The sequence below is a fragment of the Vulpes vulpes genome, chromosome 5 (assembly GCF_048418805.1).
Source record: "Vulpes vulpes isolate BD-2025 chromosome 5, VulVul3, whole genome shotgun sequence".
Classification (NCBI taxonomy): domain Eukaryota; kingdom Metazoa; phylum Chordata; class Mammalia; order Carnivora; family Canidae; genus Vulpes; species Vulpes vulpes.
The window spans coordinates 59,531,307-59,814,960 of NC_132784.1; positions in this window are offsets into that span (position 1 = coordinate 59,531,307).

Here is a 283,654-nt window from a genome sequence, read left to right on the forward strand (position 1 = left end):
AGCTGCAGTGGAGTGGTATTCTGGGTAGCGCCTGGCTTAGAACACTGTTACGTTCTCAGTGCCCGAGGAACGCAGCGAGTTGAAAGCTGGCTTGTAGGCGTACTTCCTTGTGCGAGCTGAGTTCAGGGCAAGACCCTCCCGCATCCTGACTGCCCGTAGAGGTAGGTCCCAGCATCCTTATGTTAGTTGCCGGAAGCGGTTGTGTGAAGAGCATGTGGAAGTGACAGGATTCTCCTCAAGTGTATCTGATCTCAATACAGAGATTGCAAACGTCCTTGTTCACTGAGAGCGTAGCTCGGTGCTAGCTCCCATCAAAGTGTCTAGCAGACATGTGCCTGCAAACCATACACTCTTCCGAGAGTTGAGCTTATGGACTGTCCCTCCCACATCCTGCCTGCACGTACACCGCGCTCCTAACAGACCTAGCCCCGACGCGTGCCTGAAGTGTTGTGAGAGGTAAGTGGAAAGTCGCGGCCCACAAGACTAGTGCATCCAAGCTCAATCCAGCGATTTCCTAGTATTCCCTGTGTGAGCCAGGTGCTACATCCTACGTGCCATACGAGAGAAGCTAGCTGAACGCCTTGTCCAAAAGCAACTTACTTCGGAGAGTTGAGCTCACCCTCAGTCCCTCACAGTTGCACACTGCCTGCAGAAAGAGTTTCCAACATCTGAACCACAGCCGTTTGTCAGAGGCTTGTGAGACGCAAGTGGAATAAGCAGACCTGGAGGGTGTCTCCAGCTGCAGTGGAGTGGTATTCTGGGTAGCGCCTGGCTTAGAACACTGTTACGTTCTCAGTGCCCGAGGAACGCAGCTAGTTGAAAGCTGGCTTGTAGGCGTGCTTTCTTGTGCGAGCTGTGTTCAGGGCAGGACCCTCCCGCGTCCTGACTGCCCGTAGATGTAGGTCCCAGCATCCTTATGTTAGTTGCTGGAAGCGGTTGTGTGAAGAGCATGTGGAAGTGACAGGATTCTCCTCAAGTGTATCTGATCTCAATACAGACATTGCAAACGTCCTTGTTCACTGAGAGCGTAGCTCGGTCCTAGCTCCCATCAAAGTGTCTAGCAGACATCTGCCTGCAAAGCATACACACTTCCGAGAGTTGAGCTTATGGACTGTCCCTCCCACATCCTGCTTGCAGGTACACCGCGATCCTAACAGGCCTAGCCCCGATGCGTGCCTGAAGTGTTGTGAGAGGTAAGTGGAAAGTCGCGGCCCACAAGACTAGTGCATCCAAGCTCAATCCAGCGATTTCCTAGTATTCCCTGTGTGAGCCAGATGCTACATCCTAAGTGCCATACGAGAGAAGCTAGCTGAACGCCTTGTCCAAAGCAACTTACTTCGGAGAGTTGAGCTCACCCTCAGTCCGTCACAGTTGCACACTGCCTGCAGAAAGAGTTTCCAACATCTGAACCACAGCCGTTTGTCAGAGGATTGTGAGACTCAAGTGGAATAAGCAGACCTGGAGGGTGTCTCCAGCTGCAGTAGAGTGGTATTCTGGGTAGCGCCTGGCTTAGAACACTGTTACGTTCTCAGTGCCCGAGGAACGCAGCGAGTTGAAAGCTGGCTTGTAGGCCTGCTTCCTTTTGGGAGCTGAGCTCAGGGCAGCACCCTCCCGCATCCTGATTGTCCGTAGACGTAGGTCACAACATCCTTATGTTAGGCGCCAGAAGAGGTTGTGTGAAGAGCATGTGGAGGTGACAGGATTCTCCTCAAGTGTATCTGATCTCAATTCAGACATTGCAAACGTCCTTGTTCAATGAGAGTGTAGCTCGGTCCTAGCTCCCATCAAAGTGTCTAGCAGACATCTGCCTGCAAAGCATGCACACTTCCGAGAGTTGAGTTTATGGACTGTCCCTCCCACATCCTGCCTGCACGTACACCGCGCTCCTAACAGGCCTAGCCCCGACGCGTGCCTGAAGTGTTGTGAGAGGTAAGTGGAAAGTCGCGGCCCAGAAGACTAGTGCATCCAAGCTCAATCCAGCGATATTTCCTAGAATTCCCTGTGTGAGCCAGGTGCTACATCCTACGTGCCATACAAGAGAAGCTAGCTGAACGCCTTGTCCAAAAGCAACTTACTTCGGAGAGTTGAGCTCACACTCAGTCCCTCACAGTTGCACACTGCCTGCAGAAAGAGTTTCCAACATCTGAACCACAGCCGTTTGTCATTGGCTTGTGAGACGCAAGTGGAAAAAGGAGACCTGGAGGGTGTCTCCAGCTGCAGTGGAGTGGTATTCTGGGTAGAGCCTGGCTTAGAACACTGTTACGTTCTCAGTGCCCGAGGAACGCAGCTAGTTGAAAGCTGGCTTGTAGGCTTGCTTCCTTGTGAGAGCTGAGTTCAGGGCAGGACCCTCCCTCGTCCTGACTGCCCGTAGATGTAGGTCCCAGCATCCTTATGTTAGTTGCTGGAAGCGGTTGTGTGAAGAGCATGTGGAAGTGACAGGATTCTCCTCAAGTGTATCTGATCTCAATACAGACATTGCAAACGTCCTTGTTCACTGAGAGCGTAGCTCGGTCCTAGCTCCCATCAAAGTGTCTAGCAGACATCTGCCTGCAAAGCATACACACTTCCGAGAGTTGAGCTTATGGACTGTCCCTCCCACATCCTGCTTGCAGGTACACCGCGATCCTAACAGGCCTAGCCCCGATGCGTGCCTGAAGTGTTGTGAGAGGTAAGTGGAAAGTCGCGGCCCACAAGACTAGTGCATCCAAGCTCAATCCAGCCTTATTTCCAAGTATTCCCTGGTGAGCCAGGTGCTACATCGTATGGGCCATACAAGAGAAGCTAGCTGAACGCCTTGTCCAAAAGCAACTTACTTCGGAGAGTTCAGCTCACCCTCAGTCCCTCACAGTTGCACACTGCCTGCAGAAAGAGTTTCCAACATCTGAACCACAGCCGTTTGTCAGAGGTTGTGAGACGCAAGTGGAATAAGCAGACCTGGAGGGTGTCTCCAGCTGCAGTGGAGTGGTATTCTGGGTAGCGCCTGGCTTAGAACACTGTTACGTTCTCAGTGCCCGAGGAACGCAGCTAGTTGAAAGCTGGCTTGTAGGCTTGCTTCCTTGTGAGAGCTGAGTTCAGGGCAGGACCCTCCCGCTTTCTGACTCCCCATAGACGTAGGTCCCAACATCCTTATGTTAGGCGCCAGAAGAGGTTGTGTGAAGAGCATGTGGAAGTGACAGGATTCTCCTCAAGTGTATCTGATCTCAATACAGACATTGCAAACGTCCTTGTTCACTGAGAGCGTAGCTCGGTCCTAGCTCCAATCAAAGTGTCTAGCAGACATCTGCCTGCAAAGCATACACACTTCCGAGAGTTGAGCTTATGGACTGTCCCTCCCACATCCTGCTTGCACGTACACCGCGATCCTAACAGGCCTAACCCGATGCGTGCCTAAGTGTTGTGAGAGGAAAGTGGAAAGTCGCGGCCCACAAGACTAGTGCATCCAAGCTCAATCCAGCGATATTTCCTAGTATTCCCTGGTGAGTCAGGTGCTACATCGTATGTGCCATACAAGAGAAGCTAGCTGAACGCCTTGTCCAAAAGCAACTTACTGCGGAGAGTTCAGCTCACCCTCAGTCCCTCACAGTTGCACACTGCCTGCAAAAGAGTTTCCAACATCTGAACCACAGGCGTTTGTCAGAGGCTTGTGAGACGCAAGTGGAATAAGCAGACCTGGAGGGTGTCTCCAGCTGCAGTGGAGTGGTATTCTCGTTAGAGCCTGGCTTAGAACAGTTTTACGTTCTCAGTGCCCGAGGAACGCAGCTAGTTGAATGCTGGCTTGTAGGCTTGCTTCCTTGTGAGAGCTGAGTTCAGGGCAGGACCCTCCCGCTTTCTGACTCCCCATAGACGTAGGTCCCAAAATCCTTATGTTAGTTGCCGGAAGCTATTGTGTGAAGAGCATGTGGAAGTGACAGGATTCTCCTCAAGTGTATCTGATCTCAATACAGACATTGCAAACGTCCTTGTTCACTGAGAGCGTAGCTCGGTCCTAGCTCCAATCAAAGTGTCTAGCAGACATCTGCCTGCAAAGCATACACACTTCCGAGAGTTGAGCTTATGGACTGTCCCTCCCACATCCTGCTTGCACGTACACCGCGATCCTAACAGGCCTAACCCGATGCGTGCCTAAGTGTTGTGAGAGGTAAGTGGAAAGTCGCGGCCCACAAGACTAGTGCATCCAAGCTCAATCCAGCGATTTCCTAGTATTCCCTGTGTGAGCCAGGTGCTACATCCTACGTGCCATACGAGAGAAGCTAGCTGAACGCCTTGTCCAAAAGCAACTTACTTCGGAGAGTTGAGCTCACCCTCAGTCCCTCACAGTTGCACACTGCCTGCAGAAAGAGTTTCCAACATCTGAACCACAGCCGTTTGTCAGAGGCTTGTGAGACGCAAGTGGAATAAGCAGACCTGGAGGGTGTCTCCAGCTGCAGTGGAGTGGTATTCTGGGTAGCGCCTGGCTTAGAACACTGTTACGTTCTCAGTGCCCGAGGAACGCAGCTAGTGGAAATCTGGATTGTAGGCCTACTTCCTTGTGCGAGCTGAGTTCAGGGCAGGACCCTCCCGCATCCTGACTGCCCATAGACCTAGGTCCCAGCATCCTTATGTTAGGAGCCGGAAGCGGTTGTGTGAAGAGCATGCGGAAGTGACAGGATTCTCCTCAAGTGTATCTGATCTCAATACAGACATTGTAAACGTCCTTGTTCACTGAGAGCGTAGCTCGGTGCTAGCTCCCATCAAAGTGTCTAGCAGACATCTGCCTGCAAAGCATGCACACTTCCAAGAGTTGAGCTTATGGACTGTCCCTCCCACATCCTGCCTGCACGTACACCGCGCTCCTAACAGGCCTAGCCCCGATGCGTGCCTGAAGTGTTGTGAGAGGTAAGTGGAAAGTCGCGGCCCACAAGACTAGTGCATCCAAGCTCAATCCAGCGATTTCCTAGTATTACCTGTGTGAGCCAGGTGCTACATCCTAAGTGACCTACGAGAGAAGCTAGCTGAACGCCTTGTCCAAAAGCAACTTACTTCGGAGAGTTGAGCTCACCCTCAGTCCCTCACAGTTGCACACTGCCTGCAGAAAGAGTTTCCAACATCTGAACCACAGCCGTTTGTCAGAGGCTTGTGAGACGCAAGTCGATTAAGCAGACCTGGAGGGTGTCTCCAGCTGCAGTAGAGTGGTATTCTGGGTAGCTCCTGGATTAGAACACTGTTACGTTCTCAGTGCCCGAGGAACGCAGCGAGTTGAAAGCTGGCTTGTAGGCGTACTTCCTTGTGCGAGCTGAGTTCAGGGCAAGACCCTCCCGCATCCTGACTGCCCGTAGAGGTAGGTCCCAGCATCCTTATGTTAGTTGCCGGAAGCGGTTGTGTGAAGAGCATGTGGAAGTGACAGGATTCTCCTCAAGTGTATCTGATCTCAATACAGAGATTGCAAACGTCCTTGTTCACTGAGAGCGTAGCTCGGTCCTAGCTCCCATCAAAGTGTCTAGCAGACATGTGCCTGCAAACCATACACTCTTCCGAGAGTTGAGCTTATGGACTGTCCCTCCCACATCCTGCCTGCACGTACACCGCGCTCCTAACAGACCTAGCCCCGATGCGTGCCTGAAGTGTTGTGAGAGGTAAGTGGAAAGTCGCGGCCCACAAGACTAGTGCATCCAAGCTCAATCCAGCGATTTCCTAGTATTCCCTGTGTGAGCCAGGTGCTACATCCTACGTGCCATACGAGAGAAGCTAGCTGAACGCCTTGTCCAAAAGCAACTTACTTCGGAGAGTTGAGCTCACCCTCAGTCCGTCACAGTTGCACACTGCCTGCAGAAAGAGTTTCCAACATCTGAACCACAGCCGTTTGTCAGAGGTTGTGAGACGCAAGTGGAATAAGCAGACCTGGAGGGTGTCTCCAGCTGCAGTGGAGTGGTATTCTGGGTAGCGCCTGGCTTAGAACACTGTTACATTCTCAGTGCCCGAGGAACGCAGCGAGTTGAAAGCTGGCTTGTAGGGGTACTTCCTTGTGCGAGCTGAGTTCAGGGCAAGACCTCCCGCATCCTGACTGCCCGTAGAGGTAGGTCCCAGCATCCTTATGTAAGTTGCCGGAAGCGGTTGTGTGAAGAGCATGTGGAAGTGACAGGATTCTCCTCAAGTGTATCTGATCTGAATACAGAGATTGCAAACGTCCTTGTTCACTGAGAGCGTAGCTCGGTCCTAGCTCCCATCAAAGTGTCTAGCAGACATCTGCCTGCAAAGCATACACACTTCTGAGAGTTGAACTTATGGACTGTCCCTCCCACATCCTGCTTGCACGTACACCGCGATCCTAACAGGCCTACCCCGATGCGTGCCTAAGTGTTGTGAGAGGTAAGTGGAAAGTCGCGGCCGACAAGACTAGTGCATCCAAGCTCAATCCAGCGATTTCCTCGTATTCCCTGTGTGAGCCAGGTGCCACATCCTACGTGCCATACGAGAGAAGCTAGCTGAACGCGATGTCCAAAAGCAACTTACTTCGGAGAGTTGAGCTCACCCTCAGTCACTCACAGTTGCACACTGCCTGCAGAAAGAGTTTCCAACATCTGAACCACAGCCGTTTGTCAGAGGCTTATGAGACGCAAGTGGAATAAGCAGACCTGGAGGGTGTCTCCAGCTGCAGTAGAGTGGTATTCTGGGTAGCTCCTGGCTTAGAACACTGTTACGTTCTCAGTGCCCGAGGAACGCAGCTAGTTGAAAGGTGGCTTGTAGGCCTGCTTCCTTTTGAGAGCTGAGTTCAGGGCAGCACCCTCCCGCATCCTGATTGCCCGTAGACGTAGGTCACAGCATCCTTATGTTAGGCGCCAGAAGAGGTTGTGTGAAGAGCATGTGGAGGTGACAGGATTCTCCTCAAGTGTATCTGATCTCAATTCAGACATTGCAAACGTCCTTGTTCACTGAGAGCGTAGCTCGGTCCTAGCTCCCATCAAAGTGTCTAGCAGACATCTGCCTGCAAAGCATACACACTTCAGAGAGTTGAGCTCTTGGACTGTCCCTCCCACATCCTGCTTGCAGGTACACCGCGCTCCTAACAGGCCTAGCCCCGACGCGTGCCTGAAGTGTTGTGAGAGGTAAGTGGAAAGTCGCGGCCCAGAAGACTAGTGCATCCAAGCTCAATCCAGCGATATTTCCTAGAATTCCCTGTGTGAGCCAGGTGCTACATCCTACGTGCCATACAAGAGAAGCTAGCTGAACGCCTTGTCCAAAAGCAACTTACTTCGGAGAGTTGAGCTCACACTCAGTCCCTCACAGTTGCACACTGCCTGCAGAAAGAGTTTCCAACATCTGAACCACAGCCGTTTGTCATTGGCTTGTGAGACGCAAGTGGAATAAGGAGACCTGGAGGGTGTCTCCAGCTGCAGTGGAGTGGTATTCTGGGTAGAGCCTGGCTTAGAACACTGTTACGTTCTCAGTGCCCGAGGAACGCAGCTAGTTGAAAGCTGGCTTGTAGGCTTGCTTCCTTGTGAGAGCTGAGTTCAGGGCAGGACCCTCCCTCGTCCTGACTGCCCGTAGATGTAGGTCCCAGCATCCTTATGTTAGTTGCTGGAAGCGGTTGTGTGAAGAGCATGTGGAAGTGACAGGATTCTCCTCAAGTGTATCTGATCTCAATACAGACATTGCAAACGTCCTTGTTCACTGAGAGCGTAGCTCGGTCCTAGCTCCCATCAAAGTGTCTAGCAGACATCTGCCTGCAAAGCATACACACTTCCGAGAGTTGAGCTTATGGACTGTCCCTCCCACATCCTGCTTGCAGGTACACCGCGATCCTAACAGGCCTAGCCCCGATGCGTGCCTGAAGTGTTGTGAGAGGTAAGTGGAAAGTCGCGGCCCACAAGACTAGTGCATCCAAGCTCAATCCAGCCTTATTTCCAAGTATTCCCTGGTGAGCCAGGTGCTACATCGTATGGGCCATACAAGAGAAGCTAGCTGAACGCCTTGTCCAAAAGCAACTTACTTCGGAGAGTTCAGCTCACCCTCAGTCCCTCACAGTTGCACACTGCCTGCAGAAAGAGTTTCCAACATCTGAACCACAGCCGTTTGTCAGAGGTTGTGAGACGCAAGTGGAATAAGCAGACCTGGAGGGTGTCTCCAGCTGCAGTGGAGTGGTATTCTGGGTAGCGCCTGGCTTAGAACACTGTTACGTTCTCAGTGCCCGAGGAACGCAGCTAGTTGAAAGCTGGCTTGTAGGCTTGCTTCCTTGTGAGAGCTGAGTTCAGGGCAGGACCCTCCCGCTTTCTGACTCCCCATAGACGTAGGTCCCAACATCCTTATGTTAGGCGCCAGAAGAGGTTGTGTGAAGAGCATGTGGAAGTGACAGGATTCTCCTCAAGTGTATCTGATCTCAATACAGACATTGCAAACGTCCTTGTTCACTGAGAGCTTAGCTCGGTCCTAGCTCCAATCAAAGTGTCTAGCAGACATCTGTCTGCAAAGCATACACACTTCCGAGAGTTGAGCTTATGGACTGTCCCTCCCACATCCTGCTTGCACGTACACCGCGATCCTAACAGGCCTAACCCGATGCGTGCCTAAGTGTTGTGAGAGGAAAGTGGAAAGTCGCGGCCCACAAGACTAGTGCATCCAAGCTCAATCCAGCGATATTTCCTAGTATTCCCTGGTGAGCCAGGTGCTACATCGTATGTGCCATACAAGAGAAGCTAGCTGAACGCCTTGTCCAAAAGCAACTTACTGCGGAGAGTTCAGCTCACCCTCAGTCCCTCACAGTTGCACACTGCCTGCAAAAGAGTTTCCAACATCTGAACCACAGGCGTTTGTCAGAGGCTTGTGAGACGCAAGTGGAATAAGCAGACCTGGAGGGTGTCTCCAGCTGCAGTGGAGTGGTATTCTCGTTAGAGCCTGGCTTAGAACAGTTTTACGTTCTCAGTGCCCGAGGAACGCAGCTAGTTGAATGCTGGCTTGTAGGCTTGCTTCCTTGTGAGAGCTGAGTTCAGGGCAGGACCCTCCCGCTTTCTGACTCCCCATAGACGTAGGTCCCAAAATCCTTATGTTAGTTGCCGGAAGCTATTGTGTGAAGAGCATGTGGAAGTGACAGGATTCTCCTCAAGTGTATCTGATCTCAATACAGACATTGCAAACGTCCTTGTTCACTGAGAGCGTAGCTCGGTCCTAGCTCCAATCAAAGTGTCTAGCAGACATCTGCCTGCAAAGCATACACACTTCCGAGAGTTGAGCTTATGGACTGTCCCTCCCACATCCTGCTTGCACGTACACCGCGATCCTAACAGGCCTAACCCGATGCGTGCCTAAGTGTTGTGAGAGGTAAGTGGAAAGTCGCGGCCCACAAGACTAGTGCATCCAAGCTCAATCCAGCGATTTCCTAGTATTCCCTGTGTGAGCCAGGTGCTACATCCTACGTGCCATACGAGAGAAGCTAGCTGAACGCCTTGTCCAAAAGCAACTTACTTCGGAGAGTTGAGCTCACCCTCAGTCCCTCACAGTTGCACACTGCCTGCAGAAAGAGTTTCCAACATCTGAACCACAGCCGTTTGTCAGAGGCTTGTGAGACGCAAGTGGAATAAGCAGACCTGGAGGGTGTCTCCAGCTGCAGTGGAGTGGTATTCTGGGTAGCGCCTGGCTTAGAACACTGTTACGTTCTCAGTGCCCGAGGAACGCAGCTAGTGGAAATCTGGATTGTAGGCCTACTTCCTTGTGCGAGCTGAGTTCAGGGCAGGACCCTCCCGCATCCTGACTGCCCATAGACCTAGGTCCCAGCATCCTTATGTTAGGAGCCGGAAGCGGTTGTGTGAAGAGCATGCGGAAGTGACAGGATTCTCCTCAAGTGTATCTGATCTCAATACAGACATTGTAAACGTCCTTGTTCACTGAGAGCGTAGCTCGGTGCTAGCTCCCATCAAAGTGTCTAGCAGACATCTGCCTGCAAAGCATGCACACTTCCAAGAGTTGAGCTTATGGACTGTCCCTCCCACATCCTGCCTGCACGTACACCGCGCTCCTAACAGGCCTAGCCCCGATGCGTGCCTGAAGTGTTGTGAGAGGTAAGTGGAAAGTCGCGGCCCACAAGACTAGTGCATCCAAGCTCAATCCAGCGATTTCCTAGTATTACCTGTGTGAGCCAGGTGCTACATCCTAAGTGCCATACGAGAGAAGCTAGCTGAACGCCTTGTCCAAAAGCAACTTACTTCGGAGAGTTGAGCTCACCCTCAGTCCCTCACAGTTGCACACTGCCTGCAGAAAGAGTTTCCAACATCTGAACCACAGCCGTTTGTCAGAGGCTTGTGAGACGCAAGTCGATTAAGCAGACCTGGAGGGTGTCTCCAGCTGCAGTAGAGTGGTATTCTGGGTAGCTCCTGGATTAGAACACTGTTACGTTCTCAGTGCCCGAGGAACGCAGCGAGTTGAAAGCTGGCTTGTAGGCGTACTTCCTTGTGCGAGCTGAGTTCAGGGCAAGACCCTCCCGCATCCTGACTGCCCGTAGAGGTAGGTCCCAGCATCCTTATGTTAGTTGCCGGAAGCGGTTGTGTGAAGAGCATGTGGAAGTGACAGGATTCTCCTCAAGTGTATCTGATCTCAATACAGAGATTGCAAACGTCCTTGTTCACTGAGAGCGTAGCTCGGTCCTAGCTCCCATCAAAGTGTCTAGCAGACATGTGCCTGCAAACCATACACTCTTCCGAGAGTTGAGCTTATGGACTGTCCCTCCCACATCCTGCCTGCACGTACACCGCGCTCCTAACAGACCTAGCCCCGATGCGTGCCTGAAGTGTTGTGAGAGGTAAGTGGAAAGTCGCGGCCCACAAGACTAGTGCATCCAAGCTCAATCCAGCGATTTCCTAGTATTCCCTGTGTGAGCCAGGTGCTACATCCTACGTGCCATACGAGAGAAGCTAGCTGAACGCCTTGTCCAAAAGCAACTTACTTCGGAGAGTTGAGCTCACCCTCAGTCCGTCACAGTTGCACACTGCCTGCAGAAAGAGTTTCCAACATCTGAACCACAGCCGTTTGTCAGAGGTTGTGAGACGCAAGTGGAATAAGCAGACCTGGAGGGTGTCTCCAGCTGCAGTGGAGTGGTATTCTGGGTAGCGCCTGGCTTAGAACACTGTTACATTCTCAGTGCCCGAGGAACGCAGCGAGTTGAAAGCTGGCTTGTAGGGGTACTTCCTTGTGCGAGCTGAGTTCAGGGCAAGACCCTCCCGCATCCTGACTGCCCGTAGAGGTAGGTCCCAGCATCCTTATGTAAGTTGCCGGAAGCGGTTGTGTGAAGAGCATGTGGAAGTGACAGGATTCTCCTCAAGTGTATCTGATCTGAATACAGAGATTGCAAACGTCCTTGTTCACTGAGAGCGTAGCTCGGTCCTAGCTCCCATCAAAGTGTCTAGCAGACATCTGCCTGCAAAGCATACACACTTCTGAGAGTTGAACTTATGGACTGTCCCTCCCACATCCTGCTTGCACGTACACCGCGATCCTAACAGGCCTACCCCGATGCGTGCCTAAGTGTTGTGAGAGGTAAGTGGAAAGTCGCGGCCGACAAGACTAGTGCATCCAAGCTCAATCCAGCGATTTCCTCGTATTCCCTGTGTGAGCCAGGTGCCACATCCTACGTGCCATACGAGAGAAGCTAGCTGAACGCGATGTCCAAAAGCAACTTACTTCGGAGAGTTGAGCTCACCCTCAGTCACTCACAGTTGCACACTGCCTGCAGAAAGAGTTTCCAACATCTGAACCACAGCCGTTTGTCAGAGGCTTATGAGACGCAAGTGGAATAAGCAGACCTGGAGGGTGTCTCCAGCTGCAGTAGAGTGGTATTCTGGGTAGCTCCTGGCTTAGAACACTGTTACGTTCTCAGTGCCCGAGGAACGCAGCTAGTTGAAAGGTGGCTTGTAGGCCTGCTTCCTTTTGAGAGCTGAGTTCAGGGCAGCACCCTCCCGCATCCTGATTGCCCGTAGACGTAGGTCACAGCATCCTTATGTTAGGCGCCAGAAGAGGTTGTGTGAAGAGCATGTGGAGGTGACAGGATTCTCCTCAAGTGTATCTGATCTCAATTCAGACATTGCAAACGTCCTTGTTCACTGAGAGCGTAGCTCGGTCCTAGCTCCCATCAAAGTGTCTAGCAGACATCTGCCTGCAAAGCATACACACTTCCGAGAGTTGAGCTCTTGGACTGTCCCTCCCACATCCTGCTTGCAGGTACACCGCGATCCTAACAGGCCTAGCCCCGATGCGTGCCTGAAGTGTTGTGAGAGGTAAGTGGAAAGTCGCGGCCCACAAGACTAGTGCATCCAAGCTCAATCCAGCGATTTCCTAGTATTCCCTGTGTGAGCCAGGTGCTACATCCTACGTGCCATACAAGAGAAGCTAGCTGAACGCCTTGTCCAAAAGCAACTTACTTCGGAGAGTTGAGCTCACCCTCAGTCACTCACAGTTGCACACTGCCTGCAGAAAGAGTTTCCAACATCTGAACCACAGGCGTTTGTCAGAGGATTGTGAGACTCAAGTGGAATAAGCAGACCTGGAGGGTGTCTCCAGCTGCAGTGGAGTGGTATTCTCGTTAGAGCCTGGCTTAGAACAGTTTTACGTTCTCAGTGCCCGAGGAACGCAGCTAGTTGAATGCTGGCTTGTAGGCTTGCTTCCTTGTGAGAGCTGAGTTCAGGGCAGGACCCTCCCGCTTTCTGACTCCCCATAGACGTAGGTCCCAAAATCCTTATGTTAGTTGCCGGAAGCTATTGTGTGAAGAGCATGTGGAAGTGACAGGATTCTCCTCAAGTGTATCTGATCTCAATACAGACATTGCAAACGTCCTTGTTCACTGAGAGCGTAGCTCGGTCCTAGCTCCAATCAAAGTGTCTAGCAGACATCTGCCTGCAAAGCATACACACTTCCGAGAGTTGAGCTTATGGACTGTCCCTCCCACATCCTGCTTGCACGTACACCGCGATCCTAACAGGCCTAACCCGATGCGTGCCTAAGTGTTGTGAGAGGTAAGTGGAAAGTCGCGGCCCACAAGACTAGTGCATCCAAGCTCAATCCAGCGATTTCCTAGTATTCCCTGTGTGAGCCAGGTGCTACATCCTACGTGCCATACGAGAGAAGCTAGCTGAACGCCTTGTCCAAAAGCAACTTACTTCGGAGAGTTGAGCTCACCCTCAGTCCCTCACAGTTGCACACTGCCTGCAGAAAGAGTTTCCAACATCTGAACCACAGCCGTTTGTCAGAGGCTTGTGAGACGCAAGTGGAATAAGCAGACCTGGAGGGTGTCTCCAGCTGCAGTGGAGTGGTATTCTGGGTAGCGCCTGGCTTAGAACACTGTTACGTTCTCAGTGCCCGAGGAACGCAGCTAGTGGAAATCTGGATTGTAGGCCTACTTCCTTGTGCGAGCTGAGTTCAGGGCAGGACCCTCCCGCATCCTGACTGCCCATAGACCTAGGTCCCAGCATCCTTATGTTAGGAGCCGGAAGCGGTTGTGTGAAGAGCATGCGGAAGTGACAGGATTCTCCTCAAGTGTATCTGATCTCAATACAGACATTGTAAACGTCCTTGTTCACTGAGAGCGTAGCTCGGTGCTAGCTCCCATCAAAGTGTCTAGCAGACATCTGCCTGCAAAGCATGCACACTTCCAAGAGTTGAGCTTATGGACTGTCCCTCCCACATCCTGCCTGCACGTACACCGCGCTCCTAACAGGCCTAGCCCCGATGCGTGCCTGAAGTGTTGTGAGAGGTAAGTGGAAAGTCGCGGCCCACAAGACTAGTGCATCCAAGCTCAATCCAGCGATTTCCTAGTATTCCCTGTGTGAGCCAGGTGCTACATCCTAAGTGCCATACGAGAGAAGCTAGCTGAACGCCTTGTCCAAAAGCAACTTACTTCGGAGAGTTGAGCTCACCCTCAGTCCCTCACAGTTGCACACTGCCTGCAGAAAGAGTTTCCAACATCTGAACCACAGCCGTTTGTCAGAGGCTTGTGAGACGCAAGTCGATTAAGCAGACCTGGAGGGTGTCTCCAGCTGCAGTAGAGTGGTATTCTGGGTAGCTCCTGGATTAGAACACTGTTACGTTCTCAGTGCCCGAGGAACGCAGCGAGTTGAAAGCTGGCTTGTAGGCGTACTTCCTTGTGCGAGCTGAGTTCAGGGCAAGACCCTCCCGCATCCTGACTGCCCGTAGAGGTAGGTCCCAGCATCCTTATGTTAGTTGCCGGAAGCGGTTGTGTGAAGAGCATGTGGAAGTGACAGGATTCTCCTCAAGTGTATCTGATCTCAATACAGAGATTGAAAACGTCCTTGTTCACTGAGAGCGTAGCTCGGTCCTAGCTCCCATCAAAGTGTCTAGCAGACATCTGCCTGCAAACCATACACTCTTCCGAGAGTTGAGCTTATGGACTGTCCCTCCCACATCCTGCCTGCACGTACACCGCGCTCCTAACAGACCTAGCCCCGATGCGTGCCTGAAGTGTTGTGAGAGGTAAGTGGAAAGTCGCGGCCCACAAGACTAGTGCATCCAAGCTCAATCCAGCGATTTCCTAGTATTCCCTGTGTGAGCCAGGTGCTACATCCTACGTGCCATACGAGAGAAGCTAGCTGAACGCCTTGTCCAAAAGCAACTTACTTCGGAGAGTTGAGCTCACCCTCAGTCCGTCACAGTTGCACACTGCCTGCAGAAAGAGTTTCCAACATCTGAACCACAGCCGTTTGTCAGAGGTTGTGAGACGCAAGTGGAATAAGCAGACCTGGAGGGTGTCTCCAGCTGCAGTGGAGTGGTATTCTGGGTAGCGCCTGGCTTAGAACACTGTTACGTTCTCAGTGCCCGAGGAACGCAGCTAGTTGAAAGCTGGCTTGTAGGCGTGCTTTCTTGTGCGAGCTGTGTTCAGGGCAGGACCCTCCCGCGTCCTGACTGCCCGTAGATGTAGGTCCCAGCATCCTTATGTTAGTTGCTGGAAGCGGTTGTGTGAAGAGCATGTGGAAGTGACAGGATTCTCCTCAAGTGTATCTGATCTCAATACAGACATTGCAAACGTCCTTGTTCACTGAGAGCGTAGCTCGGTCCTAGCTCCCATCAAAGTGTCTAGCAGACATCTGCCTGCAAAGCATACACACTTCCGAGAGTTGAGCTTATGGACTGTCCCTCCCACATCCTGCTTGCAGGTACACCGCGATCCTAACAGGCCTAGCCCCGATGCGTGCCTGAAGTGTTGTGAGAGGTAAGTGGAAAGTCGCGGCCCACAAGACTAGTGCATCCAAGCTCAATCCAGCGATTTCCTAGTATTCCCTGTGTGAGCCAGATGCTACATCCTAAGTGCCATACGAGAGAAGCTAGCTGAACGCCTTGTCCAAAGCAACTTACTTCGGAGAGTTGAGCTCACCCTCAGTCCGTCACAGTTGCACACTGCCTGCAGAAAGAGTTTCCAACATCTGAACCACAGCCGTTTGTCAGAGGCTTGTGAGACGCAAGTGGAATAAGCAGACCTGGAGGGTGTCTCCAGCTGCAGTAGAGTGGTATTCTGGGTAGCTCCTGGCTTAGAACACTGTTACGTTCTCAGTGCCCGAGGAACGCAGCTAGTTGAAAGGTGGCTTGCAGGCGTGCTTCCTTTTGAGAGCTGAGTTCAGGGCAGGAACCTCCCGCATCCTGATTGCCCGTAGACGTAGGTCCCAGCATCCTTATGTTAGGCGCCAGAAGAGGTTGTGTGAAGAGCATGTGGAGGTGACAGGATTCTCCTCAAGTGTATCTGATCTCAATTCAGACATTGCAAACGTCCTTGTTCAATGAGAGCGTAGCTCGGTCCTAGCTCCCATCAAAGTGTCTAGCAGACATCTGCCTGCAAAGCATGCACACTTCCGAGAGTTGAGCTTATGGACTGTCCCTCCCACATCCTGCTTGCAGGTACACCGCGATCCTAACAGGCCTAGCCCCGATGCGTGCCTGAAGTGTTGTGAGAGGTAAGTGGAAAGTCGCGGCCCACAAGACTAGTGCATCCAAGCTCAATCCAGCCTTATTTCCAAGTATTCCCTGGTGAGCCAGGTGCTACATCGTATGGGCCATACAAGAGAAGCTAGCTGAACGCCTTGTCCAAAAGCAACTTACTTCGGAGAGTTGAGCTCACCCTCAGTCCCTCACAGTTGCACACTGCCTGCAGAAAGAGTTTCCAACATCTGAACCACAGCCGTTTGTCAGAGGTTGTGAGACGCAAGTGGAATAAGCAGACCTGGAGGGTGTCTCCAGCTGCAGTGGAGTGGTATTCTGGGTAGCGCCTGGCTTAGAACACTGTTACGTTCTCAGTGCCCGAGGAACGCAGCTAGCGGAAATCTGGATTGTAGGCCTACTTCCTTGTGCGAGCTGAGTTCAGGGCAGGACCCTCCCGCATCCTGACTGCCCGTAGACGTAGGTCCCAGCATCCTTATGTTAGGAGCCGGAAGCGGTTGTGTGAAGAGCATGCGGAAGTGACAGGATTCTTCTCAAGTGTATCTGATCTCAATACAGACATTGGAAACGTCCTTGTTCACTGAGAGCGTAGCTCGGTGCTAGCTCCCATCAAAGTGTCTAGCAGACATCTGCCGGCAAAGCATGCACACTTCCGAGAGTTGAGCTTATGGACTGTCCCTCCCACATCCTGCCTGCACGTACACCGCGCTCCTAACTGGCCTAGCCCCGACGCGTGCCTGAAGTGTTGTGAGAGGTAAGTGGAAAGTCGCGGCCCACAAGACTAGTGCATCCAAGCTCAATCCAGCGATTTCCTAGTATTCCCTGTGTGAGCCAGGTGCTACATCCTACGTGCCATACAAGAGAAGCTAGCTAAACGCCTTGTCCAAAAGCAACTTACTTCGGAGAGTTGAGCTCACCCTCAGTCCCTCACAGTTGCACACTGCCTGCAGAAAGAGTTTCCAACATCTGAACCACAGCCGTTTGTCAGAGGTTGTGAGACGCAAGTGGAATAAGCAGACCTGGAGGGTGTCTCCAGCTGCAGTGGAGTGGTATTCTGGGTAGCTCCTGGCTTAGAACACTGTTACGTTCTCAGTGCCCGAGGAACGCAGCTAGGGGAAATCTGGATTGTAGGCCTATTTCCTTGTGCGAGCTGAGTTCAGGGCAAGACCCTCGCGCATCCTGACTGCCTGTAGAGGTAGGTCTCAGCATCCTTATGTTAGTTGCCGGTAGCGGTTGTGTGAAGAGCATGTGGAAGTGACAGGATTCTCCTCAAGTGTATCTGATCTCAATACAGAGATTGCAAACGTCCTTGTTCACTGAGAGCGTAGCTCGGTCCTAGCTCCCATTAAACTGTCTAGCAGACATCTGCCTGCAAACCATACACACTTCCGAGAGTTGAGCTTATGGACTGTCCCTCCCACATCCTGCCTGCACGTACACCGCGCTCCTAACAGGCCTAGCCCCGACGCGTGCCTGAAGTGTTGTGAGAGGTAAGTGGAAAGTCGCGGCCCACAAGACTAGTGCATCCAAGCTCAATCCAGCCTTATTTCCAAGTATTCCCTGGTGAGCCAGGTGCTACATCGTATGGGCCATACAAGAGAAGCTAGCTGAACGCCTTGTCCAAAAGCAACTTACTTCGGAGAGTTCAGCTCACCCTCAGTCCCTCACAGTTGCACACTGCCTGCAGAAAGAGTTTCCAACATCTGAACCACAGCCGTTTGTCAGAGGTTGTGAGACGCAAGTGGAATAAGCAGACCTGGAGGGTGTCTCCAGCTGCAGTGGAGTGGTATTCTGGGTAGCTCCTGGCTTAGAACACTGTTACGTTCTCAGTGCCCGAGGAACGCAGCTAGGGGAAATCTGGATTGTAGGCCTATTTCCTTGTGCGAGCTGAGTTCAGGGCAAGACCCTCGCGCATCCTGACTGCCCGTAGAGGTAGGTCTCAGCATCCTTATGTTAGTTGCCGGTAGCGGTTGTGTGAAGAGCATGTGGAAGTGACAGGATTCTCCTCAAGTGTATCTGATCTCAATACAGAGATTGCAAACGTCCTTGTTCACTGAGAGCGTAGCTCGGTCCTAGCTCCCATTAAACTGTCTAGCAGACATCTGCCTGCAAAGCATACACACTTCCGAGAGTTGAGCTTATGGACTGTCCCTCCCACATCCTGCCTGCACGTACACCGCGCTCCTAACAGGCCTAGCCCCGACGCGTGCCTGAAGTGTTGTGAGAGGTAAGTGGAAAGTCGCGGCCCACAAGACTAGTGCATCCAAGCTCAATCCAGCGATTTCCTAGTATTCCCTGTGTGAGCCAGGTGCTACATCCTACGTGCCATACAAGAGAAGCTAGCTAAACGCCTTGTCCAAAAGCAACTTACTTCGGAGAGTTGAGCTCACCCTCAGTCCCTCACAGTTGCACACTGCCTGCAGAAAGAGTTTCCAACATCTGAACCACAGCCGTTTGTCAGAGGATTGTGAGACTCAAGTGGAATAAGCAGACCTGGAGGGTGTCTCCAGCTGCAGTAGAGTGGTATTCTGGGTAGCGCCTGGCTTAGAACACTGTTACGTTCTCAGTGCCCGAGGAACGCAGCGAGTTGAAAGCTGGCTTGTAGGCCTGCTTCCTTTTGGGAGCTGAGTTCAGGGCAGCACCCTCCCGCATCCTGATTGCCCGTAGACGTAGGTCACAACATCCTTATGTTAGGCGCCAGAAGAGGTTGTGTGAAGAGCATGTGGAGGTGACAGGATTCTCCTCAAGTGTATCTGATCTCAATTCAGACATTGCAAACGTCCTTGTTCAATGAGAGTGTAGCTCGGTCCTAGCTCCCATCAAAGTGTCTAGCAGACATCTGCCTGCAAAGCATGCACACTTCCGAGAGTTGAGTTTATGGACTGTCCCTCCCACATCCTGCCTGCACGTACACCGCGCTCCTAACAGGCCTAGCCCCGATGCGTGCCTGAAGTGTTGTGAGAGGTAAGTGGAAAGTCGCGGCCCACAAGACTAGTGCATCCAAGCTCAATCCAGCCTTATTTCCAAGTATTCCCTGGTGAGCCAGGTGCTACATCGTATGGGCCATACAAGAGAAGCTAGCTGAACGCCTTGTCCAAAAGCAACTTACTTCGGAGAGTTCAGCTCACCCTCAGTCCCTCACAGTTGCACACTGCCTGCAGAAAGAGTTTCCAACATCTGAACCACAGCCGTTTGTCAGAGGCTTGTGAGACGCAAGTGGAATAAGCAGACCTGGAGGGTGTCTCCAGCTGCAGTAGAGTGGTATTCTGGGTAGCGCCTGGCTTAGAACACTGTTACGTTCTCAGTGCCCGAGGAACGCAGCGAGTTGAAAGCTGGCTTGTAGGCCTGCTTCCTTTTGGGAGCTGAGTTCAGGGCAGCACCCTCCCGCATCCTGATTGCCCGTAGACGTAGGTCACAACATCCTTATGTTAGGCGCCAGAAGAGGTTGTGTGAAGAGCATGTGGAGGTGACAGGATTCTCCTCAAGTGTATCTGATCTCAATTCAGACATTGCAAACGTCCTTGTTCAATGAGAGTGTAGCTCGGTCCTAGCTCCCATCAAAGTGTCTAGCAGACATCTGCCTGCAAAGCATGCACACTTCCGAGAGTTGAGTTTATGGACTGTCCCTCCCACATCCTGCCTGCACGTACACCGCGCTCCTAACAGGCCTAGCCCCGATGCGTGCCTGAAGTGTTGTGAGAGGTAAGTGGAAAGTCGCGGCCCAGAAGACTAGTGCATCCAAGCTCAATCCAGCGATATTTCCTAGAATTCCCTGTGTGAGCCAGGTGCTACATCCTACGTGCCATACAAGAGAAGCTAGCTGAACGCCTTGTCCAAAAGCAACTTACTTCGGAGAGTTGCGCTCACACTCAGTCCCTCACAGTTGCACACTGCCTGCAGAAAGAGTTTCCAACATCTGAACCACAGCCGTTTGTCATTGGCTTGTGAGACGCAAGTGGAACAAGGAGACCTGGAGGGTGTCTCCAGCTGCAGTGGAGTGGTATTCTGGGTAGAGCCTGGCTTAGAACACTGTTACGTTCTCAGTGCCCGAGGAACGCAGCTAGTTGAAAGCTGGCTTGTAGGCTTGCTTCCTTGTGAGAGCTGAGTTCAGGGCAGGACCCTCCCTCGTCCTGACTGCCCGTAGATGTAGGTCCCAGCATCCTTATGTTAGTTGCTGGAAGCGTTTGTGTGAAGAGCATGTGGAAGTGACAGGATTCTCCTCAAGTGTATCTGATCTCAATACAGACATTGCAAACGTCCTTGTTCACTGAGAGCGTAGCTCGGTCCTAGCTCCCATCAAAGTGTCTAGCAGACATCTGCCTGCAAAGCATACACACTTCCGAGAGTTGAGCTTATGGACTGTCCCTCCCACATCCTGCTTGCAGGTACACCGCGATCCTAACAGGCCTAGCCCCGATGCGTGCCTGAAGTGTTGTGAGAGGTAAGTGGAAAGTCGCGGCCCACAAGACTAGTGCATCCAAGCTCAATCCAGCCTTATTTCCAAGTATTCCCTGGTGAGCCAGGTGCTATATCGTATGGGCCATACAAGAGAAGCTAGCTGAACGCCTTGTCCAAAAGCAACTTACTTCGGAGAGTTGAGCTCACCCTCAGTCCCTCACAGTTGCACACTGCCTGCAGAAAGAGTTTCCAACATCTGAACCACAGCCGTTTGTCAGAGGTTGTGAGACGCAAGTGGAATAAGCAGACCTGGAGGGTGTCTCCAGCTGCAGTGGAGTGGTATTCTGGGTAGCGCCTGGCTTAGAACACTGTTACGTTCTCAGTGCCCGAGGAACGCAGCTAGTTGAAAGCTGGCTTGTAGGCGTGCTTTCTTGTGCGAGCTGAGTTCAGGGCAGGACCCTCCCGCGTCCTGACTGCCCGTAGATGTAGGTCCCAGCATCCTTATGTTAGTTGCTGGAAGCGGTTGTGTGAAGAGCATGTGGAAGTGACAGGATTCTCCTCAAGTGTATCTGATCTCAATACAGACATTGCAAACGTCCTTGTTCAATGAGAGCGTAGCTCGGTCCTAGCTCCCATCAAAGTGTCTAGCAGACATCTGCCTGCAAAGCATACACACTTCCGAGAGTTGAGCTTATGGACTGTCCCTCCCACATCCTGCTTGCAGGTACACCGCGATCCTAACAGGATTAGCCCCGATGCGTGCCTGAAGTGTTGTGAGAGGTAAGTGGAAAGTCGCGGCCCACAAGACTAGTGCATCCAAGCTCAATCCAGCCTTATTTCCAAGTATTCCCTGGTGAGCCAGGTGCTACATCGTATGGGCCATACAAGAGAAGCTAGCTGAACGCCTTGTCCAAAAGCAACTTACTTCGGAGAGTTGAGCTCACCCTCAGTCCCTCACAGTTGCACACTGCCTGCAGAAAGATTTTCCAACATCTGAACCACAGCCGTTTGTCAGAGGTTGTGAGACGCAAGTGGAATAAGCAGACCTGGAGGGTGTCTCCAGCTGCAGTGGAGTGGTATTCTGGGTAGCTCCTGGCTTAGAACACTGTTACGTTCTCAGTGCCCGAGGAACGCAGCTAGGGGAAATCTGGATTGTAGGCCTATTTCCTTGTGCGAGCTGAGTTCAGGGCAAGACCCTCGCGCATCCTGACTGCCGTAGAGGTAGGTCTCAGCATCCTTATGTTAGTTGCCGGTAGCGGTTGTGTGAAGAGCATGTGGAAGTGACAGGATTCTCCTCAAGTGTATCTGATCTCAATACAGAGATTGCAAACGTCCTTGTTCACTGAGAGCGTAGCTCGGTCCTAGCTCCCATTAAACTGTCTAGCAGACATCTGCCTGCAAAGCATACACACTTCCGAGAGTTGAGCTTATGGACTGTCCCTCCCACATCCTCCCTGCAGGTACACCGCGCTCCTAACTGGCCTAGCCCCGACGCGTGCCTGAAGTGTTGTGAGAGGTAAGTGGAAAGTCGCGGCCCACAAGACTAGTGCATCCAAGCTCAATCCAGCGATATTTCCTAGAATTCCCTGTGTGACCCAGGTGCTACGTCCTACGTGCCATACAAGAGAAGCTAGCTGAACGCCTTGTCCAAAGCAACTTACTTCGGAGAGTTGAGCTCACCCTCAGTCCCTCACAGTTGCACACTGCCTGCAGAAAGAGTTTCCAACATCTAAACCACAGCCGTTTGTCAGAGGCTTGTGAGACGCAAGTGGAATAAGCAGACCTGGAGGGTGTCTCCAGCTGCAGTGGAGTGGTATTCTGGGTAGCTCCTGGCTTAGAACACTGTTACGTTCTCAGTGCCCGAGGAACGCAGCGAGTTGAAAGCTGGCTTGTAGGCCTGCTTCCTTTTGAGAGCTGAGTTCAGGGCAGCACCTTCCCGCATCCTGATTGCCCGTAGACGTAGGTAACAACATCCTTATGTTAGGCGCCAGAAGAGGTTGTGTGAAGAGCATGTGGAGGTGACAGGATTCTCCTCAAGTGTATCTGATCTCAATTCAGACATTGCAAACGTCCTTGTTCAATGAGAGTGTAGCTCGGTCCTAGCTCCCATCAAAGTGTCTAGCAGACATCTGCCTGCAAAGCATGCACACTTCCGAGAGTTGAGCTTATGGACTGTCCCTCCCACATCCTGCCTGCACGTACACCGCGCTAACAGGCCTAGCCCCGATGCGTGCCTGAAGTGTTGTGAGAGGTAAGTGGAAAGTCGCGGCCCACAAGACTAGTGCATCCAAGCTCAATCCAGCGATTTCCTAGTATTCCCTGTGTGAGCCAGATGCTACATCCTAAGTGCCATACGAGAGAAGCTAGCTGAACGCCTTGTCCAAAGCAACTTACTTCGGAGAGTTGAGCTCACCCTCAGTCCGTCACAGTTGCACACTGCCTGCAGAAAGAGTTTCCAACATCTGAACCACAGCCGTTTGTCAGAGGCTTGTGAGACGCAAGTGGAATAAGCAGACCTGGAGGGTGTCTCCAGCTGCAGTAGAGTGGTATTCTGGGTAGCTCCTGGCTTAGAACACTGTTACGTTCTCAGTGCCCGAGGAACGCAGCTAGTTGAAAGGTGGCTTGTAGGCCTGCTTCCTTTTGAGAGCTGAGTTCAGGGCAGCACCCTCCCGCATCCTGATTGCCCGTAGACGTAGGTCACAGCATCCTTATGTTAGGCGCCAGAAGAGGTTGTGTGAAGAGCATGTGGAGGTGACAGGATTCTCCTCAAGTGTATCTGATCTCAATTCAGACATTGCAAACGTCCTTGTTCAATGAGAGTGTAGCTCGGTCCTAGCTCCCATCAAAGTGTCTAGCAGACATCTGCCTGCAAAGCATGCACACTTCCGAGAGTTGAGCTTATGGACTGTCCCTCCCACATCCTGCTTGCACGTACACCGCGATCCTAACAGGCCTAACCCGATGCGTGCCTAAGTGTTGTGAGAGGTAAGTGGAAAGTCGCGGCCCACAAGACTAGTGCATCCAAGCTCAATCCAGCGATATTTCCTAGTATTCCCTGGTGAGCCAGGTGCTACATCGTATGTGCCATACAAGAGAAGCTAGCTGAACGCCTTGTCCAAAAGCAACTTACTGCGGAGAGTTCAGCTCACCCTCAGTCCCTCACAGTTGCACACTGCCTGCAAAAGAGTTTCCAACATCTGAACCACAGGCGTTTGTCAGAGGCTTGTGAGACGCAAGTGGAATAAGCAGACCTGGAGGGTGTCTCCAGCTGCAGTGGAGTGGTATTCTCGTTAGAGCCTGGCTTAGAACAGTTTTACGTTCTCAGTGCCCGAGGAACGCAGCTAGTTGAATGCTGGCTTGTAGGGGTACTTCCTTGTGCGAGCTGAGTTCAGGGCAAGACCCTCCCGCATCCTGACTGCCCGTAGAGGTAGGTCCCAGCATCCTTATGTAAGTTGCCGGAAGCGGTTGTGTGAAGAGCATGTGGAAGTGACAGGATTCTCCTCAAGTGTATCTGATCTGAATACAGAGATTGCAAACGTCCTTGTTCACTGAGAGCGTAGCTCGGTCCTAGCTCCCATCAAAGTGTCTAGCAGACATCTGCCTGCAAAGCATACACACTTCTGAGAGTTGAACTTATGGACTGTCCCTCCCACATCCTGCTTGCACGTACACCGCGATCCTAACAGGCCTACCCCGATGCGTGCCTAAGTGTTGTGAGAGGTAAGTGGAAAGTCGCGGCCGACAAGACTAGTGCATCCAAGCTCAATCCAGCGATTTCCTCGTATTCCCTGTGTGAGCCAGGTGCCACATCCTACGTGCCATACGAGAGAAGCTAGCTGAACGCGATGTCCAAAAGCAACTTACTTCGGAGAGTTGAGCTCACCCTCAGTCACTCACAGTTGCACACTGCCTGCAGAAAGAGTTTCCAACATCTGAACCACAGCCGTTTGTCAGAGGCTTATGAGACGCAAGTGGAATAAGCAGACCTGGAGGGTGTCTCCAGCTGCAGTAGAGTGGTATTCTGGGTAGCTCCTGGCTTAGAACACTGTTACGTTCTCAGTGCCCGAGGAACGCAGCTAGTTGAAAGGTGGCTTGTAGGCCTGCTTCCTTTTGAGAGCTGAGTTCAGGGCAGCACCCTCCCGCATCCTGATTGCCCGTAGACGTAGGTCACAGCATCCTTATGTTAGGCGCCAGAAGAGGTTGTGTGAAGAGCATGTGGAGGTGACAGGATTCTCCTCAAGTGTATCTGATCTCAATTCAGACATTGCAAACGTCCTTGTTCACTGAGAGCGTAGCTCGGTCCTAGCTCCCATCAAAGTGTCTAGCAGACATCTGCCTGCAAAGCATACACACTTCCGAGAGTTGAGCTCTTGGACTGTCCCTCCCACATCCTGCTTGCAGGTACACCGCGATCCTAACAGGCCTAGCCCCGATGCGTGCCTGAAGTGTTGTGAGAGGTAAGTGGAAAGTCGCGGCCCACAAGACTAGTGCATCCAAGCTCAATCCAGCGATTTCCTAGTATTCCCTGTGTGAGCCAGGTGCTACATCCTACGTGCCATACAAGAGAAGCTAGCTGAACGCCTTGTCCAAAAGCAACTTACTTAGGAGAGTTGAGCTCACCCTCAGTCACTCACAGTTGCACACTGCCTGCAGAAAGAGTTTCCAACATCTGAACCACAGGCGTTTGTCAGAGGATTGTGAGACTCAAGTGGAATAAGCAGACCTGGAGGGTGTCTCCAGCTGCAGTGGAGTGGTATTCTCGTTAGAGCCTGGCTTAGAACAGTTTTACGTTCTCAGTGCCCGAGGAACGCAGCTAGTTGAATGCTGGCTTGTAGGCTTGCTTCCTTGTGAGAGCTGAGTTCAGGGCAGGACCCTCCCGCTTTCTGACTCCCCATAGACGTAGGTCCCAAAATCCTTATGTTAGTTGCCGGAAGCTATTGTGTGAAGAGCATGTGGAAGTGACAGGATTCTCCTCAAGTGTATCTGATCTCAATACAGACATTGCAAACGTCCTTGTTCACTGAGAGCGTAGCTCGGTCCTAGCTCCAATCAAAGTGTCTAGCAGACATCTGCCTGCAAAGCATACACACTTCCGAGAGTTGAGCTTATGGACTGTCCCTCCCACATCCTGCTTGCACGTACACCGCGATCCTAACAGGCCTAACCCGATGCGTGCCTAAGTGTTGTGAGAGGTAAGTGGAAAGTCGCGGCCCACAAGACTAGTGCATCCAAGCTCAATCCAGCGATTTCCTAGTATTCCCTGTGTGAGCCAGGTGCTACATCCTACGTGCCATACGAGAGAAGCTAGCTGAACGCCTTGTCCAAAAGCAACTTACTTCGGAGAGTTGAGCTCACCCTCAGTCCCTCACAGTTGCACACTGCCTGCAGAAAGAGTTTCCAACATCTGAACCACAGCCGTTTGTCAGAGGCTTGTGAGACGCAAGTGGAATAAGCAGACCTGGAGGGTGTCTCCAGCTGCAGTGGAGTGGTATTCTGGGTAGCGCCTGGCTTAGAACACTGTTACGTTCTCAGTGCCCGAGGAACGCAGCTAGTGGAAATCTGGATTGTAGGCCTACTTCCTTGTGCGAGCTGAGTTCAGGGCAGGACCCTCCCGCATCCTGACTGCCCATAGACCTAGGTCCCAGCATCCTTATGTTAGGAGCCGGAAGCGGTTGTGTGAAGAGCATGCGGAAGTGACAGGATTCTCCTCAAGTGTATCTGATCTCAATACAGACATTGTAAACGTCCTTGTTCACTGAGAGCGTAGCTCGGTGCTAGCTCCCATCAAAGTGTCTAGCAGACATCTGCCTGCAAAGCATGCACACTTCCAAGAGTTGAGCTTATGGACTGTCCCTCCCACATCCTGCCTGCACGTACACCGCGCTCCTAACAGGCCTAGCCCCGATGCGTGCCTGAAGTGTTGTGAGAGGTAAGTGGAAAGTCGCGGCCCACAAGACTAGTGCATCCAAGCTCAATCCAGCGATTTCCTAGTATTCCCTGTGTGAGCCAGGTGCTACATCCTAAGTGCCATACGAGAGAAGCTAGCTGAACGCCTTGTCCAAAAGCAACTTACTTCGGAGAGTTGAGCTCACCCTCAGTCCCTCACAGTTGCACACTGCCTGCAGAAAGAGTTTCCAACATCTGAACCACAGCCGTTTGTCAGAGGCTTGTGAGACGCAAGTCGATTAAGCAGACCTGGAGGGTGTCTCCAGCTGCAGTAGAGTGGTATTCTGGGTAGCTCCTGGATTAGAACACTGTTACGTTCTCAGTGCCCGAGGAACGCAGCGAGTTGAAAGCTGGCTTGTAGGCGTACTTCCTTGTGCGAGCTGAGTTCAGGGCAAGACCCTCCCGCATCCTGACTGCCCGTAGAGGTAGGTCCCAGCATCCTTATGTTAGTTGCCGGAAGCGGTTGTGTGAAGAGCATGTGGAAGTGACAGGATTCTCCTCAAGTGTATCTGATCTCAATACAGAGATTGAAAACGTCCTTGTTCACTGAGAGCGTAGCTCGGTCCTAGCTCCCATCAAAGTGTCTAGCAGACATCTGCCTGCAAACCATACACTCTTCCGAGAGTTGAGCTTATGGACTGTCCCTCCCACATCCTGCCTGCACGTACACCGCGCTCCTAACAGACCTAGCCCCGATGCGTGCCTGAAGTGTTGTGAGAGGTAAGTGGAAAGTCGCGGCCCACAAGACTAGTGCATCCAAGCTCAATCCAGCGATTTCCTAGTATTCCCTGTGTGAGCCAGGTGCTACATCCTACGTGCCATACGAGAGAAGCTAGCTGAACGCCTTGTCCAAAAGCAACTTACTTCGGAGAGTTGAGCTCACCCTCAGTCCGTCACAGTTGCACACTGCCTGCAGAAAGAGTTTCCAACATCTGAACCACAGCCGTTTGTCAGAGGTTGTGAGACGCAAGTGGAATAAGCAGACCTGGAGGGTGTCTCCAGCTGCAGTGGAGTGGTATTCTGGGTAGCGCCTGGCTTAGAACACTGTTACGTTCTCAGTGCCCGAGGAACGCAGCTAGTTGAAAGCTGGCTTGTAGGCGTGCTTTCTTGTGCGAGCTGTGTTCAGGGCAGGACCCTCCCGCGTCCTGACTGCCCGTAGATGTAGGTCCCAGCATCCTTATGTTAGTTGCTGGAAGCGGTTGTGTGAAGAGCATGTGGAAGTGACAGGATTCTCCTCAAGTGTATCTGATCTCAATACAGACATTGCAAACGTCCTTGTTCACTGAGAGCGTAGCTCGGTCCTAGCTCCCATCAAAGTGTCTAGCAGACATCTGCCTGCAAAGCATACACACTTCCGAGAGTTGAGCTTATGGACTGTCCCTCCCACATCCTGCTTGCAGGTACACCGCGATCCTAACAGGCCTAGCCCCGATGCGTGCCTGAAGTGTTGTGAGAGGTAAGTGGAAAGTCGCGGCCCACAAGACTAGTGCATCCAAGCTCAATCCAGCGATTTCCTAGTATTCCCTGTGTGAGCCAGATGCTACATCCTAAGTGCCATACGAGAGAAGCTAGCTGAACGCCTTGTCCAAAGCAACTTACTTCGGAGAGTTGAGCTCACCCTCAGTCCGTCACAGTTGCACACTGCCTGCAGAAAGAGTTTCCAACATCTGAACCACAGCCGTTTGTCAGAGGCTTGTGAGACGCAAGTGGAATAAGCAGACCTGGAGGGTGTCTCCAGCTGCAGTAGAGTGGTATTCTGGGTAGCTCCTGGCTTAGAACACTGTTACGTTCTCAGTGCCCGAGGAACGCAGCTAGTTGAAAGGTGGCTTGCAGGCGTGCTTCCTTTTGAGAGCTGAGTTCAGGGCAGGAACCTCCCGCATCCTGATTGCCCGTAGACGTAGGTCCCAGCATCCTTATGTTAGGCGCCAGAAGAGGTTGTGTGAAGAGCATGTGGAGGTGACAGGATTCTCCTCAAGTGTATCTGATCTCAATTCAGACATTGCAAACGTCCTTGTTCAATGAGAGCGTAGCTCGGTCCTAGCTCCCATCAAAGTGTCTAGCAGACATCTGCCTGCAAAGCATGCACACTTCCGAGAGTTGAGCTTATGGACTGTCCCTCCCACATCCTGCTTGCAGGTACACCGCGATCCTAACAGGCCTAGCCCCGATGCGTGCCTGAAGTGTTGTGAGAGGTAAGTGGAAAGTCGCGGCCCACAAGACTAGTGCATCCAAGCTCAATCCAGCCTTATTTCCAAGTATTCCCTGGTGAGCCAGGTGCTACATCGTATGGGCCATACAAGAGAAGCTAGCTGAACGCCTTGTCCAAAAGCAACTTACTTCGGAGAGTTGAGCTCACCCTCAGTCCCTCACAGTTGCACACTGCCTGCAGAAAGAGTTTCCAACATCTGAACCACAGCCGTTTGTCAGAGGTTGTGAGACGCAAGTGGAATAAGCAGACCTGGAGGGTGTCTCCAGCTGCAGTGGAGTGGTATTCTGGGTAGCGCCTGGCTTAGAACACTGTTACGTTCTCAGTGCCCGAGGAACGCAGCTAGCGGAAATCTGGATTGTAGGCCTACTTCCTTGTGCGAGCTGAGTTCAGGGCAGGACCCTCCCGCATCCTGACTGCCCGTAGACGTAGGTCCCAGCATCCTTATGTTAGGAGCCGGAAGCGGTTGTGTGAAGAGCATGCGGAAGTGACAGGATTCTTCTCAAGTGTATCTGATCTCAATACAGACATTGGAAACGTCCTTGTTCACTGAGAGCGTAGCTCGGTGCTAGCTCCCATCAAAGTGTCTAGCAGACATCTGCCGGCAAAGCATGCACACTTCCGAGAGTTGAGCTTATGGACTGTCCCTCCCACATCCTGCCTGCACGTACACCGCGCTCCTAACTGGCCTAGCCCCGACGCGTGCCTGAAGTGTTGTGAGAGGTAAGTGGAAAGTCGCGGCCCACAAGACTAGTGCATCCAAGCTCAATCCAGCGATTTCCTAGTATTCCCTGTGTGAGCCAGGTGCTACATCCTACGTGCCATACAAGAGAAGCTAGCTAAACGCCTTGTCCAAAAGCAACTTACTTCGGAGAGTTGAGCTCACCCTCAGTCCCTCACAGTTGCACACTGCCTGCAGAAAGAGTTTCCAACATCTGAACCACAGCCGTTTGTCAGAGGTTGTGAGACGCAAGTGGAATAAGCAGACCTGGAGGGTGTCTCCAGCTGCAGTGGAGTGGTATTCTGGGTAGCTCCTGGCTTAGAACACTGTTACGTTCTCAGTGCCCGAGGAACGCAGCTAGGGGAAATCTGGATTGTAGGCCTATTTCCTTGTGCGAGCTGAGTTCAGGGCAAGACCCTCGCGCATCCTGACTGCCCGTAGAGGTAGGTCTCAGCATCCTTATGTTAGTTGCCGGTAGCGGTTGTGTGAAGAGCATGTGGAAGTGACAGGATTCTCCTCAAGTGTATCTGATCTCAATACAGAGATTGCAAACGTCCTTGTTCACTGAGAGCGTAGCTCGGTCCTAGCTCCCATTAAACTGTCTAGCAGACATCTGCCTGCAAACCATACACACTTCCGAGAGTTGAGCTTATGGACTGTCCCTCCCACATCCTGCCTGCACGTACACCGCGCTCCTAACAGGCCTAGCCCCGACGCGTGCCTGAAGTGTTGTGAGAGGTAAGTGGAAAGTCGCGGCCCACAAGACTAGTGCATCCAAGCTCAATCCAGCCTTATTTCCAAGTATTCCCTGGTGAGCCAGGTGCTACATCGTATGGGCCATACAAGAGAAGCTAGCTGAACGCCTTGTCCAAAAGCAACTTACTTCGGAGAGTTCAGCTCACCCTCAGTCCCTCACAGTTGCACACTGCCTGCAGAAAGAGTTTCCAACATCTGAACCACAGCCGTTTGTCAGAGGTTGTGAGACGCAAGTGGAATAAGCAGACCTGGAGGGTGTCTCCAGCTGCAGTGGAGTGGTATTCTGGGTAGCTCCTGGCTTAGAACACTGTTACGTTCTCAGTGCCCGAGGAACGCAGCTAGGGGAAATCTGGATTGTAGGCCTATTTCCTTGTGCGAGCTGAGTTCAGGGCAAGACCCTCGCGCATCCTGACTGCCCGTAGAGGTAGGTCTCAGCATCCTTATGTTAGTTGCCGGTAGCGGTTGTGTGAAGAGCATGTGGAAGTGACAGGATTCTCCTCAAGTGTATCTGATCTCAATACAGAGATTGCAAACGTCCTTGTTCACTGAGAGCGTAGCTCGGTCCTAGCTCCCATTAAACTGTCTAGCAGACATCTGCCTGCAAAGCATACACACTTCCGAGAGTTGAGCTTATGGACTGTCCCTCCCACATCCTGCCTGCACGTACACCGCGCTCCTAACAGGCCTAGCCCCGACGCGTGCCTGAAGTGTTGTGAGAGGTAAGTGGAAAGTCGCGGCCCACAAGACTAGTGCATCCAAGCTCAATCCAGCGATTTCCTAGTATTCCCTGTGTGAGCCAGGTGCTACATCCTACGTGCCATACAAGAGAAGCTAGCTAAACGCCTTGTCCAAAAGCAACTTACTTCGGAGAGTTGAGCTCACCCTCAGTCCCTCACAGTTGCACACTGCCTGCAGAAAGAGTTTCCAACATCTGAACCACAGCCGTTTGTCAGAGGATTGTGAGACTCAAGTGGAATAAGCAGACCTGGAGGGTGTCTCCAGCTGCAGTAGAGTGGTATTCTGGGTAGCGCCTGGCTTAGAACACTGTTACGTTCTCAGTGCCCGAGGAACGCAGCGAGTTGAAAGCTGGCTTGTAGGCCTGCTTCCTTTTGGGAGCTGAGTTCAGGGCAGCACCCTCCCGCATCCTGATTGCCCGTAGACGTAGGTCACAACATCCTTATGTTAGGCGCCAGAAGAGGTTGTGTGAAGAGCATGTGGAGGTGACAGGATTCTCCTCAAGTGTATCTGATCTCAATTCAGACATTGCAAACGTCCTTGTTCAATGAGAGTGTAGCTCGGTCCTAGCTCCCATCAAAGTGTCTAGCAGACATCTGCCTGCAAAGCATGCACACTTCCGAGAGTTGAGTTTATGGACTGTCCCTCCCACATCCTGCCTGCACGTACACCGCGCTCCTAACAGGCCTAGCCCCGATGCGTGCCTGAAGTGTTGTGAGAGGTAAGTGGAAAGTCGCGGCCCACAAGACTAGTGCATCCAAGCTCAATCCAGCCTTATTTCCAAGTATTCCCTGGTGAGCCAGGTGCTACATCGTATGGGCCATACAAGAGAAGCTAGCTGAACGCCTTGTCCAAAAGCAACTTACTTCGGAGAGTTCAGCTCACCCTCAGTCCCTCACAGTTGCACACTGCCTGCAGAAAGAGTTTCCAACATCTGAACCACAGCCGTTTGTCAGAGGCTTGTGAGACGCAAGTGGAATAAGCAGACCTGGAGGGTGTCTCCAGCTGCAGTAGAGTGGTATTCTGGGTAGCGCCTGGCTTAGAACACTGTTACGTTCTCAGTGCCCGAGGAACGCAGCGAGTTGAAAGCTGGCTTGTAGGCCTGCTTCCTTTTGGGAGCTGAGTTCAGGGCAGCACCCTCCCGCATCCTGATTGCCCGTAGACGTAGGTCACAACATCCTTATGTTAGGCGCCAGAAGAGGTTGTGTGAAGAGCATGTGGAGGTGACAGGATTCTCCTCAAGTGTATCTGATCTCAATTCAGACATTGCAAACGTCCTTGTTCAATGAGAGTGTAGCTCGGTCCTAGCTCCCATCAAAGTGTCTAGCAGACATCTGCCTGCAAAGCATGCACACTTCCGAGAGTTGAGTTTATGGACTGTCCCTCCCACATCCTGCCTGCACGTACACCGCGCTCCTAACAGGCCTAGCCCCGATGCGTGCCTGAAGTGTTGTGAGAGGTAAGTGGAAAGTCGCGGCCCAGAAGACTAGTGCATCCAAGCTCAATCCAGCGATATTTCCTAGAATTCCCTGTGTGAGCCAGGTGCTACATCCTACGTGCCATACAAGAGAAGCTAGCTGAACGCCTTGTCCAAAAGCAACTTACTTCGGAGAGTTGCGCTCACACTCAGTCCCTCACAGTTGCACACTGCCTGCAGAAAGAGTTTCCAACATCTGAACCACAGCCGTTTGTCATTGGCTTGTGAGACGCAAGTGGAATAAGGAGACCTGGAGGGTGTCTCCAGCTGCAGTGGAGTGGTATTCTGGGTAGAGCCTGGCTTAGAACACTGTTACGTTCTCAGTGCCCGAGGAACGCAGCTAGTTGAAAGCTGGCTTGTAGGCTTGCTTCCTTGTGAGAGCTGAGTTCAGGGCAGGACCCTCCCTCGTCCTGACTGCCCGTAGATGTAGGTCCCAGCATCCTTATGTTAGTTGCTGGAAGCGGTTGTGTGAAGAGCATGTGGAAGTGACAGGATTCTCCTCAAGTGTATCTGATCTCAATACAGACATTGCAAACGTCCTTGTTCACTGAGAGCGTAGCTCGGTCCTAGCTCCCATCAAAGTGTCTAGCAGACATCTGCCTGCAAAGCATACACACTTCCGAGAGTTGAGCTTATGGACTGTCCCTCCCACATCCTGCTTGCAGGTACACCGCGATCCTAACAGGCCTAGCCCCGATGCGTGCCTGAAGTGTTGTGAGAGGTAAGTGGAAAGTCGCGGCCCACAAGACTAGTGCATCCAAGCTCAATCCAGCCTTATTTCCAAGTATTCCCTGGTGAGCCAGGTGCTATATCGTATGGGCCATACAAGAGAAGCTAGCTGAACGCCTTGTCCAAAAGCAACTTACTTCGGAGAGTTGAGCTCACCCTCAGTCCCTCACAGTTGCACACTGCCTGCAGAAAGAGTTTCCAACATCTGAACCACAGCCGTTTGTCAGAGGTTGTGAGACGCAAGTGGAATAAGCAGACCTGGAGGGTGTCTCCAGCTGCAGTGGAGTGGTATTCTGGGTAGCGCCTGGCTTAGAACACTGTTACGTTCTCAGTGCCCGAGGAACGCAGCTAGTTGAAAGCTGGCTTGTAGGCGTGCTTTCTTGTGCGAGCTGAGTTCAGGGCAGGACCCTCCCGCGTCCTGACTGCCCGTAGATGTAGGTCCCAGCATCCTTATGTTAGTTGCTGGAAGCGGTTGTGTGAAGAGCATGTGGAAGTGACAGGATTCTCCTCAAGTGTATCTGATCTCAATACAGACATTGCAAACGTCCTTGTTCAATGAGAGCGTAGCTCGGTCCTAGCTCCCATCAAAGTGTCTAGCAGACATCTGCCTGCAAAGCATACACACTTCCGAGAGTTGAGCTTATGGACTGTCCCTCCCACATCCTGCTTGCAGGTACACCGCGATCCTAACAGGATTAGCCCCGATGCGTGCCTGAAGTGTTGTGAGAGGTAAGTGGAAAGTCGCGGCCCACAAGACTAGTGCATCCAAGCTCAATCCAGCCTTATTTCCAAGTATTCCCTGGTGAGCCAGGTGCTACATCGTATGGGCCATACAAGAGAAGCTAGCTGAACGCCTTGTCCAAAAGCAACTTACTTCGGAGAGTTGAGCTCACCCTCAGTCCCTCACAGTTGCACACTGCCTGCAGAAAGATTTTCCAACATCTGAACCACAGCCGTTTGTCAGAGGTTGTGAGACGCAAGTGGAATAAGCAGACCTGGAGGGTGTCTCCAGCTGCAGTGGAGTGGTATTCTGGGTAGCTCCTGGCTTAGAACACTGTTACGTTCTCAGTGCCCGAGGAACGCAGCTAGGGGAAATCTGGATTGTAGGCCTATTTCCTTGTGCGAGCTGAGTTCAGGGCAAGACCCTCGCGCATCCTGACTGCCGTAGAGGTAGGTCTCAGCATCCTTATGTTAGTTGCCGGTAGCGGTTGTGTGAAGAGCATGTGGAAGTGACAGGATTCTCCTCAAGTGTATCTGATCTCAATACAGAGATTGCAAACGTCCTTGTTCACTGAGAGCGTAGCTCGGTCCTAGCTCCTATTAAACTGTCTAGCAGACATCTGCCTGCAAAGCATACACACTTCCGAGAGTTGAGCTTATGGACTGTCCCTCCCACATCCTCCCTGCAGGTACACCGCGCTCCTAACTGGCCTAGCCCCGACGCGTGCCTGAAGTGTTGTGAGAGGTAAGTGGAAAGTCGCGGCCCACAAGACTAGTGCATCCAAGCTCAATCCAGCGATATTTCCTAGAATTCCCTGTGTGACCCAGGTGCTACGTCCTACGTGCCATACAAGAGAAGCTAGCTGAACGCCTTGTCCAAAGCAACTTACTTCGGAGAGTTGAGCTCACCCTCAGTCCCTCACAGTTGCACACTGCCTGCAGAAAGAGTTTCCAACATCTAAACCACAGCCGTTTGTCAGAGGCTTGTGAGACGCAAGTGGAATAAGCAGACCTGGAGGGTGTCTCCAGCTGCAGTGGAGTGGTATTCTGGGTAGCTCCTGGCTTAGAACACTGTTACGTTCTCAGTGCCCGAGGAACGCAGCGAGTTGAAAGCTGGCTTGTAGGCCTGCTTCCTTTTGAGAGCTGAGTTCAGGGCAGCACCTTCCCGCATCCTGATTGCCCGTAGACGTAGGTAACAACATCCTTATGTTAGGCGCCAGAAGAGGTTGTGTGAAGAGCATGTGGAGGTGACAGGATTCTCCTCAAGTGTATCTGATCTCAATTCAGACATTGCAAACGTCCTTGTTCAATGAGAGTGTAGCTCGGTCCTAGCTCCCATCAAAGTGTCTAGCAGACATCTGCCTGCAAAGCATGCACACTTCCGAGAGTTGAGCTTATGGACTGTCCCTCCCACATCCTGCCTGCACGTACACCGCGCTAACAGGCCTAGCCCCGATGCGTGCCTGAAGTGTTGTGAGAGGTAAGTGGAAAGTCGCGGCCCACAAGACTAGTGCATCCAAGCTCAATCCAGCGATTTCCTAGTATTCCCTGTGTGAGCCAGATGCTACATCCTAAGTGCCATACGAGAGAAGCTAGCTGAACGCCTTGTCCAAAGCAACTTACTTCGGAGAGTTGAGCTCACCCTCAGTCCGTCACAGTTGCACACTGCCTGCAGAAAGAGTTTCCAACATCTGAACCACAGCCGTTTGTCAGAGGCTTGTGAGACGCAAGTGGAATAAGCAGACCTGGAGGGTGTCTCCAGCTGCAGTAGAGTGGTATTCTGGGTAGCTCCTGGCTTAGAACACTGTTACGTTCTCAGTGCCCGAGGAACGCAGCTAGTTGAAAGGTGGCTTGTAGGCCTGCTTCCTTTTGAGAGCTGAGTTCAGGGCAGCACCCTCCCGCATCCTGATTGCCCGTAGACGTAGGTCACAGCATCCTTATGTTAGGCGCCAGAAGAGGTTGTGTGAAGAGCATGTGGAGGTGACAGGATTCTCCTCAAGTGTATCTGATCTCAATTCAGACATTGCAAACGTCCTTGTTCAATGAGAGTGTAGCTCGGTCCTAGCTCCCATCAAAGTGTCTAGCAGACATCTGCCTGCAAAGCATGCACACTTCCGAGAGTTGAGCTTATGGACTGTCCCTCCCACATCCTGCTTGCACGTACACCGCGATCCTAACAGGCCTAACCCGATGCGTGCCTAAGTGTTGTGAGAGGTAAGTGGAAAGTCGCGGCCCACAAGACTAGTGCATCCAAGCTCAATCCAGCGATATTTCCTAGTATTCCCTGGTGAGCCAGGTGCTACATCGTATGTGCCATACAAGAGAAGCTAGCTGAACGCCTTGTCCAAAAGCAACTTACTGCGGAGAGTTCAGCTCACCCTCAGTCCCTCACAGTTGCACACTGCATGCAAAAGAGTTTCCAACATCTGAACCACAGGCGTTTGTCAGAGGCTTGTGAGACGCAAGTGGAATAAGCAGACCTGGAGGTTGTCTCCAGCTGCAGTGGAGTGGTATTCTGGGTAGCTCCTGGCTTAGAACACTGTTACGTTCTCAGTGCCCGAGGAACGCAGCTAGTTGAAAGCTGGCTTGTAGGCTTGCTTCCTTGTGAGAGCTGAGTTCAGGGCAGGACCCTCCCGCATCCTGACTGCCCGTAGATGTAGGTCCCAGCATCCTTATGTTAGTTGCTGGAAGCGGTTGTGTGAAGAGCATGTGGAAGTGACAGGATTCTCCTCAAGTGTATCTGATCTCAATACAGACATTGCAAACGTCCTTGTTCAATGAGAGCGTAGCCCGGTCCTAGCTCCCATGAAAGTGTCTAGCAGACATCTGCCTGCAAAGCATACACACTTCGAGAGTTGAGCTTATGGACTGTCCTCTCACATCCTGCTTGCAGGTACACCGCGATCCTAACAGGCCTAGCCCCGATGCGTGCCTGAAGTGTTGTGAGAGGTAAGTGGAAAGTCGCGGCCCACAAGACTAGTGCATCCAAGCTCAATCCAGCCTTATTTCCAAGTATTCCCTGGTGAGCCAGGTGCTACATCGTATGGGCCATACAAGAGAAGCTAGCTGAACGCCTTGTCCAAAAGCAACTTACTTCGGAGAGTTCAGCTCACCCTCAGTCCCTCACAGTTGCACACTGCCTGCAGAAAGAGTTTCCAACATCTGAACCACAGCCGTTTGTCAGAGGTTGTGAGACGCAAGTGGAATAAGCAGACCTGGAGGGTGTCTCCAGCTGCAGTGGAGTGGTATTCTGGGTAGCTCCTGGCTTAGAACACTGTTACGTTCTCAGTGCCCGAGGAACGCAGCTAGGGGAAATCTGGATTGTAGGCCTATTTCCTTGTGCGAGCTGAGTTCAGGGCAAGACCCTCGCGCATCCTGACTGCCCGTAGAGGTAGGTCTCAGCATCCTTATGTTAGTTGCCGGTAGCGGTTGTGTGAAGAGCATGTGGAAGTGACAGGATTCTCCTCAAGTGTATCTGATCTCAATACAGAGATTGCAAACGTCCTTGTTCACTGAGAGCGTAGCTCGGTCCTAGCTCCCATTAAACTGTTTAGCAGACATCTGCCTGCAAAGCATACACACTTCCGAGAGTTGAGCTTATGGACTGTCCCTCCCACATCCTGCCTGCACGTACACCGCGCTCCTAACAGGCATAGCCCCGACGCGTGCCTGAAGTGTTGTGAGAGGTAAGTGGAAAGTCGCGGCCCACAAGACTAGTGCATCCAAGCTCAATCCAGCGATTTCCTAGTATTCCCTGTGTGAGCCAGGTGCTACATCCTACGTGCCATACAAGAGAAGCTAGCTAAACGCCTTGTCCAAAAGCAACTTACTTCGGAGAGTTGAGCTCACCCTCCGTCCCTCACAGTTGCACACTGCCTGCAGAATGAGTTTCCAACATCTGAACCACAGCCGTTTGTCAGAGGATTGTGAGACTCAAGTGGAATAAGCAGACCTGGAGGGTGTCTCCAGCTGCAGTAGAGTGGTATTCTGGGTAGCGCCTGGCTTAGAACACTGTTACGTTCTCAGTGCCCGAGGAACGCAGCGAGTTGAAAGCTGGCTTGTAGGCCTGCTTCCTTTTGGGAGCTGAGTTCAGGGCAGCACCCTCCCGCATCCTGATTGCCCGTAGACGTAGGTCACAACATCCTTATGTTAGGCGCCAGAAGAGGTTGTGTGAAGAGCATGTGGAGGTGACAGGATTCTCCTCAAGTGTATCTGATCTCAATTCAGACATTGCAAACGTCCTTGTTCAATGAGAGTGTAGCTCGGTCCTAGCTCCCATCAAAGTGTCTAGCAGACATCTGCCTGCAAAGCATGCACACTTCCGAGAGTTGAGTTTATGGACTGTCCCTCCCACATCCTGCCTGCACGTACACCGCGCTCCTAACAGGCCTAGCCCCGACGCGTGCCTGAAGTGTTGTGAGAGGTAAGTGGAAAGTCGCGGCCCAGAAGACTAGTGCATCCAAGCTCAATCCAGCGATATTTCCTAGAATTCCCTGTGTGAGCCAGGTGCTACATCCTACGTGCCATACAAGAGAAGCTAGCTGAACGCCTTGTCCAAAAGCAACTTACTTCGGAGAGTTGAGCTCACACTCAGTCCCTCACAGTTGCACACTGCCTGCAGAAAGAGTTTCCAACATCTGAACCACAGGCGTTTGTCATTGGCTTGTGAGACGCAAGTGGAATAAGGAGACCTGGAGGGTGTCTCCAGCTGCAGTGGAGTGGTATTCTGGGTAGAGCCTGGCTTAGAACACTGTTACGTTCTCAGTGCCCGAGGAACGCAGCTAGTTGAAAGCTGGCTTGTAGGCTTGCTTCCTTGTGAGAGCTGAGTTCAGGGCAGGACCCTCCCTCGTCCTGACTGCCCGTAGATGTAGGTCCCAGCATCCTTATGTTAGTTGCTGGAAGCGGTTGTGTGAAGAGCATGTGGAAGTGACAGGATTCTCCTCAAGTGTATCTGATCTCAATACAGACATTGCAAACGTCCTTGTTCACTGAGAGCGTAGCTCGGTCCTAGCTCCCATCAAAGTGTCTAGCAGACATCTGCCTGCAAAGCATACACACTTCCGAGAGTTGAGCTTATGGACTGTCCCTCCCACATCCTGCTTGCAGGTACACCGCGATCCTAACAGGCCTAGCCCCGATGCGTGCCTGAAGTGTTGTGAGAGGTAAGTGGAAAGTCGCGGCCCACAAGACTAGTGCATCCAAGCTCAATCCAGCCTTATTTCCAAGTATTCCCTGGTGAGCCAGGTGCTACATCGTATGGGCCATACAAGAGAAGCTAGCTGAACGCCTTGTCCAAAAGCAACTTACTTCGGAGAGTTGAGCTCACCCTCAGTCCCTCACAGTTGCACACTGCCTGCAGAAAGAGTTTCCAACATCTGAACCACAGCCGTTTGTCAGAGGTTGTGAGACGCAAGTGGAATAAGCAGACCTGGAGGGTGTCTCCAGCTGCAGTGGAGTGGTATTCTGGGTAGCTCCTGGCTTAGAACACTGTTACGTTCTCAGTGCCCGAGGAACGCAGCTAGTTGAAAGCTGGCTTGTAGGCCTGCTTCCTTTTGAGAGCTGAGTTCAGGGCCGGACCCTCCCGCATCCTGATTGCCCGTAGACGTAGGTCACAGCATCCTTATGTTAGGCGCCAGAAGAGGTTGTGTGAAGAGCATGTGGAGGTGACAGGATTCTCCTCAAGTGTATCTGATCTCAATTCAGACATTGCAAACGTCCTTGTTCAATGAGAGTGTAGCTCGGTCCTAGCTCCCATCAAAGTGTCTAGCAGACATCTGCCTGCAAAGCATGCACACTTCCGAGAGTTGAGCTTATGGACTGTCCCTCCCACATCCTGCCTGCACGTACACCGCGCTAACAGGCCTAGCCCCGATGCGTGCCTGAAGTGTTGTGAGAGGTAAGTGGAAAGTCGCGGCCCACAAGACTAGTGCATCCAAGCTCAATCCAGCGATTTCCTAGTATTCCCTGTGTGAGCCAGATGCTACATCCTAAGTGCCATACGAGAGAAGCTAGCTGAACGCCTTGTCCAAAGCAACTTACTTCGGAGAGTTGAGCTCACCCTCAGTCCGTCACAGTTGCACACTGCCTGCAGAAAGAGTTTCCAACATCTGAACCACAGCCGTTTGTCAGAGGCTTGTGAGACGCAAGTGGAATAAGCAGACCTGGAGGGTGTCTCCAGCTGCAGTGGAGTGGTATTCTGGGTAGCGCCTGGCTTAGAACACTGTTACGTTCTCAGTGCCCGAGGAACGCAGCTAGTTGAAAGCTGGCTTGTAGGCGTGCTTCCTTGTGCGAGCTGAGTTCAGGGCAGGACCCTCCCGCGTCCTGACTGCCCGTAGATGTAGGTCCCAGCATCCTTATGTTAGTTGCTGGAAGCGGTTGTGTGAAGAGCATGTGGAAGTGACAGGATTCTCCTCAAGTGTATCTGATCTCAATACAGACATTGCAAACGTCCTTGTTCACTGAGAGCGTAGCTCGGTCCTAGCTCCAATCAAAGTGTCTAGCAGACATCTGCCTGCAAAGCATACACACTTCCGAGAGTTGAGCTTATGGACTGTCCCTCCCACATCCTGCTTGCAGGTACACCGCGATCCTAACAGGCCTAGCCCCGATGCGTGCCTGAAGTGTTGTGAGAGGTAAGTGGAAAGTCGCGGCCCACAAGACTAGTGCATCCAAGCTCAATCCAGCGATTTCCTAGTATTCCCTGTGTGAGCCAGGTGCTACATCCTACGTGCCATACAAGAGAAGCTAGCTAAACGCCTTGTCCAAAAGCAACTTACTTCGGAGAGTTGAGCTCACCCTCAGTCCCTCACAGTTGCACACTGCCTGCAGAAAGAGTTTCCAACATCTGAACCACAGCCGTTTGTCAGAGGATTGTGAGACTCAAGTGGAATAAGCAGACCTGGAGGGTGTCTCCAGCTGCAGTAGAGTGGTATTCTGGGTAGCGCCTGGCTTAGAACACTGTTACGTTCTCAGTGCCCGAGGAACGCAGCGAGTTGAAAGCTGGCTTGTAGGCCTGCTTCCTTTTGGGAGCTGAGTTCAGGGCAGCACCCTCCCGCATCCTGATTGCCCGTAGACGTAGGTCACAACATCCTTATGTTAGGCGCCAGAAGAGGTTGTGTGAAGAGCATGTGGAGGTGACAGGATTCTCCTCAAGTGTATCTGATCTCAATTCAGACATTGCAAACGTCCTTGTTCAATGAGAGTGTAGCTCGGTCCTAGCTCCCATCAAAGTGTCTAGCAGACATCTGCCTGCAAAGCATGCACACTTCCGAGAGTTGAGTTTATGGACTGTCCCTCCCACATCCTGCCTGCACGTACACCGCGCTCCTAACAGGCCTAGCCCCGATGCGTGCCTGAAGTGTTGTGAGAGGTAAGTGGAAAGTCGCGGCCCACAAGACTAGTGCATCCAAGCTCAATCCAGCCTTATTTCCAAGTATTCCCTGGTGAGCCAGGTGCTACATCGTATGGACCATACAAGAAAAGCTAGCTGAACGCCTTGTCCAAAAGCAACTTACTTCGGAGAGTTCAGCTCACCCTCAGTCCCTCACAGTTGCACACTGCCTGCAGAAAGAGTTTCCAACATCTGAACCACAGCCGTTTGTCAGAGGATTGTGAGACTCAAGTGGAATAAGCAGACCTGGAGGGTGTCTCCAGCTGCAGTAGAGTGGTATTCTGGGTAGCGCCTGGCTTAGAACACTGTTACGTTCTCAGTGCCCGAGGAACGCAGCGAGTTGAAAGCTGGCTTGTAGGCCTGCTTCCTTTTGGGAGCTGAGTTCAGGGCAGCACCCTCCCGCATCCTGATTGCCCGTAGACGTAGGTCACAACATCCTTATGTTAGGCGCCAGAAGAGGTTGTGTGAAGAGCATGTGGAGGTGACAGGATTCTCCTCAAGTGTATCTGATCTCAATTCAGACATTGCAAACGTCCTTGTTCAATGAGAGTGTAGCTCGGTCCTAGCTCCCATCAAAGTGTCTAGCAGACATCTGCCTGCAAAGCATGCACACTTCCGAGAGTTGAGTTTATGGACTGTCCCTCCCACATCCTGCCTGCACGTACACCGCGCTCCTAACAGGCCTAGCCCCGACGCGTGCCTGAAGTGTTGTGAGAGGTAAGTGGAAAGTCGCGGCCCAGAAGACTAGTGCATCCAAGCTCAATCCAGCGATATTTCCTAGAATTCCCTGTGTGAGCCAGGTGCTACATCCTACGTGCCATACAAGAGAAGCTAGCTGAACGCCTTGTCCAAAAGCAACTTACTTCGGAGAGTTGAGCTCACACTCAGTCCCTCACAGTTGCACACTGCCTGCAGAAAGAGTTTCCAACATCTGAACCACAGCCGTTTGTCATTGGCTTGTGAGACGCAAGTGGAATAAGGAGACCTGGAGGGTGTCTCCAGCTGCAGTGGAGTGGTATTCTGGGTAGAGCCTGGCTTAGAACACTGTTACGTTCTCAGTGCCCGAGGAACGCAGCTAGTTGAAAGCTGGCTTGTAGGCTTGCTTCCTTGTGAGAGCTGAGTTCAGGGCAGGACCCTCCCTCGTCCTGACTGCCCGTAGATGTAGGTCCCAGCATCCTTATGTTAGTTGCTGGAAGCGGTTGTGTGAAGAGCATGTGGAAGTGACAGGATTCTCCTCAAGTGTATCTGATCTCAATACAGACATTGCAAACGTCCTTGTTCAATGAGAGTGTAGCTCGGTCCTAGCTCCCATCAAAGTGTCTAGCAGACATCTGCCTGCAAAGCATGCACACTTCCGAGAGTTGAGCTTATGGACTGTCCCTCCCACATCCTGCCTGCACGTACACCGCGCTAACAGGCCTAGCCCCGATGCGTGCCTGAAGTGTTGTGAGAGGTAAGTGGAAAGTCGCGGCCCACAAGACTAGTGCATCCAAGCTCAATCCAGCGATTTCCTAGTATTCCCTGTGTGAGCCAGATGCTACATCCTAAGTGCCATACGAGAGAAGCTAGCTGAACGCCTTGTCCAAAGCAACTTACTTCGGAGAGTTTAGCTCACCCTCAGTCCGTCACAGTTGCACACTGCCTGCAGAAAGAGTTTCCAACATCTGAACCACAGCCGTTTGTCAGAGGCTTGTGAGACGCAAGTGGAATAAGCAGACCTGGAGGGTGTCTCCAGCTGCAGTAGAGTGGTATTCTGGGTAGCTCCTGGCTTAGAACACTGTTACGTTCTCAGTGCCCGAGGAACGCAGCTAGTTGAAAGGTGGCTTGTAGGCCTGCTTCCTTTTGAGAGCTGAGTTCAGGGCAGCACCCACCCGCATCCTGATTGCCCGTAGACGTAGGTCACAGCATCCTTATGTTAGGCGCCAGAAGAGGTTGTGTGAAGAGCATGTCGAGGTGACAGGATTCTCCTCAAGTGTATCTGATCTCAATTCAGACATTGCAAACGTCCTTGTTCAATGAGAGTGTAGCTCGGTCCTAGCTCCCATCAAAGTGTCTAGCAGACATCTGCCTGCAAAGCATGCACACTTCCGAGAGTTGAGCTTATGGACTGTCCCTCCCACATCCTGCCTGCACGTACACCGCGCTAACAGGCCTAGCCCCGATGCGTGCCTGAAGTGTTGTGAGAGGTAAGTGGAAAGTCGCGGCCCACAAGACTAGTGCATCCAAGCTCAATCCAGCGATTTCCTAGTATTCCCTGTGTGAGCCAGATGCTACATCCTAAGTGCCATACGAGAGAAGCTAGCTGAACGCCTTGTCCAAAGCAACTTACTTCGGAGAGTTGAGCTCACCCTCAGTCCGTCACAGTTGCACACTGCCTGCAGAAAGAGTTTCCAACATCTGAACCACAGCCGTTTGTCAGAGGCTTGTGAGACGCAAGTGGAATAAGCAGACCTGGAGGGTGTCTCCAGCTGCAGTGGAGTGGTATTCTGGGTAGCGCCTGGCTTAGAACACTGTTACGTTCTCAGTGCCCGAGGAACGCAGCTAGTTGAAAGCTGGCTTGTAGGCGTGCTTCCTTGTGCGAGCTGAGTTCAGGGCAGGACCCTCCCGCGTCCTGACTGCCCGTAGATGTAGGTCCCAGCATCCTTATGTTAGTTGCTGGAAGCGGTTGTGTGAAGAGCATGTGGAAGTGACAGGATTCTCCTCAAGTGTATCTGATCTCAATACAGACATTGCAAACGTCCTTGTTCACTGAGAGCGTAGCTCGGTCCTAGCTCCAATCAAAGTGTCTAGCAGACATCTGCCTGCAAAGCATACACACTTCCGAGAGTTGAGCTTATGGACTGTCCCTCCCACATCCTGCTTGCAGGTACACCGCGATCCTAACAGGCCTAGCCCCGATGCGTGCCTGAAGTGTTGTGAGAGGTAAGTGGAAAGTCGCGGCCCACAAGACTAGTGCATCCAAGCTCAATCCAGCCTTATTTCCAAGTATTCCCTGGTGAGCCAGGTGCTACATCGTATGGGCCATACAAGAGAAGCTAGCTGAACGCCTTGTCCAAAAGCAACTTACTTCGGAGAGTTGAGCTCACCCTCAGTCCCTCACAGTTGCACACTGCCTGCAGAAAGAGTTTCCATCATCTGAACCACAGCCGTTTGTCAGAGGTTGTGAGACGCAAGTGGAATAAGCAGACCTGGAGGGTGTCTCCAGCTGCAGTGGAGTGGTATTCTGGGTAGCGCCTGGCTTAGAACACTGTTACGTTCTCAGTGCCCGAGGAACGCAGCTAGTTGAAAGCTGGCTTGTAGGCGTGCTTTCTTGTGCGAGCTGAGTTCAGGGCAGGACCCTCCCGCGTCCTGACTGCCCGTAGATGTAAGTCCCAGCATCCTTATGTTAGTTGCTGGAAGCGGTTGTGTGAAGAGCATGTGGAAGTGACAGGATTCTCCTCAAGTGTATCTGATCTCAATACAGACATTGCAAACGTCCTTGTTCACTGAGAGCGTAGCTCGGTCCTAGCTCCCATCAAAGTGTCTAGCAGACATCTGCCTGCAAAGCATACACACTTCCGAGAGTTGAGCTTATGGACTGTCCCTCCCACATCCTGCTTGCAGGTACACCGCGATCCTAACAGGCCTAGCCCCGATGCGTGCCTGAAGTGTTGTGAGAGGTAAGTGGAAAGTCGCGGCCCACAAGACTAGTGCATCCAAGCTCAATCCAGCGATATTTCCTAGAATTCCCTGTGTGACCCAGGTGCTACGTCCTACGTGCCATACAAGAGAAGCTAGCTGAACGCCTTGTCCAAAGCAACTTACTTCGGAGAGTTGAGCTCACCCTCAGTCCCTCACAGTTGCACACTGCCTGCAGAAAGAGTTTCCAACATCTAAACCACAGCCGTTTGTCAGAGGCTTGTGAGACGCAAGTGGAATAAGCAGACCTGGAGGGTGTCTCCAGCTGCAGTGGAGTGGTATTCTGGGTAGCTCCTGGCTTAGAACACTGTTACGTTCTCAGTGCCCGAGGAACGCAGCTAGTTGAAAGCTGGCTTGTAGGCTTGCTTCCTTCTGAGAGCTGAGTTCAGGGCAGGACCCTCCCGCATCCTGACTGCCCGTAGACGTAGGTCCCAGCATCCTTATGTTAGGCGCCAGAAGAGGTTGTGTGAAGAGCATGTGGAGGTGACAGGATTCTCCTCAAGTGTATCTGATCTCAATTCAGACATTGCAAACGTCCTTGTTCAATGAGAGTGTAGCTCGGTCCTAGCTCCCATCAAAGTGTCTAGCAGACATCTGCCTGCAAAGCATGCACACTTCCGAGAGTTGAGCTTATGGACTGTCCCTCCCACATCCTGCCTGCACGTACACCGCGCTCCTAACAGGCCTAGCCCCGATGCGTGCCTGAAGTGTTGTGCGAGGTAAGTGGAAAGTCGCGGCCCACAAGACTAGTGCATCCAAGCTCAATCCAGCGATTTCCTAGTATTCCCTGTGTGAGCCAGATGCTACATCCTAAGTGCCATACGAGAGAAGCTAGCTGAACGCCTTGTCCAAAGCAACTTACTTCGGAGAGTTGAGCTCACCCTCAGTCCGTCACAGTTTCACACTGCCTGCAGAAAGAGTTTCCAACATCTGAACCACAGCCGTTTGTCAGAGGCTTGTGAGACGCAAGTGGAATAAGCAGACCTGGAGGGTGTCTCCAGCTGCAGTAGAGTGGTATTCTGGGTAGCTCCTGGCTTAGAACACTGTTACGTTCTCAGTGCCCGAGGAACGCAGCTAGTTGAAAGGTGGCTTGTAGGCCTGCTTCCTTTTGAGAGCTGAGTTCAGGGCAGCACCCTCCCGCATCCTGATTGCCCGTAGACGTAGGTCACAGCATCCTTATGTTAGGCGCCAGAAGAGGTTGTGTGAAGAGCATGTGGAGGTGACAGGATTCTCCTCAAGTGTATCTGATCTCAATTCAGACATTGCAAACGTCCTTGTTCAATGAGAGTGTAGCTCAGTCCTAGCTCCCATCAAAGTGTCTAGCAGACATCTGCCTGCAAAGCATGCACACTTCCGAGAGTTGAGCTCATGGACTGTCCCTCCCACATCCTGCCTGCACGTACACCGCGCTCCTAACAGGCCTAGCACCGATGCGTGCCTGAAGTGTTGTGAGAGGTAAGTGGAAAGTCGCGGCCCACAAGACTAGTGCATCCAAGCTCAATCCAGCGATTTCCTAGTATTCCCTGTGTGAGCCAGATGCTACATCCTAAGTGCCATACGAGAGAAGCTAGCTGAACGCCTTGTCCAAAGCAACTTACTTCGGAGAGTTGAGCTCACCCTCAGTCCGTCACAGTTGCACACTGCCTCCAGAAAGAGTTTCCAACATCTGAACCACAGCCGTTTGTCAGAGGCTTGTGAGACGCAAGTGGAATAAGCAGACCTGGAGGGTGTCTCCAGCTGCAGTGGAGTGGTATTCTGGGTAGCGCCTGGCTTAGAACACTGTTACGTTCTCAGTGCCCGAGGAACGCAGCTAGTTGAAAGCTGGCTTGTAGGCGTGCTTTCTTGTGCGAGCTGAGTTCAGGGCAGGACCCTCCCGCGTCCTGACTGCCCGTAGATGTAGGTCCCAGCATCCTTATGTTAGTTGCTGGAAGCGGTTGTGTGAAGAGCATGTGGAAGTGACAGGATTCTCCTCAAGTGTATCTGATCTCAATACAGACATTGCAAACGTCCTTGTTCACTGAGAGCGTAGCTCGGTGCTAGCTCCCATCAAAGTGTCTAGCAGACATCTGCCTGCAAAGCATGCACACTTCTGAGAGTTGAGCTTATGGACTGTCCCTCCCACATCCTGCCTGCACGTACACCGCGCTCCTAACAGGCCTAGCCCCGATGCGTGCCTGAAGTGTTGTGAGAGGTAAGTGGAAAGTCGCGGCCCACAAGACTAGTGCATCCAAGCTCAATCCAGCGATATTTCCTAGAATTCCCTGTGTGACCCAGGTGCTACGTCCTACGTGCCATACAAGAGAAGCTAGCTGAACGCCTTGTCCAAAGCAACTTACTTCGGAGAGTTGAGCTCACCCTCAGTCCCTCACAGTTGCACACTGCCTGCAGAAAGAGTTTCCAACATCTAAACCACAGCCGTTTTTCAGAGGCTTGTGAGACGCAAGTGGAATAAGCAGACCTGGAGGGTGTCTCCAGCTGCAGTGGAGTGGTATTCTGGGTAGCTCCTGGCTTAGAACACTGTTACGTTCTCAGTGCCCGAGGAACGCAGCTAGTTGAAAGCTGGCTTGTAGGCTTGCTTCCTTCTGAGAGCTGAGTTCAGGGCAGGACCCTCCCGCATCCTGACTGCCCATAGACGTAGGTCCCAGCATCCTTATGTTAGGCGCCAGAAGAGGTTGTGTGAAGAGCATGTGGAGGTGACAGGATTCTCCTCAAGTGTATCTGATCTCAATTCAGACATTGCAAACGTCCTTGTTCAATGAGAGTGTAGCTCGGTCCTAGCTCCCATCAAAGAGTCTAGCAGACATCTGCCTGCAAAGCATGCACACTTCCGAGAGTTGAGCTTATGGACTGTCCCTCCCACATCCTTCCTGCACGTACACCGCGCTCCTAACAGGCCTAGCCCCGATGCGTGCCTGAAGTGTTGTGAGAGGTAAGTGGAAAGTCGCGGCCCACAAGACTAGTGCATCCAAGCTCAATCCAGCGATTTCCTAGTATTCCCTGTGTGAGCCAGATGCTACATCCTAAGTGCCATACGAGAGAAGCTAGCTGAACGCCTTGTCCAAAGCAACTTACTTCGGAGAGTTGAGCTCACCCTCAGTCCGTCACAGTTGCACACTGCCTGCAGAAAGATTTTCCAACATCTGAACCACAGGCGTTTGTCAGAGGCTTGTGAGACGCAAGTGGAATAAGCAGACCTGGAGGGTGTCTCCAGCTGCAGTAGAGTGGTATTCTGGGTAGCTCCTGGCTTAGAACACTGTTACGTTCTCAGTGCCCGAGGAACGCAGCTAGTTGAAAGGTGGCTTGTAGGCGTGCTTCCTTTTGAGAGCTGAGTTCAGGGCAGGACCCTCCCGCATCCTGATTGCCCGTAGACGTAGGTCCCAGCATCCTTATGTTAGGCGCCAGAAGAGGTTGTGTGAAGAGCATGTGGAGGTGACAGGATTCTCCTCAAGTGTATCTGATCTCAATTCAGACATTGCAAACGTCCTTGTTCAATGAGAGTGTAGCTCGGTCCTAGCTCCCATCAAAGTGTCTAGCAGACATCTGCCTGCAAAGCATACACACTTCGAGAGTTGAGCTTATGGACTGTTCCTCCCACACCCTGCCTGCACGTACACCGCGATCCTAACAGGCCTAACCCGATGCGTGCCTAAGTGTTGTGAGAGGTAAGTGGAAAGTCGCGGCCCACAAGACTAGTGCATCCAAGCTCAATCCAGCGATTTCCTAGTATTCCCTGTGTGAGCCAGGTGCTACATCCTACGTGCCATACGAGAGAAGCTAGCTGAACGCCTTGTCCAAAAGCAACTTACTTCGGAGAGTTGAGCTCACCCTCAGTCCCTCACAGTTGCACACTGCCTGCAGAAAGAGTTTCCAACATCTGAACCACAGCCGTTTGTCAGAGGCTTGTGAGACGCAAGTGGAATAAGCAGACCTGGAGGGTGTCTCCAGCTGCAGTGGAGTGGTATTCTGGGTAGCGCCTGGCTTAGAACACTGTTACGTTCTCAGTGCCCGAGGAACGCAGCTAGTGGAAATCTGGATTGTAGGCCTACTTCCTTGTGCGAGCTGAGTTCAGGGCAAGACCCTCCCGCATCCTGACTGCCCATAGACCTAGGTCCCAGCATCCTTATGTTAGGAGCCGGAAGCGGTTGTGTGAAGGGCATGCGGAAGTGACAGGATTCTCCTCAAGTGTATCTGATCTCAATACAGACATTGCAAACGTCCTTGTTCACTGAGAGCGTAGCTCGGTGCTAGCTCCCATCAAAGTGTCTAGCAGACATCTGCCTGCAAAGCATACACACTTCCGAGAGTTGAGCTTATGGACTGTCCCTCCCACATCCTGCTTGCACGTACACCGCGATCCTAACAGGCCTAGCCCCGATGCGTGCCTGAAGTGTTGTGAGAGGTAAGTGGAAAGTCGCGGCCCACAAGACTAGTGCATCCAAGCTCAATCCAGCGATATTTCCTAGTATTCCCTGGTGAGCCAGGTGCTACATCGTATGTGCCATACAAGAGAAGCTAGCTGAACGCCTTGTCCAAAAGCAACTTACTGCGGAGAGTTCAGCTCACCCTCAGTCCCTCACAGTTGCACACTGCCTGCAAAAGAGTTTCCAACATCTGAACCACAGGCGTTTGTCAGAGGCTTGTGAGACGCAAGTGGAATAAGCAGACCTGGAGGGTGTCTCCAGCTGCAGTGGAGTGGTATTCTGGGTAGCTCCTGGCTTAGAACACTGTTACGTTCTCAGTGCCCGAGGAACGCAGCTAGCTGAAAGCTGGCTTGTAGGCTTGCTTCCTTGTGAGAGCTGAATTCAGGGCAGGACCCTCCCGCATCCTGACTGCCCGTAGATGTAGGTCCCAGCATCCTTATGTTAGTTGCTGGAAGCGGTTGTGTGAAGAGCATGTGGAAGTGACAGGATTCTCCTCAAGTGTATCTGATCTCAATACAGACATTGCAAACGTCCTTGTTCAATGAGAGCGTAGCCCGGTCCTAGCTCCCATCAAAGTGTCTAGCAGACATCTGCCTACAAAGCATACACACTTCGAGAGTTGAGCTTATGGACTGTTCCTCCCACACCCTGCCTGCACGTACACCGCGATCCTAACAGGCCTAACCCGATGCGTGCCTAAGTGTTGTGAGAGGTAAGTGGAAAGTCGCGGCCCACAAGACTAGTGCATCCAAGCTCAATCCAGCGATTTCCTAGTATTCCCTGTGTGAGCCAGGTGCTACATCCTACGTGCCATACGAGAGAAGCTAGCTGAACGCCTTGTCCAAAAGCAACTTACTTCGGAGAGTTGAGCTCACCCTCAGTCCCTCACAGTTGCACACTGCCTGCAGAAAGAGTTTCCAACATCTGAACCACAGCCGTTTGTCAGAGGCTTGTGAGACGCAAGTGGAATAAGCAGACCTGGAGGGTGTCTCCAGCTGCAGTGGAGTGGTATTCTGGGTAGCGCCTGGCTTAGAACACTGTTACGTTCTCAGTGCCCGAGGAACGCAGCTAGTGGAAATCTGGATTGTAGGCCTACTTCCTTGTGCGAGCTGAGTTCAGGGCAAGACCCTCCCGCATCCTGACTGCCCATAGACCTAGGTCCCAGCATCCTTATGTTAGGAGCCGGAAGCGGTTGTGTGAAGAGCATGCGGAAGTGACAGGATTCTCCTCAAGTGTATCTGATCTCAATACAGACATTGCAAACGTCCTTGTTCACTGAGAGCGTAGCTCGGTGCTAGCTCCCATCAAAGTGTCTAGCAGACATCTGCCTGCAAAGCATACAAACTTCCGAGAGTTGAGCTTATGGACTGTCCCTCCCACATCCTGCTTGCACGTACACCACGATCCTAACAGGCCTAGCCCCGATGCGTGCCTGAAGTGTTGTGAGAGGTAAGTGGAAAGTCGCGGCCCACAAGACTAGTGCATCCAAGCTCAATCCAGCGATATTTCCTAGTATTCCCTGGTGAGCCAGGTGCTACATCGTATGTGCCATACAAGAGAAGCTAGCTGAACGCCTTGTCCAAAAGCAACTTACTGCGGAGAGTTCAGCTCACCCTCAGTCCCTCACAGTTGCACACTGCCTGCAAAAGAGTTTCCAACATCTGAACCACAGGCGTTTGTCAGAGGCTTGTGAGATGCAAGTGGAATAAGCAGACCTGGAGGGTGTCTCCAGCTGCAGTGGAGTGGTATTCTGGGTAGCTCCTGGCTTAGAACACTGTTACGTTCTCAGTGCCCGAGGAACGCAGCTAGCTGAAAGCTGGCTTGTAGGCTTGCTTCCTTGTGAGAGCTGAGTTCAGGGCAGGACCCTCCCGCATCCTGACTGCCCGTAGATGTAGGTCCCAGCATCCTTATGTTAGTTGCTGGAAGCGGTTGTGTGAAGAGCATGTGGAAGTGACAGGATTCTCCTCAAGTGTATCTGATCTCAATACAGACATTGCAAACGTCCTTGTTCAATGAGAGCGTAGCCCGGTCCTAGCTCCCATCAAAGTGTCTAGCAGACATCTGCCTACAAAGCATACACACTTCGAGAGTTGAGCTTATGGACTGTTCCTCCCACACCCTGCCTGCACGTACACCGCGATCCTAACAGGCCTAACCCGATGCGTGCCTAAGTGTTGTGAGAGGTATGCGGAAAGTCGCGGCCCACAAGACTAGTGCATCCAAGCTCAATCCAGCGATTTCCTAGTATTCCCTGTGTGAGCCAGGTGCTACATCCTACGTGCCATACGAGAGAAGCTAGCTGAACGCCTTGTCCAAAAGCAACTTACTTCGGAGAGTTGAGCTCACCCTCAGTCCCTCACAGTTGCACACTGCCTGCAGAAAGAGTTTCCAACATCTGAACCACAGCCGTTTGTCAGAGGCTTGTGAGACGCACGTGGAATAAGCAGACCTGGAGGGTGTCTCCAGCTGCAGTGGAGTGGTATTCTGGGTAGCGCCTGGCTTAGAACACTGTTACGTTCTCAGTGCCCGAGGAACGCAGCTAGTGGAAATCTGGATTGTAGGCCTACTTCCTTGTGCGAGCTGAGTTCAGGGCAAGACCCTCCCGCATCCTGACTGCCCGTAGAGGTAGGTCCCAGCATCCTTATGTTAGTTGCCGGAAGCGGTTGTGTGAAGAGCATGCGGAAGTGACAGGATTCTCCTCAAGTGTATCTGATCTCAATACAGAGATTGCAAACGTCCTTGTTCACTGAGAGCGTAGCTCGGTGCTAGCTCCCATCAAAGTGTCTAGCAGACATGTGCCTGCAAAGCATACACTCTTCCGAGAGTTGAGCTTATGGACTGTCCCTCCCACATCCTGCCTGCACGTACACCGCGCTCCTAACAGGCCTAGCCCCGACGCGTGCCTGAAGTGTTGTGAGAGGTAAGTGGAAAGTCGCGGCCCACAAGACTAGTGCATCCAAGCTCAATCCAGCGATTTCCTAGTATTCCCTGTGTGAGCCAGGTGCCACATCCTACGTGCCATACGAGAGAAGCTAGCTGAACGCCTTGTCCAAAAGCAACTTACTTCGGAGAGTTGAGCTCACCCTCAGTCCGTCACAGTTGCACACTGCCTGCAGAAAGAGTTTCCAACATCTGAACCACAGCCGTTTGTCAGAGGCTTGTGAGACGCAAGTGGAATAAGCAGACCTGGAGGGTGTCTCCAGCTGCAGTGGAGTGGTATTCTGGGTAGAGCCTGGCTTAGAACACTGTTACATTCTCAGTGCCCGAGGAACGCAGCGAGTTGAAAGCTGGCTTGTAGGCGTACTTCCTTGTGCGAGCTGAGTTCAGGGCAAGACCCTCCCGCATCCTGACTGCCCGTAGAGGTAGGTCCCAGCATCCTTATGTAAGTTGCCGGAAGCGGTTGTGTGAAGAGCATGTGGAAGTGACAGGATTCTCCTCAAGTGTATCTGATCTCAATACAGACATTGCAAACGTCCTTGTTCACTGAGAGCGTAGCTCGGTCCTAGCTCCCATCAAAGTGTCTAGCAGACATCTGCCTGCAAAGCATACACACTTCTGAGAGTTGAACTTATGGACTGTCCCTCCCACATCCTCCTTGCACGTACACCGCGATCCTAACAGGCCTAACACGATGCGTGCCTAAGTGTTGTGAGAGGTAAGTGGAAAGTCGCGGCCGACAAGTCTAGTGCATCCAAGCTCAATCCAGCGATTTCCTAGTATTCCCTGTGTGAGCCAGGTGCCACATCCTACGTGCCATACGAGAGAAGCTAGCTGAACGCGTTGTTCAAAAGCAACTTACTTCGGAGAGTTGAGCTCCCCTCAGTCACTCACAGTTGCACACTGCCTGCAGAAAGAGTTTCCAACATCTGAACCACAGCCGTTTGTCAGAGGCTTATGAGACGCAAGTGGAATAAGCAGACCTGGAGGGTGTCTCCAGCTGCAGTAGAGTGGTATTCTGGGTAGCTCCTGGCTTAGAACACTGTTACGTTCTCAGTGCCCGAGGAACGCAGCTAGTTGAAAGCTGGCTTGTAGGCGTGCTTTCTTGTGCGAGCTGAGTTGAGGGCAGGACCCTCCCGCGTCCTGACTGCCCGTAGATGTAGGTCCCAGCATCCTTATGTTAGTTGCTGGAAGCGGTTGTGTGAAGAGCATGTGGAAGTGACAGGATTCTCCTCAAGTGTATCTGATCTCAATACAGACATTGCAAACGTCCTTGTTCACTGAGAGCGTAGCTCGGTCCTAGCTCCCATCAAAGTGTCTAGCAGACATCTGCCTGCAAAGCATACACACTTCCGAGAGTTGAGCTTATGGACTGTCCCTCCCACATCCTGCTTGCACGTATACCGCGATCCTAACAGGCCTAGCCCCGATGCGTGCCTGAAGTGTTGTGAGAGGTAAGTGGAAAGTCGCGGCCCACAAGACTAGTGCATCCAAGCTCAATCCAGCCTTATTTCCAAGTATTCCCTGGTGAGCCAGGTGCTACATCGTATGGGCCATACAAGAGAAGCTAGCTGAACGCCTTGTCCAAAAGCAACTTACTTCGGAGAGTTGAGCTCAACCTCAGTCCCTCACAGTTGCACACTGCCTGCAGAAAGAGTTTCCAACATCTGAACCACAGCCGTTTGTCAGAGGTTGTGAGACGCAAGTGGAATAAGCAGACCTGGAGGGTGTCTCCAGCTGCAGTGGAGTGGTATTCTGGGTAGCGCCTGGCTTAGAACACTGTTACGTTCTCAGTGCCCGAGGAACGCAGCTAGTTGAAAGCTGGCTTGTAGGCTTGCTTCCTTGTGAGAGCTGAGTTCAGGGCAGGACCCTCCCGCTTTCTGACTCCCCATAGACGTAGGTCCCAACATCCTTATGTTAGGCGCCAGAAGAGGTTGTGTGAAGAGCATGTGGAAGTGACAGGATTCTCCTCAAGTGTATCTGATCTCAATACAGACATTGCAAACGTCCTTGTTCACTGAGAGCGTAGCTCGGTCCTAGCTCCAATCAAAGTGTCTAGCAGACATCTGCCTGCAAAGCATACACACTTCCGAGAGTTGAGCTTATGGACTGTCCCTCCCACATCCTGCTTGCACGTACACCGCGATCCTAACAGGCCTAACCCGATGCGTGCCTAAGTGTTGTGAGAGGTAAGTGGAAAGTCGCGGCCCACAAGACTAGTGCATCCAAGCTCAATCCAGCGATATTTCCTAGTATTCCCTGGTGAGCCAGGTGCTACATCGTATGTGCCATACAAGAGAAGCTAGCTGAACGCCTCGTCCAAAAGCAACTTACTGCGGAGAGTTCAGCTCACCCTCAGTCCCTCACAGTTGCACACTGCCTGCAAAAGAGTTTCCAACATCTGAACCACAGGCGTTTGTCAGAGGCTTGTGAGACGCAAGTGGAATAAGCAGACCTGGAGGTTGTCTCCAGCTGCAGTGGAGTGGTATTCTGGGTAGCTCCTGGCTTAGAACACTGTTACGTTCTCAGTGCCCGAGGAACGCAGCTAGTTGAAAGCTGGCTTGTAGGCTTGCTTCCTTGTGAGAGCTGAGTTCAGGGCAGGACCCTCCCGCATCCTGACTGCCCGTAGATGTAGGTCCCAGCATCCTTATGTTAGTTGCTGGAAGCGGTTGTGTGAAGAGCATGTGGAAGTGACAGGATTCTCCTCAAGTGTATCTGATCTCAATACAGACATTGCAAACGTCCTTGTTCCCTGAGAGCGTAGCTCGGTCCTAGCTCCCATCAAAGTGTCTAGCAGACATCTGCCTGCAAAGCATACACACTTCCAAGAGTTGAGCTTATGGACTGTTCCTCCCACACCCTGCCTGCACGTACACCGCGATCCTAACAGGCCTAACCCGATGCGTGCCTAAGTGTTGTGAGAGGTAAGTGGAAAGTCGCGGCCCACAAGACTAGTGCATCCAAGCTCAATCCAGCGATTTCCTAGTATTCCCTGTGTGAGCCAGGTGCTACATCCTACGTGCCATACGAGAGAAGCTAGCTGAACGCCTTGTCCAAAAGCAACTTACTTCGGAGAGTTGAGCTCACCCTCAGTCCCTCACAGTTGCACACTGCCTGCAGAAAGAGTTTCCAACATCTGAACCACAGCCGTTTGTCAGAGGCTTGTGAGACGCAAGTGGAATAAGCAGACCTGGAGGGTGTCTCCAGCTGCAGTGGAGTGGTATTCTGGGTAGCGCCTGGCTTAGAACACTGTTACGTTCTCAGTGCCCGAGGAACGCAGCTAGTGGAAATCTGGATTGTAGGCCTACTTCCTTGTGCGAGCTGAGTTCAGGGCAGGACCCTCCCGCATCCTGACTGCCCATAGACCTAGGTCCCAGCATCCTTATGTTAGGAGCCGGAAGCGGTTGTGTGAAGAGCATGCGGAAGTGACAGGATTCTCCTCAAGTGTATCTGATCTCAATACAGACATTGTAAACGTCCTTGTTCACTGAGAGCGTAGCTCGGTGCTAGCTCCCATCAAAGTGTCTAGCAGACATCTGCCTGCAAAGCATGCACACTTCCAAGAGTTGAGCTTATGGACTGTCCCTCCCACATCCTGCCTGCACGTACACCGCGCTCCTAACAGGCCTAGCCCCGATGCGTGCCTGAAGTGTTGTGAGAGGTAAGTGGAAAGTCGCGGCCCACAAGACTAGTGCATCCAAGCTCAATCCAGCGATTTCCTAGTATTCCCTGTGTGAGCCAGGTGCTACATCCTACGTGCCATACGAGAGAAGCTAGCTGAACGCATTGTCCAAAAGCAACTTACTTCGGAGAGTTGAGCTCACCCTCAGTCCCTCACAGTTGCACACTGCCTGCAGAAAGAGTTTCCAACATCTGAACCACAGCCGTTTGTCAGAGGCTTGTGAGACGCAAGTGGAATAAGCAGACCTGGAGGGTGTCTCCAGCTGCAGTGGAGTGGTATTCTGGGTAGCGCCTGGCTTAGAACACTGTTACGTTCTCAGTGCCCGAGGAATGCAGCGAGTTGAAAGCTGGCTTGTAGGCGTACTTCCTTGTGCGAGCTGAGTTCAGGGCAAGACCCTCCCGCATCCTGACTGCCCGTAGAGGTAGGTCCCAGCATCCTTATGTTAGTTGCCGGAAGCGGTTGTGTGAAGAGCATGTGGAAGTGACAGGATTCTCCTCAAGTGTATCTGATCTCAATACAGAGATTGCAAACGTCCTTGTTCACTGAGAGCGTAGCTCGGTGCTAGCTCCCATCAAAGTGTCTAGCAGACATGTGCCTGCAAACCATACACTCTTCCGAGAGTTGAGCTTATGGACTGTCCCTCCCACATCCTGCCTGCACGTACACCGCGCTCCTAACAGACCTAGCCCCAACGCGTGCCTGAAGTGTTGTGAGAGGTAAGTGGAAAGTCGCGGCCCACAAGACTAGTGCATCCAAGCTCAATCCAGCGATTTCCTAGTATTCCCTGTGTGAGCCAGGTGCTACATCCTACGTGCCATACGAGAGAAGCTAGCTGAACGCCTTGTCCAAAAGCAACTTACTTCGGAGAGTTGAGCTCACCCTCAGTCCCTCACAGTTGCACACTGCCTGCAGAAAGAGTTTCCAACATCTGAACCACAGCCGTTTGTCAGAGGCTTGTGAGACGCAAGTGGAATAAGCAGACCTGGAGGGTGTCTCCAGCTGCAGTGGAGTGGTATTCTGGGTAGCTCCTGGCTTAGAACACTGTTACGTTCTCAGTGCCCGAGGAACGCAGCTAGTTGAAAGCTGGCTTGTAGGCGTGCTTTCTTGTGCGAGCTGTGTTCAGGGCAGGACCCTCCCGCGTCCTGACTGCCCGTAGATGTAGGTCCCAGCATCCTTATGTTAGTTGCTGGAAGCGGTTGTGTGAAGAGCATGTGGAAGTGACAGGATTCTCCTCAAGTGTATCTGATCTCAATACAGACATTGCAAACGTCCTTGTTCACTGAGAGCGTAGCTCGGTCCTAGCTCCCATCAAAGTGTCTAGCAGACATCTGCCTGCAAAGCATACACACTTCCGAGAGTTGAGCTCTTGGACTGTCCCTCCCACATCCTGCTTGCAGGTACACCGCGATCCTAACAGGCCTAGCCCCGTTGCGTGCCTGAAGTGTTGTGAGAGGTAAGTGGAAAGTCGCGGCCCACAAGACTAGTGCATCCAAGCTCAATCCAGCGATTTCCTAGTATTCCCTGTGTGAGCCAGGTGCTACATCCTACGTGCCATACAAGAGAAGCTAGCTGAACGCCTTGTCCAAAAGCAACTTACTTCGGAGAGTTGAGCTCACCCTCAGTCACTCACAGTTGCACACTGCCTGCAGAAAGAGTTTCCAACATCTGAACCACAGGCGTTTGTCAGAGGATTGTGAGACTCAAGTGGAATAAGCAGACCTGGAGGGTGTCTCCAGCTGCAGTGGAGTGGTATTCTCGTTAGAGCCTGGCTTAGAACAGTTTTACGTTCTCAGTGCCCGAGGAACGCAGCTAGTTGAATGCTGGCTTGTAGGCTTGCTTCCTTGTGAGAGCTGAGTTCAGGGCAGGACCCTCCCGCTTTCTGACTCCCCATAGACGTAGGTCCCAACATCCTTATGTTAGTTGCCGGAAGCTATTGTGTGAAGAGCATGTGGAAGTGACAGGATTCTCCTCAAGTGTATCTGATCTCAATACAGACATTGCAAACGTCCTTGTTCACTGAGAGCGTAGCTCGGTCCTAGCTCCAATCAAAGTGTCTAGCAGACATCTGCCTGCAAAGCATACACACTTCCGAGAGTTGAGCTTATGGACTGTCCCTCCCACATCCTGCTTGCACGTACACCGCGATCCTAACAGGCCTAACCCGATGCGTGCCTAAGTGTTGTGAGAGGTAAGTGGAAAGTCGCGGCCCACAAGACTAGTGCATCCAAGCTCAATCCAGCGATTTCCTAGTATTCCCTGTGTGAGCCAGGTGCTACATCCTACGTGCCATACGAGAGAAGCTAGCTGAACGCCTTGTCCAAAAGCAACTTACTTCGGAGAGTTGAGCTCACCCTCAGTCCCTCACAGTTGCACACTGCCTGCAGAAAGAGTTTCCAACATCTGAACCACAGCCGTTTGTCAGAGGCTTGTGAGACGCAAGTGGAATAAGCAGACCTGGAGGGTGTCTCCAGCTGCAGTGGAGTGGTATTCTGGGTAGCGCCTGGCTTAGAACACTGTTACGTTCTCAGTGCCCGAGGAACGCAGCTAGTGGAAATCTGGATTGTAGGCCTACTTCCTTGTGCGAGCTGAGTTCAGGGCAGGACCCTCCCGCATCCTGACTGCCCATAGACCTAGGTCCCAGCATCCTTATGTTAGGAGCCGGAAGCGGTTGTGTGAAGAGCATGCGGAAGTGACAGGATTCTCCTCAAGTGTATCTGATCTCAATACAGACATTGTAAACGTCCTTGTTCACTGAGAGCGTAGCTCGGTGCTAGCTCCCATCAAAGTGTCTAGCAGACATCTGCCTGCAAAGCATGCACACTTCCAAGAGTTGAGCTTATGGACTGTCCCTCCCACATCCTGCCTGCACGTACACCGCGCTCCTAACAGGCCTAGCCCCGATGCGTGCCTGAAGTGTTGTGAGAGGTAAGTCGAAAGTCGCGGCCCACAAGACTAGTGCATCCAAGCTCAATCCAGCGATTTCCTAGTATTCCCTGTGTGAGCCAGGTGCTACATCCTAAGTGCCATACGAGAGAAGCTAGCTGAACGCCTTGTCCAAAAGCAACTTACTTCGGAGAGTTGAGCTCACCCTCAGTCCCTCACAGTTGCACACTGCCTGCAGAAAGAGTTTCCAACATCTGAAACACAGCCGTTTGTCAGAGGCTTGTGAGACGCAAGTCGATTAAGCAGACCTGGAGGGTGTCTCCAGCTGCAGTAGAGTGGTATTCTGGGTAGCTCCTGGATTAGAACACTGTTACGTTCTCAGTGCCCGAGGAACGCAGCGAGTTGAAAGCTGGCTTGTAGGCGTACTTCCTTGTGCGAGCTGAGTTCAGGGCAAGACCCTCCCGCATCCTGACTGCCCGTAGAGGTAGGTCCCAGCATCCTTATGTTAGTTGCCGGAAGCGGTTGTGTGAAGAGCATGTGGAAGTGACAGGATTCTCCTCAAGTGTATCTGATCTCAATACAGAGATTGCAAACGTCCTTGTTCACTGAGAGCGTAGCTCGGTCCTAGCTCCCATCAAAGTGTCTAGCAGACATGTGCCTGCAAACCATACACTCTTCCGAGAGTTGAGCTTATGGACTGTCCCTCCCACATCCTGCCTGCACGTACACCGCGCTCCTAACAGACCTAGCCCCGATGCGTGCCTGAAGTGTTGTGAGAGGTAAGTGGAAAGTCGCGGCCCACAAGACTAGTGCATCCAAGCTCAATCCAGCGATTTCCTAGTATTCCCTGTGTGAGCCAGGTGCTACATCCTACGTGCCATACGAGAGAAGCTAGCTGAACGCCTTGTCCAAAAGCAACTTACTTCGGAGAGTTGAGCTCACCCTCAGTCCCTCACAGTTGCACACTGCCTGCAGAAAGAGTTTCCAACATCTGAACCACAGCCGTTTGTCAGAGGCTTGTGAGACGCAAGTGGAATAAGCAGACCTGGAGGGTGTCTCCAGCTGCAGTGGAGTGGTATTCTGGGTAGCTCCTGGCTTAGAACACTGTTACGTTCTCAGTGCCCGAGGAACGCAGCGAGTTGAAAGCTGGCTTGTAGGCGTACTTCCTTGTGCGAGCTGAGTTCAGGGCAAGACCCTCCCGCATCCTGACTGCCCGTAGAGGTAGGTCCCAGCATCCTTATGTTAGTTGCTGGAAGCGGTTGTGTGAAGAGCATGTGGAAGTGACAGGATTCTCCTCAAGTGTATCTGATCTCAATACAGACATTGCAAACGTCCTTGTTCACTGAGAGCGTAGCTCGGTCCTAGCTCCCATCAAAGTGTCTAGCAGACATCTGCCTGCAAAGCATACACACTTCCGAGAGTTGAGCTTATGGACTGTCCCTCCCACATCCTGCTTGCAGGTACACCGCGATCCTAACAGGCCTAGCCCCGATGCGTGCCTGAAGTGTTGTGAGAGGTAAGTGGAAAGTCGCGGCCCACAAGACTAGTGCATCCAAGCTCAATCCAGCGATTTCCTAGTATTCCCTGTGTGAGCCAGATGCTACATCCTAAGTGCCATACGAGAGAAGCTAGCTGAACGCCTTGTCCAAAGCAACTTACTTCGGAGAGTTGAGCTCACCCTCAGTCCGTCACAGTTGCACACTGCCTGCAGAAAGAGTTTCCAACATCTGAACCACAGCCGTTTGTCAGAGGCTTGTGAGACGCAAGTGGAATAAGCAGACCTGGAGGGTGTCTCCAGCTGCAGTAGAGTGGTATTCTGGGTAGCTCCTGGATTAGAACACTGTTACGTTCTCAGTGCCCGAGGAACGCAGCTAGTTGAAAGGTGGCTTGTAGGCGTGATTCCTTTTGAGAGCTGAGTTCAGGGCAGGACCCTCCCGCATCCTGATTGCCCGTAGACGTAGGTCCCAGCATCCTTATGTTAGGCGCCAGAAGAAGTTGTGTTAAGAGCATGTGGAGGTGACAGGATTCCCTCAAGTGTATCTGATCTCAATTCAGACATTGCAAACGTCCTTGTTCAATGAGAGTGTAGCTCGGTCCTAGCTCCCATCAAAGTGTCTAGCAGACATCTGCCTGCAAAGCATGCACACTTCCGAGAGTTGAGCTTATGGACTGTCCCTCCCACATCCTGCCTGCACGTACACCGCGCTCCTAACAGGCCTAGCCCCGATGCGTGCCTGAAGTGTTGTGAGAGGTAAGTGGAAAGTCGCGGCCCACAAGACTAGTGCATCCAAGCTCAATCCAGCGATTTCCTAGTATTCCCTGTGTGAGCCAGATGCTACATCCTAAGTGCCATACGAGAGAAGCTAGCTGAACGCCTTGTCCAAAGCAACTTACTTCGGAGAGTTGAGCTCACCCTCAGTCCGTCACAGTTGCACACTGCCTGCAGAAAGAGTTTCCAACATCTGAACCACAGCCGTTTGTCAGAGGCTTGTGAGACGCAAGTGGAATAAGCAGACCTGGAGGGTGTCTCCAGCTGCAGTAGAGTGGTATTCTGTGTAGCTCCTGGCTTAGAACACTGTTACGTTCTCAGTGCCCGAGGAACGCAGCTAGTTGAAAGGTGGCTTGTAGGCGTGCTTCCTTTTGAGAGCTGAGTTCAGGGCAGGACCCTCCCGCATCCTGATTGCCCGTAGACGTAGGTCCCAGCATCCTTATGTTAGGCGCCAGAAGAGGTTGTGTGAAGAGCATGTGGAGGTGACAGGATTCTCCTCAAGTGTATCTGATCTCAATTCAGACATTGCAAACGTCCTTGTTCAATGAGAGTGTAGCTCGGTCCTAGCTCCCATCAAAGTGTCTAGCAGACATCTGCCTACAAAGCATCCACACTTCCGAGAGTTGAGTTTATGGACTGTCCCTCCCACATGCTGCCTGCACGTACACCGCGCTCCTAACAGGCCTATCCCCGACGCGTGCCTGAAGTGTTGTGAGAGGTAAGTGGAAAGTCGCGGCCCACAAGACTAGTGCATCCAAGCTCAATCCAGCGATATTTCCTAGAATTCCCTGTGTGAGCCAGGTGCTACATCCTACGTGCCATACAAGAGAAGCTAGCTGAACGCCTTGTCCAAAAGCAACTTACTTCGGAGAGTTGAGCTCACACTCAGTCCCTCACAGTTGCACACTGCCTGCAGAAAGAGTTTCCAACATCTGAACCACAGCCGTTTGTCATTGGCTTGTGAGACGCAAGTGGAATAAGGAGACCTGGAGGGTGTCTCCAGCTGCAGTGGAGTGGTATTCTGGGTAGAGCCTGGCTTAGAACACTGTTACGTTCTCAGTGCCCGAGGAACGCAGCTAGTTGAAAGGTGGCTTGTAGGCGTGCTTCCTTTTGAGAGCTGAGTTCAGGGCAGGACCCTCCCGCATCCTGATTGCCCGTAGACGTAGGTCCCAGCATCCTTATGTTAGGCGCCAGAAGAAGTTGTGTGAGGAGCATGTGGAGGTGACAGGATTCCCTCAAGTGTATCTGATCTCAATTCAGACATTGCAAACGTCCTTGTTCAATGAGAGTGTAGCTCGGTCCTAGCTCCCATCAAAGTGTCTAGCAGACATCTGCCTGCAAAGCATGCACACTTCCCAGAGTTGAGCTTATGGACTGTCCCTCCCGCATCCTGCCTGCACGTACACCGCGCTATCAGGCCTAGCCCCGATGCGTGCCTGAAGTGTTGTGAGAGGTAAGTGGAAAGTCGCGGCCCACAAGACTAGTGCATCCAAGCTCAATCCAGCGATATTTCCTAGTATTCCCTGGTGAGCCAGGTGCTACATCGTATGTGCCATACAAGAGAAGCTAGCTGAACGCCTTGTCCAAAAGCAACTTACTGCGGAGAGTTCAGCTCACCCTCAGTCCCTCACAGTTGCACACTGCCTGCAAAAGAGTTTCCAACATCTGAACCACAGGCGTTTGTCAGAGGCTTGTGAGACGCAAGTGGAATAAGCAGACCTGGAGGGTGTCTCCAGCTGCAGTGGAGTGGTATTCTGGGTAGCTCCTGGCTTAGAACACTGTTACGTTCTCAGTGCCCGAGGAACGCAGCTAGCTGAAAGCTGGCTTGTAGGCTTGCTTCCTTGTGAGAGCTGAGTTCAGGGCAGGACCCTCCCGCATCCTGACTGCCCGTAGATGTAGGTCCCAGCATCCTTATGTTAGTTGCTGGAAGCGGTTGTGTGAAGAGCATGTGGAAGTGACAGGATTCTCCTCAAGTGTATCTGATCTCAATACAGAGATTGCAAACGTCCTTGTTCACTGAGAGCGTAGCTCGGTCCTAGCTCCCATCAATGTGTCTAGCAGACATGTGCCTGCAAACCATACACTCTTCCGAGAGTTGAGCTTATGGACTGTCCCTCCCACATCCTGCCTGCACGTACACCGCGCTCCTAACAGACCTAGCCCCGACGCGTGCCTGAAGTGTTGTGAGAGGTAAGTGGAAAGTCGCGGCCCACAAGACTAGTGCATCCAAGCTCAATCCAGCGATTTCCTAGTATTCCCTGTGTGAGCCACGTGCTACATCCTACGTGCCATACGAGAGAAGCTAGCTGAACGCCTTGTCCAAAAGCAACTTACTTCGGAGAGTTGAGCTCACCCTCAGTCCGTCACAGTTGCACACTGCCTGCAGAAAGAGTTTCCAACATCTGAACCACAGCCGTTTGTCAGAGGCTTGTGAGACGCAAGTGGAATAAGCAGACCTGGAGGGTGTCTCCAGCTGCAGTGGAGTGGTATTCTGGGTAGCGCCTGGGTTAGAACACTGTTACGTTCTCAGTGCCCGAGGAACGCAGCTAGTTGAAAGCTGGCTTGTAGGCGTGCTTTCTTGTGCGAGCTGAGTTCAGGGCAGGACCCTCCCGCGTCCTGACTGCCCGTAGATGGAGGTCCCAGCATCCTTATGTTAGTTGCTGGAAGCGGTTGTGTGAAGAGCCTGTGGAAGTGACAGGATTCTCCTCAAGTGTATCTGATCTCAATACAGACATTGCAAACGTCCTTGTTCCCTGAGAGCGTAGCTCGGTCCTAGCTCCCATCAAAGTGTCTAGCAGACATCTGCCTGCAAAGCATACACACTTCCGAGAGTTGAGCTTATGGACTGTCCCTCCCACATCCTGCTTGCAGGTACACCGCGATCCTAACAGTCCTAGCCCCGATGCGTGCCTGAAGTGTTGTGAGAGGTAAGTGGAAAGTCGCGGCCCACAAGACTAGTGCATCCAAGCTCAATCCAGCGATTTCCTAGTATTCCCTGTGTGAGCCAGGTGCTACATCCTACGTGCCATACAAGAGAAGCTAGCTGAACGCCTTGTCCAAAAGCAACTTACTTCGGAGAGTTGAGCTCACCCTCAGTCCCTAACAGTTGCACACTGCCTGCAGAAAGAGTTTCCAACATCTGAACCACAGGCGTTTGTCAGAGGATTGTGAGACTCAAGTGGAATAAGCAGACCTGGAGGGTGTCTCCAGCTGCAGTGGAGTGGTATTCTCGTTAGAGCCTGGCTTAGAACAGTTTTACGTTCTCAGTGCCCGAGGAACGCAGCTAGTTGAATGCTGGCTTGTAGGCTTGCTTCTTTGTGAGAGCTGAGTTCAGGGCAGGACCCTCCCGCATCCTGACTGCCCGTAGAGGTAGGTCCCAGCATCCTTATGTTAGTTGCCGGAAGCGGTTGTGTGAAGAGCATGTGGAAGTGACAGGATTCTCCTCAAGTGTATCTGATCTCAATACAGACATTGCAAACGTCCTTGTTCAATGAGAGCGTAGCCCGGTCCTAGCTCCCATCAAAGTGTCCAGCAGACATCTGCCTACAAAGGATACACACTTCGAGAGTTGAGCTTATGGACTGTCCGTCCCACACCCTGCCTGCACGTACACCGCGATCCTAACAGGCCTAGCCCCGATGCGTGCCTGAAGTGTTGTGAGAGGTAAGTGGAAAGTCGCGGCCCACAAGACTAGTGCATCCAAGCTCAATCCAGCGATTTCCTAGTATTCCCTGTGTGAGCCAGGTGCCACATCCTACGTGCCATACGAGAGAAGCTAGCTGAACGCCTTGTCCAAAAGCAACTTACTTCGGAGAGTTGAGCTCACCCTCAGTCCGTCACAGTTGCACACTGCCTGCAGAAAGAGTTTCCAACATCTGAACCACAGCCGTTTGTCAGAGGCTTGTGAGACGCAAGTGGAATAAGCAGACCTGGAGGGTGTCTCCAGCTGCAGTGGAGTGGTATTCTGGGTAGAGCCTGGCTTAGAACACTGTTACATTCTCAGTGCCCGAGGAACGCAGCGAGTTGAAAGCTGGCTTGTAGGCGTACTTCCTTGTGCGAGCTGAGTTCAGGGCAAGACCGTCCCGCATCCTGACTGCCCGTAGAGGTAGGTCCCAGCATCCTTATGTAAGTTGCCGGAAGCGGTTGTGTGAAGAGCATGTGGAAGTGACAGGATTCTCCTCAAGTGTATCTGATCTGAATACAGAGATTGCAAACGTCCTTGTTCACTGAGAGCGTAGCTCGGTCCTAGCTCCCATCAAAGTGTCTAGCAGACACTGCCTGCAAAGCATACACACTTCTGAGAGTTGAACTTATGGACTGTCCCTCCCACATCCTGCTTGCAGGTACACAGCGATCCTAACAGGCCTAGCCCCGATGCGTGCCTGAAGTGTTGTGAGAGGTAAGTGGAAAGTCGCGGCCCACAAGACTAGTGCATCCAAGCTCAATCCAGCGATTTCCTAGTATTACCTGTGTGAGCCAGATGCTACATCCTAAGTGCCATACGAGAGAAGCTAGCTGAACGCCTTGTCCAAAGCAACTTACTTCGGAGAGTTGAGCTCACTCTCAGTCCGTCACAGTTGCACACTGCCTGCAGAAAGAGTTTCCAACATCTGAACCACAGCCGTTTGTCAGAGGCTTGTGAGACGCAAGTGGAATAAGCAGACCTGGAGTGTGTCTCCAGCTGCAGTAGAGTGGTATTCTGGGTAGCTCCTGGCTTAGAACACTGTTACGTTCTCAGTGCCCGAGGAACGCAGCTAGTTGAAAGGTGGCTTGTAGGCCTGCTTCCTTTTGAGAGCTGAGTTCAGGGCAGGACCCTCCCGCATCCTGATTGCCCGTAGACGTAGGTCCCAGCATCCTTATGTTAGGCGCCAGAAGAGGTTGTGTGAAGAGCATGTGGAGGTGACAGGATTCTCCTCAAGTGTATCTGATCTCAATTCAGACATTGCAAACTTCCTTGTTCAATGAGAGCGTAGCTCGGTCCTAGCTCCCATCAAAGTGTCTAGAAGACATCTGCCTGCAAAGCATGCACACTTCCGAGAGTTGAGTTTATGGACTGTCCCTCCCACATCCTGCCTGCACGTACACCGCGCTAACAGGCCTAGCCCCGATGCGTGCCTGAAGTGTTGTGAGAGGTAAGTGGAAAGTCGCGGCCCACAAGACTAGTGCATCCAAGCTCAATCCAGCGATATTTCCTAGAATTCCCTGTGTGAGCCAGGTGCTACATTCTACGTGCCATACAAGAGAAGCTAGCTAAACGCCTTGTCCAAAAGCAACTTACTTCGGAGAGTTGAGCTCACCCTCAGTCCCTCACAGTTGCACACTGCCTGCAGAAAGAGTTTCCAACATCTGAACCACAGGCGTTTGTCAGAGGATTGTGAGACTCAAGTGGAATAAGCAGACCTGGAGGGTGTCTCCAGCTGCAGTGGAGTGGTATTCTGGGTAGCGCCTGGCTTAGAACACTGTTACGTTCTCAGTGCCCGAGGAACGCAGCTAGTTGAAAGCTGGCTTGTAGGCTTGCTTCCTTGTGAGAGCTGAGTTCAGGGCAGCACCCTCCCGCATCCTGATTGCCCGTAGACGTAGGTCACAGCATCCTTATGTTAGGCGCCAGAAGAGGTTGTGTGAAGAGCATGTGGAGGTGACAGGATTCTCCTCAAGTGTATCTGATCTCAATTCAGACATTGCAAACGTCCTTGTTCAATGAGAGTGTAGCTCGGTCCAAGCTCCCATCAAAGTGTCTAGCAGACATCTGCCTGCAAAGCATGCACACTTCCGAGAGTTGAGCTTATGGACTGTCCCTCCCACATCCTGCCTGCACGTACACCGCGCTCCTAACAGGCCTAGCCCCGATGCGTGCCTGAAGTGTTGTGAGAGGTAAGTGGAAAGTCGCGGCCCACAAGACTAGTGCATCCAAGCTCAATCCAGCGATTTCCTAGTATTCCCTGTGTGAGCCAGATGCTACATCCTAAGTGCCATACGAGAGAAGCTAGCTGAACGCCTTGTCCAAAGCAACTTACTTCGGAGAGTTGAGCTCACCCTCAGTCCCTCACAGTTGCACACTGCCTGCAGAAAGAGTTTCCAACATCTGAACCACAGCCGTTTGTCAGAGGCTTGTGAGACGCAAGTGGAATAAGCAGACCTGGAGGGTGTCTCCAGCTGCAGTGGAGTGGTATTCTGGGTAGCGCCTGGCTTAGAACACTGTTACGTTCTCAGTGCCCGAGGAACGCAGCGAGTTGAAAGCTGGCTTGTAGGCGTGCTTTCTTGTGCGAGCTGAGTTCAGGGCAGGACCCTCCCGCGTCCTGACTGCCCGTAGATGTAGGTCTCAGCATCCTTATGTTAGTTGCTGGAAGCGGTTGTGTGAAGAGCATGTGGAAGTGACAGGATTCTCCTCAAGTGTATCTGATCTCAATACAGACATTGCAAACGTCCTTGTTCACTGAGAGCGTAGCTCGGTCCTAGCTCCCATCAAAGTGTCTAGCAGACACTGCCTGCAAAGCATACACACTTCCGAGAGTTGAGCTTATGGACTGTCCCTCCCACATCCTGCTTGCAGGTACACCGCGATCCTAACAGGCCTAGCCCCGATGCGTGCCTGAAGTATTGTGAGAGGTAAGTGGAAAGTCGCGGCCCACAAGACTAGTGCATCCAAGCTCAATCCAGCGATTTCCTAGTATTCCCTGTGTGAGCCAGGTGCCACATCCTACGTGCCATACGAGAGAAGCTAGCTGAACGCCTTGTCCAAAAGCAACTTACTTCGGAGAGTTGAGCTCACCCTCAGTCCGTCACAGTTGCACACTGCCTGCAGAAAGAGTTTCCAACATCTGAACCACAGCCGTTTGTCAGAGGCTTGTGAGACGCAAGTGGAATAAGCAGACCTGGAGGGTGTCTCCAGCTGCAGTGGAGTGGTATTCTGGGTAGAGCCTGGCTTAGAACACTGTTACATTCTCAGTGCCCGAGGAACGCAGCGAGTTGAAAGCTGGCTTGTAGGCGTACTTCCTTGTGCGAGCTGAGTTCAGGGCAAGACCCTCCCGCATCCTGACTGCCCGTAGAGGTAGGTCCCAGCATCCTTATGTAAGTTGCCGGAAGCGGTTGTGTGAAGAGCATGTGGAAGTGACAGGATTCTCCTCAAGTGTATCTGATCTGAATACAGACATTGCAAACGTCCTTGTTCACTGAGAGCGTAGCTCGGTCCTAGCTCCCATCAAAGTGTCTAGCAGACATCTGCCTGCAAAGCATACACACTTCCGAGAGTTGAACTTATGGACTGTCCCTCCCACATCCTGCTTGCACGTACACCGCGATCCTAACAGGCCTAACCCGATGCGTGCCTAAGTGTTGTGAGAGGTAAGTGGAAAGTCGCGGCCGACAAGACTAGTGCATCCAAGCTCAATCCAGCGATTTCCTAGTATTCCCTGTGTGAGCCAGGTGCCACATCCTACGTGCCATACGAGAGAAGCTAGCTGAATGCGTTGTCGAAAAGCAACTTACTTCGGAGAGTTGAGCTCACCCTCAGTCACTCACAGTTGCACACTGCCTGCAGAAAGAGTTTCCAACATCTGAACCACAGCCGTTTGTCAGAGGCTTATGAGACGCAAGTGGAATAAGCAGACCTGGAGGGTGTCTCCAGCTGCAGTAGAGTGGTATTCTGGGTAGCTCCTGGCTTAGAACACTGTTACGTTCTCAGTGCCCGAGGAACGCAGCTAGTTGAAAGGTGGCTTGTAGGCCTGCTTCCTTTTGAGAGCTGAGTTCAGGGCAGCACCCTCCCGCATCCTGATTGCCCGTAGACGTAGGTCACAGCATCCTTATGTTAGGCGCCAGAAGAGGTTGTGTGAAGAGCATGTGGAGGTGACAGGATTCTCCTCAAGTGTATCTGATCTCAATTCAGACATTGCAAACGTCCTTGTTCAATGAGAGTGTAGCTCGGTCCTAGCTCCCATCAAAGTGTCTAGCAGACATCTGCCTGCAAAGCATGCACACTTCCGAGAGTTGAGCTTATGGACTGTCCCTCCCACATCCTGCCTGCACGTACACCGCGCTAACAGGCCTAGCCCCGATGCGTGCCAGAAGTGTTGTGAGAGGTAAGTGGAAAGTCGCGGCACACAAGACTAGTGCATCCAAGCTCAATCCAGCGATATTTCCTAGAATTCCCTGTGTGAGCCAGGTGCTACATTCTACGTGCCATACAAGAGAAGCTAGCTGAACGCCTTGTCCAAAAGCAACTTACTTCGGAGAGTTGAGCTCACCCTCAGTCCCTCACAGTTGCACACTGCCTGCAGAAAGAGTTTCCAACATCTGAACCACAGCCGTTTGTCAGAGGCTTGTGAGACGCAAGTGGAATAAGCAGACCTGGAGGGTGTCTCCAGCTGCAGTGGAGTGGTATTCTGGGTAGAGCCTGGCTTAGAACACTGTTACATTCTCAGTGCCCGAGGAACGCAGCGAGTTGAAAGCTGGCTTGTAGGCGTACTTCCTTGTGCGAGCTGAGTTCAGGGCAAGACCCTCCCGCATCCTGACTGCCCGTAGAGGTAGGTCCCAGCATCCTTATGTAAGTTGCCGGAAGCGGTTGTGTGAAGAGCATGTGGAAGTGACAGGATTCTCCTCAAGTGTATCTGATCTGAATACAGAGATTGCAAACGTCCTTGTTCACTGAGAGCGTAGCTCGGTCCTAGCTCCCATCAAAGTGTCTAGCAGACATCTGCCTGCAAAGCATACACACTTCTGAGAGTTGAACTTATGGACTGTCCCTCCCACATCCTGCTTGCAGGTACACCGCGATCCTAACAGGCCTAGCCCCGATGCGTGCCTGAAGTGTTGTGAGAGGTAAGTGGAAAGTCGCGGCCCACAAGACTAGTGCATCCAAGCTCAATCCAGCGATTTCCTAGTATTCCCTGTGTGAGCCAGGTGCTACATCCTACGTGCCATACGAGAGAAGCTAGCTGAACGCCTTGACCAAAAGCAACTTACTTCGGAGATTTGAGCTCACCCTCAGTCACTCACAGTTGCACACTGCCTGCAGAAAGAGTTTCCAACATCTGAACCACAGCCGTTTGTCATAGGTTGTGAGACGCAAGTGGAATAAGCAGACCTGGAGGGTGTCTCCAGCTGCAGTGGAGTGGTATTCTGGGTAGCTCCTGGCTTAGAACACTGTTACGTTCTCAGTGCCCGAGGAACGCAGCTAGTGGAAATCTGGATTGTAGGCCTACTTCCTTGTGCGAGCTGAGTTCAGGGCAGGACCCTCCCGCATCCTGACTGCCCGAAGACGTAGGTCCCAGCATCCTTATGTTAGGAGCCGGAAGCGGTTGTGTGAAGAGCATGCGGAAGTGACAGGATTCTTCTCAAGTGTATCTGATCTCAATACAGACATTGCAAACGTCCTTGTTCACTGAGAGCGTAGCTCGGTGCTAGCTCCCATCAAAGTGTCTAGCAGACATCTGCCGGCAAAGCATGCACACTTCCGAGAGTTGAGCTTATGGACTGTCCCTCCCACATCCTGCCTGCACGTACACCGCGCTCCTAACTGGCCTAGCCCCGACGCGTGCCTGAAGTGTTGTGAGAGGTAAGTGGAAAGTCGCGGCCCACAAGACTAGTGCATCCAAGCTCAATCCAGCGATTTCCTAGTATTCCCTGTGTGAGCCAGGTGCTACATCCTACGTGCCATACGAGAGAAGCTAGCTGAACGCCTTGTCCAAAAGCAACTTACTTCGGAGAGTTGAGCTCACCCTCAGTCCCTCACAGTTGCACACTGCCTGCAGAAAGAGTTTCCAACATCTGAACCACAGCCGTTTGTCAGAGGCTTGTGAGACGCAAGTGGAATAAGCAGACCTGGAGGGTGTCTCCAGCTGCAGTGGAGTGGTATTCTGGGTAGCGCCTGGCTTAGAACACTGTTACGTTCTCAGTGCCCGAGGAACGCAGCTAGTGGAAATCTGGATTGTAGGCCTACTTCCTTGTGCGAGCTGAGTTCAGGGCAAGACCCTCCCGCATCCTGACTGCCCATAGACCTAGGTCCCAGCATCCTTATGTGAGGAGCCGGAAGCGGTTGTGTGAAGAGCATGCGGAAGTGACAGGATTCTCCTCAAGTGTATCTGATCTCAATTCAGACATTGCAAACGTCCTTGTTCACTGAGAGCGTAGCTCGGTGCTAGCTCCCATCAAAGTGTCTAGCAGACATCTGCCTGCAAAGCATACACACTTCCGAGAGTTGAGCTTATGGACTGTCCCTCCCACATCCTGCTTGCACGTACACCGCGATCCTAACAGGCCTAGCCCCGATGCGTGCCTGAAGTGTTGTGAGAGGTAAGTGGAAAGTCGCGGCCCACAAGACTAATGCATACAAGCTCAATCCTGCGATTTCCTAGTATTCCCTGTGTGAGCCAGGTGCTACATCCTAAGTGCCATACGAGAGAAGCTAGCTGAACGCCTTGTCCAAAAGCAACTTACTTCGGAGAGTTGAGCTCACCCTCAGTCCGTCACAGTTGCACACTGCCTGCAGAAAGAGTTTCCAACATCTGAACCACAGCCGTTTGTCAGAGGCTTGTGAGACGCAAGTGGAATAAGCAGACCTGGAGGGTGTCTCCAGCTGCAGTAGAGTGGTATTCTGGGTAGCTCCTGGATTAGAACACTGTTACGTTCTCAGTGCCCGAGGAACGCAGCTAGTTGAAAGCTGGCTTGTAGGCGTACTTCCTTGTGCGAGCTGAGTTCAGGGCAAGACCCTCCCGCATCCTGACTGCCCGTAGAGGTAGGTCCCAGCATCCTTATGTTAGTTGCCGGAAGCGGTTGTGTGAAGAGCATGTGGAAGTGACAGGATTCTCCTCAAGTGTATCTGATCTCAATACAGAGATTGCAAACGTCCTTGTTCACTGAGAGCGTAGCTCGGTCCTAGCTCCCATCAAAGTGTGTAGCAGACATGTGCCTGCAAACCATACACTCTTCCGAGAGTTGAGCTTATGGACTGTCCCTCCCACATCCTGCCTGCACGTACACCGCGCTCCTAACAGACCTAGCCCCGACGCGTGCCTGAAGTGTTGTGAGAGGTAAGTGGAAAGTCGCGGCCCACAAGACTAGTGCATCCAAGCTCAATCCAGCGATTTCCTAGTATTCCCTGTGTGAGCCAGGTGCCACATCCTACGTGCCATACGAGAGAAGCTAGCTGAACGCCTTGTCCAAAAGCAACTTACTTCGGAGAGTTGAGCTCACCCTCAGTCCGTCACAGTTGCACACTGCCTGCAGAAAGAGTTTCCAACATCTGAACCACAGCCGTTTGTCAGAGGCTTGTGAGACGCAAGTGGAATAAGCAGACCTGGAGGGTGTCTCCAGCTGCAGTGGAGTGGTATTCTGGGTAGAGCCTGGCTTAGAACACTGTTACATTCTCAGTGCCCGAGGAACGCAGCGAGTTGAAAGCTGGCTTGTAGGCGTACTTCCTTGTGCGAGCTGAGTTCAGGGCAAGACCCTCCCGCATCCTGACTGCCCGTAGAGGTAGGTCCCAGCATCCTTATGTAAGTTGCCGGAAGCGGTTGTGTGAAGAGCATGTGGAAGTGACAGGATTCTCCTCAAGTGTATCTGATCTCAATACAGACATTGCAAACGTCCTTGTTCACTGAGAGCGTAGCTCGGTCCTAGCTCCCATCAAAGTGTCTAGCAGACATCTGCCTGCAAAGCATACACACTTCTGAGAGTTGAACTTATGGACTGTCCCTCCCACATCCTCCTTGCACGTACACCGCGATCCTAACAGGCCTAACACGATGCGTGCCTAAGTGTTGTGAGAGGTAAGTGGAAAGTCGCGGCCGACAAGTCTAGTGCATCCAAGCTCAATCCAGCGATTTCCTAGTATTCCCTGTGTGAGCCAGGTGCCACATTCTACGTGCCATACGAGAGAAGCTAGCTGAACGCGTTGTTCAAAAGCAACTTACTTCGGAGAGTTGAGCTCCCCTCAGTCACTCACAGTTGCACACTGCCTGCAGAAAGAGTTTCCAACATCTGAACCACAGCCGTTTGTCAGAGGCTTATGAGACGCAAGTGGAATAAGCAGACCTGGAGGGTGTCTCCAGCTGCAGTAGAGTGGTATTCTGGGTAGCTCCTGGCTTAGAACACTGTTACGTTCTCAGTGCCCGAGGCACGCAGCTAGTTGAAAGCTGGCTTGTAGGCGTGCTTTCTTGTGCGAGCTGAGTTGAGGGCAGGACCCTCCCGCGTCCTGACTGCCCGTAGATGTAGGTCCCAGCATCCTTATGTTAGTTGCTGGAAGCGGTTGTGTGAAGAGCATGTGGAAGTGACAGGATTCTCCTCAAGTGTATCTGATCTCAATACAGACATTGCAAACGTCCTTGTTCACTGAGAGCGTAGCTCGGTCCTAGCTCCCATCAAAGTGTCTAGCAGACATCTGCCTGCAAAGCATACACACTTCCGAGAGTTGAGCTTATGGACTGTCCCTCCCACATCCTGCTTGCACGTACACCGCGATCCTAACAGGCCTAGCCCCGATGCGTGCCTGAAGTGTTGTGAGAGGTAAGTGGAAAGTCGCGGCCCACAAGACTAGTGCATCCAAGCTCAATCCAGCCTTATTTCCAAGTATTCCCTGGTGAGCCAGGTGCTACATCGTATGGGCCATACAAGAGAAGCTAGCTGAACGCCTTGTCCAAAAGCAACTTACTTCGGAGAGTTGAGCTCACCCTCAGTCCCTCACAGTTGCACACTGCCTGCAGAAAGAGTTTCCAACATCTGAACCACAGCCGTTTGTCAGAGGTTGTGAGACGCAAGTGGAATAAGCAGACCTGGAGGGTGTCTCCAGCTGCAGTGGAGTGGTATTCTGGGTAGCGCCTGGCTTAGAACACTGTTACGTTCTCAGTGCCCGAGGAACGCAGCTAGTTGAAAGCTGGCTTGTAGGCTTGCTTCCTTGTGAGAGCTGAGTTCAGGGCAGGACCCTCCCGCATCCTGACTGCCCGTAGATGTAGGTCCCAGCATCCTTATGTTAGTTGCTGGAAGCGGTTGTGTGAAGAGCATGTGGAAGTGACAGGATTCTCCTCAAGTGTATCTGATCTCAATACAGACATTGCAAACGTCCTTGTTCCCTGAGAGCGTAGCTCGGTCCTAGCTCCCATCAAAGTGTCTAGCAGACATCTGCCTGCAAAGCATACACACTTCCAAGAGTTGAGCTTATGGACTGTTCCTCCCACACCCTGCCTGCACGTACACCGCGATCCTAACAGGCCTAACCCGATGCGTGCCTAAGTGTTGTGAGAGGTAAGTGGAAAGTCGCAGCCCACAAGACTAGTGCATCCAAGCTCAATCCAGCGATTTCCTAGTATTCCCTGTGTGAGCCAGGTGCTACATCCTACGTGCCATACGAGAGAAGCTAGCTGAACGCCTTGTCCAAAAGCAACTTACTTCGGAGAGTTGAGCTCACCCTCAGTCCCTCACAGTTGCACACTGCCTGCAGAAAGAGTTTCCAACATCTGAACCACAGCCGTTTGTCAGAGGCTTGTGAGACGCAAGTGGAATAAGCAGACCTGGAGGGTGTCTCCAGCTGCAGTGGAGTGGTATTCTGGGTAGCGCCTGGCTTAGAACACTGTTACGTTCTCAGTGCCCGAGGAACGCAGCTAGTGGAAATCTGGATTGTAGGCCTACTTCCTTGTGCGAGCTGAGTTCAGGGCAGGACCCTCCCGCATCCTGACTGCCCATAGACCTAGGTCCCAGCATCCTTATGTTAGGAGCCGGAAGCGGTTGTGTGAAGAGCATGCGGAAGTGACAGGATTCTCCTCAAGTGTATCTGATCTCAATACAGACATTGTAAACGTCCTTGTTCACTGAGAGCGTAGCTCGGTGCTAGCTCCCATCAAAGTGTCTAGCAGACATCTGCCTGCAAAGCATGCACACTTCCAAGAGTTGAGCTTATGGACTGTCCCTCCCACATCCTGCCTGCACGTACACCGCGCTCCTAACAGGCCTAGCCCCGATGCGTGCCTGAAGTGTTGTGAGAGGTAAGTGGAAAGTCGCGGCCCACAAGACTAGTGCATCCAAGCTCAATCCAGCGATTTCCTAGTATTCCCTGTGTGAGCCAGGTGCTACATCCTACGTGCCATACGAGAGAAGCTAGCTGAACGCCTTGTCCAAAAGCAACTTACTTCGGAGAGTTGAGCTCACCCTCAGTCCCTCACAGTTGCACACTGCCTGCAGAAAGAGTTTCCAACATCTGAACCACAGCCGTTTGTCAGAGGCTTGTGAGACGCAAGTGGAATAAGCAGACCTGGAGGGTGTCTCCAGCTGCAGTGGAGTGGTATTCTGGGTAGCGCCTGGCTTAGAACACTGTTACGTTCTCAGTGCCCGAGGAACGCAGCTAGTTGAAAGCTGGCTTGTAGGCGTGCTTTCTTGTGCGAGCTGTGTTCAGGGCAGGACCCTCCCGCGTCCTGACTGCCCGTAGATGTAGGTCCCAGCATCCTTATGTTAGTTGCTGGAAGCGGTTGTGTGAAGAGCATGTGGAAGTGACAGGATTCTCCTCAAGTGTATCTGATCTCAATACAGACATTGCAAACGTCCTTGTTCACTGAGAGCGTAGCTCGGTCCTAGCTCCCATCAAAGTGTCTAGCAGACATCTGCCTGCAAAGCATACACACTTCCGAGAGTTGAGCTCTTGGACTGTCCCTCCCACATCCTGCTTGCAGGTACACCGCGATCCTAACAGGCCTAGCCCCGTTGCGTGCCTGAAGTGTTGTGAGAGGTAAGTGGAAAGTCGCGGCCCACAAGACTAGTGCATCCAAGCTCAATCCAGCGATTTCCTAGTATTCCCTGTGTGAGCCAGGTGCTACATCCTACGTGCCATACAAGAGAAGCTAGCTGAACGCCTTGTCCAAAAGCAACTTACTTCGGAGAGTTGAGCTCACCCTCAGTCACTCACAGTTGCACACTGCCTGCAGAAAGAGTTTCCAACATCTGAACCACAGGCGTTTGTCAGAGGATTGTGAGACTCAAGTGGAATAAGCAGACCTGGAGGGTGTCTCCAGCTGCAGTGGAGTGGTATTCTCGTTAGAGCCTGGCTTAGAACAGTTTTACGTTCTCAGTGCCCGAGGAACGCAGCTAGTTGAATGCTGGCTTGTAGGCTTGCTTCCTTGTGAGAGCTGAGTTCAGGGCAGGACCCTCCCGCTTTCTGACTCCCCATAGACGTAGGTCCCAACATCCTTATGTTAGTTGCCGGAAGCTATTGTGTGAAGAGCATGTGGAAGTGACAGGATTCTCCTCAAGTGTATCTGATCTCAATACAGACATTGCAAACGTCCTTGTTCACTGAGAGCGTAGCTCGGTCCTAGCTCCAATCAAAGTGTCTAGCAGACATCTGCCTGCAAAGCATACACACTTCCGAGAGTTGAGCTTATGGACTGTCCCTCCCACATCCTGCTTGCACGTACACCGCGATCCTAACAGGCCTAACCCGATGCGTGCCTAAGTGTTGTGAGAGGTAAGTGGAAAGTCGCGGCCCACAAGACTAGTGCATCCAAGCTCAATCCAGCGATTTCCTAGTATTCCCTGTGTGAGCCAGGTGCTACATCCTACGTGCCATACGAGAGAAGCTAGCTGAACGCCTTGTCCAAAAGCAACTTACTTCGGAGAGTTGAGCTCACCCTCAGTCCCTCACAGTTGCACACTGCCTGCAGAAAGAGTTTCCAACATCTGAACCACAGCCGTTTGTCAGAGGCTTGTGAGACGCAAGTGGAATAAGCAGACCTGGAGGGTGTCTCCAGCTGCAGTGGAGTGGTATTCTGGGTAGCGCCTGGCTTAGAACACTGTTACGTTCTCAGTGCCCGAGGAACGCAGCTAGTGGAAATCTGGATTGTAGGCCTACTTCCTTGTGCGAGCTGAGTTCAGGGCAGGACCCTCCCGCATCCTGACTGCCCATAGACCTAGGTCCCAGCATCCTTATGTTAGGAGCCGGAAGCGGTTGTGTGAAGAGCATGCGGAAGTGACAGGATTCTCCTCAAGTGTATCTGATCTCAATACAGACATTGTAAACGTCCTTGTTCACTGAGAGCGTAGCTCGGTGCTAGCTCCCATCAAAGTGTCTAGCAGACATCTGCCTGCAAAGCATGCACACTTCCAAGAGTTGAGCTTATGGACTGTCCCTCACACATCCTGCCTGCACGTACACCGCGCTCCTAACAGGCCTAGCCCCGATGCGTGCCTGAAGTGTTGTGAGAGGTAAGTGGAAAGTCGCGGCCCACAAGACTAGTGCATCCAAGCTCAATCCAGCGATTTCCTAGTATTCCCTGTGTGAGCCAGGTGCTACATCCTAAGTGCCATACGAGAGAAGCTAGCTGAACGCCTTGTCCAAAAGCAACTTACTTCGGAGAGTTGAGCTCACCCTCAGTCCCTCACAGTTGCACACTGCCTGCAGAAAGAGTTTCCAACATCTGAACCACAGCCGTTTGTCAGAGGCTTGTGAGACGCAAGTCGATTAAGCAGACAAGGAGGGTGTCTCCAGCTGCAGTAGAGTGGTATTCTGGGTAGCTCCTGGATTAGAACACTGTTACGTTCTCAGTGCCCGAGGAACGCAGCGAGTTGAAAGCTGGCTTGTAGGCGTACTTCCTTGTGCGAGCTGAGTTCAGGGCAAGACCCTCCCGCATCCTGACTGCCCGTAGAGGTAGGTCCCAGCATCCTTATGTTAGTTGCCGGAAGCGGTTGTGTGAAGAGCATGTGGAAGTGACAGGATTCTCCTCAAGTGTATCTGATCTCAATACAGAGATTGCAAACGTCCTTGTTCACTGAGAGCGTAGCTCGGTCCTCGCTCCCATCAAAGTGTCTAGCAGACATGTGCCTGCAAACCATACACTCTTCCGAGAGTTGAGCTTATGGACTGTCCCTCCCACATCCTGCCTGCACGTACACCGCGCTCCTAACAGACCTAGCCCCGATGCGTGCCTGAAGTGTTGTGAGAGGTAAGTGGAAAGTCGCGGCCCACAAGACTAGTGCATCCAAGCTCAATCCAGCGATTTCCTAGTATTCCCTGTGTGAGCCACGTGCTACATCCTACGTGCCATACGAGAGAAGCTAGCTGAACGCCTTGTCCAAAAGCAACTTACTTCGGAGAGTTGAGCTCACCCTCAGTCCGTCACAGTTGCACACTGCCTGCAGAAAGAGTTTCCAACATCTGAACCACAGCCGTTTGTCAGAGGCTTGTGAGACGCAAGTGGAATAAGCAGACCTGGAGGGTGTCTCCAGCTGCAGTGGAGTGGTATTCTGGGTAGCGCCTGGCTTAGAACACTGTTACGTTCTCAGTGCCCGAGGAACGCAGCTAGTTGAAAGCTGGCTTGTAGGCGTGCTTTCTTGTGCGAGCTGAGTTCAGGGCAGGACCCTCCCGCGTCCTGACTGCCCGTAGATGTAGGTCCCAGCATCCTTATGTTAGTTGCTGGAAGCGGTTGTGTGAAGAGCATGTGGAAGTGACAGGATTCTCCTCAAGTGTATCTGATCTCAATACAGACATTGCAAACGTCCTTGTTCACTGAGAGCGTAGCTCGGTCCTAGCTCCCATCAAAGTGTCTAGCAGACATCTGCCTGCAAAGCATACACACTTCCGAGAGTTGAGCTTATGGACTGTCCCTCCCACATCCTGCTTGCAGGTACACCGCGATCCTAACAGGCCTAGCCCCGATGCGTGCCTGAAGTGTTGTGAGAGGTAAGTGGAAAGTCGCGGCCCACAAGACTAGTGCATCCAAGCTCAATCCAGCGATTTCCTAGTATTCCCTGTGTGAGCCAGGTGCTACATCCTACGTGCCATACAAGAGAAGCAGGCTGAACGCCTTGTCCAAAAGCAACTTACTTCGGAGAGTTGAGCTCACCCTCAGTCCCTCACAGTTGCACACTGCCTGCAGAAAGAGTTTCCAACATCTGAACCACAGGCGTTTGTCAGAGGATTGTGAGACTCAAGTGGAATAAGCAGACCTGGAGGGTGTCTCCAGCTGCAGTGGAGTGGTATTCTCGTTAGAGCCTGGCTTAGAACAGTTTTACGTTCTCAGTGCCCGAGGAACGCAGCTAGTTGAATGCTGGCTTGTAGGCTTGCTTCTTTGTGAGAGCTGAGTTCAGGGCAGGACCCTCCCGCATCCTGACTGCCCGTAGAGGTAGGTCCCAGCATCCTTATGTTAGTTGCCGGAAGCGGTTGTGTGAAGAGCATGTGGAAGTGACAGGATTCTCCTCAAGTGTATCTGATCTCAATACAGACATTGCAAACGTCCTTGTTCAATGAGAGCGTAGCCCGGTCCTAGCTCCCATCAAAGTGTCCAGCAGACATCTGCCTACAAAGGATACACACTTCGAGAGTTGAGCTTATGGACTGTCCGTCCCACACCCTGCCTGCACGTACACCGCGATCCTAACAGGCCTAGCCCCGATGCGTGCCTGAAGTGTTGTGAGAGGTAAGTGGAAAGTCGCGGCCCACAAGACTAGTGCATCCAAGCTCAATCCAGCGATTTCCTAGTATTCCCTGTGTGAGCCAGGTGCCACATCCTACGTGCCATACGAGAGAAGCTAGCTGAACGCCTTGTCCAAAAGCAACTTACTTCGGAGAGTTGAGCTCACCCTCAGTCCGTCACAGTTGCACACTGCCTGCAGAAAGAGTTTCCAACATCTGAACCACAGCCGTTTGTCAGAGGCTTGTGAGACGCAAGTGGAATAAGCAGACCTGGAGGGTGTCTCCAGCTGCAGTGGAGTGGTATTCTGGGTAGAGCCTGGCTTAGAACACTGTTACATTCTCAGTGCCCGAGGAACGCAGCGAGTTGAAAGCTGGCTTGTAGGCGTACTTCCTTGTGAGAGCTGAGTTCAGGGCAAGACCCTCCCGCATCCTGACTGCCCGTAGAGGTAGGTCCCAGCATCCTTATGTAAGTTGCCGGAAGCGGTTGTGTGAAGAGCATGTGGAAGTGACAGGATTCTCCTCAAGTGTATCTGATCTGAATACAGAGATTGCAAACGTCCTTGTTCACTGAGAGCGTAGCTCGGTCCTAGCTCCCATCAAAGTGTCTAGCAGACATCTGCCTGCAAAGCATACACACTTCCGAGAGTTGAGCTTATGGACTGTCCCTCCCACATCCTGCCTGCACGTACACCGCGCTCCTAACAGGCCTAGCCCCGATGCGTGCCTGAAGTGTTGTGAGAGGTAAGTGGAAAGTCGCGGCCCACAAGACTAGTGCATCCAAGCTCAATCCAGCGATTTCCTAGTATTCCCTGTGTGAGCCAGATGCTACATCCTAAGTGCCATACGAGAGAAGCTAGCTGAACGCCTTGTCCAAAGCAACTTACTTCGGAGAGTTGAGCTCACCCTCAGTCCCTCACAGTTGCACACTGCCTGCAGAAAGAGTTTCCAACATCTGAACCACAGCCGTTTGTCAGAGGCTTGTGAGACGCAAGTGGAATAAGCAGACCTGGAGGGTGTCTCCAGCTGCAGTGGAGTGGTATTCTGGGTAGCGCCTGGCTTAGAACACTGTTACGTTCTCAGTGCCCGAGGAACGCAGCTAGTTGAAAGCTGGCTTGTAGGCGTGCTTTCTTGTGCGAGCTGAGTTCAGGGCAGGACCCTCCCGCGTCCTGACTGCCCGTAGATGTAGGTCTCAGCATCCTTATGTTAGTTGCTGGAAGCGGTTGTGTGAAGAGCATGTGGAAGTGACAGGATTCTCCTCAAGTGTATCTGATCTGAATACAGACATTGCAAACGTCCTTGTTCACTGAGAGCGTAGCTCGGTCCTAGCTCCCATCAAAGTGTCTAGCAGACACTGCCTGCAAAGCATACACACTTCCGAGAGTTGAGCTTATGGACTGTCCCTCCCACATCCTGCTTGCAGGTACACCGCGATCCTAACAGGCCTAGCCCCGATGCGTGCCTGAAGTATTGTGAGAGGTAAGTGGAAAGTCGCGGCCCACAAGACTAGTGCATCCAAGCTCAATCCAGCGATTTCCTAGTATTCCCTGTGTGAGCCAGGTGCCACATCCTACGTGCCATACGAGAGAAGCTAGCTGAACGCCTTGTCCAAAAGCAACTTACTTCGGAGAGTTGAGCTCACCCTCAGTCCGTCACAGTTGCACACTGCCTGCAGAAAGAGTTTCCAACATCTGAACCACAGCCGTTTGTCAGAGGCTTGTGAGACGCAAGTGGAATAAGCAGACCTGGAGGGTGTCTCCAGCTGCAGTGGAGTGGTATTCTGGGTAGAGCCTGGCTTAGAACACTGTTACATTCTCAGTGCCCGAGGAACGCAGCGAGTTGAAAGCTGGCTTGTAGGCGTACTTCCTTGTGCGAGCTGAGTTCAGGGCAAGACCCTCCCGCATCCTGACTGCCCGTAGAGGTAGGTCCCAGCATCCTTATGTAAGTTGCCGGAAGCGGTTGTGTGAAGAGCATGTGGAAGTGACAGGATTCTCCTCAAGTGTATCTGATCTGAATACAGACATTGCAAACGTCCTTGTTCACTGAGAGCGTAGCTCGGTCCTAGCTCCCATCAAAGTGTCTAGCAGACATCTGCCTGCAAAGCATACACACTTCTGAGAGTTGAACTTATGGACTGTCCCTCCCACATCCTGCTTGCACGTACACCGCGATCCTAACAGGCCTAACCCGATGCGTGCCTAAGTGTTGTGAGAGGTAAGTGGAAAGTCGCGGCCGACAAGACTAGTGCATCCAAGCTCAATCCAGCGATTTCCTAGTATTCCCTGTGTGAGCCAGGTGCCACATCCTACGTGCCATACGAGAGAAGCTAGCTGAATGCGTTGTCCAAAAGCAACTTACTTCGGAGAGTTGAGCTCACCCTCAGTCACTCACAGTTGCACACTGCCTGCAGAAAGAGTTTCCAACATCTGAACCACAGCCGTTTGTCAGAGGCTTATGAGACGCAAGTGGAATAAGCAGACCTGGAGGGTGTCTCCAGCTGCAGTAGAGTGGTATTCTGGGTAGCTCCTGGCTTAGAACACTGTTACGTTCTCAGTGCCCGAGGAACGCAGCTAGTTGAAAGGTGGCTTGTAGGCCTGCTTCCTTTTGAGAGCTGAGTTCAGGGCAGCACCCTCCCGCATCCTGATTGCCCGTAGACGTAGGTCACAGCATCCTTATGTTAGGCGCCAGAAGAGGTTGTGTGAAGAGCATGTGGAGGTGACAGGATTCTCCTCAAGTGTATCTGATCTCAATTCAGACATTGCAAACGTCCTTGTTCAATGAGAGTGTAGCTCGGTCCTAGCTCCCATCAAAGTGTCTAGCAGACATCTGCCTGCAAAGCATGCACACTTCCGAGAGTTGAGCTTATGGACTGTCCCTCCCACATCCTGCCTGCACGTAAACCGCGCTAACAGGCCTAGCCCCGATGCGTGCCAGAAGTGTTGTGAGAGGTAAGTGGAAAGTCGCGGCACACAAGACTAGTGCATCCAAGCTCAATCCAGCGATATTTCCTCGAATTCCCTGTGTGAGCCAGGTGCTACATTCTACGTGCCATACAAGAGAAGCTAGCTGAACGCCTTGTCCAAAAGCAACTTACTTCGGAGAGTTGAGCTCACCCTCAGTCCCTCACAGTTGCACACTGCCTGCAGAAAGAGTTTCCAACATCTGAACCACAGGCGTTTGTCAGAGGCTTGTGAGACGCAAGTGGAATAAGCAGACCTGGAGGGTGTCTCCAGCTGCAGTGGAGTGGTATTCTGGGTAGCGCCTGGCTTAGAACACTGTTACGTTCTCAGTGCCCGAGGAACGCAGCTAGTTGAAAGCTGGCTTGTAGGCGTGCTTTCTTGTGCGAGCTGAGTTCAGGGCAGGACCCTCCCGCGTCCTGACTGCCCGTAGATGTAGGTCCCAGCATCCTTATGTTAGTTGCTGGAAGCGGTTGTGTGAAGAGCATGTGGAAGTGACAGGATTCTCCTCAAGTGTATCTGATCTCAATACAGACATTGCAAACGTCCTTGTTCACTGAGAGCGTAGCTCGGTCCTAGCTCCCATCAAAGTGTCTAGCAGACATCTGCCTGCAAAGCATACACACTTCCGAGAGTTGAGCTTATGGACTGTCCCTCCCACATCCTGCTTGCAGGTACACCGCGATCCTAACAGGCCTAGCCCCGATGCGTGCCTGAAGTGTTGTGAGAGGTAAGTGGAAAGTCGCGGCCCACAAGACTAGTGCATCCAAGCTCAATCCAGCGATTTCCTAGTATTCCCTGTGTGAGCCAGGTGCTACATCCTACGTGCCATACAAGAGAAGCTAGCTGAACGCCTTGTCCAAAAGCAACTTACTTCGGAGAGTTGAGCTCACCCTCAGTCCCTCACAGTTGCACACTGCCTGCAGAAAGAGTTTCCAACATCTGAACCACAGGCGTTTGTCAGAGGATTGTGAGACTCAAGTGGAATAAGCAGACCTGGAGGGTGTCTCCAGCTGCAGTGGAGTGGTATTCTCGTTAGAGCCTGGCTTAGAACAGTTTTACGTTCTCAGTGCCCGAGGAACGCAGCTAGTTGAATGCTGGCTTGTAGGCTTGCTTCTTTGTGAGAGCTGAGTTCAGGGCAGGACCCTCCCGCATCCTGACTGCCCGTAGAGGTAGGTCCCAGCATCCTTATGTTAGTTGCCGGAAGCGGTTGTGTGAAGAGCATGTGGAAGTGACAGGATTCTCCTCAAGTGTATCTGATCTCAATACAGACATTGCAAACGTCCTTGTTCAATGAGAGCGTAGCCCGGTCCTAGCTCCCATCAACGTGTCCAGCAGACATCTGCCTACAAAGGATACACACTTCGAGAGTTGAGCTTATGGACTGTCCGTCCCACACCCTGCCTGCACGTACACCGCGATCCTAACAGGCCTAGCCCCGATGCGTGCCTGAAGTGTTGTGAGAGGTAAGTGGAAAGTCGCGGCCCACAAGACTAGTGCATCCAAGCTCAATCCAGCGATTTCCTAGTATTCCCTGTGTGAGCCAGGTGCCACATCCTACGTGCCATACGAGAGAAGCTAGCTGAACGCCTTGTCCAAAAGCAACTTACTTCGGAGAGTTGAGCTCACCCTCAGTCCGTCACAGTTGCACACTGCCTGCAGAAAGAGTTTCCAACATCTGAACCACAGCCGTTTGTCAGAGGCTTGTGAGACGCAAGTGGAATAAGCAGACCTGGAGGGTGTCTCCAGCTGCAGTGGAGTGGTATTCTGGGTAGAGCCTGGCTTAGAACACTGTTACATTCTCAGTGCCCGAGGAACGCAGCGAGTTGAAAGCTGGCTTGTAGGCGTACTTCCTTGTGCGAGCTGAGTTCAGGGCAAGACCCTCCCGCATCCTGACTGCCCGTAGAGGTAGGTCCCAGCATCCTTATGTAAGTTGCCGGAAGCGGTTGTGTGAAGAGCATGTGGAAGTGACAGGATTCTCCTCAAGTGTATCTGATCTGAATACAGAGATTGCAAACGTCCTTGTTCACTGAGAGCGTAGCTCGGTCCTAGCTCCCATCAAAGTGTCTAGCAGACATCTGCCTGCAAAGCATACACACTTCTGAGAGTTGAACTTATGGACTGTCCCTCCCACATCCTGCTTGCAGGTACACCGCGATCCTAACAGGCCTAGCCCCGATGCGTGCCTGAAGTGTTGTGAGAGGTAAGTGGAAAGTCGCGGCCCACAAGACTAGTGCATCCAAGCTCAATCCAGCGATTTCCTAGTATTCCCTGTGTGAGCCAGGTGCTACATCCTACGTGCCATACAAGAGAAGCTAGCTGAACGCCTTGTCCAAAAGCAACTTACTTCGGAGAGTTGAGCTCACCCTCAGTCCGTCACAGTTGCACACTGCCTGCAGAAAGAGTTTCCAACATCTGAACCACAGCCGTTTGTCAGAGGCTTGTGAGACGCAAGTGGAATAAGCAGACCTGGAGGGTGTCTCCAGCTGCAGTGGAGTGGTATTCTGGGTAGAGCCTGGCTTAGAACACTGTTACATTCTCAGTGCCCGAGGAACGCAGCGAGTTGAAAGCTGGCTTGTAGGCGTACTTCCTTGTGCGAGCTGAGTTCAGGGCAAGACCCTCCCGCATCCTGACTGCCCGTAGAGGTAGGTCCCAGCATCCTTATGTAAGTTGCCGGAAGCGGTTGTGTGAAGAGCATGTGGAAGTGACAGGATTCTCCTCAAGTTTATCTGATCTCAATACAGAGATTGCAAACGTCCTTGTTCACTGAGAGCGTAGCTCGGTCCTAGCTCCCATCAAAGTGTCTAGCAGACATCTGCCTGCAAAGCATACACACTTCTGAGAGTTGAACTTATGGACTGTCCCTCCCACATCCTGCTTGCACGTACACCGCGATCCTAACAGGCCTACCCCGATGCGTGCCTAAGTGTTGTGAGAGGTAAGTGGAAAGTCGCGGCCGACAAGACTAGTGCATCCAAGCTCAATCCAGCGATTTCCTAGTATTCCCTGTGTGAGCCAGGTGCCACATCCTACGTGCCATACGAGAGAAGCTAGCTGAATGCGTTGTCCAAAAGCAACTTACTTCGGAGAGTTGAGCTCACCCTCAGTCACTCACAGTTGCACACTGCCTGCAGAAAGAGTTTCCAACATCTGAACCACAGCCGTTTGTCAGAGGCTTATGAGACGCAAGTGGAATAAGCAGACCTGGAGGGTGTCTCCAGCTGCAGTAGAGAGGTATTCTGGGTAGCTCCTGGCTTAGAACACTGTTACGTTCTCAGTGCCCGAGGAACGCAGCTAGTTGAAAGGTGGCTTGTAGGCCTGCTTCCTTTTGAGAGCTGAGTTCAGGGCAGCACCCTCCCGCATCCTGATTGCCCGTAGACGTAGGTCACAGCATCCTTATGTTAGGCGCCAGAAGAGGTTGTGTGAAGAGCATGTGGAGGTGACAGGATTCTCCTCAAGTGTATCTGATCTCAATTCAGACATTGCAAACGTCCTTGTTCACTGAGAGCGTAGCTCGGTCCTAGCTCCCATCAAAGTGTCTAGCAGACATCTGCCTGCAAAGCATACACACTTCCGAGAGTTGAGCTCTTGGACTGTCCCTCCCACATCCTGCTTGCAGGTACACCGCGATCCTAACAGGCCTAGCCCCGATGCGTGCCTGAAGTGTTGTGAGAGGTAAGTGGAAAGTCGCGGCCCACAAGACTAGTGCATCCAAGCTCAATCCAGCGATTTCCTAGTATTCCCTGTGTGAGCCAGGTGCTACATCCTACGTGCCATACAAGAGAAGCTAGCTGAACGCCTTGTCCAAAAGCAACTTACTTCGGAGAGTTGAGCTCACCCTCAGTCACTCACAGTTGCACACTGCCTGCAGAAAGAGTTTCCAACATCTGAACCACAGGCGTTTGTCAGAGGATTGTGAGACTCAAGTGGAATAAGCAGACCTGGAGGGTGTCTCCAGCTGCAGTGGAGTGGTATTCTCGTTAGAGCCTGGCTTAGAACAGTTTTACGTTCTCAGTGCCCGAGGAACGCAGCTAGTTGAATGCTGGCTTGTAGGCTTGCTTCCTTGTGAGAGCTGAGTTCAAGGCAGGACCCTCCCGCATCCTGACTGCCCATAGACCTAGGTCCCAGCATCCTTATGTTAGGAGCCGGAAGCGGTTGTGTGAAGAGCATGCGGAAGTGACAGGATTCTCCTCAAGTGTATCTGATCTCAATACAGACATTGTAAACGTCCTTGTTCACTGAGAGCGTAGCTCGGTCCTAGCTCCAATCAAAGTGTCTAGCAGACATCTGCCTGCAAAGCATACACACTTCCGAGAGTTGAGCTTATGGACTGTCCCTCCCACATCCTGCTTGCACGTACACCGCGATCCTAACAGGCCTAACCCGATGCGTGCCTAAGTGTTGTGAGAGGTAAGTGGAAAGTCGCGGCCCACAAGACTAGTGCATCCAAGCTCAATCCAGCGATTTCCTAGTATTCCCTGTGTGAGCCAGGTGCTACATCCTACGTGCCATACGAGAGAAGCTAGCTGAACGCCTTGTCCAAAAGCAACTTACTTCGGAGAGTTGAGCTCACCCTCAGTCCCTCACAGTTGCACACTGCCTGCAGAAAGAGTTTCCAACATCTGAACCACAGCCGTTTGTCAGAGGCTTGTGAGACGCAAGTGGAATAAGCAGACCTGGAGGGTGTCTCCAGCTGCAGTGGAGTGGTATTCTGGGTAGCGCCTGGCTTAGAACACTGTTACGTTCTCAGTGCCCGAGGAACGCAGCTAGTGGAAATCTGGATTGTAGGCCTACTTCCTTGTGCGAGCTGAGTTCAGGGCAGGACCCTCCCGCATCCTGACTGCCCATAGACCTAGGTCCCAGCATCCTTATGTTAGGAGCCGGAAGCGGTTGTGTGAAGAGCATGCGGAAGTGACAGGATTCTCCTCAAGTGTATCTGATCTCAATACAGACATTGTAAACGTCCTTGTTCACTGAGAGCGTAGCTCGGTGCTAGCTCCCATCAAAGTGTCTAGCAGACATCTGCCTGCAAAGCATGCACACTTCCAAGAGTTGAGCTTATGGACTGTCCCTCCCACATCCTGCCTGCACGTACACCGCGCTCCTAACAGGCCTAGCCCCGATGCGTGCCTGAAGTGTTGTGAGAGGTAAGTGGAAAGTCGCGGCCCACAAGACTAGTGCATCCAAGCTCAATCCAGCGATTTCCTAGTATTCCCTGTGTGAGCCAGGTGCTACATCCTAAGTGCCATACGAGAGAAGCTAGCTGAACGCCTTGTCCAAAAGCAACTTACTTCGGAGAGTTGAGCTCACCCTCAGTCCCTCACAGTTGCACACTGCCTGCAGAAAGAGTTTCCAACATCTGAACCACAGGCGTTTGTCAGAGGCTTGTGAGACGCAAGTCGATTAAGCAGACCTGGAGGGTGTCTCCAGCTGCAGTAGAGTGGTATTCTGGGTAGCTCCTGGATTAGAACACTGTTACGTTCTCAGTGCCCGAGGAACGCAGAGAGTTGAAAGCTGGCTTGTAGGCGTACTTCCTTGTGCGAGCTGAGTTCAGGGCAAGACCCTCCCGCATCCTGACTGCCCGTAGAGGTAGGTCCCAGCATCCTTATGTTAGTTGCCTGAAGCGGTTGTGTGAAGAGCATGTGGAAGTGACAGGATTCTCCTCAAGTGTATCTGATCTCAATACAGAGATTGCAAACGTCCTTGTTCACTGAGAGCGTAGCTCGGTCCTAGCTCCCATCAAAGTGTCTAGCAGACATCTGCCTGCAAACCATACACTCTTCCGAGAGTTGAGCTTATGGACTGTCCCTCCCACATCCTGCCTGCACGTACACCGCGCTCCTAACAGACCTAGCCCCGATGCGTGCCTGAAGTGTTGTGAGAGGTAAGTGGAAAGTCGCGGCCCACAAGACTAGTGCATCCAAGCTCAATCCAGCGATTTCCTAGTATTCCCTGTGTGAGCCAGGTGCTACATCCTACGTGCCATACGAGAGAAGCTAGCTGAACGCCTTGTCCAAAAGCAACTTACTTCGGAGAGTTGAGCTCACCCTCAGTCCGTCACAGTTGCACACTGCCTGCAGAAAGAGTTTCCAACATCTGAACCACAGCCGTTTGTCAGAGGTTGTGAGACGCAAGTGGAATAAGCAGACCTGGAGGGTGTCTCCAGCTGCAGTGGAGTGGTATTCTGGGTAGCGCCTGGCTTAGAACACTGTTACGTTCTCAGTGCCCGAGGAACGCAGCTAGTTGAAAGCTGGCTTGTAGGCGTGCTTTCTTGTGCGAGCTGTGTTCAGGGCAGGACCCTCCCGCGTCCTGACTGCCCGTAGATGTAGGTCCCAGCATCCTTATGTTAGTTGCTGGAAGCGGTTGTGTGAAGAGCATGTGGAAGTGACAGGATTCTCCTCAAGTGTATCTGATCTCAATACAGACATTGCAAACGTCCTTGTTCACTGAGAGCGTAGCTCGGTCCTAGCTCCCATTAAAGTGTCTAGCAGACATCTGCCTGCAAAGCATACACACTTCCGAGAGTTGAGCTTATGGACTGTCCCTCCCACATCCTGCTTGCAGGTACACCGCGATCCTAACAGGCCTAGCCCCGATGCGTGCCTGAAGTGTTGTGAGAGGTAAGTGGAAAGTCGCGGCCCACAAGACTAGTGCATCCAAGCTCAATCCAGCGATTTCCTAGTATTCCCTGTGTGAGCCAGATGCTACATCCTAAGTGCCATACGAGAGAAGCTAGCTGAACGCCTTGTCCAAAGCAACTTACTTCGGAGAGTTGAGCTCACCCTCAGTCCGTCACAGTTGCACACTGCCTGCAGAAAGAGTTTCCAACATCTGAACCACAGCCGTTTGTCAGAGGCTTGTGAGACGCAAGTGGAATAAGCAGACCTGGAGGGTGTCTCCAGCTGCAGTAGAGTGGTATTCTGGGTAGCTCCTGGCTTAGAACACTGTTACGTTCTCAGTGCCCGAGGAACGCAGCTAGTTGAAAGGTGGCTTGTAGGCGTGCTTCCTTTTGAGAGCTGAGTTCAGGGCAGGAACCTCCCGCATCCTGATTGCCCGTAGACGTAGGTCCCAGCATCCTTATGTTAGGCGCCAGAAGAGGTTGTGTGAAGAGCATGTGGAGGTGACAGGATTCTCCTCAAGTGTATCTGATCTCAATTCAGACATTGCAAACGTCCTTGTTCAATGAGAGCGTAGCTCGGTCCTAGCTCCCATCAAAGTGTCTAGCAGACATCTGCCTGCAAAGCATGCACACTTCCGAGAGTTGAGCTTATGGACTGTCCCTCCCACATCCTGCTTGCAGGTACACCGCGATCCTAACAGGCCTAGCCCCGATGCGTGCCTGAAGTGTTGTGAGAGGTAAGTGGAAAGTCGCGGCCCACAAGACTAGTGCATCCAAGCTCAATCCAGCCTTATTTCCAAGTATTCCCTGGTGAGCCAGGTGCTACATCGTATGGGCCATACAAGAGAAGCTAGCTGAACGCCTTGTCCAAAAGCAACTTACTTCGGAGAGTTGAGCTCACCCTCAGTCCCTCACAGTTGCACACTGCCTGCAGAAAGAGTTTCCAACATCTGAACCACAGCCGTTTGTCAGAGGTTGTGAGACGCAAGTGGAATAAGCAGACCTGGAGGGTGTCTCCAGCTGCAGTGGAGTGGTATTCTGGGTAGCGCCTGGCTTAGAACACTGTTACGTTCTCAGTGCCCGAGGAACGCAGCTAGCGGAAATCTGGATTGTAGGCCTATTTCCTTGTGCGAGCTGAGTTCAGGGCAAGACCCTCGCGCATCCTGACTGCCCGTAGAGGTAGGTCTCAGCATCCTTATGTTAGTTGCCGGTAGCGGTTGTGTGAAGAGCATGTGGAAGTGACAGGATTCTCCTCAAGTGTATCTGATCTCAATACAGAGATTGCAAACGTCCTTGTTCACTGAGAGCGTAGCTCGGTCCTAGCTCCCATTAAACTGTCTAGCAGACATCTGCCTGCAAACCATACACACTTCCGAGAGTTGAGCTTATGGACTGTCCCTCCCACATCCTGCCTGCACGTACACCGCGCTCCTAACAGGCCTAGCCCCGACGCGTGCCTGAAGTGTTGTGAGAGGTAAGTGGAAAGTCGCGGCCCACAAGACTAGTGCATCCAAGCTCAATCCAGCCTTATTTCCAAGTATTCCCTGGTGAGCCAGGTGCTACATCGTATGGGCCATACAAGAGAAGCTAGCTGAACGCCTTGTCCAAAAGCAACTTACTTCGGAGAGTTGAGCTCACCCTCAGTCCCTCACAGTTGCACACTGCCTGCAGAAAGAGTTTCCAACATCTGAACCACAGCCGTTTGTCAGAGGTTGTGAGACGCAAGTGGAATAAGCAGACCTGGAGGGTGTCTCCAGCTGCAGTGGAGTGGTATTCTGGGTAGCTCCTGGCTTAGAACACTGTTACGTTCTCAGTGCCCGAGGAACGCAGCTAGGGGAAATCTGGATTGTAGGCCTATTTCCTTGTGCGAGCTGAGTTCAGGGCAAGACCCTCGCGCATCCTGACTGCCCGTAGAGGTAGGTCTCAGCATCCTTATGTTAGTTGCCGGTAGCGGTTGTGTGAAGAGCATGTGGAAGTGACAGGATTCTCCTCAAGTGTATCTGATCTCAATACAGAGATTGCAAACGTCCTTGTTCACTGAGAGCGTAGCTCGGTCCTAGCTCCCATTAAACTGTCTAGCAGACATCTGCCTGCAAAGCATACACACTTCCGAGAGTTGAGCTTATGGACTGTCCCTCCCACATCCTGCCTGCACGTACACCGCGCTCCTAACAGGCCTAGCCCCGACGCGTGCCTGAAGTGTTGTGAGAGGTAAGTGGAAAGTCGCGGCCCACAAGACTAGTGCATCCAAGCTCAATCCAGCGATTTCCTAGTATTCCCTGTGTGAGCCAGGTGCTACATCCTACGTGCCATACAAGAGAAGCTAGCTAAACGCCTTGTCCAAAAGCAACTTACTTCGGAGAGTTGAGCTCACCCTCAGTCCCTCACAGTTGCACACTGCCTGCAGAAAGAGTTTCCAACATCTGAACCACAGCCGTTTGTCAGAGGATTGTGAGACTCAAGTGGAATAAGCAGACCTGGAGGGTGTCTCCAGCTGCAGTAGAGTGGTATTCTGGGTAGCGCCTGGCTTAGAACACTGTTACGTTCTCAGTGCCCGAGGAACGCAGCGAGTTGAAAGCTGGCTTGTAGGCCTGCTTCCTTTTGGGAGCTGAGTTCAGGGCAGCACCCTCCCGCATCCTGATTGCCCGTAGACGTAGGTCACAACATCCTTATGTTAGGCGCCAGAAGAGGTTGTGTGAAGAGCATGTGGAGGTGACAGGATTCTCCTCAAGTGTATCTGATCTCAATTCAGACATTGCAAACGTCCTTGTTCAATGAGAGTGTAGCTCGGTCCTAGCTCCCATCAAAGTGTCTAGCAGACATCTGCCTGCAAAGCATGCACACTTCCGAGAGTTGAGTTTATGGACTGTCCCTCCCACATCCTGCCTGCACGTACACCGCGCTCCTAACAGGCCTAGCCCCGATGCGTGCCTGAAGTGTTGTGAGAGGTAAGTGGAAAGTCGCGGCCCACAAGACTAGTGCATCCAAGCTCAATCCAGCCTTATTTCCAAGTATTCCCTGGTGAGCCAGGTGCTACATCGTATGGGCCATACAAGAGAAGCTAGCTGAACGCCTTGTCCAAAAGCAACTTACTTCGGAGAGTTCAGCTCACCCTCAGTCCCTCACAGTTGCACACTGCCTGCAGAAAGAGTTTCCAACATCTGAACCACAGCCGTTTGTCAGAGGATTGTGAGACTCAAGTGGAATAAGCAGACCTGGAGGGTGTCTCCAGCTGCAGTAGAGTGGTATTCTGGGTAGCGCCTGGCTTAGAACACTGTTACGTTCTCAGTGCCCGAGGAACGCAGCGAGTTGAAAGCTGGCTTGTAGGCCTGCTTCCTTTTGGGAGCTGAGTTCAGGGCAGCACCCTCCCGCATCCTGATTGCCCGTAGACGTAGGTCACAACATCCTTATGTTAGGCGCCAGAAGAGGTTGTGTGAAGAGCATGTGGAGGTGACAGGATTCTCCTCAAGTGTATCTGATCTCAATTCAGACATTGCAAACGTCCTTGTTCAATGAGAGTGTAGCTCGGTCCTAGCTCCCATCAAAGTGTCTAGCAGACATCTGCCTGCAAAGCATGCACACTTCCGAGAGTTGAGTTTATGGACTGTCCCTCCCACATCCTGCCTGCACGTACACCGCGATCCTAACAGGCCTAGCCCCGACGCGTGCCTGAAGTGTTGTGAGAGGTAAGTGGAAAGTCGCGGCCCAGAAGACTAGTGCATCCAAGCTCAATCCAGCGATATTTCCTAGAATTCCCTGTGTGAGCCAGGTGCTACATCCTACGTGCCATACAAGAGAAGCTAGCTGAACGCCTTGTCCAAAAGCAACTTACTTCGGAGAGTTGAGCTCACACTCAGTCCCTCACAGTTGCACACTGCCTGCAGAAAGAGTTTCCAACATCTGAACCACAGCCGTTTGTCATTGGCTTGTGAGACGCAAGTGGAATAAGGAGACCTGGAGGGTGTCTCCAGCTGCAGTGGAGTGGTATTCTGGGTAGAGCCTGGCTTAGAACACTGTTACGTTCTCAGTGCCCGAGGAACGCAGCTAGTTGAAAGCTGGCTTGTAGGCTTGCTTCCTTGTGAGAGCTGAGTTCAGGGCAGGACCCTCCCTCGTCCTGACTGCCCGTAGATGTAGGTCCCAGCATCCTTATGTTAGTTGCTGGAAGCGGTTGTGTGAAGAGCATGTGGAAGTGACAGGATTCTCCTCAAGTGTATCTGATCTCAATACAGACATTGCAAACGTCCTTGTTCACTGAGAGCGTAGCTCGGTCCTAGCTCCCATCAAAGTGTCTAGCAGACATCTGCCTGCAAAGCATACACACTTCCGAGAGTTGAGCTTATGGACTGTCCCTCCCACATCCTGCTTGCAGGTACACCGCGATCCTAACAGGCCTAGCCCCGATGCGTGCCTGAAGTGTTGTGAGAGGTAAGTGGAAAGTCGCGGCCCACAAGACTAGTGCATCCAAGCTCAATCCAGCCTTATTTCCAAGTATTCCCTGGTGAGCCAGGTGCTACATCGTATGGGCCATACAAGAGAAGCTAGCTGAACGCCTTGTCCAAAAGCAACTTACTTCGGAGAGTTGAGCTCACCCTCAGTCCCTCACAGTTGCACACTGCCTGCAGAAAGAGTTTCCAACATCTGAACCACAGCCGTTTGTCAGAGGTTGTGAGACGCAAGTGGAATAAGCAGACCTGGAGGGTGTCTCCAGCTGCAGTGGAGTGGTATTCTGGGTAGCGCCTGGCTTAGAACACTGTTACGTTCTCAGTGCCCGAGGAACGCAGCTAGTTGAAAGCTGGCTTGTAGGCGTGCTTTCTTGTGCGAGCTGAGTTCAGGGCAGGACCCTCCCGCGTCCTGACTGCCCGTAGATGTAGGTCCCAGCATCCTTATGTTAGTTGCTGGAAGCGGTTGTGTGAAGAGCATGTGGAAGTGACAGGATTCTCCTCAAGTGTATCTGATCTCAATACAGACATTGCAAACGTCCTTGTTCACTGAGAGCGTAGCTCGGTCCTAGCTCCCATCAAAGTGTCTAGCAGACATCTGCCTGCAAAGCATACACACTTCCGAGAGTTGAGCTTATGGACTGTCCCTCCCACATCCTGCTTGCAGGTACACCGCGATCCTAACAGGCCTAGCCCCGATGCGTGCCTGAAGTGTTGTGAGAGGTAAGTGGAAAGTCGCGGCCCACAAGACTAGTGCATCCAAGCTCAATCCAGCCTTATTTCCAAGTATTCCCTGGTGAGCCAGGTGCTACATCGTATGGGCCATACAAGAGAAGCTAGCTGAACGCCTTGTCCAAAAGCAACTTACTTCGGAGAGTTGAGCTCACCCTCAGTCCCTCACAGTTGCACACTGCCTGCAGAAAGAGTTTCCAACATCTGAACCACAGCCGTTTGTCAGAGGTTGTGAGACGCAAGTGGAATAAGCAGACCTGGAGGGTGTCTCCAGCTGCAGTGGAGTGGTATTCTGGGTAGCTCCTGGCTTAGAACACTGTTACGTTCTCAGTGCCCGAGGAACGCAGCTAGGGGAAATCTGGATTGTAGGCCTATTTCCTTGTGCGAGCTGAGTTCAGGGCAAGACCCTCGCGCATCCTGACTGCCGTAGAGGTAGGTCTCAGCATCCTTATGTTAGTTGCCGGTAGCGGTTGTGTGAAGAGCCTGTGGAAGTGACAGGATTCTCCTCAAGTGTATCTGATCTCAATACAGAGATTGCAAACGTCCTTGTTCACTGAGAGCGTAGCTCGGTCCTAGCTCCCATTAAACTGTCTAGCAGACATCTGCCTGCAAAGCATACACACTTCCGAGAGTTGAGCTTATGGACTGTCCCTCCCACATCCTCCCTGCAGGTACACCGCGCTCCTAACTGGCCTAGCCCCGACGCGTGCCTGAAGTGTTGTGAGAGGTAAGTGGAAAGTCGCGGCCCACAAGACTAGTGCATCCAAGCTCAATCCAGCGATATTTCCTAGAATTCCCTGTGTGACCCAGGTGCTACGTCCTACGTGCCATACAAGAGAAGCTAGCTGAACGCCTTGTCCAAAGCAACTTACTTCGGAGAGTTGAGCTCACCCTCAGTCCCTCACAGTTGCACACTGCCTGCAGAAAGAGTTTCCAACATCTAAACCACAGCCGTTTGTCAGAGGCTTGTGAGACGCAAGTGGAATAAGCAGACCTGGAGGGTGTCTCCAGCTGCAGTGGAGTGGTATTCTGGGTAGCTCCTGGCTTAGAACACTGTTACGTTCTCAGTGCCCGAGGAACGCAGCGAGTTGAAAGCTGGCTTGTAGGCCTGCTTCCTTTTGAGAGCTGAGTTCAGGGCAGCACCCTCCCGCATCCTGATTGCCCGTAGACGTAGGTAACAACATCCTTATGTTAGGCGCCAGAAGAGGTTGTGTGAAGAGCATGTGGAGGTGACAGGATTCTCCTCAAGTGTATCTGATCTCAATTCAGACATTGCAAACGTCCTTGTTCAATGAGAGTGTAGCTCGGTCCTAGCTCCCATCAAAGTGTCTAGCAGACATCTGCCTGCAAAGCATGCACACTTCCGAGAGTTGAGCTTATGGACTGTCCCTCCCACATCCTGCCTGCACGTACACCGCGCTAACAGGCCTAGCCCCGATGCGTGCCTGAAGTGTTGTGAGAGGTAAGTGGAAAGTCGCGGCCCACAAGACTAGTGCATCCAAGCTCAATCCAGCGATTTCCTAGTATTCCCTGTGTGAGCCAGATGCTACATCCTAAGTGCCATACGAGAGAAGCTAGCTGAACGCCTTGTCCAAAGCAACTTACTTCGGAGAGTTGAGCTCACCCTCAGTCCGTCACAGTTGCACACTGCCTGCAGAAAGAGTTTCCAACATCTGAACCACAGCCGTTTGTCAGAGGCTTGTGAGACGCAAGTGGAATAAGCAGACCTGGAGGGTGTCTCCAGCTGCAGTAGAGTGGTATTCTGGGTAGCTCCTGGCTTAGAACACTGTTACGTTCTCAGTGCCCGAGGAACGCAGCTAGTTGAAAGGTGGCTTGTAGGCCTGCTTCCTTTTGAGAGCTGAGTTCAGGGCAGCACCCTCCCGCATCCTGATTGCCCGTAGACGTAGGTCACAGCATCCTTATGTTAGGCGCCAGAAGAGGTTGTGTGAAGAGCATGTGGAGGTGACAGGATTCTCCTCAAGTGTATCTGATCTCAATTCAGACATTGCAAACGTCCTTGTTCAATGAGAGTGTAGCTCGGTCCTAGCTCCCATCAAAGTGTCTAGCAGACATCTGCCTGCAAAGCATGCACACTTCCGAGAGTTGAGCTTATGGACTGTCCCTCCCACATCCTGCTTGCACGTACACCGCGATCCTAACAGGCCTAACCCGATGCGTGCCTAAGTGTTGTGAGAGGTAAGTGGAAAGTCGCGGCCCACAAGACTAGTGCATCCAAGCTCAATCCAGCGATATTTCCTAGTATTCCCTGGTGAGCCAGGTGCTACATCGTATGTGCCATACAAGAGAAGCTAGCTGAACGCCTTGTCCAAAAGCAACTTACTGCGGAGAGTTCAGCTCACCCTCAGTCCCTCACAGTTGCACACTGCATGCAAAAGAGTTTCCAACATCTGAACCACAGGCGTTTGTCAGAGGCTTGTGAGACGCAAGTGGAATAAGCAGACCTGGAGGTTGTCTCCAGCTGCAGTGGAGTGGTATTCTGGGTAGCTCCTGGCTTAGAACACTGTTACGTTCTCAGTGCCCGAGGAACGCAGCTAGTTGAAAGCTGGCTTGTAGGCTTGCTTCCTTGTGAGAGCTGAGTTCAGGGCAGGACCCTCCCGCATCCTGACTGCCCGTAGATGTAGGTCCCAGCATCCTTATGTTAGTTGCTGGAAGCGGTTGTGTGAAGAGCATGTGGAAGTGACAGGATTCTCCTCAAGTGTATCTGATCTCAATACAGACATTGCAAACGTCCTTGTTCAATGAGAGCGTAGCCCGGTCCTAGCTCCCATGAAAGTGTCTAGCAGACATCTGCCTGCAAAGCATACACACTTCGAGAGTTGAGCTTATGGACTGTCCTCCCACATCCTGCTTGCAGGTACACCGCGATCCTAACAGGCCTAGCCCCGATGCGTGCCTGAAGTGTTGTGAGAGGTAAGTGGAAAGTCGCGGCCCACAAGACTAGTGCATCCAAGCTCAATCCAGCCTTATTTCCAAGTATTCCCTGGTGAGCCAGGTGCTACATCGTATGGGCCATACAAGAGAAGCTAGCTGAACGCCTTGTCCAAAAGCAACTTACTTCGGAGAGTTCAGCTCACCCTCAGTCCCTCACAGTTGCACACTGCCTGCAGAAAGAGTTTCCAACATCTGAACCACAGCCGTTTGTCAGAGGTTGTGAGACGCAAGTGGAATAAGCAGACCTGGAGGGTGTCTCCAGCTGCAGTGGAGTGGTATTCTGGGTAGCTCCTGGCTTAGAACACTGTTACGTTCTCAGTGCCCGAGGAACGCAGCTAGGGGAAATCTGGATTGTAGGCCTATTTCCTTGTGCGAGCTGAGTTCAGGGCAAGACCCTCGCGCATCCTGACTGCCCGTAGAGGTAGGTCTCAGCATCCTTATGTTAGTTGCCGGTAGCGGTTGTGTGAAGAGCATGTGGAAGTGACAGGATTCTCCTCAAGTGTATCTGATCTCAATACAGAGATTGCAAACGTCCTTGTTCACTGAGAGCGTAGCTCGGTCCTAGCTCCCATTAAACTGTCTAGCAGACATCTGCCTGCAAAGCATACACACTTCCGAGAGTTGAGCTTATGGACTGTCCCTCCCACATCCTGCCTGCACGTACACCGCGCTCCTAACAGGCATAGCCCCGACGCGTGCCTGAAGTGTTGTGAGAGGTAAGTGGAAAGTCGCGGCCCACAAGACTAGTGCATCCAAGCTCAATCCAGCGATTTCCTAGTATTCCCTGTGTGAGCCAGGTGCTACATCCTACGTGCCATACAAGAGAAGCTAGCTAAACGCCTTGTCCAAAAGCAACTTACTTCGGAGAGTTGAGCTCACCCTCAGTCCCTCACAGTTGCACACTGCCTGCAGAATGAGTTTCCAACATCTGAACCACAGCCGTTTGTCAGAGGATTGTGAGACTCAAGTGGAATAAGCAGACCTGGAGGGTGTCTCCAGCTGCAGTAGAGTGGTATTCTGGGTAGCGCCTGGCTTAGAACACTGTTACGTTCTCAGTGCCCGAGGAACGCAGCGAGTTGAAAGCTGGCTTGTAGGCCTGCTTCCTTTTGGGAGCTGAGTTCAGGGCAGCACCCTCCCGCATCCTGATTGCCCGTAGACGTAGGTCACAACATCCTTATGTTAGGCGCCAGAAGAGGTTGTGTGAAGAGCATGTGGAGGTGACAGGATTCTCCTCAAGTGTATCTGATCTCAATTCAGACATTGCAAACGTCCTTGTTCAATGAGAGTGTAGCTCGGTCCTAGCTCCCATCAAAGTGTCTAGCAGACATCTGCCTGCAAAGCATGCACACTTCCGAGAGTTGAGTTTATGGACTGTCCCTCCCACATCCTGCCTGCACGTACACCGCGCTCCTAACAGGCCTAGCCCCGACGCGTGCCTGAAGTGTTGTGAGAGGTAAGTGGAAAGTCGCGGCCCAGAAGACTAGTGCATCCAAGCTCAATCCAGCGATATTTCCTAGAATTCCCTGTGTGAGCCAGGTGCTACATCCTACGTGCCATACAAGAGAAGCTAGCTGAACGCCTTGTCCAAAAGCAACTTACTTCGGAGAGTTGAGCTCACACTCAGTCCCTCACAGTTGCACACTGCCTGCAGAAAGAGTTTCCAACATCTGAACCACAGGCGTTTGTCATTGGCTTGTGAGACGCAAGTGGAATAAGGAGACCTGGAGGGTGTCTCCAGCTGCAGTGGAGTGGTATTCTGGGTAGAGCATGGCTTAGAACACTGTTACGTTCTCAGTGCCCGAGGAACGCAGCTAGTTTAAAGCTGGCTTGTAGGCTTGCTTCCTTGTGAGAGCTGAGTTCAGGGCAGGACCCTCCCTCGTCCTGACTGCCCGTAGATGTAGGTCCCAGCATCCTTATGTTAGTTGCTGGAAGCGGTTGTGTGAAGAGCATGTGGAAGTGACAGGATTCTCCTCAAGTGTATCTGATCTCAATACAGACATTGCAAACGTCCTTGTTCACTGAGAGCGTAGCTCGGTCCTAGCTCCAATCAAAGTGTCTAGCAGACATCTGCCTGCAAAGCATACACACTTCCGAGAGTTGAGCTTATGGACTGTCCCTCCCACATCCTGCTTGCAGGTACACCGCGATCCTAACAGGCCTAGCCCCGATGCGTGCCTGAAGTGTTGTGAGAGGTAAGTGGAAAGTCGCGGCCCACAAGACTAGTGCATCCAAGCTCAATCCAGCCTTATTTCCAAGTATTCCCTGGTGAGCCAGGTGCTACATCGTATGGGCCATACAAGAGAAGCTAGCTGAACGCCTTGTCCAAAAGCAACTTACTTCGGAGAGTTGAGCTCACCCTCAGTCCCTCACAGTTGCACACTGCCTGCAGAAAGAGTTTCCAACATCTGAACCACAGCCGTTTGTCAGAGGTTGTGAGACGCAAGTGGAATAAGCAGACCTGGAGGGTGTCTCCAGCTGCAGTGGAGTGGTATTCTGGGTAGAGCATGGCTTAGAACACTGTTACGTTCTCAGTGCCCGAGGAACGCAGCTAGTTGAAAGCTGGCTTGTAGGCCTGCTTCCTTTTGAGAGCTGAGTTCAGGGCAGCACCCTCCCGCATCCTGATTGCCCGTAGACGTAGGTCACAGCATCCTTATGTTAGGCGCCAGAAGAGGTTGTGTGAAGAGCATGTGGAGGTGACAGGATTCTCCTCAAGTGTATCTGATCTCAATTCAGACATTGCAAACGTCCTTGTTCACTGAGAGCGTAGCTCGGTCCTAGCTCCCATCAAAGTGTCTAGCAGACATCTGCCTGCAAAGCATACACACTTCCGAGAGTTGAGCTTATGGACTGTCCCTCCCACATCCTGCTTGCAGGTACACCGCGATCCTAACAGGCCTAGCCCCGATGCGTGCCTGAAGTGTTGTGAGAGGTAAGTGGAAAGTCGCGGCCCACAAGACTAGTGCATCCAAGCTCAATCCAGCCTTATTTCCAAGTATTCCCTGGTGAGCCAGGTGCTACATCGTATGGGCCATACAAGAGAAGCTAGCTGAACGCCTTGTCCAAAAGCAACTTACTTCGGAGAGTTGAGCTCACCCTCAGTCCCTCACAGTTGCACACTGCCTGCAGAAAGAGTTTCCAACATCTGAACCACAGCCGTTTGTCAGAGGTTGTGAGACGCAAGTGGAATAAGCAGACCTGGAGGGTGTCTCCAGCTGCAGTGGAGTGGTATTCTGGGTAGCTCCTGGCTTAGAACACTGTTACGTTCTCAGTGCCCGAGGAACGCAGCTAGTTGAAAGCTGGCTTGTAGGCCTGCTTCCTTTTGAGAGCTGAGTTCAGGGCAGGACCCTCCCGCATCCTGATTGCCCGTAGACGTAGGTCACAACATCCTTATGTTAGGCGCCAGAAGAGGTTGTGTGAAGAGCATGTGGAGGTGACAGGATTCTCCTCAAGTGTATCTGATCTCAATTCAGACATTGCAAACGTCCTTGTTCAATGAGAGTGTAGCTCGGTCCTAGCTCCCATCAAAGTGTCTAGCAGACATCTGCCTGCAAAGCATGCACACTTCCGAGAGTTGAGCTTATGGACTGTCCCTCCCACATCCTGCCTGCACGTACACCGCGCTAACAGGCCTAGCCCCGATGCGTGCCTGAAGTGTTGTGAGAGGTAAGTGGAAAGTCGCGGCCCACAAGACTAGTGCATCCAAGCTCAATCCAGCGATTTCCTAGTATTCCCTGTGTGAGCCAGATGCTACATCCTAAGTGCCATACGAGAGAAGCTAGCTGAACGCCTTGTCCAAAGCAACTTACTTCGGAGAGTTTAGCTCACCCTCAGTCCGTCACAGTTGCACACTGCCTGCAGAAAGAGTTTCCAACATCTGAACCACAGCCGTTTGTCAGAGGCTTGTGAGACGCAAGTGGAATAAGCAGACCTGGAGGGTGTCTCCAGCTGCAGTGGAGTGGTATTCTGGGTAGCTCCTGGCTTAGAACACTGTTACGTTCTCAGTGCCCGAGGAACGCAGCTAGTTGAAAGGTGGCTTGTAGGCCTGCTTCCTTTTGAGAGCTGAGTTCAGGGCAGCACCCTCCCGCATCCTGATTGCCCGTAGACGTAGGTCACAGCATCCTTATGTTAGGCGCCAGAAGAGGTTGTGTGAAGAGCATGTGGAGGTGACAGGATTCTCCTCAAGTGTATCTGATCTCAATTCAGACATTGCAAACGTCCTTGTTCAATGAGAGTGTAGCTCGGTCCTAGCTCCCATCAAAGTGTCTAGCAGACATCTGCCTGCAAAGCATGCACACTTCCGAGAGTTGAGCTTATGGACTGTCCCTCCCACATCCTGCCTGCACGTACACCGCGCTAACAGGCCTAGCCCCGATGCGTGCCTGAAGTGTTGTGAGAGGTAAGTGGAAAGTCGCGGCCCACAAGACTAGTGCATCCAAGCTCAATCCAGCGATTTCCTAGTATTCCCTGTGTGAGCCAGATGCTACATCCTAAGTGCCATACGAGAGAAGCTAGCTGAACGCCTTGTCCAAAGCAACTTACTTCGGAGAGTTGAGCTCACACTCAGTCCCTCACAGTTGCACACTGCCTGCAGAAAGAGTTTCCAACATCTGAACCACAGCCGTTTGTCAGAGGCTTGTGAGACGCAAGTGGAATAAGCAGACCTGGAGGGTGTCTCCAGCTGCAGTGGAGTGGTATTCTGGGTAGCGCCTGGCTTAGAACACTGTTACGTTCTCAGTGCCCGAGGAACGCAGCTAGTTGAAAGCTGGCTTGTAGGCGTGCTTCCTTGTGCGAGCTGAGTTCAGGGCAGGACCCTCCCGCGTCCTGACTGCCCGTAGATGTAGGTCCCAGCATCCTTATGTTAGTTGCTGGAAGCGGTTGTGTGAAGAGCATGTGGAAGTGACAGGATTCTCCTCAAGTGTATCTGATCTCAATACAGACATTGCAAACGTCCTTGTTCACTGAGAGCGTAGCTCGGTGCTAGCTCCCATCAAAGTGTCTAGCAGACATCTGCCTGCAAAGCATGCACACTTCCGAGAGTTGAGCTTATGGACTGTCCCTCCCACATCCTGCCTGCACGTACACCGCGCTCCTAACAGGCCTAGCCCCGATGCGTGCCTGAAGTGTTGTGAGAGGTAAGTGGAAAGTCGCGGCCCACAAGACTAGTGCATCCAAGCTCAATCCAGCGATATTTCCTAGAATTCCCTGTGTGACCCAGGTGCTACGTCCTACGTGCCATACAAGAGAAGCTAGCTGAACGCCTTGTCCAAAGCAACTTACTTCGGAGAGTTGAGCTCACCCTCAGTCCCTCACAGTTGCACACTGCCTGCAGAAAGAGTTTCCAACATCTAAACCACAGCCGTTTTTCAGAGGCTTGTGAGACGCAAGTGGAATAAGCAGACCTGGAGGGTGTCTCCAGCTGCAGTGGAGTGGTATTCTGGGTAGCTCCTGGCTTAGAACACTGTTACGTTCTCAGTGCCCGAGGAACGCAGCTAGTTGAAAGCTGGCTTGTAGGCTTGCTTCCTTCTGAGAGCTGAGTTCAGGGCAGGACCCTCCCGCATCCTGACTGCCCATAGACGTAGGTCCCAGCATCCTTATGTTAGGCGCCAGAAGAGGTTGTGTGAAGAGCATGTGGAGGTGACAGGATTCTCCTCAAGTGTATCTGATCTCAATTCAGACATTGCAAACGTCCTTGTTCAATGAGAGTGTAGCTCGGTCCTAGCTCCCATCAAAGTGTCTAGCAGACATCTGCCTGCAAAGCATGCACACTTCCGAGAGTTGAGCTTATGGACTGTCCCTCCCACATCCTTCCTGCACGTACACCGCGCTCCTAACAAGCCTAGCCCCGATGCGTGCCTGAAGTGTTGTGAGAGGTAAGTGGAAAGTCGCGGCCCACAAGACTAGTGCATCCAAGCTCAATCCAGCGATTTCCTAGTATTCCCTGTGTGAGCCAGATGCTACATCCTAAGTGCCATACGAGAGAAGCTAGCTGAACGCCTTGTCCAAAGCAACTTACTTCGGAGAGTTGAGCTCACCCTCAGTCCGTCACAGTTGCACACTGCCTGCAGAAAGATTTTCCAACATCTGAACCACAGGCGTTTGTCAGAGGCTTGTGAGACGCAAGTGGAATAAGCAGACCTGGAGGGTGTCTCCAGCTGCAGTAGAGTGGTATTCTGGGTAGCTCCTGGCTTAGAACACTGTTACGTTCTCAGTGCCCGAGGAACGCAGCTAGTTGAAAGGTGGCTTGTAGGCGTGCTTCCTTTTGAGAGCTGAGTTCAGGGCAGGACCCTCCCGCATCCTGATTGCCCGTAGACGTAGGTCCCAGCATCCTTATGTTAGGCGCCAGAAGAGGTTGTGTGAAGAGCATGTGGAGGTGACAGGATTCTCCTCAAGTGTATCTGATCTCAATTCAGACATTGCAAACGTCCTTGTTCAATGAGAGTGTAGCTCGGTCCTAGCTCCCATCAAAGTGTCTAGCAGACATCTGCCTACAAAGCATACACACTTCGAGAGTTGAGCTTATGGACTGTTCCTCCCACACCCTGCCTGCACGTACACCGCGATCCTAACAGGCCTAACCAGATGCGTGCCTAAGTGTTGTGAGAGGTAAGTGGAAAGTCGCGGCCCACAAGACTAGTGCATCCAAGCTCAATCCAGCGATTTCCTAGTATTCCCTGTGTGAGCCAGGTGCTACATCCTACGTGCCATACGAGAGAAGCTAGCTGAACGCCTTGTCCAAAAGCAACTTCCTTCGGAGAGTTGAGCTCACCCTCAGTCCCTCACAGTTGCACACTGCCTGCAGAAAGAGTTTCCAACATCTGAACCACAGCCGTTTGTCAGAGGCTTGTGAGACGCAAGTGGAATAAGCAGACCTGGAGGGTGTCTCCAGCTGCAGTGGAGTGGTATTCTGGGTAGCGCCTGGCTTAGAACACTGTTACGTTCTCAGTGCCCGAGGAACGCAGCTAGTGGAAATCTGGATTGTAGGCCTACTTCCTTGTGCGAGCTGAGTTCAGGGCAAGACCCTCCCGCATCCTGACTGCCCATAGACCTAGGTCCCAGCATCCTTATGTTAGGAGCCGGAAGCGGTTGTGTGAAGGGCATGCGGAAGTGACAGGATTCTCCTCAAGTGTATCTGATCTCAATACAGACATTGCAAACGTCCTTGTTCACTGAGAGCGTAGCTCGGTGCTAGCTCCCATCAAAGTGTCTAGCAGACATCTGCCTGCAAAGCATACACACTTCCGAGAGTTGAGCTTATGGACTGTCCCTCCCACATCCTGCTTGCACGTACACCGCGATCCTAACAGGCCTAGCCCCGATGCGTGCCTGAAGTGTTGTGAGAGGTAAGTGGAAAGTCGCGGCCCACAAGACTAGTGCATCCAAGCTCAATCCAGCGATATTTCCTAGTATTCCCTGGTGAGCCAGGTGCTACATCGTATGTGCCATACAAGAGAAGCTAGCTGAACGCCTTGTCCAAAAGCAACTTACTGCGGAGAGTTCAGCTCACCCTCAGTCCCTCACAGTTGCACACTGCCTGCAAAAGAGTTTCCAACATCTGAACCACAGGCGTTTGTCAGAGGCTTGTGAGACGCAAGTGGAATAAGCAGACCTGGAGGGTGTCTCCAGCTGCAGTGGAGTGGTATTCTGGGTAGCTCCTGGCTTAGAACACTGTTACGTTCTCAGTGCCCGAGGAACGCAGCTAGCTGAAAGCTGGCTTGTAGGCTTGCTTCCTTGTGAGAGCTGAATTCAGGGCAGGACCCTCCCGCATCCTGACTGCCCGTAGATGTAGGTCCCAGCATCCTTATGTTAGTTGCTGGAAGCGGTTGTGTGAAGAGCATGTGGAAGTGACAGGATTCTCCTCAAGTGTATCTGATCTCAATACAGACATTGCAAACGTCCTTGTTCAATGAGAGCGTAGCCCGGTCCTAGCTCCCATCAAAGTGTCTAGCAGACATCTGCCTACAAAGCATACACACTTCGAGAGTTGAGCTTATGGACTGTTCCTCCCACACCCTGCCTGCACGTACACCGCGATCCTAACAGGCCTAACCCGATGCGTGCCTAAGTGTTGTGAGAGGTAAGTGGAAAGTCGCGGCCCACAAGACTAGTGCATCCAAGCTCAATCCAGCGATTTCCTAGTATTCCCTGTGTGAGCCAGGTGCTACATCCTACGTGCCATACGAGAGAAGCTAGCTGAACGCCTTGTCCAAAAGCAACTTACTTCGGAGAGTTGAGCTCACCCTCAGTCCCTCACAGTTGCACACTGCCTGCAGAAAGAGTTTCCAACATCTGAACCACAGCCTTTTGTCAGAGGCTTGTGAGACGCAAGTGGAATAAGCAGACCTGGAGGGTGTCTCCAGCTGCAGTGGAGTGGTATTCTGGGTAGCGCCTGGCTTAGAACACTGTTACGTTCTCAGTGCCCGAGGAACGCAGCTAGTGGAAATCTGGATTGTAGGCCTACTTCCTTGTGCGAGCTGAGTTCAGGGCAAGACCCTCCCGCATCCTGACTGCCCATAGACCTAGGTCCCAGCATCCTTATGTTAGGAGCCGGAAGCGGTTGTGTGAAGAGCATGCGGAAGTGACAGGATTCTCCTCAAGTGTATCTGATCTCAATACAGACATTGCAAACGTCCTTGTTCACTGAGAGCGTAGCTCGGTGCTAGCTCCCATCAAAGTGTCTAGCAGACATCTGCCTGCAAAGCATACAAACTTCCGAGAGTTGAGCTTATGGACTGTCCCTCCCACATCCTCCTTGCACGTACACCGCGATCCTAACAGGCCTAGCCCCGATGCGTGCCTGAAGTGTTGTGAGAGGTAAGTGGAAAGTCGCGGCCCACAAGACTAGTGCATCCAAGCTCAATCCAGCGATATTTCCTAGTATTCCCTGGTGAGCCAGGTGCTACATCGTATGTGCCATACAAGAGAAGCTAGCTGAACGCCTTGTCCAAAAGCAACTTACTGCGGAGAGTTCAGCTCACCCTCAGTCCCTCACAGTTGCACACTGCCTGCAAAAGAGTTTCCAACATCTGAACCACAGGCGTTTGTCAGAGGCTTGTGAGACGCAAGTGGAATAAGCAGACCTGGAGGGTGTCTCCAGCTGCAGTGGAGTGGTATTCTGGGTAGCTCCTGGCTTAGAACACTGTTACGTTCTCAGTGCTCGAGGAACGCAGCTAGCTGAAAGCTGGCTTGTAGGCTTGCTTCCTTGTGAGAGCTGAGTTCAGGGCAGGACCCTCCCGCATCCTGACTGCCCGTAGATGTAGGTCCCAGCATCCTTATGTTAGTTGCTGGAAGCGGTTGTGTGAAGAGCATGTGGAAGTGACAGGATTCTCCTCAAGTGTATCTGATCTCAATACAGACATTGCAAACGTCCTTGTTCAATTAGAGCGTAGCCCGGTCCTAGCTCCCATCAAAGTGTCTAGCAGACATCTGCCTACAAAGCATACACACTTCGAGAGTTGAGCTTATGGACTGTTCCTCCCACACCCTGCCTGCACGTACACCGCGATCCTAACAGGCCTAACCCGATGCGTGCCTAAGTGTTGTGAGAGGTATGTGGAAAGTCGCGGCCCACAAGACTAGTGCATCCAAGCTCAATCCAGCGATTTCCTAGTATTCCCTGTGTGAGCCAGGTGCTACATCCTACGTGCCATACGAGAGAAGCTAGCTGAACGCCTTGTCCAAAAGCAACTTACTTCGGAGAGTTGAGCTCACCCTCAGTCCCTCACAGTTGCACACTGCCTGCAGAAAGAGTTTCCAACATCTGAACCACAGCCGTTTGTCAGAGGCTTGTGAGACGCAAGTGGAATAAGCAGACCTGGAGGGTGTCTCCAGCTGCAGTGGAGTGGTATTCTGGGTAGCGCCTGGCTTAGAACACTGTTACGTTCTCAGTGCCCGAGGAACGCAGCTAGTGGAAATCTGGATTGTAGGCCTACTTCCTTGTGCGAGCTGAGTTCAGGGCAAGACCCTCCCGCATCCTGACTGCCCATAGACCTAGGTCCCAGCATCCTTATGTGAGGAGCCGGAAGCGGTTGTGTGAAGAGCATGCGGAAGTGACAGGATTCTCCTCAAGTGTATCTGATCTCAATACAGACATTGCAAACGTCCTTGTTCACTGAGAGCGTAGCTCGGTGCTAGCTCCCATCAAAGTGTCTAGCAGACATCTGCCTGCAAAGCATACACACTTCCGAGAGTTGAGCTTATGGACTGTCCCTCCCACATCCTGCTTGCACGTACACCGCGATCCTAACAGGCCTAGCCCCGATGCGTGCCTGAAGTGTTGTGAGAGGTAAGTGGAAAGTCGCGGCCCACAAGACTAATGCATACAAGCTCAATCCTGCGATTTCCTAGTATTCCCTGTGTGAGCCAGGTGCTACATCCTAAGTGCCATACGAGAGAAGCTAGCTGAACGCCTTGTCCAAAAGCAACTTACTTCGGAGAGTTGAGCTCACCCTCAGTCCGTCACAGTTGCACACTGCCTGCAGAAAGAGTTTCCAACATCTGAACCACAGCCGTTTGTCAGAGGCTTGTGAGACGCAAGTGGAATAAGCAGACCTGGAGGGTGTCTCCAGCTGCAGTAGAGTGGTATTCTGGGTAGCTCCTGGATTAGAACACTGTTACGTTCTCAGTGCCCGAGGAACGCAGCTAGTTGAAAGCTGGCTTGTAGGCGTACTTCCTTGTGCGTGGTGAGTTCAGGGCAAGACCCTCCCGCATCCTGACTGCCCGTAGAGGTAGGTCCCAGCATCCTTATGTTAGTTGCCGGAAGCGGTTGTGTGAAGAGCATGTGGAAGTGACAGGATTCTCCTCAAGTGTATCTGATCTCAATACAGAGATTGCAAACGTCCTTGTTCACTGAGAGCGTAGCTCGGTCCTAGCTCCCATCAAAGTGTCTAGCAGACATGTGCCTGCAAACCATACACTCTTCCAAGAGTTGAGCTTATGGACTGTCCCTCCCACATCCTGCCTGCACGTACACCGCGCTCCTAACAGACCTAGCCCCGACGCGTGCCTGAAGTGTTGTGAGAGGTAAGTGGAAAGTCGCGGCCCACAAGACTAGTGCATCCAAGCTCAATCCAGCGATTTCCTAGTATTCCCTGTGTGAGCCAGGTGCCACATCCTACGTGCCATACGAGAGAAGCTAGCTGAACGCCTTGTCCAAAAGCAACTTACTTCGGAGAGTTGAGCTCACCCTCAGTCCGTCACAGTTGCACACTGCCTGCAGAAAGAGTTTCCAACATCTGAACCACAGCCTTTTGTCAGAGGCTTGTGAGACGCAAGTGGAATAAGCAGACCTGGAGGGTGTCTCCAGCTGCAGTGGAGTGGTATTCTGGGTAGAGCCTGGCTTAGAACACTGTTACATTCTCAGTGCCCGAGGAACGCAGCGAGTTGAAAGCTGGCTTGTAGGCGTACTTCCTTGTGCGAGCTGAGTTCAGGGCAAGACCCTCCCGCATCCTGACTGCCCGTAGAGGTAGGTCCCAGCATCCTTATGTAAGTTGCCGGAAGCGGTTGTGTGAAGAGCATGTGGAAGTGACAGGATTCTCCTCAAGTGTATCTGATCTCAATACAGACATTGCAAACGTCCTTGTTCACTGAGAGCGTAGCTCGGTCCTAGCTCCCATCAAAGTGTCTAGCAGACATCTGCCTGCAAAGCATACACACTTCTGAGAGTTGAACTTATGGACTGTCCCTCCCACATCCTCCTTGCACGTACACCGCGATCCTAACAGGCCTAACACGATGCGTGCCTAAGTGTTGTGAGAGGTAAGTGGAAAGTCGCGGCCGACAAGTCTAGTGCATCCAAGCTCAATCCAGCGATTTCCTAGTATTCCCTGTGTGAGCCAGGTGCCACATCCTACGTGCCATACGAGAGAAGCTAGCTGAACGCGTTGTTCAAAAGCAACTTACTTCGGAGAGTTGAGCTCCCCTCAGTCACTCACAGTTGCACACTGCCTGCAGAAAGAGTTTCCAACATCTGAACCACAGCCGTTTGTCAGAGGCTTATGAGACGCAAGTGGAATAAGCAGACCTGGAGGGTGTCTCCAGCTGCAGTAGAGTGGTATTCTGGGTAGCTCCTGGCTTAGAACACTGTTACGTTCTCAGTGCCCGAGGAACGCAGCTAGTTGAAAGCTGGCTTGTAGGCGTGCTTTCTTGTGCGAGCTGAGTTGAGGGCAGCACCCTCCCGCGTCCTGACTGCCCGTAGATGTAGGTCCCAGCATCCTTATGTTAGTTGCTGGAAGCGGTTGTGTGAAGAGCATGTGGAAGTGACAGGATTCTCCTCAAGTGTATCTGATCTCAATACAGACATTGCAAACGTCCTTGTTCACTGAGAGCGTAGCTCGGTCCTAGCTCCCATCAAAGTGTCTAGCAGACATCTGCCTGCAAAGCATACACACTTCCGAGAGTTGAGCTTATGGACTGTCCCTCCCACATCCTGCTTGCACGTACACCGCGATCCTAACAGGCCTAGCCCCGATGCGTGCCTGAAGTGTTGTGAGAGGTAAGTGGAAAGTCGCGGCCCACAAGACTAGTGCATCCAAGCTCAATCCAGCCTTATTTCCAAGTATTCCCTGGTGAGCCAGGTGCTACATCGTATGGGCCATACAAGAGAAGCTAGCTGAACGCCTTGTCCAAAAGCAACTTACTTCGGAGAGTTGAGCTCACCCTCAGTCCCTCACAGTTGCACACTGCCTGCAGAAAGAGTTTCCAACATCTGAACCACAGCCGTTTGTCAGAGGTTGTGAGACGCAAGTGGAATAAGCAGACCTGGAGGGTGTCTCCAGCTGCAGTGGAGTGGTATTCTGGGTAGCGCCTGGCTTAGAACACTGTTACGTTCTCAGTGCCCGAGGAACGCAGCTAGTTGAAAGCTGGCTTGTAGGCTTGCTTCCTTGTGAGAGCTGAGTTCAGGGCAGGACCCTCCCGCTTTCTGACTCCCCATAGACGTAGGTCCCAACATCCTTATGTTAGGCGCCAGAAGAGGTTGTGTGAAGAGCATGTGGAAGTGACAGGATTCTCCTCAAGTGTATCTGATCTCAATACAGACATTGCAAACGTCCTTGTTCACTGAGAGCGTAGCTCGGTCCTAGCTCCAATCAAAGTGTCTAGCAGACATCTGCCTGCAAAGCATACACACTTCCGAGAGTTGAGCTTATGGACTGTCCCTCCCACATCCTGCTTGCACGTACACCGCGATCCTAACAGGCCTAACCCGATGCGTGCCTAAGTGTTGTGAGAGGTAAGTGGAAAGTCGCGGCCCACAAGACTAGTGCATCCAAGCTCAATCCAGCGATATTTCCTAGTATTCCCTGGTGAGCCAGGTGCTACATCGTATGTGCCATACAAGAGAAGCTAGCTGAACGCCTTGTCCAAAAGCAACTTACTGCGGAAAGTTCAGCTCACCCTCAGTCCCTCACAGTTGCACACTGCCTGCAAAAGAGTTTCCAACATCTGAACCACAGGCGTTTGTCAGAGGCTTGTGAGACGCAAGTGGAATAAGCAGACCTGGAGGGTGTCTCCAGCTGCAGTGGAGTGGTATTCTGGGTAGCTCCTGGCTTAGAACACTGTTACGTTCTCAGTGCCCGAGGAACGCAGCTAGTTGAAAGCTGGCTTGTAGGCTTGCTTCCTTGTGAGAGCTGAGTTCAGGGCAGGACCCTCCCGCATCCTGACTGCCCGTAGATGTAGGTCCCAGCATCCTTATGTTAGTTGCTGGAAGCGGTTGTGTGAAGAGCATGTGGAAGTGACAGGATTCTCCTCAAGTGTATCTGATCTCAATACAGACATTGCAAACGTCCTTGTTCACTGAGAGCGTAGCTCGGTCCTAGCTCCCATCAAAGTGTCTAGCAGACATCTGCCTGCAAAGCATACACACTTCCAAGAGTTGAGCTTATGGACTGTTCCTCCCACACCCTGCCTGCACGTACACCGCGATCCTAACAGGCCTAACCCGATGCGTGCCTAAGTGTTGTGAGAGGTAAGTGGAAAGTCGCGGCCCACAAGACTAGTGCATCCAAGCTCAATCCAGCGATTTCCTAGTATTCCCTGTGTGAGCCAGGTGCTACATCCTACGTGCCATACGAGAGAAGCTAGCTGAACGCCTTGTCCAAAAGCAACTTACTTCGGAGAGTTGAGCTCACCCTCAGTCCCTCACAGTTGCACACTGCCTGCAGAAAGAGTTTCCAACATCTGAACCACAGCCGTTTGTCAGAGGCTTGTGAGACGCAAGTGGAATAAGCAGACCTGGAGGGTGTCTCCAGCTGCAGTGGAGTGGTATTCTGGGTAGCGCCTGGCTTAGAACACTGTTACGTTCTCAGTGCCCGAGGAACGCAGCTAGTGGAAATCTGGATTGTAGGCCTACTTCCTTGTGCGAGCTGAGTTCAGGGCAGGACCCTCCCGCATCCTGACTGCCCATAGACCTAGGTCCCAGCATCCTTATGTTAGGAGCCGGAAGCGGTTGTGTGAAGAGCATGCGGAAGTGACAGGATTCTCCTCAAGTGTATCTGATCTCAATACAGACATTGTAAACGTCCTTGTTCACTGAGAGCGTAGCTCGGTGCTAGCTCCCATCAAAGTGTCTAGCAGACATCTGCCTGCAAAGCATGCACACTTCCAAGAGTTGAGCTTATGGACTGTCCCTCCCACATCCTGCCTGCACGTACACCGCGCTCCTAACAGGCCTAGCCCCGATGCGTGCCTGAAGTGTTGTGAGAGGTAAGTGGAAAGTCGCGGCCCACAAGACTAGTGCATCCAAGCTCAATCCAGCGATTTCCTAGTATTCCCTGTGTGAGCCAGGTGCTACATCCTACGTGCCATACGAGAGAAGCTAGCTGAACGCATTGTCCAAAAGCAACTTACTTCGGAGAGTTGAGCTCACCCTCAGTCCCTCACAGTTGCACACTGCCTGCAGAAAGAGTTTCCAACATCTGAACCACAGCCGTTTGTCAGAGGCTTGTGAGACGCAAGTGGAATAAGCAGACCTGGAGGGTGTCTCCAGCTGCAGTGGAGTGGTATTCTGGGTAGCGCCTGGCTTAGAACACTGTTACGTTCTCAGTGCCCGAGGAACGCAGCGAGTTGAAAGCTGGCTTGTAGGCGTACTTCCTTGTGCGAGCTGAGTTCAGGGCAAGACCCTCCCGCATCCTGACTGCCCGTAGAGGTAGGTCCCAGCATCCTTATGTTAGTTGCCGGAAGCGGTTGTGTGAAGAGCATGTGGAAGTGACAGGATTCTCCTCAAGTGTATCTGATCTCAATACAGAGATTGCAAACGTCCTTGTTCACTGAGAGCGTAGCTCGTTGCTAGCTCCCATCAAAGTGTCTAGCAGACATGTGCCTGCAAACCATACACTCTTCCGAGAGTTGAGCTTATGGACTGTCCCTCCCACATCCTGCCTGCACGAACACCGCGCTCCTAACAGACCTAGCCCCAACGCGTGCCTGAAGTGTTGTGAGAGGTAAGTGGAAAGTCGCGGCCCACAAGACTAGTGCATCCAAGCTCAATCCAGCGATTTCCTAGTATTCCCTGTGTGAGCCAGGTGCTACATCCTACGTGCCATACGAGAGAAGCTAGCTGAACGCCTTGTCCAAAAGCAACTTACTTCGGAGAGTTGAGCTCACCCTCAGTCCCTCACAGTTGCACACTGCCTGCAGAAAGAGTTTCCAACATCTGAACCACAGCCGTTTGTCAGAGGCTTGTGAGACGCAAGTGGAATAAGCAGACCTGGAGGGTGTCTCCAGCTGCAGTGGAGTGGTATTCTGGGTAGCGCCTGGCTTAGAACACTGTTACGTTCTCAGTGCCCGAGGAACGCAGCTAGTTGAAAGCTGGCTTGTAGGCGTGCTTTCTTGTGCGAGCTGTGTTCAGGGCAGGACCCTCCCGCGTCCTGACTGCCCGTAGATGTAGGTCCCAGCATCCTTATGTTAGTTGCTGGAAGCGGTTGTGTGAAGAGCATGTGGAAGTGACAGGATTCTCCTCAAGTGTATCTGATCTCAATACAGACATTGCAAACGTCCTTGTTCACTGAGAGCGTAGCTCGGTCCTAGCTCCCATCAAAGTGTCTAGCAGACATCTGCCTGCAAAGCATACACACTTCCGAGAGTTGAGCTTATGGACTGTCCCTCCCACATCCTGCTTGCAGGTACACCGCGATCCTAACAGGCCTAGCCCCGATGCGTGCCTGAAGTGTTGTGAGAGGTAAGTGGAAAGTCGCGGCCCACAAGACTAGTGCATCCAAGCTCAATCCAGCGATTTCCTAGTATTCCCTGTGTGAGCCAGATGCTACATCCTAAGTGCCATACGAGAGAAGCTAGCTGAACGCCTTGTCCAAAGCAACTTACTTCGGAGAGTTGAGCTCACCCTCAGTCCGTCACAGTTGCACACTGCCTGCAGAAAGAGTTTCCAACATCTGAACCACAGCCGTTTGTCAGAGGCTTGTGAGACGCAAGTGGAATAAGCAGACCTGGAGGGTGTCTCCAGCTGCAGTAGAGTGGTATTCTGGGTAGCTCCTGGCTTAGAACACTGTTACGTTCTCAGTGACCGAGGAACGCAGCTAGTTGAAAGGTGGCTTGTAGGCGTGCTTCCTTTTGAGAGCTGAGTTCAGGGCAGGACCCTCCCGCATCCTGATTGCCCGTAGACGTAGGTCCCAGCATCCTTATGTTAGGCGCCAGAAGAGGTTGTGTGAAGAGCATGTGGAGGTGACAGGATTCTCCTCAAGTGTATCTGATCTCAATTCAGACATTGCAAACGTCCTTGTTCAATGAGAGCGTAGCTCGGTCCTAGCTCCCATCAAAGTGTCTAGCAGACATCTGCCTGCAAAGCATGCACACTTCCGAGAGTTGAGCTTATGGACTGTCCCTCCCACATCCTGCTTGCAGGTACACCGCGATCCTAACAGGCCTAGCCCCGATGCGTGCCTGAAGTGTTGTGAGAGGTAAGTGGAAAGTCGCGGCCCACAAGACTAGTGCATCCAAGCTCAATCCAGCGATTTCCTAGTATTCCCTGTGTGAGCCAGGTGCCACATCCTACGTGCCATACGAGAGAAGCTAGCTGAACGCCTTGTCCAAAAGCAACTTACTTCGGAGAGTTGAGCTCACCCTCAGTCCGTCACAGTTGCACACTGCCTGCAGAAAGAGTTTCCAACATCTGAACCACAGCCGTTTGTCAGAGGCTTGTGAGACGCAAGTGGAATAAGCAGACCTGGAGGGTGTCTCCAGCTGCAGTGGAGTGGTATTCTGGGTAGAGCCTGGCTTAGAACACTGTTACATTCTCAGTGCCCGAGGAACGCAGCGAGTTGAAAGCTGGCTTGTAGGCGTACTTCCTTGTGCGAGCTGAGTTCAGGGCAGGACCCTCCCGCATCCTGACTGCCCGTAGAGGTAGGTCCCAGCATCCTTATGTAAGTTGCCGGAAGCGGTTGTGTGAAGAGCATGTGGAAGTGACAGGATTCTCCTCAAGTGTATCTGATCTGAATACAGAGATTGCAAACGTCCTTGTTCACTGAGAGCGTAGCTCGGTCCTAGCTCCCATCAAAGTGTCTAGCAGACATCTGCCTGCAAAGCATACACACTTCTGAGAGTTGAACTTATGGACTGTCCCTCCCACATCCTGCTTGCACGTACACCGCGATCCTAACAGGCCTAACCCGATGCGTGCCTGAAGTGTTGTGAGAGGTAAGTGGAAAGTCGCGGCCGACAACACTAGTGCATCCAAGCTCAATCCAGCGATTTCCTAGTATTCCCTGTGTGAGCCAGGTGCCACATCCTACGTGCCATACGAGAGAAGCTAGCTGAACGCGTTGTCCAAAAGCAACTTACTTCGGAGAGTTGAGCTCACCCTCAGTCACTCACAGTTGCACACTGCCTGCAGAAAGAGTTTCCAACATCTGAACCACAGCCGTTTGTCAGAGGCTTATGAGACGCAAGTGGAATAAGCAGACCTGGAGGGTGTCTCCAGCTGCAGTAGAGTGGTATTCTGGGTAGCTCCTGGCTTAGAACACTGTTACGTTCTCAGTGCCCGAGGAACGCAGCTAGTTGAAAGGTGGCTTGTAGGCCTGCTTCCTTTTGAGAGCTGAGTTCAGGGCAGCACCCTCCCGCATCCTGATTGCCCGTTGACGTAGGTCACAGCATCCTTATGTTAGGCGCCAGAAGAGGTTGTGTGAAGAGCATGTGGAGGTGACAGGATTCTCCTCAAGTGTATCTGATCTCAATTCAGACATTGCAAACGTCCTTGTTCACTGAGAGCGTAGCTCGGTCCTAGCTCCCATCAAAGTGTCTAGCAGACATCTGCCTGCAAAGCATACACACTTCCGAGAGTTGAGCTTATGGACTGTCCCTCCCACATCCTGCTTGCAGGTACACCGCGATCCTAACAGGCCTAGCCCCGATGCGTGCCTGAAGTGTTGTGAGAGGTAAGTGGAAAGTCGCGGCCCACAAGACTAGTGCATCCAAGCTCAATCCAGCCTTATTTCCAAGTATTCCCTGGTGAGCCAGGTGCCACATCCTACGTGCCATACGAGAGAAGCTAGCTGAACGCCTTGTCCAAAAGCAACTTACTTCGGAGAGTTGAGCTCACCCTCAGTCCGTCACAGTTGCACACTGCCTGCAGAAAGAGTTTCCAACATCTGAACCACAGCCGTTTGTCAGAGGCTTGTGAGACGCAAGTGGAATAAGCAGACCTGGAGGGTGTCTCCAGCTGCAGTGGAGTGGTATTCTGGGTAGAGCCTGGCTTAGAACACTGTTACATTCTCAGTGCCCGAGGAATGCAGCGAGTTGAAAGCTGGCTTGTAGGGGTACTTCCTTGTGCGAGCTGAGTTCAGGGCAGGACCCTCCCGCATCCTGACTGCCCATAGACCTAGGTCCCAGCATCCTTATGTTAGGAGCCGGAAGCGGTTGTGTGAAGAGCATGCGGAAGTGACAGGATTCTCCTCAAGTGTATCTGATCTCAATACAGACATTGTAAACGTCCTTGTTCACTGAGAGCGTAGCTCGGTGCTAGCTCCCATCAAAGTGTCTAGCAGACATCTGCCTGCAAAGCATGCACACTTCGAGAGTTGAGCTTATGGACTGTCCCTCCCACATCCTGCCTGCACGTACACCGCGCTCCTAACAGGCCTAGCCCCGATGCGTGCCTGAAGTGTTGTGAGAGGTAAGTGGAAAGTCGCGGCCCACAAGACTAGTGCATCCAAGCTCAATCCAGCGATTTCCTAGTATTCCCTGTGTGAGCCAGGTGCTACATCCTAAGTGCCATACGAGAGAAGCTAGCTGAACGCCTTGTCCAAAAGCAACTTACTTCGGAGAGTTGAGCTCACCCTCAGTCCCTCACAGTTGCACACTGCCTGCAGAAAGAGTTTCCAACATCTGAACCACAGCCGTTTGTCAGAGGCTTGTGAGACGCAAGTCGATTAAGCAGACCTGGAGGGTGTCTCCAGCTGCAGTAGAGTGGTATTCTGGGTAGCTCCTGGATTAGAACACTGTTACGTTCTCAGTGCCCGAGGAACGCAGCGAGTTGAAAGCTGGCTTGTAGGCGTACTTCCTTGTGCGAGCTGAGTTCAGGGCAAGACCCTCCCGCATCCTGACTGCCCGTAGAGGTAGGTCCCAGCATCCTTATGTTAGTTGCCGGAAGCGGTTGTGTGAAGAGCATGTAAAAGTGACAGGATTCTCCTCAAGTGTATCTGATCTCAATACAGAGATTGCAAACGTCCTTGTTCACTGAGAGCGTAGCTCGGTCCTCGCTCCCATCAAAGTGTCTAGCAGACATGTGCCTGCAAACCATACACTCTTCCGAGAGTTGAGCTTATGGACTGTCCCTCCCACATCCTGCCTGCACGTACACCGCGCTCCTAACAGACCTAGCCCCGATGCGTGCCTGAAGTGTTGTGAGAGGTAAGTGGAAAGTCGCGGCCCACAAGACTAGTGCATCCAAGCTCAATCCAGCGATTTCCTAGTATTCCCTGTGTGAGCCAGGTGCTACATCCTACGTGCCATACGAGAGAAGCTAGCTGAACGCCTTGTCCAAAAGCAACTTACTTCGGAGAGTTGAGCTCACCCTCAGTCCGTCACAGTTGCACACTGCCTGCAGAAAGAGTTTCCAACATCTGAACCACAGCCGTTTGTCAGAGGTTGTGAGACGCAAGTGGAATAAGCAGACCTGGAGGGTGTCTCCAGCTGCAGTGGAGTGGTATTCTGGGTAGCGCCTGGCTTAGAACACTGTTACGTTCTCAGTGCCCGAGGAACGCAGCTAGTTGAAAGCTGGCTTGTAGGCGTGCTTTCTTGTGCGAGCTGTGTTCAGGGCAGGACCCTCCCGCGTCCTGACTGCCCGTAGATGTAGGTCCCAGCATCCTTATGTTAGTTGCTGGAAGCGGTTGTGTGAAGAGCATGTGGAAGTGACAGGATTCTCCTCAAGTGTATCTGATCTCAATACAGACATTGCAAACGTCCTTGTTCACTGAGAGCGTAGCTCGGTCCTAGCTCCCATCAAAGTGTCTAGCAGACATCTGCCTGCAAAGCATACACACTTCCGAGAGTTGAGCTTATGGACTGTCCCTCCCACATCCTGCTTGCAGGTACACCGCGATCCTAACAGGCCTAGCCCCGATGCGTGCCTGAAGTGTTGTGAGAGGTAAGTGGAAAGTCGCGGCCCACAAGACTAGTGCATCCAAGCTCAATCCAGCGATTTCCTAGTATTCCCTGTGTGAGCCAGATGCTACATCCTAAGTGCCATACGAGAGAAGCTAGCTGAACGCCTTGTCCAAAGCAACTTACTTCGGAGAGTTGAGCTCACCCTCAGTCCGTCACAGTTGCACACTGCCTGCAGAAAGAGTTTCCAACATCTGAACCACAGCCGTTTGTCAGAGGCTTGTGAGACGCAAGTGGAATAAGCAGACCTGGAGGGTGTCTCCAGCTGCAGTAGAGTGGTATTCTGGGTAGCTCCTGGCTTAGAACACTGTTACGTTCTCAGTGCCCGAGGAACGCAGCTAGTTGAAAGGTGGCTTGTAGGCGTGCTTCCTTTTGAGAGCTGAGTTCAGGGCAGGACCCTCCCGCATCCTGATTGCCCGTAGACGTAGGTCCCAGCATCCTTATGTTAGGCGCCAGAAGAGGTTGTGTGAAGAGCATGTGGAGGTGACAGGATTCTCCTCAAGTGTATCTGATCTCAATTCAGACATTGCAAACGTCCTTGTTCAATGAGAGCGTAGCTCGGTCCTAGCTCCCATCAAAGTGTCTAGCAGACATCTGCCTGCAAAGCATGCACACTTCCGAGAGTTGAGCTTATGGACTGTCCCTCCCACATCCTGCTTGCAGGTACACCGCGATCCTAACAGGCCTAGCCCCGATGCGTGCCTGAAGTGTTGTGAGAGGTAAGTGGAAAGTCGCGGCCCACAAGACTAGTGCATCCAAGCTCAATCCAGCCTTATTTCCAAGTATTCCCTGGTGAGCCAGGTGCTACATCGTATGGGCCATACAAGAGAAGCTAGCTGAACGCCTTGTCCAAAAGCAACTTACTTCGGAGAGTTGAGCTCACCCTCAGTCCCTCACAGTTGCACACTGACTGCAGAAAGAGTTTCCAACATCTGAACCACAGCCGTTTGTCAGAGGTTGTGAGACGCAAGTGGAATAAGCAGACCTGGAGGGTGTCTCCAGCTGCAGTGGAGTGGTATTCTGGGTAGCGCCTGGCTTAGAACACTGTTACGTTCTCAGTGCCCGAGGAACGCAGCTAGCGGAAATCTGGATTGTAGGCCTACTTCCTTGTGCGAGCTGAGTTCAGGGCAGGACCCTCCCGCATCCTGTCTGCCCGTAGACGTAGGTCCCAGCATCCTTATGTTAGGAGCCGGAAGCGGTTGTGTGAAGAGCATGCGGAAGTGACAGGATTTTCTCAAGTGTATCTGATCTCAATACAGACATTGCAAACGTCCTTGTTCACTGAGAGCGTAGCTCGGTGCTAGCTCCCATCAAAGTGTCTAGCAGACATCTGCCGGCAAAGCATGCACACTTCCGAGAGTTGAGCTTATGGACTGTCCCTCCCACATCCTGCCTGCACGTACACCGCGCTCCTAACTGGCCTAGCCCCGACGCGTGCCTGAAGTGTTGTGAGAGGTAAGTGGAAAGTCGCGGCCCACAAGACTAGTGCATCCAAGCTCAATCCAGCGATTTCCTAGTATTCCCTGTGTGAGCCAGGTGCTACATCCTACGTGCCATACAAGAGAAGCTCGCTAAACGCCTTGTCCAAAAGCAACTTACTTCGGAGAGTTGAGCTCACCCTCAGTCCCTCACAGTTGCACACTGCCTGCAGAAAGAGTTTCCAACATCTGAACCACAGCCGTTTGTCAGAGGTTGTGAGACGCAAGTGGAATAAGCAGACCTGGAGGGTGTCTCCAGCTGCAGTGGAGTGGTATTCTGGGTAGCTCCTGGCTTAGAACACTGTTACGTTCTCAGTGCCCGAGGAACGCAGCTAGGGGAAATCTGGATTGTAGGCCTATTTCCTTGTGCGAGCTGAGTTCAGGGCAAGACCCTCGCGCATCCTGACTGCCCGTAGAGGTAGGTCTCAGCATCCTTATGTTAGTTGCCGGTAGCGGTTGTGTGAAGAGCATGTGGAAGTGACAGGATTCTCCTCAAGTGTATCTGATCTCAATACAGAGATTGCAAACGTCCTTGTTCACTGAGAGCGTAGCTCGGTCCTAGCTCCCATTAAACTGTCTAGCAGACATCTGCCTGCAAACCATACACACTTCCGAGAGTTGAGCTTATGGACTGTCCCTCCCACATCCTGCCTGCACGTACACCGCGCTCCTAACAGGCCTAGCCCAGACGCGTGCCTGAAGTGTTGTGAGAGGTAAGTGGAAAGTCGCGGCCCACAAGACTAGTGCATCCAAGCTCAATCCAGCCTTATTTCCAAGTATTCCCTGGTGAGCCAGGTGCTACATCGTATGGGCCATACAAGAGAAGCTAGCTGAACGCCTTGTCCAAAAGCAACTTACTTCGGAGAGTTCAGCTCACCCTCAGTCCCTCACAGTTGCACACTGCCTGCAGAAAGAGTTTCCAACATCTGAACCACAGCCGTTTGTCAGAGGTTGTGAGACGCAAGTGGAATAAGCAGACCTGGAGGGTGTCTCCAGCTGCAGTGGAGTGGTTTTCTGGGTAGCTCCTGGCTTAGAACACTGTTACGTTCTCAGTGCCCGAGGAACGCAGCTAGGGGAAATCTGGATTGTAGGCCTATTTCCTTGTGCGAGCTGAGTTCAGGGCAAGACCCTCGCGCATCCTGACTGCCCGTAGAGGTAGGTCTCAGCATCCTTATGTTAGTTGCCGGTAGCGGTTGTGTGAAGAGCATGTGGAAGTGACAGGATTCTCCTCAAGTGTATCTGATCTCAATACAGAGATTGCAAACGTCCTTGTTCACTGAGAGCGTAGCTCGGTCCTAGCTCCCATTAAACTGTCTAGCAGACATCTGCCTGCAAAGCATACACACTTCCGAGAGTTGAGCTTATGGACTGTCCCTCCCACATCCTGCCTGCACGTACACCGCGCTCCTAACAGGCCTAGCCCCGACGCGTGCCTGAAGTGTTGTGAGAGGTAAGTGGAAAGTCGCGGCCCACAAGACTAGTGCATCCAAGCTCAATCCAGCGATTTCCTAGTATTCCCTGTGTGAGCCAGGTGCCACATCCTACGTGCCATACGAGAGAAGCTAGCTGAACGCCTTGTCCAAAAGCAACTTACTTCGGAGAGTTGAGCTCACCCTCAGTCCGTCACAGTTGCACACTGCCTGCAGAAAGAGTTTCCAACATCTGAACCACAGCCGTTTGTCAGAGGCTTGTGAGACGCAAGTGGAATAAGCAGACCTGGAGGGTGTCTCCAGCTGCAGTGGAGTGGTATTCTGGGTAGCGCCTGGCTTAGAACACTGTTACGTTCTCAGTGCCCGAGGAACGCAGCTAGTTGAAAGCTGGCTTGTAGGCGTGCTTTCTTGTGCGAGGTGAGTTCAGGGCAGGACCCTCCCGCGTCCTGACTGCCCGTAGATGTAGGTCCCAGCATCCTTATGTTAGTTGCTGGAAGCGGTTGTGTGAAGAGCATGTGGAAGTGACAGGATTCTCCTCAAGTGTATCTGATCTCAATACAGACATTGCAAACGTCCTTGTTCACTGAGAGCGTAGCTCGGTCCTAGCTCCCATCAAAGTGTCTAGCAGACATCTGCCTGCAAAGCATACACACTTCCGAGAGTTGAGCTTATGGACTGTCCCTCCCACATCCTGCTTGCAGGTACACCGCGATCCTAACAGGCCTAGCCCCGATGCGTGCCTGAAGTGTTGTGAGAGGTAAGTGGAAAGTCGCGGCCCACAAGACTAGTGCATCCAAGCTCAATCCAGCCTTATTTCCAAGTATTCCCTGGTGAGCCAGGTGCTACATCGTATGGGCCATACAAGAGAAGCTAGCTGAACGCCTTGTCCAAAAGCAACTTACTTCGGAGATTTGAGCTCACCCTCAGTCACTCACAGTTGCACACTGCCTGCAGAAAGAGTTTCCAACATCTGAACCACAGCCGTTTGTCAGAGGTTGTGAGACGCAAGTGGAATAAGCAGACCTGGAGGGTGTCTCCAGCTGCAGTGGAGTGGTATTCTGGGTAGCTCCTGGCTTAGAAGACTGTTACGTTCTCAGTGCCCGAGGAACGCAGCTAGTGGAAATCTGGATTGTAGGCCTACTTACTTGTGCGAGCTGAGTTCAGGGCAGGACCCTCCCGCATCCTGACTGCCCGTAGACGTAGGTCCCAGCATCCTTATGTTAGAAGCCAGAAGCGGTTGTGTGAAGAGCATGCGGAAGTGACAGGATTCTCCTCGTGTATCTGATCTCAATACAGACATTGCAAACGTCCTTGTTCACTGAGAGCGTAGCTCGGTCCTAGCTCCCATCAAAGTGTCTAGCAGACATCTGCCTGCAAAGCATACACACTTCCGAGAGTTGAGCTTATGGACTGTCCCTCCCACATCCTGCTTGCAGGTACACCGCGATCCTAACAGGCCTAGCCCCGATGCGTGCCTGAAGTGTTGTGAGAGGTAAGTGGAAAGTCGCGGCCCACAAGACTAGTGCATCCAAGCTCAATCCAGCCTTATTTCCAAGTATTCCCTGGTGAGCCAGGTGCTACATCGTATGGGCCATACAAGAGAAGCTAGCTGAACGCCTTGTCTAAAAGCAACTTACTTCGGAGATTTGAGCTCACCCTCAGTCACTCACAGTTGCACACTGCCTGCAGAAAGTTTCCAACATCTGAACCACAGCCGTTTGTCAGAGGTTGTGAGACGCAAGTGGAATAAGCAGACCTGGAGGGTGTCTCCAGCTGCAGTGGAGTGGTATTCTGGGTAGCTCCTGGCTTAGAACACTGTTACGTTCTCAGTGCCCGAGGAACGCAGCTAGTTGAAAGCTGGCTTGTAGGCGTGCTTCCTTGTGAGAGCTGAGTTCAGGGCAGGACCCTCCCGCATCCTGACTGCCCGTAGACGTAGGTCCCAGCATCCTTATGTTAGGCGCCAGAAGAGGTTGTGTGAAGAGCATGTGGAGGTGACAGGATTCTCCTCAAGTGTATCTGATCTCAATTCAGACATTGCAAACGTCCTTGTTCAATGAGAGTGTAGCTCGGTCCTAGCTCCCATCAAAGTGTCTAGCAGACATCTGCCTGCAAAGCATGCACACTTCCGAGAGTTGAGCTTATGGACTGTCCCTCACACATCCTGCCTGCACGTACACCGCGCTCCTAACAGGCCTAGCCCCGATGCGTGCCTGAAGTGTTGTGAGAGGTAAGTGGAAAGTCGCGGCCCACAAGACTAGTGCATCCAAGCTCAATCCAGCGATTTCCTAGTATTCCCTGTGTGAGCCAGATGCTACATCCTAAGTGCCATACGAGAGAAGCTAGCTGAACGCCTTGTCCAAAGCAACTTACTTCGGAGAGTTGAGCTCACCCTCAGTCCGTCACAGTTGCACACTGCCTGCAGAAAGAGTTTCCAACATCTGAACCACAGCCGTTTGTCAGAGGCTTGTGAGACGCAAGTGGAATAAGCAGACCTGGAGGGTGTCTCCAGCTGCAGTAGAGTGGTATTCTGGGTAGCTCCTGGCTTAGAACACTGTTACGTTCTCAGTGCCCGAGGAACGCAGCTAGTTGAAAGGTGGCTTGTAGGCCTGCTTCCTTTTGAGAGCTGAGTTCAGGGCAGCACCCTCCCGCATCCTGATTGCCCGTAGACGTAGGTCACAGCATCCTTATGTTAGGCGCCAGAAGAGGTTGTGTGAAGAGCATGTGGAGGTGACAGGATTCTCCTCAAGTGTATCTGATCTCAATTCAGACATTGCAAACGTCCTTGTTCAATGAGAGTGTAGCTCGGTCCTAGCTCCCATCAAAGTGTCTAGCAGACATCTGCCTGCAAAGCATGCACACTTCCGAGAGTTGAGCTCATGGACTGTCCCTCCCACATCCTGCCTGCACGTACACCGCGCTCCTAACAGGCCTAGCTCCGATGCGTGCCTGAAGTGTTGTGAGAGGTAAGTGGAAAGTCGCGGCCCACAAGACTAGTGCATCCAAGCTCAATCCAGCGATTTCCTAGTATTCCCTGTGTGAGCCAGATGCTACATCCTAAGTGCCATACGAGAGAAGCTAGCTGAACGCCTTGTCCAAAGCAACTTACTTCGGAGAGTTGAGCTCACCCTCAGTCCGTCACAGTTGCACACTGCCTGCAGAAAGAGTTTCCAACATCTGAACCACAGCCGTTTGTCAGAGGCTTGTGAGACGCAAGTGGAATAAGCAGACCTGGAGGGTGTCTCCAGCTGCAGTGGAGTGGTATTCTGGGTAGCGCCTGGCTTAGAACACTGTTACGTTCTCAGTGCCCGAGGAACGCAGCTAGTTGAAAGCTGGCTTGTAGCCGTGCTTTCTTGTGCGAGCTGAGTTCAGGGCAGGACCCTCCCGCGTCCTGACTGCCCGTAGATGTAGGTCCCAGCATCCTTATGTTAGTTGCTGGAAGCGGTTGTGTGAAGAGCATGTGGAAGTGACAGGATTCTCCTCAAGTGTATCTGATCTCAATACAGACATTGCAAACGTCCTTGTTCACTGAGAGCGTAGCTCGGTCCTAGCTCCCATCAAAGTGTCTAGCAGACATCTGCCTGCAAAGCATACACACTTCCGAGAGTTGAGCTTATGGACTGTCCCTCCCACATCCTGCTTGCAGGTACACCGCGATCCTAACAGGCCTAGCCCCGATGCGTGCCTGAAGTGTTGTGAGAGGTAAGTGGAAAATCGCGGCCCACAAGACTAGTGCATCCAAGCTCAATCCAGCCTTATTTCCAAGTATTCCCTGGTGAGCCAGGTGCTACATCGTATGGGCCATACAAGAGAAGCTAGCTGAACGCCTTGTCCAAAAGCAACTTACTTCGGAGAGTTCAGCTCACCCTCAGTCCCTCACAGTTGCACACTGCCTGCAGAAAGAGTTTCCAACATCTGAAACACAGCCGTTTGTCAGAGGTTGTGAGACGCAAGTGGAATAAGCAGACCTGGAGGGTGTCTCCAGCTGCAGTGGAGTGGTATTCTGGGTAGCGCCTGGCTTAGAACACTGTTACGTTCTCAGTGCCCGAGGAACGCAGCTAGTTGAAAGCTGGCTTGTAGGCGTGCTTTCTTGTGCGAGCTGAGTTCAGGGCAGGACCCTCCCGCGTCCTGACTGCCCGTAGACGTAGGTCCCAGCATCCTTATGTTAGAAGCCAGAAGCGGTTGTGTGAAGAGCATGCGGAAGTGACAGGATTCTCCTCGTGTATCTGATCTCAATACAGACATTGCAAACGTCCTTGTTCACTGAGAGCGTAGCTCGGTGCTAGCTCCCATCAAAGTGTCTAGCAGACATCTGCCTGCAAAGCATGCACACTTCCGAGAGTTGAGCTTATGGACTGTCCCTCCCACATCCTGCCTGCACGTACACCGCGCTCCTAACAGGCCTAGCCCCGATGCGTGCCTGAAGTGTTGTGAGAGGTAAGTGGAAAGTCGCGGCCCACAAGACTAGTGCATCCAAGCTCAATCCAGCGATATTTCCTAGAATTCCCTGTGTGACCCAGGTGCTACGTCCTACGTGCCATACAAGAGAAGCTAGCTGAACGCCTTGTCCAAAGCAACTTACTTCGGAGAGTTGAGCTCACCCTCAGTCCCTCACAGTTGCACACTGCCTGCAGAAAGAGTTTCCAACATCTAAACCACAGCCGTTTTTCAGAGGCTTGTGAGACGCAAGTGGAATAAGCAGACCTGGAGGGTGTCTCCAGCTGCAGTGGAGTGGTATTCTGGGTAGCTCCTGGCTTAGAACACTGTTACGTTCTCAGTGCCCGAGGAACGCAGCTAGTTGAAAGCTGGCTTGTAGGCTTGCTTCCTTCTGAGAGCTGAGTTCAGGGCAGGACCCTCCCGCATCCTGACTGCCCGTAGACGTAGGTCCCAGCATCCTTATGTTAGTTGCTGGAAGCGGTTGTGTGAAGAGCATGTGGAGGTGACAGGATTCTCCTCAAGTGTATCTGATCTCAATACAGACATTGCAAACGTCCTTGTTCAATGAGAGTGTAGCTCGGTCCTAGCTCCCATCAAAGTGTCTAGCAGACATCTGCCTGCAAAGCATGCACACTTCCGAGAGTTGAGCTTATGGACTGTCCCTCCCACATCCTTCCTGCACGTACACCGCGCTCCTAACAGGCCTAGCCCCGATGCGTGCCTGAAGTGTTGTGAGAGGTAAGTGGAAAGTCGCGGCCCACAAGACTAGTGCATCCAAGCTCAATCCAGCGATTTCCTAGTATTCCCTGTGTGAGCCAGATGCTACATCCTAAGTGCCATACGAGAGAAGCTAGCTGAACGCCTTGTCCAAAGCAACTTACTTCGGAGAGTTGAGCTCACCCTCAGTCCGTCACAGTTGCACACTGCCTGCAGAAAGATTTTCCAACATCTGAACCACAGGCGTTTGTCAGAGGCTTGTGAGACGCAAGTGGAATAAGCAGACCTGGAGGGTGTCTCCAGCTGCAGTAGAGTGGTATTCAGGGTAGCTCCTGGCTTAGAACACTGTTACGTTCTCAGTGCCCGAGGAACGCAGCTAGTTGAAAGGTGGCTTGTAGGCGTGCTTCCTTTTGAGAGCTGAGTTCAGGGCAGGACCCTCCCGCATCCTGATTGCCCGTAGACGTAGGTCCCAGCATCCTTATGTTAGGCGCCAGAAGAGGTTGTGTGAGGAGCATGTGGAGGTGACAGGATTCTCCTCATGTGTATCTGATCTCAATTCAGACATTGCAAACGTCCTTGTTCAATGAGAGTGTAGCTCGGTCCTAGCTCCCATCAAAGTGTCTAGCAGACATCTGCCTACAAAGCATACACACTTCGAGAGTTGAGCTTATGGACTGTTCCTCCCACACCCTGCCTGCACGTACACCGCGATCCTAACAGGCCTAACCCGATGCGTGCCTAAGTGTTGTGAGAGGTAAGTGGAAAGTCGCGGCCCACAAGACTAGTGCATCCAAGCTCAATCCAGCGATTTCCTAGTATTCCCTGTGTGAGCCAGGTGCTACATCCTACGTGCCATACGAGAGAAGCTAGCTGAACGCCTTGTCCAAAAGCAACTTACTTCGGAGAGTTGAGCTCACCCTCAGTCCCTCACAGTTGCACACTGCCTGCAGAAAGAGTTTCCAACATCTGAACCACAGCCGTTTGTCAGAGGCTTGTGAGACGCAAGTGGAATAAGCAGACCTGGAGGGTGTCTCCAGCTGCAGTGGAGTGGTATTCTGGGTAGCGCCTGGCTTAGAACACTGTTACGTTCTCAGTGCCCGAGGAACGCAGCTAGTGGAAATCTGGATTGTAGGCCTACTTCCTTGTGCGAGCTGAGTTCAGGGCAAGACCCTCCCGCATCCTGACTGCCCATAGACCTAGGTCCCAGCATCCTTATGTTAGGAGCCGGAAGCTTTTGTGTGAAGGGCATGCGGAAGTGACAGGATTCTCCTCAAGTGTATCTGATCTCAATACAGACATTGCAAACGTCCTTGTTCACTGAGAGCGTAGCTCGGTGCTAGCTCCCATCAAGGTGTCTAGCAGACATCTGCCTGCAAAGCATACACACTTCCGAGAGTTGAGCTTATGGACTGTCCCTCCCACATCCTGCTTGCACGTACACCGCGATCCTAACAGGCCTAGCCCCGATGCGTGCCTGAAGTGTTGTGAGAGGTAAGTGGAAAGTCGCGGCCCACAAGACTAGTGCATCCAAGCTCAATCCAGCGATATTTCCTAGTATTCCCTGTGTGAGCCAGGTGCTACATCGTATGTGCCATACAAGAGAAGCTAGCTGAACGCCTTGTCCAAAAGCAACTTACTGCGGAGAGTTCAGCTCACCCTCAGTCCCTCACAGTTGCACACTGCCTGCAAAAGAGTTTCCAACATCTGAACCACAGGCGTTTGTCAGAGGCTTGTGAGACGCAAGTGGAATAAGCAGACCTGGAGGGTGTCTCCAGCTGCAGTGGAGTGGTATTCTGGGTAGCTCCTGGCTTAGAACACTGTTACGTTCTCAGTGCCCGAGGAACGCAGCTAGCTGAAAGCTGGCTTGTAGGCTTGCTTCCTTGTGAGAGCTGAATTCAGGGCAGGACCCTCCCGCATCCTGACTGCCCGTAGATGTAGGTCCCAGCATCCTTATGTTAGTTGCTGGAAGCGGTTGTGTGAAGAGCATGTGGAAGTGACAGGATTCTCCTCAAGTGTATCTGATCTCAATACAGACATTGCAAACGTCCTTGTTCAATGAGAGCGTAGCCCGGTCCTAGCTCCCATCAAAGTGTCTAGCAGACATCTGCCTACAAAGCATACACACTTCGAGAGTTGAGCTTATGGACTGTTCCTCCCACACCCTGCCTGCACGTACACCGCGATCCTAACAGGCCTAACCCGATGCGTGCCTAAGTGTTGTGAGAGGTAAGTGGAAAGTCGCGGCCCACAAGACTAGTGCATCCAAGCTCAATCCAGCGATTTCCTAGTATTCCCTGTGTGAGCCAGGTGCTACATCCTACGTGCCATACGAGAGAAGCTAGCTGAACGCCTTGTCCAAAAGCAACTTACTTCGGAGAGTTGAGCTCACCCTCAGTCCCTCACAGTTGCACACTGCCTGCAGAAAGAGTTTCCAACATCTGAACCACAGCCGATTGTCAGAGGCTTGTGAGACGCAAGTGGAATAAGCAGACCTGGAGGGTGTCTCCAGCTGCAGTGGAGTGGTATTCTGGGTAGCGCCTGGCTTAGAACACTGTTACGTTCTCAGTGCCCGAGGAACGCAGCTAGTGGAAATCTGGATTGTAGGCCTACTTCCTTGTGCGAGCTGAGTTCAGGGCAAGACCCTCCCGCATCCTGACTGCCCATAGACCTAGGTCCCAGCATCCTTATGTTAGGAGCCGGAAGCGGTTGTGTGAAGAGCATGCGGAAGTGACAGGATTCTCCTCAAGTGTATCTGATCTCAATACAGACATTGCAAACGTCCTTGTTCACTGAGAGCGTAGCTCGGTGCTAGCTCCCATCAAAGTGTCTAGCAGACATCTGCCTGCAAAGCATACACACTTCCGAGAGTTGAGCTTATGGACTGTCCCTCCCACATCCTGCTTGCACGTACACCGCGATCCTAACAGGCCTAGCCCCGATGCGTGCCTGAAGTGTTGTGAGAGGTAAGTGGAAAGTCGCGGCCCACAAGACTAGTGCATCCAAGCTCAATCCAGCGATATTTCCTAGTATTCCCTGGTGAGCCAGGTGCTACATCGTATGTGCCATACAAGAGAAGCTAGCTGAACGCCTTGTCCAAAAGCAACTTACTGCGGAGAGTTCAGCTCACCCTCAGTCCCTCACAGTTGCACACTGCCTGCAAAAGAGTTTCCAACATCTGAACCACAGCCGTTTGTCAGAGGCTTGTGAGACGCAAGTGGAATAAGCAGACCTGGAGGGTGTCTCCAGCTGCAGTGGAGTGGTATTCTGGGTAGCTCCTGGCTTAGAACACTGTTACGTTCTCAGTGCCCGAGGAACGCAGCTAGCTGAAAGCTGGCTTGTAGGCTTGCTTCCTTGTGAGAGCTGAGTTCAGGGCAGGACCCTCCCGCATCCTGACTGCCCGTAGATGTAGGTCCCAGCATCCTTATGTTAGTTGCTGGAAGCGGTTGTGTGAAGAGCATGTGGAAGTGACAGGATTCTCCTCAAGTGTATCTGATCTCAATACAGACATTGCAAACGTCCTTGTTCACTGAGAGCGTAGCTCGGTCCTAGCTCCCATCAAAGTGTCTAGCAGACATCTGCCTGCAAAGCATACACACTTCTGAGAGTTGAACTTATGGACTGTCCCTCCCACATCCTCCTTGCACGTACACCGCGATCCTAACAGGCCTAACACGATGCGTGCCTAAGTGTTGTGAGAGGTAAGTGGAAAGTCGCGGCCGACAAGTCTAGTGCATCCAAGCTCAATCCAGCGATTTCCTAGTATTCCCTGTGTGAGCCAGGTGCCACATCCTACGTGCCATACGAGAGAAGCTAGCTGAACGCGTTGTTCAAAAGCAACTTACTTCGGAGAGTTGAGCTCCCCTCAGTCACTCACAGTTGCACACTGCCTGCAGAAAGAGTTTCCAACATCTGAACCACAGCCGTTTGTCAGAGGCTTATGAGACGCAAGTGGAATAAGCAGACCTGGAGGGTGTCTCCAGCTGCAGTAGAGTGGTATTCTGGGTAGCTCCTGGCTTAGAACACTGTTACGTTCTCAGTTCCCGAGGAACGCAGCTAGTTGAAAGCTGGCTTGTAGGCGTGCTTTCTTGTGCGAGCTGAGTTGAGGGCAGGACCCTCCCGCGTCCTGACTGCCCGTAGATGTAGGTCCCAGCATCCTTATGTTAGTTGCTGGAAGCGGTTGTGTGAAGAGCATGTGGAAGTGACAGGATTCTCCTCAAGTGTATCTGATCTCAATACAGACATTGCAAACGTCCTTGTTCACTGAGAGCGTAGCTCGGTCCTAGCTCCCATCAAAGTGTCTAGCAGACATCTGCCTGCAAAGCATACACACTTCCGAGAGTTGAGCTTATGGACTGTCCCTCCCACATCCTGCTTGCAGGTACACCGCGATCCTAACAGGCCTAGCCCCGATGCGTGCCTGAAGTGTTGTGAGAGGTAAGTGGAAAGTCGCAGCCCACAAGACTAGTGCATCCAAGCTCAATCCAGCCTTATTTCCAAGTATTCCCTGGTGAGCCAGGTGCTACATCATATGGGCCATACAAGAGAAGCTAGCTGAACGCCTTGTCCAAAAGCTACTTACTTCGGAGAGTTCAGCTCACCCTCAGTCCCTCACAGTTGCACACTGCCTGCAGAAAGAGTTTCCAACATCTGAACCACAGCCGTTTGTCAGAGGTTGTGAGACGCAAGTGGAATAAGCAGACCTGGAGGGTGTCTCCAGCTGCAGTGGAGTGGTATTCTGGGTAGCGCCTGGCTTAGAACACTGTTACGTTCTCAGTGCCCGAGGAACGCAGCTAGTTGAAAGCTGGCTTGTAGGCTTGCTTCCTTGTGAGAGCTGAGTTCAGGGCAGGACCCTCCCGCTTTCTGACTCCCCATAGACGTAGGTCCCAACATCCTTATGTTAGGCGCCAGAAGAGGTTGTGTGAAGAGCATGTGGAAGTGACAGGATTCTCCTCAAGTGTATCTGATCTCAATACAGACATTGCAAACGTCCTTGTTCACTGAGAGCGTAGCTCGGTCCTAGCTCCAATCAAAGTGTCTAGCAGACATCTGCCTGCAAAGCATACACACTTCCGAGAGTTGAGCTTATGGACTGTCCCTCCCACATCCTGCTTGCACGTACACCGCGATCCTAACAGGCCTAACCCGATGCGTGCCTAAGTGTTGTGAGAGGTAAGTGGAAAGTCGCGGCCCACAAGACTAGTGCATCCAAGCTCAATCCAGCGATATTTCCTAGTATTCCCTGGTGACCCAGGTGCTACATCGTATGTCCCATACAAGAGAAGCTAGCTGAACGCCTTGTCCAAAAGCAACTTACTGCGGAGAGTTCAGCTCACCCTCAGTCCCTCACAGTTGCACACTGCCTGCAAAAGAGTTTCCAACATCTGAACCACAGGCGTTTGTCAGAGGCTTGTGAGACGCAAGTGGAATAAGCAGACCTGGAGGTTGTCTCCAGCTGCAGTGGAGTGGTATTCTGGGTAGCTCCTGGCTTAGAACACTGTTACGTTCTCAGTGCCCGAGGAACGCAGCTAGTTGAAAGCTGGCTTGTAGGCTTGCTTCCTTGTGAGAGCTGAGTTCAGGGCAGGACCCTCCCGCATCCTGACTGCCCGTAGATGTAGGTCCCAGCATCCTTATGTTAGTTGCTGGAAGCGGTTGTGTGAAGAGCATGTGGAAGTGACAGGATTCTCCTCAAGTGTATCTGATCTCAATACAGACATTGCAAACGTCCTTGTTCACTGAGAGCGTAGCTCGGTCCTAGCTCCCATCAAAGTGTCTAGCAGACATCTGCCTGCAAAGCATACACACTTCCAAGAGTTGAGCTTATGGACTGTTCCTCCCACACCCTGCCTGCACGTACACCGCGATCCTAACAGGCCTAACCCGATGCGTGCCTAAGTGTTGTGAGAGGTAAGTGGAAAGTCGCGGCCCACAAGACTAGTGCATCCAAGCTCAATCCAGCGATTTCCTAGTATTCCCTGTGTGAGCCAGGTGCTACATCCTACGTGCCATACGAGAGAAGCTAGCTGAACGCCTTGTCCAAAAGCAACTTACTTCGGAGAGTTGAGCTCACCCTCAGTCCCTCACAGTTGCACACTGCCTGCAGAAAGAGTTTCCAACATCTGAACCACAGCCGTTTGTCAGAGGCTTGTGAGACGCAAGTGGAATAAGCAGACCTGGAGGGTGTCTCCAGCTGCAGTGGAGTGGTATTCTGGGTAGCGCCTGGCTTAGAACACTGTTACGTTCTCAGTGCCCGAGGAACGCAGCTAGTGGAAATCTGGATTGTAGGCCTACTTCCTTGTGCGAGCTGAGTTCAGGGCAGGACCCTCCCGCATCCTGACTGCCCATAGACCTAGGTCCCAGCATCCTTATGTTAGGAGCCGGAAGCGGTTGTGTGAAGAGCATGCGGAAGTGACAGGATTCTCCTCAAGTGTATCTGATCTCAATACAGACATTGTAAACGTCCTTGTTCACTGAGAGCGTAGCTCGGTGCTAGCTCCCATCAAAGTGTCTAGCAGACATCTGCCTGCAAAGCATGCACACTTCCAAGAGTTGAGCTTATGGACTGTCCCTCCCACATCCTGCCTGCACGTACACCGCGCTCCTAACAGGCCTAGCCCCGATGCGTGCCTGAAGTGTTGTGAGAGGTAAGTGGAAAGTCGCGGCCCACAAGACTAGTGCATCCAAGCTCAATCCAGCGATTTCCTAGTATTCCCTGTGTGAGCCAGGTGCTACATCCTACGTGCCATACGAGAGAAGCTAGCTGAACGCATTGTCCAAAAGCAACTTACTGCGGAGAGTTCAGCTCACCCTCAGTCCCTCACAGTTGCACACTGCCTGCAGAAAGAGTTTCCAACATCTGAACCACAGCCGTTTGTCAGAGGCTTGTGAGACGCAAGTGGAATAAGCAGACCTGGAGGGTGTCTCCAGCTGCAGTGGAGTGGTATTCTGGGTAGCGCCTGGCTTAGAACACTGTTACGTTCTCAGTGCCCGAGGAACGCAGCGAGTTGAAAGCTGGCTTGTAGGCGTACTTCCTTGTGCGAGCTGAGTTCAGGGCAAGACCCTCCCGCATCCTGACTGCCCGTAGAGGTAGGTCCCAGCATCCTTATGTTAGTTGCCGGAAGCGGTTGTGTGAAGAGCATGTGGAAGTGACAGGATTCTCCTCAAGTGTATCTGATCTCAATACAGAGATTGCAAACGTCCTTGTTCACTGAGAGCGTAGCTCGGTGCTAGCTCCCATCAAAGTGTCTAGCAGACATGTGCCTGCAAACCATACACTCTTCCGAGAGTTGAGCTTATGGACTGTCCCTCCCACATCCTGCCTGCACGTACACCGCGCTCCTAACAGACCTAGCCCCGACGCGTGCCTGAAGTGTTGTGAGAGGTAAGTGGAAAGTCGCGGCCCACAAGACTAGTGCATCCAAGCTCAATCCAGCGATTTCCTAGTATTCCCTGTGTGAGCCAGGTGCTACATCCTACGTGCCATACGAGAGAAGCTAGCTGAACGCCTTGTCCAAAAGCAACTTACTTCGGAGAGTTGAGCTCACCCTCAGTCCCTCACAGTTGCACACTGCCTGCAGAAAGAGTTTCCAACATCTGAACCACAGCCGTTTTTCAGAGGCTTGTGAGACGCAAGTGGAATAAGCAGACCTGGAGGGTGTCTCCAGCTGCAGTGGAATGGTATTCTGGGTAGCGCCTGGCTTAGAACACTGTTACGTTCTCAGTGCCCGAGGAACGCAGCTAGTTGAAAGCTGGCTTGTAGGCGTGCTTTCTTGTGCGAGCTGTGTTCAGGGCAGGACCCTCCCGCGTCCTGACTGCCCGTAGATGTAGGTCCCAGCATCCTTATGTTAGTTGCTGGAAGCGGTTGTGTGAAGAGCATGTGGAAGTGACAGGATTCTCCTCAAGTGTATCTGATCTCAATACAGACATTGCAAACGTCCTTGTTCACTGAGAGCGTAGCTCGGTCCTAGCTCCCATCAAAGTGTCTAGCAGACATCTGCCTGCAAAGCATACACACTTCCGAGAGTTGAGCTTATGGACTGTCCCTCCCACATCCTGCTTGCAGGTACACCGCGATCCTAACAGGCCTAGCCCCGATGCGTGCCTGAAGTGTTGTGAGAGGTAAGTGGAAAGTCGCGGCCCACAAGACTAGTGCATCCAAGCTCAATCCAGCGATTTCCTAGTATTCCCTGTGTGAGCCAGATGCTACATCCTAAGTGCCATACGAGAGAAGCTAGCTGAACGCCTTGTCCAAAGCAACTTACTTCGGAGAGTTGAGCTCACCCTCAGTCCGTCACAGTTGCACACTGCCTGCAGAAAGAGTTTCCAACATCTGAACCACAGCCGTTTGTCAGAGGCTTGTGAGACGCAAGTGGAATAAGCAGACCTGGAGGGTGTCTCCAGCTGCAGTAGAGTGGTATTCTGGGTAGCTCCTGGCTTAGAACACTGTTACGTTCTCAGTGACCGAGGAACGCAGCTAGTTGAAAGGTGGCTTGTAGGCGTGCTTCCTTTTGAGAGCTGAGTTCAGGGCAGGACCCTCCCGCATCCTGATTGCCCGTAGACGTAGGTCCCAGCATCCTTATGTTAGCGCCAGAAGAGGTTGTGTGAAGAGCATGTGGAGGTGACAGGATTCTCCTCAAGTGTATCTGATCTCAATTCAGACATTGCAAACGTCCTTGTTCAATGAGAGCGTAGCTCGGTCCTAGCTCCCATCAAAGTGTCTAGCAGACATCTGCCTGCAAAGCATGCACACTTCCGAGAGTTGAGCTTATGGACTGTCCCTCCCACATCCTGCTTGCAGGTACACCGCGATCCTAACAGGCCTAGCCCCGATGCGTGCCTGAAGTGTTGTGAGAGGTAAGTGGAAAGTCGCGGCCCACAAGACTAGTGCATCCAAGCTCAATCCATCGATTTCCTAGTATTCCCTGTGTGAGCCAGGTGCCACATCCTACGTGCCATACGAGAGAAGCTAGCTGAACGCCTTGTCCAAAAGCAACTTACTTCGGAGAGTTGAGCTCACCCTCAGTCCGTCACAGTTGCACACTGCCTGCAGAAAGAGTTTCCAACATCTGAACCACAGCCGTTTGTCAGAGGCTTGTGAGACGCAAGTGGAATAAGCAGACCTGGAGGGTGTCTCCAGCTGCAGTGGAGTGGTATTCTGGGTAGAGCCTGGCTTAGAACACTGTTACATTCTCAGTGCCCGAGGAACGCAGCGAGTTGAAAGCTGGCTTGTAGGCGTACTTCCTTGTGCGAGCTGAGTTCAGGGCAGGACCCTCCCGCATCCTGACTGCCCGTAGAGGTAGGTCCCAGCATCCTTATGTAAGTTGCCGGAAGCGGTTGTGTGAAGAGCATGTGGAAGTGACAGGATTCTCCTCAAGTGTATCTGATCTGAATACAGAGATTGCAAACGTCCTTGTTCACTGAGAGCGTAGCTCGGTCCTAGCTCCCATCAAAGTGTCTAGCAGACATCTGCCTGCAAAGCATACACACTTCTGAGAGTTGAACTTATGGACTGTCCCTCCCACATCCTGCTTGCACGTACACCGCGATCCTAACAGGCCTAACCGGATGCGTGCCTAAGTGTTGTGAGAGGTAAGTGGAAAGTCGCGGCCGACAACACTAGTGCATCCAAGCTCAATCCAGCGATTTCCTAGTATTCCCTGTGTGAGCCAGGTGCCACATCCTACGTGCCATACGAGAGAAGCTAGCTGAACGCGTTGTCCAAAAGCAACTTACTTCGGAGAGTTGAGCTCACCCTCAGTCACTCACAGTTGCACACTGCCTGCAGAAAGAGTTTCCAACATCTGAACCACAGCCGTTTGTCAGAGGCTTATGAGACGCAAGTGGAATAAGCAGACCTGGAGGGTGTCTCCAGCTGCAGTAGAGTGGTATTCTGGGTAGCTCCTGGCTTAGAACACTGTTACGTTCTCAGTGCCCGAGGAACGCAGCTAGTTGAACGGTGGCTTGTAGGCCTGCTTCCTTTTGAGAGCTGAGTTCAGGGCAGCACCCTCCCGCATCCTGATTGCCCGTAGACGTAGGTCCCAGCATCCTTATGTTAGGCGCCAGAAGAGGTTGTGTGAAGAGCATGTGGAGGTGACAGGATTCTCCTCAAGTGTATCTGATCTCAATTCAGACATTGCAAACGTCCTTGTTCACTGAGAGCGTAGCTCGGTCCTAGCTCCCATCAAAGTGTCTAGCAGACATCTGCCTGCAAAGCATACACACTTCCGAGAGTTGAGCTTATGGACTGTCCCTCCCACATCCTGCTTGCAGGTACACCGCGATCCTAACAGGCCTAGCCCCGATGCGTGCCTGAAGTGTTGTGAGAGGTAAGTGGAAAGTCGCGGCCCACAAGACTAGTGCATCCAAGCTCAATCCAGCCTTATTTCCAAGTATTCCCTGGTGAGCCAGGTGCCACATCCTACGTGCCATACGAGAGAAGCTAGCTGAACGCCTTGTCCAAAAGCAACTTACTTCGGAGAGTTGAGCTCAACCTCAGTCCGTCACAGTTGCACACTGCCTGCAGAAAGAGTTTCCAACATCTGAACCACAGCCGTTTGTCAGAGGCTTGTGAGACGCAAGTGGAATAAGCAGACCTGGAGGGTGTCTCCAGCTGCAGTGGAGTGGTATTCTGGGTAGAGCCTGGCTTAGAACACTGTTACATTCTCAGTGCCCGAGGAACGCAGCGAGTTGAAAGCTGGCTTGTAGGGGTACTTCCTTGTGCGAGCTGAGTTCAGGGCAAGACCCTCCCGCATCCTGAATGCCCGTAGAGGTAGGTCCCAGCATCCTTATGTAAGTTGCCGGAAGCGGTTGTGTGAAGAGCATGTGGAAGTGACAGGATTCTCCTCAAGTGTATCTGATCTGAATACAGAGATTGCAAACGTCCTTGTTCACTGAGAGCGTAGCTCAGTCCTAGCTCCCATCAAAGTGTCTAGCAGACATCTGCCTGCAAAGCATACACACTTCTGAGAGTTGAACTTATGGACTGTCCCTCCCACATCCTGCTTGCACGTACACCGCGATCCTAACAGGCCTACCCCGATGCGTGCCTAAGTGTTGTGAGAGGTAAGTGGAAAGTCGCGGCCGACAAGACTAGTGCATCCAAGCTCAATCCAGCGATTTCCTAGAATTCCCTGTGTGAGCCAGGTGCCACATCCTACGTGCCATACGAGAGAAGCTAGCTGAACGCGTTGTCCAAAAGCAACTTACTTCGGAGAGTTGAGCTCACCCTCAGTCACTCACAGTTGCACACTGCCTGCAGAAAGAGTTTCCAACATCTGAACCACAGCCGTTTGTCAGAGGCTTATGAGACGCAAGTGGAATAAGCAGACCTGGAGGGTGTCTCCAGCTGCAGTAGAGTGGTATTCTGTGTAGCTCCTGGCTTAGAACACTGTTACGTTCTCAGTGCCCGAGGAACGCAGCTAGTTGAAAGGTGGCTTGTAGGCCTGCTTCCTTTTGAGAGCTGAGATCAGGGCAGCACCCTCCCGCATCCTGATTGCCCGTAGACGTAGGTCACAGCATCCTTATGTTAGGCGCCAGAAGAGGTTGTGTGAAGAGCATGTGGAGGTGACAGGATTCTCCTCAAGTGTATCTGATCTCAATTCAGACATTGCAAACGTCCTTGTTCACTGAGAGCGTAGCTCGGTCCTAGCTCCCATCAAAGTGTCTAGCAGACATCTGCCTGCAAAGCATACACACTTCCGAGAGTTGAGCTCTTGGACTGTCCCTCCCACATCCTGCTTGCAGGTACACCGCGATCCTAACAGGCCTAACCAGATGCGTGCCTAAGTGTTGTGAGAGGTAAGTGGAAAGTCGCGGCCCACAAGACTAGTGCATCCAAGCTCAATCCAGCGATTTCCTAGTATTCCCTGTGTGAGCCAGGTGCTACATCCTACGTGCCATACGAGAGAAGCTAGCTGAACGCCTTGTCCAAAAGCAACTTACTTCGGAGAGTTGAGCTCACCCTCAGTCCCTCACAGTTGCACACTGCCTGCAGAAAGAGTTTCCAACATCTGAACCACAGCCGTTTGTCAGAGGCTTGTGAGACGCAAGTGGAATAAGCAGACCTGGAGGGTGTCTCCAGCTGCAGTGGAGTGGTATTCTGGGTAGCGCCTGGCTTAGAACACTGTTACGTTCTCAGTGCCCGAGGAACGCAGCTAGTGGAAATCTGGATTGTAGGCCTACTTCCTTGTGCGAGCTGAGTTCAGGGCAGGACCCTCCCGCATCCTGACTGCCCATAGACCTAGGTCCCAGCATCCTTATGTTAGGAGCCGGAAGCGGTTGTGTGAAGAGCATGCGGAAGTGACAGGATTCTCCTCAAGTGTATCTGATCTCAATACAGACATTGTAAACGTCCTTGTTCACTGAGAGCGTAGCTCGGTGCTAGCTCCCATCAAAGTGTCTAGCAGACATCTGCCTGCAAAGCATGCACACTTCGAGAGTTGAGCTTATGGACTGTCCCTCCCACATCCTGCCTGCACGTACACCGCGCTCCTAACAGGCCTAGCCCCGATGCGTGCCTGAAGTGTTGTGAGAGGTAAGTGGAAAGTCGCGGCCCACAAGACTAGTGCATCCAAGCTCAATCCAGCGATTTCCTAGTATTCCCTGTGTGAGCCAGGTGCTACATCCTAAGTGCCATACGAGAGAAGCTAGCTGAACGCCTTGTCCAAAAGCAACTTACTTCGGAGAGTTGAGCTCACCCTCAGTCCCTCACAGTTGCACACTGCCTGCAGAAAGAGTTTCCAACATCTGAACCACAGCCGTTTGTCAGAGGCTTGTGAGACGCAAGTCGATTAAGCAGACCTGGAGGGTGTCTCCAGCTGCAGTAGAGTGGTATTCTGGGTAGCTCCTGGATTAGAACACTGTTACGTTCTCAGTGCCCGAGGAACGCAGCGAGTTGAAAGCTAGCTTGTAGGCGTACTTCCTTGTGCGAGCTGAGTTCAGGGCAAGACCCTCCCGCATCCTGACTGCCCGTAGAGGTAGGTCCCAGCATCCTTATGTTAGTTGCCGGAAGCGGTTGTGTGAAGAGCATGTGGAAGTGACAGGATTCTCCTCAAGTGTATCTGATCTCAATACAGAGATTGCAAACGTCCTTGTTCACTGAGAGCGTAGCTCGGTCCTAGCTCCCATCAAAGTGTCTAGCAGACATGTGCCTGCAAACCATACACTCTTCCGAGAGTTGAGCTTATGGACTGTCCCTCCCACATCCTGCCTGCACGTACACCGCGCTCCTAACAGACCTAGCCCCGATGCGTGCCTGAAGTGTTGTGAGAGGTAAGTGGAAAGTCGCGGCCCACAAGACTAGTGCATCCAAGCTCAATCCAGCGATTTCCTAGTATTCCCTGTGTGAGCCAGGTGCTACATCCTACGTGCCATACGAGAGAAGCTAGCTGAACGCCTTGTCCAAAAGCAACTTACTTCGGAGAGTTGAGCTCACCCTCAGTCCCTCACAGTTGCACACTGCCTGCAGAAAGAGTTTCCAACATCTGAACCACAGCCGTTTGTCAGAGGTTGTGAGACGCAAGTGGAATAAGCAGACCTGGAGGGTGTCTCCAGCTGCAGTGGAGTGGTATTCTGGGTAGCGCCTGGCTTAGAACACTGTTACGTTCTCAGTGCCCGAGGAACGCAGCTAGTTGAAAGCTGGCTTGTAGGCGTGCTTTCTTGTGCGAGCTGTGTTCAGGGCAGGACCCTCCCGCGTCCTGACTGCCCGTAGATGTAGGTCCCAGCATCCTTATGTTAGTTGCTGGAAGCGGTTGTGTGAAGAGCATGTGGAAGTGACAGGATTCTCCTCAAGTGTATCTGATCTCAATACAGACATTGCAAACGTCCTTGTTCACTGAGAGCGTAGCTCGGTCCTAGCTCCCATCAAAGTGTCTAGCAGACATCTGCCTGCAAAGCATACACACTTCCGAGAGTTGAGCTTATGGACTGTCCCTCCCACATCCTGCTTGCAGGTACACCGCGATCCTAACAGGCCTAGCCCCGATGCGTGCCTGAAGTGTTGTGAGAGGTAAGTGGAAAGTCGCGGCCCACAAGACTAGTGCATCCAAGCTCAATCCAGCGATTTCCTAGTATTCCCTGTGTGAGCCAGATGCTACATCCTAAGTGCCATACGAGAGAAGCTAGCTGAACGCCTTGTCCAAAGCAACTTACTTCGGAGAGTTGGGCTCACCCTCAGTCCGTCACAGTTGCACACTGCCTGCAGAAAGAGTTTCCAACATCTGAACCACAGCCGTTTGTCAGAGGCTTGTGAGACGCAAGTGGAATAAGCAGACCTGGAGGGTGTCTCCAGCTGCAGTAGAGTGGTATTCTGGGTAGCTCCTGGCTTAGAACACTGTTACGTTCTCAGTGCCCGAGGAACGCAGCTAGTTGAAAGGTGGCTTGTAGGCGTGCTTCCTTTTGAGAGCTGAGTTCAGGGCAGGACCCTCCCGCATCCTGATTGCCCGTAGACGTAGGTCCCAGCATCCTTATGTTAGGCGCCAGAAGAGGTTGTGTGAAGAGCATGTGGAGGTGACAGGATTCTCCTCAAGTGTATCTGATCTCAATTCAGACATTGCAAACGTCCTTGTTCAATGAGAGCGTAGGTCGGTCCTAGCTCCCATCAAAGTGTCTAGCAGACATCTGCCTGCAAAGCATGCACACTTCCGAGAGTTGAGCTTATGGACTGTCCCTCCCACATCCTGCTTGCAGGCACACCGCGATCCTAACAGGCCTAGCCCCGATGCGTGCCTGAAGTGTTGTGAGAGGTAAGTGGAAAGTCGCGGCCCACAAGACTAGTGCATCCAAGCTCAATCCAGCCTTATTTCCAAGTATTCCCTGGTGAGCCAGGTGCTACATCGTATGGGTCATACAAGAGAAGCTAGCTGAACGCCTTGTCCAAAAGCAACTTACTTCGGAGAGTTGAGCTCACCCTCAGTCCCTCACAGTTGCACACTGCCTGCAGAAAGAGTTTCCAACATCTGAACCACAGCCGTTTGTCAGAGGTTGTGAGACGCAAGTGGAATAAGCAGACCTGGAGGGTGTCTCCAGCTGCAGTGGAGTGGTATTCTGGGTAGCGCCTGGCTTAGAACACTGTTACGTTCTCAGTGCCCGAGGAACGCAGCTAGCGGAAATCTGGATTGTAGGCCTACTTCCTTGTGCGAGCTGAGTTCAGGGCAGGACCCTCCCGCATCCTGACTGCCCGTAGACGTAGGTCCCAGCATCCTTATGTTAGGAGCCGGAAGCGGTTGTGTGAAGAGCATGCGGAAGTGACAGGATTTTCTCAAGTGTATCTGATCTCAATACAGACATTGCAAACGTCCTTGTTCACTGAGAGCGTAGCTCGGTGCTAGCTCCCATCAAAGTGTCTAGCAGACATCTGCCGGCAAAGCATGCACACTTCCGAGAGTTGAGCTTATGGACTGTCCCTCCCACATCCTGCCTGCACGTACACCGCGCTCCTAACTGGCCTAGCCCCGACGCGTGCCTGAAGTGTTGTGAGAGGTAAGTGGAAAGTCGCGGCCCACAAGACTAGTGCATCCAAGCTCAATCCAGCGATTTCCTAGTATTCCCTGTGTGAGCCAGGTGCTACATCCTACGTGCCATACAAGAGAAGCTAGCTAAACGCCTTGTCCAAAAGCAACTTACTTCGGAGAGTTGAGCTCACCCTCAGTCCCTCACAGTTGCACACTGCCTGCAGAAAGAGTTTCCAACATCTGAACCACAGCCGTTTGTCAGAGGTTGTGAGACGCAAGTGGAATAAGCAGACCTGGAGGGTGTCTCCAGCTGCAGTGGAGTGGTATTCTGGGTAGCTCCTGGCTTAGAACACTGTTACGTTCTCAGTGCCCGAGGAATGCAGCTAGGGGAAATCTGGATTGTAGGCCTATTTCCTTGTGCGAGCTGAGTTCAGGGTAAGACCCTCGCGCATCCTGACTGCCCGTAGAGGTAGGTCTCAGCATCCTTATGTTAGTTGCCGGTAGCGGTTGTGTGAAGAGCATGTGGAAGTGACAGGATTCTCCTCAAGTGTATCTGATCTCAATACAGACATTGCAAACGTCCTTGTTCACTGAGAGCGTAGCTCGGTCCTAGCTCCCATTAAACTGTCTAGCAGACATCTGCCTGCAAACCATACACACTTCCGAGAGTTGAGCTTATGGACTGTCCCTCCCACATCCTGCCTGCACGTACACCGCGCTCCTAACAGGCCTAGCCCCGACGCGTGCCTGAAGTGTTGTGAGAGGTAAGTGGAAAGTCGCGGCCCACAAGACTAGTGCATCCAAGCTCAATCCAGCCTTATTTCCAAGTATTCCCTGGTGAGCCAGGTGCTACATCGTATGGGCCATACAAGAGAAGCTAGCTGAACGCCTTGTCCAAAAGCAACTTACTTCGGAGAGTTCAGCTCACCCTCAGTCCCTCACAGTTGCACACTGCCTGCAGAAAGAGTTTCCAACATCTGAACCACAGCCGTTTGTCAGAGGCTTGTGAGACGCAAGTGGAATAAGCAGACCTGGAGGGTGTCTCCAGCTGCAGTGGAGTGGTATTCTGGGTAGCTCCTGGCTTAGAACACTGTTACGTTCTCAGTGCCCGAGGAACGCAGCTAGGGGAAATCTGGATTGTAGGCCTATTTCCTTGTGCGAGCTGAGTTCAGGGCAAGACCCTCGCGCATCCTGACTGCCCGTAGAGGTAGGTCTCAGCATCCTTATGTTAGTTGCCGGTAGCGGTTGTGTGAAGAGCATGTGGAAGTGACAGGATTCTCCTCAAGTGTATCTGATCTCAATACAGAGATTGCAAACGTCCTTGTTCACTGAGAGCGTAGCTCGGTCCTAGCTCCCATTAAACTGTCTAGCAGACATCTGCCTGCAAAGCATACACACTTCCGAGAGTTGAGCTTATGGACTGTCCCTCCGACATCCTGCCTGCACGTACACCGCGCTCCTAACAGGCCTAGCCCCGACGCGTGCCTGAAGTGTTGTGAGAGGTAAGTGGAAAGTCGCGGCCCACAAGACTAGTGCATCCAAGCTCAATCCAGCGATTTCCTAGTATTCCCTGTGTGAGCCAGGTGCCACATCCTACGTGCCATACGAGAGAAGCTAGCTGAACGCCTTGTCCAAAAGCAACTTACTTCGGAGAGTTGAGCTCACCCTCAGTCCGTCACAGTTGCACACTGCCTGCAGAAAGAGTTTCCAACATCTGAACCACAGCCGTTTGTCAGAGGCTTGTGAGACGCAAGTGGAATAAGCAGACCTGGAGGGTGTCTCCAGCTGCAGTGGAGTGGTATTCTGGGTAGAGCCTGGCTTAGAACACTGTTACATTCTCAGTGCCCGAGGAACGCAGCGAGTTGAAAGCTGGTTTGTAGGCGTACTTCCTTGTGCGAGCTGAGTTCAGGGCAAGACCCTCCCGCATCCTGACTGCCCGTAGAGGTAGGTCCCAGCATCCTTATGTAAGTTGCCGGAAGCGGTTGTGTGAAGAGCATGTGGAAGTGACAGGATTCTCCTCAAGTGTATCTGATCTGAATACAGAGATTGCAAACGTCCTTGTTCACTGAGAGCGTAGCTCGGTCCTAGCTCCCATCAAAGTGTCTAGCAGACATCTGCCTGCAAAGCATACACACTTCTGAGAGTTGAACTTATGGACTGTCCCTCCCACATCCTGCTTGCACGTACACCGCGATCCTAACAGGCCTACCCCGATGCGTGCCTAAGTGTTGTGAGAGGTAAGTGGAAAGTCGCGGCCGACAAGACTAGTGCATCCAAGCTCAATCCAGCGATTTCCTAGTATTCCCTGTGTGAGCCAGATGCCACATCCTAAGTGCCATACGAGAGAAGCTAGCTGAACGCCTTGTCCAAAAGCAACTTACTTCGGAGAGTTGAGCTCACCCTCAGTCCCTCACAGTTGCACACTGCCTGCAGAAAGAGTTTCCAACATCTGAACCACAGCCGTTTGTCAGAGGTTGTGAGACGCAAGTGGAATAAGCAGACCTGGAGGGTGTCTCCAGCTGCAGTGGAGTGGTATTCTGGGTAGCGCCTGGCTTAGAACACTGTTACGTTCTCAGTGCCCGAGGAACGCAGCTAGTTGAAAGCTGGCTTGTAGGCGTGCTTTCTTGTGCGAGCTGAGTTCAGGGCAGGACCCTCCCGCGTCCTGACTGCCCGTAGACGTAGGTCCCAGCACCCTTATGTAAGTTGCCGGAAGCGGTTGTGTGAAGAGCATGTGGAAGTGACAGGATTCTCCTCAAGTGTATCTGATCTCAATACAGACATTGCAAACGTCCTTGTTCACTGAGAGCGTAGCTCGGTCCTAGCTCCCATCAAAGTGTCTAGCAGACATCTGCCTGCAAAGCATGCACACTTCCGAGAGTTGAGTTTATGGACTGTCCCTCCCACATCCTGCCTGCACGTACACCGCGCTAACAGGCCTAGCCCCAATGCGTGCCTGAAGTGTTGTGAGAGGTAAGTGGAAAGTCGCGGCCCACAAGACTAGTGCATCCAAGCTCAATCCAGCGATATTTCCTAGAATTCCCTGTGTGAGCCAGGTGCTACATTCTACGTGCCATACAAGAGAAGCTAGCTAAACGCCTTGTCCAAAAGCAACTTACTTCGGAGAGTTGAGCTCACCCTCAGTCCCTCACAGTTGCACACTGCCTGCAGAAAGAGTTTCCAACATCTGAACCACAGGCGTTTGTCAGAGGATTGTGAGACTCAAGTGGAATAAGCAGACCTGGAGGGTGTCTCCAGCTGCAGTGGAGTGGTATTCTGGGTAGCGCCTGGCTTAGAACACTGTTACGTTCTCAGTGCCCGAGGAACGCAGCTAGTTGAAAGCTGGCTTGTAGGCTTGCTTCCTTGTGAGAGCTGAGTTCAGGGCAGCACCCTCCCGCATCCTGATTGCCCGTAGACGTAGGTCACAGCATCCTTATGTTAGGCGCCAGAAGAGGTTGTGGGAAGAGCATGTGGAGGTGACAGGATTCTCCTCAAGTGTATCTGATCTCAATTCAGACATTGCAAACGTCCTTGTTCAATGAGAGTGTAGCTCGGTCCTAGCTCCCATCAAAGTGTCTAGCAGACATCTGCCTGCAAAGCATGCACACTTCCGAGAGTTGAGCTTATGGACTGTCCCTCCCACATCCTGCCTGCACGTACACCGCGCTCCTAACAGGCCTAGCCCCGATGCGTGCCTGAAGTGTTGTGAGAGGTAAGTGGAAAGTCGCGGCCCACAAGACTAGTGCATCCAAGCTCAATCCAGCGATTTCCTAGTATTCCCTGTGTGAGCCAGATGCTACATCCTAAGTGCCATACGAGAGAAGCTAGCTGAACGCCTTGTCCAAAGCAACTTACTTCGGAGAGTTGAGCTCACCCTCAGTCCCTCACAGTTGCACACTGCCTGCAGAAAGAGTTTCCAACATCTGAACCACAGCCGTTTGTCAGAGGCTTGTGAGACGCAAGTGGAATAAGCAGACCTGGAGGGTGTCTCCAGCTGCAGTGGAGTGGTATTCTGGGTAGCGCCTGGCTTAGAACACTGTTACGTTCTCAGTGCCCGAGGAACGCAGCTAGGGGAAATCTGGATTGTAGGCCTATTTCCTTGTGCGAGCTGAGTTCAGGGCAAGACCCTCGCGCATCCTGACTGCCCGTAGAGGTAGGTCTCAGCATCCTTATGTTAGTTGCCGGTAGCGGTTGTGTGAAGAGCATGTGGAAGTGACAGGATTCTCCTCAAGTGTATCTGATCTCAATACAGAGATTGCAAACGTCCTTGTTCACTGAGAGCGTAGCTCGGTCCTAGCTCCCATTAAACTGTCTAGCAGACATCTGCCTGCAAAGCATACACACTTCCGAGAGTTGAGCTTATGGACTGTCCCTCCCACATCCTGCCTGCACGTACACCGCGCTCCTAACAGGCCTAGCCCCGACGCGTGCCTGAAGTGTTGTGAGAGGTAAGTGGAAAGTCGCGGCCCACAAGACTAGTGCATCCAAGCTCAATCCAGCGATTTCCTAGTATTCCCTGTGTGAGCCAGGTGCCACATCCTACGTGCCATACGAGAGAAGCTAGCTGAACGCCTTGTCCAAAAGCAACTTACTTCGGAGAGTTGAGCTCACCCTCAGTCCGTCACAGTTGCACACTGCCTGCAGAAAGAGTTTCCAACATCTGAACCACAGCCGTTTGTCAGAGGCTTGTGAGACGCAAGTGGAATAAGCAGACCTGGAGGGTGTCTCCAGCTGCAGTGGAGTGGTATTCTGGGTAGAGCCTGGCTTAGAACACTGTTACATTCTCAGTGCCCGAGGAACGCAGCGAGTTGAAAGCTGGTTTGTAGGCGTACTTCCTTGTGCGAGCTGAGTTCAGGGCAAGACCCTCCCGCATCCTGACTGCCCGTAGAGGTAGGTCCCAGCATCCTTATGTAAGTTGCCGGAAGCGGTTGTGTGAAGAGCATGTGGAAGTGACAGGATTCTCCTCAAGTGTATCTGATCTGAATACAGAGATTGCAAACGTCCTTGTTCACTGAGAGCGTAGCTCGGTCCTAGCTCCCATCAAAGTGTCTAGCAGACATCTGCCTGCAAAGCATACACACTTCTGAGAGTTGAACTTATGGACTGTCCCTCCCACATCCTGCTTGCACGTACACCGCGATCCTAACAGGCCTACCCCGATGCGTGCCTAAGTGTTGTGAGAGGTAAGTGGAAAGTCGCGGCCGACAAGACTAGTGCATCCAAGCTCAATCCAGCGATTTCCTAGTATTCCCTGTGTGAGCCAGATGCCACATCCTAAGTGCCATACGAGAGAAGCTAGCTGAACGCCTTGTCCAAAAGCAACTTACTTCGGAGAGTTGAGCTCACCCTCAGTCCCTCACAGTTGCACACTGCCTGCAGAAAGAGTTTCCAACATCTGAACCACAGCCGTTTGTCAGAGGTTGTGAGACGCAAGTGGAATAAGCAGACCTGGAGGGTGTCTCCAGCTGCAGTGGAGTGGTATTCTGGGTAGCGCCTGGCTTAGAACACTGTTACGTTCTCAGTGCCCGAGTAACGCAGCTAGTTGAAAGCTGGCTTGTAGGCGTGCTTTCTTGTGCGAGCTGAGTTCAGGGCAGGACCCTCCCGCTTTCTGACTCCCCATAGACGTAGGTCCCAACATCCTTATGTTAGTTGCCGGAAGCTATTGTGTGAAGAGCATGTGGAAGTGACAGGATTCTCCTCAAGTGTATCTGATCTCAATACAGACATTGCAAACGTCCTTGTTCACTGAGAGCGTAGCTCGGTCCTAGCTCCAATCAAAGTGTCTAGCAGACATCTGCCTGCAAAGCATACACACTTCCGAGAGTTGAGCTTATGGACTGTCCCTCCCACATCCTGCTTGCACGTACACCGCGATCCTAACAGGCCTAACCCGATGCGTGCCTAAGTGTTGTGAGAGGTAAGTGGAAAGTCGCGGCCCAGAAGACTAGTGCATCCAAGCTCAATCCAGCGATTTCCTAGTATTCCCTGTGTGAGCCAGGTGCTACATCCTACGTGCCATACGAGAGAAGCTAGCTGAAAGCCTTGTCCAAAAGCAACTTACTTCGGAGATTTGAGCTCACCCTCAGTCACTCACAGTTGCACACTGCCTGCAGAAAGAGTTTCCAACATCTGAACCACAGCCGTTTGTCAGAGGTTGTGAGACGCAAGTGGAATAAGCAGACCTGGAGGGTGTCTCCAGCTGCAGTGGAGTGGTATTCTGGGTAGCTCCTGGCTTAGAACACTGTTACGTTCTCAGTGCCCGAGGAACGCAGCTAGTGGAAATCTGGATTGTAGGCCTACTTCCTTGTGCGAGCTGAGTTCAGGGCAGGACCCTCCCGCATCCTGACTGCCCGTAGACGTAGGTCCCAGCATCCTTATGTTAGGAGCCGGAAGCGGTTGTGTGAAGAGCATGCGGAAGTGACAGGATTCTTCTCAAGTGTATCTGATCTCAATACAGACATTGCAAACGTCCTTGTTCACTGAGAGCGTAGCTCGGTGCTAGCTCCCATCAAAGTGTCTAGCAGACATCTGCCTGCAAAGCATGCACACTTCCGAGAGTTGAGCTTATGGACTGTCCCTCCCACATCCTGCCTGCACGTACACCGCGCTCCTAACAGGCCTAGCCCCGATGCGTGCCTGAAGTGTTGTGAGAGGTAAGTGGAAAGTCGCGGCCCACAAGACTAGTGCATCCAAGCTCAATCCAGCGATATTTCCTAGAATTCCCTGTGTGACCCAGGTGCTACATCCTACGTGCCATACAAGAGAAGCTAGCTGAACGCCTTGTCCAAAGCAACTTACTTCGGAGAGTTGAGCTCACCCTCAGTCCCTCACAGTTGCACACTGCCTGCAGAAAGAGTTTCCAACATCTAAACCACAGCCGTTTGTCAGAGGCTTGTGAGACGCAAGTGGAATAAGCAGACCTGGAGGGTGTCTCCAGCTGCAGTAGAGTGGTATTCTGGGTAGCTCCTGGCTTAGAACACTGTTACGTTCTCAGTGCCCGAGGAACGCAGCTAGTTGAAAGCTGGCTTGTAGGCTTGCTTCCTTGTGAGAGCTGAGTTCAGGGCAGGACCCTCCCGCATCCTGACTGCCCGTAGACGTAGGTCCCAGCATCCTTATGTTAGGCGCCAGAAGAGGTTGTGTGAAGAGCATGTGGAGGTGACAGGATTCTCCTCCAGTGTATCTGATCTCAATTCAGACATTGCAAACGTCCTTGTTCACTGAGAGTGTAGCTCGGTCCTAGCTCCCATCAAAGTGTCTAGCAGACATCTGCCTGCAAAGCATGCACACTTCCGAGAGTTGAGCTTATGGACTGTCCCTCCCACATCCTGCCTGCACGTACACCGCGCTCCTAACAGGCCTAGCCCCGATGCGTGCCTGAAGTGTTGTGAGAGGTAAGTGGAAAGTCGCGGCCCACAAGACTAGTGCATCCAAGCTCAATCCAGCGATTTCCTAGTATTCCCTGTGTGAGCCAGATGCTACATCCTAAGTGCCATACGAGGGAAGCTAGCTGAACGCCTTGTCCAAAGCAACTTACTTCGGAGAGTTGAGCTCACCCTCAGTCCGTCAAAGTTGCACACTGCCTGCAGAAAGAGTTTCCAACATCTGAACCACAGCCGTTTGTCAGAGGCTTGTGAGACGCAAGTGGAATAAGCAGACCTGGAGGGTGTCTCCAGCTGCAGTAGAGTGGTATTCTGGGTAGCTCCTGGCTTAGAACACTGTTACGTTCTCAGTGCCCGAGGAACGCAGCTAGTTGAAAGGTGGCTTGTAGGCGTGCTTCCTTTTGAGAGCTGAGTTCAGGGCAGGACCCTCCCGCATCCTGATTGCCCGTAGACGTAGGTCCCAGCATCCTTATGTTAGGCGCCAGAAGAGGTTGTGTGAAGAGCATGTGGAGGTGACAGGATTCTCCTCAAGTGTATCTGATCTCAATTCAGACATTGCAAACGTCCTTGTTCAATGAGAGTGTAGCTCGGTCCTAGCTCCCATCAAAGTGTCTAGCAGACATCTGCCTGCAAAGCATGCACACTTCCGAGAGTTGAGTTTATGGACTGTCCCTCCCACATGCTGCCTGCACGTACACCGCGCTCCTAACAGGCCTAGCCCCGACGCGTGCCTGAAGTGTTGTGAGAGGTAAGTGGAAAGTCGCGGCCCACAAGACTAGTGCATCCAAGCTCAATCCAGCGATTTCCTAGTATTCCCTGTGTGAGCCAGGTGCCACATCCTACGTGCCATACGAGAGAAGCTAGCTGAACGCCTTGTCCAAAAGCAACTTACTTCGGAGAGTTGAGCTCACCCTCAGTCCGTCACAGTTGCACACTGCCTGCAGAAAGAGTTTCCAACATCTGAACCACAGCCGTTTGTCAGAGGCTTGTGAGACGCAAGTGGAATAAGCAGACCTGGAGGGTGTCTCCAGCTGCAGTGGAGTGGTATTCTGGGTAGAGCCTGGCTTAGAACACTGTTACATTCTCAGTGCCCGAGGAACGCAGCGAGTTGAAAGCTGGTTTGTAGGCGTACTTCCTTGTGCGAGCTGAGTTCAGGGCAAGACCCTCCCGCATCCTGACTGCCCGTAGAGGTAGGTCCCAGCATCCTTATGTAAGTTGCCGGAAGCGGTTGTGTGAAGAGCATGTGGAAGTGACAGGATTCTCCTCAAGTGTATCTGATCTGAATACAGAGATTGCAAACGTCCTTGTTCACTGAGAGCGTAGCTCGGTCCTAGCTCCCATCAAAGTGTCTAGCAGACATCTGCCTGCAAAGCATACACACTTCTGAGAGTTGAACTTATGGACTGTCCCTCCCACATCCTGCTTGCACGTACACCGCGATCCTAACAGGCCTACCCCGATGCGTGCCTAAGTGTTGTGAGAGGTAAGTGGAAAGTCGCGGCCGACAAGACTAGTGCATCCAAGCTCAATCCAGCGATTTCCTAGTATTCCCTGTGTGAGCCAGATGCCACATCCTAAGTGCCATACGAGAGAAGCTAGCTGAACGCCTTGTCCAAAAGCAACTTACTTCGGAGAGTTGAGCTCACCCTCAGTCCCTCACAGTTGCACACTGCCTGCAGAAAGAGTTTCCAACATCTGAACCACAGCCGTTTGTCAGAGGTTGTGAGACGCAAGTGGAATAAGCAGACCTGGAGGGTGTCTCCAGCTGCAGTGGAGTGGTATTCTGGGTCGCGCCTGGCTTAGAACACTGTTACGTTCTCAGTGCCCGAGTAACGCAGCTAGTTGAAAGCTGGCTTGTAGGCGTGCTTTCTTGTGCGAGCTGAGTTCAGGGCAGGACCCTCCCGCTTTCTGACTCCCCATAGACGTAGGTCCCAACATCCTTATGTTAGTTGCCGGAAGCTATTGTGTGAAGAGCATGTGGAAGTGACAGGATTCTCCTCAAGTGTATCTGATCTCAATACAGACATTGCAAACGTCCTTGTTCACTGAGAGCGTAGCTCGGTCCTAGCTCCAATCAAAGTGTCTAGCAGACATCTGCCTGCAAAGCATACACACTTCCGAGAGTTGAGCTTATGGACTGTCCCTCCCACATCCTGCTTGCACGTACACCGCGATCCTAACAGGCCTAACCCGATGCGTGCCTAAGTGTTGTGAGAGGTAAGTGGAAAGTCGCGGCCCAGAAGACTAGTGCATCCAAGCTCAATCCAGCGATTTCCTAGTATTCCCTGTGTGAGCCAGGTGCTACATCCTACGTGCCATACGAGAGAAGCTAGCTGAAAGCCTTGTCCAAAAGCAACTTACTTCGGAGATTTGAGCTCACCCTCAGTCACTCACAGTTGCACACTGCCTGCAGAAAGAGTTTCCAACATCTGAACCACAGCCGTTTGTCAGAGGTTGTGAGACGCAAGTGGAATAAGCAGACCTGGAGGGTGTCTCCAGCTGCAGTGGAGTGGTATTCTGGGTAGCTCCTGGCTTAGAACACTGTTACGTTCTCAGTGCCCGAGGAACGCAGCTAGTGGAAATCTGGATTGTAGGCCTACTTCCTTGTGCGAGCTGAGTTCAGGGCAGGACCCTCCCGCATCCTGACTGCCCGTAGACGTAGGTCCCAGCATCCTTATGTTAGGAGCCGGAAGCGGTTGTGTGAAGAGCATGCGGAAGTGACAGGATTCTTCTCAAGTGTATCTGATCTCAATACAGACATTGCAAACGTCCTTGTTCACTGAGAGCGTAGCTCGGTGCTAGCTCCCATCAAAGTGTCTAGCAGACATCTGCCTGCAAAGCATGCACACTTCCGAGAGTTGAGCTTATGGACTGTCCCTCCCACATCCTGCCTGCACGTACACCGCGCTCCTAACAGGCCTAGCCCCGATGCGTGCCTGAAGTGTTGTGAGAGGTAAGTGGAAAGTCGCGGCCCACAAGACTAGTGCATCCAAGCTCAATCCAGCGATATTTCCTAGAATTCCCTGTGTGACCCAGGTGCTACATCCTACGTGCCATACAAGAGAAGCTAGCTGAACGCCTTGTCCAAAGCAACTTACTTCGGAGAGTTGAGCTCACCCTCAGTCCCTCACAGTTGCACACTGCCTGCAGAAAGAGTTTCCAACATCTAAACCACAGCCGTTTGTCAGAGGCTTGTGAGACGCAAGTGGAATAAGCAGACCTGGAGGGTGTCTCCAGCTGCAGTAGAGTGGTATTCTGGGTAGCTCCTGGCTTAGAACACTGTTACGTTCTCAGTGCCCGAGGAACGCAGCTAGTTGAAAGCTGGCTTGTAGGCTTGCTTCCTTGTGAGAGCTGAGTTCAGGGCAGGACCCTCCCGCATCCTGACTGCCCGTAGACGTAGGTCCCAGCATCCTTATGTTAGGCGCCAGAAGAGGTTGTGTGAAGAGCATGTGGAGGTGACAGGATTCTCCTCCAGTGTATCTGATCTCAATTCAGACATTGCAAACGTCCTTGTTCACTGAGAGTGTAGCTCGGTCCTAGCTCCCATCAAAGTGTCTAGCAGACATCTGCCTGCAAAGCATGCACACTTCCGAGAGTTGAGCTTATGGACTGTCCCTCCCACATCCTGCCTGCACGTACACCGCGCTCCTAACAGGCCTAGCCCCGATGCGTGCCTGAAGTGTTGTGAGAGGTAAGTGGAAAGTCGCGGCCCACAAGACTAGTGCATCCAAGCTCAATCCAGCGATTTCCTAGTATTCCCTGTGTGAGCCAGATGCTACATCCTAAGTGCCATACGAGGGAAGCTAGCTGAACGCCTTGTCCAAAGCAACTTACTTCGGAGAGTTGAGCTCACCCTCAGTCCCTCACAGTTGCACACTGCCTGCAGAAAGAGTTTCCAACATCTGAACCACAGCCGTTTGTCAGAGGCTTGTGAGACGCAAGTGGAATAAGCAGACCTGGAGGGTGTCTCCAGCTGCAGTGGAGTGGTATTCTGGGTAGCGCCTGGCTTAGAACACTGTTACGTTCTCAGTGCCCGAGGAACGCAGCTAGTGGAAATCTGGATTGTAGGCCTACTTCCTTGTGCGAGCTGAGTTCAGGGCAGGACCCTCCCGCATCCTGACTGCCCATAGACCTAGGTCCCAGCATCCTTATTTTAGGAGCCGGAAGCGGTTGTGTGAAGAGCATGCGGAAGTGACAGGATTCTCCTCAAGTGTATCTGATCTCAATACAGACATTGTAAACGTCCTTGTTCACTGAGAGCGTAGCTCGGTGCTAGCTCCCATCAAAGTGTCTAGCAGACATCTGCCTGCAAAGCATGCACACTTCCAAGAGTTGAGCTTATGGACTGTCCCTCCCACATCCTGCCTGCACGTACACCGCGCTCCTAACAGGCCTAGCCCCGATGCGTGCCTGAAGTGTTGTGAGAGGTAAGTGGAAAGTCGCGGCCCACAAGACTAGTGCATCCAAGCTCAATCCAGCGATTTCCTAGTATTCCCTGTGTGAGCCAGGTGCTACATCCTAAGTGCCATACGAGAGAAGCTAGCTGAACGCCTTGTCCAAAAGCAACTTACTTCGGAGAGTTGAGCTCACCCTCAGTCCGTCACAGTTGCACACTGCCTGCAGAAAGAGTTTCCAACATCTGAACCACAGGCGTTTGTCAGAGGATTGTGAGACTCAAGTGGAATAAGCAGACCTGGAGGGTGTCTCCAGCTGCAGTGGAGTGGTATTCTGGGTAGCGCCTGGCTTAGAACACTGTTACGTTCTCAGTGCCCGAGGAACGCAGCTAGTTGAAAGCTGGCTTGTAGGCTTGCTTCCTTGTGAGAGCTGAGTTCAGGGCAGCACCCTCCCGCATCCTGATTGCCCGTAGACGTAGGTCACAGCATCCTTATGTTAGGCGCCAGAAGAGGTTGTGTGAAGAGCATGTGGAGGTGACAGGATTCTCCTCAAGTGTATCTGATCTCAATTCAGACATTGCAAACGTCCTTGTTCAATGAGAGTGTAGCTCGGTCCTAGCTCCCATCAAAGTGTCTAGCAGACATCTGCCTGCAAAGCATGCACACTTCCGAGAGTTGAGCTTATGGACTGTCCCTCCCACATCCTGCCTGCACGTACACCGCGCTCCTAACAGGCCTAGCCCCGATGCGTGCCTGAAGTGTTGTGAGAGGTAAGTGGAAAGTCGCGGCCCACAAGACAAGTGCATCCAAGCTCAATCCAGCGATTTCCTAGTATTCCCTGTGTGAGCCAGATGCTACATCCTAAGTGCCATACGAGAGAAGCTAGCTGAACGCCTTGTCCAAAGCAACTTACTTCGGAGAGTTGAGCTCACCCTCAGTCCCTCACAGTTGCACACTGCCTGCAGAAAGAGTTTCCAACATCTGAACCACAGCCGTTTGTCAGAGGCTTGTGAGACGCAAGTGGAATAAGCAGACCTGGAGGGTGTCTCCAGCTGCAGTGGAGTGGTATTCTGGGTAGCGCCTGGCTTAGAACACTGTTACGTTCTCAGTGCCCGAGGAACGCAGCTAGTTGAAAGCTGGCTTGTAGGCGTGCTTTCTTGTGCGAGCTGAGTTCAGGGCAGGACCCTCCCGCGTCCTGACTGCCCGTAGATGTAGGTCCCAGCATCCTTATGTAAGTTGCCGGAAGCGGTTGTGTGAAGAGCATGTGGAAGTGACAGGATTCTCCTCAAGTGTATCTGATCTGAATACAGATATTGCAAACGTCCTTGTTCACTGAGAGCGTAGCTCGGTCCTAGCTCCCATCAAAGTGTCTAGCAGACATCTGCCTGCAAAGCATACACACTTCTGAGAGTTGAACTTATGGACTGTCCCTCCCACATCCTGCTTGCACGTACACCGCGATCCTAACAGGCCTAACCCGATGCGTGCCTAAGTGTTGTGAGAGGTAAGTGGAAAGTCGCGGCCGACAAGACTAGTGCATCCAAGCTCAATCCAGCGATTTCCTAGTATTCCCTGTGTGAGCCAGGTGCCACATCCTACGTGCCATACGAGAGAAGCTAGCTGAATGCGTTGTCCAAAAGCAAGTTACTTCGGAGAGTTGAGCTCACCCTCAGTCCCTCACAGTTGCACACTGCCTGCAGAAAGAGTTTCCAACATCTGAACCACAGCCGTTTGTCAGAGGCTTATGAGACGCAAGTGGAATAAGCAGACCTGGAGGGTGTCTCCAGCTGCAGTAGAGTTGTATTCTGGGTAGCTCCTGGCTTAGAACACTGTTACGTTCTCAGTGCCCGAGGAACGCAGCTAGTTGAAAGGTGGCTTGTAGGCCTGCTTCCTTTTGAGAGCTGAGTTCAGGGCAGCACCCTCCCGCATCCTGATTGCCCGTAGACGTAGGTCACAGCATCCTTATGTTAGGCGCCAGAAGAGGTTGTGTGAAGAGCATGTGGAGGTGACAGGATTCTCCTCAAGTGTATCTGATCTCAATACAGACATTGCAAACGTCCTTGTTCAATGAGAGTGTAGCTCGGTCCTAGCTCCCATCAAAGTGTCTAGCAGACATCTGCCTGCAAAGCATACACACTTCCGAGAGTTGAGCTTATGGACTGTCCCTCCCACATCCTGCCTGCACGTACACCGCGCTAACAGGCCTAGCCCTGATGCGTGCCAGAAGTGTTGTGAGAGGTAAGTGGAAAGTCGCGGCCCACAAGACTAGTGCATCCAAGCTCAATCCAGCGATATTTCCTAGAATTCCCTGTGTGAGCCAGGTGCTACATTCTACGTGCCATACAAGAGAAGCTAGCTGAACGCCTTGTCCAAAAGCAACTTACTTCGGAGAGTTGAGCTCACCCTCAGTCCCTCACAGTTGCACACTGCCTGCAGAAAGAGTTTCCAACATCTGAACCACAGCCGTTTGTCAGAGGCTTGTGAGACGCAAGTGGAATAAGCAGACCTGGAGGGTGTCTCCAGCTGCAGTGGAGTGGTATTCTGGGTAGCGCCTGGCTTAGAACACTGTTACGTTCTCAGTGCCCGAGGAACGCAGCTAGTTGAAAGCTGGCTTGTAGGCGTGCTTTCTTGTGCGAGCTGAGTTCAGGGCAGGACCCTCCCGCGTCCTGACTGCCCGTAGATGTAGGTCCCAGCATCCTTATGTTAGTTGCTGGAAGCGGTTGTGTGAAGAGCATGTGGAAGTGACAGGATTCTCCTCAAGTGTATCTGATCTCAATACAGACATTGCAAACGTCCTTGTTCACTTAGAGCGTAGCTCGGTCCTAGCTCCCATCAAAGTGTCTAGCAGACATCTGCCTGCAAAGCATACACACTTCTGAGAGTTGAACTTATGGACTGTCCCTCCCACATCCTGCTTGCACATACACCGCGATCCTAACAGGCCTAACCCGATGCGTGCCTAAGTGTTGTGAGAGGTAAGTGGAAAGTCGCGGCCGACAAGACTAGTGCATCCAAGCTGAATCCAGCGATTTCCTAGTATTCCCTGTGTGACCCAGGTGCCACATCCTACGTGCCATACGAGAGAAGCTAGCTGAACGCGTTGTCCAAAAGCAACTTACTTCGGAGAGTTGAGCTCACCCTCAGTCCCTCACAGTTGCACACTGCCTGCAGAAAGAGTTTCCAACATCTGAACCACAGCCGTTTGTCAGAGGCTTGTGAGACGCAAGTGGAATAAGCAGACCTGGAGGGTGTCTCCAGCTGCAGTGGAGTGGTATTCTGGGTAGCGCCTGGCTTAGAACACTGTTACGTTCTCAGTGCCCGAGGAACGCAGCTAGTTGAAAGCTGGCTTGTAGGCGTGCTTTCTTGTGCGAGCTGAGTTCAGGGCAGGACCCTCCCGCGTCCTGACTGCCCGTAGATGTAGGTCCCAGCATCCTTATGTTAGTTGCTGGAAGCGGTTGTGTGAAGAGCATGTGGAAGTGACAGGATTCTCCTCAAGTGTATCTGATCTCAATACAGACATTGCAAACGTCCTTGTTCACTGAGAGCGTAGCTCGGTCCTAGCTCCCATCAAAGTGTCTAGCAGACATCTGCCTGCAAAGCATACACACTTCCGAGAGTTGAGCTTATGGACTGTCCCTCCCACATCCTGCTTGCAGGTACACCGCGATCCTAACAGGCCTAGCCCCGATGCGTGCCTGAAGTGTTGTGAGAGTTAAGTGGAAAGTCGCGGCCCACAAGACTAGTGCATCCAAGCTCAATCCAGCGATTTCCTAGTATTCCCTGTGTGAGCCAGGTGCTACATCCTACGTGCCATACAAGAGAAGCTAGCTGAATGCCTTGTCCAAAAGCAACTTACTTCGGAGAGTTGAGCTCACCCTCAGTCCCTCACAGTTGCACACTGCCTGCAGAAAGAGTTTCCAACATCTGAACCACAGGCGTTTGTCAGAGGATTGTGAGACTCAAGTGGAATAAGCAGACCTGGAGGGTGTCTCCAGCTGCAGTGGAGTGGTATTCTCGTTAGAGCCTGTCTTAGAACAGTTTTACATTCTCAGTGCCCGAGGAACGCAGCTAGTTGAATGCTGGCTTGTAGGCTTGCTTCCTTGTGAGAGCTGAGTTCAGGGCAGGACCCTCCCGCATCCTGACTGCCCGTAGAGGTAGGTCCCAGCATCCTTATGTTAGTTGCCGGAAGCGGTTGTGTGAAGAGCATGTGGAAGTGACAGGATTCTCCTCAAGTGTATCTGATCTCAATACAGACATTGCAAACGTCCTTGTTCAATGAGAGCGTAGCCCGGTCCTAGCTCCCATCAAAGTGTCCAGCAGACATCTGCCTACAAAGGATACACACTTCGAGAGTTGAGCTTATGGACTGTCCGTCCCACACCCTGCCTGCACGTACACCGCGCTCCTAACAGGCCTAGCCCCGATGCGTGCCTGAAGTGTTGTGAGAGGTAAGTGGAAAGTCGCGGCCCACAAGACTAGTGCATCCAAGCTCAATCCAGCGATATTTCCTAGAATTCCCTGTGTGAGCCATGTGCTACATTCTACGTGCCATACGAGAGAAGCTAGCTGAACGCCTTGTCCAAAAGCAACTTACTTCGGAGAGTTGAGCTCACCCTCAGTCCCTCACAGTTGCACACTGTCTGCAGAAAGAGTTTCCAACATCTGAACCACAGCCGTTTGTCAGAGGCTTGTGAGACGCAAGTGGAATAAGCAGACCTGGAGGGTGTCTCCAGCTGCAATGGAGTGGTATTCTGGGTAGCGCCTGGCTTAGAACACTGTTACGTTCTCAGTGCCCGAGCAACGCAGCTAGTTGAAAGCTGGCTTGTAGGCTTGCTTCCTTGTGAGAGCTGAGTTCAGGGCAGGACCCTCCCGCTTTCTGACTCCCCATAGACGTAGGTCCCAACATCCTTATGTTAGTTGCCGGAAGCTATTGTGTGAAGAGCATGTGGAAGTGACAGGATTCTCCTCAAGTGTATCTGATCTCAATACAGACATTGCAAACGTCCTTGTTCACTGAGAGCGTAGCTCGGTCCTAGCTCCAATCAAAGTGTCTAGCAGACATCTGCCTGCAAAGCATACACACTTCCGAGAGTTGAGCTTATGGACTGTCCCTCCCACATCCTGCTTGCACGTACACCGCGATCCTAACAGGCCTAACCCGATGCGTGCCTAAGTGTTGTGAGAGGTAAGTGGAAAGTCGCGGCCCAGAAGACTAGTGCATCCAAGCTCAATCCAGCGATTTCCTAGTATTCCCTGTGTGAGCCAGGTGCTACATCCTACGTGCCATACGAGAGAAGCTACCAGAAAGCCTTGTCCAAAAGCAACTTTCTTCGGAGATTTGAGCTCACCCTCAGTCACTCACAGTTGCACACTGCCTGCAGAAAGAGTTTCCAACATCTGAACCACAGCCGTTTGTCAGAGGTTGTGAGACGCAAGTGGAATAAGCAGACCTGGAGGGTGTCTCCAGCTGCAGTGGAGTGGTATTCTGGGTAGCTCCTGGCTTAGAACACTGTTACGTTCTCAGTGCCCGAGGAACGCAGCTAGTGGAAATCTGGATTGTAGGCCTACTTCCTTGTGCGAGCTGAGTTCAGGGCAGGACCCTCCCGCATCCTGACTGCCCGTAGACGTAGGTCCCAGCATCCTTATGTTAGGAGCCGGAAGCGGTTGTGTGAAGAGCATGCAGAAGTGACAGGATTCTTCTCAAGTGTATCTGATCTCAATACAGACATTGCAAACGTCCTTGTTCACTGAGAGCGTAGCTCGGTGCTAGCTCCCATCAAAGTGTCTAGCAGACATCTGCCTGCAAAGCATGCACACTTCCGAGAGTTGAGCTTATGGACTGTCCCTCCCACATCCTGCCTGCACGTACACCGCGCTCCTAACAGGCCTAGCCCCGATGCGTGCCTGAAGTGTTGTGAGAGGTAAGTGGAAAGTCGCGGCCCACAAGACTAGTGCATCCAAGCTCAATCCAGCGATATTTCCTAGAATTCCCTGTGTGACCCAGGTGCTACATCCTACGTGCCATACAAGAGAAGCTAGCTGAACGCCTTGTCCAAAGCAACTTACTTCGGAGAGTTGAGCTCACCCTCAGTCCCTCACAGTTGCACACTGCCTGCAGAAAGAGTTTCCAACATCTAAACCACAGCCGTTTGTCAGAGGCTTGTGAGACGCAAGTGGAATAAGCAGACCTGGAGGGTGTCTCCAGCTGCAGTAGAGTGGTATTCTGGGTAGCTCCTGGCTTAGAACACTGTTACGTTCTCAGTGCCCGAGGAACGCAGCTAGTTGAAAGCTGGCTTGTAGGCTTGCTTCCTTGTGAGAGCTGAGTTCAGGGCAGGACCCTCCCGCATCCTGACTGCCCGTAGACGTAGGTCCCAGCATCCTTATGTTAGGCGCCAGAAGAGGTTGTGTGAAGAGCATGTGGAGGTGACAGGATTCTCCTCCAGTGTATCTGATCTCAATTCAGACATTGCAAACGTCCTTGTTCAATGAGAGCGTAGCTCGGTCCTAGCTCCCATCAAAGTGTCTAGCAGACATCTGCCTGCAAAGCATGCACACTTCCGAGAGTTGAGCTTATGGACTGTCCCTCCCACATCCTGCCTGCACGTACACCGCGCTCCTAACAGGCCTAGCCCCGATGCGTGCCTGAAGTGTTGTGAGAGGTAAGTGGAAAGTCGTGGCCCACAAGACTAGTGCATCCAAGCTCAATCCAGCGATTTCCTAGTATTCCCTGTGTGAGCCAGATGCTACATCCTAAGTGCCATACGAGAGAAGCTAGCTGAACGCCTTGTCCAAAGCAACTTACTTCGGAGAGTTGAGCTCACCCTCAGTCCGTCACAGTTGCACACTGCCTGCAGAAAGAGTTTCCAACATCTGAACCACAGCCGTTTGTCAGAGGCTTGTGAGACGCAAGTGGAATAAGCAGACCTGGAGGGTGTCTCCAGCTGCAGTAGAGTGGTATTCTGGGTAGCTCCTGGCTTAGAACACTGTTACGTTCTCAGTGCCCGAGGAACGCAGCTAGTTGAAAGGTGGCTTGTAGGCGTGCTTCCTTTTGAGAGCTGAGTTCAGGGCAGGACCCTCCCGCATCCTGATTGCCCGTAGACGTAGGTCCCAGCATCCTTATGTTAGGCGCCAGAAGAGGTTGTGTGAAGAGCATGTGGAGGTGACAGGATTCTCCTCAAGTGTATCTGATCTCAATTCAGACATTGCAAACGTCCTTGTTCAATGAGAGTGTAGCTCGGTCCTAGCTCCCATCAAAGTGTCTAGCAGACATCTGCCTGCAAAGCATGCACACTTCCGAGAGTTGAGTTTATGGACTGTCCCTCCCACATGCTGCCTGCACGTACACCGCGCTCCTAACAGGCCTAGCCCCGACGCGTGCCTGAAGTGTTGTGAGAGGTAAGTGGAAAGTCGCGGCCCACAAGACTAGTGCATCCAAGCTCAATCCAGCGATATTTCCTAGAATTCCCTGTGTGAGCCAGGTGCTACATCCTACGTGCCATACAAGAGAAGCTAGCTGAACGCCTTGTCCAAAAGCAACTTACTTCGGAGAGTTGAGCTCACACTCAGTCCCTCACAGTTGCACACTGCCTGCAGAAAGAGTTTCCAACATCTGAACCACAGCCGTTTGTCATTGGCTTGTGAGACGCAAGTGGAATAAGGAGACCTGGAGGGTGTCTCCAGCTGCAGTGGAGTGGTATTCTGGGTAGAGCCTGGCTTAGAACACTGTTACGTTCTCAGTGCCCGAGGAACGCAGCTAGTTGAAAGGTGGCTTGTAGGCGTGCTTCCTTTTGAGAGCTGAGTTCAGGGCAGGACCCTCCCGCATCCTGATTGCCCGTAGACGTAGGTCCCAGCATCCTTATGTTAGGCGCCAGAAGAAGTTGTGTGAAGAGCATGTGGAGGTGACAGGATTCCCTCAAGTGTATCTGATCTCAATTCAGACATTGCAAACGTCCTTGTTCAATGAGAGTGTAGCTCGGTCCTAGCTCCCATCAAAGTGTCTAGCAGACATCTGCCTGCAAAGCATGCACACTTCCCAGAGTTGAGCTTATGGACTGTCCCTCCCACATCCTGCCTGCACGTACACCGCGCTATCAGGCCTAGCCCCGATGCGTGCCTGAAGTGTTGTGAGAGGTAAGTGGAAAGTCGCGGCCCACAAGACTAGTGCATCCAAGCTCAATCCAGCGATATTTCCTAGTATTCCCTGTTGAGCCAGGTGCTACATCGTATGTGCCATACAAGAGAAGCTAGCTGAACGCCTTGTCCAAAAGCAACTTACTGCGGAGAGTTCAGCTCACCCTCAGTCCCTCACAGTTGCACACTGCCTGCAAAAGAGTTTCCAACATCTGAACCACAGGCGTTTGTCAGAGGCTTCTGAGACGCAAGTGGAATAAGCAGACCTGGAGGGTGTCTCCAGCTGCAGTGGAGTGGTATTCTGGGTAGCTCCTGGCTTAGAACACTGTTACGTTCTCAGTGCCCGAGGAACGCAGCTAGCTGAAAGCTGGCTTGTAGGCTTGCTTCCTTGTGAGAGCTGAGTTCAGGGCAGGACCCTCCCGCATCCTGACTGCCCGTAGATGTAGTTCCCAGCATCCTTATGTTAGTTGCTGGAAGCGGTTGTGTGAAGAGCATGTGGAAGTGACAGGATTCTCCTCAAGTGTATCTGATCTCAATACAGACATTGCCAACGTCCTTGTTCAATGAGAGCGTAGCCCGGTCCTAGCTCCCATCAAAGTGTCTAGCAGACATCTGCCTGCAAAGCATGCACACTTCCGAGAGTTGAGCTTATGGACTGTCCCTCCCACATCCTGCCTGCACGTACACCGCGCTCCTAACAGGCCTAGCCCCGATGCGTGCCTGAAGTGTTGTGAGAGGTAAGTGGAACGTCGCGGCCCACAAGACTAGTGCATCCAAGCTCAATCCAGCGATTTCCTAGTATTCCCTGTGTGAGCCAGGTGCTACATCCTAAGTTCCATACGAGAGAAGCTAGCTGAACGCCTTGTCCAAAAGCAACTTACTTCGGAGAGTTGAGCTCACCCTCAGTCCGTCACAGTTGCACACTGCCTGCAGAAAGAGTTTCCAACATCTGAACCACAGCCGTTTGTCAGAGGCTTGTGAGACGCAAGTCGATTAAGCAGACCTGGAGGGTGTCTCCAGCTGCAGTAGAGTGGTATTCTGGGTAGCTCCTGGATTAGAACACTGTTACGTTCTCAGTGCCCGAGGAACGCAGCGAGTTGAAAGCTGGCTTGTAGGCGTACTTCCTTGTGCGAGCTGAGTTCAGGGCAAGACCCTCCCGCATCCTGACTGCCCGTAGAGGTAGGTCCCAGCATCCTTATGTTAGTTGCCGGAAGCGGTTGTGTGAAGAGCATGTGGAAGTGACAGGATTCTCCTCAAGTGTATCTGATCTCAATACAGACATTGCAAACGTCCTTGTTCAATGAGAGCGTAGCCCGGTCCTAGCTCCCATCAAAGTGTCCAGCAGACATCTGCCTACAAAGGATACACACTTCGAGAGTTGAGCTTATGGACTGTCCGTCCCACACCCTGCCTGCACGTACACCGCGCTCCTAACAGGCCTAGCCCCGATGCGTGCCTGAAGTGTTGTGAGAGGTAAGTGGAAAGTCGCGGCCCACAAGACTAGTGCATCCAAGCTCAATCCAGCGATATTTCCTAGAATTCCCTGTGTGAGCCATGTGCTACATTCTACGTGCCATACGAGAGAAGCTAGCTGAACGCCTTGTCCAAAAGCAACTTACTTCGGAGAGTTGAGCTCACCCTCAGTCCCTCACAGTTGCACACTGTCTGCAGAAAGAGTTTCCAACATCTGAACCACAGCCGTTTGTCAGAGGCTTGTGAGACGCAAGTGGAATAAGCAGACCTGGAGGGTGTCTCCAGCTGCAATGGAGTGGTATTCTGGGTAGCGCCTGGCTTAGAACACTGTTACGTTCTCAGTGCCCGAGCAACGCAGCTAGTTGAAAGCTGGCTTGTAGGCTTGCTTCCTTGTGAGAGCTGAGTTCAGGGCAGGACCCTGCCGCTTTCTGACTCCCCATAGACGTAGGTCCCAACATCCTTATGTTAGTTGCCGGAAGCTATTGTGTGAAGAGCATGTGGAAGTGACAGGATTCTCCTCAAGTGTATCTGATCTCAATACAGACATTGCAAACGTCCTTGTTCACTGAGAGCGTAGCTCGGTCCTAGCTCCAATCAAAGTGTCTAGCAGACATCTGCCTGCAAAGCATACACACTTCCGAGAGTTGAGCTTATGGACTGTCCCTCCCACATCCTGCTTGCACGTACACCGCGATCCTAACAGGCCTAACCCGATGCGTGCCTAAGTGTTGTGAGAGGTAAGTGGAAAGTCGCGGCCCACAAGACTAGTGCATCCAAGCTCAATCCAGCGATTTCCTAGTATTCCCTGTGTGAGCCAGGTGCTACATCCTACGTGCCATACGAGAGAAGCTAGCTGAAAGCCTTGTCCAAAAGCAACTTTCTTCGGAGATTTGAGCTCACCCTCAGTCACTCACAGTTGCACACTGCCTGCAGAAAGAGTTTCCAACATCTGAACCACAGCCGTTTGTCAGAGGTTGTGAGACGCAAGTGGAATAAGCAGACCTGGAGGGTGTCTCCAGCTGCAGTGGAGTGGTATTCTGGGTAGCTCCTGGCTTAGAACACTGTTACGTTCTCAGTGCCCGAGGAACGCAGCTAGTGGAAATCTGGATTGTAGGCCTACTTCCTTGTGCGAGCTGAGTTCAGGGCAGGACCCTCCCGCATCCTGACTGCCCGTAGACGTAGGTCCCAGCATCCTTATGTTAGGAGCCGGAAGCGGTTGTGTGAAGAGCATGCGGAAGTGACAGGATTCTTCTCAAGTGTATCTGATCTCAATACAGACATTGCAAACGTCCTTGTTCACTGAGAGCGTAGCTCGGTGCTAGCTCCCATCAAAGTGTCTAGCAGACATCTGTCTGCAAAGCATGCACACTTCCGAGAGTTGACCTTATGGACTGTCCCTCCCACATCCTGCCTGCACGTACACCGCGCTCCTAACAGGCCTAGCCCCGATGCGTGCCTGAAGTGTTGTGAGAGGTAAGTGGAAAGTCGCGGCCCACAAGACTAGTGCATCCAAGCTCAATCCAGCGATATTTCCTAGAATTCCCTGTGTGACCCAGGTGCTACATCCTACGTGCCATACAAGAGAAGCTAGCTGAACGCCTTGTCCAAAGCAACTTACTTCGGAGAGTTGAGCTCACCCTCAGTCCCTCACAGTTGCACACTGCCTGCAGAAAGAGTTTCCAACATCTAAACCACAGCCGTTTGTCAGAGGCTTGTGAGACGCAAGTGGAATAAGCAGACCTGGAGGGTGTCTCCAGCTGCAGTAGAGTGGTATTCTGGGTAGCTCCTGGCTTAGAACACTGTTACGTTCTCAGTGCCCGAGGAACGCAGCTAGTTGAAAGCTGGCTTGTAGGCTTGCTTCCTTGTGAGAGCTGAGTTCAGGGCAGGACCCTCCCGCATCCTGACTGCCCGTAGACGTAGGTCCCAGCATCCTTATGTTAGGCGCCAGAAGAGGTTGTGTGAAGAGCATGTGGAGGTGACAGGATTCTCCTCCAGTGTATCTGATCTCAATTCAGACATTGCAAACGTCCTTGTTCAATGAGAGTGTAGCTCGGTCCTAGCTCCCATCAAAGTGTCTAGCAGACATCTGCCTGCAAAGCATGCACACGTCCGAGAGTTGAGCTTATGGACTGTCCCTCCCACATCCTGCCTGCACGTACACCGCGCTCCTAACAGGCCTAGCCCCGATGCGTGCCTGAAGTGTTGTGAGAGGTAAGTGGAAAGTCGCGGCCCACAAGACTAGTGCATCCAAGCTCAATCCAGCGATTTCCTAGTATTCCCTGTGTGAGCCAGATGCTACATCCTAAGTGCCATACGAGGGAAGCTAGCTGAACGCCTTGTCCAAAGCAACTTACTTCGGAGAGTTGAGCTCACCCTCAGTCCGTCACAGTTGCACACTGCCTGCAGAAAGAGTTTCCAACATCTGAACCACAGCCGTTTGTCAGAGGCTTGTGAGACGCAAGTGGAATAAGCAGACCTGGAGGGTGTCTCCAGCTGCAGTAGAGTGGTATTCTGGGTAGCTCCTGGCTTAGAACACTGTTACGTTCTCAGTGCCCGAGGAACGCAGCTAGTTGAAAGGTGGCTTGTAGGCGTGCTTCCTTTTGAGAGCTGAGTTCAGGGCAGGACCCTCCCGCATCCTGATTGCCCGTAGACGTAGGTCCCAGCATCCTTATGTTAGGCGCCAGAAGAGGTTGTGTGAAGAGCATGTGGAGGTGACAGGATTCTCCTCAAGTGTATCTGATCTCAATTCAGACATTGCAAACGTCCTTGTTCAATGAGAGTGTAGCTCGGTCCTAGCTCCCATCAAAGTGTCTAGCAGACATCTGCCTGCAAAGCATGCACACTTCCGAGAGTTGAGTTTATGGACTGTCCCTCCCACATCCTGCCTGCACGTACACCGCGCTCCTAACAGGCCTAGCCCCGATGCGTGCCTGAAGTGTTGTGAGAGGTAAGTGGAAAGTCGCGGCCCACAAGACTAGTGCATCCAAGCTCAATCCAGCGATTTCCTAGTATTCCCTGTGTGAGCCAGATGCTACATCCTAAGTGCCATACGAGAGAAGCTAGCTGAACGCCTTGTCCAAAGCAACTTACTTCGGAGAGTTGAGCTCACCCTCAGTCCCTCACAGTTGCACACTGCCTGCAGAAAGAGTTTCCAACATCTGAACCACAGCCGTTTGTCAGAGGCTTGTGAGACGCAAGTGGAATAAGCAGACCTGGAGGGTGTCTCCAGCTGCAGTGGAGTGGTATTCTGGGTAGCGCCTGGCTTAGAACACTGTTACGTTCTCAGTGCCCGAGGAACGCAGCTAGTTGAAAGCTGGCTTGTAGGCGTGCTTTCTTGTGCGAGCTGAGTTCAGGGCAGGACCCTCCCGCGTCCTGACTGCCCGTAGATGTAGGTCCCAGCATCCTTATGTAAGTTGCCGGAAGCGGTTGTGTGAAGAGCATGTGGAAGTGACAGGATTCTCCTCAAGTGTATCTGATCTGAATACAGATATTGCAAACGTCCTTGTTCACTGAGAGCGTAGCTCGGTCCTAGCTCCCATCAAAGTGTCTAGCAGACATCTGCCTGCAAAGCATACACACTTCTGAGAGTTGAACTTATGGACTGTCCCTCCCACATCCTGCTTGCACGTACACCGCGATCCTAACAGGCCTAACCCGATGCGTGCCTAAGTGTTGTGAGAGGTAAGTGGAAAGTCGTGGCCGACAAGACTAGTGCATCCAAGCTCAATCCAGCGATTTCCTAGTATTCCCTGTGTGAGCCAGGTGCCACATCCTACGTGCCATACGAGAGAAGCTAGCTGAATGCGTTGTCCAAAAGCAAGTTACTTCGGAGAGTTGAGCTCACCCTCAGTCCCTCACAGTTGCACACTGCCTGCAGAAAGAGTTTCCAACATCTGAACCACAGCCGTTTGTCAGAGGCTTATGAGACGCAAGTGGAATAAGCAGACCTGGAGGGTGTCTCCAGCTGCAGTAGAGTTGTATTCTGGGTAGCTCCTGGCTTAGAACACTGTTACGTTCTCAGTGCCCGAGGAACGCAGCTAGTTGAAAGGTGGCTTGTAGGCCTGCTTCCTTTTGAGAGCTGAGTTCAGGGCAGCACCCTCCCGCATCCTGATTGCCCGTAGACGTAGGTCACAGCATCCTTATGTTAGGCGCCAGAAGAGGTTGTGTGAAGAGCATGTGGAGGTGACAGGATTCTCCTCAAGTGTATCTGATCTCAATTCAGACATTGCAAACGTCCTTGTTCAATGAGAGTGTAGCTCGGTCCTAGCTCCCATCAAAGTGTCTAGCAGACATCTGCCTGCAAAGCATACACACTTCCGAGAGTTGAGCTTATGGACTGTCCCTCCCACATCCTGCCTGCACGTACACCGCGCTAACAGGCCTAGCCCCGATGCGTGCCAGAAGTGTTGTGAGAGGTAAGTGGAAAGTCGCGGCCCACAAGACTAGTGCATCCAAGCTCAATCCAGCGATATTTCCTAGAATTCCCTGTGTGAGCCAGGTGCTACATTCTACGTGCCATACAAGAGAAGCTAGCTGAACGCCTTGTCCAAAAGCAACTTACTTCGGAGAGTTGAGCTCACCCTCAGTCCGTCACAGTTGCACACTGCCTGCAGAAAGAGTTTCCAACATCTGAACCACAGCCGTTTGTCAGAGGCTTGTGAGACGCAAGTGGAATAAGCAGACCTGGAGGGTGTCTCCAGCTGCAGTGGAGTGGTATTCTGGGTAGCGCCTGGCTTAGAACACTGTTACGTTCTCAGTGCCCGAGGAACGCAGCTAGTTGAAAGCTGGCTTGTAGGCGTGCTTTCTTGTGCGAGCTGAGTTCAGGGCAGGACCCTCCCGCGTCCTGACTGCCCGTAGATGTAGGTCCCAGCATCCTTATGTTAGTTGCTGGAAGCGGTTGTGTGAAGAGCATGTGGAAGTGACAGGATTCTCCTCAAGTGTATCTGATCTCAATACAGACATTGCAAACGTCCTTGTTCACTTAGAGCGTAGCTCGGTCCTAGCTCCCATCAAAGTGTCTAGCAGACATCTGCCTGCAAAGCATACACACTTCTGAGAGTTGAACTTATGGACTGTCCCTCCCACATCCTGCTTGCACGTACACCGCGATCCTAACAGGCCTAACCCGATGCGTGCCTAAGTGTTGTGAGAGGTAAGTGGAAAGTCGCGGCCGACAAGACTAGTGCATCCAAGCTGAATCCAGCGATTTCCTAGTATTCCCTGTGTGACCCAGGTGCCACATCCTACGTGCCATACGAGAGAAGCTAGCTGAACGCGTTGTCCAAAAGCAACTTACTTCGGAGAGTTGAGCTCACCCTCAGTCCCTCACAGTTGCACACTGCCTGCAGAAAGAGTTTCCAACATCTGAACCACAGCCGTTTGTCAGAGGCTTGTGAGACGCAAGTGGAATAAGCAGACCTGGAGGGTGTCTCCAGCTGCAGTGGAGTGGTATTCTGGGTAGCGCCTGGCTTAGAACACTGTTACGTTCTCAGTGCCCGAGGAACGCAGCTAGTTGAAAGCTGGCTTGTAGGCGTGCTTTCTTGTGCGAGCTGAGTTCAGGGCAGGACCCTCCCGCGTCCTGACTGCCCGTAGATGTAGGTCCCAGCATCCTTATGTTAGTTGCTGGAAGCGGTTGTGTGAAGAGCATGTGGAAGTGACAGGATTCTCCTCAAGTGTATCTGATCTCAATACAGACATTGCAAACGTCCTTGTTCACTGAGAGCGTAGCTCGGTCCTAGCTCCCATCAAAGTGTCTAGCAGACATCTGCCTGCAAAGCATACACACTTCCGAGAGTTGAGCTTATGGACTGTCCCTCCCACATCCTGCCTGCAGGTACACCGCGATCCTAACAGGCCTAGGCCCGATGCGTGCCTGAAGTGTTGTGAGAGGTAAGTGGAAAGTCGCGGCCCACAAGACTAGTGCATCCAAGCTCAATCCAGCGATTTCCTAGTATTCCCTGTGTGAGCCAGGTGCTACATCCTACGTGCCATACAAGAGAAGCTAGCTGAATGCCTTGTCCAAAAGCAACTTACTTCGGAGAGTTGAGCTCACCCTCAGTCCCTCACAGTTGCACACTGCCTGCAGAAAGAGTTTCCAACATCTGAACCACAGGCGTTTGTCAGAGGATTGTGAGACTCAAGTGGAATAAGCAGACCTGGAGGGTGTCTCCAGCTGCAGTGGAGTGGTATTCTCGTTAGAGCCTGTCTTAGAACAGTTTTACGTTCTCAGTGCCCGAGGAACGCAGCTAGTTGAATGCTGGCTTGTAGGCTTGCTTCCTTGTGAGAGCTGAGTTCAGGGCAGGACCCTCCCGCATCCTGACTGCCCGTAGAGGTAGGTCCCAGCATCCTTATGTTAGTTGCCGGAAGCGGTTGTGTGAAGAGCATGCGGAAGTGACAGGATTCTCCTCAAGTGTATCTGATCTCAATACAGACATTGCAAACGTCCTTGTTCACTGAGAGCGTAGCTCGGTGCTAGCTCCCATCAAAGTGTCCAGCAGACATCTGCCTGCAAAGCATGCACACTTCCGAGAGTTGAGCTTATGGACTGTCCCTCCCACATCCTGCCTGCACGTACACCGCGCTCCTAACAGGCCTAGCCCCGATGCGTGCCTGAAGTGTTGTGAGAGGTAAGTGGAAAGTCGCGGCCCACAAGACTAGTGCATCCAAGCTCAATCCAGCGATATTTCCTAGAATTCCCTGTGTGACCCAGGTGCTACATCCTACGTGCCATACAAGAGAAGCTAGCTGAACGCCTTGTCCAAAGCAACTTACTTCGGAGAGTTGAGCTCACCCTCAGTCCCTCACAGTTGCACACTGCCTGCAGAAAGAGTTTCCAGCATCTAAACCACAGCCGTTTGTCAGAGGCTTGTGAGACGCAAGTGGAATAAGCAGACCTGGAGGGTGTCTCCAGCTGCAGTAGAGTGGTATTCTGGGTAGCTCCTGGCTTAGAACACTGTTACGTTCTCAGTGCCCGAGGAACGCAGCTAGTTGAAAGCTGGCTTGTAGGCTTGCTTCCTTGTGAGAGCTGAGTTCAGGGCAGGACCCTCCCGCATCCTGACTGCCCGTAGACGTAGGTCCCAGCATCCTTATGTTAGGCGCCAGAAGAGGTTGTGTGAAGAGCATGTGGAGGTGACAGGATTCTCCTCCAGTGTATCTGATCTCAATTCAGACATTGCAAACGTCCTTGTTCAATGAGAGCGTAGCTCGGTCCTAGCTCCCATCAAAGTGTCTAGCAGACATCTGCCTGCAAAGCATGCACACTCCCGAGAGTTGAGCTTATGGACTGTCCCTCCCACATCCTGCCTGCACGTACACCGCGCTCCTAACAGGCCTAGCCCCGATGCGTGCCTGAAGTGTTGTGAGAGGTAAGTGGAAAGTCGCGGCCCACAAGACTAGTGCATCCAAGCTCAATCCAGCGATTTCCTAGTATTCCCTGTGTGAGCCAGATGCTACATCCTAAGTGCCATACGAGAGAAGCTAGCTGAACGCCTTGTCCAAAGCAACTTACTTCGGAGAGTTGAGCTCACCCTCAGTCCGTCACAGTTGCACACTGCCTGCAGAAAGAGTTTCCAACATCTGAACCACAGCCGTTTGTCAGAGGCTTGTGAGACGCAAGTGGAATAAGCAGACCTGGAGGGTGTCTCCAGCTGCAGTAGAGTGGTATTCTGGGTAGCTCCTGGCTTAGAACACTGTTACGTTCTCAGTGCCCGAGGAACGCAGCTAGTTGAAAGGTGGCTTGTAGGCGTGCTTCCTTTTGAGAGCTGAGTTCAGGGCAGGACCCTCCCGCATCCTGATTGCCCGTAGACGTAGGTCCCAGCATCCTTATGTTAGGCGCCAGAAGAGGTTGTGTGAAGAGCATGTGGAGGTGACAGGATTCTCCTCAAGTGTATCTGATCTCAATTCAGACATTGCAAACGTCCTTGTTCAATGAGAGTGTAGCTCGGTCCTAGCTCCCATCAAAGTGTCTAGCAGACATCTGCCTGCAAAGCATGCACACTTCCGAGAGTTGAGTTTATGGACTGTCCCTCCCACATGCTGCCTGCACGTACACCGCGCTCCTAACAGGCCTAGCCCCGACGCGTGCCTGAAGTGTTGTGAGAGGTAAGTGGAAAGTCGCGGCCCACAAGACTAGTGCATCCAAGCTCAATCCAGCGATATTTCCTAGAATTCCCTGTGTGAGCCAGGTGCTACATCCTACGTGCCATACAAGAGAAGCTAGCTGAACGCCTTGTCCAAAAGCAACTTACTTCGGAGAGTTGAGCTCACACTCAGTCCCTCACAGTTGCACACTGCCTGCAGAAAGAGTTTCCAACATCTGAACCACAGCCGTTTGTCATTGGCTTGTGAGACGCAAGTGGAATAAGGAGACCTGGAGGGTGTCTCCAGCTGCAGTGGAGTGGTATTCTGGGTAGAGCCTGGCTTAGAACACTGTTACGTTCTCAGTGCCCGAGGAACGCAGCTAGTTGAAAGGTGGCTTGTAGGCGTGCTTCCTTTTGAGAGCTGAGTTCAGGGCAGGACCCTCCCGCATCCTGATTGCCCGTAGACGTAGGTCCCAGCATCCTTATGTTAGGCGCCAGAAGAAGTTGTGTGAAGAGCATGTGGAGGTGACATCATTCCCTCAAGTGTATCTGATCTCAATTCAGACATTGCAAACGTCCTTGTTCAATGAGAGTGTAGCTCGGTCCTAGCTCCCATCAAAGTGTCTAGCAGACATCTGCCTGCAAAGCATGCACACTTCCCAGAGTTGAGCTTATGGACTGTCCCTCCCACATCCTGCCTGCACGTACACCGCGCTATCAGGCCTAGCCCCGATGCGTGCCTGAAGTGTTGTGAGAGGTAAGTGGAAAGTCGCGGCCCACAAGACTAGTGCATCCAAGCTCAATCCAGCGATATTTCCTAGTATTCCCTGGTGAGCCAGGTGCTACATCGTATGTGCCATACAAGAGAAGCTAGCTGAACGCCTTGTCCAAAAGCAACTTACTGCGGAGAGTTCAGCTCACCCTCAGTCCCTCACAGTTGCACACTGCCTGCAAAAGAGTTTCCAACATCTGAACCACAGGCGTTTGTCAGAGGCTTCTGAGACGCAAGTGGAATAAGCAGACCTGGAGGGTGTCTCCAGCTGCAGTGGAGTGGTATTCTGGGTAGCTCCTGGCTTAGAACACTGTTACGTTCTCAGTGCCCGAGGAACGCAGCTAGCTGAAAGCTGGCTTGTAGGCTTGCTTCCTTGTGAGAGCTGAGTTCAGGGCAGGACCCTCCCGCATCCTGACTGCCCGTAGATGTAGGTCCCAGCATCCTTATGTTAGTTGCTGGAAGCGGTTGTGTGAAGAGCATGTGGAAGTGACAGGATTCTCCTCAAGTGTATCTGATCTCAATACAGACATTGCCAACGTCCTTGTTCAATGAGAGCGTAGCCCGGTCCTAGCTCCCATCAAAGTGTCTAGCAGACATCTGCCTGCAAAGCATGCACACTTCCGAGAGTTGAGCTTATGGACTGTCCCTCCCACATCCTGCCTGCACGTACACCGCGCTCCTAACAGGCCTAGCCCCGATGCGTGCCTGAAGTGTTGTGAGAGGTAAGTGGAACGTCGCGGCCCACAAGACTAGTGCATCCAAGCTCAATCCAGCGATTTCCTAGTATTCCCTGTGTGAGCCAGGTGCTACATCCTAAGTGCCATACGAGAGAAGCTAGCTAAACGCCTTGTCCAAAAGCAACTTACTTCGGAGAGTTGAGCTCACCCTCAGTCCGTCACAGTTGCACACTGCCTGCAGAAAGAGTTTCCAACATCTGAACCACAGCCGTTTGTCAGAGGCTTGTGAGACGCAAGTCGATTAAGCAGACCTGGAGGGTGTCTCCAGCTGCAGTAGAGTGGTATTCTGGGTAGCTCCTGGATTAGAACACTGTTACGTTCTCAGTGCCCGAGGAACGCAGCGAGTTGAAAGCTGGCTTGTAGGCGTACTTCCTTGTGCGAGCTGAGTTCAGGGCAAGACCCTCCCGCATCCTGACTGCCCGTAGAGGTAGGTCCCAGCATCCTTATGTTAGTTGCCGGAAGCGGTTGTGTGAAGAGCATGTGGAAGTGACAGGATTCTCCTCAAGTGTATCTGATCTCAATACAGAGATTGCAAACGTCCTTGTTCACTGAGAGCGTAGCTCGGTCCTAGCTCCCATCAAAGTGTCTAGCAGACATGTGCCTGCAAACCATACACTCTTCCGAGAGTTGAGCTTATGGACTGTCCCTCCCACATCCTGCCTACACGTACACCGCGCTCCTAACAGACCTAGCCCCGACGCGTGCCTGAAGTGTTGTGAGAGGTAAGTGGAAAGTCGCGGCCCACAAGACTAGTGCATCCAAGCTCAATCCAGCGATTTCCTAGTATTCCCTGTGTGAGCCACGTGCTACATCCTACGTGCCATACGAGAGAAGCTAGCTGAACGCCTTGTCCAAAAGCAACTTACTTCGGAGAGTTGAGCTCACCCTCAGTCCGTCACAGTTGCACACTGCCTGCAGAAAGAGTTTCCAACATCTGAACCACAGGCGTTTGTCAGAGGCTTGTGAGACGCAAGTGGAATAAGCAGACCTGGAGGGTGTCTCCAGCTGCAGTGGAGTGGTATTCTGGGTAGCGCCTGGCTTAGAACACTGTTACGTTCTCAGTGCCCGAGGAACGCAGCTAGTTGAAAGCTGGCTTGTAGGCGTGCTTTCTTGTGCGAGCTGAGTTCAGGGCAGGACCCTCCCGCGTCCTGACTGCCCGTAGATGTAGGTCCCAGCATCCTTATGTTAGTTGCTGGAAGCGGTTGTGTGAAGAGCATGTGGAAGTGACAGGATTCTCCTCAAGTGTATCTGATCTCAATACAGACATTGCAAACGTCCTTGTTCACTGAGAGCGTAGCTCGGTCCTAGCTCCCATCAAAGTGTCTAGCAGACATCTGCCTGCAAAGCATACACACTTCCGAGAGTTGAGCTTATGGACTGTCCCTCCCACATCCTGCTTGCAGGTACACCGCGATCCTAACAGGCCTAGCCCCGATGCGTGCCTGAAGTGTTGTGAGAGGTAAGTGGAAAGTCGCGGCCCACAAGACTAGTGCATCCAAGCTCAATCCAGCGATTTCCTAGTATTCCCTGTGTGAGCCAGATGCTACATCCTAAGTGCCATACGAGAGAAGCTAGCTGAACGCCTTGTCCAAAGCAACTTACTTCGGAGAGTTGAGCTCACCCTCAGTCCGTCACAGTTGCACACTGCCTGCAGAAAGAGTTTCCAACATCTGAACCACAGCCGTTTGTCAGAGGCTTGTGAGACGCAAGTGGAATAAGCAGACCTGGAGGGTGTCTCCAGCTGCAGTAGAGTGGTATTCTGGGTAGCTCCTGGCTTAGAACACTGTTACGTTCTCAGTGCCCGAGGAACGCAGCTAGTTGAAAGGTGGCTTGTAGGCGTGCTTCCTTTTGAGAGCTGAGTTCAGGGCAGGACCCTCCCGCATCCTGATTGCCCGTAGACGTAGGTCCCAGCATCCTTATGTTAGGCGCCAGAAGAGGTTGTGTGAAGAGCATGTGGAGGTGACAGGATTCTCCTCAAGTGTATCTGATCTCAATTCAGACATTGCAAACGTCCTTGTTCAATGAGAGCGTAGCTCGGTCCTAGCTCCCATCAAAGTGTCTAGCAGACATCTGCCTGCAAAGCATGCACACTTCCGAGAGTTGAGCTTATGGACTGTCCCTCCCACATCCTGCCTGCACGTACACCGCGCTAACAGGCCTAGCCCCGATGCGTGCCTGAAGTGTTGTGAGAGGTAAGTGGAAAGTCGCGGCCCACAAGACTAGTGCATCCAAGCTCAATCCAGCGATATTTCCTAGAATTCCCTGTGTGAGCCAGGTGCTACATTCTACGTGCCATACAAGAGAAGCTAGCTGAATGCCTTGTCCAAAAGCAACTTACTTCGGAGAGTTGAGCTCACCCTCAGTCCCTCACAGTTGCACACTGCCTGCAGAAAGAGTTTCCAACATCTGAACCACAGGCGTTTGTCAGAGGATTGTGAGACTCAAGTGGAATAAGCAGACCTGGAGGGTGTCTCCAGCTGCAGTGGAGTGGTATTCTCGTTAGAGCCTGTCTTAGAACAGTTTTACTTTCTCAGTGCCCGAGGAACGCAGCTAGTTGAATGCTGGCTTGTAGGCTTGCTTCCTTGTGAGAGCTGAGTTCAGGGCAGGACCCTCCCGCATCCTGACTGCCCGTAGAGGTAGGTCCCAGCATCCTTATGTTAGTTGCCGGAAGCGGTTGTGTGAAGAGCATGTGGAAGTGACAGGATTCTCCTCAAGTGTATCTGATCTCAATACAGACATTGCAAACGTCCTTGTTCACTGAGAGCGTAGCTCGGTGCTAGCTCCCATCAAAGTGTCTAGCAGACATCTGCCTGCAAAGCATGCACACTTCCGAGAGTTGAGCTTATGGACTGTCCCTCCCACATCCTGCCTGCACGTACACCGCGCTCCTAACAGGCCTAGCCCCGATGCGTGCCTGAAGTGTTGTGAGAGGTAAGTGGAAAGTCGCGGCCCACAAGACTAGTGCATCCAAGCTCAATCCAGCGATATTTCCTAGAATTCCCTGTGTGACCCAGGTGCTACATCCTACGTGCCATACAAGAGAAGCTAGCTGAACGCCTTGTCCAAAGCAACTTACTTCGGAGAGTTGAGCTCACCCTCAGTCCCTCACAGTTGCACACTGCCTGCAGAAAGAGTTTCCAACATCTAAACCACAGCCGTTTGTCAGAGGCTTGTGAGACGCAAGTGGAATAAGCAGACCTGGAGGGTGTCTCCAGCTGCAGTAGAGTGGTATTCTGGGTAGCTCCTGGCTTAGAACACTGTTACGTTCTCAGTGCCCGAGGAACGCAGCTAGTTGAAAGCTGGCTTGTAGGCTTGCTTCCTTGTGAGAGCTGAGTTCAGGGCAGGACCCTCCCGCATCCTGACTGCCCGTAGACGTAGGTCCCAGCATCCTTATGTTAGGCGCCAGAAGAGGTTGTGTGAAGAGCATGTGGAGGTGACAGGATTCTCCTCCAGTGTATCTGATCTCAATTCAGACATTGCAAACGTCCTTGTTCAATGAGAGTGTAGCTCGGTCCTAGCTCCCATCAAAGTGTCTAGCAGACATCTGCCTGCAAAGCATGCACACTTCCGAGAGTTGAGCTTATGGACTGTCCCTCCCACATCCTGCCTGCACGTACACCGCGCTCCTAACAGGCCTAGCCCCGATGCGTGCCTGAAGTGTTGTGAGAGGTAAGTGGAAAGTCGCGGCCCACAAGACTAGTGCATCCAAGCTCAATCCAGCGATATTTCCTAGAATTCCCTGTGTGAGCCAGGTGCTACATCCTACGTGCCATACAAGAGAAGCTAGCTGAACGCCTTGTCCAAAAGGAACTTACTTCGGAGAGTTGAGCTCACACTCAGTCCCTCACAGTTGCACACTGCCTGCAGAAAGAGTTTCCAACATCTGAACCACAGCCGTTTGTCATTGGCTTGTGAGACGCAAGTGGAATAAGGAGACCTGGAGGGTGTCTCCAGCTGCAGTGGAGTGGTATTCTGGGTAGAGCCTGGCTTAGAACACTGTTATGTTCTCAGTGCCCGAGGAACGCAGCTAGTTGAAAGGTGGCTTGTAGGCGTGCTTCCTTTTGAGAGCTGAGTTCAGGGCAGGACCCTCCCGCATCCTGATTGCCCGTAGACGTAGGTCCCAGCATCCTTATGTTAGGCGCCAGAAGAAGTTGTGTGAAGAGCATGTGGAGGTGACAGGATTCCCTCAAGTGTATCTGATCTCAATTCAGACATTGCAAACGTCCTTGTTCAATGAGAGTGTAGCTCGGTCCTAGCTCCCATCAAAGTGTCTAGCAGACATCTGCCTGCAAAGCATGCACACTTCCCAGAGTTGAGCTTATGGACTGTCCCTCCAGCATCCTGCCTGCACGTACACCGCGCTATCAGGCCTAGCCCCGATGCGTGCCTGAAGTGTTGTGAGAGGTAAGTGGAAAGTCGCGGCCCACAAGACTAGTGCATCCAAGCTCAATCCAGCGATATTTCCTAGTATATCCTGGTGAGCCAGGTGCTACATCGTATGTGCCATACAAGAGAAGCTAGCTGAACGCCTTGTCCAAAAGCAACTTACTGCGGAGAGTTCAGCTCACCCTCAGTCCCTCACAGTTGCACACTGCCTGCAAAAGAGTTTCCAACATCTGAACCACAGGCGTTTGTCAGAGGCTTGTGAGACGCAAGTGGAATAAGCAGACCTGGAGGGTGTCTCCAGCTGCAGTGGAGTGGTATTCTGGGTAGCTCCTGGCTTAGAACACTGTTACGTTCTCAGTGCCCGAGGAACGCAGCTAGCTGAAAGCTGGCTTGTAGGCTTGCTTCCTTGTGAGAGCTGAGTTCAGGGCAGGACCCTCCCGCATCCTGACTGCCCGTAGATGTAGGTCCCAGCATCCTTATGTTAGTTGCTGGAAGCGGTTGTGTGAAGAGCATGTGGAAGTGACAGGATTCTCCTCAAGTGTATCTGATCTCAATACAGAGATTGCAAACGTCCTTGTTCACTGAGAGCGTAGCTCGGTCCTAGCTCCCATCAATGTGTCTAGCAGACATATGCCTGCAAACCATACACTCTTCCGAGAGTTGAGCTTATGGACTGTCCCTCCCACATCCTGCCTGCACGTACACCGCGCTCCTAACAGACCTAGCCCCGACGCGTGCCTGAAGTGTTGTGAGAGGTAAGTGGAAAGTCGCGGCCCACAAGACTAGTGCATCCAAGCTCAATCCAGCGATTTCCTAGTATTCCCTGTGTGAGCCACGTGCTACATCCTACGTGCCATACGAGAGAAGCTAGCTGAACGCCTTGTCCAAAAGCAACTTACTTCGGAGAGTTGAGCTCACCCTCAGTCCGTCACAGTTGCACACTGCCTGCAGAAAGAGTTTCCAACATCTGAACCACAGCCGTTTGTCAGAGGCTTGTGAGACGCAAGTGGAATAAGCAGACCTGGAGGGTGTCTCCAGCTGCAGTGGAGTGGTATTCTGGGTAGCGCCTGGCTTAGAACACTGTTACGTTCTCAGTGCCCGAGGAACGCAGCTAGTTGAAAGCTGGCTTGTAGGCGTGCTTTCTTGTGCGAGCTGAGTTCAGGGCAGGACCCTCCCGCGTCCTGACTGCCCGTAGATGTAGGTCCCAGCATCCTTATGTTAGTTGCTGGAAGCGGTTGTGTGAAGAGCATGTGGAAGTGACAGGATTCTCCTCAAGTGTATCTGATCTCAATACAGACATTGCAAACGTCCTTGTTCACTGAGAGCGTAGCTCGGTCCTAGCTCCCATCAAAGTGTCTAGCAGACATCTGCCTGCAAAGCATACACACTTCCGAGAGTTGAGCTTATGGACTGTCCCTCCCACATCCTGCTTGCAGGTACACCGCGATCCTAACAGGCCTAGCCCCGATGCGTGCCTGAAGTGTTGTGAGAGGTAAGTGGAAAGTCGCGGCCCACAAGACTAGTGCATCCAAGCTCAATCCAGCGATTTCCTAGTATTCCCTGTGTGAGCCAGGTGCTACATCCTACGTGCCATACAAGAGAAGCTAGCTGAACGCCTTGTCCAAAAGCAACTTACTTCGGAGAGTTGAGCTCACCCTCAGTCCCTCACAGTTGCACACTGCCTGCAGAAAGAGTTTCCAACATCTGAACCACAGGCGTTTGTCAGAGGATTGTGAGACTCAAGTGGAATAAGCAGACCTGGAGGGTGTCTCCAGCTGCAGTGGAGTGGTATTCTCGTTAGAGCCTGGCTTAGAACAGTTTTACGTTCTCAGTGCCTGAGGAACGCAGCTAGTTGAATGCTGGCCTGTAGGCTTGCTTCTTTGTGAGAGCTGAGTTCAGGGCAGGACCCTCCCGCATCCTGACTGCCCGTAGAGGTAGGTCCCAGCATCCTTATGTTAGTTGCCGGAAGCGGTTGTGTGAAGAGCATGTGGAAGTGACAGGATTCTCCTCAAGTGTATCTGATCTCAATACAGACATTGCAAACGTCCTTGTTCAATGAGAGCGTAGCCCGGTCCTAGCTCCCATCAAAGTGTCCAGCAGACATCTGCCTACAAAGGATACACACTTCGAGAGTTGAGCTTATGGACTGTCCGTCCCACACCCTGCCTGCACGTACACCGCGATCCTAACAGGCCTAGCCCCGATGCGTGCCTGAAGTGTTGTGAGAGGTAAGTGGAAAGTCGCGGCCCACAAGACTAGTGCATCCAAGCTCAATCCAGCGATTTCCTAGTATTCCCTGTGTGAGCCAGGTGCCACATCCTACGTGCCATACGAGAGAAGCTAGCTGAACGCCTTGTCCAAAAGCAACTTACTTCGGAGAGTTGAGCTCACCCTCAGTCCGTCACAGTTGCACACTGCCTGCAGAAAGAGTTTCCAACATCTGAACCACAGCCGTTTGTCAGAGGCTTGTGAGACGCAAGTGGAATAAGCAGACCTGGAGGGTGTCTCCAGCTGCAGTGGAGTGGTATTCTGGGTAGAGCCTGGCTTAGAACACTGTTACATTCTCAGTGCCCGAGGAACGCAGCGAGTTGAAAGCTGGCTTGTAGGCGTACTTCCTTGTGCGAGCTGAGTTCAGGGCAAGACCCTCCCGCATCCTGACTGCCCGTAGAGGTAGGTCCCAGCATCCTTATGTAAGTTGCCGGAAGCGGTTGTGTGAAGAGCATGTGGAAGTGACAGGATTCTCCTCAAGTGTATCTGATCTGAATACAGAGATTGCAAACGTCCTTGTTCACTGAGAGCGTAGCTCGGTCCTAGCTCCCATCAAAGTGTCTAGCAGACATCTGCCTGCAAAGCATACACACTTCTGAGAGTTGAACTTATGGACTGTCCCTCCCACATCCTGCTTGCAGGTGCACAGCGATCCTAACAGGCCTAGCCCCGATGCGTGCCTGAAGTGTTGTGAGAGGTAAGTGGAAAGTCGCGGCCCACAAGACTAGTGCATCCAAGCTCAATCCAGCGATTTCCTAGTATTCCCTGTGTGAGCCAGATGCTACATCCTAAGTGCCATACGAGAGAAGCTAGCTGAACGCCTTGTCCAAAGCAACTTACTTCGGAGAGTTGAGCTCACTCTCAGTCCGTCACAGTTGCACACTGCCTGCAGAAAGAGTTTCCAACATCTGAACCACAGCCGTTTGTCAGAGGCTTGTGAGACGCAAGTGGAATAAGCAGACCTGGAGGGTGTGTCCAGCTGCAGTAGAGTGGTATTCTGGGTAGCTCCTGGCTTAGAACACTGTTACGTTCTCAGTGCCCGAGGAACGCAGCTAGTTGAAAGGTGGCTTGTAGGCCTGCTTCCTTTTGAGAGCTGAGTTCAGGGCAGGACCCTCCCGCATCCTGATTGCCCGTAGACGTAGGTCCCAGCATCCTTATGTTAGGCGCCAGAAGAGGTTGTGTGAAGAGCATGTGGAGGTGACAGGATTCTCCTCAAGTGTATCTGATCTCAATTCAGACATTGCAAACTTCCTTGTTCAATGAGAGCGTAGCTCGGTCCTAGCTCCCATCAAAGTGTCTAGCAGACATCTGCCTGCAAAGCATGCACACTTCCGAGAGTTGAGTTTATGGACTGTCCCTCCCACATCCTGCCTGCACGTACACCGCGCTAACAGGCCTAGCCCCGATGCGTGCCTGAAGTGTTGTGAGAGGTAAGTGGAAAGTCGCGGCCCACAAGACTAGTGCATCCAAGCTCAATCCAGCGATATTTCCTAGAATTCCCTGTGTGAGCCAGGTGCTACATTCTACGTGCCATACAAGAGAAGCTAGCTAAACGCCTTGTCCAAAAGCAACTTACTTCGGAGAGTTGAGCTCACCCTCAGTCCCTCACAGTTGCACACTGCCTGCAGAAAGAGTTTCCAACATCTGAACCACAGGCGTTTGTCAGAGGATTGTGAGACTCAAGTGGAATAAGCAGACCTGGAGGGTGTCTCCAGCTGCAGTGGAGTGGTATTCTGGGTAGCGCCTGGCTTAGAACACTGTTACGTTCTCAGTGCCCGAGGAACGCAGCTAGTTGAAAGCTGGCTTGTAGGCTTGCTTCCTTGTGAGAGCTGAGTTCAGGGCAGCACCCTCCCGCATCCTGATTGCTCGTAGACGTAGGTCACAGCATCCTTATGTTAGTTGCCGGAAGCGGTTGTGTGAAGAGCATGTGGAGGTGACAGGATTCTCCTCAAGTGTATCTGATCTCAATACAGACATTGCAAACGTCCTTGTTCAATGAGAGTGTAGCTCGGTCCAAGCTCCCATCAAAGTGTCTAGCAGACATCTGCCTGCAAAGCATGCACACTTCCGAGAGTTGAGCTTATGGACTGTCCCTCCCACATCCTGCCTGCACGTACACCGCGCTCCTAACAGGCCTAGCCCCGATGCGTGCCTGAAGTGTTGTGAGAGGTAAGTGGAAAGTCGCGGCCCACAAGACTAGTGCATCCAAGCTCAATCCAGCGATTTCCTAGTATTCCCTGTGTGAGCCAGATGCTACATCCTAAGTGCCATACGAGAGAAGCTAGCTGAACGCCTTGTCCAAAGCAACTTACTTCGGAGAGTTGAGCTCACCCTCAGTCCCTCACAGTTGCACACTGCCTGCAGAAAGAGTTTCCAACATCTGAACCACAGCCGTTTGTCAGAGGCTTGTGAGACGCAAGTGGAATAAGCAGACCTGGAGGGTGTCTCCAGCTGCAGTGGAGTGGTATTCTGGGTAGCGCCTGGCTTAGAACACTGTTACGTTCTCAGTGCCCGAGGAACGCAGCTAGTTGAAAGCTGGCTTGTAGGCGTGCTTTCTTGTGCGAGCTGAGTTCAGGGCAGGACCCTCCCGCGTCCTGACTGCCCGTAGATGTAGGTCTCAGCATCCTTATGTTAGTTGCTGGAAGCGGTTGTGTGAAGAGCATGTGGAAGTGACAGGATTCTCCTCAAGTGTATCTGATCTCAATACAGACATTGCAAACGTCCTTGTTCACTGAGAGCGTAGCTCGGTCCTAGCTCCCATCAAAGTGTCTAGCAGACATCTGCCTGCAAAGCATACACACTTCCGAGAGTTGAGCTTATGGACTGTCCCTCCCACATCCTGCTTGCAGGTACACCGCGATCCTAACAGGCCTAGCCCCGATGCGTGCCTGAAGTATTGTGAGAGGTAAGTGGAAAGTCGCGGCCCACAAGACTAGTGCATCCAAGCTCAATCCAGCGATTTCCTAGTATTCCCTGTGTGAGCCAGGTGCCACATCCTACGTGCCATACGAGAGAAGCTAGCTGAACGCCTTGTCCAAAAGCAACTTACTTCGGAGAGTTGAGCTCACCCTCAGTCCGTCACAGTTGCACACTGCCTGCAGAAAGAGTTTCCAACATCTGAACCACAGCCGTTTGTCAGAGGCTTGTGAGACGCAAGTGGAATAAGCAGACCTGGAGGGTGTCTCCAGCTGCAGTGGAGTGGTATTCTGGGTAGAGCCTGGCTTAGAACACTGTTACATTCTCAGTGCCCGAGGAACGCAGCGAGTTGAAAGCTGGCTTGTAGGCGTACTTCCTTGTGCGAGCTGAGTTCAGGGCAAGACCCTCCCGCATCCTGACTGCCCGTAGAGGTAGGTCCCAGCATCCTTATGTAAGTTGCCGGAAGCGGTTGTGTGAAGAGCATGTGGAAGTGACAGGATTCTCCTCAAGTGTATCTGATCTGAATACAGAGATTGCAAACGTCCTTGTTCACTGAGAGCGTAGCTCGGTCCTAGCTCCCATCAAAGTGTCTAGCAGACATCTGCCTGCAAAGCATACACACTTCTGAGAGTTGAACTTATGGACTGTCCCTCCCACATCCTGCTTGCACGTACACCGCGATCCTAACAGGCCTAACCCGATGCGTGCCTAAGTGTTGTGAGAGGTAAGTGGAAAGTCACGGCCGACAAGACTAGTGCATCCAAGCTCAATCCAGCGATTTCCTAGTATTCCCTGTGTGAGCCAGGTGCCACATCCTACGTGCCATACGAGAGAAGCTAGCTGAATGCGTTGTCCAAAAGCAACTTACTTCGGAGAGTTGAGCTCACCCTCAGTCACTCACAGTTGCACACTGCCTGCAGAAAGAGTTTCCAACATCTGAACCACAGCCGTTTGTCAGAGGCTTATGAGACGCAAGTGGAATAAGCAGACCTGGAGGGTGTCTCCAGCTGCAGTAGAGTGGTATTCTGGGTAGCTCCTGGCTTAGAACACTGTTACGTTCTCAGTGCCCGAGGAACGCAGCTAGTTGAAAGGTGGCTTGTAGGCCTGCTTCCTTTTGAGAGCTGAGTTCAGGGCAGCACCCTCCCGCATCCTGATTGCCCGTAGACGTAGGTCACAGCATCCTTATGTTAGGCGCCAGAAGAGGTTGTGTGAAGAGCATGTGGAGGTGACAGGATTCTCCTCAAGTGTATCTGATCTCAATTCAGACATTGCAAACGTCCTTGTTCAATGAGAGTGTAGCTCGGTCCTAGCTCCCATCAAAGTGTCTAGCAGACATCTGCCTGCAAAGCATGCACACTTCCGAGAGTTGAGCTTATGGACTGTCCCTCCCACTTCCTGCCTGCACGTACACCGCGCTAACAGGCCTAGCCCCGATGCGTGCCAGAAGTGTTGTGAGAGGTAAGTGGAAAGTCGCGGCCCACAAGACTAGTGCATCCAAGCTCAATCCAGCGATATTTCCTAGAATTCCCTGTGTGAGCCAGGTGCTACATTCTACGTGCCATACAAGAGAAGCTAGCTGAACGCCTTGTCCAAAAGCAACTTACTTCGGAGAGTTGAGCTCACCCTCAGTCCCTCACAGTTGCACACTGCCTGCAGAAAGAGTTTCCAACATCTGAACCACAGCCGTTTGTCAGAGGCTTGTGAGACGCAAGTGGAATAAGCAGACCTGGAGGGTGTCTCCAGCTGCAGTGGAGTGGTATTCTGGGTAGCGCCTGGCTTAGAACACTGTTACGTTCTCAGTGCCCGAGGAACGCAGCTAGTTGAAAGCTGGCTTGTAGGCGTGCTTTCTTGTGCGAGCTGAGTTCAGGGCAGGACCCTCCCGCGTCCTGACTGCCCGTAGATGTAGGTCCCAGCATCCTTATGTTAGTTGCTGGAAGCGGTTGTGTGAAGAGCATGTGGAAGTGACAGGATTCTCCTCAAGTGTATCTGATCTCAATACAGACATTGCAAACGTCCTTGTTCACTGAGAGCGTAGCTCGGTCCTAGCTCCCATCAAAGTGTCTAGCAGACATCTGCCTGCAAAGCATACACACTTCCGAGAGTTGAGCTTATGGACTGTCCCTCCCACATCCTGCTTGCAGGTACACCGCGATCCTAACAGGCCTAGCCCCGATGCGTGCCTGAAGTGTTGTGAGAGGTAAGTGGAAAGTCGCGGCCCACAAGACTAGTGCATCCAAGCTCAATCCAGCGATTTCCTAGTATTCCCTGTGTGAGCCAGGTGCTACATCCTACGTGCCATACAAGAGAAGCTAGCTGAACGCCTTGTCCAAAAGCAACTTACTTCGGAGAGTTGAGCTCACCCTCAGTCCCTCACAGTTGCACACTGCCTGCAGAAAGAGTTTCCAACATCTGAACCACAGGCGTTTGTCAGAGGATTGTGAGACTCAAGTGGAATAAGCAGACCTGGAGGGTGTCTCCAGCTGCAGTGGAGTGGTATTCTCGTTAGAGCCTGGCTTAGAACAGTTTTACGTTCTCAGTGCCCGAGGAACGCAGCTAGTTGAATGCTGGCTTGTAGGCTTGCTTCTTTGTGAGAGCTGAGTTCAGGGCAGGACCCTCCCGCATCCTGACTGCCCGTAGAGGTAGGTCCCAGCATCCTTATGTTAGTTGCCGGAAGCGGTTGTGTGAAGAGCATGTGGAGGTGACAGGATTCTCCTCAAGTGTATCTGATCTCAATTCAGACATTGCAAACGTCCTTGTTCAATGAGAGTGTAGCTCGGTCCAAGCTCCCATCAAAGTGTCTAGCAGACATCTGCCTGCAAAGCATGCACACTTCCGAGAGTTGAGCTTATGGACTGTCCCTCCCACATCCTGCCTGCACGTACACCGCGCTCCTAACAGGCCTAGCCCCGATGCGTGCCTGAAGTGTTGTGAGAGGTAAGTGGAAAGTCGCGGCCCACAAGACTAGTGCATCCAAGCTCAATCCAGCGATTTCCTAGTATTCCCTGTGTGAGCCAGATGCTACATCCTAAGTGCCATACGAGAGAAGCTAGCTGAACGCCTTGTCCAAAGCAACTTACTTCGGGGAGTTGAGCTCACCCTCAGTCCCTCACAGTTGCACACTGCCTGCAGAAAGAGTTTCCAACATCTGAACCACAGCCGTTTGTCAGAGGCTTGTGAGACGCAAGTGGAATAAGCAGACCTGGAGGGTGTCTCCAGCTGCAGTGGAGTGGTATTCTGGGTAGCGCCTGGCTTAGAACACTGTTACGTTCTCAGTGCCCGAGGAACGCAGCTAGTTGAAAGCTGGCTTGTAGGCGTGCTTTCTTGTGCGAGCTGAGTTCAGGGCAGGACCCTCCCGCGTCCTGACTGCCCGTAGATGTAGGTCTCAGCATCCTTATGTTAGTTGCAGGAAGCGGTTGTGTGAAGAGCATGTGGAAGTGACAGGATTCTCCTCAAGTGTATCTGATCTCAATACAGACATTGCAAACGTCCTTGTTCACTGAGAGCGTAGCTCGGTCCTAGCTCCCATCAAAGTGTCTAGCAGACATCTGCCTGCAAAGCATACACACTTCCGAGAGTTGAGCTTATGGACTGTCCCTCCCACATCCTGCTTGCAGGTACACCGCGATCCTAACAGGCCTAGCCCCGATGCGTGCCTGAAGTATTGTGAGAGGTAAGTGGAAAGTCGCGGCCCACAAGACTAGTGCATCCAAGCTCAATCCAGCGATTTCCTAGTATTCCCTGTGTGAGCCAGGTGCCACATCCTACGTGCCATACGAGAGAAGCTAGCTGAACGCCTTGTCCAAAAGCAACTTACTTCGGAGAGTTGAGCTCACCCTCAGTCCGTCACAGTTGCACACTGCCTGCAGAAAGAGTTTCCAACATCTGAACCACAGCCGTTTGTCAGAGGCTTGTGAGACGCAAGTGGAATAAGCAGACCTGGAGGGTGTCTCCAGCTGCAGTGGAGTGGTATTCTGGGTAGAGCCTGGCTTAGAACACTGTTACATTCTCAGTGCCCGAGGAACGCAGCGAGTTGAAAGCTGGCTTGTAGGCGTACTTCCTTGTGCGAGCTGAGTTCAGGGCAAGACCCTCCCGCATCCTGACTGCCCGTAGAGGTAGGTCCCAGCATCCTTATGTAAGTTGCCGGAAGCGGTTGTGTGAAGAGCATGTGGAAGTGACAGGATTCTCCTCAAGTGTATCTGATCTGAATACAGAGATTGCAAACGTCCTTGTTCACTGAGAGCGTAGCTCGGTCCTAGCTCCCATCAAAGTGTCTAGCAGACATCTGCCTGCAAAGCATACACACTTCTGAGAGTTGAACTTATGGACTGTCCCTCCCACATCCTGCTTGCACGTACACCGCGATCCTAACAGGCCTAACCCGATGCGTGCCTAAGTGTTGTGAGAGGTAAGTGGAAAGTCGCGGCCGACAAGACTAGTGCATCCAAGCTCAATCCAGCGATTTCCTAGTATTCCCTGTGTGAGCCAGGTGCCACATCCTACGTGCCATACGAGAGAAGCTAGCTGAATGCGTTGTCCAAAAGCAACTTACTTCGGAGAGTTGAGCTCACCCTCAGTCACTCACAGTTGCACACTGCCTGCAGAAAGAGTTTCCAACATCTGAACCACAGCCGTTTGTCAGAGGCTTATGAGACGCAAGTGGAATAAGCAGACCTGGAGGGTGTCTCCAGCTGCAGTAGAGTGGTATTCTGGGTAGCTCCTGGCTTAGAACACTGTTACGTTCTCAGTGCCCGAGGAACGCAGCTAGTTGAAAGGTGGCTTGTAGGCCTGCTTCCTTTTGAGAGCTGAGTTCAGGGCAGCACCCTCCCGCATCCTGATTGCCCGTAGACGTAGGTCACAGCATCCTTATGTTAGGCGCCAGAAGAGGTTGTGTGAAGAGCATGTGGAGGTGACAGGATTCTCCTCAAGTGTATCTGATCTCAATTCAGACATTGCAAACGTCCTTGTTCAATGAGAGTGTAGCTCGGTCCTAGCTCCCATCAAAGTGTCTAGCAGACATCTGCCTGCAAAGCATGCACACTTCCGAGAGTTGAGCTTATGGACTGTCCCTCCCACTTCCTGCCTGCACGTACACCGCGCTAACAGGCCTAGCCCCGATGCGTGCCAGAAGTGTTGTGAGAGGTAAGTGGAAAGTCGCGGCCCACAAGACTAGTGCATCCAAGCTCAATCCAGCGATATTTCCTAGAATTCCCTGTGTGAGCCAGGTGCTACATTCTACGTGCCATACAAGAGAAGCTAGCTGAACGCCTTGTCCAAAAGCAACTTACTTCGGAGAGTTGAGCTCACCCTCAGTCCCTCACAGTTGCACACTGCCTGCAGAAAGAGTTTCCAACATCTGAACCACAGCCGTTTGTCAGAGGCTTGTGAGACGCAAGTGGAATAAGCAGACCTGGAGGGTGTCTCCAGCTGCAGTGGAGTGGTATTCTGGGTAGCGCCTGGCTTAGAACACTGTTACGTTCTCAGTGCCCGAGGAACGCAGCTAGTTGAAAGCTGGCTTGTAGGCGTGCTTTCTTGTGCGAGCTGAGTTCAGGGCAGGACCCTCCCGCGTCCTGACTGCCCGTAGATGTAGGTCCCAGCATCCTTATGTTAGTTGCTGGAAGCGGTTGTGTGAAGAGCATGTGGAAGTGACAGGATTCTCCTCAAGTGTATCTGATCTCAATACAGACATTGCAAACGTCCTTGTTCACTGAGAGCGTAGCTCGGTCCTAGCTCCCATCAAAGTGTCTAGCAGACATCTGCCTGCAAAGCATACACACTTCCGAGAGTTGAGCTTATGGACTGTCCCTCCCACATCCTGCTTGCAGGTACACCGCGATCCTAACAGGCCTAGCCCCGATGCGTGCCTGAAGTGTTGTGAGAGGTAAGTGGAAAGTCGCGGCCCACAAGACTAGTGCATCCAAGCTCAATCCAGCGATTTCCTAGTATTCCCTGTGTGAGCCAGGTGCTACATCCTACGTGCCATACAAGAGAAGCTAGCTGAACGCCTTGTCCAAAAGCAACTTACTTCGGAGAGTTGAGCTCACCCTCAGTCCCTCACAGTTGCACACTGCCTGCAGAAAGAGTTTCCAACATCTGAACCACAGGCGTTTGTCAGAGGATTGTGAGACTCAAGTGGAATAAGCAGACCTGGAGGGTGTCTCCAGCTGCAGTGGAGTGGTATTCTCGTTAGAGCCTGGCTTAGAACAGTTTTACGTTCTCAGTGCCCGAGGAACGCAGCTAGTTGAATGCTGGCTTGTAGGCTTGCTTCTTTGTGAGAGCTGAGTTCAGGGCAGGACCCTCCCGCATCCTGACTGCCCGTAGAGGTAGGTCCCAGCATCCTTATGTTAGTTGCCGGAAGCGGTTGTGTGAAGAGCATGTGGAGGTGACAGGATTCTCCTCAAGTGTATCTGATCTCAATTCAGACATTGCAAACGTCCTTGTTCAATGAGAGTGTAGCTCGGTCCAAGCTCCCATCAAAGAGTCTAGCAGACATCTGCCTGCAAAGCATGCACACTTCCGAGAGTTGAGCTTATGGACTGTCCCTCCCACATCCTGCCTGCACGTACACCGCGCTCCTAACAGGCCTAGCCCCGATGCGTGCCTGAAGTGTTGTGAGAGGTAAGTGGAAAGTCGCGGCCCACAAGACTAGTGCATCCAAGCTCAATCCAGCGATTTCCTAGTATTCCCTGTGTGAGCCAGATGCTACATCCTAAGTGCCATACGAGAGAAGCTAGCTGAACGCCTTGTCCAAAGCAACTTACTTCGGGGAGTTGAGCTCACCCTCAGTCCCTCACAGTTGCACACTGCCTGCAGAAAGAGTTTCCAACATCTGAACCACAGCCGTTTGTCAGAGGCTTGTGAGACGCAAGTGGAATAAGCAGACCTGGAGGGTGTCTCCAGCTGCAGTGGAGTGGTATTCTGGGTAGCGCCTGGCTTAGAACACTGTTACGTTCTCAGTGCCCGAGGAACGCAGCTAGTTGAAAGCTGGCTTGTAGGCGTGCTTTCTTGTGCGAGCTGAGTTCAGGGCAGGACCCTCCCGCGTCCTGACTGCCCGTAGATGTAGGTCTCAGCATCCTTATGTTAGTTGCAGGAAGCGGTTGTGTGAAGAGCATGTGGAAGTGACAGGATTCTCCTCAAGTGTATCTGATCTCAATACAGACATTGCAAACGTCCTTGTTCACTGAGAGCGTAGCTCGGTCCTAGCTCCCATCAAAGTGTCTAGCAGACATCTGCCTGCAAAGCATACACACTTCCGAGAGTTGAGCTTATGGACTGTCCCTCCCACATCCTGCTTGCAGGTACACCGCGATCCTAACAGGCCTAGCCCCGATGCGTGCCTGAAGTATTGTGAGAGGTAAGTGGAAAGTCGCGGCCCACAAGACTAGTGCATCCAAGCTCAATCCAGCGATTTCCTAGTATTCCCTGTGTGAGCCAGGTGCCACATCCTACGTGCCATACGAGAGAAGCTAGCTGAACGCCTTGTCCAAAAGCAACTTACTTCGGAGAGTTGAGCTCACCCTCAGTCCGTCACAGTTGCACACTGCCTGCAGAAAGAGTTTCCAACATCTGAACCACAGCCGTTTGTCAGAGGCTTGTGAGACGCAAGTGGAATAAGCAGACCTGGAGGGTGTCTCCAGCTGCAGTGGAGTGGTATTCTGGGTAGAGCCTGGCTTAGAACACTGTTACATTCTCAGTGCCCGAGGAACGCAGCGAGTTGAAAGCTGGCTTGTAGGCGTACTTCCTTGTGCGAGCTGAGTTCAGGGCAAGACCCTCCCGCATCCTGACTGCCCGTAGAGGTAGGTCCCAGCATCCTTATGTAAGTTGCCGGAAGCGGTTGTGTGAAGAGCATGTGGAAGTGACAGGATTCTCCTCAAGTGTATCTGATCTGAATACAGAGATTGCAAACGTCCTTGTTCACTGAGAGCGTAGCTCGGTCCTAGCTCCCATCAAAGTGTCTAGCAGACATCTGCCTGCAAAGCATACACACTTCTGAGAGTTGAACTTATGGACTGTCCCTCCCACATCCTGCTTGCACGTACACCGCGATCCTAACAGGCCTAACCCGATGCGTGCCTAAGTGTTGTGAGAGGTAAGTGGAAAGTCGCGGCCGACAAGACTAGTGCATCCAAGCTCAATCCAGCGATTTCCTAGTATTCCCTGTGTGAGCCAGGTGCCACATCCTACGTGCCATACGAGAGAAGCTAGCTGAATGCGTTGTCCAAAAGCAACTTACTTCGGAGAGTTGAGCTCACCCTCAGTCACTCACAGTTGCACACTGCCTGCAGAAAGAGTTTCCAACATCTGAACCACAGCCGTTTGTCAGAGGCTTATGAGACGCAAGTGGAATAAGCAGACCTGGAGGGTGTCTCCAGCTGCAGTAGAGTGGTATTCTGGGTAGCTCCTGGCTTAGAACACTGTTACGTTCTCAGTGCCCGAGGAACGCAGCTAGTTGAAAGGTGGCTTGTAGGCCTGCTTCCTTTTGAGAGCTGAGTTCAGGGCAGCACCCTCCCGCATCCTGATTGCCCGTAGACGTAGGTCACAGCATCCTTATGTTAGGCGCCAGAAGAGGTTGTGTGAAGAGCATGTGGAGGTGACAGGATTCTCCTCAAGTGTATCTGATCTCAATTCAGACATTGCAAACGTCCTTGTTCAATGAGAGTGTAGCTCGGTCCTAGCTCCCATCAAAGTGTCTAGAGACATCTGCCTGCAAAGCATGCACACTTCCGAGAGTTGAGCTTATGGACTGTCCCTCCCACTTCCTGCCTTCACGTACACCGCGCTAACAGGCCTAGCCCCGATGCGTGCCAGAAGTGTTGTGAGAGGTAAGTGGAAAGTCGCGGCCCACAAGACTAGTGCATCCAAGCTCAATCCAGCGATATTTCCTAGAATTCCCTGTGTGAGCCAGGTGCTACATTCTACGTGCCATACAAGAGAAGCTAGCTGAACGCCTTGTCCAAAAGCAACTTACTTCGGAGAGTTGAGCTCACCCTCAGTCCCTCACAGTTGCACACTGCCTGCAGAAAGAGTTTCCAACATCTGAACCACAGCCGTTTGTCAGAGGCTTGTGAGACGCAAGTGGAATAAGCAGACCTGGAGGGTGTCTCCAGCTGCAGTGGAGTGGTATTCTGGGTAGCGCCTGGCTTAGAACACTGTTACGTTCTCAGTGCCCGAGGAACGCAGCTAGTTGAAAGCTGGCTTGTAGGCGTGCTTTCTTGTGCGAGCTGAGTTCAGGGCAGGACCCTCCCGCGTCCTGACTGCCCGTAGATGTAGGTCCCAGCATCCTTATGTTAGTTGCTGGAAGCGGTTGTGTGAAGAGCATGTGGAAGTGACAGGATTCTCCTCAAGTGTATCTGATCTCAATACAGACATTGCAAACGTCCTTGTTCACTGAGAGCGTAGCTCGGTCCTAGCTCCCATCAAAGTGTCTAGCAGACATCTGCCTGCAAAGCATACACACTTCTGAGAGTTGAGCTTATGGACTGTCCCTCCCACATCCTGCTTGCACGTACACCGCGATCCTAACAGGCCTACCCCGATGCGTGCCTAAGTGTTGTGAGAGGTAAGTGGAAAGTCGCGGCCGACAAGACTAGTGCATCCAAGCTCAATCCAGTGATTTCCTAGTATTCCCTGTGTGAGCCAGGTGCCACATCCTACGTGCCATACGAGAGAAGCTAGCTGAATGCGTTGTCCAAAAGCAACTTACTTCGGAGAGTTGAGCTCACCCTCAGTCACTCACAGTTGCACACTGCCTGCAGAAAGAGTTTCCAACATCTGAACCACAGCCGTTTGTCAGAGGCTTATGAGACGCAAGTGGAATAAGCAGACCTGGAGGGTGTCTCCAGCTGCAGTAGAGTGGTATTCTGGGTAGCTCCTGGCTTAGAACACTGTTACGTTCTCAGTGCCCGAGGAACGCAGCTAGTTGAAAGGTGGCTTGTAGGCCTGCTTCCTTTTGAGAGCTGAGTTCAGGGCAGCACCCTCCCGCATCCTGATTGCCCGTAGACGTAGGTCACAGCATCCTTATGTTAGGCGCCAGAAGAGGTTGTGTGAAGAGCATGTGGAGGTGACAGGATTCTCCTCAAGTGTATCTGATCTCAATTCAGACATTGCAAACGTCCTTGTTCACTGAGAGCGTAGCTCGGTCCTAGCTCCCATCAAAGTGTCTAGCAGACATCTGCCTGCAAAGCATACACACTTCCGAGAGTTGAGCTCTTGGACTGTCCCTCCCACATCCTGCTTGCAGGTACACCGCGATCCTAACAGGCCTAGCCCCGATGCGTGCCTGAAGTGTTGTGAGAGGTAAGTGGAAAGTCGCGGCCCACAAGACTAGTGCATCCAAGCTCAATCCAGCGATTTCCTAGTATTCCCTGTGTGAGCCAGGTGCTACATCCTACGTGCCATACAAGAGAAGCTAGCTGAACGCCTTGTCCAAAAGCAACTTACTTCGGAGAGTTGAGCTCACCCTCAGTCACTCACAGTTGCACACTGCCTGCAGAAAGAGTTTCCAACATCTGAACCACAAGCGTTTGTCAGAGGATTGTGAGACTCAAGTGGAATAAGCAGACCTGGAGTGTGTCTCCAGCTGCAGTGGAGTGGTATTCTCGTTAGAGCCTGGCTTAGAACAGTTTTACGTTCTCAGTGCCCGAGGAACGCAGCTAGTTGAATGCTGGCTTGTAGGCTTGCTTCCTTGTGAGAGCTGAGTTCAGGGCAGGACCCTCCCGCTTTCTGACTCCCCATAGACGTAGGTCCCAACATCCTTATGTTAGTTGCCGGAAGCTATTGTGTGAAGAGCATGTGGAAGTGACAGGATTCTCCTCAAGTGTATCTGATCTCAATACAGACATTGCAAACGTCCTTGTTCACTGAGAGCGTAGCTCGGTCCTAGCTCCAATCAAAGTGTCTAGCAGACATCTGCCTGCAAAGCATACACACTTCCGAGAGTTGAGCTTATGGACTGTCCCTCCCACATCCTGCTTGCACGTACACCGCGATCCTAACAGGCCTAACCCGATGCGTGCCTAAGTGTTGTGAGAGGTAAGTGGAAAGTCGCGGCCCACAAGACTAGTGCATCCAAGCTCAATCCAGCGATTTCCTAGTATTCCCTGTGTGAGCCAGGTGCTACATCCTACGTGCCATACGAGAGAAGCTAGCTGAACGCCTTGTCCAAAAGCAACTTACTTCGGAGAGTTGAGCTCACCCTCAGTCCCTCACAGTTGCACACTGCCTGCAGAAAGAGTTTCCAACATCTGAACCACAGCCGTTTGTCAGAGGCTTGTGAGACGCAAGTGGAATAAGCAGACCTGGAGGGTGTCTCCAGCTGCAGTGGAGTGGTATTCTGGGTAGCGCCTGGCTTAGAACACTGTTACGTTCTCAGTGCCCGAGGAACGCAGCTAGTGGAAATCTGGATTGTAGGCCTACTTCCTTGTGCGAGCTGAGTTCAGGGCAGGACCCTCCCGCATCCTGACTGCCCATAGACCTAGGTCCCAGCATCCTTATGTTAGGAGCCGGAAGCGGTTGTGTGAAGAGCATGCGGAAGTGACAGGATTCTCCTCAAGTGTATCTGATCTCAATACAGACATTGTAAACGTCCTTGTTCACTGAGAGCGTAGCTCGGTGCTAGCTCCCATCAAAGTGTCTAGCAGACATCTGCCTGCAAAGCATGCACACTTCCAAGAGTTGAGCTTATGGACTGTCCCTCCCACATCCTGCCTGCACGTACACCGCGCTCCTAACAGGCCTAGCCCCGATGCGTGCCTGAAGTGTTGTGAGAGGTAAGTGGAAAGTCGCGGCCCACAAGACTAGTGCATCCAAGCTCAATCCAGCGATTTCCTAGTATTCCCTGTGTGAGCCAGGTGCTACATCCTAAGTGCCATACGAGAGAAGCTAGCTGAACGCCTTGTCCAAAAGCAACTTACTTCGGAGAGTTGAGCTCACCCTCAGTCCCTCACAGTTGCACACTGCCTGCAGAAAGAGTTTCCAACATCTGAACCACAGCCGTTTGTCAGAGGCTTCTGAGACGCAAGTCGATTAAGCAGACCTGGAGGGTGTCTCCAGCTGCAGTAGAGTGGTATTCTGGGTAGCTCCTGGATTAGAACACTGTTACGTTCTCAGTGCCCGAGGAACGCAGCGAGTTGAAAGCTGGCTTGTAGGCGTACTTCCTTGTGCGAGCTGAGTTCAGGGCAAGACCCTCCCGCATCCTGACTGCCCGTAGAGGTAGGTCCCAGCATCCTTATGTTAGTTGCCGGAAGCGGTTGTGTGAAGAGCATGTGGAAGTGACAGGATTCTCCTCAAGTGTATCTGATCTCAATACAGAGATTGCAAACGTCCTTGTTCACTGAGAGCGTAGCTCGGTCCTAGCTCCCATCAAAGTGTCTAGCAGACATGTGCCTGCAAACCATACATTCTTCCGAGAGTTGAGCTTATGGACTGTCCCTCCCACATCCTGCCTGCACGTACACCGCGCTCCTAACAGACCTAGCCCCGACGCGTGCCTGAAGTGTTGTTAGAGGTAAGTGGAAAGTCGCGGCCCACAAGACTAGTGCATCCAAGCTCAATCCAGCGATTTCCTAGTATTCCCTGTGTGAGCCAGGTGCTACATCCTACGTGCCATACGAGAGAAGCTAGCTGAACGCCTTGTCCAAAAGCAACTTACTTCGGAGAGTTGAGCTCACCCTCAGTCCGTCACAGTTGCACACTGCCTGCAGAAAGAGTTTCCAACATCTGAACCACAGCCGTTTGTCAGAGGTTGTGAGACGCAAGTGGAATAATCAGACCTGGAGGGTGTCTCCAGCTGCAGTGGAGTGGTATTCTGGGTAGCTCCTGGCTTAGAACACTGTTACGTTCTCAGTGCCCGAGGAACGCAGCTAGTTGAAAGCTGGCTTGTAGGCGTGCTTTCTTGTGCGAGCTGTGTTCAGGGCAGGACCCTCCCGCGTCCTGACTGCCCGTAGATGTAGGTCCCAGCATCCTTATGTTAGTTGCTGGAAGCGGTTGTGTGAAGAGCATGTGGAAGTGACAGGATTCTCCTCAAGTGTATCTGATCTCAATACAGACATTGCAAACGTCCTTGTTCACTGAGAGCGTAGCTCGGTCCTAGCTCCCATCAAAGTGTCTAGCAGACATCTGCCTGCAAAGCATACACACTTCCGAGAGTTGAGCTTATGGACTGTCCCTCCCACATCCTGCTTGCAGGTACACCGCGATCCTAACAGGCCTAGCCCCGATGCGTGCCTGAAGTGTTGTGAGAGGTAAGTGGAAAGTCGCGGCCCACAAGACTAGTGCATCCAAGCTCAATCCAGCGATTTCCTAGTATTCCCTGTGTGAGCCAGATGCTACATCCTAAGTGCCATACGAGAGAAGCTAGCTGAACGCCTTGTCCAAAGCAACTTACTTCGGAGAGTTGAGCTCACCCTCAGTCCGTCACAGTTGCACACTGCCTGCAGAAAGAGTTTCCAACATCTGAACCACAGCCGTTTGTCAGAGGCTTGTGAGACGCAAGTGGAATAAGCAGACCTGGAGGGTGTCTCCAGCTGCAGTAGAGTGGTATTCTGGGTAGCTCCTGGCTTAGAACACTGTTATGTTCTCAGTGCCCGAGGAACGCAGCTAGTTGAAAGGTGGCTTGTAGGCGTGCTTCCTTTTGAGAGCTGAGTTCAGGGCAAGACCCTCGCGCATCCTGACTGCCCGTAGAGGTAGGTCTCAGCATCCTTATGTTAGTTGCCGGTAGCGGTTGTGTGAAGAGCATGTGGAAGTGACAGGATTCTCCTCAAGTGTATCTGATCTCAATACAGAGATTGCAAACGTCCTTGTTCACTGAGAGCGTAGCTCGGTCCTAGCTCCCATTAAACTGTCTAGCAGACATCTGCCTGCAAACCATACACACTTCCGAGAGTTGAGCTTATGGACTGTCCCTCCCACATCCTGCCTGCACGTACACCGCGCTCCTAACAGGCCTAGCCCCGACGCGTGCCTGAAGTGTTGTGAGAGGTAAGTGGAAAGTCGCGGCCCACAAGACTAGTACATCCAAGCTCAATCCAGCCTTATTTCCAAGTATTCCCTGGTGAGCCAGGTGCTACATCGTATGGGCCATACAAGAGAAGCTAGCTGAACGCCTTGTCCAAAAGCAACTTACTTCGGAGAGTTCAGCTCACCCTCAGTCCCTCACAGTTGCACACTGCCTGCAGAAAGAGTTTCCAACATCTGAACCACAGCCGTTTGTCAGAGGTTGTGAGACGCAAGTGGAATAAGCAGACCTGGAGGGTGTCTCCAGCTGCAGTGGAGTGGTATTCTGGGTAGCTCCTGGCTTAGAACACTGTTACGTTCTCAGTGCCCGAGGAACGCAGCTAGGGGAAATCTGGATTGTAGGCCTATTTCCTTGTGCGAGCTGAGTTCAGGGCAAGACCCTCGCGCATCCTGACTGCCCGTAGAGGTAGGTCTCAGCATCCTTATGTTAGTTGCCGGTAGCGGTTGTGTGAAGAGCATGTGGAAGTGACAGGATTCTCCTCAAGTGTATCTGATCTCAATACAGAGATTGCAAACGTCCTTGTTCACTGAGAGCGTAGCTCGGTCCTAGCTCCCATTAAACTGTCTAGCAGACATCTGCCTGCAAAGCATACACACTTCCGAGAGTTGAGCTTATGGACTGTCCCTCCCACATCCTGCCTGCACGTACACCGCGCTCCTAACAGGCCTAGCCCCGACGCGTGCCTGAAGTGTTGTGAGAGGTAAGTGGAAAGTCGCGGCCCACAAGACTAGTGCATCCAAGCTCAATCCAGCGATTTCCAAGTATTCCCTGTGTGAGCCAGGTGCTACATCCTACGTGCCATACAAGAGAAGCTAGCTAAACGCCTTGTCCAAAAGCAACTTACTTCGGAGAGTTGAGCTCACCCTCAGTCCCTCACAGTTGCACACTGCCTGCAGAAAGAGTTTCCAACATCTGAACCACAGCCGTTTGTCAGAGGATTGTGAGACTCAAGTGGAATAAGCAGACCTGTAGGGTGTCTCCAGCTGCAGTAGAGTGGTATTCTGGGTAGCGCCTGGCTTAGAACACTGTTACGTTCTCAGTGCCCGAGGAACGCAGCGAGTTGAAAGCTGGCTTGTAGGCCTGCTTCCTTTTGGGAGCTGAGTTCAGGGCAGCACCCTCCCGCATCCTGATTGCCCGTAGACGTAGGTCACAACATCCTTATGTTAGGCGCCAGAAGAGGTTGTGTGAAGAGCATGTGGAGGTGACAGGATTCTCCTCAAGTGTATCTGATCTCAATTCAGACATTGCAAACGTCCTTGTTCAATGAGAGTGTAGCTCGGTCCTAGCTCCCATCAAAGTGTCTAGCAGACATCTGCCTGCAAAGCATGCACACTTCCGAGAGTTGAGTTTATGGACTGTCCCTCCCACATCCTGCCTGCACGTACACCGCGCTCCTAACAGGCCTAGCCCCGACGCGTGCCTGAAGTGTTGTGAGAGGTAAGTGGAAAGTCGCGGCCCAGAAGACTAGTGCATCCAAGCTCAATCCAGCGATATTTCCTAGAATTCCCTGTGTGAGCCAGGTGCTACATCCTACGTGCCATACAAGAGAAGCTAGCTGAACGCCTTGTCCAAAAGCAACTTACTTCGGAGAGTTGAGCTCACACTCAGTCCCTCACAGTTGCACACTGCCTGCAGAAAGAGTTTCCAACATCTGAACCACAGCCGTTTGTCATTGGCTTGTGAGACGCAAGTGGAATAAGGAGACCTGGAGGGTGTCTCCAGCTGCAGTGGAGTGGTATTCTGGGTAGAGCCTGGCTTAGAACACTGTTACGTTCTCAGTGCCCGAGGAACGCAGCTAGTTGAAAGCTGGCTTGTAGGCTTGCTTCCTTGTGAGAGCTGAGTTCAGGGCAGGACCCTCCCTCGTCCTGACTGCCCGTAGATGTAGGTCCCAGCATCCTTATGTTAGTTGCTGGAAGCGGTTGTGTGAAGAGCATGTGGAAGTGACAGGATTCTCCTCAAGTGTATCTGATCTCAATACAGACATTGCAAACGTCCTTGTTCACTGAGAGCGTAGCTCGGTCCTAGCTCCCATCAAAGTGTCTAGCAGACATCTGCCTGCAAAGCATACACACTTCCGAGAGTTGAGCTTATGGACTGTCCCTCCCACATCCTGCTTGCAGGTACACCGCGATCCTAACAGGCCTAGCCCCGATGCGTGCCTGAAGTGTTGTGAGAGGTAAGTGGAAAGTCGCGGCCCACAAGACTAGTGCATCCAAGCTCAATCCAGCCTTATTTCCAAGTATTCCCTGGTGAGCCAGGTGCTACATCGTATGGGCCATACAAGAGAAGCTAGCTGAACGCCTTGTCCAAAAGCAACTTACTTCGGAGAGTTCAGCTCACCCTCAGTCCCTCACAGTTGCACACTGCCTGCAGAAAGAGTTTCCAACATCTGAACCACAGCCGTTTGTCAGAGGTTGTGAGACGCAAGTGGAATAAGCAGACCTGGAGGGTGTCTCCAGCTGCAGTGGAGTGGTATTCTGGGTAGCGCCTGGCTTAGAACACTGTTACGTTCTCAGTGCCCGAGGAACGCAGCTAGTTGAAAGCTGGCTTGTAGGCTTGCTTCCTTGTGAGAGCTGAGTTCAGGGCAGGACCCTCCCGCTTTCTGACTCCCCATAGACGTAGGTCCCAACATCCTTATGTTAGGCGCCAGAAGAGGTTGTGTGAAGAGCATGTGGAAGTGACAGGATTCTCCTCAAGTGTATCTGATCTCAATACAGACATTGCAAACGTCCTTGTTCACTGAGAGCGTAGCTCGGTCCTAGCTCCAATCAAAGTGTCTAGCAGACATCTGCCTGCAAAGCATACACACTTCCGAGAGTTGAGCTTATGGACTGTCCCTCCCACATCCTGCTTGCACGTACACCGCGATCCTAACAGGCCTAACCCGATGCGTGCCTAAGTGTTGTGAGAGGTAAGTGGAAAGTCGCGGCCCACAAGACTAGTGCATCCAAGCTCAATCCAGCGATATTTCCTAGTATTCCCTGGTGAGCCAGGTGCTACATCGTATGTGCCATACAAGAGAAGCTAGCTGAACGCCTTGTCCAAAAGCAACTTACTGCGGAGAGTTCAGCTCACCCTCAGTCCCTCACAGTTGCACACTGCCTGCAAAAGAGTTTCCAACATCTGAACCACAGGCGTTTGTCAGAGGCTTGTGAGACGCAAGTGGAATAAGCAGACCTGGAGGTTGTCTCCAGCTGCAGTGGAGTGGTATTCTGGGTAGCTCCTGGCTTAGAACACTGTTACGTTCTCAGTGCCCGAGGAACGCAGCTAGTTGAAAGCTGGCTTGTAGGCTTGCTTCCTTGTGAGAGCTGAGTTCAGGGCAGGACCCTCCCTCGTCCTGACTGCCCGTAGATGTAGGTCCCAGCATCCTTATGTTAGTTGCTGGAAGCGGTTGTGTGAAGAGCATGTGGAAGTGACAGGATTCTCCTCAAGTGTATCTGATCTCAATACAGACATTGCAAACGTCCTTGTTCACTGAGAGCGTAGCTCGGTCCTAGCTCCCATCAAAGTGTCTAGCAGACATCTGCCTGCAAAGCATACACACTTCCGAGAGTTGAGCTTATGGACTGTCCCTCCCACATCCTGCTTGCAGGTACACCGCGATCCTAACAGGCCTAGCCCCGATGCGTGCCTGAAGTGTTGTGAGAGGTAAGTGGAAAGTCGCGGCCCACAAGACTAGTGCATCCAAGCTCAATCCAGCCTTATTTCCAAGTATTCCCTGGTGAGCCAGGTGCTACATCGTATGGGCCATACAAGAGAAGCTAGCTGAACGCCTTGTCCAAAAGCAACTTACTTCGGAGAGTTCAGCTCACCCTCAGTCCCTCACAGTTGCACACTGCCTGCAGAAAGAGTTTCCAACATCTGAACCACAGCCGTTTGTCAGAGGTTGTGAGACGCAAGTGGAATAAGCAGACCTGGAGGGTGTCTCCAGCTGCAGTGGAGTGGTATTCTGGGTAGCGCCTGGCTTAGAACACTGTTACGTTCTCAGTGCCCGAAGAACGCAGCTAGTTGAAAGCTGGCTTGTAGGCTTGCTTCCTTGTGAGAGCTGAGTTCAGGGCAGGACCCTCCCGCTTTCTGACTCCCCATAGACGTAGGTCCCAACATCCTTATGTTAGGCGCCAGAAGAGGTTGTGTGAAGAGCATGTGGAAAATGACAGGATTCTCCTCAAGTGTATCTGATCTCAATACAGACATTGCAAACGTCCTTGTTCACTGAGAGCGTAGCTCGGTCCTAGCTCCAATCAAAGTGTCTAGCAGACATCTGCCTGCAAAGCATACACACTTCCGAGAGTTGAGCTTATGGACTGTCCCTCCCACATCCTGCTTGCACGTACACCGCGATCCTAACAGGCCTAACCCGATGCGTGCCTAAGTGTTGTGAGAGGTAAGTGGAAAGTCGCGGCCCACAAGACTAGTGCATCCAAGCTCAATCCAGCGATATTTCCTAGTATTCCCTGGTGAGCCAGGTGCTACATCGTATGTGCCATACAAGAGAAGCTAGCTGAACGCCTTGTCCAAAAGCAACTTACTGCGGAGAGTTCAGCTCACCCTCAGTCCCTCACAGTTGCACACTGCCTGCAAAAGAGTTTCCAACATCTGAACCACAGCCGTTTGTCAGAGGCTTGTGAGACGCAAGTGGAATAAGCAGACCTGGAGGTTGTCTCCAGCTGCAGTGGAGTGGTATTCTGGGTAGCTCCTGGCTTAGAACACTGTTACGTTCTCAGTGCCCGAGGAACGCAGCTAGTTGAAAGCTGGCTTGTAGGCTTGCTTCCTTGTGAGAGCTGAGTTCAGGGCAGGACCCTCCCGCATCCTGACTGCCCGTAGATGTAGGTCCCAGCATCCTTATGTTAGTTGCTGGAAGCGGTTGTGTGAAGAGCATGTGGAAGTGACAGGATTCTCCTCAAGTGTATCTGATCTCAATACAGACATTGCAAACGTCCTTGTTCAATGAGAGCGTAGCCCGGTCCTAGCTCCCATCAAAGTGTCTAGCAGACATCTGCCTGCAAAGCATGCACACTTCCAAGAGTTGAGCTTATGGACTGTCCCTCCCACATCCTGCCTGCACGTACACCGCGCTCCTAACAGGCCTAGCCCCGATGCGTGCCTGAAGTGTTGTGAGAGGTAAGTGGAAAGTCGCGGCCCACAAGACTAGTGCATCCAAGCTCAATCCAGCGATTTCCTAGTATTCCCTGTGTGAGCCAGGTGCTACATCCTACGTGCCATACGAGAGAAGCTAGCTGAACGCATTGTCCAAAAGCAACTTACTTCGGAGAGTTGAGCTCACCCTCAGTCCCTCACAGTTGCACACTGCCTGCAGAAAGAGTTTCCAACATCTGAACCACAGCCGTTTGTCAGAGGCTTGTGAGACGCAAGTGGAATAAGCAGACCTGGAGGGTGTCTCCAGCTGCAGTGGAGTGGTATTCTGGGTAGCGCCTGGCTTAGAACACTGTTACGTTCTCAGTGCCCGAGGAACGCAGCGAGTTGAAAGCTGGCTTGTAGGCGTACTTCCTTGTGCGAGCTGAGTTCAGGGCAAGACCCTCCCGCATCCTGACTGCCCGTAGAGGTAGGTCCCAGCATCCTTATGTTAGTTGCCGGAAGCGGTTGTGTGAAGAGCATGTGGAAGTGACAGGATTCTCCTCAAGTGTATCTGATCTCAATACAGAGATTGCAAACGTCCTTGTTCACTGAGAGCGTAGCTCGGTGCTAGCTCCCATCAAAGTGTCTAGCAGACATGTGCCTGCAAACCATACACTCTTCCGAGAGTTGAGCTTATGGACTGTCCCTCCCACATCCTGCCTGCACGTACACCGCGCTCCTAACAGACCTAGCCCCGACGCGTGCCTGAAGTGTTGTGAGAGGTAAGTGGAAAGTCGCGGCCCACAAGACTAGTGCATCCAAGCTCAATCCAGCGATTTCCTAGTATTCCCTGTGTGAGCCAGGTGCTACATCCTACGTGCCATACGAGAGAAGCTAGCTGAACGCCTTGTCCAAAAGCAACTTACTTCGGAGAGTTGAGCTCACCCTCAGTCCCTCACAGTTGCACACTGCCTGCAGAAAGAGTTTCCAACATCTGAACCACAGGCGATTGTCAGAGGCTTGTGAGACGCAAGTGGAATAAGCAGACCTGGAGGGTGTCTCCAGCTGCAGTGGAGTGGTATTCTGGGTAGCGCCTGGCTTAGAACACTGTTACGTTCTCAGTGCCCGAGGAACGCAGCTAGTTGAAAGCTGGCTTGTAGGCGTGCTTTCTTGTGCGAGCTGTGTTCAGGGCAGGACCCTCCCGCGTCCTGACTGCCCGTAGATGTAGGTCCCAGCATCCTTATGTTAGTTGCTGGAAGCGGTTGTGTGAAGAGCATGTGGAAGTGACAGGATTCTCCTCAAGTGTATCTGATCTCAATACAGACATTGCAAACGTCCTTGTTCACTGAGAGCGTAGCTCGGTCCTAGCTCCCATCAAAGTGTCTAGCAGACATCTGCCTGCAAAGCATACACACTTCCGAGAGTTGAGCTTATGGACTGTCCCTCCCACATCCTGCTTGCAGGTACACCGCGATCCTAACAGGCCTAGCCCCGATGCGTGCCTGAAGTGTTGTGAGAGGTAAGTGGAAAGTCGCGGCCCACAAGACTAGTGCATCCAAGCTCAATCCAGCGATTTCCTAGTATTCCCTGTGTGAGCCAGATGCTACATCCTAAGTGCCATACGAGAGAAGCTAGCTGAACGCCTTGTCCAAAGCAACTTACTTCGGAGAGTTGAGCTCACCCTCAGTCCGTCACAGTTGCACACTGCCTGCAGAAAGAGTTTCCAACATCTGAACCACAGCCGTTTGTCAGAGGCTTGTGAGACGCAAGTGGAATAAGCAGACCTGGAGGGTGTCTCCAGCTGCAGTAGAGTGGTATTCTGGGTAGCTCCTGGCTTAGAACACTGTTACGTTCTCAGTGACCGAGGAACGCAGCTAGTTGAAAGGTGGCTTGTAGGCGTGCTTCCTTTTGAGAGCTGAGTTCAGGGCAGGACCCTCCCGCATCCTGATTGCCCGTAGACGTAGGTCCCAGCATCCTTATGTTAGGCGCCAGAAGAGGTTGTGTGAAGAGCATGTGGAGGTGACAGGATTCTCCTCAAGTGTATCTGATCTCAATTCAGACATTGCAAACGTCCTTGTTCAATGAGAGCGTAGCTCGGTCCTAGCTCCCATCAAAGTGTCTAGCAGACATCTGCCTGCAAAGCATGCACACTTCCGAGAGTTGAGCTTATGGACTGTCCCTCCCACATCCTGCTTGCAGGTACACCGCGATCCTAACAGGCCTAGCCCCGATGCGTGCCTGAAGTGTTGTGAGAGGTAAGTGGAAAGTCGCGGCCCACAAGACTAGTGCATCCAAGCTCAATCCAGCGATTTCCTAGTATTCCCTGTGTGAGCCAGGTGCCACATCCTACGTGCCATACGAGAGAAGCTAGCTGAACGCCTTGTCCAAAAGCAACTTACTTCGGAGAGTTGAGCTCACCCTCAGTCCGTCACAGTTGCACACTGCCTGCAGAAAGAGTTTCCAACATCTGAACCACAGCCGTTTGTCAGAGGCTTGTGAGACGCAAGTGGAATAAGCAGACCTGGAGGGTGTCTCCAGCTGCAGTGGAGTGGTATTCTGGGTAGAGCCTGGCTTAGAACACTGTTACATTCTCAGTGCCCGAGGAACGCAGCGAGTTGAAAGCTGGCTTGTAGGCGTACTTCCTTGTGCGAGCTGAGTTCAGGGCAGGACCCTCCCGCATCCTGACTGCCCGTAGAGGTAGGTCCCAGCATCCTTATGTAAGTTGCCGGAAGCGGTTGTGTGAAGAGCATGTGGAAGTGACAGGATTCTCCTCAAGTGTATCTGATCTGAATACAGAGATTGCAAACGTCCTTGTTCACTGAGAGCGTAGCTCGGTCCTAGCTCCCATCAAAGTGTCTAGCAGACATCTGCCTGCAAAGCATACACACTTCTGAGAGTTGAACTTATGGACTGTCCCTCCCACATCCTGCTTGCACGTACACCGCGATCCTAACAGGCCTACCCCGATGCGTGCCTAAGTGTTGTGAGAGGTAAGTGGAAAGTCGCGGCCGACAAGACTAGTGCATCCAAGCTCAATCCAGCGATTTCCTCGTATTCCCTGTGTGAGCCAGGTGCCACATCCTACGTGCCATACGAGAGAAGCTAGCTGAACGCGTTGTCCAAAAGCAACTTACTTCGGAGAGTTGAGCTCACCCTCAGTCACTCACAGTTGCACACTGCCTGCAGAAAGAGTTTCCAACATCTGAACCACAGCCGTTTGTCAGAGGCTTATGAGACGCAAGTGGAATAAGCAGACCTGGAGGGTGTCTCCAGCTGCAGTAGAGTGGTATTCTGGGTAGCTCCTGGCTTAGAACACTGTTACGTTCTCATTGCCCGAGGAACGCAGCTAGTTGAAAGGTGGCTTGTAGGCCTGCTTCCTTTTGAGAGCTGAGTTCAGGGCAGCACCCTCCCGCATCCTGATTGCCCGTAGACGTAGGTCACAGCATCCTTATGTTAGGCGCCAGAAGAGGTTGTGTGAAGAGCATGTGGAGGTGACAGGATTCTCCTCAAGTGTATCTGATCTCAATTCAGACATTGCAAACGTCCTTGTTCACTGAGAGCGTAGCTCGGTCCTAGCTCCCATCAAAGTGTCTAGCAGACATCTGCCTGCAAAGCATACACACTTCCGAGAGTTGAGCTCTTGGACTGTCCCTCCCACATCCTGCTTGCAGGTACACCGCGATCCTAACAGGCCTAGCCCCGATGCGTGCCTGAAGTGTTGTGAGAGGTAAGTGGAAAGTCGCGGCCCACAAGACTAGTGCATCCAAGCTCAATCCAGCGATTTCCTAGTATTCCCTGTGTGAGCCAGGTGCTACATCCTACGTGCCATACAAGAGAAGCTAGCTGAACGCCTTGTCCAAAAGCAACTTACTTCGGAGAGTTGAGCTCACCCTCAGTCACTCACAGTTGCACACTGCCTGCAGAAAGAGTTTCCAACATCTGAACCACAGGCGTTTGTCAGAGGATTGTGAGACTCAAGTGGAATAAGCAGACCTGGAGGGTGTCTCCAGCTGCAGTGGAGTGGTATTCTCGTTAGAGCCTGGCTTAGAACAGTTTTACGTTCTCAGTGCCCGAGGAACGCAGCTAGTTGAATGCTGGCTTGTAGGCTTGCTTCCTTGTGAGAGCTGAGTTCAGGGCAGGACCCTCCCGCTTTCTGACTCCCCATAGACGTAGGTCCCAACATCCTTATGTTAGTTGCCGGAAGCTATTGTGTGAAGAGCATGTGGAAGTGACAGGATTCTCCTCAAGTGTATCTGATCTCAATACAGACATTGCAAACGTCCTTGTTCACTGAGAGCGTAGCTCGGTCCTAGCTCCAATCAAAGTGTCTAGCAGACATCTGCCTGCAAAGCATACACACTTCCGAGAGTTGAGCTTATGGACTGTCCCTCCCACATCCTGCTTGCACGTACACCGCGATCCTAACAGGCCTAACCCGATGCGTGCCTAAGTGTTGTGAGAGGTAAGTGGAAAGTCGCGGCCCACAAGACTAGTGCATCCAAGCTCAATCCAGCGATTTCCTAGTATTCCCTGTGTGAGCCAGGTGCTACATCCTACGTGCCATACGAGAGAAGCTAGCTGAACGCCTTGTCCAAAGCAACTTACTTCGGAGAGTTGAGCTCACCCTCAGTCCCTCACAGTTGCACACTGCCTGCAGAAAGAGTTTCCAACATCTGAACCACAGCCGTTTGTCAGAGGCTTGTGAGACGCAAGTGGAATAAGCAGACCTGGAGGGTGTCTCCAGCTGCAGTGGAGTGGTATTCTGGGTAGCGCCTGGCTTAGAACACTGTTACGTTCTCAGTGCCCGAGGAACGCAGCTAGTGGAAATCTGGATTGTAGGCCTACTTCCTTGTGCGAGCTGAGTTCAGGGCAGGACCCTCCCGCATCCTGACTGCCCATAGACCTAGGTCCCAGCATCCTTATGTTAGGAGCCGGAAGCGGTTGTGTGAAGAGCATGCGGAAGTGACAGGATTCTCCTCAAGTGTATCTGATCTCAATACAGACATTGTAAACGTCCTTGTTCACTGAGAGCGTAGCTCGGTGCTAGCTCCCATCAAAGTGTCTAGCAGACATCTGCCTGCAAAGCATGCACACTTCCAAGAGTTGAGCTTATGGACTGTCCCTCCCACATCCTGCCTGCACGTACACCGCGCTCCTAACAGGCCTAGCCCGATGCGTGCCTGAAGTGTTGTGAGAGGTAAGTGGAAAGTCGCGGCCCACAAGACTAGTGCATCCAAGCTCAATCCAGCGATTTCCTAGTATTCCCTGTGTGAGCCAGGTGCTACATCCTAAGTGCCATACGAGAGAAGCTAGCTGAACGCCTTGTCCAAAAGCAACTTACTTCGGAGAGTTGAGCTCACCCTCAGTCCCTCACAGTTGCACACTGCCTGCAGAAAGAGTTTCCAACATCTGAACCACAGCCGTTTGTCAGAGGCTTGTGAGACGCAAGTCGATTAAGCAGACCTGGAGGGTGTCTCCAGCTGCAGTAGAGTGGTATTCTGGGTAGCTCCTGGATTAGAACACTGTTACGTTCTCAGTGCCCGAGGAACGCAGCGAGTTGAAAGCTGGCTTGTAGGCGTACTTCCTTGTGCGAGCTGAGTTCAGGGCAAGACCCTCCCGCATCCTGACTGCCCGTAGAGGTAGGTCCCAGCATCCTTATGTTAGTTGCCGGAAGCGGTTGTGTGAAGAGCATGTGGAAGTGACAGGATTCTCCTCAAGTGTATCTGATCTCAATACAGAGATTGCAAACGTCCTTGTTCACTGAGAGCGTAGCTCGGTCCTAGCTCCCATCAAAGTGTCTAGCAGACATGTGCCTGCAAACCATACACTCTTCCGAGAGTTGAGCTTATGGACTGTCCCTCCCACATCCTGCCTGCACGTACACCACGCTCCTAACAGACCTAGCCCCGATGCGTGCCTGAAGTGTTGTGAGAGGTAAGTGGAAAGTCGCGGCCCACAAGACTAGTGCATCCAAGCTCAATCCAGCGATTTCCTAGTATTCCCTGTGTGAGCCAGGTGCTACATCCTACGTGCCATACAAGAGAAGCTAGCTGAACGCCTTGTCCAAAAGCAACTTACTTCGGAGAGTTGAGCTCACCCTCAGTCCGTCACAGTTGCACACTGCCTGCAGAAAGAGTTTCCAACATCTGAACCACAGCCGTTTGTCAGAGGTTGTGAGACGCAAGTGGAATAAGCAGACCTGGAGGGTGTCTCCAGCTGCAGTGGAGTGGTATTCTGGGTAGCGCCTGGCTTAGAACACTGTTACGTTCTCAGTGCCCGAGGAACGCAGCTAGTTGAAAGCTGGCTTGTAGGCGTGCTTTCTTGTGCGAGCTGTGTTCAGGGCAGGACCCTCCCGCGTCCTGACTGCCCGTAGATGTAGGTCCCAGCATCCTTATGTTAGTTGCTGGAAGCGGTTGTGTGAAGAGCATGTGGAAGTGACAGGATTCTCCTCAAGTGTATCTGATCTCAATACAGACATTGCAAACGTCCTTGTTCACTGAGAGCGTAGCTCGGTCCTAGCTCCCATCAAAGTGTCTAGCAGACATCTGCCTGCAAAGCATACACACTTCCGAGAGTTGAGCTTATGGATTGTCCCTCCCACATCCTGCTTGCAGGTACACCGCGATCCTAACAGGCCTAGCCCCGATGCGTGCCTGAAGTGTTGTGAGAGGTAAGTGGAAAGTCGCGGCCCACAAGACTAGTGCATCCAAGCTCAATCCAGCGATTTCCTAGTATTCCCTGTGTGAGCCAGATGCTACATCCTAAGTGCCATACGAGAGAAGCTAGCTGAACGCCTTGTCCAAAGCAACTTACTTCGGAGAGTTGAGCTCACCCTCAGTCCGTCACAGTTGCACACTGCCTGCAGAAAGAGTTTCCAACATCTGAACCACAGCCGTTTGTCAGAGGCTTGTGAGACGCAAGTGGAATAAGCAGACCTGGAGGGTGTCTCCAGCTGCAGTAGAGTGGTATTCTGGGTAGCTCCTGGCTTAGAACACTGTTACATTCTCAGTGCCCGAGGAACGCAGCTAGTTGAAAGGTGGCTTGTAGGCGTGCTTCCTTTTGAGAGCTGAGTTCAGGGCAGGACCCTCCCGCATCCTGATTGCCCGTAGACGTAGGTCCCAGCATCCTTATGTTAGGCGCCAGAAGAGGTTGTATGAAGAGCATGTGGAGGTGACAGGATTCTCCTCAAGTGTATCTGATCTCAATTCAGACATTGCAAACGTCCTTGTTCAATGAGAGCGTAGCTCGGTCCTAGCTCCCATCAAAGTGTCTAGCAGACATCTGCCTGCAAAGCATGCACACTTCCGAGAGTTGAGCTTATGGACTGTCCCTCCCACATCCTGCTTGCAGGTACACCGCGATCCTAACAGGCCTAGCCCCGATGCGTGCCTGAAGTGTTGTGAGAGGTAAGTGGAAAGTCGCGGCCCACAAGACTAGTGCATCCAAGCTCAATCCAGCCTTATTTCCAAGTATTCCCTGGTGAGCCAGGTGCTACATCGTATGGGCCATACAAGAGAAGCTAGCTGAACGCCTTGTCCAAAAGCAACTTACTTCGGAGAGTTGAGCTCACCCTCAGTCCCTCACAGTTGCACACTGCCTGCAGAAAGAGTTTCCAACATCTGAACCACAGCCGTTTGTCAGAGGATTGTGAGACTCAAGTGGAATAAGCAGACCTGGAGGGTGTCTCCAGCTGCAGTAGAGTGGTATTCTGGGTAGCGCCTGGCTTAGAACACTGTTACGTTCTCAGTGCCCGAGGAACGCAGCGAGTTGAAAGCTGGCTTGTAGGCCTGCTTCCTTTTGGGAGCTGAGTTCAGGGCAGCACCCTCCCGCATCCTGATTGCCCGTAGACGTTGGTCACAACATCCTTATGTTAGGCGCCAGAAGAGGTTGTGTGAAGAGCATGTGGAGGTGACAGGATTCTCCTCAAGTGTATCTGATCTCAATTCAGACATTGCAAACGTCCTTGTTCAATGAGAGTGTAGCTCGGTCCTAGCTCCCATCAAAGTGTCTAGCAGACATCTGCCTGCAAAGCATGCACACTTCCGAGAGTTGAGTTTATGGACTGTCCCTCCCACATCCTGCCTGCACGTACACCGCGCTCCTAACAGGCCTAGCCCCGACGCGTGCCTGAAGTGTTGTGAGAGGTAAGTGGAAAGTCGCGGCCCAGAAGACTAGTGCATCCAAGCTCAATCCAGCGATATTTCCTAGAATTCCCTGTGTGAGCCAGGTGCTACATCCTACGTGCCATACAAGAGAAGCTAGCTGAACGCCTTGTCCAAAAGCAACTTACTTCGGAGAGTTGAGCTCACACTCAGTCCGTCACAGTTGCACACTGCCTGCAGAAAGAGTTTCCAACATCTGAACCACAGCAGTTTGTCATTGGCTTGTGAGACGCAAGTGGAATAAGGAGACCTGGAGGGTGTCTCCAGCTGCAGTGGAGTGGTATTCTGGGTAGAGCCTGGCTTAGAACACTGTTACGTTCTCAGTGCCCGAGGAACGCAGCTAGTTGAAAGCTGGCTTGTAGGCTTGCTTCCTTGTGAGAGCTGAGTTCAGGGCAGGACCCTCCCTCGTCCTGACTGCCCGTAGATGTAGGTCCCAGCATCCTTATGTTAGTTGCTGGAAGCGGTTGTGTGAAGAGCATGTGGAAGTGACAGGATTCTCCTCAAGTGTATCTGATCTCAATACAGACATTGCAAACGTCCTTGTTCACTGAGAGCGTAGCTCGGTCCTAGCTCCCATCAAAGTGTCTAGCAGACATCTGCCTGCAAAGCATACACACTTCCGAGAGTTGAGCTTATGGACTGTCCCTCCCACATCCTGCTTGCAGGTACACCGCGATCCTAACAGGCCTAGCCCCGATGCGTGCCTGAAGTGTTGTGAGAGGTAAGTGGAAAGTCGCGGCCCACAAGACTAGTGCATCCAAGCTCAATCCAGCCTTATTTCCAAGTATTCCCTGGTGAGCCAGGTGCTACATCGTATGGGCCATACAAGAGAAGCTAGCTGAACGCCTTGTCCAAAAGCAACTTACTTCGGAGAGTTGAGCTCACCCTCAGTCCCTCACAGTTGCACACTGCCTGCAGAAAGAGTTTCCAACATCTGAACCACAGCCGTTTGTCAGAGGTTGTGAGACGCAAGTGGAATAAGCAGACCTGGAGGGTGTCTCCAGCTGCAGTGGAGTGGTTTTCTGGGTAGCGCCTGGCTTAGAACACTGTTACGTTCTCAGTGCCCGAGGAACGCAGCTAGTTGAAAGCTGGCTTGTAGGCGTGCTTTCTTGTGCGAGCTGAGTTCAGGGCAGGACCCTCCCGCGTCCTGACTGCCCGTAGATGTAGGTCCCAGCATCCTTATGTTAGTTGCTGGAAGCGGTTGTGTGAAGAGCATGTGGAAGTGACAGGATTCTCCTCAAGTGTATCTGATCTCAATACAGACATTGCAAACGTCCTTGTTCACTGAGAGCGTAGCTCGGTCCTAGCTCCCATCAAAGTGTCTAGCAGACATCTGCCTGCAAAGCATACACACTTCCGAGAGTTGAGCTTATGGACTGTCCCTCCCACATCCTGCTTGCAGGTACACCGCGATCCTAACAGGCCTAGCCCCGATGCGTGCCTGAAGTGTTGTGAGAGGTAAGTGGAAAGTCGCGGCCCACAAGACTAGTGCATCCAAGCTCAATCCAGCCTTATTTCCAAGTATTCCCTGGTGAGCCAGGTGCTACATCGTATGGGCCATACAAGAGAAGCTAGCTGAACGCCTTGTCCAAAAGCAACTTACTTCGGAGAGTTGAGCTCACCCTCAGTCCCTCACAGTTGCACACTGCCTGCAGAAAGAGTTTCCAACATCTGAACCACAGCCGTTTGTCAGAGGTTGTGAGACGCAAGTGGAATAAGCAGACCTGGAGGGTGTCTCCAGCTGCAGTGGAGTGGTATTCTGGGTAGCTCCTGGCTTAGAACACTGTTACGTTCTCAGTGCCCGAGGAACGCAGCTAGGGGAAATCTGGATTGTAGGCCTATTTCCTTGTGCGAGCTGAGTTCAGGGCAAGACCCTCGCGCATCCTGACTGCCGTAGAGGTAGGTCTCAGCATCCTTATGTTAGTTGCCGGTAGCGGTTGTGTGAAGAGCATGTGGAAGTGACAGGATTCTCCTCAAGTGTATCTGATCTCAATACAGAGATTGCAAACGTCCTTGTTCACTGAGAGCGTAGCTCGGTCCTAGCTCCCATTAAACTGTCTAGCAGACATCTGCCTGCAAACCATACACACTTCCGAGAGTTGAGCTTATGGACTGTCCCTCCCACATCCTCCCTGCAGGTACACCGCGCTCCTAACTGGCCTAGCCCCGACGCGTGCCTGAAGTGTTGTGAGAGGTAAGTGGAAAGTCGCGGCCCACAAGACTAGTGCATCCAAGCTCAATCCAGCGATATTTCCTAGAATTCCCTGTGTGACCCAGGTGCTACGTCCTACGTGCCATACAAGAGAAGCTAGCTGAACGCCTTGTCCAAAGCAACTTACTTCGGAGAGTTGAGCTCACCCTCAGTCCCTCACAGTTGCACACTGCCTGCAGAAAGAGTTTCCAACATCTAAACCACAGCCGTTTGTCAGAGGCTTGTGAGACGCAAGTGGAATAAGCAGACCTGGAGGGTGTCTCCAGCTGCAGTGGAGTGGTATTCTGGGTAGCTCCTGGCTTAGAACACTGTTACGTTCTCAGTGCCCGAGGAACGCAGCGAGTTGAAACCTGGCTTGTAGGCCTGCTTCCTTTTGGGAGCTGAGTTCAGGGCAGCACCCTCCCGCATCCTGATTGCCCGTAGACGTAGGTCACAACATCCTTATGTTAGGCGCCAGAAGAGGTTGTGTGAAGAGCATGTGGAGGTGACAGGATTCTCCTCAAGTGTATCTGATCTCAATTCAGACATTGCAAACGTCCTTGTTCAATGAGAGTGTAGCTCGGTCCTAGCTCCCATCAAAGTGTCTAGCAGACATCTGCCTGCAAAGCATGCACACTTCCGAGAGTTGAGTTTATGGACTGTCCCTCCCACATCCTGCCTGCACGTACACCGCGCTCCTAACAGGCCTAGCCCCGACGCGTGCCTGAAGTGTTGTGAGAGGTAAGTGGAAAGTCGCGGCCCAGAAGACTAGTGCATCCAAGCTCAATCCAGCGATATTTCCTAGAATTCCCTGTGTGAGCCAGGTGCTACATCCTACGTGCCATACAAGAGAAGCTAGCTGAACGCCTTGTCCAAAAGCAACTTACTTCGGAGAGTTGAGCTCACACTCAGTCCCTCACAGTTGCACACTGCCTGCAGAAAGAGTTTCCAACATCTGAACCACAGCCGTTTGTCATTGGCTTGTGAGACGCAAGTGGAATAAGGAGACCTGGAGGGTGTCTCCAGCTGCAGTGGAGTGGTATTCTGGGTAGAGCCTGGCTTAGAACACTGTTACGTTCTCAGTGCCCGAGGAACGCAGCTAGTTGAAAGCTGGCTTGTAGGCTTGCTTCCTTGTGAGAGCTGAGTTCAGGGCAGGACCCTCCCTCGTCCTGACTGCCCGTAGATGTAGGTCCCAGCATCCTTATGTTAGTTGCTGGAAGCGGTTGTGTGAAGAGCATGTGGAAGTGACAGGATTCTCCTCAAGTGTATCTGATCTCAATACAGACATTGCAAACGTCCTTGTTCACTGAGAGCGTAGCTCGGTCCTAGCTCCCATCAAAGTGTCTAGCAGACATCTGCCTGCAAAGCATACACACTTCCGAGAGTTGAGCTTATGGACTGTCCCTCCCACATCCTGCTTGCAGGTACACCGCGATCCTAACAGGCCTAGCCCCGATGCGTGCCTGAAGTGTTGTGAGAGGTAAGTGGAAAGTCGCGGCCCACAAGACTAGTGCATCCAAGCTCAATCCAGCCTTATTTCCAAGTATTCCCTGGTGAGCCAGGTGCTACATCGTATGGGCCATACAAGAGAAGCTAGCTGAACGCCTTGTCCAAAAGCAACTTACTTCGGAGAGTTGAGCTCACCCTCAGTCCCTCACAGTTGCACACTGCCTGCAGAAAGAGTTTCCAACATCTGAACCACAGCCGTTTGTCAGAGGTTGTGAGACGCAAGTGGAATAAGCAGACCTGGAGGGTGTCTCCAGCTGCAGTGGAGTGGTATTCTGGGTAGCTCCTGGCTTAGAACACTGTTACGTTCTCAGTGCCCGAGGAACGCAGCTAGTTGAAAGCTGGCTTGTAGGCCTGCTTCCTTTTGAGAGCTGAGTTCAGGGCAGGACCCTCCCGCATCCTGATTGCCCGTAGACGTCGGTCACAACATCCTTATGTTAGGCGCCAGAAGAGGTTGTGTGAAGAGCATGTGGAGGTGACAGGATTCTCCTCAAGTGTATCTGATCTCAATTCAGACATTGCAAACGTCCTTGTTCAATGAGAGTGTAGCTCGGTCCTAGCTCCCATCAAAGTGTCTAGCAGACATCTGCCTGCAAAGCATGCACACTTCCGAGAGTTGAGCTTATGGACTGTCCCTCCCACATCCTGCCTGCACGTACACCGCGCTAACAGGCCTAGCCCCGATGCGTGCCTGAAGTGTTGTGAGAGGTAAGTGGAAAGTCGCGGCCCACAAGACTAGTGCATCCAAGCTCAATCCAGCGATTTCCTAGTATTCCCTGTGTGAGCCAGATGCTACATCCTAAGTGCCATACGAGAGAAGCTAGCTGAACGCCTTGTCCAAAGCAACTTACTTCGGAGAGTTGAGCTCACCCTCAGTCCGTCACAGTTGCACACTGCCTGCAGAAAGAGTTTCCAACATCTGAACCACAGCCGTTTGTCAGAGGCTTGTGAGACGCAAGTGGAATAAGCAGACCTGGAGGGTGTCTCCAGCTGCAGTAGAGTGGTATTCTGGGTAGCTCCTGGCTTAGAACACTGTTACGTTCTCAGTGCCCGAGGAACGCAGCTAGTTGAAAGGTGGCTTGTAGGCCTGCTTCCTTTTGAGAGCTGAGTTCAGGGCAGCACCCTCCCGCATCCTGATTGCCCGTAGACGTAGGTCACAGCATCCTTATGTTAGGCGCCAGAAGAGGTTGTGTGAAGAGCATGTGGAGGTGACAGGATTCTCCTCAAGTGTATCTGATCTCAATTCAGACATTGCAAACGTCCTTGTTCAATGAGAGTGTAGCTCGGTCCTAGCTCCCATCAAAGTGTCTAGCAGACATCTGCCTGCAAAGCATGCACACTTCCGAGAGTTGAGCTTATGGACTGTCCCTCCCACATCCTGCCTGCACGTACACCGCGCTAACAGGCCTAGCCCCGATGCGTGCCTGAAGTGTTGTGAGAGGTAAGTGGAAAGTCGCGGCCCACAAGACTAGTGCATCCAAGCTCAATCCAGCGATTTCCTAGTATTCCCTGTGTGAGCCAGATGCTACATCCTAAGTGCCATACGAGAGAAGCTAGCTGAACGCCTTGTCCAAAGCAACTTACTTCGGAGAGTTGAGCTCACCCTCAGTCCGTCACAGTTGCACACTGCCTGCAGAAAGAGTTTCCAACATCTGAACCACAGCCGTTTGTCAGAGGCTTGTGAGACGCAAGTGGAATAAGCAGACCTGGAGGGTGTCTCCAGCTGCAGTGGAGTGGTATTCTGGGTAGCGCCTGGCTTAGAACACTGTTACGTTCTCAGTGCCCGAGGAACGCAGCTAGTTGAAAGCTGGCTTGTAGGCGTGCTTCCTTGTGCGAGCTGAGTTCAGGGCAGGACCCTCCCGCGTCCTGACTGCCCGTAGATGTAGGTCCCAGCATCCTTATGTTAGTTGCTGGAAGCGGTTGTGTGAAGAGCATGTGGAAGTGACAGGATTCTCCTCAAGTGTATCTGATCTCAATACAGACATTGCAAACGTCCTTGTTCACTGAGAGCGTAGCTCGGTCCTAGCTCCAATCAAAGTGTCTAGCAGACATCTGCCTGCAAAGCATACACACTTCCGAGAGTTGAGCTTATGGACTGTCCCTCCCACATCCTGCTTGCAGGTACACCGCGATCCTAACAGGCCTAGCCCCGATGCGTGCCTGAAGTGTTGTGAGAGGTAAGTGGAAAGTCGCGGCCCACAAGACTAGTGCATCCAAGCTCAATCCAGCCTTATTTCCAAGTATTCCCTGGTGAGCCAGGTGCTACATCGTATGGGCCATACAAGAGAAGCTAGCTGAACGCCTTGTCCAAAAGCAACTTACTTCGGAGAGTTGAGCTCACCCTCAGTCCCTCACAGTTGCACACTGCCTGCAGAAAGAGTTTCCAACATCTGAACCACAGCCGTTTGTCAGAGGTTGTGAGAGGCAAGTGGAATAAGCAGACCTGGAGGGTGTCTCCAGCTGCAGTGGAGTGGTATTCTGGGTAGCGCCTGGCTTAGAACACTGTTACGTTCTCAGTGCCCGAGGAACGCAGCTAGTTGAAAGCTGGCTTGTAGGCGTGCTTTCTTGTGCGAGCTGAGTTCAGGGCAGGACCCTCCCGCGTCCTGACTGCCCGTAGATGTAAGTCCCAGCATCCTTATGTTAGTTGCTGGAAGCGGTTGTGTGAAGAGCATGTGGAAGTGACAGGATTCTCCTCAAGTGTATCTGATCTCAATACAGACATTGCAAACGTCCTTGTTCACTGAGAGCGTAGCTCGGTCCTAGCTCCCATCAAAGTGTCTAGCAGACATCTGCCTGCAAAGCATACAAACTTCCGAGAGTTGAGCTTATGGACTGTCCCTCCCACATCCTGCTTGCAGGTACACCGCGATCCTAACAGGCCTAGCCCCGATGCGTGCCTGAAGTGTTGTGAGAGGTAAGTGGAAAGTCGCGGCCCACAAGACTAGTGCATCCAAGCTCAATCCAGCGATATTTCCTAGAATTCCCTGTGTGACCCAGGTGCTACGTCCTACGTGCCATACAAGAGAAGCTAGCTGAACGCCTTGTCCAAAGCAACTTACTTCGGAGAGTTGAGCTCACCCTCAGTCCCTCACAGTTGCACACTGCCTGCAGAAAGAGTTTCCAACATCTAAACCACAGCCGTTTGTCAGAGGCTTGTGAGACGCAAGTGGAATAAGCAGACCTGGAGGGTGTCTCCAGCTGCAGTGGAGTGGTATTCTGGGTAGCTCCTGGCTTAGAACACTGTTACGTTCTCAGTGCCCGAGGAACGCAGCTAGTTGAAAGCTGGCTTGTAGGCTTGCTTCCTTCTGAGAGCTGAGTTCAGGGCAGGACCCTCCCGCATCCTGACTGCCCGTAGACGTAGGTCCCAGCATCCTTATGTTAGGCGCCAGAAGAGGTTGTGTGAAGAGCATGTGGAGGTGACAGGATTCTCCTCAAGTGTATCTGATCTCAATTCAGACATTGCAAACGTCCTTGTTCAATGAGAGTGTAGCTCGGTCCTAGCTCCCATCAAAGTGTCTAGCAGACATCTGCCTGCAAAGCATGCACACTTCCGAGAGTTGAGCTCATGGACTGTCCCTCCCACATCCTGCCTGCACGTACACCGCGCTCCTAACAGGCCTAGCACCGATGCGTGCCTGAAGTGTTGTGAGAGGTAAGTGGAAAGTCGCGGCCCACAAGACTAGTGCATCCAAGCTCAATCCAGCGATTTCCTAGTATTCCCTGTGTGAGCCAGATGCTACATCCTAAGTGCCATACGAGAGAAGCTAGCTGAACGCCTTGTCCAAAGCAACTTACTTCGGAGAGTTGAGCTCACCCTCAGTCCGTCACAGTTGCACACTGCCTGCAGAAAGAGTTTCCAACATCTGAACCACAGGCGTTTGTCAGAGGCTTGTGAGACGCAAGTGGAATAAGCAGACCTGGAGGGTGTCTCCAGCTGCAGTGGAGTGGTATTCTGGGTAGCGCCTGGCTTAGAACACTGTTACGTTCTCAGTGCCCGAGGAACGCAGCTAGTTGAAAGCTGGCTTGTAGGCGTGCTTTCTTGTGCGAGCTGAGTTCAGGGCAGGACCCTCCCGCGTCCTGACTGCCCGTAGATGTAGGTCCCAGCATCCTTATGTTTGTTGCTGGAAGCGGTTGTGTGAAGAGCATGTGGAAGTGACAGGATTCTCCTCAAGTGTATCTGATCTCAATACAGACATTGCAAACGTCCTTGTTCACTGAGAGCGTAGCTCGGTCCTAGCTCCCATCAAAGTGTCTAGCAGACATCTGCCTGCAAAGCATACACACTTCCGAGAGTTGAGCTTATGGACTGTCCCTCCCACATCCTGCTTGCAGGTACACCGCGATCCTAACAGGCCTAGCCCCGATGCGTGCCTGAAGTGTTGTGAGAGGTAAGTGGAAAGTCGCGGCCCACAAGACTAGTGCATCCAAGCTCAATCCAGCCTTATTTCCAAGTATTCCCTGGTGAGCCAGGTGCTACATCGTATGGGCCATACAAGAGAAGCTAGCTGAACGCCTTGTCCAAAAGCAACTTACTTCGGAGAGTTCAGCTCACCCTCAGTCCCTCACAGTTGCACACTGCCTGCAGAAAGAGTTTCCAACATCTGAACCACAGCCGTTTGTCAGAGGTTGTGAGAGGCAAGTGGAATAAGCAGACCTGGAGGGTGTCTCCAGCTGCAGTGGAGTGGTATTCTGGGTAGCGCCTGGCTTAGAACACTGTTACGTTCTCAGTGCCCGAGGAACGCAGCTAGTTGAAAGCTGGCTTGTAGGCGTGCTTTCTTGTGCGAGCTGAGTTCAGGGCAGGACCCTCCCGCGTCCTGACTGCCCGTAGATGTAGGTCCCAGCATCCTTATGTTAGTTGCTGGAAGCGGTTGTGTGAAGAGCATGTGGAAGTGACAGGATTCTCCTCAAGTGTATCTGATCTCAATACAGACATTGCAAACGTCCTTGTTCACTGAGAGCGTAGCTCGGTCCTAGCTACCATCAAAGTGTCTAGCAGACATCTGCCTGCAAAGCATACACACTTCCGAGAGTTGAGCTTATGGACTGTCCCTCCCACATCCTGCTTGCAGGTACACCTTGATCCTAACAGGCCTAGCCCCGATGCGTGCCTGAAGTGTTGTGAGAGGTAAGTGGAAAGTCGCGGCCCACAAGACTAGTGCATCCAAGCTCAATCCAGCCTTATTTCCAAGTATTCCCTGGTGAGCCAGGTGCTACATCGTATGGGCCATACAAGAGAAGCTAGCTGAACGCCTTGTCCAAAAGCAACTTACTTCGGAGAGTTCAGCTCACCCTCAGTCCCTCACAGTTGCACACTGCCTGCAGAAAGAGTTTCCAACATCTGAACCACAGCCGTTTGTCAGAGGTTGTGAGACGCAAGTGGAATAAGCAGACCTGGAGGGTGTCTCCAGCTGCAGTGGAGTGGTATTCTGGGTAGCGCCTGGCTTAGAACACTGTTACGTTCTCAGTGCCCGAGGAACGCAGCTAGTTGAAAGCTGGCTTGTAGGCGTGATTTCTTGTGCGAGCTGAGTTCAGGGCAGGACCCTCCCGCGTCCTGACTGCCCGTAGATGTAGGTCCCAGCATCCTTATGTTAGTTGCTGGAAGCGGTTGTGTGAAGAGCATGTGGAAGTGACAGGATTCTCCTCAAGTGTATCTGATCTCAATACAGACATTGCAAACGTCCTTGTTCACTGAGAGCGTAGCTCGGTCCTAGCTCCCATCAAAGTGTCCAGCAGACATCTGCCTGCAAAGCATACACACTTCCGAGAGTTGAGCTTATGGACTGTCCCTCCCACATCCTGCTTGCAGGTACACTGCGATCCTAACAGGCCTAGCCCCGATGCGTGCCTGAAGTGTTGTGAGAGGTAAGTGGAAAGTCGCGGCCCACAAGACTAGTGCATCCAAGCTCAATCCAGCCTTATTTCCAAGTATTCCCTGGTGAGCCAGGTGCTACATCGTATGGGCCATACAAGAGAAGCTAGCTGAACGCCTTGTCCAAAAGCAACTTACTTCGGAGAGTTCAGCTCACCCTCAGTCCCTCACAGTTGCACACTGTCTGCAGAAAGAGTTTCCAACATCTGAACCACAGCCGTTTGTCAGAGGTTGTGAGACGCAAGTGGAATAAGCAGACCTGGAGGGTGTCTCCAGCTGCAGTGCAGTGGTATTCTGGGTAGCTCCTGGCTTAGAACACTGTTACGTTCTCAGTGCCCGAGGAACGCAGCTAGGGGAAATCTGGATTGTAGGCCTATTTCCTTGTGCGAGCTGAGTTCAGGGCAAGACCCTCGCGCATCCTGACTGCCCGTAGAGGTAGGTCTCAGCATCCTTATGTTAGTTGCCGGTAGCGGTTGTGTGAAGAGCATGTGGAAGTGACAGGATTCTCCTCAAGTGTATCTGATCTCAATACAGAGATTGCAAACGTCCTTGTTCACTGAGAGCGTAGCTCGGTCCTAGCTCCCATTAAACTGTCTAGCAGACATCTGCCTGCAAACCATACACACTTCCGAGAGTTGAGCTTATGGACTGTCCCTCCCACATCCTCCCTGCAGGTACACCGCGCTCCTAACTGGCCTAGCCCCGACGCGTGCCTGAAGTGTTGTGAGAGGTAAGTGGAAAGTCGCGGCCCACAAGACTACTGCATCCAAGCTCAATCCAGCGATTTCCTAGTATTCCCTGTGTGAGCCAGGTGCTACATCCTACGTGCCATACAAGAGAAGCTAGCTGAACGCCTTGTCCAAAAGCAACTTACTTCGGAGAGTTGAGCTCACCCTCAGTCCCTCACAGTTGCACACTGCCTGCAGAAAGAGTTTCCAACATCTGAACCACAGGCGTTTGTCAGAGGATTGTGAGACTTAAGTGGAATAAGCAGACCTGGAGGGTGTCTCCAGCTGCAGTGGAGTGGTATTCTCGTTAGAGCCTGGCTTAGAACAGTTTTACGTTCTCAGTGCCCGAGGAACGCAGCTAGTTGAATGCTGGCTTGTAGGCTTGCTTCCTTGTGAGAGCTGAGTTCAGGGCAGGACCCTCCCGCATCCTGACTGCCCGTAGATGTAGGTCCCAGCATCCTTATGTTAGTTGCTGGAAGCGGTTGTGTGAAGAGCATGTGGAAGTGACAGGATTTTCCTCAAGTGTATCTGATCTCAATACAGACATTGCAAACGTCCTTGTTCACTGAGAGCGTAGCTCGGTCCTAGCTCCAATTAAAGTGTCTAGCAGACATCTGCCTGCAAAGCATACACACTTCCGAGAGTTGAGCTTATGGACTGTCCCTCCCACATCCTGCTTGCACGTACACCGCGATCCTAACAGGCCTAACCCGATGCGTGCCTAAGTGTTGTGAGAGGTAAGTGGAAAGTCGCGGCCCACAAGACTAGTGCATCCAAGCTCAATCCAGCGATTTCCTAGTATTCCCTGTGTGAGCCAGGTGCTACATCCTACGTGCCATACGAGAGAAGCTAGCTGAACGCCTTGTCCAAAAGCAACTTACTTCGGAGATTTGAGCTCACCCTCAGTCACTCACAGTTGCACACTGCCTGCAGAAAGAGTTTCCAACATCTGAACCACAGCCGTTTGTCAGAGGTTGTGAGACGCAAGTGGAATAAGCAGACCTGGAGGGTGTCTCCAGCTGCAGTGGAGTGGTATTCTGGGTAGCTCCTGGCTTAGAAGACTGTTACGTTCTCAGTGCCCGAGGAACGCAGCTAGTGGAAATCTGGATTGTAGGCCTACTTACTTGTGCGAGCTGAGTTCAGGGCAGGACCCTCCCGCATCCTGACTGCCCGTAGACGTAGGTCCCAGCATCCTTATGTTAGAAGCCAGAAGCGGTTGTGTGAAGAGCATGCGGAAGTGACAGGATTCTCCTCGTGTATCTGATCTCAATACAGACATTGCAAACGTCCTTGTTCACTGAGAGCGTAGCTCGGTCCTAGCTCCCATCAAAGTGTCTAGCAGACATCTGCCTGCAAAGCATACACACTTCCGAGAGTTGAGCTTATGGACTGTCCCTCCCACATCCTGCTTGCAGGTACACCGCGATCCTAACAGGCCTAGCCCCGATGCGTGCCTGAAGTGTTGTGAGAGGTAAGTGGAAAGTCGCGGCCCACAAGACTAGTGCATCCAAGCTCAATCCAGCCTTATTTCCAAGTATTCCCTGGTGAGCCAGGTGCTACATCGTATGGGCCATACAAGAGAAGCTAGCTGAACGCCTTGTCCAAAAGCAACTTACTTCGGAGATTTGAGCTCACCCTGAGTCACTCACAGTTGCACACTGCCTGCAGAAAGAGTTTCCAACATCTGAACCACAGCCGTTTGTCAGAGGTTGTGAGACGCAAGTGGAATAAGCAGACCTGGAGGGTGTCTCCAGCTGCAGTGGAGTGGTATTCTGGGTAGCTCCTGGCTTAGAACACTGTTACGTTCTCAGTGCCCGAGGAACGCAGCTAGTTGAAAGCTGGCTTGTAGGCGTGCTTCCTTGTGAGAGCTGAGTTCAGGGCAGGACCCTCCCGCATCCTGACTGCCCGTAGACGTAGGTCCCAGCATCCTTATGTTAGGCGCCAGAAGAGGTTGTGTGAAGAGCATGTGGAGGTGACAGGATTCTCCTCAAGTGTATCTGATCTCAATTCAGACATTGCAAACGTCCTTGTTCAATGAGAGTGTAGCTCGGTCCTAGCTCCCATCAAAGTGTCTAGCAGACATCTGCCTGCAAAGCATGCACACTTCCGAGAGTTGAGCTTATGGACTGTCCCTCACACATCCTGCCTGCACGTACACCGCGCTCCTAACAGGCCTAGCCCCGATGCGTGCCTGAAGTGTTGTGAGAGGTAAGTGGAAAGTCGCGGCCCACAAGACTAGTGCATCCAAGCTCAATCCAGCGATTTCCTAGTATTCCCTGTGTGAGCCAGATGCTACATCCTAAGTGCCATACGAGAGAAGCTAGCTGAACGACTTGTCCAAAGCAACTTACTTCGGAGAGTTGAGCTCACCCTCAGTCCGTCACAGTTGCACACTGCCTGCAGAAAGAGTTTCCAACATCTGAACCACAGCCGTTTGTCAGAGGCTTGTGAGACGCAAGTGGAATAAGCAGACCTGGAGGGTGTCTCCAGCTGCAGTAGAGTGGTATTCTGGGTAGCTCCTGGCTTAGAACACTGTTACGTTCTCAGTGCCCGAGGAACGCAGCTAGTTGAAAGGTGGCTTGTAGGCCTGCTTCCTTTTGAGAGCTGAGTTCAGGGCAGCACCCTCCCGCATCCTGATTGCCCGTAGACGTAGGTCACAGCATCCTTATGTTAGGCGCCAGAAGAGGTTGTGTGAAGAGCATGTGGAGGTGACAGGATTCTCCTCAAGTGTATCTGATCTCAATTCAGACATTGCAAACGTCCTTGTTCAATGAGAGTGTAGCTCGGTCCTAGCTCCCATCAAAGTGTCTAGCAGACATCTGCCTGCAAAGCATGCACACTTCCGAGAGTTGAGCTCATGGACTGTCCCTCCCACATCCTGCCTGCACGTACACCGCGATCCTAACAGGCCTAGCCCCGATGCGTGCCTGAAGTGTTGTGAGAGGTAAGTGGAAAGTCGCGGCCCACAAGACTAGTGCATCCAAGCTCAATCCAGCCTTATTTCCAAGTATTCCCTGGTGAGCCAGGTGCTACATCGTATGGGCCATACAAGAGAAGCTAGCTGAACGCCTTGTCCAAAAGCAACTTACTTCGGAGAGTTGAGCTCACCCTCAGTCCCTCACAGTTGCACACTGCCTGCAGAAAGAGTTTCCAACATCTGAACCACAGCCGTTTGTCAGAGGTTGTGAGACGCAAGTGGAATAAGCAGACCTGGAGGGTGTCTCCAGCTGCAGTGGAGTGGAATTCTGGGTAGCGCCTGGCTTAGAACACTGTTACGTTCTCAGTGCCCGAGGAACGCAGCTAGTTGAAAGCTGGCTTGTAGGCGTGCTTTCTTGTGCGAGCTGAGTTCAGGGCAGGACCCTCCCGCGTCCTGACTGCCCGTAGATGTAGGTTCCAGCATCCTTATGTTAGTTGCTGGAAGCGGTTGTGTGAAGAGCATGTGGAAGTGACAGGATTCTCCTCAAGTGTATCTGATCTCAATACAGACATTGCAAACGTCCTTGTTCACTGAGAGCGTAGCTCGGTCCTAGCTACCATCAAAGTGTCTAGCAGACATCTGCCTGCAAAGCATACACACTTCCGAGAGTTGAGCTTATGGACTGTCCCTCCCACATCCTGCTTGCAGGTACACCGCGATCCTAACAGGCCTAGCCCCGATGCGTGCCTGAAGTGTTGTGAGAGGTAAGTGGAAAGTCGCGGCCCACAAGACTAGTGCATCCAAGCTCAATCCAGCCTTATTTCCAAGTATTCCCTGGTGAGCCAGGTGCTACATCCTACGTGCCATACAAGAGAAGCTAGCTGAACGCCTTGTCCAAAAGCAACTTACTTCGGAGAGTTGAGCTCACCCTCAGTCCCTCACAGTTGCACACTGCCTGCAGAAAGAGTTTCAAACATCTGAAACACAGCCGTTTGTCAGAGGTTGTGAGACGCAAGTGGAATAAGCAGACCTGGAGGGTGTCTCCAGCTGCAGTGGAGTGGTATTCTGGGTAGCGCCTGGCTTAGAACACTGTTACGTTCTCAGTGCCCGAGGAACGCAGCTAGTTGAAAGCTGGCTTGTAGGCGTGCTTTCTTGTGCGAGCTGAGTTCAGGGCAGGACCCTCCCGCGTCCTGACTGCCCGTAGACGTAGGTCCCAGCATCCTTATGTTAGAAGCCAGAAGCGGTTGTGTGAAGAGCATGCGGAAGTGACAGGATTCTCCTCGTGTATCTGATCTCAATACAGACATTGCAAACGTCCTTGTTCACTGAGAGCGTAGCTCGGTGCTAGCTCCCATCAAAGTGTCTAGCAGACATCTGCCTGCAAAGCATGCACACTTCCGAGAGTTGAGCTTATGGACTGTCCCTCCCACATCCTGCCTGCACGTACACCGCGCTCCTAACAGGCCTAGCCCCGATGCGTGCCTGAAGTGTTGTGAGAGGTAAGTGGAAAGTCGCGGCCCACAAGACTAGTGCATCCAAGCTCAATCCAGCGATATTTCCAAGAATTCCCTGTGTGACCCAGGTGCTACGTCCTACGTGCCATACAAGAGAAGCTAGCTGAACGCCTTGTCCAAAGCAACTTACTTCGGAGAGTTGAGCTCACCCTCAGTCCCTCACAGTTGCACACTGCCTGCAGAAAGAGTTTCCAACATCTAAACCACAGCCGTTTGTCAGAGGCTTGTGAGACGCAAGTGGAATAAGCAGACCTGGAGGGTGTCTCCAGCTGCAGTGGAGTGGTATTCTGGGTAGCTCCTGGCTTAGAACACTGTTACGTTCTCAGTGCCCGAGGAACGCAGCTAGTTGAAAGCTGGCTTGTAGGCTTGCTTCCTTCTGAGAGCTGAGTTCAGGGCAGGACCCTCCCGCATCCTGACTGCCCGTAGACGTAGGTCCCAGCATCCTTATGTTAGGCGCCAGAAGAGGTTGTGTGAAGAGCATGTGGAGGTGACAGGATTCTCCTCAAGTGTATCTGATCTCAATTCAGACATTGCAAACGTCCTTGTTCAATGAGAGTGTAGCTCGGTCCTAGCTCCCATCAAAGTGTCTAGCAGACATCTGCCTGCAAAGCATGCACACTTCCGAGAGTTGAGCTTATGGACTGTCCCTCCCACATCCTTCCTGCACGTACACCGCGCTCCTAACAGGCCTAGCCCCGATGCGTGCCTGAAGTGTTGTGAGAGGTAAGTGGAAAGTCGCGGCCCACAAGACTAGTGCATCCAAGCTCAATCCAGCGATTTCCTAGTATTCCCTGTGTGAGCCAGATGCTACATCCTAAGTGCCATACGAGAGAAGCTAGCTGAACGCCTTGTCCAAAGCAACTTACTTCGGAGAGTTGAGCTCACCCTCAGTCCGTCACAGTTGCACACTGCCTGCAGAAAGATTTTCCAACATCTGAACCACAGGCGTTTGTCAGAGGCTTGTGAGACGCAAGTGGAATAAGCAGACCTGGAGGGTGTCTCCAGCTGCAGTAGAGTGGTATTCTGGGTAGCTCCTGGCTTAGAACACTGTTACGTTCTCAGTGCCCGAGGAACGCAGCTAGTTGAAAGGTGGCTTGTAGGCGTGCTTCCTTTTGAGAGCTGAGTTCAGGGCAGGACCCTCCCGCATCCTGATTGCCCGTAGACGTAGGTCCCAGCATCCTTATGTTAGGCGCCAGAAGAGGTTGTGTGAAGAGCATGTGGAGGTGACAGGATTCTCCTCAAGTGTATCTGATCTCAATTCAGACATTGCAAACGTCCTTGTTCAATGAGAGTGTAGCTCGGTCCTAGCTCCCATCAAAGTGTCTAGCAGACATCTGCCTGCAAAGCATGCACACTTCCCAGAGTTGAGCTTACGGACTGTCCCTCCCACATCCTGCCTGCACGTACACCGCGCTATCAGGCCTAGCCCCGATGCGTGCCTGAAGTATTGTGAGAGGTAAGTGGAAAGTCGCGGCCCACAAGACTAGTGCATCCAAGCTCAATCCAGCGATATTTCCTAGTATTCCCTGGTGAGCCAGGTGCTACATCGTATGTGCCATACAAGAGAAGCTAGCTGAACGCCTTGTCCAAAAGCAACTTACTGCGGAGAGTTCAGCTCACCCTCAGTCCCTCACAGTTGCACACTGCCTGCAAAAGAGTTTCCAACATCTGAACCACAGGCGTTTGTCATAGGCTTGGAGAAGCAAGTGGAATAAGCAGACCTGGAGGGTGTCTCCAGCTGCAGTGGAGTGGTATTCTGGGTAGCTCCTGGCTTAGAACACTGTTACGTTCTCAGTGCCCGAGGAACGCAGCTAGCTGAAAGCTGGCTTGTAGGCTTGCTTCCTTGTGAGAGCTGAGTTCAGGGCAGGACCCTCCCGCATCCTGACTGCCCGTAGATGTAGGTCCCAGCATCCTTATGTTAGTTGCTGGAAGCGGTTGTGTGAAGAGCATGTGGAAGTGACAGGATTCTCCTCAAGTGTATCTGATCTCAATACAGACATTGCAAACGTCCTTGTTCAATGAGAGCGTAGCCCGGTCCTAGCTCCCATCAAAGTGTCTAGCAGACATCTGCCTACAAAGCATACACACTTCGAGAGTTGAGCTTATGGACTGTTCCTCCCACACCCTGCCTGCACGTACACCGCGATCCTAACAGGCCTAACCCGATGCGTGCCTAAGTGTTGTGAGAGGTAAGTGGAAAGTCGCGGCCCACAAGACTAGTGCATCCAAGCTCAATCCAGCGATTTCCTAGTATTCCCTGTGTGAGCCAGGTGCTACATCCTACGTGCCATACGAGAGAAGCTAGCTGAACGCCTTGTCCAAAAGCAACTTACTTCGGAGAGTTGAGCTCACCCTCAGTCCCTCACAGTTGCACACTGCCTGCAGAAAGAGTTTCCAACATCTGAACCACAGCCGTTTGTCAGAGGCTTGTGAGACGCAAGTGGAATAAGCAGACCTGGAGGGTGTCTCCAGCTGCAGTAGAGTGGTATTCTGGGTAGCGCCTGGCTTAGAACACTGTTACGTTCTCAGTGCCCGAGGAACGCAGCTAGTGGAAATCTGGATTGTAGGCCTACTTCCTTGTGCGAGCTGAGTTCAGGGCAAGACCCTCCCGCATCCTGACTGCCCATAGACCTAGGTCCCAGCATCCTTATGTTAGGAGCCGGAAGCGGTTGTGTGAAGGGCATGCGGAAGTGACAGGATTCTCCTCAAGTGTATCTGATCTCAATACAGACATTGCAAACGTCCTTGTTCACTGAGAGCGTAGCTCGGTGCTAGCTCCCATCAAAGTGTCTAGCAGACATCTGCCTGCAAAGCATACACACTTCCGAGAGTTGAGCTTATGGACTGTCCCTCCCACATCCTGCTTGCACGTACACCGCGATCCTAACAGGCCTAGCCCCGATGCGTGCCTGAAGTGTTGTGAGAGGTAAGTGGAAAGTCGCGGCCCACAAGACTAGTGCATCCAAGCTCAATCCAGCGATATTTCCTAGTATTCCCTGGTGAGCCAGGTGCTACATCGTATGTGCCATACAAGAGAAGCTAGCTGAACGCCTTGTCCAAAAGCAACTTACTGCGGAGAGTTCAGCTCACCCTCAGTCCCTCACAGTTGCACACTGCCTGCAAAAGAGTTTCCAACATCTGAACCACAGGCGTTTGTCAGAGGCTTGTGAGACGCAAGTGGAATAAGCAGACCTGGAGGGTGTCTCCAGCTGCAGTGGAGTGGTATTCTGGGTAGCTCCTGGCTTAGAACACTGTTACGTTCTCAGTGCCCGAGGAACGCAGCTAGCTGAAAGCTGGCTTGTAGGCTTGCTTCCTTCTGAGAGCTGAGTTCAGGGCAGGACCCTCCCGCATCCTGACTGCCTGTAGATGTAGGTCCCAGCATCCTTATGTTAGTTGCTGGAAGCGGTTGTGTGAAGAGCATGTGGAAGTGACAGGATTCTCCTCAAGTGTATCTGATCTCAATACAGACATTGCAAACGTCCTTGTTCAATGAGAGCGTAGCCCGGTCCTAGCTCCCATCAAAGTGTCTAGCAGACATCTGCCTACAAAGCATACACACTTCGAGAGTTGAGCTTATGGACTGTTCCTCCCACACCCTGCCTGCACGTACACCGCGATCCTAACAGGCCTAACCCGATGCGTGCCTAAGTGTTGTGAGAGGTAAGTGGAAAGTCGCGGCCCACAAGACTAGTGCATCCAAGCTCAATCCAGCGATTTCCTAGTATTCCCTGTGTGAGCCAGGTGCTACATCCTACGTGCCATACGAGAGAAGCTAGCTGAACGCCTTGTCCAAAAGCAACTTACTTCGGAGAGTTGAGCTCACCCTCAGTCCCTCACAGTTGCACACTGCCTGCAGAAAGAGTTTCCAACATCTGAACCACAGCCGTTTGTCAGAGGCTTGTGAGACGCAAGTGGAATAAGCAGACCTGGAGGGTGTCTCCAGCTGCAGTGGAGTGGTATTCTGGGTAGCGCCTGGCTTAGAACACTGTTACGTTCTCAGTGCCCGAGGAACGCAGCTAGTGGAAATCTGGATTGTAGGCCTACTTCCTTGTGCGAGCTGAGTTCAGGGCAAGACCCTCCCGCATCCTGACTGCCCATAGACCTAGGTCCCAGCATCCTTATGTTAGGAGCCGGAAGCGGTTGTGTGAAGAGCATGCGGAAGTGACAGGATTCTCCTCAAGTGTATCTGATCTCAATACAGACATTGCAAACGTCCTTGTTCACTGAGAGCGTAGCTCGGTGCTAGCTCCCATCAAAGTGTCTAGCAGACATCTGCCTGCAAAGCATACACACTTCCGAGAGTTGAGCTTATGGACTGTCCCTCCCACATCCTGCTTGCACGTACACCGCGATCCTAACAGGCCTAGCCCCGATGCGTGCCTGAAGTGTTGTGAGAGGTAAGTGGAAAGTCGCGGCCCACAAGACTAGTGCATCCAAGCTCAATCCAGCGATATTTCCTAGTATTCCCTGGTGAGCCAGGTGCTACATCGTATGTGCCATACAAGAGAAGCTAGCTGAACGCCTTGTCCAAAAGCAACTTACTGCGGAGAGTTCAGCTCACCCTCAGTCCCTCACAGTTGCACACTGCCTGCAAAAGAGTTTCCAACATCTGAACCACAGGCGTTTGTCAGAGGCTTGTGAGACGCAAGTGGAATAAGCAGACCTGGAGGGTGTCTCCAGCTGCAGTGGAGTGGTATTCTGGGTAGCTCCTGGCTTAGAACACTGTTACGTTCTCAGTGCCCGAGGAACGCAGCTAGCTGAAAGCTGGCTTGTAGGCTTGCTTCCTTCTGAGAGCTGAGTTCAGGGCAGGACCCTCCCGCATCCTGACTGCCCGTAGATGTAGGTCCCAGCATCCTTATGTTAGTTGCTGGAAGCGGTTGTGTGAAGAGCATGTGGAAGTGACAGGATTCTCCTCAAGTGTATCTGATCTCAATACAGACATTGCAAACGTCCTTGTTCAATGAGAGCGTAGCCCGGTCCTAGCTCCCATCAAAGTGTCTAGCAGACATCTGCCTACAAAGCATACACACTTCGAGAGTTGAGCTTATGGACTGTTCCTCCCACACCCTGCCTGCACGTACACCGCGATCCTAACAGGCCTAACCCGATGCGTGCCTAAGTGTTGTGAGAGGTATGTGGAAAGTCGCGGCCCACAAGACTAGTGCATCCAAGCTCAATCCAGCGATTTCCTAGTATTCCCTGTGTGAGCCAGGGGCTACATCCTACGTGCCATACGAGAGAAGCTAGCTGAACGCCTTGTCCAAAAGCAACTTACTTCGGAGAGTTGAGCTCACCCTCAGTCCCTCACAGTTGCACACTGCCTGCAGAAAGAGTTTCCAACATCTGAACCACAGCCGTTTGTCAGAGGCTTGTGAGACGCAAGTGGAATAAGCAGACCTGGAGGGTGTCTCCAGCTGCAGTGGAGTGGTATTCTGGGTAGCGCCTGGCTTAGAACACTGTTACGTTCTCAGTGCCCGAGGAACGCAGCTAGTGGAAATCTGGATTGTAGGCCTACTTCCTTGTGCGAGCTGAGTTCAGGGCAAGACCCTCCCGCATCCTGACTGCCCATAGACCTAGGTCCCAGCATCCTTATGTGAGGAGCCGGAAGCGGTTGTGTGAAGAGCATGCGGAAGTGACAGGATTCTCCTCAAGTGTATCTGATCTCAATACAGACATTGCAAACGTCCTTGTTCACTGAGAGCGTAGCTCGGTCCTAGCTCCCATCAAAGTGTCTAGCAGACATGTGCCTGCAAACCATACACTCTTCCGAGAGTTGAGCTTATGGACTGTCCCTCCCACATCCTGCCTGCACGTACACCGCGCTCCTGACAGACCTAGCCCCGACGCGTGCCTGAAGTGTTGTGAGAGGTAAGTGGAAAGTCGCGGCCCACAAGACTAGTGCATCCAAGCTCAATCCAGCGATTTCCTAGTATTCCCTGTGTGAGCCAGGTGCCACATCCTACGTGCCATACGAGAGAAGCTTGCTGAACGCCTTGTCCAAAAGCAACTTACTTCGGAGAGTTGAGCTCACCCTCAGTCCGTCACAGTTGCACACTGCCTGCAGAAAGAGTTTCCAACATCTGAACCACAGCCGTTTGTCAGAGGCTTGTGAGACTCAAGTGGAATAAGCAGACCTGGAGGGTGTCTCCAGCTGCAGTGGAGTGGTATTCTGGGTAGAGCCTGGCTTAGAACACTGTTACATTCTCAGTGCCCGAGGAACGCAGCGAGTTGAAAGCTGGCTTGTAGGCGTACTTCCTTGTGCGAGCTGAGTTCAGGGCAAGACCCTCCCGCATCCTGACTGCCCGTAGAGGTAGGTCCCAGCATCCTTATGTAAGTTGCCGGAAGCGGTTGTGTGAAGAGCATGTGGAAGTGACAGGATTCTCCTCAAGTGTATCTGATCTCAATACAGACATTGCAAACGTCCTTGTTCACTGAGAGCGTAGCTCGGTCCTAGCTCCCATCAAAGTGTCTAGCAGACATCTGCCTGCAAAGCATACACACTTCTGAGAGTTGAACTTATGGACTGTCCCTCCCACATCCTCCTTGCACGTACACCGCGATCCTAACAGGCCTAACACGATGCGTGCCTAAGTGTTGTGAGAGGTAAGTGGAAAGTCGCGGCCGACAAGTCTAGTGCATCCAAGCTCAATCCAGCGATTTCCTAGTATTCCCTGTGTGAGCCAGGTGCCACATCCTACGTGCCATACGAGAGAAGCTAGCTGAACGCGTTGTTCAAAAGCAACTTACTTCGGAGAGTTGAGCTCCCCTCAGTCACTCACAGTTGCACACTGCCTGCAGAAAGAGTTTCCAACATCTGAACCACAGCCGTTTGTCAGAGGCTTATGAGACGCAAGTGGAATAAGCAGACCTGTGGGTGTCTCCAGCTGCAGTAGAGTGGTATTCTGGGTAGCTCCTGGCTTAGAACACTGTTACGTTCTCAGTGCCCGAGGAACGCAGCTAGTTGAAAGCTGGCTTGTAGGCGTGCTTTCTTGTGCGAGCTGAGTTGAGGGCAGGACCCTCCCGCGTCCTGACTGCCCGTAGATGTAGGTCCCAGCATCCTTATGTTAGTTGCTGGAAGCGGTTGTGTGAAGAGCATGTGGAAGTGACAGGATTCTCCTCAAGTGTATCTGATCTCAATACAGACATTGCAAACGTCCTTGTTCACTGAGAGCGTAGCTCGGTCGTAGCTCCCATCAAAGTGTCTAGCAGACATCTGCCTGCAAAGCATACACACTTCCGAGAGTTGAGCTTATGGACTGTCCCTCCCACATCCTGCTTGCAGGTACACCGCGATCCTAACAGGCCTAGCCCCGATGCGTGCCTGAAGTGTTGTGAGAGGTAAGTGGAAAGTCGCGGCCCACAAGACTAGTGCATCCAAGCTCAATCCAGCCTTATTTCCAAGTATTCCCTGGTGAGCCAGGTGCTACATCGTATGGGCCATACAAGAGAAGCTAGCTGAACGCCTTGTCCAAAAGCAACTTACTTCGGAGAGTTGAGCTCACCCTCAGTCCCTCACAGTTGCACACTGCCTGCAGAAAGAGTTTCCAACATCTGAACCACAGCCGTTTGTCAGAGGTTGTGAGACGCAAGTGGAATAAGCAGACCTGGAGGGTGTCTCCAGCTGCAGTGGAGTGGTATTCTGGGTAGCTCCTGGCTTAGAACACTGTTACGTTCTCAGTGCCCGAGGAACGCAGCTAGGGAAATCTGGATTGTAGGCCTATTTCCTTGTGCGAGCTGAGTTCAGGGCAAGACCCTCGCGCATCCTGACTGCCCGTAGAGGTAGGTCTCAGCATCCTTATGTTAGTTGCCGGTAGCGGTTGTGTGAAGAGCATGTGGAAGTGACAGGATTCTCCTCAAGTGTATCTGATCTCAATACAGAGATTGCAAACGTCCTTGTTCACTGAGAGCGTAGCTCGGTCCTAGCTCCCATTAAACTGTCTAGCAGGGATCCCTGGGTGGCGCAGCGGTTTGGCGCCTGCCTTTGGCCCAGGGCACGATCCTGGAGACCCGGGATCGAATCCCACATCAGGCTCCCGGTGCATGGAGCCTGCTTCTCCCTCCGCCTGTGTCTCTGCCTCTCTCTCTCTCTCTGTGACTATCATAAATAAATAAAAAATTAAAAAAAAAAAATAAACTGTCTAGCAGACATCTGCCTGCAAAGCATACACACTTCCGAGAGTTGAGCTTATGGACTGTCCCTCCCACATCCTGCCTGCACGTACACCGCGCTCCTAACTGGCCTAGCCCCGACGCGTGCCTGAAGTGTTGTGAGAGGTAAGTGGAAAGTCGCGACCCACAAGACTAGTGCATCCAAGCTCAATCCAGCGATTTCCTAGTATTCCCTGTGTGAGCCAGGTGCTACATCCTACGTGCCATACAAGAGAAGCTAGCTGAACGCCTTGTCCAAAAGCAACTTAGTTCGGAGAGTTGAGCTCACCCTCAGTCCCTCACAGTTGCACACTGCCTGCAGAAAGAGTTTCCAACATCTGAACCACAGGCGTTTGTCAGAGGATTGTGAGACTCAAGTGGAATAAGCAGACCTGGAGGGTGTCTCCAGCTGCAGTGGAGTGGTATTCTGGGTAGCGCCTGGCTTAGAACACTGTTACGTTCTCAGTGCCCGAGGAACGCAGCTAGTTGAAAGCTGGCTTGTAGGCTTGCTTCCGTGTGAGAGCTGAGTTCAGGGTAGGACCCTCCCGCTTTCTGACTCCCCATAGACGTAGGTCCCAACATCCTTATGTTAGTTGCCGGAAGCTATTTTGTGAAGAGCATGTGGAAGTGACAGGATTCTCCTCAAGTGTATCTGATCTCAATACAGACATTGCAAACGTCCTTGTTCACTGAGATCGTAGCTCGGTCCTAGCTCCAATCAAAGTGTCTAGCAGACATCTGCCTGCAAAGCATACACACGTCCGAGAGTTGCGCTTATGGACTGTCCCTCCCACATCCTGCTTGCACGTACACCGCGATCCTAACAGGCCTAACTCGATGCGTGCCTGAAGTGTTGTGAGAGGTAAGTGGAAAGTCGCGGCCCACAAGACTAGTGCATCCAAGCTCAATCCAGCGATTTCCTAGTATTCCCTGTGTGAGCCAGGTGCTACATCCTACGTGCCATACGAGAGAAGCTAGCTGAACGCCTTGTCCAAAAGCAACTTACTACGCAGATTTGAGCTCACCCTCAGTCACTCACAGTTGCACACTGCCTGCAGAAAGAGTTTCCAACATCTGAACCACAGCCGTTTGTCAGAGGTTGTGAGACGCAAGTAGAATAAGCAGACCTGGAGGGTGTCTCCAGCTGCAGTGGAGTGGTATTCTGGGTAGCTCCTGGCTTAGAACACTGTTACGTTCTCAATGCCCGAGGAACGCAGCTAGTGGAAATCTGGATTGTAGGCCTATTTCCTTGTGCGAGCTGAGTTCAGGGCAGGACCCTCCCGCATCCTGACTGCCCATAGACCTGGGTCCCAGCATCCTTATGTTAGGAGCCGGAAGCGGTTGTGTGAAGAGCATGCGGAAGTGACAGGATTCTCCTCAAGTGTATCTGATCTCAATACAGACATTGCAAACGTCCTTGTTCACTGAGAGCGTAGCTCGGTGCTAGCTCCCATCAAAGTGTCTAGCAGACATCTGCCTGCAAAGCATGCACACTTCCGAGAGTTGAGCTTATGGACTGTCCCTCCCACATCCTGCCTGCACGTACACCGCGCTCCTAACAGGCCTAGCCCCGATGCGTGCCTGAAGTGTTGTGAGAGGTAAGTGGAAAGTCGCGGCTCACAAGACTAGTGCATCCAAGCTCAATCCAGCGATATTTCCTAGAATTCCCTGTGTGACCCAGGTGCTACATCCTACGTGCCATACAAGAGAAGCTAGCTGAACGCCTTGTCCAAAGCAACTTACTTCGGAGAGTTGAGCTCACCCTCAGTCCCTCACAGTTGCACACTGCCTGCAGAAAGAGTTTCCAACATCTAAACCACAGCCGTTTGTCAGAGGCTTGTGAGACGCAAGTGGAATAAGCAGACCTGGAGGGTGTCTCCAGCTGCAGTGGAGTGGTATTCTGGGTAGCTCCTGGCTTAGAACACTGTTACGTTCTCAGTGCCCGAGGAACGCAGCTAGTTGAAAGCTGGCTTGTAGGCGTGCTTCCTTGTGAGAGCTGAGTTCAGGGCAGGACCCTCCCGCATCCTGACTGCCCGTAGACGTAGGTCCCAGCATCCTTATGTTAGGCGCCAGAAGAGGTTGTGTGAAGAGCATGTGGAGTGACAGGATTCTCCTCAAGTGTATCTGATCTCAATTCAGACATTGCAAACGTCCTTGTTCAATGAGAGTGTAGCTCGGTCCTAGCTCCCATCAAAGTGTCTAGCAGACATCTGCCTGCAAAGCATGCACACTTCCGAGAGTTGAGCTTATGGACTGTCCCTCACACATCCTGCCTGCACGTACACCGCGCTCCTAACAGGCCTAGCCCCGATGCGTGCCTGAAGTGTTGTGAGAGGTAAGTGGAAAGTCGCGGCCCACAAGACTAGTGCATCCAAGCTCAATCCAGCGATTTCCTAGTATTCCCTGTGTGAGCCAGATGCTACATCCTAAGTGCCATACGAGAGAAGCTAGCTGAACGCCTTGTCCAAAGCAACTTACTTCGGAGAGTTGAGCTCACCCTCAGTCCGTCACAGTTGCACACTGCCTGCAGAAAGAGTTTCCAACATCTGAACCACAGCCGTTTGTCAGAGGCTTGTGAGACGCAAGTGGAATAAGCAGACCTGGAGGGTGTCTCCAGCTGCAGTAGAGTGGTATTCTGGGTAGCTCCTGGCTTAGAACACTGTTACGTTCTCAGTGCCCGAGGAACGCAGCTAGTTGAAAGGTGGCTTGTAGGCCTGCTTCCTTTTGAGAGCTGAGTTCAGGGCAGCACCCTCCCGCATCCTGATTGCCCGTAGACGTAGGTCACAGCATCCTTATGTTAGGCGCCAGAAGAGGTTGTGTGAAGAGCATGTGGAGGTGACAGGATTCTCCTCAAGTGTATCTGATCTCAATTCAGACATTGCAAACGTCCTTGTTCAATGAGAGTGTAGCTCGGTCCTAGCTCCCATCAAAGTGTCTAGCAGACATCTGCCTGCAAAGCATGCACACTTCCGAGAGTTGAGCTCATGGACTGTCCCTCCCACATCCTGCCTGCACGTACACCGCGCTCCTAACAGGCCTAGCCCCGATGCGTGCCTGAAGTGTTGTGAGAGGTAAGTGGAAAGTCGCGGCCCACAAGACTAGTGCATCCAAGCTCAATCCAGCGATTTCCTAGTATTCCCTGTGTGAGCCAGATGCTACATCCTAAGTGCCATACGAGAGAAGCTAGCTGAACGCCTTGTCCAAAGCAACTTACTTCGGAGAGTTGAGCTCACCCTCAGTCCGTCACAGTTGCACACTGCCTGCAGAAAGAGTTTCCAACATCTGAACCACAGCCGTTTGTCAGAGGCTTGTGAGACGCAAGTGGAATAAGCAGACCTGGAGGGTGTCTCCAGCTGCAGTGGAGTGGTATTCTGGGTAGCGCCTGGCTTAGAACACTGTTACGTTCTCAGTGCCCGAGGAACGCAGCTAGTTGAAAGCTGGCTTGTAGGCGTGCTTTCTTGTGCGAGCTGAGTTCAGGGCAGGACCCTCCCGCGTCCTGACTGCCCGTAGATGTAGGTCCCAGCATCCTTATGTTAGTTGCTGGAAGCGGTTGTGTGAAGAGCATGTGGAAGTGACAGGATTCTCCTCAAGTGTATCTGATCTCAATACAGACATTGCAAACGTCCTTGTTCACTGAGAGCGTAGCTCGGTCCTAGCTCCCATCAAAGTGTCTAGGAGACATCTGCCTGCAAAGCATACACACTTCCGAGAGTTGAGCTTATGGACTGTCCCTCCCACATCCTGCTTGCAGGTACACCGCGATCCTAACAGGCCTAGCCCCGATGCGTGCCTGAAGTGTTGTGAGAGGTAAGTGGAAAGTCGCGGCCCACAAGACTAGTGCATCCAAGCTCAATCCAGCCTTATTTCCAAGTATTCCCTGGTGAGCCAGGTGCTACATCGTATGTGCCATACAAGAGAAGCTAGCTGAACGCCTTGTCCAAAAGCAACTTACTGCGGAGAGTTCAGCTCACCGTCAGTCCCTCACAGTTGCACACTGCCTGCAGAAAGAGTTTCCAACATCTGAACCACAGGCGTTTGTCATAGGCTTGGAGAAGCAAGTGGAATAAGCAGACCTGGAGGGTGTCTCCAGCTGCAGTGGAGTGGTATTCTGGGTAGCTCCTGGCTTAGAACACTGTTACGTTCTCAGTGCCCGAGGAACGCAGCTAGCTGAAAGCTGGCTTGTAGGCTTGCTTCCTTGTGAGAGCTGAGTTCAGGGCAGGACCCTCCCGCATCCTGACTGCCCGTAGACGTAGGTCCCAGCATCCTTATGTTAGTTGCTGGAAGCGGTTGTGTGAAGAGCATGTGGAAGTGACAGGATTCTCCTCAAGTGTATCTGATCTCAATACAGACATTGCAAACGTCCTTGTTCAATGAGAGCGTAGCCCGGTCCTAGCTCCCATCAAAGTGTCTAGCAGACATCTGCCTACAAAGCATACACACTTCGAGAGTTGAGCTTATGGACTGTTCCTCCCACACCCTGCCTGCACGTACACCGCGATCCTAACAGGCCTAACCCGATGCGTGCCTAAGTGTTGTGAGAGGTAAGTGGAAAGTCGCGGCCCACAAGACTAGTGCATCCAAGCTCAATCCAGCGATTTCCTAGTATTCCCTGTGTGAGCCAGGTGCTACATCCTACGTGCCATACGAGAGAAGCTAGCTGAACGCCTTGTCCAAAAGCAACTTACTTCGGAGAGTTGAGCTCACCCTCAGTCCCTCACAGTTGCACACTGCCTGCAGAAAGAGTTTCCAACATCTGAACCACAGCCGTTTGTCAGAGGCTTGTGAGACGCAAGTGGAATAAGCAGACCTGGAGGGTCTCTCCACCTGCAGTGGAGTGGTATTCTGGGTAGCGCCTGGCTTAGAACACTGTTACGTTCTCAGTGCCCGAGGAACGCAGCTAGTGGATATCTGGATTGTAGGCCTACTTCCTTGTGTGAGCTGAGTTCAGGGCAAGACCCTCCCGCATCCTGACTGCCCATAGACCTAGGTCCCAGCATCCTTATGTTAGGAGCCGGAAGCGGTTGTGTGAAGAGCATGCGGAAGTGACAGGATTCTCCTCAAGTGTATCTGATCTCAATACAGACATTGCAAACGTCCTTGTTCACTGAGAGCGTAGCTCGGTGCTAGCTCCCATCAAAGTGTCTAGCAGACATCTGCCTGCAAAGCATACACACTTCCGAGAGTTGAGCTTATGGACTGTCCCTCCCACATCCTGCTTGCACGTACACCGCGATCCTAACAGGCCTAGCCCCGATGCGTGCCTGAAGTGTTGTGAGAGGTAAGTGGAAAGTCGCGGCCCACAAGACTAGTGCATCCAAGCTCAATCCAGCGATATTTCCTAGTATTCCCTGGTGAGCCAGGTGCTACATCGTATGTGCCATACAAGAGAAGCTAGCTGAACGCCTTGTCCAAAAGCAACTTACTGCGGAGAGTTCAGCTCACCCTCAGTCCCTCACAGTTGCACACTGCCTGCAAAAGAGTTTCCAACATCTGAACCACAGGCGTTTGTCAGAGGCTTGTGAGACGCAAGTGGAATAAGCAGACCTGGAGGGTGTCTCCAGCTGCAGTGGAGTGGTATTCTGGGTAGCTCCTGGCTTAGAACACTGTTACGTTCTCAGTGCCCGAGGAACGCAGCTAGCTGAAAGCTGGCTTGTAGGCTTGCTTCCTGGTGAGAGCTGAATTCAGGGCAGGACCCTCCCGCATCCTGACTGCCCGTAGATGTAGGTCCCAGCATCCTTATGTTAGTTGCTGGAAGCGGTTGTGTGAAGAGCATGTGGAAGTGACAGGATTCTCCTCAAGTGTATCTGATCTCAATACAGACATTGCAAACGTCCTTGTTCAATGAGAGCGTAGCCCGGTCCTAGCTCCCATCAAAGTGTCTAGCAGACATCTGCCTACAAAGCATACACACTTCGAGAGTTGAGCTTATGGACTGTTCCTCCCACACCCTGCCTGCACGTACACCGCGATCCTAACAGGCCTAACCCGATGCGTGCCTAAGTGTTGTGAGAGGTAAGTGGAAAGTCGCGGCCCACAAGACTAGTGCATCCAAGCTCAATCCAGCGATTTCCTAGTATTCCCTGTGTGAGCCAGGTGCTACATCCTCCGTGCCATACGAGAGAAGCTAGCTGAACGCCTTGACCAAAAGCAACTTACTTCGGAGAGTTGAGCTCACCCTCAGTCCCTCACAGTTGCACACTGCCTGCAGAAAGAGTTTCCAACATCTGAACCACAGCCGTTTGTCAGAGGCTTGTGAGACGCAAGTGGAATAAGCAGACCTGGAGGGTGTCTCCAGCTGCAGTGGAGTGGTATTCTGGGTAGCGCCTGGCTTAGAACACTGTTACGTTCTCAGTGCCCGAGGAACGCAGCTAGTGGAAATCTGGATTGTAGGCCTACTTCCTTGTGCGAGCTGAGTTCAGGGCAAGACCCTCCCGCATCCTGACTGCCCATAGACCTAGGTCCCAGCATCCTTATGTTAGGAGCCGGAAGCGGTTGTGTGAAGAGCATGCGGAAGTGACAGGATTCTCCTCAAGTGTATCTGATCTCAATACAGACATTGCAAACGTCCTTGTTCACTGAGAGCGTAGCTCGGTCCTAGCTCCCATCAAAGTGTCTAGCAGACATCTGCCTGCAAAGCATACACACTTCCGAGAGTTGAGCTTATGGACTGTCCCTCCCACATCCTGCTTGCACGTACACCGCGATCCTAACAGGCCTAGCCCCGATGCGTGCCTGAAGTGTTGTGAGAGGTAAGTGGAAAGTCGCGGCCCACAAGACTAGTGCATCCAAGCTCAATCCAGCGATATTTCCTAGTATTCCCTGGTGAGCCAGGTGCTACATCGTATGTGCCATACAAGAGAAGCTAGCTGAACGCCTTGTCCAAAAGCAACTTACTGCGGAGAGTTCAGCTCACCCTCAGTCCCTCACAGTTGCACACTGCCTGCAAAAGTGTTTCCAACATCTGAACCACAGGCGTTTGTCAGAGGCTTGTGAGACGCAAGTGGAATAAGCAGACCTGGAGGGTGTCTCCAGCTGCAGTGGAGTGGTATTCTGGGTAGCTCCTGGCTTAGAACACTGTTACGTTCTCAGTGCCCGAGGAACGCAGCTAGCTGAAAGCTGGCTTGTAGGCTTGCTTCCTTGTGAGAGCTGAGTTCAGGGCAGGACCCTCCCGCATCCTGACTGCCCGTAGATGTAGGTCCCAGCATCCTTATGTTAGTTGCTGGAAGCGGTTGTGTGAAGAGCATGTGGAAGTGACAGGATTCTCCTCAAGTGTATCTGATCTCAATACAGACATTGCAAACGTCCTTGTTCAATGAGAGCGTAGCCCGGTCCTAGCTCCCATCAAAGTGTCTAGCAGACATCTGCCTACAAAGCATACACACTTCGAGAGTTGAGCTTATGGACTGTTCCTCCCACACCCTGCCTGCACGTACACCGCGATCCTAACAGGCCTAACCCGATGCGTGCCTAAGTGTTGTGAGAGGTATGTGGAAAGTCGCGGCCCACAAGACTAGTGCATCCAAGCTCAATCCAGCGATTTCCTAGTATTCCCTGTGTGAGCCAGGTGCTACATCCTACGTGCCATACGAGAGAAGCTAGCTGAACGCCTTGTCCAAAAGCAACTTACTTCGGAGAGTTGAGCTCACCCTCAGTCCCTCACAGTTGCACACTGCCTGCAGAAAGAGTTTCCAACATCTGAACCACAGCCGTTTGTCAGAGGCTTGTGAGACGCAAGTGGAATAAGCAGACCTGGAGGGTGTCTCCAGCTGCAGTGGAGTGGTATTCTGGGTAGCGCCTGGCTTAGAACACTGTTACGTTCTCAGTGCCCGAGGAACGCAGCTAGTGGAAATCTGGATTGTAGGCCTACTTCCTTGTGCGAGCTGAGTTCAGGGCAGGACCCTCCCGCATCCTGACTGCCCATAGACCTAGGTCCCAGCATCCTTATGTGAGGAGCCGGAAGCGGTTGTGTGAAGAGCATGCGGAAGTGACAGGATTCTCCTCAAGTGTATCTGATCTCAATACAGACATTGCAAACGTCCTTGTTCACTGAGAGCGTAGCTCGGTGCTAGCTCCCATCAAAGTGTCTAGCAGACATCTGCCTGCAAAGCATACACACTTCCGAGAGTTGAGCTTATGGACTGTCCCTCCCACATCCTGCTTGCACGTACACCGCGATCCTAACAGGCCTAGCCCCGATGCGTGCCTGAAGTGTTGTGAGAGGTAAGTGGAAAGTCGCGGCCCACAAGACTAATGCATACAAGCTCAATCCTGCGATTTCCTAGTATTCCCTGAGTGAGCCAGGTGCTACATCCTACGTGCCATACGAGAGAAGCTAGCTGAACGCCTTGTCCAAAAGCAACTTACTTCGGAGAGTTGAGCTCACCCTCAGTCCCTCACAGTTGCACACTGCCTGCAGAAAGAGTTTCCAACATCTGAACCACAGCCGTTTGTCAGAGGCTTGTGAGACGCAAGTGGAATAAGCAGACCTGGAGGGTGTCTCCAGCTGCAGTGGAGTGGTATTCTGGGTAGCGCCTGGCTTAGAACACTGTTACGTTCTCAGTGCCCGAGGAACGCAGCTAGTGGAAATCTGGATTGTAGGCCTACTTCCTTGTGCGAGCTGAGTTCAGGGCAAGACCCTCCCGCATCCTGACTGCCCATAGACCTAGGTCCCAGCATCCTTATGTTAGGAGCCGGAAGCGGTTGTGTGAAGAGCATGCGGAAGTGACAGGATTCTCCTCAAGTGTATCTGATCTCAATACAGACATTGCAAACGTCCTTGTTCACTGAGAGCGTAGCTCGGTGCTAGCTCCCATCAAAGTGTCTAGCAGACATCTGCCTGCAAAGCATACACACTTCCGAGAGTTGAGCTTATGGACTGTCCCTCCCACATCCTGCTTGCACGTACACCGCGATCCTAACAGGCCTAGCCCCGATGCGTGCCTGAAGTGTTGTGAGAGGTAAGTGGAAAGTCGCGGCCCACAAGACTAGTGCATCCAAGCTCAATCCAGCGATATTTCCTAGTATTCCCTGGTGAGCCAGGTGCTACATCGTATGTGCCATACAAGAGAAGCTAGCTGAACGCCTTGTCCAAAAGCAACTTACTGCGGAGAGTTCAGCTCACCCTCAGTCCCTCACAGTTGCACACTGCCTGCAAAAGAGTTTCCAACATCTGAACCACAGGCGTTTGTCAGAGGCTTGTGAGACGCAAGTGGAATAAGCAGACCTGGAGGGTGTCTCCAGCTGCAGTGGAGTGGTATTCTGGGTAGCTCCTGGCTTAGAACACTGTTACGTTCTCAGTGCCCGAGGAACGCAGCTAGCTGAAAGCTGGCTTGTAGGCTTGCTTCCTTGTGAGAGCTGAATTCAGGGCAGGACCCTCCCGCATCCTGACTGCCCGTAGATGTAGGTCCCAGCATCCTTATGTTAGTTGCTGGAAGCGGTTGTGTGAAGAGCATGTGGAAGTGACAGGATTCTCCTCAAGTGTATCTGATCTCAATACAGACATTGCAAACGTCCTTGTTCAATGAGAGCGTAGCCCGGTCCTAGCTCCCATCAAAGTGTCTAGCAGACATCTGCCTACAAAGCATACACACTTCGAGAGTTGAGCTTATGGACTGTTCCTCCCACACCCTGCCTGCACGTACACCGCGATCCTAACAGGCCTAACCCGATGCGTGCCTAAGTGTTGTGAGAGGTAAGTGGAAAGTCGCGGCCCACAAGACTAGTGCATCCAAGCTCAATCCAGCGATTTCCTAGTATTCCCTGTGTGAGCCAGGTGCTACATCCTACGTGCCATACGAGAGAAGCTAGCTGAACGCCTTGACCAAAAGCAACTTACTTCGGAGAGTTGAGCTCACCCTCAGTCCCTCACAGTTGCACACTGCCTGCAGAAAGAGTTTCCAACATCTGAACCACAGCCGTTTGTCAGAGGCTTGTGAGACGCAAGTGGAATAAGCAGACCTGGAGGGTGTCTCCAGCTGCAGTGGAGTGGTATTCTGGGTAGCGCCTGGCTTAGAACACTGTTACGTTCTCAGTGCCCGAGGAACGCAGCTAGTGGAAATCTGGATTGTAGGCCTACTTCCTTGTGCGAGCTGAGTTCAGGGCAAGACCCTCCCGCATCCTGACTGCCCATAGACCTAGGTCCCAGCATCCTTATGTTAGGAGCCGGAAGCGGTTGTGTGAAGAGCATGCGGAAGTGACAGGATTCTCCTCAAGTGTATCTGATCTCAATACAGACATTGCAAACGTCCTTGTTCACTGAGAGCGTAGCTCGGTGCTAGCTCCCATCAAAGTGTCTAGCAGACATCTGCCTGCAAAGCATACACACTTCCGAGAGTTGAGCTTATGGACTGTCCCTCCCACATCCTGCTTGCACGTACACCGCGATCCTAACAGGCCTAGCCCCGATGCGTGCCTGAAGTGTTGTGAGAGGTAAGTGGAAAGTCGCGGCCCACAAGACTAGTGCATCCAAGCTCAATCCAGCGATATTTCCTAGTATTCCCTGGTGAGCCAGGTGCTACATCGTATGTGCCATACAAGAGAAGCTAGCTGAACGCCTTGTCCAAAAGCAACTTACTGCGGAGAGTTCAGCTCACCCTCAGTCCCTCACAGTTGCACACTGCCTGCAAAAGAGTTTCCAACATCTGAACCACAGGCGTTTGTCAGAGGCTTGTGAGACGCAAGTGGAATAAGCAGACCTGGAGGGTGTCTCCAGCTGCAGTGGAGTGGTATTCTGGGTAGCTCCTGGCTTAGAACACTGTTACGTTCTCAGTGCCCGAGGAACGCAGCTAGCTGAAAGCTGGCTTGTAGGCTTGCTTCCTTGTGAGAGCTGAATTCAGGGCAGGACCCTCCCGCATCCTGACTGCCCGTAGATGTAGGTCCCAGCATCCTTATGTTAGTTGCTGGAAGCGGTTGTGTGAAGAGCATGTGGAAGTGACAGGATTCTCCTCAAGTGTATCTGATCTCAATACAGACATTGCAAACGTCCTTGTTCAATGAGAGCGTAGCCCGGTCCTAGCTCCCATCAAAGTGTCTAGCAGACATCTGCCTACAAAGCATACACACTTCGAGAGTTGAGCTTATGGACTGTTCCTCCCACACCCTGCCTGCACGTACACCGCGATCCTAACAGGCCTAACCCGATGCGTGCCTAAGTGTTGTGAGAGGTAAGTGGAAAGTCGCGGCCCACAAGACTAGTGCATCCAAGCTCAATCCAGCGATTTCCTAGTATTCCCTGTGTGAGCCAGGTGCTACATCCTACGTGCCATACGAGAGAAGCTAGCTGAACGCCTTGACCAAAAGCAACTTACTTCGGAGAGTTGAGCTCACCCTCAGTCCCTCACAGTTGCACACTGCCTGCAGAAAGAGTTTCCAACATCTGAACCACAGCCGTTTGTCAGAGGCTTGTGAGACGCAAGTGGAATAAGCAGACCTGGAGGGTGTCTCCAGCTGCAGTGGAGTGGTATTCTGGGTAGCGCCTGGCTTAGAACACTGTTACGTTCTCAGTGCCCGAGGAACGCAGCTAGTGGAAATCTGGATTGTAGGCCTACTTCCTTGTGCGAGCTGAGTTCAGGGCAAGACCCTCCCGCATCCTGACTGCCCATAGACCTAGGTCCCAGCATCCTTATGTTAGGAGCCGGAAGCGGTTGTGTGAAGAGCATGCGGAAGTGACAGGATTCTCCTCAAGTGTATCTGATCTCAATACAGACATTGCAAACGTCCTTGTTCACTGAGAGCGTAGCTCGGTGCTAGCTCCCATCAAAGTGTCTAGCAGACATCTGCCTACAAAGCATACACACTTCGAGAGTTGAGCTTATGGACTGTTCCTCCCACACCCTGCCTGCACGTACACCGCGATCCTAACAGGCCTAACCCGATGCGTGCCTAAGTGTTGTGAGAGGTATGTGGAAAGTCGCGGCCCACAAGACTAGTGCATCCAAGCTCAATCCAGCGATTTCCTAGTATTCCCTGTGTGAGCCAGGTGCTACATCCTACGTGCCATACGAGAGAAGCTAGCTGAACGCCTTGTCCAAAAGCAACTTACTTCGGAGAGTTGAGCTCACCCTCAGTCCCTCACAGTTGCACACTGCCTGCAGAAAGAGTTTCCAACATCTGAACCACAGCCGTTTGTCAGAGGCTTGTGAGACGCAAGTGGAATAAGCAGACCTGGAGGGTGTCTCCAGCTGCAGTGGAGTGGTATTCTGGGTAGCGCCTGGCTTAGAACACTGTTACGTTCTCAGTGCCCGAGGAACGCAGCTAGTGGAAATCTGGATTGTAGGCCTACTTCCTTGTGCGAGCTGAGTTCAGGGCAAGACCCTCCCGCATCCTGACTGCCCATAGACCTAGGTCCCAGCATCCTTATGTGAGGAGCCGGAAGCGGTTGTGTGAAGAGCATGCGGAAGTGACAGTATTCTCCTCAAGTGTATCTGATCTCAATACAGACATTGCAAACGTCCTTGTTCACTGAGAGCGTAGCTCGGTGCTAGCTCCCATCAAAGTGTCTAGCAGACATCTGCCTGCAAAGCATACACACTTACGAGAGTTGAGCTTATGGACTGTCCCTCCCACATCCTGCTTGCACGTACACCGCGATCCTAACAGGCCTAGCCCCGATGCGTGCCTGAAGTGTTGTGAGAGGTAAGTGGAAAGTCGCGGCCCACAAGACTAATGCATACAAGCTCAATCCTGCGATTTCCTAGTATTCCCTGTGTGAGCCAGGTGCTACATCCTAAGTGCCATACAAGAGAAGCTAGCTGAACGCCTTGTCCAAAAGCAACTTACTTCGGAGAGTTGAGCTCACCCTCAGTCCCTCACAGTTGCACACTGCCTGCAGAAAGAGTTTCCAACATCTGAACCACAGCCGTTTGTCAGAGGCTTGTGAGACGCAAGTGGAATAAGCAGACCTGGAGGGTGTATCCAGCTGCAGTAGAGTGGTATTCTGGGTAGCTCCTGGATTAGAACACTGTTACGTTCTCAGTGCCCGAGGAACGCATCTAGTTGAAAGCTGGCTTGTAGGCGTACTTCCTTGTGCGAGCTGAGTTCAGGGCAAGACCCTCCCGCATCCTGACTGCCCGTAGAGGTAGGTCCCAGCATCCTTATGTTAGTTGCCGGAAGCGGTTGTGTGAAGAGCATGTGGAAGTGACAGGATTCTCCTCAAGTGTATCTGATCTCAATACAGAGATTGCAAACGTCCTTGTTCACTGAGAGCGTAGCTCGGTCCTAGCTCCCATCAAAGTGTCTAGCAGACATGTGCCTGCAAACCATACACTCTTCCGAGAGTTGAGCTTATGGACTGTCCCTCCCACATCCTGCCTGCACGTACACCGCGCTCCTAACAGACCTAGCCCCGACGCGTGCCTGAAGTGTTGTGAGAGGTAAGTGGAAAGTCGCGGCCCACAAGACTAGTGCATCCAAGCTCAATCCAGCGATTTCCTAGTATTCCCTGTGTGAGCCAGGTGCCACATCCTACGTGCCATACGAGAGAAGCTAGCTGAACGCCTTGTCCAAAAGCAACTTACTTCGGAGAGTTGAGCTCACCCTCAGTCCGTCACAGTTGCACACTGCCTGCAGAAAGAGTTTCCAACATCTGAACCACAGCCGTTTGTCAGAGGCTTGTGAGACGCAAGTGGAATAAGCAGACCTGGAGGGTGTCTCCAGCTGCAGTGGAGTGGTATTCTGGGTAGAGCCTGGCTTAGAACACTGTTACATTCTCAGTGCCCGAGGAACGCAGCGAGTTGAAAGCTGGCTTGTAGGCGTACTTCCTTGTGCGAGCTGAGTTCAGGGCAAGACCCTCCCGCATCCTGACTGCCCGTAGAGGTAGGTCCCAGCATCCTTATGTAAGTTGCCGGAAGCGGTTGTGTGAAGAGCATGTGGAAGTGACAGGATTCTCCTCAAGTGTATCTGATCTCAATACAGAGATTGCAAACGTCCTTGTTCACTGAGAGCGTAGCTCGGTCCTAGCTCCCATCAAAGTGTCTAGCAGACATGTGCCTGCAAACCATACACTCTTCCGAGAGTTGAGCTTATGGACTGTCCCTCCCACATCCTCCTTGCACGTACACCGCGATCCTAACAGGCCTAACACGATGCGTGCCTAAGTGTTGTGAGAGGTAAGTGGAAAGTCGCGGCCGACAAGTCTAGTGCATCCAAGCTCAATCCAGCGATTTCCTAGTATTCCCTGTGTGAGCCAGGTGCCACATCCTACGTGCCATACGAGAGAAGCTAGCTGAACGCGTTGTTCAAAAGCAACTTACTTCGGAGAGTTGAGCTCCCCTCAGTCACTCACAGTTGCACACTGCCTGCAGAAAGAGTTTCCAACATCTGAACCACAGCCGTTTGTCAGAGGCTTATGAGACGCAAGTGGAATAAGCAGACCTGGAGGGTGTCTCCAGCTGCAGTAGAGTGGTATTCTGGGTAGCTCCTGGCTTAGAACACTGTTACGTTCTCAGTGCCCGAGGAACGCAGCTAGTTGAAAGCTGGCTTGTAGGCGTGCTTTCTTGTGCGAGCTGAGTTGAGGGCAGGACCCTCCCGCGTCCTGACTGCCCGTAGATGTAGGTCCCAGCATCCTTATGTTAGTTGCTGGAAGCGGTTGTGTGAAGAGCATGTGGAAGTGACAGGATTCTCCTCAAGTGTATCTGATCTCAATACAGACATTGCAAACGTCCTTGTTCACTGAGAGCGTAGCTCGGTCCTAGCTCCCATCAAAGTGTCTAGCAGACATCTGCCTGCAAAGCATACACACTTCCGAGAGTTGAGCTTATGGACTGTCCCTCCCACATCCTGCTTGCAGGTACACCGCGATCCTAACAGGCCTAGCCCCGATGCGTGCCTGAAGTGTTGTGAGAGGTAAGTGGAAAGTCGCGGCCCACAAGACTAGTGCATCCAAGCTCAATCCAGCCTTATTTCCAAGTATTCCCTGGTGAGCCAGGTGCTACATCGTATGGGCCATACAAGAGAAGCTAGCTGAACGCCTTGTCCAAAAGCAACTTACTTCGGAGAGTTGAGCTCACCCTCAGTCCCTCACAGTTGCACACTGCCTGCAGAAAGAGTTTCCAACATCTGAACCACAGCCGTTTGTCAGAGGTTGTGAGACGCAAGTGGAATAAGCAGACCTGGAGGGTGTCTCCAGCTGCAGTGGAGTGGTATTCTGGGTAGCTCCTGGCTTAGAACACTGTTACGTTCTCAGTGCCCGAGGAACGCAGCTAGGGAAATCTGGATTGTAGGCCTATTTCCTTGTGCGAGCTGAGTTCAGGGCAAGACCCTCGCGCATCCTGACTGCCCGTAGAGGTAGGTCTCAGCATCCTTATGTTAGTTGCCGGTAGCGGTTGTGTGAAGAGCATGTGGAAGTGACAGGATTCTCCTCAAGTGTATCTGATCTCAATACAGAGATTGCAAACGTCCTTGTTCACTGAGAGCGTAGCTCGGTCCTAGCTCCCATTAAACTGTCTAGCAGACATCTGCCTGCAAAGCATACACACTTCCGAGAGTTGAGCTTATGGACTGTCCCTCCCACATCCTGCCTGCACGTATACCGCGCTCCTAACTGGCCTAGCCCCGACGCGTGCCTGAAGTGTTGTGAGAGGTAAGTGGAAAGTCGCGGCCCACAAGACTAGTGCATCCAAGCTCAATCCAGCGATTTCCTAGTATTCCCTGTGTGAGCCAGGTGCTACATCCTACGTGCCATACAAGAGAAGCTAGCTGAACGCCTTGTCCAAAAGCAACTTACTTCGGAGAGTTGAGCTCACCCTCAGTCCCTCACAGTTGCACACTGCCTGCAGAAAGAGTTTCCAACATCTGAACCACAGGCGTTTGTCAGAGGATTGTGAGACTCAAGTGGAATAAGCAGACCTGGAGGGTGTCTCCAGCTGCAGTGGAGTGGTATTCTGGGTAGCGCCTGGCTTAGAACACTGTTACGTTCTCAGTGCCCGAGGAACGCAGCTAGTTGAAAGCTGGCTTGTAGGCTTGCTTCCGTGTGAGAGCTGAGTTCAGGGCAGGACCCTCCCGCTTTCTGACTCCCCATAGACGTAGGTCCCAACATCCTTATGTTAGTTGCCGGAAGCTATTTTGTGAAGAGCATGTGGAAGTGACAGGATTCTCCTCAAGTGTATCTGATCTCAATACAGACATTGCAAACGTCCTTGTTCACTGAGAGCGTAGCTCGGTCCTAGCTCCAATCAAAGTGTCTAGCAGATATCTGCCTGCAAAGCATACACACTTCCGAGAGTTGCGCTTATGGACTGTCCCTCCCACATCCTGCTTGCACGTACACCGCGATCCTAACAGGCCTAACTCGATGCGTGCCTAAGTGTTGTGAGAGGTAAGTGGAAAGTCGCGGCCCACAAGACTAGTGCATCCAAGCTCAATCCAGCGATTTCCTAGTATTCCCTGTGTGAGCCAGGTGCTACATCCTACGTGCCATACGAGAGAAGCTAGCTGAACGCCTTGTCCAAAAGCAACTTACTACGGAGATTTGAGCTCACCCTCAGTCACTCACAGTTGCACACTGCCTGCAGAAAGAGTTTCCAACATCTGAACCACAGCCGTTTGTCAGAGGTTGTGAGACGCAAGTAGAATAAGCAGACCTGGAGGGTGTCTCCAGCTGTAGTGGAGTGGTATTCTGGGTAGCTCCTGGCTTAGAACACTGTTACGTTCTCAATGCCCGAGTAACGCAGCTAGTGGAAATCTGGATTGTAGGCCTATTTCCTTGTGCGAGCTGAGTTCAGGGCAGGACCCTCCCGCATCCTGACTGCCCGTAGACGTAGGTCCCAGCATCCTTATGTTAGGCGCCAGAAGAGGTTGTGTGAAGAGCATGTGGAGGTGACAGGATTCTCCTCAAGTGTATCTGATCTCAATTCAGACATTGCAAACGTCCTTGTTCAATGAGAGTGTAGCTCGGTCCTAGCTCCCATCAAAGTGTCTAGCAGACATCTACCTGCAAAGCATGCACACTTCCGAGAGTTGAGCTTATGGACTGTCCCTCCCACATCCTGCCTGCACGTACACCGCGCTCCTAACAGGCCTAGCCCCGATGCGTGCCTGAAGTGTTGTGAGAGGTAAGTGGAAAGTCGCGGCCCACAAGACTAGTGCATCCAAGCTCAATCCAGCGATTTCCTAGTATTCCCTGTGTGAGCCAGGTGCTACATCCTACGTGCCATACAAGAGAAGCTAGCTAAACGCCTTGTCCAAAAGCAACTTACTTCGGAGAGTTGAGCTCACCCTCAGTCCCTCACAGTTGCACACTACCTGCAGAAAGAGTTTCCAACATCTGAACCACAGCCGTTTGTCAGAGGTTGTGAGACGCAAGTGGAATAAGCAGACCTGGAGGGTGTCTCCAGCTGCAGTGGAGTGGTATTCTGGGTAGCGCCTGGCTTAGAACACTGTTACGTTCTCAGTGCCCGAGGAACGCAGCTAGTTGAAAGCTGGCTTGTAGGCGTGCTTTCTTGTGAGAGCTGAGTTCAGGGCAGGACCCTCCCGCGTCCTGATTGCCCGTAGATGTAGGTCCCAGCATCCTTATGTTAGTTGCTGGAAGCGGTTGTGTGAAGAGCATGTGGAAGTGACAGGATTCTCCTCAAGTGTATCTGATTTCAATACAGACATTGCAAACGTCCTTGTTCACTGAGAGCGTAGCTCGGTCCTAGCTCCCATCAAAGTGTCTAGCAGACATCTGCCTGCAAAGCATACACACTTCCGAGAGTTGAGCTTATGGACTGTCCCTCCCACATCCTGCTTGCAGGTACACCGCGATCCTAACAGGCCTAGCCCCGATGCGTGCCTGAAGTGTTGTGAGAGGTAAGTGGAAAGTCGCGGCCCACAAGACTAGTGCATCCAAGCTCAATCCAGCCTTATTTCCAAGTATTCCCTGGTGAGCCAGGTGCTACATCGTATGGGCCATACAAGAGAAGCTAGCTGAACGCCTTGTCCAAAAGCAACTTACTTCGGAGAGTTGAGCTCACCCTCAGTCCCTCACAGTTGCACACTGCCTGCAGAAAGAGTTTCCAACATCTGAACCACAGCCGTTAGTCAGAGGTTGTGAGACGCAAGTGGAATAAGCAGACCTGGAGGGTGTCTCCAGCTGCAGTGGAGTGGTATTCTGGGTAGCGCCTGGCTTAAAACACTGTTACGTTCTCAGTGCCCTAGGAACGCAGCTAGTTGAAAGCTGGCTTGTAGGCGTGCTTTCTTGTGCGAGCTGAGTTCAGGGCAGGACCCTCCCGCGTCCTGATTGCCCGTAGATGTAGGTCCCAGCATCCTTATGTTAGTTGCTGGAAGCGGTTGTGTGAAGAGCATGTGGAAGTGACAGGATTCTCCTCAAGTGTATCTGATCTCAATACAGACATTGCAAACGTCCTTGTTCACTGAGAGCGTAGCTCGGTCCTAGCTCCCATCAAAGTGTCTAGCAGACATCTGCCTGCAAAGCATACACACTTCCGAGAGTTGAGCTTATGGACTGTCCCTCCCACATCCTGCTTGCAGGTACACCGCGATTCTAACAGGCCTAGCCCCGATGCGTGCCTGAAGTGTTGTGAGAGGTAAGTGGAAAGTCGCGGCCCACAAGACTAGTGCATCCAAGCTCAATCCAGCGATATTTCCTAGTATTCCCTGGTGAGCCAGGTGCTACATCGTATGTGCCATACAAGAGAAGCTAGCTGAACGCCTTGTCCAAAAGCAACTTACTGCGGAGAGTTCAGCTCACCCTCAGTCCCTCACAGTTGCACACTGCCTGCAAAAGAGTTTCCAACATCTGAACCACAGGCGTTTGTCAGAGGCTTGTGAGACGCAAGTGGAATAAGCAGACCTGGAGGGTGTCTCCAGCTGCAGTGGAGTGGTATTCTGGGTAGCTCCTGGCTTAGAACACTGTTACGTTCTCAGTGCCCGAGGAACGCAGCTAGCTGAAAGCTGGCTTGTAGGCTTGCTTCCTTGTGAGAGCTGAGTTCAGGGCAGGACCCTCCCGCATCCTGACTGCCCGTAGATGTAGGTCCCAGCAACCTTATGTTAGTTGCTGGAAGCGGTTGTGTGAAGAGCATGTGGAAGTGACAGGATTCTCCTCAAGTGTATCTGATCTCAATACAGACATTGCAAACGTCCTTGTTCAATGAGAGCATAGCCCGGTCCTAGCTCCCATCAAAGTGTCTAGCAGACATCTGCCTACAAAGCATACACACTTCGAGAGTTGAGCTTATGGACTGTTCCTCCCACACCCTGCCTGCACGTACACCGCGATCCTAACAGGCCTAACCCGATGCGTGCCTAAGTGTTGTGAGAGGTAAGTGGAAAGTCGCGGCCCACAAGACTAGTGCATCCAAGCTCAATCCAGCGATTTCCTAGTATTCCCTGTGTGAGCCAGGTGCTACATCCTACGTGCCATACAAGAGAAGCTAGCTAAACGCCTTGTCCAAAAGCAACTTACTTCGGAGAGTTGAGCTCACCCTCAGTCCCTCACAGTTGCACACTACCTGCAGAAAGAGTTTCCAACATCTGAACCACAGCCGTTTGTCAGAGGTTGTGAGACGCAAGTGGAATAAGCAGACCTGGAGGGTGTCTCCAGCTGCAGTGGAGTGGTATTCTGGGTAGCGCCTGGCTTAGAACACTGTTACGTTCTCAGTGCCCGAGGAACGCAGCTAGTTGAAAGCTGGCTTGTAGGCGTGCTTTCTTGTGAGAGCTGAGTTCAGGGCAGGACCCTCCCGCGTCCTGATTGCCCGTAGATGTAGGTCCCAGCATCCTTATGTTAGTTGCTGGAAGCGGTTGTGTGAAGAGCATGTGGAAGTGACAGGATTCTCCTCAAGTGTATCTGATTTCAATACAGACATTGCAAACGTCCTTGTTCACTGAGAGCGTAGCTCGGTCCTAGCTCCCATCAAAGTGTCTAGCAGACATCTGCCTGCAAAGCATACACACTTCCGAGAGTTGAGCTTATGGACTGTCCCTCCCACATCCTGCTTGCAGGTACACCGCGATCCTAACAGGCCTAGCCCCGATGCGTGCCTGAAGTGTTGTGAGAGGTAAGTGGAAAGTCGCGGCCCACAAGACTAGTGCATCCAAGCTCAATCCAGCCTTATTTCCAAGTATTCCCTGGTGAGCCAGGTGCTACATCGTATGGGCCATACAAGAGAAGCTAGCTGAACGCCTTGTCCAAAAGCAACTTACTTCGGAGAGTTGAGCTCACCCTCAGTCCCTCACAGTTGCACACTGCCTGCAGAAAGAGTTTCCAACATCTGAACCACAGCCGTTAGTCAGAGGTTGTGAGACGCAAGTGGAATAAGCAGACCTGGAGGGTGTCTCCAGCTGCAGTGGAGTGGTATTCTGGGTAGCGCCTGGCTTAGAACACTGTTACGTTCTCAGTGCCCTAGGAACGCAGCTAGTTGAAAGCTGGCTTGTAGGCGTGCTTTCTTGTGCGAGCTGAGTTCAGGGCAGGACCCTCCCGCGTCCTGATTGCCCGTAGATGTAGGTCCCAGCATCCTTATGTTAGTTGCTGGAAGCGGTTGTGTGAAGAGCATGTGGAAGTGACAGGATTCTCCTCAAGTGTATCTGATCTCAATACAGACATTGCAAACGTCCTTGTTCACTGAGAGCGTAGCTCGGTCCTAGCTCCCATCAAAGTGTCTAGCAGACATCTGCCTGCAAAGCATACACACTTCCGAGAGTTGAGCTTATGGACTGTCCCTCCCACATCCTGCTTGCAGGTACACCGCGATTCTAACAGGCCTAGCCCCGATGCGTGCCTGAAGTGTTGTGAGAGGTAAGTGGAAAGTCGCGGCCCACAAGACTAGTGCATCCAAGCTCAATCCAGCGATATTTCCTAGTATTCCCTGGTGAGCCAGGTGCTACATCGTATGTGCCATACAAGAGAAGCTAGCTGAACGCCTTGTCCAAAAGCAACTTACTGCGGAGAGTTCAGCTCACCCTCAGTCCCTCACAGTTGCACACTGCCTGCAAAAGAGTTTCCAACATCTGAACCACAGGCGTTTGTCAGAGGCTTGTGAGACGCAAGTGGAATAAGCAGACCTGGAGGGTGTCTCCAGCTGCAGTGGAGTGGTATTCTGGGTAGCTCCTGGCTTAGAACACTGTTACGTTCTCAGTGCCCGAGGAACGCAGCTAGCTGAAAGCTGGCTTGTAGGCTTGCTTCCTTGTGAGAGCTGAGTTCAGGGCAGGACCCTCCCGCATCCTGACTGCCCGTAGATGTAGGTCCCAGCAACCTTATGTTAGTTGCTGGAAGCGGTTGTGTGAAGAGCATGTGGAAGTGACAGGATTCTCCTCAAGTGTATCTGATCTCAATACAGACATTGCAAACGTCCTTGTTCAATGAGAGCATAGCCCGGTCCTAGCTCCCATCAAAGTGTCTAGCAGACATCTGCCTACAAAGCATACACACTTCGAGAGTTGAGCTTATGGACTGTTCCTCCCACACCCTGCCTGCACGTACACCGCGATCCTAACAGGCCTAACCCGATGCGTGCCTAAGTGTTGTGAGAGGTAAGTGGAAAGTCGCGGCCCACAAGACTAGTGCATCCAAGCTCAATCCAGCGATTTCCTAGTATTCCCTGTGTGAGCCAGGTGCTACATCCTACGTGCCATACGAGAGAAGCTAGCTGAACGCCTTGTCCAAAAGCAACTTACTTCGGAGAGTTGAGCTCACCATCAGTCCCTCACAGTTGCACACTGCCTGCAGAAAGAGTTTCCAACATCTGAACCACAGCCGTTTGTCAGAGGCTTGTGAGACGCAAGTGGAATAAGCAGACCTGGAGGGTGTCTCCAGCTGCAGTGGAGTGGTATTCTGGGTAGCGCCTGGCTTAGAACACTGTTACGTTCTCAGTGCCCGAGGAACGCAGCTAGTGGAAATCTGGATTGTAGGCCTACTTCCTTGTGCGAGCTGAGTTCAGGGCAGGACCCTCCCGCATCCTGACTGCCCATAGACCTAGGTCCCAGCATCCTTATGTTAGGAGCCGGAAGCGGTTGTGTGAAGAGCATGCGGAAGTGACAGGATTCTCCTCAAGTGTATCTGATCTCAATACAGAGATTGCAAACGTCCTTGTTCACTGAGAGCGTAGCTCGGTGCTAGCTCCCATCAAAGTGTCTAGCAGACATCTGCCTGCAAAGCATGCACACTTCCGAGAGTTGAGCTTATGGACTGTCCCTCCCACATCCTGCCTGCACGTACACCGCGCTCCTAACAGGCCTAGCCCCGATGCGTGCCTGAAGTGTTGTGAGAGGTAAGTGGAAAGTCGCGGCCCACAAGACTAATGCATACAAGCTCAATCCAGCGATTTCCTAGTATTCCCTGTGTGACCCAGGTGCTACATCCTAAGTGCCATACGAGAGAAGCTAGCTGAACGCCTTGTCCAAAAGCAACTTACTTCGGAGAGTTGAGCTCACCCTCAGTCACTCACAGTTGCACACTGCCTGCAGAAAGAGTTTCCAACATCTGAACCACAGCCGTTTGTCAGAGGCTTGTGAGACGCAAGTCGAATAAGCAGACCTGGAGGGTGTCTCCAGCTGCAGTAGAGTGGTATTCTGGGTAGCTCCTGGATTAGAACACTGTTACGTTCTCAGTGCCCGAGGAACACAGCTAGTTGAAAGCTGGCTTGTAGGCGTACTTCCTTGTGCGAGCTGAGTTCAGGGCAAGACCCTCCCGCATCCTGAAGCCCGTAGAGGTAGGTCCCAGCATCCTTATGTTAGTTGCCGGAAGCGGTTGTGTGAAGAGCATGTGGAAGTGACAGGATTCTCCTCAAGTGTATCTGATCTCAATACAGAGATTGCAAACGTCCTTGTTCACTGAGAGCGTAGCTCGGTCCTAGCTCCCATCAAAGTGTCTAGCAGACATGTGCCTGCAAACCATACACTCTTCCGAGAGTTGAGCTTATGGACTGTCCCTCCCACATCCTGCCTGCACGTACACCGCGCTCCTAACAGACCTAGCCCCGACGCGTGCCTGAAGTGTTGTGAGAGGTAAGTGGAAAGTCGCGGCCCACAAGACTAGTGCATCCAAGCTCAATCCAGCGATTTCCTAGTATTCCCTGTGTGAGCCAGGTGCCACATCCTACGTGCCATACGAGAGAAGCTAGCTGAACGCCTTGTCCAAAAGCAACTTACTTCGGAGAGTTGAGCTCACCCTCAGTCCGTCACAGTTGCACACTGCCTGCAGAAAGAGTTTCCAACATCTGAACCACAGCCGTTTGTCAGAGGCTTGTGAGACGCAAGTGGAATAAGCAGACCTGGAGGGTGTCTCCAGCTGCAGTGGAGTGGTATTCTGGGTAGAGCCTGGCTTAGAACACTGTTACATTCTCAGTGCCCGAGGAACGCAGCGAGTTGAAAGCTGGCTTGTAGGCGTACTTCCTTGTGCGAGCTGAGTTCAGGGCAAGACCCTCCCGCATCCTGACTGCCCGTAGAGGTAGGTCCCAGCATCCTTATGTAAGTTGCCGGAAGCGGTTGTGTGAAGAGCATGTGGAAGTGACAGGATTCTCCTCAAGTGTATCTGATGTGAATACAGAGATTGCAAACGTCCTTGTTCACTGAGAGCGTAGCTCGGTCCTAGCTCCCATCAAAGTGTCTAGCAGACATCTGCCTGCAAAGCATACACACTTCTGAGAGTTGAACTTATGGACTGTCCGTCCCACATCCTGCTTGCACGTACACCGCGATCCTAACAGGCCTAACCCGATGCGTGCCTAAGTGTTGTGAGAGGTAAGTGGAAAGTCGCGGCCGACAAGTCTAGTGCATCCAAGCTCAATCCAGCGATTTCCTAGTATTCCCTGTGTGAGCCAGGTACCACATCCTACGTGCCATACGAGAGAAGCTAGCTGAACGCGTTGTCCAAAAGCAACTTACTTCGGAGAGTTGAGCTCACCCTCAGTCACTCACAGTTGCACACTGCCTGCAGAAAGAGTTTCCAACATCTGAACCACAGCCGTTTGTCAGAGGCTTATGAGACGCAAGTGGAATAAGCAGACCTGGAGGGTGTCTCCAGCTGCAGTAGAGTGGTATTCTGGGTAGCTCCTGGCTTAGAACACTGTTACGTTCTCAGTGCCCGAGGAACGCAGCTAGTAGAAAGCTGGCTTGTAGGCGTGCTTTCTTGTGCGAGCTGAGTTGAGGGCAGGACCCTCCCGCGTCCTGACTGCCCGTAGATGTAGGTCCCAGCATCCTTATGTTAGTTGCTGGAAGCGGTTGTGTGAAGAGCATGTGGAAGTGACAGGATTCTCCTCAAGTGTATCTGATCTCAATACAGACATTGCAAACGTCCTTGTTCACTGAGAGCGTAGCTCGGTCCTAGCTCCCATCAAAGTGTCTAGCAGACATCTGCCTGCAAAGCATACACACTTCCGAGAGTTGAGCTTATGGACTGTCCCTCCCACATCCTGCTTGCAGGTACACCGCGATCCTAACAGGCCTAGCCCCGATGCGTGCCTGAAGTGTTGTGAGAGGTAAGTGGAAAGTCGCGGCCCACAAGACTAGTGCATCCAAGCTCAATCCAGCCTTATTTCCAAGTATTCCCTGGTGAGCCAGGTGCTACATCGTATGGGCCATACAAGAGAAGCTAGCTGAACGCCTTGTCCAAAAGCAACTTACTTCGGAGAGTTGAGCTCACCCTCAGTCCCTCACAGTTGCACACTGCCTGCAGAAAGAGTTTCCAACATCTGAACCACAGCCGTTTGTCAGAGGTTGTGAGACGCAAGTGGTATAAGCAGACCTGGAGGGTGTCTCCAGCTGCAGTGGAGTGGTATTCTGGGTAGCTCCTAGCTTAGAACACTGTTACGTTCTCAGTGCCCGAGGAACGCAGCTAGGGGAAATCTGGATTGTAGGCCTATTTCCTTGGGCAAGCTGAGTTCAGGGCAAGACCCTCGCGCATCCTGACTGCCCGTAGAGGTAGGTCTCAGCATCCGTATGTTAGTTGCCGGTAGCGGTTGTGTGAAGAGCATGTGGAAGTGACAGGATTCTCCTCAAGTGTATCTGATCTCAATACAGAGATTGCAAACGTCCTTGTTCACTGAGAGCCTAGCTCGGTCCTAGCTCCCATTAAACTGTCTAGCAGACATCTGCCTGCAAACCATACACACTTCCGAGAGTTGAGCTTATGGACTGTGTCTCCCACATCCTGCCTGCACGTACACCGCGCTCCTAACTGGCCTAGCCCCGACGCGTGCCTGAAGTGTTGTGAGAGGTAAGTGGAAAGTCGCGGCCCACAAGACTAGTGCATCCAAGCTCAATCCAGCGATTTCCTAGTATTCCCTGTGTGAGCCAGGTGCTACATCCTACGTGCCATACAAGAGAAGCTAGCTGAACGCCTTGTCCAAAAGCAACTTACTTCGGAGAGTTGAGCTCACCCTCAGTCCCTCACAGTTGCACACTGCCTGCAGAAAGAGTTTCCAACATCTGAACCACAGGCGTTTGTCAGAGGATTGTGAGACTCAAGTGGAATAAGCAGACCTGGAGGGTGTCTCCAGCTGCAGTGGAGTGGTATTCTGGGTAGCGCCTGGCTTAGAACACTGTTACGTTCTCAGTGCCCGAGGAACGCAGCTAGTTGAAAGCTGGCTTGTAGGCTTGCTTCCTTGTGAGAGCTGAGTTCAGTGCAGGACCCTCCCGCTTTCTGACTCCCCATAGACGTAGGTCCCAACATCCTTATGTTAGTTGCCGGAAGCTATTTTGTGAAGAGCATGTGGAAGTGACAGGATTCTCCTCAAGTGTATCTGATCTCAATACAGACATTGCAAACGTCCTTGTTCACTGAGAGCGTAGCTCGGTCCTAGCTCCAATCAAAGTGTCTAGCAGACATCTGCCTGCAAAGCATACACACTTCCGAGAGTTGAGCTTATGGACTGTCCCTCCCACATCCTGCTTGCACGTACACCGCGATCCTAACAGGCCTAACCCGATGCGTGCCTAAGTGTTGTGAGAGGTAAGTGGAAAGTCGCGGCCCACAAGACTAGTGCATCCAAGCTCAATCCAGCGATTTCCTAGTATTCCCTGTGTGAGCCAGGTGCTACATCCTACGTGCCATACGAGAGAAGCTAGCTGAACGCCTTGTCCAAAAGCAACTTACTACGGAGATTTGAGCTCACCCTCAGTCACTCACAGTTGCACACTGCCTGCAGAAAGAGTTTCCAACATCTGAACCACAGCCGTTTGTCAGAGGTTGTGAGACGCAAGTGGAATAAGCAGACCTGGAGGGTGTCTCCAGCTGCAGTGGAGTGGTATTCTGGGTAGCTCCTGGCTTAGAACACTGTTACGTTCTCAGTGCCCGAGGAACGCAGCTAGTGGAAATCTGGATTGTAGGCCTATTTCCTTGTGCGAGCTGAGTTCAGGGCAGGACCCTCCCGCATCCTGACTGCCCATAGACCTGGGTCCCAGCATCCTTATGTTAGGAGCCGGAAGCGGTTGTGTGAAGAGCATGCGGAAGTGACAGGATTCTCCTCAAGTGTATCTGATCTCAATACAGACATTGCAAACGTCCTTGTTCACTGAGAGCGTAGCTCGGTGCTAGCTCCCATCAAAGTGTCTAGCAGACATCTGCCTGCAAAGCATGCACACTTCCGAGAGTTGAGCTTATGGACTGTCCCTCCCACATCCTGCCTGCACGTACACCGCGCTCCTAACAGGCCTAGCCCCGATGCGTGCCTGAAGTGTTGTGAGAGGTAAGTGGAAAGTCGCGGCTCACAAGACTAGTGCATCCAAGCTCAATCCAGCGATATTTCCTAGAATTCCCTGTGTGACCCAGGTGCTACATCCTACGTGCCATACAAGAGAAGCTAGCTGAACGCCTTGTCCAAAGCAACTTACTTCGGAGAGTTGAGCTCACCCTCAGTCCCTCACAGTTGCACACTGCCTGCAGAAAGAGTTTCCAACATCTAAACCACAGCCGTTTGTCAGAGGCTTGTGAGACGCAAGTGGAATAAGCAGACCTGGAGGGTGTCTCCAGCTGCAGTGGAGTGGTATTCTGGGTAGCTCCTGGCTTAGAACACTGTTACGTTCTCTGTGCCCGAGGAACGCAGCTAGTTGAAAGCTGGCTTGTAGGCGTGCTTCCTTGTGAGAGCTGAGTTCAGGGCAGGACCCTCCCGCATCCTGACTGCACGTAGACGTAGGTCCCAGCATCCTTATGTTAGGCGCCAGAAGAGGTTGTGTGAAGAGCATGTGGAGGTGACAGGATTCTCCTCAAGTGTATCTGATCTCAATACAGACATTGCAAACGTCCTTGTTCACTGAGAGCGTAGCTCGGTCCTAGCTCCCATCAAAGTGTCTAGCAGACATCTGCCTGCAAAGCATACACACTTCCAAGAGTTGAGCTTATGGACTGTCCCTCCCACATCCTGCTTGCAGGTACACCGCGATCCTAACAGGCCTAGCCCCGATGCGTGCCTGAAGTGTTGTGAGAGGTAAGTGGAAAGTCGCGGCCCACAAGACTAGTGCATCCAAGCTCAATCCAGCCTTATTTCCAAGTATTCCCTGGTGAGCCAGGTGCTACATCGTATGGGCCATACAAGAGAAGCTAGCTGAACGCCTTGTCCAAAAGCAACTTACTTCGGAGAGTTGAGCTCACCCTCAGTCCCTCACAGTTGCACACTGCCTGCAGAAAGAGTTTCCAACATCTGAACCACAGCCGTTTGTCAGAGGTTGTGAGACGCAAGTGGAATAAGCAGACCTGGAGGGTGTCTCCAGCTGCAGTGGAGTGGTATTCTGGGTAGCGCCTGGCTTAGAACACTGTTACGTTCTCAGTGCCCGAGGAACGCAGCTAGTTGAAAGCTGGCTTGTAGGCGTGCTTTCTTGTGCGAGCTGAGTTCAGGGCAGGACCCTCCCGCGTCCTGACTGCCCGTAGATGTAGGTCCCAGCATCCTTATGTTAGTTGCTGGAAGCGGTTGTGTGAAGAGCATGTGGAAGTGACAGGATTCTCCTCAAGTGTATCTGATCTCAATACAGACATTGCAAACGTCCTTGTTCACTGAGAGCGTAGCTCGGTCCTAGCTCCCATCAAAGTGTCTAGCAGACATCTGCCTGCAAAGCATACACACTTCCGAGAGTTGAGCTTATGGACTGTCCCTCCCACATCCTGCTTGCAGGTACACCGCGATCCTAACAGGCCTAGCCCCGATGCGTGCCAGAAGTGTTGTGAGAGGTAAGTGGAAAGTCGCGGCCCACAAGACTAGTGCATCCAAGCTCAATCCAGCCTTATTTCCAAGTATTCCCTGGTGAGCCAGGTGCTACATCGTATGGGCCATACAAGAGAAGCTAGCTGAACGCCTTGTCCAAAAGCAACTTACTTCGGAGAGTTGAGCTCACCCTCAGTCCCTCACAGTTGCACACTGCCTGCAGAAAGAGTTTCCAACATCTGAACCACAGCCGTTTGTCAGAGGTTGTGAGACGCAAGTGGAATAAGCAGACCTGGAGGGTGTCTCCAGCTGCAGTGGAGTGGTATTCTGGGTAGCGCCTGGCTTAGAACACTGTTACGTTCTCAGTGCCCGAGGAACGCAGCTAGTTGAAAGCTGGCTTGTAGGCCTATTTCCTTGTGCGAGCTGAGTTCAGGGCAAGACCCTCGCGCATCCTGACTGCCCGTAGAGGTAGGTCTCAGCATCCTTATGTTAGTTGCCGGTAGCGGTTGTGTGAAGAGCATGTGGAAGTGACAGGATTCTCCTCAAGTGTATCTGATCTCAATACAGAGATTGCAAACGTCCTTGTTCACTGAGAGCGTAGCTCGGTCCTAGCTCCCATTAAACTGTCTAGCAGACATCTGCCTGCAAACCATACACACTTCCGAGAGTTGAGCTTATGGACTGTCCCTCCCACATCCTGCCTGCACGTACACCGCGCTCCTAACTGGCCTAGCCCCGACGCGTGCCTGAAGTGTTGTGAGAGGTAAGTGGAAAGTCGCGGCCCACAAGACTAGTGCATCCAAGCTCAATCCAGCGATTTCCTAGTATTCCCTGTGTGAGCCAGGTGCTACATCCTACGTGCCATACAAGAGAAGCTAGCTGAACGCCTTGTCCAAAAGCAACTTACTTCGGAGAGTTGAGCTCACCCTCAGTCCCTCACAGTTGCACACTGCCTGCAGAAAGAGTTTCCAACATCTGAACCACAGGCGTTTGTCAGAGGATTGTGAGACTCAAGTGGAATAAGCAGACCTGGAGGGTGTCTCCAGCTGCAGTGGAGTGGTATTCTGGGTAGCGCCTGGCTTAGAACACTGTTACGTTCTCAGTGCCCGAGGAACGCAGCTAGTTGAAAGCTGGCTTGTAGGCTTGCTTCCTTGTGAGAGCTGAGTTCAGGGCAGGACCCTCCCGCTTTCTGACTCCCCATAGACGTAGGTCCCAACATCCTTATGTTAGTTGCCGGAAGCTATTTTGTGAAGAGCATGTGGAAGTGACAGGATTCTCCTCAAGTGTATCTGATCTCAATTCAGACATTGCAAACGTCCTTGTTCAATGAGAGTGTAGCTCGGTCCTAGCTCCCATCAAAGTGTCTAGCAGACATCTGCCTGCAAAGCATGCACACTTCCCAGAGTTGAGCTTATGGACTGTCCCTCCCACATCCTGCCTGCACGTACACCGCGCTATCAGGCCTAGCCCCAATGCGTGCCTGAAGTGTTGTGAGAGGTAAGTGGAAAGTCGCGGCCCACAAGACTAGTGCATCCAAGCTCAATCCAGCGATATTTCCTAGTATTCCCTGGTGAGCCAGGTGCTACATCGTATGTGCCATACAAGAGAAGCTAGCTGAACGCCTTGTCCAAAAGCAACTTACTGCGGAGAGTTCAGCTCACCCTCAGTCCCTCACAGTTGCACACTGCCTGCAAAAGAGTTTCCAACATCTGAACCACAGCCGTTTGTCAGAGGTTGTGAGACGCAAGTGGAATAAGCAGACCTGGAGGGTGTCTCCAGCTGCAGTGGAGTGGTATTCTGGGTAGCTCCTGGCTTAGAACACTGTTACGTTCTCAGTGCCCGAGGAACGCAGCTAGTGGAAATCTGGATTGTAGGCCTATTTCCTTGTGCGAGCTGAGTTCAGGGCAGGACCCTCCCGCATCCTGACTGCCCATAGACCTGGGTCCCAGCATCCTTATGTTAGGAGCCGGAAGCGGTTGTGTGAAGAGCATGCGGAAGTGACAGGATTCTCCTCAAGTGTATCTGATCTCAATACAGACATTGCAAACGTCCTTGTTCACTGAGAGCGTAGCTCGGTGCTAGCTCCCATCAAAGTGTCTAGCAGACATCTGCCTGCAAAGCATGCACACTTCCGAGAGTTGAGCTTATGGACTGTCCCTCCCACATCCTGCCTGCACGTACACCGCGCTCCTAACAGGCCTAGCCCCGATGCGTGCCTGAAGTGTTGTGAGAGGTAAGTGGAAAGTCGCGGCTCACAAGACTAGTGCATCCAAGCTCAATCCAGCGATATTTCCTAGAATTCCCTGTGTGACCCAGGTGCTACATCCTACGTGCCATACAAGAGAAGCTAGCTGAACGCCTTGTCCAAAGCAACTTACTTCGGAGAGTTGAGCTCACCCTCAGTCCCTCACAGTTGCACACTGCCTGCAGAAAGAGTTTCCAACATCTAAACCACAGCCGTTTGTCAGAGGCTTGTGAGACGCAAGTGGAATAAGCAGACCTGGAGGGTGTCTCCAGCTGCAGTGGAGTGGTATTCTGGGTAGCTCCTGGCTTAGAACACTGTTACGTTCTCTGTGCCCGAGGAACGCAGCTAGTTGAAAGCTGGCTTGTAGGCGTGCTTCCTTGTGAGAGCTGAGTTCAGGGCAGGACCCTCCCGCATCCTGACTGCACGTAGACGTAGGTCCCAGCATCCTTATGTTAGGCGCCAGAAGAGGTTGTGTGAAGAGCATGTGGAGGTGACAGGATTCTCCTCAAGTGTATCTGATCTCAATACAGACATTGCAAACGTCCTTGTTCACTGAGAGCGTAGCTCGGTCCTAGCTCCCATCAAAGTGTCTAGCAGACATCTGCCTGCAAAGCATACACACTTCCGAGAGTTGAGCTTATGGACTGTCCCTCCCACATCCTGCTTGCAGGTACACCGCGATCCTAACTGGCCTAGCCCCGACGCGTGCCTGAAGTGTTGTGAGAGGTAAGTGGAAAGTCGCGGCCCACAAGACTAGTGCATCCAAGCTCAATCCAGCGATTTCCTAGTATTCCCTGTGTGAGCCAGGTGCTACATACTACGTGCCATACAAGAGAAGCTAGCTGAACGCCTTGTCCAAAAGCAACTTACTTCGGAGAGTTGAGCTCACCCTCAGTCCCTCACAGTTGCACACTGCCTGCAGAAAGAGTTTCCAACATCTGAACCACAGGCGTTTGTCAGAGGATTGTGAGACTCAAGTGGAATAAGCAGACCTGGAGGGTGTCTCCAGCTGCAGTGGAGTGGTATTCTGGGTAGCGCCTGGCTTAGAACACTGTTACGTTCTCAGTGCCCGAGGAACGCAGCTAGTTGAAAGCTGGCTTGTAGGCTTGCTTCCTTGTGAGAGCTGAGTTCAGGGCAGGACCCTCCCGCTTTCTGACTCCCCATAGACGTAGGTCCCAACATCCTTATGTTAGTTGCCGGAAGCTATTTTGTGAAGAGCATGTGGAAGTGACAGGATTCTCCTCAAGTGTATCTGATCTCAATTCAGACATTGCAAACGTCCTTGTTCAATGAGAGTGTAGCTCGGTCCTAGCTCCCATCAAAGTGTCTAGCAGACATCTGCCTGCAAAGCATGCACACTTCCCAGAGTTGAGCTTATGGACTGTCCCTCCCACATCCTGCCTGCACGTACACCGCGCTATCAGGCCTAGCCCCAATGCGTGCCTGAAGTGTTGTGAGAGGTAAGTGGAAAGTCGCGGCCCACAAGACTAGTGCATCCAAGCTCAATCCAGCGATATTTCCTAGTATTCCCTGGTGAGCCAGGTGCTACATCGTATGTGCCATACAAGAGAAGCTAGCTGAACGCCTTGTCCAAAAGCAACTTACTGCGGAGAGTTCAGCTCACCCTCAGTCCCTCACAGTTGCACACTGCCTGCAAAAGAGTTTCCAACATCTGAACCACAGCCGTTTGTCAGAGGTTGTGAGACGCAAGTGGAATAAGCAGACCTGGAGGGTGTCTCCAGCTGCAGTGGAGTGGTATTCTGGGTAGCTCCTGGCTTAGAACACTGTTACGTTCTCAGTGCCCGAGGAACGCAGCTAGTGGAAATCTGGATTGTAGGCCTATTTCCTTGTGCGAGCTGAGTTCAGGGCAGGACCCTCCCGCATCCTGACTGCCCATAGACCTGGGTCCCAGCATCCTTATGTTAGGAGCCGGAAGCGGTTGTGTGAAGAGCATGCGGAAGTGACAGGATTCTCCTCAAGTGTATCTGATCTCAATACAGACATTGCAAACGTCCTTGTTCACTGAGAGCGTAGCTCGGTGCTAGCTCCCATCAAAGTGTCTAGCAGACATCTGCCTGCAAAGCATGCACACTTCCGAGAGTTGAGCTTATGGACTGTCCCTCCCACATCCTGCCTGCACGTACACCGCGCTCCTAACAGGCCTAGCCCCGATGCGTGCCTGAAGTGTTGTGAGAGGTAAGTGGAAAGTCGCGGCTCACAAGACTAGTGCATCCAAGCTCAATCCAGCGATATTTCCTAGAATTCCCTGTGTGACCCAGGTGCTACATCCTACGTGCCATACAAGAGAAGCTAGCTGAACGCCTTGTCCAAAGCAACTTACTTCGGAGAGTTGAGCTCACCCTCAGTCCCTCACAGTTGCACACTGCCTGCAGAAAGAGTTTCCAACATCTAAACCACAGCCGTTTGTCAGAGGCTTGTGAGACGCAAGTGTAATAAGCAGACCTGGAGGGTGTCTCCAGCTGCAGTGGAGTGGTATTCTGGGTAGCGCCTGGCTTAGAACACTGTTACGTTCTCAGTGCCCGAGGAACGCAGCTAGTTGAAAGCTGGCTTGTAGGCGTGCTTCCTTGTGAGAGCTGAGTTCAGGGCAGGACCCTCCCGCATCCTGACTGCCCGTAGACGTAGGTCCCAGCATCCTTATGTTAGGCGCCAGAAGAGGTTGTGTGAAGAGCATGTGGAGGTGACAGGATTCTCCTCAAGTGTATCTGATCTCAATACAGACATTGCAAACGTCCTTGTTCACTGAGAGCGTAGCTCGGTCCTAGCTCCCATCAAAGTGTCTAGCAGACATCTGCCTGCAAAGCATACACACTTCCGAGAGTTGAGCTTATGGACTGTCCCTCCCACATCCTGCTTGCAGGTACACCGCGATCCTAACAGGCCTAGCCCCGATGCGTGCCTGAAGTGTTGTGAGAGGTAAGTGGAAAGTCGCGGCCCACAAGACTAGTGCATCCAAGCTCAATCCAGCCTTATTTCCAAGTATTCCCTGGTGAGCCAGGTGCTACATCGTATGGGCCATACAAGAGAAGCTAGCTGAACGCCTTGTCCAAAAGCAACTTACTTCGGAGAGTTGAGCTCACCCTCAGTCCCTCACAGTTGCACACTGCCTGCAGAAAGAGTTTCCAACATCTGAACCACAGCCGTTTGTCAGAGGTTGTGAGACGCAAGTGGAATAAGCAGACCTGGAGGGTGTCTCCAGCTGCAGTGGAGTGGTATTCTGGGTAGCGCCTGGCTTAGAACACTGTTACGTTCTCAGTGCCCGAGGAACGCAGCTAGTTGAAAGCTGGCTTGTAGGCGTGCTTTCTTGTGCGAGCTGAGTTCAGGGCAGGACCCTCCCGCGTCCTGACTGCCCGTAGATGTAGGTCCCAGCATCCTTATGTTAGTTGCTGGAAGCGGTTGTGTGAAGAGCATGTGGAAGTGACAGGATTCTCCTCAAGTGTATCTGATCTCAATACAGACATTGCAAACGTCCTTGTTCACTGAGAGCGTAGCTCGGTCCTAGCTCCCATCAAAGTGTCTAGCAGACATCTGCCTGCAAAGCATACACACTTCCGAGAGTTGAGCTTATGGACTGTCCCTCCCACATCCTGCTTGCAGGTACACCGCGATCCTAACAGGCCTAGCCCCGATGCGTGCCTGAAGTGTTGTGAGAGGTAAGTGGAAAGTCGCGGCCCACAAGACTAGTGCATCCAAGCTCAATCCAGCGATATTTCCTAGAATTCCCTGTGTGACCCAGGTGCTACGTCCTACGTGCCATACAAGAGAAGCTAGCTGAACGCCTTGTCCAAAGCAACTTACTTCGGAGAGTTGAGCTCACCCTCAGTCCCTCACAGTTGCACACTGCCTGCAGAAAGAGTTTCCAACATCTAAACCACAGCCGTTTGTCAGAGGCTTGTGAGACGCAAGTGGAATAAGCAGACCTGGAGGGTGTCTCCAGCTGCAGTGGAGTGGTATTCTGGGTAGCTCCTGGCTTAGAACACTGTTACGTTCTCAGTGCCCGAGGAACGCAGCTAGTTGAAAGCTGGCTTGTAGGCTTGCTTCCTTCTGAGAGCTGAGTTCAGGGCAGGACCCTCCCGCATCCTGACTGCCCGTAGACGTAGGTCCCAGCATCCTTATGTTAGGCGCCAGAAGAGGTTGTGTGAAGAGCATGTGGAGGTGACAGGATTCTCCTCAAGTGTATCTGATCTCAATTCAGACATTGCAAACGTCCTTGTTCAATGAGAGTGTAGCTCGGTCCTAGCTCCCATCAAAGTGTCTAGCAGACATCTGCCTGCAAAGCATGCACACTTCCGAGAGTTGAGCTTATGGACTGTCCCTCCCACATCCTGCCTGCACGTACACCGCGCTCCTAACAGGCCTAGCCCCGATGCGTGCCTGAAGTGTTGTGAGAGGTAAGTGGAAAGTCGCGGCCCACAAGACTAGTGCATCCAAGCTCAATCCAGCGATTTCCTAGTATTCCCTGTGTGAGCCAGATGCTACATCCTAAGTGCCATACGAGAGAAGCTAGCTGAACGCCTTGTCCAAAGCAACTTACTTCGGAGAGTTGAGCTCACCCTCAGTCCGTCACAGTTGCACACTGCCTGCAGAAAGAGTTTCCAACATCTGAACCACAGCCGTTTGTCAGAGGCTTGTGAGACGCAAGTGGAATAAGCAGACCTGGAGGGTGTCTCCAGCTGCAGTAGAGTGGTATTCTGGGTAGCTCCTGGCTTAGAACACTGTTACGTTCTCAGTGCCCGAGGAACGCAGCTAGTTGAAAGGTGGCTTGTAGGCGTGCTTCCTTTTGAGAGCTGAGTTCAGGGCAGGACCCTCCCGCATCCTGATTGCCCGTAGACGTAGGTCCCAACATCCTTATGTTAGGCGCCAGAAGAGGTTGTGTGAAGAGCATGTGGAGGTGACAGGATTCTCCTCAAGTGTATCTGATCTCAATTCAGACATTGCAAACGTCCTTGTTCAATGAGAGTGTAGCTCGGTCCTAGCTCCCATCAAAGTGTCTAGCAGACATCTGCCTGCAAAGCATGCACACTTCCCAGAGTTGAGCTTATGGACTGTCCCTCCCACATCCTGCCTGCACGTACACCGCGCTATCAGGCCTAGCCCCGATGCGTGCCTGAAGTGTTGTGAGAGGTAAGTGGAAAGTCGCGGCCCACAAGACTAGTGCATCCAAGCTCAATCCAGCGATATTTCCTAGTATTCCCTGGTGAGCCAGGTGCTACATCGTATGTGCCATACAAGAGAAGCTAGCTGAACGCCTTGTCCAAAAGCAACTTACTGCGGAGAGTTCAGCTCACCCTCAGTCCCTCACAGTAGCACACTGCCTGCAAAAGAGTTTCCAACATCTGAACCACAGGCGTTTGTCAGAGGCTTGTGAGACGCAAGTGGAATAAGCAGACCTGGAGGGTGTCTCCAGCTGCAGTGGAGTGGTATTCTGGGTAGCTCCTGGCTTAGAACACTGTTCCGTTCTTAGTGCCCATGGAACGCAGCTAGCTGAAAGCTGGCTTGTAGGCTTGCTTCCTTGTGAGAGCTGAGTTCAGGGCAGGACCCTCCCGCATCCTGACTGCCCGTAGATGTAGGTCCCAGCATCCTTATGTTAGTTGCTGGAAGCGGTTGTGTGAAGAGCATGTGGAAGTGACAGGATTCTCCTCAAGTGTATCTGATCTCAATACAGACATTGCAAACGTCCTTGTTCAATGAGAGCGTAGCCCGGTCCTAGCTCCCATCAAAGTGTCTAGCAGACATCTGCCTACAAAGCATACACACTTCGAGAGTTGAGCTTATGGACTGTTCCTCCCACACCCTGCCTGCACGTACACCGCGATCCTAACAGGCCTAACCCGATGCGTGCCTAAGTGTTGTGAGAGGTAAGTGGAAAGTCGCGGCCCACAAGACTAGTGCATCCAAGCTCAATCCAGCGATTTCCTAGTATTCCCTGTGTGAGCCAGGTGCTACATCCTACGTGCCATACGAGAGAAGCTAGCTGAACGCCTTGTCCAAAAGCAACTTACTTCGGAGAGTTGAGCTCACCCTCAGTCCCTCACAGTTGCACACTGCCTGCAGAAAGAGTTTCCAACATCTGAACCACAGCCGTTTGTCAGAGGCTTGTGAGACGCAAGTGGAATAAGCAGACCTGGAGGGTGTCTCCAGCTGCAGTGGAGTGGTATTCTGGGTAGCGCCTGGCTTAGAACACTGTTACGTTCTCAGTGCCCGAGGAACGCAGCTAGTGGAAATCTGGATTGTAGGCCTTCTTCCTTGTGCGAGCTGAGTTCAGGGCAGGACCCTCCCGCATCCTGACTGCCCATAGACCTAGTTCCCAGCATCCTTATGTTAGGAGCCGGAAGCGGTTGTGTGAAGAGCATGCGGAAGTGACAGGATTCTCCTCAAGTGTATCTGATCTCAATACAGACATTGCAAACGTCCTTGTTCACTGAGAGCGTAGCTCGGTGCTAGCTCCCATCAAAGTGTCTAGCAGACATCTGCCTGCAAAGCATGCACACTTCCGAGAGTTGAGCTTATGGACTGTCCCTCCCACATCCTGCCTGCACGTACACCGCGCTCCTAACAGGCCTAGCCCCGATGCGTGCCTGAAGTGTTGTGAGAGGTAAGTGGAAAGTCGCGGCCCACAAGACTAATGCATACAAGCTCAATCCAGCGATTTCCTAGTATTCCCTGTGTGAGCCAGGTGCTACATCCTAAGTGCCATACGAGAGAAGCTAGCTGAACGCCTTGTCCAAAAGCAACTTACTTCGGAGAGTTGAGCTCACCCTCAGTCACTCACAGTTGCACACTGCCTGCAGAAAGAGTTTCCAACATCTGAACCACAGCCGTTTGTCAGAGGCTTGTGAGACGCAAGTCGAATAAGCAGACCTGGAGGGTGTCTCCAGCTGCAGTAGAGTGGTATTCTGGGTAGCTCCTGGATTAGAACACTGTTACGTTCTCAGTGCCCGAGGAACGCAGCTAGTTGAAAGCTGGCTTGTAGGCGTACTTCCTTGTGCGAGCTGAGTTCAGGGCAAGACCCTCCCGCATCCTGACTGCCCGTAGAGGTAGGTCCCAGCATCCTTATGTTAGTTGCCGGAAGCGGTTGTGTGAAGAGCATGTGGAAGTGACAGGATTCTCCTCAAGTGTATCTGATCTCAATACAGAGATTGCAAACGTCCTTGTTCACTGAGAGCGTAGCTCGGTCCTAGCTCCCATCAAAGTGTCTAGCAGACATGTGCCTGCAAACCATACACTCTTCCGAGAGTTGAGCTTATGGACTGTCCCTCCCACATCCTGCCTGCACGTACACCGCGCTCCTAACAGACCTAGCCCCGACGCGTGCCTGAAGTGTTGTGAGAGGTAAGTGGAAAGTCGCGGCCCACAAGACTAGTGCATCCAAGCTCAATCCAGCGATTTCCTAGTATTCCCTGTGTGAGCCAGGTGCCACATCCTACGTGCCATACGAGAGAAGCTAGCTGAACGCCTTGTCCAAAAGCAACTTACTTCGGAGAGTTGAGCTCACCCTCAGTCCGTCACAGTTGCACACTGCCTGCAGAAAGAGTTTCCAACATCTGAACCACAGCCGTTTGTCAGAGGCTTGTGAGACGCAAGTGGAATAAGCAGACCTGGAGGGTGTCTCCAGCTGCAGTGGAGTGGTATTCTGGGTAGAGCCTGGCTTAGAACACTGTTACATTCTCAGTGCCCGAGGAACGCAGCGAGTTGAAAGCTGGCTTGTAGGCGTACTTCCTTGTGCGAGCTGAGTTCAGGGCAAGACCCTCCCGCATCCTGACTGCCCGTAGAGGTAGGTCCCAGCATCCTTATGTAAGTTGCCGGAAGCGGTTGTGTGAAGAGCATGTGGAAGTGACAGGATTCTCCTCAAGTGTATCTGATCTGAATACAGAGATTGCAAACGTCCTTGTTCACTGAGAGCGTAGCTCGGTCCTAGCTCCCATCAAAGTGTCTAGGAGACATCTGCCTGCAAAGCATACACACTTCTGAGAGTTGAACTTATGGACTGTCCCTCCCACATCCTGCTTGCACGTACACCGCGATCCTAACAGGCCTAACCCGATGCGTGCCTAAGTGTTGTGAGAGGTAAGTGGAAAGTCGCGGCCGACAAGTCTAGTGCATCCAAGCTCAATCCAGCGATTTCCTAGTATTCCCTGTGTGAGCCAGGTGCCACATCCTACGTGCCATACGAGAGAAGCTAGCTGAACGCGTTGTCCAAAAGCAACTTACTTCGGAGAGTTGAGCTCACCCTCAGTCACTCACAGTTGCACACTGCCTGCAGAAAGAGTTTCCAACATCTGAACCACAGCCGTTTGTCAGAGGCTTATGAGACGCAAGTGGAATAAGCAGACCTGGAGGGTGTCTCCAGCTGCAGTAGAGTGGTATTCTGGGTAGCTCCTGGCTTAGAACACTGTTACGTTCTCAGTGCCCGAGGAACGCAGCTAGTTGAAAGCTGGCTTGTAGGCGTGCTTTCTTGTGCGAGCTGAGTTGAGGGCAGGACCCCCCCGCGTCCTGACTGCCCGTGGATGTAGGTCCCAGCATCCTTATGTTAGTTGCTGGAAGCGGTTGTGTGAAGAGCATGTGGAAGTGACAGGATTCTCCTCAAGTGTATCTGATCTCAATACAGACATTGCAAACGTCCTTGTTCACTGAGAGCGTAGCTCGGTCCTAGCTCCCATCAAAGTGTCTAGCAGACATCTGCCTGCAAAGCATACACACTTCCGAGAGTTGAGCTTATGGACTGTCCCTCCCACATCCTGCTTGCAGGTACACCGCGATCCTAACAGGCCTAGCCCCGATGCGTGCCTGAAGTGTTGTGAGAGGTAAGTGGAAAGTCGCGGCCCACAAGACTAGTGCATCCAAGCTCAATCCAGCCTTATTTCCAAGTATTCCCTGGTGAGCCAGGTGCTACATCGTATGGGCCATACAAGAGAAGCTAGCTGAACGCCTTGTCCAAAAGCAACTTACTTCGGAGAGTTGAGCTCACCCTCAGTCCCTCACAGTTGCACACTGCCTGCAGAAAGAGTTTCCAACATCTGAACCACAGCCGTTTGTCAGAGGTTGTGAGACGCAAGTGGAATAAGCAGACCTGGAGGGTGTCTCCAGCTGCAGTGGAGTGGTATTCTGGGTAGCTCCTGGCTTAGAACACTGTTACGTTCTCAGTGCCCGAGGAACGCATCTAGGGGAAATCTGGATTGTAGGCCTATTTCCTTGTGCGAGCTGAGTTCAGGGCAAGACCCTCGCGCATCCTGACTGCCCGTAGAGGTAGGTCTCAGCATCCTTATGTTAGTTGCCGGTAGCGGTTGTGTGAAGAGCATGTGGAAGTGACAGGATTCTCCTCAAGTGTATCTGATCTCAATACAGAGATTGCAAACGTCCTTGTTCACTGAGAGCGTAGCTCGGTCCTAGCTCCCATTAAACTGTCTAGCAGACATCTGCCTGCAAACCATACACACTTCCGAGAGTTGAGCTTATGGACTGTCCCTCCCACATCCTGCCTGCACGTACACCGCGCTCCTAACTGGCCTAGCCCCGACGCGTGCCTGAAGTGTTGTGAGAGGTAAGTGGAAAGTCGCGGCCCACAAGACTAGTGCATCCAAGCTCAATCCAGCGATTTCCTAGTATTCCCTGTGTGAGCCAGGTGCTACATCCTACGTGCCATACAAGAGAAGCTAGCTGAACGCCTTGTCCAAAAGCAACTTACTTCGGAGAGTTGAGCTCACCCTCAGTCCCTCACAGTTGCACACTGCCTGCAGAAAGAGTTTCCAACATCTGAACCACAGCCGTTTGTCAGAGGATTGTGAGACTCAAGTGGAATAAGCAGACCTGGAGGGTGTCTCCTGCTGCAGTGGAGTGGTATTCTCGTTAGAGCCTCGCTTAGAACAGTTTTACGTTCTCAGTGCCCGAGGAACGCAGCTAGTTGAATGCTGGCTTGTAGGCTTGCTTCCTTGTGAGAGCTGAGTTCAGGGCAGGACCCTCCCGCATCCTGACTGCCCGTAGATGTAGGTCCCAGCATCCTTATGTTAGTTGCTGGAAGCGGTTGTGTGAAGAGCATGTGGAAGTGACAGGATTTTCCTCAAGTGTATCTGATCTCAATACAGACATTGCAAAGGTCCTTGTTCAATGAGAGCATAGCCCGGTCCTAGCTCCCATCAAAGTGTCCAGCAGACATCTGCCTACAAAGGATCCACACTTCGAGAGTTGAGCTTATGGACTGTCCGTCCCACACCCTGCCTGCACGTACACCGCGCTCCTAACAGGCCTAGCCCCGATGCGTGCCTGAAGTGTTGTGAGTGGTAAGTGGAAAGTCGCGGCCCACAAGACTAGTGCATCCAAGCTCAATCCAGCGATATTTCCTAGAATTCCCTGTTTGAGCCATGTGCTACATTCTACGTGCCATACGAGAGAAGCTAGCTGAACGCCTTGTCCAAAAGCAACTTACTTCGGAGAGTTGAGCTCACCCTCAGTCCCTCACAGTTGCACACTGCCTGCAGAAAGAGTTTCCAACATCTGAACCACAGCCGTTTGTCAGAGGCTTGTGAGACGCAAGTGGAATAAGCAGACCTGGAGGGTGTCTCCAGCTGCAATGGAGTGGTATTCTGGGTAGCGCCTGGCTTAGAACACTGTTACGTTCTCAGTGCCCGAGGAACGCAGCTAGTTGAAAGCTGGCTTGTAGGCTTGCTTCCTTGTGAGAGCTGAGTTCAGGGCAGGACCCTCCCGCTTTCTGACTCCCCATAGACGTAGGTCCCAACATCCTTATGTTAGTTGCCGGAAGCTATTGTGTGAAGAGCATGTGGAAGTGACAGGATTCTCCTCAAGTGTATCTGATCTCAATACAGACATTGCAAACGTCCTTGTTCACTGAGAGCGTAGCTCGGTCCTAGCTCCAATCAAAGTGTCTAGCAGACATCTGCCTGCAAAGCATACACACTTCCGAGAGTTGAGCTTATGGACTGTCCCTCCCACATCCTGCTTGCACGTACACCGCGATCCTAACAGGCCTAACCCGATGCGTGCCTAAGTGTTGTGAGAGGTAAGTGGAAAGTCGCGGCCCACAAGACTAGTGCATCCAAGCTCAATCCAGCGATTTCCTAGTATTCCCTGTGTGAGCCAGGTGCTACATCCTACGTGCCATACGAGAGAAGCTAGCTGAACGCCTTGTCCAAAAGCAACTTACTACGGAGATTTGAGCTCACCCTCAGTCACTCACAGTTGCACACTGCCTGCAGAAAGAGTTTCCAACATCTGAACCACAGCCGTTTGTCAGAGGTTGTGAGACGCAAGTGGAATAAGCAGACCTGGAGGGTGTCTCCAGCTGCAGTGGAGTGGTATTCTGGGTAGCTCCTGGCTTAGAACACTGTTACGTTCTCAGTGCCCGAGGAACGCAGCTAGTGGAAATCTGGATTGTAGGCCTATTTCCTTGTGCGAGCTGAGTTCAGGGCAGGACCCTCCCGCATCCTGACTGCCCATAGACCTAGGTCCCAGCATCCTTATGTTAGGAGCCGGAAGCGGTTGTGTGAAGAGCATGCGGAAGTGACAGGTGTCTCTTCAAGTGTATCTGATCTCAATACAGACATTGCAAACGTCCTTGTTCACTGAGAGCGTAGCTCGGTGCTAGCTCCCATCAAAGTGTCTAGCAGACATCTGCCTGCAAAGCATGCACACTTCCGAGAGTTGAGCTTATGGACTGTCCCTCCCACATCCTGCCTGCACGTACACCGCGCTCCTAACAGGCCTAGCCCCGATGCGTGCCTGAAGTGTTGTGAGAGGTAAGTGGAAAGTCGCGGCCCACAAGACTAGTGCATCCAAGCTCAATCCAGCGATATTTCCTAGAATTCCCTGTGTGACCCAGGTGCTACATCCTACGTGCCATACAAGAGAAGCTAGCTGAACGCCTTGTCCAAAAGCAACTTACTTCGGAGAGTTGAGCTCACCCTCAGGCCCTCACAGTTGCACACTGCCTGCAGAAAGAGTTTCCAACATCTGAACCACAGCCGTTTGTCAGAGGTTGTGAGACGCAAGTGGAATAAGCAGACCTGGAGGGTGTCTCCAGCTGCAGTGGAGTGGTATTCTGGGTAGCTCCTGGCTTAGAACACTGTTACGTTCTCAGTGCCCGAGGAACGCAGCTAGTTGAAAGCTGGCTTGTAGGCGTGCTTTCTTGTGCGAGCTGAGTTCAGGGCAGGACCCTCCCGCGTCCTGACTGCCCGTAGATGTAGGTCCCAGCATCCTTATGTTAGTTGCTGGAAGCGGTTGTGTGAAGAGCATGTGGAAGTGACAGGATTCTCCTCAAGTGTATCTGATCTCAATACAGACATTGCAAACGTCCTTGTTCACTGAGAGCGTAGCTCGGTCCTAGCTCCCATCAAAGTGTCTAGCAGACATCTGCCTGCAAAGCATACACACTTCCGAGAGTTGAGCTTATGGACTGTCCCTCCCACATCCTGCTTGCAGGTACACCGCGATCCTAACAGGCCTAGCCCCGATGCGTGCCTGAAGTGTTGTGAGAGGTAAGTGGAAAGTCGCGGCCCACAAGACTAGTGCATCCAAGCTCAATCCAGCCTTATTTCCAAGTATTCCCTGGTGAGCCAGGTGCTACATCGTATGGGCCATACAAGAGAAGCTAGCTGAACACCTTGTCCAAAAGCAACTTACTTCGGAGAGTTGAGCTCACCCTCAGTCCCTCACAGTTGCACACTGCCTGCAGAAAGAGTTTCCAACATCTGAACCACAGCCGTTTGTCAGAGGTTGTGAGACGCAAGTGGAATAAGCAGACCTGGAGGGTGTCTCCAGCTGCAGTGGAGTGGTATTCTGGGTAGCGCCTGGCTTAGAACACTGTTACGTTCTCAGTGCCCGAGGAACGCAGCTAGTTGAAAGCTGGCTTGTAGGCGTGCTTTCTTGTGCGAGCTGAGTTCAGGGCAGGACCCTCCCGCGTCCTGACTGCCCGTAGATGTAGGTCCCAGCATCCTTATGTTAGTTGCTGGAAGCGGTTGTGTGAAGAGCATGTGGAAGTGACAGGATTCTCCTCAAGTGTATCTGATCTCAATACAGACATTGCAAACGTCCTTGTTCACTGAGAGCGTAGCTCGGTCCTAGCTCCCATCAAAGTGTCTAGCAGACATCTGCCTGCAAAGCATGCACACTTCCGAGAGTTGAGCTTATGGACTGTCCCTCCCACATCCTGCCTGCACGTACACCGCGCTCCTAACAGGCCTAGCCCCGATGCGTGCCTGAAGTGTTGTGAGAGGTAAGTGGAAAGTCGCGGCCCACAAGACTAGTGCATCCAAGCTCAATCCAGCGATATTTCCTAGAATTCCCTGTGTGACCCAGGTGCTACGTCCTACGTGCCATACAAGAGAAGCTAGCTGAACGCCTTGTCCAAAGCAACTTACTTCGGAGAGTTGAGCTCACCCTCAGTCACTCACAGTTGCACACTGCGTGCAGAAAGAGTTTCCAACATCTAAACCACAGCCGTTTGTCAGAGGCTTGTGAGACGCAAGTGGAATAAGCAGACCTGGAGGGTGTCTCCAGCTGCAGTGGAGTGGTATTCTGGGTAGCTCCTGGCTTAGAACACTGTTACGTTCTCAGTGCCCGAGGAACGCAGCTAGTTGAAAGCTGGCTTGTAGGCTTGCTTCCTTCTGAGAGCTGAGTTCAGGGCAGGACCCTCCCGCATCCTGACTGCCCGTAGACGTAGGTCCCAGCATCCTTATGTTAGGCGCCAGAAGAGGTTGTGTGAAGAGCATGTGGAGGTGACAGGATTCTCCTCAAGTGTATCTGATCTCAATACAGACATTGCAAACGTCCTTGTTCACTGAGAGCGTAGCTCGGTCCTAGCTCCCATCAAAGTGTCTAGCAGACATCTGCCTGCAAAGCATACACACTTCCGAGAGTTGAGCTTATGGACTGTCCCTCCCACATCCTGCTTGCAGGTACACCGCGATCCTAACAGGCCTAGCCCCGATGCGTGCCTGAAGTGTTGTGAGAGGTAAGTGGAAAGTCGCGGCCCACAAGACTAGTGCATCCAAGCTCAATCCAGCCTTATTTCCAAGTATTCCCTGGTGAGCCAGGTGCTACATCGTATGGGCCATACAAGAGAAGCTAGCTGAACGCCTTGTCCAAAAGCAACTTACTTCGGAGAGTTGAGCTCACCCTCAGTCCCTCACAGTTGCACACTGCCTGCAGAAAGAGTTTCCAACATCTGAACCACAGGCGTTTGTCAGAGGATTGTGAGACTCAAGTGGAATAAGCAGACCTGGAGGGTGTCTCCAGCTGCAGTGGAGTGGTATTCTGGGTAGCGCCTGGCTTAGAACACTGTTACGTTCTCAGTGCCCGAGGAACGCAGCTAGTTGAAAGCTGGCTTGTAGGCTTGCTTCCTTGTGAGAGCTGAGTTCAGGGCAGGACCCTCCCGCTTTCTGACTCCCCATAGACGTAGGTCCCAACATCCTTATGTTAGTTGCCGGAAGCTATTTTGTGAAGAGCATGTGGAAGTGACAGGATTCTCCTCAAGTGTATCTGATCTCAATACAGACATTGCAAACGTCCTTGTTCACTGAGAGCGTAGCTCGGTCCTAGCTCCCATCAAAGTGTCTAGCAGACATCTGCCTGCAAAGCATGCACACTTCCGAGAGTTGAGCTTATGGACTGTCCCTCCCACATCCTGCCTGCACGTACACCGCGCTAACAGGCCTAGCCCCGATGCGTGCCTGAAGTGTTGTGAGAGGTAAGTGGAAAGTCGCGGCCCACAAGACTAGTGCATCCAAGCTCAATCCAGCGATATTTCCTAGAATTCCCTGTGTGAGCCAGGTGCTACATTCTACGTGCCATACAAGAGAAGCTAGCTGAACGCCTTGTCCAAAAGCAACTTACTTCGGAGAGTTGAGCTCACCCTCAGTCCCTCACAGTTGCACACTGCCTGCAGAAAGAGTTTCCAACATCTGAACCACAGCCGTTTGTCAGAGGCTTGTGAGACGCAAGTGGAATAAGCAGACCTGGAGGGTGTCTCCAGCTGCAGTGGAGTGGTATTCTGGGTAGCGCCTGGCTTAGAACACTGTTACGTTCTCAGTGCCTGAGGAACGCAGCTAGTTGAAAGCTGGCTTGTAGGCTTGCTTCCTTGTGAGAGCTGAGTTCAGGGCAGGACCCTCCCGCATCCTGACTGCCCGTAGACGTAGGTCCCAGCATCCTTATGTTAGGCGCCAGAAGAGGTTGTGTGAAGAGCATGTGGAGGTGACAGGATTCTCCTCAAGTGTATCTGATCTCAATTCAGACATTGCAAACGTCCTTGTTCAATGAGAGTGTAGCTCGGTCCTAGCTCCCATCAAAGTGTCTAGCAGACATCTGCCTGCAAAGCATGCACACTTCCGAGAGTTGAGCTTATGGACTGTCCCTCCCACATCCTGCCTGCACGTACACCGCGCTCCTAACAGGCCTAGCCCCGATGCGTGCCTGAAGTGTTGTGAGAGGTAAGTGGAAAGTCGCGGCCCACAAGACTAGTGCATCCAAGCTCAATCCAGCCTTATTTCCAAGTATTCCCTGGTGAGCCAGGTGCTACATCGTATGGGCCATACAAGAGAAGCTAGCTGAACGCCTTGTCCAAAAGCAACTTACTTCGGAGAGTTGAGCTCACCCTCAGTCCCTCACAGTTGCACACTGCCTGCAGAAAGAGTTTCCAACATCTGAACCACAGCCGTTTGTCAGAGGTTGTGAGACGCAAGTGGAATAAGCATATCTGGAGGGTGTCTCCAGCTGCAGTGGAGTGGTATTCTGGGTAGCACCTGGCTTAGAACACTGTTACGTTCTCAGTGCCCGAGGAACGCAGCTAGTTGAAAGCTGGCTTGTAGGCGTGCTTTCTTGTGCGAGCTGAGTTCAGGGCAGGACCCTCCCGCGTCCTGACTGCCCGTAGATGTAGGTCCCAGCATCCTTATGTTAGTTGCTGGAAGCGGTTGTGTGAAGAGCATGTGGAAGTGACAGGATTCTCCTCAAGTGTATCTGATCTCAATACAGACATTGCAAACGTCCTTGTTCACTGAGAGCGTAGCTCGGTCCTAGCTCCCATCAAAGTGTCTAGCAGACATCTGCCTGCAAAGCATACACACTTCCGAGAGTTGAGCTTATGGACTGTCCCTCCCACATCATGCTTGCAGGTACACCGCGATCCTAACAGGCCTAGCCCCGATGCGTGCCTGAAGTGTTGTGAGAGGTAAGTGGAAAGTCGCGGCCCACAAGACTAGTGCATCCAAGCTCAATCCAGCCTTATTTCCAAGTATTCCCTGGTGAGCCAGGTGCTACATCGTATGGGCCATACAAGAGAAGCTAGCTGAACGCCTTGTCCAAAAGCAACTTACTTCGGAGAGTTGAGCTCACCCTCAGTCCCTCACAGTTGCACACTGCCTGCAGAAAGAGTTTCCAACATCTGAACCACAGCCGTTTGTCAGAGGCTTGTGAGACGCAAGTGGAATAAGCAGACCTGGAGGGTGTCTCCAGCTGCAGTGGAGTGGTATTCTGGGTAGCGCCTGGCTTAGAACACTGTTACGTTCTCAGTGCCCGAGGAACGCAGCTAGTTGAATGCTGGCTTGTAGGCGTGCTTTCTTGTGCGAGCTGAGTTCAGGGCAGGACCCTCCCGCGTCCTGATTGCCCGTAGATGTAGGTCCCAGCATCCTTATGTTAGTTGCTGGAAGCGGTTGTGTGAAGAGCATGTGGAAGTGACAGGATTCTCCTCAAGTGTATCTGATCTCAATACAGACATTGCAAACGTCCTTGTTCACTGAGAGCGTAGCTCGGTCCTAGCTCCCATCAAAGTGTCTAGCAGACATCTGCCTGCAAAGCATACACACTTCCGAGAGTTGAGCTTATGGACTGTCCCTCCCACATCCTGCTTGCAGGTACACCGCGATCCTAACAGGCCTAGCCCCGATGCGTGCCTGAAGTGTTGTGAGAGGTAAGTGGAAAGTCGCGGCAGACAAGACTAGTGCATCCAAGCTCAATCCAGCGATATTTCCTAGAATTCCCTGTGTGACCCAGGTGCTACGTCCTACGTGCCATACAAGAGAAGCTAGCTGAACGCCTTGTCCAAAGCAACTTACTTCGGAGAGTTGAGCTCACCCTCAGTCCCTCACAGTTGCACACTGCCTGCAGAAAGAGTTTCCAACATCTAAACCACAGCCGTTTGTCAGAGGCTTGTGAGACGCAAGTGGAATAAGCAGACCTGGAGGGTGTCTCCAGCTGCAGTGGAGTGGTATTCTGGGTAGCTCCTGGCTTAGAACACTGTTACGTTCTCAGTGCCCGAGGAACGCAGCTAGTTGAAAGCTGGCTTGTAGGCTTGCTTCCTTCTGAGAGCTGAGTTCAGGGCAGGACCCTCCCGCATCCTTTCTGCCCGTAGACGTAGGTCCCAGCATCCTTATGTTAGGCGCCAGAAGAGGTTGTGTGAAGAGCATGTGGAGGTGACAGGATTCTCCTCAAGTGTATCTGATCTCAATTCAGACATTGCAAACGTCCTTGTTCAATGAGAGTGTAGCTCGGTCCTAGCTCCCATCAAAGTGTCTAGCAGACATCTGCCTGCAAAGCATGCACACTTCCGAGAGTTGAGCTTATGGACTGTCCCTCCCACATCCTGCCTGCACGTACACCGCGCTCCTAACAGGCCTAGCCCCGATGCGTGCCTGAAGTGTTGTGAGAGGTAAGTGGAAAGTCGCGGCCCACAAGACTAGTGCATCCAAGCTCAATCCAGCGATTTCCTAGTATTCCCTGTGTGAGCCAGATGCTACATCCTAAGTGCCATACGAGAGAAGCTAGCTGAACGCCTTGTCCAAAGCAACTTACTTCGGAGAGTTGAGCTCACCCTCAGTCCGTCACAGTTGCACACTGCCTGCAGAAAGAGTTTCCAACATCTGAACCACAGCCGTTTGTCAGAGGCTTGTGAGACGCAAGTGGAATAAGCAGACCTGGAGGGTGTCTCCAGCTGCAGTAGAGTGGTATTCTGGGTAGCTCCTGGCTTAGAACACTGTTACGTTCTCAGTGCCCGAGGAACGCAGCTAGTTGAAAGGTGGCTTGTAGGCGTGCTTCCTTTTGAGAGCTGAGTTCAGGGCAGGACCCTCCCGCATCCTGATTGCCCGTAGACGTAGGTCCCAGCATCCTTATGTTAGGCGCCAGAAGAGGTTGTGTGAAGAGCATGTGGAGGTGACAGGATTCTCCTCAAGTGTATCTGATCTCAATTCAGACATTGCAAACGTCCTTGTTCAATGAGAGTGTAGCTCGGTCCTAGCTCCCATCAAAGTGTCTAGCAGACATCTGCCTGCAAAGCATGCACACTTCCCAGAGTTGAGCTTATGGACTGTCCCTCCCACATCCTGCCTGCACGTACACCGCGCTATCAGGCCTAGCCCCGATGCGTGCCTGAAGTGTTGTGAGAGGTAAGTGGAAAGTCGCGGCCCACAAGACTAGTGCATCCAAGCTCAATCCAGCGATATTTCCTAGTATTCCCTGGTGAGCCAGGTGCTACATCGTATGTGCCATACAAGAGAAGCTAGCTGAACGCCTTGTCCAAAAGCAACTTACTGCGGAGAGTTCAGCTCACCCTCAGTCCCTCACAGTTGCACACTGCCTGCAGAAAGAGTTTCCAACATCTGAACCACAGGCGTTTGTCAGAGGCTTGTGAGACGCAAGTGGAATAAGCAGACCTGGAGGGTGTCTCCAGCTGCAGTGGAGTGGTATTCTGGGTAGCTCCTGGCTTAGAACACTGTTACGTTCTTAGTGCCCATGGAACGCAGCTAGCTGAAAGCTGGCTTGTAGGCTTGCTTCCTTGTGAGAGCTGAGTTCAGGGCAGGACCCTCCCGCATCCTGACTGCCCGTAGATGTAGGTCCCAGCATCCTTATGTTAGTTGCTGGAAGCGGTTGTGTGAAGAGCATGTGGAAGTGACAGGATTCTCCTCAAGTGTATCTGATCTCAATACAGACATTGCAAACGTCCTTGTTCAATGAGAGCGTAGCCCGGTCCTAACTCCCATCAAAGTGTCTAGCAGACATCTGCCTACAAAGCATACACACTTCGAGAGTTGAGCTTATGGACTGTTCCTCCCACACCCTGCCTGCACGTACACCGCGATCCTAACAGGCCTAACCCGATGCGTGCCTAAGTGTTGTGAGAGGTAAGTGGAAAGTCGCGGCCCACAAGACTAGTGCATCCAAGCTCAATCCAGCGATTTCCTAGTATTCCCTGTGTGAGCCAGGTGCTACATCCTACGTGCCATACGAGAGAAGCTAGCTGAACGCCTTGTCCAAAAGCAACTTACTTCGGAGAGTTGAGCTCACCCTCAGTCCCTCACAGTTGCACACTGCCTGCAGAAAGAGTTTCCAACATCTGAACCACAGCCGTTTGTCAGAGGCTTGTGAGACGCAAGTGGAATAAGCAGACCTGGAGGGTGTCTCCAGCTGCAGTGGAGTGGTATTCTGGGTAGCGCCTGGCTTAGAACACTGTTACGTTCTCAGTGCCCGAGGAACGCAGCTAGAGGAAATCTGGATTGTAGGCCTACTTCCTTGTGCGAGCTGAGTTCAGGGCAGGACCCTCCCGCATCCTGACTGCCCATAGACCTAGGTCCCAGCATCCTTATGTTAGGAGCCGGAAGCGGTTGTGTGAAGAGCATGCGGAAGTGACAGGATTCTCCTCAAGTGTATCTGGTCTCAATACAGACATTGCAAACGTCCTTGTTCACTGAGAGCGTAGCTCGGTGCTAGCTCCCATCAAAGTGTCTAGCAGACATCTGCCTGCAAAGCATGCACACTTCCGAGAGTTGAGCTTATGGACTGTCCCTCCCACATCCTGCCTGCACGTACACCGCGCTCCTAACAGGCCTAGCCCCGATGCGTGCCTGAAGTGTTGTGAGAGGTAAGTGGAAAGTCGCGGCCCACAAGACTAATGCATACAAGCTCAATCCAGCGATTTCCTAGTATTCCCTGTGTGAGCCAGGTGCTACATCCTAAGTGCCATACGAGAGAAGCTAGCTGAACGCCTTGTCCAAAAGCAACTTACGTCGGAGAGTTGAGCTCACCCTCAGTCACTCACAGTTGCACACTGCCTGCAGAAAGAGTTTCCAACATCTGAACCACAGCCGTTTGTCAGAGGCTTGTGAGACGCAAGTGGAATAAGCAGACCTGGAGGGTGTCTCCAGCTGCAGTAGAGTGGTATTCTGGGTAGCGCCTGGCTTAGAACACTGTTACGTTCTCAGTGCCCGAGGACGGCAGCTAGTTGAAAGCTGGCTTGTAGGCGTACTTCCTTGTGCGAGCTGAGTTCAGGGCAAGACCCTCCCGCATCCTGACTGCCCGTAGAGGGAGGTCCCAGCATCCTTATGTTAGTTGCCGGAAGCGGTTGTGTGAAGAGCATGTGGAAGTGACAGGATTCTCCTCAAGTGTATCTGATCTCAATACAGAGATTGCAAACGTCCTTGTTCACTGAGAGCGTAGCTCGGTCCTAGCTCCCATCAAAGTGTCTAGCAGACATGTGCCTGCAAACCATACACTCTTCCGAGAGTTGAGCTTATGGACTGTCCCTCCCACATCCTGCCTGCACGTACACCGCGCTCCTAACAGACCTAGCCCCGACGCGTGCCTGAAGTGTTGTGAGAGGTAAGTGGAAAGTCGCGGCCCACAAGACTAGTGCATCCAAGCTCAATCCAGCGATTTCCTAGTATTCCCTGTGTGAGCCAGGTGCCACATCCTACGTGCCATACGAGAGAAGCTAGCTGAACGCCTTGTCCAAAAGCAACTTACTTCGGAGAGTTGAGCTCACCCTCAGTCCGTCACAGTTGCACACTGCCTGCAGAAAGAGTTTCCAACATCTGAACCACAGCCGTTTGTCAGAGGCTTGTGAGACGCAAGTGGAATAAGCAGACCTGGAGGGTGTCTCCAGCTGCAGTGGAGTGGTATTCTGGGTAGAGCCTGGCTTAGAACACTGTTACATTCTCAGTGCCCGAGGAACGCAGCGAGTTGAAAGCTGGCTTGTAGGCGTACTTCCTTGTGCGAGCTGAGTTCAGGGCAAGACCCTCCCGCATCCTGACTGCCCGTAGAGGTAGGTCCCAGCATCCTTATGTAAGTTGCCGGAAGCGGTTGTGTGAAGAGCATGTGGAAGTGACAGGATTCTCCTCAAGTGTATCTGATCTGAATACAGAGATTGCAAACGTCCTTGTTCACTGAGAGCGTAGCTCGGTCCTAGCTCCCATCAAAGTGTCTAGCAGACATCTGCCTGCAAAGCATACACACTTCTGAGACTTGAACTTATGGACTGTCCCTCCCACATCCTGCTTGCACGTACACCGCGATCCTAACAGGCCTAACCCGATGCGTGCCTAAGTGTTGTGAGAGGTAAGTGGAAAGTCGCGGCCGACAAGTCTAGTGCATCCAAGCTCAATCCAGCGATTTCCTAGTATTCCCTGTGTGAGCCAGGTGCCACATCCTACGTGCCATACGAGAGAAGCTAGCTGAACGCGTTGTCCAAAAGCAACTTACTTCGGAGAGTTGAGCTCACCCTCAGTCACTCACAGTTGCACACTGCCTGCAGAAAGAGTTTCCAACATCTGAACCACAGCCGTTTGTCAGAGGCTTATGAGACGCAAGTGGAATAAGCAGACCTGGAGGGTGTCTCCAGCTGCAGTAGAGTGGTATTCTGGGTAGC